Source organism: Eretmochelys imbricata, chromosome 11 (genome assembly GCF_965152235.1).
Source record: "Eretmochelys imbricata isolate rEreImb1 chromosome 11, rEreImb1.hap1, whole genome shotgun sequence".
Lineage (NCBI taxonomy): Eukaryota > Metazoa > Chordata > Testudines > Cheloniidae > Eretmochelys > Eretmochelys imbricata.
Window position 1 is genome coordinate 1464944 of NC_135582.1, and position 278031 is coordinate 1742974.

Sequence of the window (278031 nt, forward strand, 5' to 3'; positions counted from 1 at the left end):
CAGGCCCTGGGTGGTGCAGCCTCAGATGCTGAGGAGCTGTGTGAGCTGAGTGAGGGTCCCAGGGATGAAGCCCCTCGCCCTGCCTATGGCCCAGATCCCTGTGCAGACCCAGGAGGGGTGGGGCTGGGGTTGGCTGGTCGTTGGGGTTCTCCAGGACACCAGCTGCAAGACCCTGTTGGGGGGTGACTGTGTCTCTTTGGGACAGGATCCAGGCCCTGCTCCTGTAACTGCCAAGGGTTTGAATTTGAATCCAGGGAACCAATCGGTGGAGAGGGAAACGGTCAGTGAAAATGCAGATGACCTGGCTGGCAGCAGGGAGGAGCTGCTGGGCTCAGGCTACCTGCAAAGCTTTTGCTTGTATTTTGCCAGTATTCTTGTCAGCAAGTTAAGGAAGTATGGGCTGGATGAATGCACTATAAGGTGGGTAGAAAGCTGGCTAGATTGTCGGGCTCAATGGGTAGTGATCAATGGCTCCATGTCTAGTTGGCAGCCGGTGTCAAGTGGAGTGCCCCAAGGGTCGGTCCTGGGGCCGGTTTTGTTCAATATCTTCATAAATGATCTGGAGGATGGTGTGGATTGCACTCTCAGCAAATTTGCGGATGATACTAAACTGGGAGGAGTGGTAGATACGCTGGAGGGGAGGGATAGGATACAGAAGGACCTAGACAAATTGGAGGATTGGGCCAAAAGAAATCTGATGAGGTTCAATAAGGATAAGTGCAGGGTCCTGCACTTAGGACGGAAGAATCCAATGCACCGCTACAGACTAGGGACCGAATGGCTAGGCAGCAGTTCTGCGGAAAAGGACCTAGGGGTGACAGTGGACGAGAAGCTGGATATGAGTCAGCAGTGTGCCCTTGTTGCCAAGAAGGCCAATGGCATTTTGGGATGTATAAGTAGGGGCATAGCGAGCAGATCGAGGGACGCGATCGTTCCCCTCTATTCGACATTGGTGAGGCCTCATCTGGAGTACTGTGTCCAGTTTTGGGCCCCACACTACAAGAAGGATGTGGATAAATTGGAAAGAGTCCAGCGAAGGGCAACAAAAATGATTAGGGGTCTAGAACACATGACTTATGAGGAGAGGCTGAGGGAGCTGGGATTGTTTAGCCTGCAGAAGAGAAGAATGAGGGGGGATTTGATAGCTGCTTTCAACTACCTGAAAGGGGGTTCCAAAGAGGATGGCTCTAGACTGTTCTCAATGGTAGCAGATGACAGAACGAGGAGTAATGGTCTCAAGTTGCAGTGGGGGAGGTTTAGATTGGATATTAGGAAAAACTTTTTCACTAAGAGGGTGGTGAAACACTGGAATGCGTTACCTAGGGAGGTGGTAAAATCTCCTTCCTTAGAAGTTTTTAAGGTCAGGCTTGACAAAGCCCTGGCTGGGATGATTTAACTGGGAATTGGTCCTGCTTCGAGCAGGGGGTTGGACTAGATGACCTTCAGGGGTCCCTTCCAACCCTGATATTCTATGATTCTATGATTCTATGCCTGCCTTTAACCAGCCCTCTGGGGCTGGGTGGGACAGAGAGATGCTCCCTGCCCCCTTGCACACTGGAGAAGGGGCTCACGCTGGCTCTGATGCTGTGAGGAAAGCAGCGAGCTCACTGCCTACCCGCAGTGGGACAGCAAGGGCAGTGCTGAGCAAGGGGGCAGATAAGACCCCAGCTGAGTGGGGGGAGACACAGGGAGGTCAGGGGATCTGTGGGGTGTGGCAAGGTGCTTGGTAAGGAAAGTTTGGATGAGCCTAGGCAGCCTTGTGAGCTGATGGCTGTGTCTAGTCAGCAGGGTGGGAAGGCGAGGAGAGTGGAAGATGAGTGTCCCTGGACCTTACCTGTTAGCTGGGTGGAGAATTGTGACAGTGAAGGAAACGTGTCTGTGTCTGTCAGGGGTATTGACTTGCCTATGGAGGGAGCTACCCTGATCTCCAAGCAGTTGTCTGTGACCAGCCTTGTGTGTTGGGACCAGGGGAAAGAGATCCCAAGCTGGGTGTCTGGGAAAGGAGAAAGTGTGTCCGGCTCTTCTTGGTCTGTGGAGCAGACAGAAGGGGCCTTTCAGCCTGTGATGGTTGAGGGTCGTGCAGTTGTCTCAGAGTTTGTTCTGGATTCAGCTAAAGCCCAGGAAGGGAATGGCCCGAAGTTTGTGTCTGCTCGGGAGAATGGTCCTGTAACTAGGTCGCATCCAGTTAGTGTCTATGTAAAATCCCAGAGACCAGACAATTCTGGTGCTTGTATTTTGCCTGTTGCTAGTGTGTGGCTGGGAAAGGGTGCAGCAACTCTGTCTAATCAGGGTGAGATCCTAGCCAGGGCACAAGGAGAGCATGAAGGTGTGTGATTGTGTTACCTACTGAGGGTGTGGAAACCTGTAGCAAGAAGGAAAAGATTCCTGAACTTGTGTGTGGCAAAGGGAAGGAGAATGCTTCTGACCTTTTATCTAGGAAGTCTGTCAGTTTGCCTGAAAGGGGATTGTGTAGGAATCCGCCGGATGGGCCAGAGGTGATTCTGGATGTAAGGGAGACCCAGAAAGAGTCTGTTGTTGCTCAGGAAAGTGTTCCTCTAGAGCAAGCCCTAGGTGAAGAGAGTAAAAGCAGAATTTCTGTGAGGGGTGAATTGTTGCATAGAAAAGCCCTAGGGAAAGGAATCCTCATGGAGTCTTTGCCAGCAGTTTACTGCAACTGAAAAGTGATTTAATCAAGAAAGTTTCAGTTTCTAAGGGCCAGAAATTTTCTGCTGTGAATGGATCCACTGACTTTCCTGTTGAAAGATCCAGTGTGGATAGCTTTGAGAAGGTCTCAGATGAAGTGAAAGCTGTTAAGAAAGTTAAACAGTCCTATAACCAAGTGGTTGTGTTTGGCCAGCTTGTTGGGGAGAAGACCCAATCCCAGTTTGACCCCCTGGGGTTTTGGGGTGGCCAAAGGGCACAGGCCGCAGAAACCTTCCCACATGCGGCCTGCGAGTGCTATCGACCACCCCCGACCTAAGGGAGGGCGTGAAACTGGAAGGGCCTGGTGTAACTCCCACCAAGGAATGGGAGAGATGCTGGGGCATCCATGGGAACGTTGGTGGCTTCGAACTTCCCTAGGTCACCGGGTAAAGTGACCCCGCTCAGTTCGATCTCGAAGGGGGGAGAGATGTGACGAAGTGGGACTGTTCTTAATGTTTCCTCCGAATATTGTGGGGGTGCCTTAGTTTCCCCTATGCAGTTCTTAAGTATCTAGGGGGTGGGGTAAGGGTGTAGGATCATTGCAGAGCCCTAGAGGGCAGGTGTATGCAGGGGTCTGGACACAGAGAATGGCCAACACCCTGTTTCCTGGCAACGGATGGCCTGGGCCCTTCCCCACTGCAAGATGAGAGCTGAAGGGTTGGAGAACAAAGGAATCTGGTGACCTCCTCGCCCAGGGAAAGGAACAAAGCCCAGAGGAAGAGGGGCTGGAGGGAGTTTCAGTTTGGGGCTGGCTGGGACATGGAGTGAAGGGCAGACCTGGTTGTCTGACTCACTGCCCCCCAAAATGGACCCAGCTGAGGGGTCCTGTTCTCTGCACCTACAAGCTGTGTGTTAGACCATGTTCCTGTCGGCTAATAAACCTTCTGTTTTATTGGCTGGCTGAGAGTCCCATCTGACTGCAGAGTTGGGGGCAGGACCCTTTGGCTTCCCCAGGACCCCGCCTGAGTGGACTCGCTGGGGGAAGCACACGGAGGGGCAGAGGAGGCTGAATGCTCCGAGGTCAGACCCAGGAAGGTGGAGCCGAGTGAGCTGTGTGTCCTGAAGACAGGCTGCTCCCAGAGAGGAGACTCCCCCAGAGTCCTGACCGGCTTCGTGGGGAGCAGTTCCAGAGCATTGCCCAGGGACTCCGTGACACAGGGGCATCAGGCTACAGCCTAGGTCAGGAGCAGCACCCCCTACTGAGCAGGGAAGGTACAAAGCCACGTGGGCCAGAGAGGGCTGATCTGGGCCCAGCCCCCTCCCTTGCTCGAATGGGCCAGGACGCAGCCTCTGCTCCTTGGCATCGCCCACAGACATCTGGAGTCGTACCCCAGCTCCCAGCCAACACCACAGCCCAGCCCACAGCTGGGGTGGCAGGAGGGGGACAGTGCCCCAGTGCTGGGCCCACAGCTGCTCTGGCGGCCGGCTTGCAGGGAGCTGGGGCCTCAGGCCAGCTCCTACCACCCCCATGGCTCCTACCGCGTGCTGTCGGCCCAGGCAGGAGGCCAGGCGCTGCTTGTATGGTACCTGGGCCGGGCCCAGAGGATTCAGGCTCTTGGACTGTGAGCGCAGCCCAGGGCAGGGTCCCTTCCCCCCCAGAAAGAGACCATGGACACCCTGCTTTTGGGTAGGACTTTATTTCCCTCCAGGCAGCACTTGGCTGCCAGACAGCTCCAGCCCTGCGGAGAGCAACCTTTCGCCACCCCTGCTCCTGCCTGCCGCAGCCGGCCCGGCCACAAGCTCAGGGCGCAGGACGAGGCGCCCGGCTGCAGCTGTCACCCCAGTACGGCACACGCGGCCATCGCTGCAGCAAGGCCCGGCGGCGCCGAGCCCTGGACACGCAGAGCTGGAGGGGAGCAGCTTCCGGCGTGTCCAAGCGTCTGCACTGAGCACCTCAGGCAGCATCGCCTGGCAAGAGGCCCGAGCTGAGGAGAGCCCCCCGCACTCAGCAGCCTGCTGGCAGGGCCCTGGCCTCATGCCAGGCCGGCCCCGAGCCCTGCAGTCAGCAGGACTAGAAGGGGCTGCTCTGGGGAAGACTCCAGAGTCCTGGTCCCTATCACCAGGGGAGATGCTCCGCTTCGAGGACAGGTGTCGTCCCAGGGCAAGGGCTAGGTTGGGGGAGGGGGTGGCTCTTAGCAGTGGCATTGTGGCAGTCCGTGGTCACGGCCCGGAGAGGCTGTGTTCCCATGGGAAACAGGGCAGCTGCTTTTCCCAGCTTCCTCCCCCACATCCAGCACCCGAGGAGTTAAGGAGAGGGGCTGAGAAAGGCTGGCCTGGCCCCACAGCTGGGCCCTGCCTGCAGGACAGCAGGGAGTCACGCACAGGGGATGTCAATGCAGGGAAGGTGCCAGGTCTTGCAGGGCAGGGGACTCTGCTACATAGAGTGGTCAGCACAGTGAGTGCAGCTGCAGGGCCCCTGTGGGGCCGACAGGGCCAGGGCTGAGTTCCCACTGAGGGGGAAATTAGTGTTACCCAGCTATGACCATCCCTCCTCCTGGGCACCTGGGGAGGGGGAAGAGGTGGGGGTCAGTTCCGGCCCAGGCAGCCTCGGGCGGGAAGTGAGAAGAGACCCCTCACACCCGTGGCCGGCTCTGGTGCGTGGGAACCGGGTGTGGCCTGAGGCAGCCCCGTGCAGCTCGAAGTGACGGCGTAGCTCGCTGTTCAGCTACGGTCTATTCTACAGGGAGCAGGCACGGCCAGCGTTTGGTTGATTGTTTCTAGCTGTGGAAGAGGCAGGAGAAGCCCCTGGCGGCCCTCCGCAGGTGATGCTCGGGCAGGGCCTGGCAGAGCTGGGCGATGGTACCCAGTGCTGCGGGCAGGCCCTAGGCATAGTGGTGCTCCCAGCCTAGAACATGCTGCAGTCTGATGGCCTCGAACTCCGGCTCTGGGCCTGCAACGTGAACACACTGGATGTGACATAGCACGAGTGAGCAAGTGCCCCATGCCCGGCACACGCAGGCCCCAGCAGCACTCCGGGGGCCTCCAGGGCAGGGATGGGGCTGCTGCAATAAACACAGGCCTCGCCCCAGCAGGGCTGAGCCCTCCCCTTTGCTGCCCCTTGGAGCCTGCAGGGGCTTGGCTCCCCTAGCCAGGTCAGGCTGCCCCCCGGGGACAGTCCGGCCTTGGCTCACTTCAGCCAGGAAGCGGGGGTGCAGAGCTCCAGCCCCCAGTGCCGAGGAGCGGGGAAGAACCTGCTGAGAGCTGAGCTGCCCGGCCTGGCGTTGCTGGGCCTCAGCACGGAGCCTCCAGCTCAGCTCAGCTCACCTGCTCCTGCTGCCGCCGCTGGTACTCCTCCTCGCTCGCGGCTAGCGCCCGCGCCAGGGCCAGGTCCTCCTCCTCCTGCGCGCTGCTGGAGACAGCCATTTGTTCAGGGGCAGGAGACCACACCCCACGCCGCCCCGCAGCCCCACGGACAGCTCAAGCAGCTGGCTAACGAGCCCAGAGAGGCCGGAGGAGCCTTTGGGACAATCCCCATGAAAACACAGCATGGGACTTCGGGAGCCAGGCTGCAGGTGTCCCAGCTGGGACGGAGCCGGGCCGAGGCCTGTCCCAGAGGCAGCCCCCGCATACAGAACCCCTGGAACCAGACCCGAGAACGGGGCTCAGAAGGGCGCCACCTGCTGGACTGCACCGCTCCTCGCAGCAGCCTGGGTTTTCTCGGGTCCTGGCCCATTCTATTCCTGCCTATTAGTTGTCAAGATGTGAAGGGATCGCAGCCCAGGCCAGTTAACGCACCCGGCCCCTCCCCAGCCTCTGTCCCCTTCCGGGGAGTTCGCCCCCACAATGGTGCCCTATGCAGGCTCTGTGTGGTGCGGCTCTCAGGTGACCATCAGCATGTCACCGGCCCCACCCAGCAAGCACCCTCTTGCAGGGCCAGCACGCCCAGCTGCGACACAGCCCGGCCCAGGTGCTGCGCCAGCCCCAGACCGTACCTGAGCGCCCGTGCTGAGCTGGGCGCCGATTCTGCCAGGGACATCTCCAGGGCTCGCTGCAGTGCCTCGTCTTCACTCTGAAAGGAGAGTGGGGTGTGCCCACGGCACTGCCCGGCTTAGCCACACCCTGGAGACAGGGCGGGCCCAAGCCCCCGAGGTTGTGCCGCGAGGGACAGTCCTACCCTCACCCTCAGTCATGGGGGTGTGTGTATCTGGCCCACCTCCTACCCTAGGCCCAGCTGTAGGCCTGGGAGTTGGACACGGTCAGAGGGAAGGCATCTGGCTTCAGAGCCCCCGCCCCATTCTCCCCCTGCGGGGAACAGGCTCACCAAGCAGCTCCTCGCACCCCTCCAGCCTGACCTCAGTGGCAAGGGGCTGGTGCTTTCTCACACTCCCCGTTCAGAAAACAGAGCGAGGGAGACAATGGCAGGCGCGGACAGTTGCCTTGGCCGGGCCGGGCCCCCTAAGAGCCTCCAGCAGAGCCCAGGCCTGCCCTGGCTCTCACGTGCAGGCAGCAGAGCGAGCTCCATCATGGCGCCACTGAGCACACGGGGCCCCATAGCCGAGCGCCGCACAGGCGTCCTGGGGAGCGCTGGGCCCGGTCCTGCCATCTCGGAGGTGGGCGACAGAGCTGGCCCAGAACAGGGCTCCTGTGCCTGGCACACGACTGGGAACTGGCAGCCTGGTGCTTGGCCGGGGACCTCACACACGGGGTGATGAGGCTGCACAGCCTGGGAGCTCGGGCACCCAGTTCTCCATGCCATGGCACCCACTGGGGGAGGTTCGTGCCGGGCCACTCACCAATCCATTCTGCAGCGCAACGGCAGGGGGCGAGGTGCTGCTGGGCGGCAGGGTCACCATCACACCGCCTCTGGGCGCAAGAGGAGGAGCAGGGTTAGTGCTAACACGCGGAGCAGCACGGGGGCCAATGCCCAGGTGGGGACCCCCCCCCACTAATGGGTAGCTCTGTGCCGCTCCCAGCAGGCCAAGGAGATGTGCCAGTCCCGGAGGTGGGGGATTTCCACACACCAGCTCTCTGGATGGGCTGCCGGGTCTAACCACCGCAGCCAGGCCTTGGGGGCGAGAGGAGGCGTGGGCATCACCATACCTGCTTGGGGCTGGAGCAGGGGGGCCGGCTGCCGGCCGGGTCGCCGGTCTGGAAGCTCCTCTGCTCGATGTCCCGGCTGCCACAGAGGAGGATGCTTGGGCTCTCGCAACCGCAGCATGTCTGCGACAGACAACGTCCATCAGTAACAGCTTCCCCCTGCTGGGGGGGGGGCTCAGCATGGGAGGGGGTTTGGAGCCCTCTGTCTCCCCACCCCTCCCTCAGGTACTCAGCCCCAGCCGTAGGCCCTACATCCTTCCTGCTTTCCTGTGTGCTCATCTCCCACATGGGGCCTCACCCCCCATGCTCTCTGGGTAGTCACTCAATGGTGCCCAGGCCAGTCAGGCCCCCCAAGCAGACCTGCTAGGAACAGAAGCTGGAGAGAACAGCATGTGCATCGAACGTGCTTGCGGCTTGCACCGCAGCCCAGCATCAAGGGCAGGGACACTTACACCTGCCCACCTTGCGGCTGCAGCTCTGCAGGGAGATCTCCTGGCACCAGAACGCAGAGCACAGGGCAGGGCTGGGGCACCCAGTGCAGACCCAGCCGGCGCGGGGGGAGGTGGGGGTGGGCTGGGGCAGATCCAACCAGTGCAGGGCAGAGCTGGGGTGCCTGGGGCAGACCCAGCCGGCGTGGGGCAGGGGGGAGCTGAGACACGAGGCAGGGAGAGCGCAGCTTATGCAGTTCTCCCGTCGTCATCACTGTGGTGAGCGTGGCTCTGCCCTGGAGAAGCACTTCTCCTGCCCCCGTTACCCGGCTCTGGAGAGGGGGCGCCCCACCCCATTGCAGTCGTGATCCAGGGGGTGCCGGTGCTTGAGGCAGAAGTTCCCGTGGCACTGGTCACAGATCACCTTCATCATCTCCCTCTGCTTGCAGCCAGGCTTCAGACACTTATTGGTGAAAATCTAACCAGAGACAAGGCACCCGGTGACCAGCTGTGAGCTCGCGGCACACAGGGCCCTGCAGCCGTCCCTGACCGGTACGGAGCAGCCCGGCAGCAGCATCCGGGCCGCCTCTCACCTCCGACCCCGCTGTGGGTTTGCTAAGTGGACGGAGCCCTGGTAATGTACGTTCCAGGAGCTTCAACACCAGCAGCAAGGCTGGGTCAGACCCCAGGTCTCCGCATCCCAGCTCCAGCCCCCCAGTCTCCGCGTCCCAGCTCCAGCCCCCCAGCCACGCTGCTCTCTGGGGAATTCAATTCTAGCGCCAGCGAGTGGCGGGCACAGACCAAGTGCTGCAGCGTGAAGGGGCTTTGCCAGCTTGGAGGTTCACGGAGGTAAGGCCGGAAGGGCTCACTCTGCCCCCCTCATCGGGCTGGCGTGGCACAGGCCAGAGCACCGCACACAGGCACTCCTGCGGTGAGGACCTGTCCTCTCCTATTCCGTAAGGGGCACTACGGAGCCCAGCAGCTTGTGGCTGAACTGGGGTGGGTCCAGGGTCCTGTCACGGCCTCCAAGGGATGGTGGGTCGGGAAGCGGCTCCCGTGACAAATCGCCCTCAGTTCCTGCCAGGGCAGCAGCCCCTCGCCCCCGCTGTTCCAGGCCTGGGCTTCCTGCACCCAGCTCTCCTGCTGCCCCCCAATCCCTACCCACAGCGCCCCCAACTATTCCAGGCCTGGACACTGCCTGCCCCAGCAGCCCTGCACCCCTCCATACTGATTTACAGCCCCCAGCATTTCCATCCAGACCATGCCGAACCATGGCACTCATGTGGATTTAGCTCAAGGCCCACTGGGGAGTCAGCTGAGAGCAGCAGACTTGGCTCAACAGGCCCAGCCAGCATTAGGCGAGTGCTGACCAGAGACCCCCCTCCATGCCCTGGAGGTACAGGCCCACAGGGCCAGGCAGCAGCGAGGTCACAGCCTCCTACCTTGCGCTTACGCTGGGCAGGGTCGGATTTGCAGTCTCGGTCGATGTGCTCCCCCACCACCGCATCAGGCATCTCTCCCTTTTTGACAGGGATGGGGATGTTGCAGAGAGGGCACACGGGGACCTGCACGTCCTGCAACACACCAGAGGCCAGGCTGAACATGCCCCCCAGCCCACCCCAGGCCAATCTGTGCTGTTCTGTTCCCCCCAGGGGCAGGAGCTGCCTTGCAGATGATGGTTCTCTCCTGTGGTATTTTCTAACCCTCCAGATTATTTCTGCCTTTGCTAAGCAAGCAGGCCCGGGGCACAGCCACACCCCTGGGAACGCTGGCAGCTTGTTAATCCGTGAAGGGAACAGGGAACAAACAGGTGTTAAAAGTGCCAAGGACGGTTCTGACCATCCATCCCGAGCCCCTGCATAACACAGGCCACAGAGTCTCACCCAGCCACGCGAGAGGAGATAGGACAGAGCCTGCAAAGCAGCTGCCAGGCTTGGGTTAAAGACCCCAAGTGATGGAGCTGCTACCCCATCCCTTGTGAAATGCAGCTCGGGCCTGGGCTGCACAGAGAAGTGACACTAAACGCTCAGGGGTGTAAAAACACACAGCCAAGTCGCCTGAGGGAGCTCCAGCTAGATCAAGGAAAGATCGCTGCTTGAGGGGGGGATGGAAAAACCCCTTCTGCTGCTGGACGCTGCATCTACTCTATAGGGGCACACAGTTTTACACCCCCCCACCCCCGGCCTAACACCCGTGCCTCCCCGGAGCCGAGCAACAGCTCATTGCCAGTCCCTTTGCTCAGAGTCTGACCCCGCGAGCAGCGCTCTGAGCTAAGCCCATGGGAATTAGTTCAGCAGACGTTAGATACTTTCCTAAGTCCACGTGCATTAGCCCTGCTGTGATCCCTCCATCCCCTAGCGTTGGGGTCCTAGAAACCATTCAGCTGGCCTGGCAGATGTCGCCACCTCGTGTTCTCTGCTCTCTGCCCCTCTGCTGGGCTTGGCTGCTGGAGGATCGCAACACGGATTCCAGGGAACGCCCAGTGCCCTTCTGTCACTGGCTGAGCTTGCCTCGCTCTCAGACTAGCCAGGCACTGCTATACACCAGGCAGTTCCCCTGGCTCCACCTGCCCCTCGTCCCAGGCTTCACTTGCGCATGTGGGGCCTGATCCTGAGGTTTTGCCAGGAGCTGCTCAGCAGGTCTCAGAATGAGGCTGCCAGGTAGTCCCAACTCCGCATGGAGCCAGGCCCCAGCCACCCCTCCCCACTTACCTTCTTGTAGGCAGAGGTGCACTGGTGCTGGGTGTAAGTGATGTGGTCGGTGCAGAATATCTGTTCGCACGCGTCGCACTTCAGAGGGAGAAAGTCTGGCAAGACAGGAGAGACAGCAGGCAGGTCAGGGGCTACAGAGTCAGCGCTTCCCACTGCACAGCCCAGGGGCCAGCCAGCTCCAAGGGCACAACCCAGCCACGCACAGCCTGGGACAGCCTGCAGGGTCACAGGCCTGCAGCCACTGAAAGACTGAGCCATTCCATATGTAGCTAGAGCTCCCGGAGACTACAGCTCCCAGCATGCACTGCTCCAGTTTAAAAACAAACCGCACATTTATGGCCTGCAGGAAATGTTTGTAGCTTTTCAAAGTTGTTTAAATGATCCAGAATATTTCCTAGCAAGCCGAAGGCACAGCTTCTTCACGCTCCTTCAGGGATGCCAAGGACTCAACCCCGAAACAGTCACCGCGGTAGGAGAGACATCAAGAGACAGTTTTAATGTCAAAGTTACACGCTCTTGACAACGAGGGTTTGTACCGTCAGCGCCTGCCCGCCCGCCCTTCCCCCTCCCAGTGAGGAGACTGATGATGCCAGTCACTGGAATACGAAGGGGGCACAGACCGACCAGAAGCAGCAATGGGATCTGCAGGTCTCTGCGGCACGAGGCAAGCCACTAAGAAATCAAGACACAGCACTCAGCAGCAGCCTCAATGGCGTGTGAGCAGTACGAGCGAGAGGAGAGAGCAAAGCCAAGCCAGCTCCCACAGCACGAGCGACCCCACAAAGGAGCCACCCCACCCCAAAGCGAGCTCTGTGACACAGCCAGGTGCCATGGGAGCAAGCCCTGGACTGGCCAGTTAGCACCTGTTGACAGCCATTTCACGTTCTCCTTGGCAGGGACACCCCAGACACTAAGGGGGCATTTCTGCTCCTCACATGCGCTTCACATGCTGTGTGGCTGAAGTGCCCTGGCACGTGACGATGCTCAACACTTACAGTGTTTTCTGACCATCAGCTAACAAGCCCCAGAGGGACCGGGGCACCGTGCCCAGGAGTCAGACTGATCATTTGTCTGGTCCCCACCATCCCCCAACGGTCTGAACACTTGGGACACAGCCCACAAGAGACACACACGGGTAACAAACAAGGGCTGAGAAAGGCACTTGTTTACCTGCTTTGGGGTGGGCATGCCAACATCGCCAGCTCCCTAGGCCCTTGGCATGAAGGGCTCCAATCACCCCCTGCTCCCCGAGGGGGTTGCAGACAGACTGAACCGCATGGGTCGCTGCCCCTTGCTCCCATCCCAGAATGCACCGCGCCCCCTCATTGTAACAAAGCACGGGGCCCACAGCCTCTGTCAGGAGGTTTTCAGCATGAAGGCAACCAAGTAAGCAAAGAAACGGGATTTAGAAAGTCACGGCTACTGCGCCACCAACCACACACGTGACCCCAACACCCCTGCACAGAGTGCACCTCTGCGGCAGCTCCCAGCCCCCCTGCTGTATCCCACTAGACCCCGCCTCCCTCCCAGAGCCGGGGAGAGAACCCAGGAGTCCTGGCTCCCAGCCCCCCTGCTGTATCCCACTAGACCCCGCCTCCCTCCCAGAGCCGGGGAGAGAACCCAGGAGTCCTGGCTCCCAGCCCTCCTGCTGTATCCCACTAGACCCTGCCTCCCTCCCAGAGCCGGGGAGAGAACCCAGGAGTCCTGGCCCCCGGCTGCGATGCTGCAGGTCACTGGGCTGTGGCAGGGCAATAAGCAGCCACAACCCCACTTGACCAAGCCAGCGCGGCCCCACCGGGGGCAGAGGCGGCCAAGGGGGGGCAGGTGGCCCCAGGCTCTGCCCCCGCAGCCAGATCGGGGCCTCACCCAGGCGCTTGCAGGTCGGCTCGGAGCAGTGCGCGCCCAGGTCCGGGAACTCCATGGCGGCGGGGCCGGCTCCGGGTCCCCTGCTGCAGCGAGAGAGAGTAAGAGGGGCAGGAGAGCACCCACTGGGGGGGAGGCAGGCTCGGGGGGGGGAGGCGGAACACCCAGGTGGGGGCGGGGGACCCAGTTATGGGGGGGATGGGGGCACCCACTGGGGGGGCAGGCTCGGGGGGAGGGGGGCCCAGTTATGGGGTGGATGGGGGCATCCACCAGGGGGGCAGGCTCGGGGGGAGGGGGGCCCAGTTATGGGGGGAGATGGGGGCACCCACCGGGGGGGGCAGGCGGGCCCAGTTATGGGGGGCACTCACCGGGGGGGGCAGGCTCGGGGGGGGCCCAGTTATGGAGGGGGCATCCACCGGGGGGACCCATTTATGGGGGGAGGGGGCACCCACCGGGGGGGGGCCCAGTTATTGGGCTGCACCCACCGGGGGGAGGCAGGCTCGGGGGGAGGGGGCCCCAGTTATGGGGGGAGATAGGGGCACCCACCGGGGGGGCAGGCGGGCCCAGTTATGGGGGGGCACTCACCGGGGGGTCAGGCTCGGGGGGGGCCCAGTTATGGGGGGGCAGGCTCGGGGGGCCATTTATGGGGGGAGGGGCACCCACCGGGGGGGCCCAGTTATTGGGCGGCACCTACCGGGGGGAGGCAGGCTCGGGGGGGGGCAGTTATTGGGGGGCACCCACCGGGGGGCAGGCTCGGGGGGGACCCTCCCCGCCTGAGCCCGGCCTCGCTCCTACTTCCGCTGGGGAGACGCGATGACGTCAGCGTTACGCCGCAGCGCGTCCGCTCCCGGCTCCGCCCCGCGCTGGGGCTGCTCCGGCGCTGAGCGAGTGGGCGGGGCGAGGGGCAGAGGGGGCTCCCTCGCGCCGCCCCAGGTCCTAGCGCCCGCCGTATCTCCCCAGCCGGCTGCCCGGCCCGGCCGCTGGGAGAGCGGGAGGGGTCGTGACCCATTGGCGCAGAGACCAAAGCCGGCGGGGGGGGGCAGCCTGCGCCCCCGCCCGGGAACGTCCCCCCAATAACGCCCAGCCCGGGGCAAATAAGGCCCGGGGCAGGGCTCCCCCAGCCTGGGGCTGGGCTCCCCCAGCCTGGGGCTAATAACCTGCGGAACTCCATGCCAGGGGATGCTGCAAAGGCCAGAACTATAACTGGTTTCACTAAATTCATGGAGAATAGGTCCAGCAATGGCTATTAGCCAGGAGCGGCAGGGACCCAACCCCCTGCTCTGGGTGTCCCTAAGCCTCTGCTTGCCAGAAGCTGGGACTGGCTGACAAGGGATGGGTCACTTGATACATGCCCTCTCTGTTCCCTCCAAAACATCTGACACCGGCCACTGTCAGAGACAGGACACGGGGCTAGATGGACCATTGGTCTGACCCAGTGTTGCTGTTCTTATGCACACCTGACAGTAAATTAATCTAAACCACATTTCCCTTGTTTGCTTCTACGAACATGGGACTGTGTCAAGACTTACTGACATCAAGACATGATGTCCACTGCTTCCCCCCCTCCCCTAAGCCAGTACCCCCTCCAAAGAAGGAAATCAAGGTAGCATGGCATGATTTGTTCTAGACAAAGCCATGCTGGCTATTCCTTCTAAAGCGATTAGCCTCAAGGTGCATACAAGTTGACTGTTTCATGATTTGTTCCAGTCTCTCTCCAGGTATCACCATTAGGGTGACTGGTCTATAACTCCCAGGTCCTCTTTGTTCCCCTTTTTGAAGATAGGGGCTATATCTGCCCTTCTCCAGTCCTGAAGTTAGTTGTTCTTGCCCCAGCAGGCCACTGTCAGAGCCAGTAGAAGCCAGGGCACCTGGGTCCCAGCCCCCCCGAGCTATAAGTTAACTAGCAGGAGGCTTGTACCCGCCAGGCTCCCTTAGCTGCAAGGGGAGAGGGCTGCAGTACTTGAACCAGATCGCAGCAGCTCTAGCCTTGCTCCTGCCCAGGCCCAGCAGGCACAGGGCCCAGATTCCAGACAGCAGCTTCTCAAGGCTGGTAGTGGCTGTCCTGGGGATTTCCTGGCCAGCAGAATGTCGAAGACTTGGGAGGTGTCCGTAAAGGAGGGACTTGACACTAGAGCATCTTAGGCCACTGCAGAGTAGAGGCTGCCAAGGTTTCCAAGAAGAGTGATGCTGAGCAGACACAACCAAACAGCTGAGAGTCCTCCATATTCTCCCATCCCCTCATTGTCATTGTCACAACTCTCCAAGGCTGCTGGCTGAGCAAGTGCAACAGAAAGGGGTTTTTCTGAGCAATGAGTGACGGGGGCGGGGGGGAAGAGAGGGGAGAAGAGAATCCAAGCTGGTAGCCAGCCACTTGCCAGCTGGCTCTGCCCCACCCCAACCTGTCACCTCCCTCAGGGGGCTGCCCACACCACCCCAACAGCAGATACACCACTCGAGTCTTAACAGACGCTCGCTGCTAGCTCTGGTTTGCATGTACAGTACCACCACAGACAGGCATATGAAAAGAAGTGATTTCTCCCCCCATGCCTGGTGCTGAATGTCAGACTGACACCCCACGCGAGAGGGATGTCTGCAAGACGAGCTCAAAAGACCCCACCACATTCAGCCAACAAATTTTATTGCCCAGAACTTTCTCCTCCACCTTTTTTTGTTTTTATTTTTTATTACAAACTCTACATTTTGCTTTTAAATATAGCCATAGAATGAACACGGATTACAAGGACCCCTTCCCCCCCGCCCCTTTTCCTGGATGTTATTAGGAAGAGTAACATTTATCACCAGGTCTCCTGCAGACCTACCAGCAATGAAAAGCCACCCATTGCTACCAGCACTGGTGCCTCAAATTCTCTTGCGGACACAGTTCTCAGGGAGCGGGTGGGCATATCAGCACAAGCATACAAGACCCCTTCCCCTCCCTACATCCTGAAAGAAAATTTGAGGTCCAAATTGTTGTGACCCATTTGTGCTCCTACCATGCAACAATGCCTGGGTTAGCAACACGCAGCCGCCTGTTCACTGGATACCTTGGCAGGGGCTTTTTGGAACCACGTTAGCACCATTTGAACATGGGCGGCTGCCACGTGTGCCATGCACATGGCCTGGTAGAACGCAGGACGCTGTGCTGCGCCCGGGATTCCCAGTGCAATGCAGGACAAGAAGGCCCACATGTTGCTTTGGAAGCCTACCAGGAGCTCATCTAATTTACACCAAAGCAGGCTGCAGCCACCCTCATGAGACATGGTGTCCTCCAAGGAAGAGCACCGCCTGCGAGGGGCTACACTGCTCTGGTAAAGGGGGTGAGAACAGGCTCCATTTGGGCCAGTTTGGCATCTGTTGGGCTAGGAGGAGGTTTTTGGGAAGTGCCTCTATATTATCTACTCAATAAATAATCTAACGCTTCCCAAACCTGGGATCTGAAAGCAGATCGTCCTAGCTCGAAAGAGGCCAGGAGGGGCTACCATTAAAGAATTCATAGGCCCATAAGCCACCACTCCCATGGAATGTTCCATTGAGCAGGAAGTCACACAGAGTGCAGAAGTGTCCATCTAGGCAAACAGTGACAGAGCTACCAACTCCTCTGGAGTCTGCCCTGTCCCGCACTAACAGGGAAACGGGGGAGTAGCCCACACACAATACAGAGGGACAGCCAAAGCCCAGCTTCAGCTGCCGTCGTGGGGCCAGAGAACACTCCAAAATGCTCTGCCCAAGGGGTGTAGCAAGGACATCATTGGGCCTCTGCTCCCATCCCCTGGTTCTCTCAGCCCTCTGATCTCAGGAGACGTTTCTGGAGCACAAGTCGCTGCTCATTTAAAAGCTCTGCTGTCAGTTATGAGATAAATCCCGTCAAGGGGCTGTGCCTGGGTGTGCAACGAGCTGACATGGTCTCAGCTCTGGGACAAAGCGTGCCGGCTGGGGAGCAGGGGAGCACGGCAAGGCATCCTGCCTCTGCACTCAAGCTAGACAGACTCCCACCTTGGGCCCATACTCCAGGGACTGGTGGCCACAGCCGTGCAGCCTCTCACTTTCCATACGTTCCTTGACTGCAGCACCCTAAGTAAGAATTGATAGAGGCTGCAACAGCCCTGTACATACATAAGAGTCCCACACCTCCACTTCTGCTAGCCAAGGACCCCTCGCGCTGCAGAGTCTACGTGCAAGGAGGACACAGAGACCCCCCCAGCAGTAACTCAGTTCCCTGCTCGGGCAGTCTCAGCCAGACCCCGGGGTACATGAAGACAGTACGAGGGTTACGGAAGTCAGAGGGATTGTACGTAATAGGTGCGACAACAGGCAGGAGGGCTCCAGGCAGCCTTGCTCTTGGGCGTGTTGGCCTATATGCCCAAGGCAGAGCCCGAAATCCCACGGCCCACCATTACAGAGAGGCATTTTCCACATTTCCCTGCGGTGCTCCGCTGCCTGTGTGGAGACAGAGCTAGCCCAAACAGACCTAGACACTGCCAAGGGTACGTGCTGAGCCTTCACACGCTGGCTGAGACATTTCTGCTGCCTCCAGCCCAGGGCCTGTACAAAGAAGCTGCCACGTCAGTTTACAGCTCTTTCCTTGGAGTCAGTGGAGCCTCCCTTGTTCCCAGGCCAGAGCTATGAACAGGGACGCTCATTCCCTGCTCCAGGAACACAACAGGAGCCATTTAAGGCAGGGCCTAGAGCTAGGATGGCCTGTGGCTGCGATACAGGGAGCAGAGACTCCTGATGGACACGAGACCAGAACCTAGTCCACAGTACACTCTGGGTACCCACCTGGGCTGGAACGGGAGGTGCTTCTAACAGGACTGCTTGAGGGGACAGGATCAGAGGTGGCTCTTCAGTCCCTCGCACTGCCCTGAAAGCTCCCAGGCCCAGCTAGGGCAGCCCTGCCTGAGCAGGAGCAGGTTCACTGGGCAGCAGTGACTGGAACAGAGATGCCAGGTGCTCACAGCAGGGACGAGCCAAGGACAGGTGGTAGAGTGGCGTTGTACTGGTCCGGCCTGGGGCGAGGGGGGGGCACTTGGGACGTAAAGTGCAGTAAGAGATTACAGAACACTGCCTAGAAATCGCCTTTAGTTATTTAAAAATTTAAAGATTTTGGGGGGTCCCCCTCACACAATTACTGTCTGCGCAGCCCCTCGGACTAGGGCCACAAAACAGCCTCACACATAAAACAATCAGACTCTTCTCTGCTGCACAAGCCAAGTTTATAAACTCCTTCCAAGCCACTGGAAAGCCAGCCAGCTGCCACAGTGAGACACTAGACAAGAGAAAGCAGCACTCAGGGGTCTGGCTTGGTCATGCTTATTTAGAGCACGATGGTTTGAGGAGCCATCTGTGTGCCGCAGAGTTAAAGATAGGAGAGAACTGGGGCGCACCAGAATAGGGGCAAGGAGCAACTGATCCAGACCTAGAAGCTGCTCCATTCACAGCAGTGGTCTCCAACGTGGGCAGGTAGCATAATTCAGGCCAGACACACAGGGAAATGCCCGACGTGCCGTTTGATGGAGAGGATACTAAAACCTGGTATCAGCCTCGCAGGTCCCTTCCTGCATCCACCCACCTTTTCCTTTCTGGTAGGAAGCAGCCTGCCTCTGCTCTTCCCCCTCTCACTTCCCCTGCACCCGGAGATCTGAGTTGTATTTCCTTCCCCTCCCCACATCCAGCTGAATCAAAGACACTTAAAATTATTTACACTTTTAGCCATTTAAAAACCCAATAAAATAAGATTGCATCTGTCCTACCAGGGATGTGGGTATAGCAGCAGCTACATCTAGCTCAGTACTCTGCGTGCAAAACAAAAGACAAACAGAAGACAGATCAAAATACTGCACCATCACTACGAAGCTTTTGCTGGGGTTGGTGTTACAATTGCAGCCTGGCTCCTCCCCTCACTCAGGCTGAGGAAGGCTGGGCTGGGAAGGATGGAAAGGACGGGTTATTCCAGACACAGCACATTAACACAGACTTTTTGCCATCCTGGTCAACATGAATATCTAAAACAGACTGGACATCACTGCAAGAGTCCATCTGTCCATCCATCCTTCCTTCCTTCTAGGGACGACGAGGAAAGAGTGGGCGACAGAGACGACCTAAGACAAAGACGCGGCCTCCTCTGGATCCTCTCGCTTTGGCAGCTCGGAAACTGCAGGCGAGGAGGAAACTGGAAACGGAGCGATGGGCAATTCCTGCACTTCCTTCTCTCCTCCAAGTCCCATCTCTACATCCATTTGCTCCAGCTCCCTCTGATCCAGTAGCTCAAAGTCATCCACTTCCCCCTCCTCCTCTGGGGGAGCTGCAGGCTCCATCCCCACCGCCTCGGTCTCTGACAGCTGCGCCTGGAAGTTCAGTTTCTCTTCGGGCTCAGTGGGCAGGAACTCGGAGAGGGAAGGCCCCTCACTAGCTTCAGAGGAGCGCAGCAGTGCTGAGAGGGTGTTCTGCACCACCGTAGTGATTGCAGTGGCAACAATCTCCTCACTTAGCACATCGATGCAGAGGCCCAGGCCGGGGGCAGCAGCAGTCTGCGGCTCTGTGCTGCTTGGCACCACTTGCCCGTTCCCATTGAAGTGCGTATTTACAAAATGGAGAGGAGAAGCTAGATGGAGAACGGAGAGGTCAGAGTCCACAGCTTCCTTGTCCGCAGAGTCCAGCTCGTGGGCAGCATGGGCAAGCTCGGGGGCCAGCGGCACCCCGAAGGCGTCATCGTCGCTTTGTGGCCCCAGGTCTCTGGAATGATACTCTTCCACGGAGGGGAACTCTGCCAGGTCCTTGGCGAAGGACTCCTCCGGCTCACTGTGCAGGCTCTGCTGATCCAGGTCTGAAAGGCACAGCCAGGCAATGGCATTACCAGCAACTTCTCCCACTCTCCACAGTCCCATTCCCTTAGAATCATAGAATATCAGGGTTGGAAGGGACCTCAGGAGGTCATCTAGTCCAACCCCCTGCTCAAAGCAGGACCAATCCCCAATTAAATCATCCCAGCCAGGGCTTTGTCAAGCCTGACCTTAAAAACTTCTAAGGAAGGAGATTCCACCACCTCCCTAGGGAACCCATTCCAGTGCGTCACCACCCGCCTAGTGAAAAAGTTTTTTCTAATATCCAACCTAAACCTCCCGCACTGCAACTTGAGACCATTAGTCCTTGTCCTGTCCTCTTCTACCACTGAGAATAGTCTAGAACCATCCTCTCTGAAACCACCTCTCAGGTAGTTGAAAGCAGCTATCAAATCCCCCCTCATTCTTCTCTTCTGCAGACTAAACAATCCCAGTTCCCTCAGCCTCTCCTCAGAAGTCATGTGTTCCAGACCCCTAATAATTTTTGTTGCCCTTTGCTGGACTCTCTCCAATTTATCCACATCCTTCTTGTAGTGTGGGGCCCAAAACTGGACACAGGACTCCAGATGAGGCCTCACCAATGTCGAATAGAGGGGGACAATCACGTCCCTCGATCTGCTCGCTATGCCCCTACTTATACATCCCAAAATGCCATTGGCCTTCTTGGCAACAAGGGCACACTGCTGACTCATATCCAGCTTCTCGTCCACTGTCACCCCTAGGTCCTTTTCCGCAGAACTGCTGCCTAGCCATTCGGTCCCTAGTCTGTAGCTGTGCATTGGGTTCTTCCGTCCTAAGTGCAGGACCCTGCACTTATCCTTAGACCCAGGCTGCACTCTGCCTGCTCCAGCTGAGAGATCAGCTGATCTTTGCCCCCTTCCCCTCCCCCCCCGCAGCTCCATCCTGGGTAGTGTGGAAGCAGGGAGTTGCCCTGTACTCCCACGAGAGGAGTGCTTGAAGGAACATGACTTTGGATTCAAGCTCCTCCACAATTTAGCTTCTTCCTGCCTAGGAGCCACTTCCCTTCACTCTGCCCCACATGTGGGATGTGTGGAGCAGGTGGCTCACCTGACCATCCCCTTCTTGCCACCCCCCACCTGCCACTGGGCCTGTTCATGCCTAGAACTCCTGTCACACTTCCACCTTCTCTCCTTTCAATCCCCCCTCAAACCCACCCCGACGTGTCTGACGAGCTACACTCCCGTAGATTACCCAGTCCCCACGACTCCTCCTGCACACACCCAACCAGCCCTGTGATCCTGTCGTCTCCACCACACAGCCCTAGTCAGAGCCAGTGAGTGCTGCGGGGCAAGGCCTCTGGCTTTGTTTCGTATAGCACCATGCACACGTCATCACTTGGCCGGGTTTGCCTGCCGCTCTGCTCATTGGCAGAGCCTTTGAGGACTGCGCTGCCTCCCTTTCCAGAGTTAGGCAGGGAGCAGGGCAGAGCATGGAGCAGGATCATGCAGGCAGCAGAGATAAGACAGCCGGAGCAGTCATGGCTATCGGGGAAGCCATGACAAGATGTGCGGCTGCTAACGCCTCGCTGCCCAAGGCAGCAATTGCACAGAGCCCATCACCCTGGGGGCTGGGCTATCAGCCCAGCTGGGAGAGTTTCAAACACCCAGAAATGACAACACAGAAGCCCAGTCCAGTGACGGGGAGATGAGGCATGCCACTTTAACTGCCAAGCGAGGGTCTCCTGGCTTCCTTCCGGCCCTTTTCCCCCTGCAAAGAACCTGGTTCTCCCCCTGCCCTCCAGGGGCCTGTCCCAGCTCCAGGGGTAGGGAGTGATGGCCTGTTCCTACCAGACAGCTGTTTCAGGACAGTGTGGGTGGGGTGAGGGTGGGAATTACGATCACCACATACCTTCAGACACATCAGTCAGCTGTGGGGTGGTGGCCCTGGAAACAGAGAAGCCCCCGCTCTCCAGGATGGAAGCCTCCTCGTCAGAGAGCTCCGAGTCTGTAATCGCCAGCGCTAGTGCTGTCTTCTTCACATCCACCTGTGGCGGAGGGGAGTTAGGTTTGGGTGCCCAGCTGGCAGCGCTTCCTGCTGGCTCCTCTGCACAGACCAGAGCCGCAGGGGCAGAAGTTATCTGCCAGATGAACTGTCACACAAGGTTCTTATACTGTATGAGCCAGGGACTGGGCAGAATCATCATGACACTGTCCAGCCACAGACTCATCCTTGCTGCTTCTGGAGTGAGCAAGCTTGGATGGGTTTGCGTCCTGCTAGCACCCAACATGGAGGGCCCAGTGAAAAGCACATGTGTAACTCCTACGAGCCCTAGAAATCCCCACAGCAGGGGATTCTCCCCTCCTGCGGCAGCTACAGAACACCACTGTGGCAAAGGGCAGGGCCCCCTTTCACAGTCCTGCCAACAGGCCACGCCAAAAAAGACACCGTACACACACACAACAGCAGACGGCACTGCAGATACTTTCATGTGACCCAAAGCTTCCCACTTCCCAGCCCAGCTTCTCCTTCCACTGGCAGCTGCAGCAAAACCAGATGCCTGCCCTGATCACCCCATCAGCATGGAAATAAAAGGGACTACACATTTCCCATCTGCCGAGCAAGCGCGGGTGGTGGGGAACAGCTCCATGACCCTTTCCCCTGGGCGTGATAAGGGTTCCAGGAAATAGCTAGCTGTCTGTACCACCAGCACCGGTGCCTGCAGGCCAGCAGAGGCAGGTGCAGCGTGACTCCCTCCAGAGCCCATGGGGACTACTCTAGTCACCTGCTCAAGGGGTCAGGGAGGGCAGGGCAGGGCATTCCCTTACTCCAGGGCTCAAGGGTGCCAGTTCCTCAAGGGTCCCTGGGCTTTGCACTCCACCACACTGCTCCCGGGGCCACCTGACAAGCAGGCTCTTGGTCACAGCCCCTCCACAGAGGCAGCTTGCATCCCTCCCTGAGCACCCACTGGTGACCTACCAGGGCCCAGAGGCCAGGGACAGCTTGGACAGCTCTGCTGCTGGTTACCAGTGTGGCTGCATTCTGACCAACCCGCTGTTCCTGGCTCTCTGGGGAGGTGCTGGCAGGGAAGAGGGCTATCTACCGCACGGCTCCTCTGCGGCCCTTACCACTGGGGAGTAGCCAGACAGCTCTGCCTCACTCTCACTCTCTGTCTCTGCCATTGGCTCATCGCCTGCCATGGGTTCGCTCTTTCCTTGGCGCTCTGTGTGCAGAAACGGAAGAAACTTCACTGAGTGGCACCAGGCTCAGAATCCTGGAAAGGGAGGGAAGGAGCTGCGGGGTCCCATCTAGTCCATCCCCACCCCTGCCCAAAGAGCCAGGCCAGGTTTGCTCCCTTCAGCCCCTTCGCCTGAGTTCTGCCCGGCCCAGTTAAGCGTCCCAAGTAATGGGGCTCTCACCCCTTCCCTTAGGTACCTCTTTCACTGTTTGACAGGTCACTGCCAAACAGTCTCTCCCCATACTCCCAATATTCAGCCTAAATTTTCCTTTGCTCAGTTTTACCCCATCACCCTTAGTCGTAACCTCTAAGATGATCCTCCCTCCCCCCGGCTATGGTGGACATTTCTCAGGCACTCCACACCTATTCCTACTTGCCAGTGCTGGTTTTAGCCAAACTGGGTTTCCAGCCGGCCAAGGCAGAGAGAACAGAGAAAAGGCAGTGCCTTACTTCTCTTCTCGTGCTTCAGGTGCAGCGTCTCTGCTTTCATACTGTAGTCCAGTTTCATCAGGATAGGTTCCAGCCGGGTGTACATCCTCTGGATCAGCTCATGGTAAACCACCAATGGCCAGAGCAGAATGCTGAGCACTGGAAATGCAGAGAGAACCCAGAGCAGGTTAGCCATTCGGAAAGGGGTCAATAAGACAGAAAATATCATGGCCCTGTATAAATCCATGGTATGCCCACACCTTGAATACTGCAGGCACTTCTAGTCACCTGATCTAAAAGGTGTACTAGGATTGGAAAAGGTGCAGAGAAGGGCAACAAAAAAAGAGGACGGGTATAGAACAGCTTCCATATGAGGAGAGAACAAACAGACTGGGTCTGTTCATTTTGAAAAAGAGATCACTAAGAGGGGATATGATAGAGGTATATGAAATCAGGAAGGGTGTGGAGAGTGAACTGGGAAGGGTTGTTTACCCCTTCCCATAACACAAGAACTAGGGGTCACCCAGTGACATGAATAGGCAGCAGGTTTAAAAACAAAAAAAAAGAAGTATTTCTTCACACAATGCACAGTTAACCTGTGGAACTCATTGCCAGGGGATGTTGTGAAGGCCAAAACTATAACTGGGTTAAAAAAAGAACTAGATAAGTTCCTGGAGGACAGGTCCATCAACAGTTCTTAGCTAAAATGACCAGATCAAAACCCCATGCTCCCAGTGTCCCTAAAACCTCCCGACTGCTAGAAGCTGGGACTGAACAACAGAGAATGGATCAGTCGATAATTGTCCTGTTCTGTTCATTCTCTGTGAAGCACCTGGCATTAGCCACTGTCAGAGACAGGATACTGGGCTGGGTGGACCATTGGTCTGACTCACTGTGGCTGTTCTTAAACTAGGAAAGGAACAATAGGCCAATTCTCCCAGTAGCCAGGCACAGGAGCACCAGGAATGGAACTTGATGTCTGCTGAAGAGCAGTCTGATGACACTGGCTTCACCCTTACAGGTCTGCCAATCCACCTCACTCCTGATCTGCAGTTCCACCCTATTATTCCAGTGCTGCTTTCATCCACAAACAGCTTTGCCAATGCACAGCAGTCCTTACCTGTCACACCCCTGCTATTACAAAGCCTGAGCTCAACCAACACACCTCATTTCTGACCTCTGAGCTGGAGCTATAGATGGGGGTTAATTAAAGTGGCTGATTTCTGAAAGGGCAGCAGCTACCTAGGACTTACAAGCAAGGCTGTGCCCCAACTGGAAGCCAGTGTGCCGAACACCTGAGTGACCCGATAAGCTAACACGTCCACTGAAGCAGAGGAAGAGAAAGCAGATCAGCATTCCAAATTTCCAAATTGTTGCTCTGACTACATTATGAAGTTCTTTAGGGTGATCTTAAGATAGCCAAGTACTTACATTTCCTTCCAATTTTACCTCCTGCTGCCTGTAACGCTTTGGGAAGGTTGAAAACACATTTTCTTTCCCCAGCAACTTTTCCCTTTCAAGCCTAGCAGACATGGATTTGTTCTCTGTTGAAGTTTCAGAGTGACACTGCATTTCTCTGCTTCCCTACAGGAACATCTGCTTCACTGAGCATGTCAGAGAGACAGGGTGGGTAAGGTAATATCTTATTGGACTAACTGGACCCCTCACCCACCTTGTCTGTCTGTCTAATATCACGGGCAACGCACCTATAACTACACTGCATGCAATCCCTGAGCATGTAGAACAGTGCAGATCTGGGAAGAGGGCTCACTGGTTGACCTTGGCTCCCTCTGCTGGCTTTGTGCTGTACTGCATCACAGCGTAGGGCCGACACAAACAGTACCCTAGCAAATGACCTGAGGTGGCAGGGAGGTGAGGAGTTACGCACGTCACTTTATCTGGTATGGGCTGTAGGATATGAAAGACTTGTGAGCACACTTCTACCAGTTTATCAAATGATTCAGGAAAGTCACCAAGGAGCCACTTATACTCACAGATGATAGAAGAGATCATTATGCCTGGAACGTAGTGTCCGACCATAGCCAGGATCAGGCACCCCGAACAGACCCTCACACAGAACTGGGGAAACAGAGGTGAGGGATGAACAAAACAACAGACAAGAGGCAAAGACGCCATCCCTGCAGCTGGTGCAAGAGACTCGCTCAGCGCCATTTCTCACCTTAAAATATTGTAACAATATTTGCAAATTTAAACCACAAAAGCCTGACCCAACCCAATGGCTTATTCTGGCCTAGATTTGTCCTAAGCACCCGGCATTGATGGTCAGAACTCAAACTTCCCAGCCCTGGGGAAAAGCAGAGTGAAGTGCAAAAAAGCAAGTCAGTGTAGAGGAGACCTAGCGAAACCTAAGAACCTGTGACCACCCTACTAAAGAAGCTTTTTGGGAATGTCCTAAACCGTCACACTTCTGAAGTTCAACAAGGTCTCCTGGAAGTAAGATAGGACATATTATATTAGATAGTGCTGTTCATTTGTAGATTAACATTTTCTAGAGGAGTCTATACTATCCCTTCCGTTACCCAGATGGGGAAACCGAGGCACAGAGGTGAGAGGATTTGTTCACAATCCATGGTGCCCTGTCCACCCCCAGCATGGCTCATCTAGAATTGGGGGGTGTGTGACCATCCAGCCAAGACTCTTCTGCTCTTTGCGAGGGGCACAGGCCCTTCTCGCAGATTAGATGATGGCTCTAGGGTACTGGAGGTCTGTCAAAGGGGTCAGGGCGGGAGAGACTAATACTCAGCAGAGCTGAAAGACTGGTTCACCAAGTAAAGGAAGCCATCTAGGAGAGTTTGGTGCACTCTGAGTCTCATCTTCTAACTAATTCAAGCTCAACACTAGAGGAGACCAGACTTTAAATTTATGGCATCTGTCTTGAGTCCCTTTCTCCCCCATTCTGGCTGAATGGTGTAACTGTGGAGTCATCTGTCTGAGAAGTGGGTATAGCCAGTAATGGAAATAAATATAGTAAAACCCACTTACTTCTCTAACTTGAGCATACTGGATTCTGCCAAGTCTGCTACAAAGATAGCCTGTGTGGATGTCATTGATCTTTGGTGACGGTCGAGGTCCTAAGGCAGGCCAGAACCAAGACCTGGCTACAAAGAGGTAATTCCTCTCCGAACAACATCTGGCAAATCCATCAACCCCCAGGTTTATGCCAGATTCTTTCACGCATTCAGGAGCCCTGAACACCCTGCACTGTGGATTTGGAAAATAGCAGCTTGCAGGTGCTGCTTGCAAGAGAGATACAAACAGCTTCCAGCGCTGAACAAAGCCTATGAAAGGGCAAAAGCCATAATCGGGCAAACTTCCTACTCAGACTATAAATCAAGGAACAAAGGGCTGGCCATTCCCATAAGGGGTTAAGCTCGGCCCCAGCTCACAGGTGCTGGGAACACAATTCATTAGCAAAGCTTCCCTTTCCTGATGTCTGGGCAGAGTGGGATGAGAGAAGGGCACCTGCAATCATTAGTGAAGAGCTGTATCAGTGTAAATCTTGCCCTAAGATTCCTCCCATCCCCCAGGTCATCTGAGGAGCCCCTGACTACAAGAGGAACACCTGCAGCAGGGGGGAGTGGCATGGCCCACGTTTACCTTGGCAGGGTTTTGCCTCTTGTACTGTAGCAGCTCCTGCAGGTACAACCTGAAGGTGACCCAGCTCTCAGCCAGGCAAGAGCACAGCTCGGGGACACTGAGAAGGTGAGGCTGTGCTCCGGCGGGCACACTCTCACTAGAGAAACAGATACAAGTGTAAGAGGACAAACCTTCAATAAACCCCATTTCATGTGGGAGGGAGGGGGGGTACAGCAACCACAGGAAAGCAGGGCTCCCTTTCAAGGGCTTCATAATAATGGGGTGCATCTCAAATTTAACTTCACTAATGATGCCTCTCTGAGTTGCCAACCAGACAGGGTCTGACGAGGGACAGCTGAACCATGCTGAAAGAGCAGGGGCCCAGGCACCTTGCTGCAAAACACAGCACCTCGTTGCAAACAGCAACATCCCCACGCCACAGGTCAAGAGGTGACGCAGCAGAGCTGCAATTAACCCTCAGGGAGCTCCTAGCATCCAGTCCCGGGTAACAAATGCCCTGGAACGCAGAGTGACCATGCCGCCCATAACCAATGGCTAAGCACTGGGGGCCGGAAGCATGCAATTACAGGTGGCTCATATACTCTACAAAAGCCAATCCCAAGGATTCCCTTCTCTCTGCGGAGTCTTAAAATAGGGTGGACAGATCCTCTTGGCGTGAGCTTTAGGGAAAAATCCTGGACATTCTGAGTGCCAGAAGCACACAGACATTTGAAGGGTATCAAGGTTTCCTGGAATCTCAAAATGCTGTTCCTGGGCAAATGAAGCAAACGGCTCCCACTGCGGAAGGAGGAACCATTGCAAACCCAGCTGTGTGTCAGCCAAAGAACAGGCACTTCAGGAACCATGCACACAAACACACTGCAGTGGTAGTGGAGAGCAAAGGAGGGGGAGCCAGGCAGAGAGAAGGACAGATGAGAGTACCACACTGACCTCACCACCCCCATTGCCCCCTTTCCCAAGAAGGCATAAGTGAGCCTACCTGTCCCCTCCTGGCTCTTCCGAGGGTTGTGCTGTAGGGACAGAGCAGGAAAGATTCGTTAGCCGAGTGAAAAATAAAACACGACAGCTTAATTGCTAGGAGCTGCGCAGAGAATTAGCCAGGGGATCTCCCTGCATGTAGAAATCAGGCTAGAGATGGCTTTTGGGTTTGCATGTGTTTACGTGCAGAGATAAGCGGGAACGCGTCCTGGTAAAGGTTAGCTTTCAACACCAGAGTGGCCAAAGCATTGCACACAGCCCAGACTGAGCCCACGAAGCTCTGTAATGGGGCCAGTGGTTGCACTTGTCCTAAGCTGGGCTGCAACTCTCAGACCCCAGCAGGCAATGCAGTCAGGCCACAGATTCCATCTCCACTAGGGACATCAGTACAGATTGACATGGAGTCCTGCAAGCTGGGGCCAGTCACTTCCACAGGCTGCAACACCATATTAAAGACAAGAGCAGCTGCAATCTCAGGTGCATCCCTTCAACTCCTGACAAGGCACCAATGATGCTCCTGAGCTCTGCAAAGAGGAGCTCAGAGACTGTTTGAAAACTGAATAGCGAAGTCCCTGAATATGGTTCAGACTATGCCTTGGGCTGTCAGCTACGTGCTACATTTCCTTTAGCACCTGCCACCCTAGATTCATCTGCTGAGAGTGTTCCGAGGAGCCTCCTCTCTGCATGTCATGGCAGGATGTTTGCATGCTAAAAACATCCCCCTCCCCGCACCTGGGTACCAAATAGCACAGACCTGCTGTATAATTCACTAGTTGCGGGGTTCCTGGGTGTAACTATGTCCTGCTGGTGGCACTGACCCCACTGGGAAATCGACGTTATTTACTCTTTGTTCTACCAAGGTGCCCAGGGCCTGACTGTACAGATGTAGGTCAGGCAGTTCAAGGGCTTGGGAATCTGACAAATGCTGACTGGCCAAGGCATCTCTCCAGCCCAGTTTGGGACGCAGACCCAGGGACAATGAAGCAGGGCTTCTATGCAGCGCTGAAGGCATTTCCTGATGCTTCCACAACTCCAAGATCCGATGGGATTTTTTTCTCAAGCATCCAAAAAGTGCAATACAAATAAAGGGCTGTTGTCAGCTGAATTTAGGCCGGGAATTCAAGCTGTATGCAAAAAACAGGTTCCCAAACCCTTGTATGAACAGAAGGGCTTTTGAATCTTTCCCCAGCATCTTGTTAGCCAGGAAGTGGAAGTGGTTGGTCTACTCCAGTCTCACTCCCCTGCTGAGTGAGATGCAAAAAGGAAATAAGCATTCTTCCCAGTCCTGATTGCTGAGTGAGACTTGGACTTCAGACTTAACTCTCGCCAGTGTTCCCAATGCAGAGATGGAAGCTGTTCTGTTTAGCAGATTTGCTTGCTGTACACTGTCCCTGGAAATGACCGCTGTGGGCAAGTCAGTCAAACGCTTCCCTTTGCTGTAAGTGCCGAACCGACCAGCTCTTGAGCAGTGCAGTGGAGCGGGAGACAGCATGCAGAGGCGAGGAGGCAATCCTTCGAGTCTGTGACCCAGATTCCCGTAATCAGCTGTCAGCTGCCCAGTCACTCTCCTTGCCAGGCTGCATTCTGGTGGCTATTTGATCAGCTCACCGTCACACACCAAGAGCCATGGGTTTCTGCCACAGCACGAAATGTGAGCATTAGTAATTCAGCCGATTTGCTGTGCTGGGAGTCTACCTCTCTCTTGGGGTGGATGCAAAAACCCCTTGCTATCCCAGCTCCATGCTGAAAAGTCTCAAAGGTGCTGCCAGAGAAATCCGGCTCGTGGAGGTGCAGCTGCCACCTGCACTACGCCACCATCACTCCGGAAGTTGTGTTCGGCACCGGCACTTTCTGCTGCTGGCAGCATTAGGTGGTAGCTCATGCAGCCAAGTAACGCCTGCACTGTTATCGTACAAGCGATACTGCGCTGGCCGACCGCTGCCACCGCTCCTATTTCCCGAGGCACAGCACCAGGGCTGTGAAATTCCACAGGAGCCCAGGGCCGTCAGTGCAGCAGACCGTGCAGCAAGCAATGTAGAGTTACTCAATCTATGGCAATGGAGGGTGTGATGTGTCCCCCCTGGGGTGCCCCATGACTCTGGTGAATATTGGGGCGCCAGGCTGTCACAGAGGGAATGAGATGACTCCTTCCAGGACTGCTGACTCTGAATGATTTTGAAACCAGCTCCAAATATATGGTGTCTCTGGGAGATGCAGAATGACAGTACATTTTGGGTGTCTACTGCAACCGACCAAAGTGCAACAGAAATCCACTGGTGAAGAAAAAACAGCAGGTTGTACAGAGTTAGGGTCTTCTGCAGATATTGCCATATTTGGCAAAATTCAAGCTCTCGTTTAAAATTAGTAGTTTCCATCCCTTCTTACAGCAGCACACTCTGCGTGCTGCCCACCCCAATGCACTGCAGAGCCAAGAGAGGGATTACATTCACAACAAAGCTGGAGAGAGCTTCACACAGGAGCTGGGACCACTCAAATGAGCAAGTTTTTAAATCTCCACTCTCCTTGCTGAGATATCATCCGCAATCATCCCAATTAAATCAGTGGGAGGTTAGAGAGTGTATTCAGGACAGCCAGCAGGCCTTAAACATCTGTCCAGAACAGTAACGTCCTGCTGACATTTCACTGTAAATATTTATATTAACTTACAACCCAGTGTAAGCACAGCTTGACACACCAAATTGCATTGAAGAGACACGACTGCCAGTATTCAGGTCAGGTGACAGCACCTGCGGTTCCTCAGCTCTTAGAAATTCCCAGTGCAAACTCAGCTAGAAAGCAGGCCTCCTTTTTAAAAGAGCACCAGGCATTCATTTGTGTCCTAGTTATTGTCCATACAGAATGCAGCTACTGAGCCAAGCCTCCACCCTGGTGCTGGAGTGTGACTTGAGGTGTTTTCCATTCACAAGAGGATCTGGACCCCTGGAGAAGTGAACTTGATGGGTGGAGGCAGAGGTATTAACCCCAGATGCAGCTCCCCCTACTCCCAGTCAGTCACGTACTCTATTCAAATCCCTCCTTGTACATTTATGCATAGACTTTAAATATCAAGACAAAAAAAAAGAATGCAGGAATGATCTGCACCTCCTTCAGCTCTGCCTGTCGTCTGGTCAGCCAGCAGATTGTGGTTCCTGTGTGTTTGGTCTAACAGACCACAAGATCCTGGAGGCAAGTCTCTCTCTCTCTCATACTCGGTTCTGTATCGTGACCCAGTAATGATTCCTCTTTGATCCTCATTGCAGGAAGCACCTTCATGTTACTGTGACATTCCAAGAGTTAGTTTTGAATGGAAAGAAGGGGAAGTGGCCATGTTTGGTGTAGGTACATGGCTACAGAGCGCAGAATGCACCCATTCCATTCCAATACGACTCCTAACATGCTGTGCTTCTCTGTGCTCACGTTGCGATCCATAAATGTGGCGGGTGAGTCTCTGAAGAATAAAAGCTAATGTTTCGTACCAGCTTTCATCCACAAGTGGAATTACTGAGGACGCTCAGTCTCCCATGATGCTCCAGACTGTCACATACTGGTTTTGTGGAGTGTGTGCATATATGTATAAACTCTTACAGGTGCTGCACTGACCTGTTTCTTGCTCTGCAAGAAATACAAAGCATGAAGCTACCAGGCTGCCATTCTGTGTTTAAGCTGGAGGCCAGACTCAGACAAGAGCCATTACATGTTCAGCTGTGGCACATCGCACTAGGAGTCCCCTTGGTGCCGGAACACGGCTCTTCCCTTGCAGGAGCTAAGGAAATTTGATACAACAGACTACACTGAAATCCAGGTTGTGACCTAACTGGGTAAATCTGGAAGGTGATTTGCCCTCTGCTGGCAGCAGCAGGAGGGCAGCAGAGTGAACAGGGAGGGGACAGAACAGCCCATGGACTGGTTTTAGATGAAGCCTGTGGGGAAGAAAGCAACTCAGAGAGAAGCAGTTCTGTCCAGCAAAAGTCAGGACAACAGGAGGGAGGATGTGCATCAGGCTATCGCACTGAAAGTCAAGGATATGGGATCAGTCTTAACGCTGATTTTCTTGGCTCCCTTTCTGCTTCGTGTTCTATAACTATTCCAGCACTGGTTTCTGTTTGCCGTGTGAGAAGGTGATGGCTTTAGATCTGCTCTTTTTTGAAGGAAAAGTCTTCCCCTCTCCCACCTCTGTAAGACTGTTATAAAGGGCAGCCAGAATTCTGTTAACTAAAGGATTTAACAAGCCTAATGCAAATAGGCATTTTGGAGAATTGGGGGGTATTTTTAAACATTTAAACTCTTCCCTGCAGTGTTGGAAAAACAGCATCAGGCTAGTGCTCAAGAAACTGGCCAGCCTACTTTCACCGCCCAAGCTGAATGAAGTGCACAGAGTAAACAAACAGCAACGAGAATGAAGAGATTAATACAACTGAAAAAACGTTTACAGCCTAGATAATCTTATCAGGGCTGCATGTGAGAGCTCCCTTTAAGTCACCAACCTGGTAGGTCACATATAGCCCATCCTACACACGCGCACATGCACACACAGACGGGCCCCCTCTCATACAGAACCGTTTCCTAAAGTCTATTCATTTAATAAATTTAGCTGAAGGAGGGGCTCAAACTATATGGCAACCAATCACACCTTGTTTGAATATTCTTCCCTGCTGCTACTCTGAGGCCTGGTGTACACCTAAAACTTAGATCAGCCTTGCTCAGGGGTGTGAATTTTTCACACTTGTGAGAGACATAGCTAAGCCAACCTTGGCCCTGGTACAGACACCTCTATCCCAGAGGAATTCTTCCAGAGACCGAGCCATCGCTTCTCAAGGCTGTGGATTTACTGCAGCAATGGAGACATCGCTTCTGTCACTGCAGCAAGTGTCTATGCTACAGCGGTGTAGCTGTAGTGATTATTGTGTAGACATAGCCTGAGTCTGATGTTGACAGAGTCCCCATAATACATTGGCCACAATGTGCAAGATGATCCCGGTTACCTACTAGCTGGAAGCCAGATGTTGGTTTGTACAACAAATACAGTAACCTAGCCACAGTTCATACGAGGTGATTGTGGCTCAGCCTGAGATAAACACATCGGTTTTGACTGTTATGTTATTGGCAATGTACACTCGTGTCTGGAATCTGCCTCTCGCCCTCTGCATTGTGTTTAGAAAGAACCATTAGGAAAAGGCAATATAAGACAGAAAATATCATAATGCCACTATATAAATCCATGGTACGCCTACACCTTGAACACTGCATGAAGGTCTGGTCACCCCCCACCCCCCTCTCAAAAAAAAAGAGGTATTATAATGGAAAGGAGGATAGAGGAGAGAAACAAAAAACAATTAGGGACATGGACCAGCTTCTGTATGAGTAGAGATTAAAATGACTGGGGCTGTTCAGCTTGGAAAAGAGATGACTAAGGGGGGATAAAATCGAGATCTATAAAAGCATGACTGATGTGGAGAAAGCAAAGAGGAAAGTGTTATTTACTTCTTCACATAACACAAGAACCAAGGGTCACCCAATGAAATTAACCAGCAGTAGGTTTAACACAAACATAAGGACGTATTTCTGCACACAGCGCACAGTCAACCTGTGGAACTCATTGCCAGAGGATGTTGTGAAGGTCAGAACTATAACTGGGTTCAAAAAAGAACTGGATAACTTCCTGGAGGCTAGGTCCAGCAATGGCTATTAGCCAAGATGGTCAGGGTGACAACCCCATACTCTAGGTGTCCCTAAACCTTTGACTGCCAGAAGCTGGGACTGGACGAGACTGGATGGATCACTCGATAATTGCCCTGTTCTGTTCATTCTCCCTAAGCATCTGGCACTGGGCACTGTTGGAAGGCAGGCTACTGGGCTAGCTGGACCATTGGTCTCACCCAGGATGGCTGTTCCTATGGAAAGGACAGCACTGCAGACTGTTTGACACAGATCCCTGGAAGCTGAAGAACTCTGTTCAGAAAAAGGGAGGATTAACATAGTGACATTGATTCAGAGAACCTGGGCTCCGAGGAGTTTCCCACCTGAACTGGCAGAGGAGACCCAGAGTCAGAATAATCCTCGTGTTCAGCAGAAACACACTGTGCCACCCTAGTCACTGTCCTTTTGACATGCGTATCCGAGTGGGCTGGGCCTCGCCAGGCCCCATCAAACTGAACTGCTGTCAGCAACTTCTAACGGACTGAGGCAGCTGTACTAATCCCCAGACAGACACTCTGACTGCACCAGCCACTGTTGCCTCCTTTTTGCACATGCTCCAACTCGCCACGGAGTCTGCCAAAGCCGGTTTGTAGATTTGAGCGCGCTCCAGGCAAGGGAGGCAGTAGCAGCAGAACAAGGCCCTGAAGGAAGGGAAGGGGCCTGCAGCTCCCATCACCCAGTCAGGGAACACCAGCATTCGCCACAACCCAGCAGTGGTAACCTCATCCCATGATTCCCCAGCTACAGCAATATGCATCACCTACCAGAGAAGTCAAAGAGGAACCTGGGCTTCCACCTCTCCAGTAAGAGAATTCCAAGCAGAGAGATGCTGAGGAGAAAGAGAGGTCGCAGAGAAGTGGAGGAAAACAACCTGGGAAATCAGACAGAGCGGTCATTAGCTAGTGTACTGGGAAGAATGTTGTGAGTGCCTGTGACTAAGATGAATCCATAACTGCTGCTTTGTGGGCAGACAGACTCCCCCCTCTATGCCAGACTTGCTTCCCGTGCTGTAAAGTAAGGACAGCTGCACAAGTACAAATCCTCACAGCACTACACACTGTAAATGCAAATTGTTCTAACTGACTCTTTAGGAGATGCATTGGGAAGACTAGCTCAGTTTTGAAAAGAGCTGTGGTGACAGATGATACATCGGTTTCTAAACCATCCTCAGATTGCATCAGATGGCAACAGAAAACTGATCCCAAACACTAGTTCTTTTGCTGGTCCTCTCCCGCACTGATCCAAGCACGGACCACGTGCAGCCCTACCACTCAGCTGATGTAAATGGATTGGATCCCAGGCTCTCCCGTCTCCCTCACTGACATTCTGGCCTGTACCCAACAGCCCCACAGATCCATGCTCACCCCCAGCTAGAGGGGCTGTCTTCTCCAAGGCAGAAATCAACACTTCATAAATTCAACAGCAAAAGGTGCTCATGAAACAGGTGCCACCCCTCAACTCCAGCCCCATTCTTCTTGGTTTCTCACCCCCCAGCAGCAAGCAAAGAAAGGTTAACGTCTCCTTCCAGACTCCCTCCAGAGCTCGTCAACCCCATCCTTGGGCCAGCCACAGGCTGAAGAGGGAGAAATACACTCCTCGCCATCTATGCTTTCAGGCTGAAAGTGCTCTCAGCCCAGGGAACACGGAATCCCTTATCAAGACACTAACCTCAAACAGTGAAGTGCACTAGAAACACTGACAACCAGGAGGTGCACGCATCTCACTGTGCAGAGGTGGCTAACTTGGGGCTCCGGAGCCTCATGCGGCTCTTCAGAAGTTAATATGCAGCTCCTTGTCTAGGCACCGACTCCGGGGCTGGAGCTACAGGTGCCAACTTTCCAATGTGCCAGGGGGTGCTCACTGCTCAACCCCCAGCTCTGCCACAGGCCCTACCCCCACTCCACCCCTTCCTGCCCCCTCCCCAGCGCCTGCCATGCCCTCGCTCTGCCCCCTCCAAGGCTCCAGGAGGGAGGGGGAGGCGCTGCCAGTGGGTGGGAGGCGCTGGAAGCGGGGGAGGGGGGAAGCTGTGGTTCTTTGGCAATGTACATTGGTAAATTCTGGCTCCTTCTCAGGCTCAGGTTGGCCACCCCTAGTGCAGAGCAACAGAGAGCTGAACTCCAGGGTAAACCAAAGAATCAGAAGTTAGAGAGTCAGGAGAGAGATTAGGTCTTATCAAGGGCCAGGCAAAACAACCTTCCTTTCCCTTCAGTGGGGCCAAGACAGAACTGTTCCCATCTCTTCCCTCCGGGTGATGATTCTACAGCTAGAAACATACCAGCTGAGAAAGTTTTTCCTACTGTTCACCTTAAATGTCTCTTTTCTGAATTTCAGCTCATAATCTCCAATTATAGCCCCTGTGGGACTGTACTCAGGCCTTCCCCCACCTGTGGCACTGAAAGCATTCTGTGTCCCATGTACTTGTGTCCCACACCCCATTTAATCCATTGTAATTGTCGCTTAGCCAAACTAGACACATTTAGCTCCTTTAATCTTTCCTCATACATCCGTCTCCCAAACACACCAGCCTCGCAGCACAGCTCCAGCTTCAAAGCTCTGCTTTGGGTTTACCCTCTATATTCAGCACATTAGTTCATAGTCATTTAAGGCGATGAATATTATGCAAGTTTTTAGCAAGTTCTAGCACTTTCAGCCTGGGTAATTTTAAGAAAGAGGGAACAGTAATAGAAGATGATTTAAATGAGTGATTGGTCAAGTATCTTTTTTCTTCCCATAATTTTAGATTCAATTGTTCATTGTTTCAGCATCTAAAACAAGTAAGATTTTCTGACCAATTTTGCCCTTTTCTGTTTGGAAGACCACAGACTGAACATTTTGCCAAAAAACCTGACTCATTGTTTACATGAGTAAACAGGATGTTTTTCATTCCAGTCCACAACTTGGTTCTGCCACTCATCCTCCAAAATTGTTAATGCTGCTGCTCTGTGCGTGTGTGGGGGAGAACACCACGCAGGCACCACAGGGCAGGGTGAAAGGAATGTGCCAGAACAGAAATACAGAGCAGCTACAGGCTTAGCAAGAGATCAAGGTCCGCAAACACTGAGATCAATTAGTGGAGGGACCAAGGTGGTATGTAGAGCCTTCCAGCCCAGAACATTACTAGGGTTACTAACCTACTGTGACCCTGGGATGAAGTGCTCTAATATAGCAAGGACAAAGAATTTAACTAGAAACATGCCTGGGTGAGGCTCCAATTAGCTGCAGCTGCCAGCAGGAGCACGCACTTTATCATCATAGGCAAACCCTGTAGAGCCTCTTGGCACTTCCCTGGCAGCAGGGAGAGGCCTGTCTGCGCTTGTCAAAGGAAAGCAGCAAGGTTACTCCAGGCTAAACACAAGCCACGCAGTTCTGTGTTAGGTACTGTGGCTAACCTCATCTTGAACACAGAAGTGCAGCCCATAGACCAAGGGAGCATTAGACAGAAAGAACATCTGCGCAGAGGCCTCCTCTTTGGACAAGATGGCGTACTATATGCTGAGACCCCTTCTACTCATGGTTCGCACCCCCATACTCAGGGCAGATGCAAAGGACTGTTTTAAGCAAGTGAGATGCCAGCTGGCAAGATGTTAGTGTAACTCCTGGATGGGCACATTTTGGATGTTCCCACAGTGAAGTGTATTTGCTGATTCATCCTCTCTCCCTCCCTGCCTCACTATACTGTTGATTTTTTACAGACTCCCACATCAGGTACATTCCCCCTGGGAGTATACAGTGCCATTTTTTAGTTAATCCCAAGAGAAGTGCAATCACATCAGCTATTAAACACATGCAATAGGGACAGAAAAGTCTTGTACTTTGGTCTTTTAAAAATATTTTGGAGAATTTTAATTACTTGAAAGGTACTAGAAAGGTAGTGCAAGCTCTCAACACCCCACTGTGCCAGCACCTCTCCAGTGTGACCCACAGACACCATTAATTCTGGAGTCCTCATGACAGCTCTACTAATGCACCTGCAGCATCCTCCATTAATGCTGCACTGGATCATTCTAGATGCTGCTAACGTTGCTAGACATGGCAATGGTTTTGCGGTATGGCAGCAACTCAATTTCATTTCTCTTTACACTGCTTGCATTATCTTGTTAACATCGGCATGCAACTGCCCACAATGGTTTTCTAGCATTGCACTTTACCCACTGTTCTCACACACTTTCTGCTCTGAGACAGTCATGAGATTTGCCCTGATTTAGCCTGCAGGATGCTTTGGGGATAGCGGGTCATTCTATGCTTTGTTTTAGTCTCCCCTCAAGCCTCTCTCACATTAGACCATCCAGGTTCTCGGAAAATGTCCCAAAGTGTGTTTAGAAATGATTTCTGAAATGAGGTTCTATGGAACATCATTTGAAGTTCCATTTGCACTTAAATACAGGCTTCAAAACAGGAATTTTAGATTTCTATAAAGACGATGAAGCGAATACACCCTGGCAATTGATGCATGAGAGAATTATAGAACTGGGCACTGAACAACTCACACCCAGTTTTATACTGGCCATTAAGCCAAAGGAAACTGGTTCACTGGCCTCAAGCTGGGCACATGCGAACTCTGCCCAGCTCACATAGACAATTTGCCAGGAGTTCCAGGGATCCCCTAAATTTAAATAAAATTGATCAGCCCTCTGAGACTACCAGTGACATCACAAGCTGCCTTATCTTGAGCTATGCAGCCTGGCCGCAGTTTTGGATCTGCACCTTAGAGAAGAGGGCAACAGCAGGGCACAGTGCAGAACTCCACAGACCACATTTCTTCCTGTCCTACAACAGGGCTGCACTTGTCCCTGCCCAGAAGTGATAGTGCATTCAGTCCCCTAGGGAGAGGGTGAAAAACACTTGTCTCACCCAGACCTAAAGCAACGCCAGGTTTTTCTGAACAAGTAGCACTGACCAAGCTCTGGAGAGAATGCCAACTCTCCCACCACAGCAGCATCACCATGAGATGGCATATGTGTGGAAGGGACAAGGCACCTACATTGGGGCAGAGAGCCCCACACTTCACGAATGGACAAGATTTGTAATGCATCTCCCCAGAGACACAGTCCGAACGCAGCATCGGGTTTTCTGGGTGGTTCCCACTGCTTTCCCCCAGGCCTCACGCCCCCCCGGCCTCACGCCCCCCCCCGCCGCTCACCACAGGGCCCCCCCCTGGCCTCACGCCCCCCCCGCCGCTCACCACAGGCCCCCCCCCCGGGCCTCACGCCCCCCCCGCCCCGCCGCTCACCACAGGCCCCCCCCCCGGGCCTCACGCCCCCCCGCCCCGCCGCTCACCACAGGGCACCCCCCCCGGGGCCTCACGCCCCCCCCCCGCCCCGCCGCTCACCACAGGGCACCCCCCCCGGGGCCTCACGCCCCCCCCCGCCCCGCCGCTCACCACAGGGCCCCCCCCCCGGGCCTCACGCCCCCCCCCGCCCCGCCGCTCACCACAGGGCCCCCCCCCGGGCCTCACGCCCCCCCCCGCCCCGCCGCTCACCACAGGGCCCCCCCCCGGGCCTCACGCCCCCCCCCCGCCGCTCACCACAGGGCCCCCCCCCGGGCCTCACGCCCCCCCCCCCGCCGCTCACCACAGGGCCCCCCCCGGGTCTCACGCCCCCCCCCCGCCGCTCACCACAGGGCCCCCCCCGGGCCTCACGCCCCCCCCCCCCGCCGCTCACCACAGGGCCCCCCCCGGGCCTCACGCCCCCCCCCCCGCCGCTCACCACAGGGCCCCCCCCGGGCCTCACGCCCCCCCCCGCCGCTCACCACAGGGCCCCCCCCGGGCCTCACGCCCCCCCCCCGCCGCTCACCACAGGGCCCCCCCCGGGCCTCACGCCCCCCCCCCCCGCCGCTCACCACAGGGCCCCCCCCGGGCCTCACGCCTCCCCCCCCGCCGCTCACCACAGGGCCCCCCCCGGGCCTCACGCCCCCCCCCCGCCGCTCACCACAGGGCCCCCCCCGGGCCTCACGCCCCCCCCCCGCCGCTCACCACAGGGCCCCCCCCGGGCCTCACGCCCCCCCCCCGCCGCTCACCACAGGGCCCCCCCCGGGCCTCACGCCCCCCCCCCGCCGCTCACCACAGGGGCCCCCCCCGGGCCTCACGCCCCCCCCGCCGCTCACCACAGGGCCCCCCCGAGCCCGCCGGCCGTCACCAGGCTGTGCAGCGGCCTTTCCCAGACCAGGAGCCGCTGCGCCGCCGCCAGCGCCGCCTCCCAGCCCCGCAGCCGCTGCCTCAGCGCCGCCGCCAGCCGCTCCATGGCCTCCGCGTCCGCCTCGGGCCCGGCCGCCTCCTCCGCCCGGCCGCCGCCCGCCATGGCTCCTCGGCTCGCGCGCCCAGCAGCGGGGGAGGGGCGCGGGTCAGCCGCCGCCGGAAGGAGCCGCGCGCGCTGAGGCCGGCTGGGGCGCGCAGGCGCCACGTGACAGGGGCCGGAGGCGGGCGGGCGCTCCCTCCGCACGTGACCCCGGCCGCAGGCCTTGCGCACGCGCCGGCGGACAGCTCGACGTCACCTGTCCCGGCCCGGCAGGTTCCCGTCACGTCACGTGTTACTGCAGGGGGCGGTAGCCCTCTTCACGTGACACTGCTGACCCCACTGCGCGTGCTCCGGTGCAGCTCTTCCCCCCCTCCCTCATCGGAGGAGTCGCGCGATGGCGGGCGCACCCTTTTCCAACGGCGCATGCGTGCTCCTTGCGGCTGGGCGGGGCGCGGAGCGGCCGCCCTTGTCTCGGGGGGCGGGGCGCTGGTGTCTTTCCCAAGCCCCGCCCCCTTGCATGAGCTTAGCATGAGCGGATCGGTGGGGAGCCGGCCGCCCAGCTGGGCACCGCGTTCTGCTGTGGGGCCCAGGCTGGGCCTGGGGGGCTGTCAGGTCCCCGGGGGGGCGGGTCTGCCAGGGGCCCCGGGGGGGGGGGTCTGCCAGGGGCCCCGGGGGGGGGGCTGCAGCCTGGAGATCCCACCAGCAGGGATGTCAGGAGCCAGCTGGCTGGGCCCAGTCTCTCTGGCAGGGCCATCCCTCCTCCTCCCTCCAAGGTCACCTCCAAACGAGGGCCTGGCTGGCCAGTGCCTCCGGCATGTCTGCTCCCAGGGGGTGCCCCAGGCGGAGCGGGTCCCTCACTCACTCCTTCCCCGGGCAGGGGGGTGAACCGCCGGGCCACCACCACCACTCTGACGGCTGTTTCTGGCGTGCCCCAATCCCCCCCACTGCAATCTCACCAGACCGGGGGGGGGGGGGTTGACAGAATGTCATCTCGCTGCGGCAGGCCGGGATGTCCTTGTGACAAAGCTCACAGTGGGTGAGTTTGTGCCCAAAAGAGGCAGCTTGCGGGGCAGGGAAATGCGAGTCCCCGCTGGTTACTGGGCAGGTCTCTCAGCCACTGGGCTGACGCCTGCCCCGGGCCCAGAATGTGGCATTTAATCCCTTTGTCACTTCCTGCACGTGCCAAGGTGACCGTTTCTCGTCATGTTTCTACCTACAAGCAAGAATGACCAACTGGTTAGTCTCTAAGGTGCCACAAGTCCTCCTTTTCTTTTTGCGGATACAGACCAGCCCAGCTGCTCCTCTGAAACCTGTCATTAATCAAGAAAGTTTCAGTTCCTAACAGCCAGAAATTTTCTGCTGTGAATGGATCCACTGACTTTCCCTCTGAAAGATTCAGTGTGGCTAGCTCTGAGAAGGTCTCAGATGGAGTGAACTGTAGCTCACGAAAGCTTATGCTCAAATAAATTTGTTAGTCTCTAAGATGCCACAAGTCCTCCTGTTCTTTCTGCGGATACAGACTAACACGGCTGCTCCTCTGAACCTGGGGTCAGATTTGTCCTGGCAGTTAAGGGGGGGATCCTAATCTCAAATCCTCCAGCTGCTTGTTAGCTGCCAGGAGGTAATAATGTTCCATCCTTCACCCATGTGTCCTGCCCTCCAGAGGAGCAGGAAGCATTTCACACCCATGGATCAGTCTGCACAAGTCCCCTGAGTGGTGCGCTGCTGTCCCCAGCTTGCCGAAAGGGGAAACTGAGGCCCGGAGGGGGAAGTGACTCACCCAGGGTCACAGCCCTCCTCCCCCCGCAGCTGGAGGTGCGAACAAGAAGCCAGGAGTCCTGGCTCCGAGCCCAGTGCTTGACCCGGACCATCCTGCTTTTCACTCAGCTGCCCGGTGGGGTGGGGGCTCGGCGCTGTACCTGGCGGGTCTCCCGGCTGGCTCCGCCCCATCAGACTCACGGTCACGAGCACTCAGTGACCCATCCCCGCGGTATCTGGGCGCTGAGCAAAGGGGCCGCAGAAGAGCCCGGCTGGCGAATCGCCGCCGGCAGCTTCCGGGCGGGCTGCGCTCCGCGCTGGGCTGGGCTGGGGGCAGACCCGCCCCCTGCCCCGGGAAGAGGAGGGGAGAGAGGCCGGTCCTAGCCCCGCTGCCGTACGGAGCGGGCCCCCGAGATGGATCTGGACGGGCTCCTGCTGGACGAGGAGGGGGCCTTCTCCCTGAGCGGCTTCCAGGAGTTCACGGTGAGCCCCGGCCCGCGCCCCTCCCCGCCCCCCCGGCCCCTCCCTGCCCAGGCCCGCGCCCCCCCCCCGGCTCCCCGCTCGCCCCCTCCCTGCCCCGGCCCGCGCCCCTCCCCGGCTCCCCGCCCGCGCCCCCCCTCCCTGCCTAGGCCCGCTCCCTCCCTCCCTGCCCCGGCCCGCCCCGGCTCCCCGCTCACCCCCTCCCTGCCTAGGCCCGCGCCCCCCCCGGCTCCCCGCCCGCGCCCCCCTCCCGCCCCTCCCCGCCCCGGCTCCCCGCTCGCCCCCTCCCTGCCCCGGCCCGCGCCCCTCCCCGCCCGCCCCCCCCCCGGCTCCCCGCCCGCGCCCCAGCCCGCGCCCCCCCCCCGGCTCCCCGCCAGCGCCCTCCTCCCCGCCCCGGCTCGCCCCCTCCCCGCCCCGGCTCCCCGCTCGCCCCCTCCCTGCCCAGGCCCGCGCCCCCCCCCCGGCTCCCCGCCCGCGCCCCAGCTCCGCGCCCCCCCCGGCTCCCCGCCCGCGCCCCCCTCCCTGCCCCGGCCCGCGCCCGCGCCCCCCCGGCCCCCAGCCTGCTCTGGCCCCCCCCCCCGCCGTCTGCAGCCCCCGGCAGCCCGTCATGTCCGAGTCTGGCCTCCAGCTCGAACACAGAGTGGCCGCCTGGTGGCGTCACGCTCTGTATTTCCTGCCCCAGGAAGCCCTCTGGTTCGGCGGGGAGCCCGGGGTAGTCTGGGCCCTCACCCGCCCCCTGGCAAGGAGTCCCAGGGGAGACTGGGCCTTGTGTGAACGCGCTCCCTTGGCTTTGTTTTCAAGCCGCTTGGGGGGCCCCTGGTTCTTGTGTTGTGTGAGGGGGTAAATAACCTCTCCCGGTTCACTCTCTCCACACCAGTCATCCTCGTGTAGACCTCTCTCAGATCCCCTCGGCGTGGCCCGGGACCCAACCCCATGCTGCAGGGGTCCCTGAACCTCCAATTGCCTGGGCGGCAGGGGATGGATCACTCGATAACTGCCCTGTGTGGGCGCTGGCCACTGTCGGAGACAGGGCCCGGGGCTGGAGGGACCCTTGGTCAGACCCGGCGTGGATGTTCCCATGTTCTTAGTCCTAAAATGAACGGTCCCAGTCTCTTACGTCTCTCACGTCTCTCCTCCTATGGAAGCTGTTCCATCCCCGAATCGCTTTTGTTGCCCTTGGCCTCTTCGCACCTTCTGCAGTTTGAATGCATCTTTCTGAGATGGGGCAGTATTCAAGCTGTGGGCGTGTCATGGATTTCTACAGTGACATGAGATTTTCTGGTTTCTGCCCTATCCCTTTCTGCCCATGTCACCCCCCACCCCCATCAGTCCAGGCGCCCGTATGGCACCGGTCACCGTGGTATCTGAGTGCTCGGCAGGAGCACACAGGTCCCTCTAACCCTGAGCCTGCAGTTGGATCCACCTGCCTGCATCCAGTTGCAGGAGTGAGGACCCAGCTCATCTTTCTGGGACCAGGGCTGGGTGGTTTGTTCTCATCCTTCCCATCCCGTCTTCAGTTTCTGCCAGGGCACCAGCAGCTGAGCGAGAGGGTGCGGAAGCGCTTGTATTATGGCTGGGACAAAGACTGTAGCCTGGATAATCTCTCCAGCCCGGTGGCAGGTGAGTCCTGCCTGCGTCTGCAAGGACGTGTGCTGAGCCAGGGACTGGAACTAGCTCACGGGCTGAATGAACTCGGCCACCTGCTAAGGCTACGTCTACCCTTGAGCTGGTGCAGCACTTCAGCGCGGATGGGAGGGGGTCTCCCAGCGCTGTGCTTAACCCACCTCCCCGCGAGGCGGCGGCGAGGTCGGCGGGCGAATTCTTCGGTCACCGTAGCGCTGGCTGCGCCCGGGGGTAGGTCGGCGTAGGAACGTCCTCCAGAGGGGTGGATTGGTCACAGCCCTGAGCGACGGAGCTGGGTTGACCTCCCTTTTTGCTGCCGGGGAAAGGCTCTGGCCCCCTTTCCCTGGTGCTGCTGTGCGTTGCCCCCCATGCATGCGTACAGGGGTGTTTCTGCAGGAGCGGTGCCCAGCATGTCTCCCTTCTCATTATGATTTATTAGCTGTGTTATGGTAGAGCCTGGAGGCTAAGGCCCACTGTGCTGGGTCTCTGCCCTATCACTTACTTCTGTGCTCATGCCCCCTGGAATTGCCTCAGTGACCCAGCGGGGGTGGCATGGCACAAGGGACCCACCAAATTGTGTTTGATAACCAGGGTGTAAATTTCAGAGCTGTTTGGGCCATTCCCCACTGGGTTCTACCACTGCGACTGGGGAGCCCGTGTCTGTTTGTCCTTCTGCCAGCATCTCTGTAAGCACCTGACTACTGAGCGGGGTAACAGATGCTGAACTTGGTGATTGATTTCTGGCTGCCCAGCGTGAGACGCCCTCCCGGGGGCTGGTGTCCGAGGGTGGGTGCTCAGCACTGCCTGGCAGGTGTCTCAAGCCAGGCACCAAAAATCACTCTTGAAATCAAGGAAGGGAGTGCAGCCATTCCCCGCCGAGCTCCCCGCCGCTGGGCAGACGGGTGTTGCTCCTGGCTGGGCGCTGGCATTGGTTGTGCACTGGGAGGGAATAGATGGGGGTTGGGCGAGGGGGAAGGGTAGTAGGGCTGGGGGGCGGGGGGATTATTGCTGGTGTTACTCCCTGTGCCGCTCTGCCTCTGTCCTAGACATCGCCGTTGAGTTGCTCCAGAAAGCCGCTCCCAGCCCCATCCGCAGGCTGCAGAAGAAATACGTTTGCCATGTGTCTCGGTAAGACGCGACCCCTCCTAGCCCGTTGTCTGCAGCCGGAGGCTACAGTGGAGCAGGCGGGGGCCTCTAGTCTGGCTCGATGCTTCGGTGTGGCTACCAGCTGCCTGGATGGGGAGCCTCTTGCCACAGAGCATCCCCACAAACCTGTGGAGTCGTGCTGGATTTCAGTGGCCCAGCACTGACCTTCTCTGGGCCTTTTCCCTTGTCTGCCCCTGTGATGCCCTCCTGGGCCGAGGGCTGGGGTCTGACCCAGGTCACTTTCTGACGGAGGTGCGCAGCCGGTCCCTGAGCTATCTGGCAGTGTACGCTGTGCCTGTCTGTCTGGTCTGTATTTCAGCCTGGGGTAGCTCAGCCAGGGCCGCTCCCCGGGGCCCGGTGCTCTCAGGTTCCTGTAGTGCCAACAGTGAGCAATGAGGCTTCGGGGTTTTACACCTTGGCGGGGCAGGGAGCCAGTTCTGTGCAGTTCTGTCCAGGCCCGTTCCTGTCTGTGCGAGGGATCGAAGGATTTCCTGTCGCAGGCGGAGCTACCCTGCCTGGGCCTGGCTGGGGGCGAGTGGGCCCAGAGCCTTGCGGTCGGGCCGCTCTCCCCACTAGAGAAAGCCATGACCCTCGTGAACGCCGTAACGCTCGGGGCAGCTCCGCAGGCACAAGCTGGGCCTGTTAGCTCCCAACCAGCGCTCTGCCTGAGGAGCCGGACGCAGCTTCGCCAGCAGGAGGATCCGAGCCCCGTGGCATGGTCTGCTGGGGGCAGTTAGGGGTGTGCCCACATGCACACAGACCCGCTGGCCTTGTTCTACCCAGCAGCAGGCAGTGGTGTGCCCTGCCCGTTACGTGGTGGGGATGGGAGCAGCCGGGCTGCCTCAGCGGTGGTGGGACGCTGTGCGTGCCGGGCCGCAGAGGGACCCTAAGTCCTGCTCTTGCCCCGTGGTCACAGGGAAGCCTGCATCTCGCCCTGCTCCATGATGCTGGCTCTGGTTTACATCGAGAGACTCCGGCACCGGAACCCCGAGTACCTACAGCAGATCTCCTCCTCGGACCTCTTCCTGATCTCCATGGTGAGTGGGGCCCGGGGTGGGCTGGGGCTGAGGCTGAGGTGGGCTCTTCCCCGGGGGCTGGGCTGACGGGCGCTGTGCTCCTGGCTTTCAGATGGTTGCCAGCAAGTACCTGTATGACGAAGGAGAGGAGGAGGAGGTGTTCAATGACGAATGGGGCGCAGCCGGCAAGGTGGGGGTGCAGACTGTTAACACGCTGGAGATGAACTTCCTGAGGGCCATTGTAAGTGGTGCTGATGTAATCACTGCAGCGCCTATATCCCGACCCCACTGGGGGGGCCCTCTATGCTGGGGCTGCACAGACATTTCCCCCCTCACACCCCCGAGAGCGATCGGGGCCCCGTTGTGCAGGGCGCTGCACAGACCCAGAGTGAGAGACCGTCCCTGCCCGTGGCGCTGTTGACTAGACCAGGCCGGACACGCTTGCTCGGCGTCTGTCTGTCTGGGTGAGAGGCGCTGGGCAGAGGAGAAATGGTGCCTCGGGGCGCTGGGGTAGCTCGTAGTGGCTGAGAGCGACCCGGCTAACTAGCAGAGGGCTCTCCTGGGTCTGCTTGGGGCTCTGCCGGGGTGGGAGCTGCACAAGCTCCAGGCTGGGCCTAGCGCTCAGAGGGTCTGTTAGGCTTCCAGGAGGCGTCTGGCCTGGGCAGCCGTGCCAGGCCTGCTGAGGTGCTGCACTCGGTGGGGCGCTGGGGTGAAATCAGAGGCTGCGTGGAGAGGGATGAGCTGACGGAGGGGGAGAGGGCTTCCTGCCTGGGAGCTGCCAGCCCCGTTCCTAGGGTGCAGCGGGACTGCTTCCCTGGTGCTCCCTGTGCCAAGAGCCATGGGCTTGTCCTGCCTCTGGCCCGCAAAGATAAGAGGTGGAGGAATGTGTCTGCTGTGGGCCCCACCCTGCTGTGGGTCGCTCCGTCCCCAGTCAGCCTGGGCTGGGAACAGCCTGCTCCCTGCGCACACACTGTGCCCCCTAGTTCTGCTGCCCCTGATTGTTGCCTGACCACCCCCCACCCCCGGCCAGGAACCCCTGAGGCTGTTGTCCGTGCAGTGTGCACAGCTGGCTGGCAGGGGGCGCTCCCCGCCTGCCCGAGAGTGCTGGTTCAAGCATCTCAAAGAGCGTCCTGGGCAGCAGGGGGTGCTAACCTGAGGCTGGTTGGGGGGTCGGGGGCTGGCGTGGAGAAGGGGAGATTTGCCTGGGGTGCAGGCTGGCAGCGATCCCACACCACGAGGGGGCCACGGGAGCGGGCAGGCTGAGAAGCACCCCCGCCAGGCCAGGAAATGGGCCAAATGGACCTGGAATTCATCCTCAGATGGCCGCGCAGCCCCTCTTAACCCTGCTCAGTCCATGCTGGGGGCTGGGGAGGCGCCTGGCCTGCTTAGGCTGCTACTGCCACCTTCCCGCCTGACCATTCATTCCCTTCCTGCAGGACTGGAGCCTCTACACTGACCCCAAGGAGCTGTTTGAAGTGCTGAGCTGGCTGGAAGGATGGTAGGTTTTTGGGGCATGGGGTTGGGGGGCGGGGGCGTGTTCATGGCAGGGGTCTGGCTCTGAGGCAGATAAGGCATTTCTGCCCTGCCATACCCGGATCCGCTGGGGTACATGTCGGCCAGCCCATGCCCTGGGCTCCTCCATCCCCCCCTTGCTGCATTCTGCGAACCCCTCCCACCGGCAGAAGCCGCCCCAGGAGCAGGCTGTCGGCTTGCCCAGGGAGCTCTAGGCTGGGCTGGGGTGAGGCCTGCGCTAGTCACAGCTTGTCTGAGGTGGCCTGGATCACCCGGCAGCAGAATCCCTTTGGTGTGGGGGGGTCTGTGTCCTCTTCCCCTGGTGGGGCTTTGAGGGGAGTCAACATGCCAGGCCCCAGGGCAGAGAGGGGGAAGGCAGCTCCTCCTTGGCCTGAGCTCGCCCTGAGCAGAGCTGCACATGGTACCAGTACAGTTCGGCCGCCAGGGACCTGGGGCTCGTGAGCGGCACCCACGGGCAGAGGCTCTGCCAGGAGGTTGCCACCCATTCCCTGATGGCAGCTGCAGGCCCAGCCCAGGGCAGGGGAGGGTCTGTGCCCAGAGCACACATCTAACTGTGTTCCTTCCCCTCAGCGTGGCAAAGAGACAGGGCACCCAGCGTGGCTGGTTCACCTACACGGACCTGTGTGCCCTGCTGGAGCAGTCCCTCTGGCAGCATGCCCTGGGCCAGTTCTACCAGCAGGTGGTGAAGGTAAGAGCTGGCCAGGCCCCGGGGGCAGAAGTAGCCTTCCCGTAAGGGGGCACCATGGGAGGGGGAGAACCAGGAGGCCATGGGCCGGAGCCAGGAGCTGGCTATGGGGGATGTCCGTGAGTGCGCTGCCTCCTGCTCGAGGGGATGGGAGCTGCTTTCCAGCAGACAGGTTTTGAGCGGAACATTTTCCATGGAAAATTCCAATTTTTGTTTTTGAGAAACCAAACTCCTGAAAACAGAAGTGTTTTACTTGGAACTGCTGCTGCAAAGCCTCCTGGGAGATGTAGCTCAGTGGCCTCTTCTGCTTCCAGGACTTCATTTCCCATGATTCATCACAGCCAGCGACTCCCATGATGCCCCACAGGCTCCACTCGTGGTGGTGCCTCATGGGAAATGTAGTCCGGGAGGGGCAACCGATGGAGGGTATTTCGCACAAGGCAGTGCAGCAGCATTTCTGGGAGGAGATACGAGGCTTTTTGCCATAGTATTTTGGTTTATGAATTTTTGACAAAAAGGAGAAGCGGTTCCTGGGCAAACTTCGGTGAAAGTGACGATTGTTCCCTCTTCGTCGGCCCTCTCCCCGGCTCTGGACCAGGGCTGAGCCGGTTGTGCGTTGCTGCCTCTGGCAGGAGAGAGTCAGAGGTCAGCATGGGTCACTCCTGCTGGCTGGCGAGCTGTCCTTCCCCGCCCCCCACCAGCTGCTGGTCAGAGCCTGGCGCAGCGGGCTGCAGCGGAGAGCCCTGGTTCCAGCCCTGACGTCATCTGCATGGCGTTAGCCAGCATCTGGTGTGGCCATGGCGGTTTTGCTCTGCCGAGGGGTACTGAACTCACGATGGGGGGCACTGGGGAAACTGTCTGTGTGGCTCCCCCCGGGCACGGGCGGGCATAAGGGGCACTGGGTGACCAGTCTCTCTCCCCACAGCTGGCCTGCTTGCTGGGCGTGATGTACTTGACCGGCATTGCTGCAGTCTTCGCCTCCGTCACCGTGGTGCACCAGGTCGTGTATATGAGGAGCGCCGGCCCCGCTGCCCTCCGGCCTCTGCTGTTCCCCGTGGATGGTGGGCGCCCGCTGGGCTCTGGGGCACCCCTCGCCCCCTGTGTCACTCAGCTGCGGGATCCTGCCCTGGCGCTCCCTGGCCCCCCTTCCCCCTCCTGCTCCGATAGCAGCTCCCTTTGCCCGGCGGAGAACGAGACGGTGGAGGAGCAGCGCCGCCCTGGTGGCGGGGTGACGGCGACGGCACTGTACCTGTGGGGCACTGTGCTGACGGCGCTGTCCTACACAGAGGCCCCAGGCTCTGCTCTGCAGACTGGTCCCCGGCAAGAGCCCCCTCTCGGCCCAAACTGCCTGAAACTCCACAGAGGGTGCAGCACCTGTGAGAGATCCAACCGCACGAGTCCCAGCAGCCCCTTCGCCCCGCTCGCCCCCTTTGGACTCGGCCTGGGCCCCGCTCGCCCGGTGCTCCGCTGCAGTGGCTGCTCGGCCAGCCCCAGCTGGGGCTGGCACCCGTCCGCAGCCCCCAGCCCCCAGGACTGGCCCGACCCCCTGGGGCTGAAGCAGTGCTCCTTGGAGGCAGCCATGAATTTGGGCAGAATCAAGACATTCATCTTCCCCAGCTAGGGCTGCGCAGTGACCCCCCATGTCCCAGCTCAGCCCCTAGAGAGCCCCTGGCCTGTGGGGCTGGGAGAGCCAGGCCCGCGCATTAGTTCCAAGCCAGCATTTGTACCCCGTGGGTTGGGCTTCTCTTCACCAGACCCTTCAGGCTTTACTGGGGGAGGGCAGCTGTGGGGAGGGTCTGGCTGATGCAGGGTGGGGTGTGTGTGCGTGCACCTGGGTCTGGCATGGGGGCATGGCGGATGTGGGGGGCAGCAAGTCTGCTGGGAGATTAGGGTGCCCCAAAGCAGGGGTGCCAGTCACCTGCACCCCACTGGTGCCTCCCTGTGAAGCTGGGATCTCGGCCCCCAGCTGCATTGGGCAGCGTGGAGGGTGGGGGGAGCAGGGGTGACACATGAGGCTCTGGGCCCTTGGGCTGCACAATGGAGGGTCCGGGGGAGCAACCCTGAGCAGACTGAGGGGGCAGGGGACTCTCTGAAGGGGCTGTAAGCTCCCAAGGGGAGTCAGGGGTGTGAGTGACGGGGCCTGACTGCTCGGAGTGGATCTGCTGGGCGTGGTGAGAAGGGGCTGGTTCTGCTGCCCATCCTCACCTGCCATGCCAGCTCTCGTCCTGCCCAGCACCAGCTCTTTTTATGTGGGATTTTAAACCTGCTTTTCACTCTTTTGTAGATGAAAATCTCTTCCAATAAAGGTAGCTCTGGCCGTGCGCCCGTCTCGGCCTTTCTCCCACCACCTCTCGTCCCAGTGGGTCCCAGGCCAGGGACGCTTCCCCCACCACTGAAATGCAGCCCCCTCTGAGCAGGGCAAGGCAGCTGGTTCATAGCCCCCCAGCAGTGCAGTATGGTGTGGGAAGAGGAGCCTGGTAAAGTGGGAAGGGAGGAATTGCCCCAGCTGGCCTGGGCCTGGGCCTAACATCTCTGCCATGCAGCAAGGCAGAAACAGTCCTCCGCTCCATGCCCCACACCCCTGGAGGCTGCCCGAGACCTGGAACATGATTGCTCCTTATCTCCATGGCCCGGATGAAGGATCACCCCCTGTAACGATGCTGGTTCTGCTTAAAGCAGGGCAGTTACAGCCCAGGGCTGGGGTTTCTATGCACAGCAAGGCAAACCAAACCAGCCAGAGAGGACTTTGGTTTTACCCTAGTGGCTAACCACAAGTCACACAAGCAACTCCAGTTTCCCAGTATCCCCACCAGTGCCACTCGGTATGGGGACAGATGGTTATGAAAACCAACACCCCAGTAAAAGAACAAAGGTTCTCTCGATCCCAAAGGACCAAGCCCCAGACCCAGGTCAATGTACAAGTCAGCTCTTACCCACAAATCATGCTGTTACCAATCCTTTAGCATCTAAAATCTAAAGGTTTATTCATAAAAGGAAAAAGATACAGATGGGAGCTAGAATTGGTGAAATGGAATCAATGACAGACAGTGATGGCCAAGTTCTTGGTTCAGGCTTGTAGCAGGGATGGAATAAACGGCAGGTTCAAATCCAGTCTCTGGAGAACATCCCCAGCTGGGATGGGTCCTTCAGTCCTTGGTTCAAAGCTTCAGTTTGTAGCCAAGTCCCTCCAGAGGTCGGAAGCAGGACTGAAGACAAGATGGAGGAGCTGCAGCAGCTTTGTATAGTCTCTTGCCGTGTGGTCTCTGCTTTCTGTGTCCCAAAGACAAGCTGCCCATCCCATGGCCTGGAAACACCTCTGAGTCCTGTCCCTAGGCAGGTCCCTGCACACCTGGCTGAGTCCCCAGGCATGTCTGTCTTCTCTCAGTGGGTCAGTTGTGTCGCTGATGGTCCCTAATGGGCCATCCAGCCGGCTAGGCAGAGCTGACACCAACTTGTCTGGGGTGTCCCCCAGAAGCAGAGCACAAGTTTGAAATACAGACAGTACAGAGCCAATATTCGTAACTTCAACTACAAAAATGATACCCGCATACAGACAGCATCATCACAATCAGCCAACCATAACCTCGTCTGAGACACCTCATTTGACCCCCTTTATATAAGATTTGGTGCCACTACAGGACCTTGGTTGCAACCATGTTCTATATGGTCCCAGTTCAAGTCAATAACATGACACCCCCAGCCCTCGTTCCAGGTGTGTTCTCTCCCCAGCTGCCTGCAACAGAACCACGTTCCCTCCTTCCCCCGCCCCCCCGGCTTCACCCCTGCCCTGGCTTCCCCAGGGGAGAGCAGGAGAAAACACGTGACAGATGAGTCACATCACCTAGCGCCCCATGGAGGGGCTGCCCCCACCCTGGCACAGCCTGCCAGCCCCCTGCTGTCCCCCTCCTTCCTCCAGGTCTGGGGCAGCAGGGCAGGGCGAGCTGAGCGCCCCCCCAGGGCATCTGGGTGCGTTGCTTCTGGCCCCTGGAGAGGGACTGGTCCTGTTACGTGTCTCTCGTGGAGGGCGGAGAGTATTGGTGCTTAACTGCTAGGAATAGTGACCCCCAAGGGAGAGCCCCCCTGCCTGCAGCGTAGTGCCCCCCAGTGCCCCTTCCTGCCATGCTGGAGCCAGCACTGACTGGGAGAGCGCCCCCTAGTGAGCCCCCTAGCTGCTCCCTGCAGCATGGGGCTCCTGGCACCACCACACTGTGATCACTGACTCGGAGGGTGCCCCCTCCTGAATCCCCAGGTGTCCCATCCAATCACAGTCCCCACTGCCCCCTGCTTAGCATGGGGGGGTCCCAGCATACAGGACTCCCATGGCTTGGCCCCCTCTCAGCAGCCCAGGAGACCGCCCCCTGGTGGGGGTACCCAGCGGCCTGGCCCGGTTTGGGCTGGATTTGCTTGCAGTGGTGGCAGGGGGTGGGGAGAGGAGCTGCCGGTTGCCCCCTGAGGAATGTGGGGAATGCCTGGCCCCCCTTTGCCCTTTGCTCCCTTCACAGGGTCCAGTTAATAAGTGAACTCCGGGACTGAGCAGGGGCTGGGTCTGCAGGGCCCCACACAAGGAAATCGCCAGCCCCCGGCACTGCGCCCGGGGCTGGGCACAAGACAGGAGGCTGTTGCGAAGGAGGAGGGGGGACCGGTGAACCACCAGGGGCTGTATTAATCTCAGTGGAATAAATGGGCCCAAAGAGACACTAGTGTTACCGTGACCCAGTCACTGTCCAACGTTAACCAGCATTAGCCACATTGGGGTTTGGTAGCCAGGTCCTGAGCCGGATTAGCACCCAGCAGACATAGCTGCCAATCTTGTGAGCCCTGCACTGAGGATATGGAAAAGGAGGAAAAGCCGTCAGAGCCTTTGGCATAGACGGGAGTGAAGGAGGCTCTCCTGATAACAGCAACCCTGTCCCCTTTCCCTGGAGCTGGAGAGAGAAAACCCTTGTCTGACAGTCTGTTAGATGGGTGGAAAGATGGTGAGATCTGTCCAGGGGTGGCGGGGGAGAAGTTAGCTGAGATGGGGAGGGGGGCTGTTGGGGCTGTTAAAATCTCATCCCCTTTCCTCAAGGACAAGCCAAGATGAACAGGCGCACGAGGGGAGACACAGCATCCATCTCAGGTGTGGACGTTCATTTGCAAAACCCCAGGCCTGGCGCTCGGCTCCTCGGCTGCCCTGTGACCTGGAAGATTCGTGGCAGCATCGGGCTGCTTAGGGCCTGGCTTTCTGTTGCCCCCTTGGTCCCGGGCTCTGGCAGCTGCGAGAGATGCCGTGTCGGCCGGCTGAACCGGGCTCCTGTTCGATGGAAGGCGGAAGGAGAGAGAGAGACGAAGGAGAACCGTAAGGGAGGGGAGAGAAAGGGCCCCTGGGAGTTTGGGGGAGTGTTTGGGATTCAGCCAAGGCCAGTGGAAGTGGTGGTGTCCTCGTGGCCCTGTCTGCTCCGACACCTCTCGGGATCCAGGCAGCAGGACCCAGTGATGTCTCGGTGGCTCCCGGGGGGCAGCCAGGCTGGGACCCTCCTTCGCCTTCTTCCAGTCGGGGCGTTCGCGTCTGGCCAGCTTTTCTCCCAACGTCTCTTCTTGTGAGGACCCCAGAAGGCTGCACTGGGCGGCCTCACCCGGCCCCCCTGTTAGCTGGGCGGCTGCTGGGGGGCGCTGTGGGCAGGGAGGTGAAGGGCAGCACCAAGGCCTGGCGGCTGGGCTCTGCTCCTGCCTGGGGGCGCTTGGCTCCAGGCGGCTGGGAGGGTCCTCGGCCAAGGGAGGCAGAGAGCCGTGAGGAGCAGCCATCTGCAGCGGTGTCCGTCCCCCAGCCTGGCACAGGGATGGGTGATTCCTTCCGCTGGCTGCGCCCTGCAACTCCCCTGCGGACAGGCGCTGGGGGAGCGGGTGCGGATCAGACCAAGGGCTGGTGCTCATGTGCCCCAGGCGTGGCCCGAGCGCTGGTCCCATGGCACTGCCTAGAGGGCCTGGCCCAGGTCACAGCACTGAGTCTGGCCGTGGGGAGGGGGCAGTGAGCGGTTACTCGCAAAGCCGGGTTAATGGCTAACTGGCCGGGGGCTCGGGCAAAGGTCACCTCCACTCAGCCTGAACTCCCAGCCCTGCTCTGGCCCCTGCGGGGGCAAGTGGCCCTGCCCTGTGCCCTCCCCCCGGCTGCCATGCCCTGTGCCAGACGGACGCAGGGAGCGTAGGGAAGGGGCAGCATGAATGGGGGCTGCTGCGGGAGCCCTGCCTCCCGGAGCCCCGTGCGCACCTCCTACTCCCTGCTGAAGACGCCCCCCTGGGGCCTGAGCTGCTGCTTCGCCCTGCAGGTGAGAGATGCCGCAGGCACTGCCAGGGGATGGGCTCGCTGTCTGCAGTGGGGCGAGGGACAAGCCCTGACACCCCAGGGCCCTGGATGTGGCCATGCCTGGAGGGACAGTCCCTGCACCTCCGAGAGCAGGGGAGCACAGGCACCATGGCATGACACCCAGACCCTGGAGTACTGAAGGGAACTCCCCAGGAGGGGCAAGGAGCTGGGCTTAGCTGGGGGCAACACTGGGGCCAGTTCTCTGCCCACGGAGGGGGGTGGGGCAGGCCTTAGAGAATGGGTCTGGCCCGGTGCTTCCTGCGGCTCAGCAGGGCAGGTGTCAGCGTGGTGCTGGGGTCCCCGTCGGGGCTTGGGGAAGGATGTGGTCAAGATACAGCAGCCCACATCTGCGGTGCCAAGAGTCCCAGGGACCGTCCAGCCCCATGGGGCACAGCCCCTCCCTGGCCACCAGCTGCACCCTCAAGGAATGAGACGGGGCAGGCTGCTCCCCCCAGCTCAGCCCTGGTACCAGCCTGGCGTGATCAGGCCCCTGGCTCTGTGGTACATGATCCCCCAGCGTTTCACTGAAGCCTCCTGCAGTCCGACCCCCTGCAGCCGGGCAGCTCGCCCTGTTCCATGAACCCCCGCCCCCCTGAGCCCTGGGGCTGGGCCCCTCAGCCCCCTTTTGTGCGGAAACCAAGGCACAGGGAGGGGCTGGCCAGATTTTCAGTCCCGTGGGGTCTGGCCCTGTGTGAGGGGCTGTGGGTCGCCCAGGAAGTCGCCAACCGAGCAGACCTGGGATCTGGCGCCCTGCCTTGCCGGCTGCTCTAGCTCCGAGCCTGGCTCTTGGGCAGATTCTGTTCCAGCCTCCGGTTCTACGAAATCTGAATGTTGAGTCTCTAACAGCTGATGGGAGTGTTAAAGGGGCCAGGGGTGCTGGGCAGCACAGGCCTGATGGAGCCAGTTGGGACTGAGGGGCACCAGCAAAGCTATGCGGGGAGGGAGCCCAGGGCTGGGCTACTGGGGGCTGCAGGTTGGGATTGAGGGGGGCAGAGCTGTGGGGCAGAGCTGTGGGGGCGGGGGGCGGAGCTGTGGAGGACAGAGCCGTGGGGTGGGGGGCAGAGCCACGGGGTGGGGGCAGAGCTGTGGGGGGCAGAGCTGTGGGGCAGAGCTGCGGGTTGGGGGCAGAGCTGTGGGGCAGAGGCCAGCCAGCGCCTGCTGTGACTCTCCCGGCCTCGCTCTCTCCAGCACCTGGCCGTCCAGGCCTCTCTCCTCTGCATCTTCCACCTGCTCCTGCTCCCAGCGCCCCCGATCCGGGACCAGAACCGGAGCTGGAGCGAGCTGCTGGCCCGGAGCCTCTTTGCCTGTGGGGTCTCCACGGCGCTGCAGACCAGCCTGGGCAGCAGGTGAGGGAAGGGCCCTGGGGACTCCCGTGGGTTTGGGGTGGGCAGGAGGGGCCCCAGGCACCCGGGGAGACGGGAGCCAGCATCTGGGCCAAGTGGCTTTCTCTCCCTGCTCCCCCTCCCCCGCCTCTGGATCCTGCCCCGGGGCGGGGTGGGGGGAGCCCCAGCCCTGTCAGCAGCCCCCTCCCCACTCCCCAGCCGATCTGTCTTTGCTGTTGCCTGGCAGGTTGCCCTTGGTCCAAGCGCCATCGTTCGAGTTCCTGATCCCCGCCATGGTGCTGAGCCGCCACGCGCCCCACACGGCCAGGAATGGTGAGAAGAGCCCCGGCATATCGTCCCGGCCCAACGGGGACCTGGGCACGCAGGAGCCGGGCCTGGCCCGCGGGGACGTGGGAGCCGGGCCTGGCCCAGGTGGGGACGTGGGAGCCGGGCCTTGCCCAGGGGGGACATGGGAGCCGGGCCTAGCCCAGGCAGGGACGTGGGAGCTGGGTCTGCCCCAGGCAGAGACGTGGGAGCCGGGCCTTGCCCAGGGGGAACGCGGGAGCCAGGCCTGGCCCAGGGGGGACATGGGAGCATGGGAGCCAGGCCTTGCCCAAGTAGGATGTGGGAGCCGGGCCTGGCCCAGGGGGGACGTGGGAGCGCGGGAGCCAGGCCTTGCCCAGTGGCCAGCCCAGCGCTCTGCGCCTCCCCGCCGGAGGGGATCGAATGAACTTGGCTCTTGTAGAGGCCGGGCTGTAAGGCGTACACATTTTGTCCTGTGTAACTTGCCAGAGCCCCTCACCCGCAAGTCCTGCCTCCAGCCCAGGGAGGCTGCCCTGATGGTCCGTCGCCCTCCCCGATAGGCTGCCTCTTACTCCCAGGCTGGTTTGTCTTGTTCCAGCTGCCGGCCTCAGGCTGCTGGGTCAAAGACCCTCTGGTCCTGAGAGACCAGGGCCTGCTGTGTTCAGGGAAGGAGAAGCAGGGACCAAGGGATAGGGAGGAGCTTGGGGGGCTGTTTTCCTAGTCTTGGCTCTTTCTTGTTCATTCCTCTGCTGGGGACCCATCCACTCGGTGTTACGACCCCCTGGGTGGCATCTCCTTGCACCCACTCCTCGGGATGGCAACTGAGAAGGGCATGTACCAGCTGCAGGGCAGGGCACCTGGCTCGTGGCCCCACGTGGCCCTAGCTGGGATGCTGGAGCGCTTACTGATGTGCTACCATTACCCCAGCCTGGCAGCGCAAGGAGTCTGGCATCTCTCTGCTTCTGCCCCAGCATGGGGCTTTCATGGGTGACATTTCAGGACCCAAAGCAGCTTCAAACCCAGCCTTAAGAAGGTAAGAACGGCCACACTGGGTCAGGCCATTGGTCCGTCCAGTCCAGGGTCCTGTCTTCCCGCAGTAGCCAGTGCCAGGTGCTTCGGAGAGAGTGAACAGAACGGGGCAATTATCGAGTGATCCATCCCCTGTCGTCCAGTCCCAGCTCCTGGCAGTCAGAGGTTTAGGGACACCCAGAGCAGGGAGTTGCATCCCTGGCCAACCTGGCTAATAGCCATTGCTGGACCTATTCTCCAGGAACTTCTCTAGTTCTGCTTGGAACCCAGTTATAGTCTTGGCCTTCACAACATCCTCTGGCAAGGAGTTCCACAGGTTACTTGTGCATTGTGTGAAGAAGCACTTCCTCTTGTTTGCATTAAACCTGACGCTTGTTAATTTCATTGGGTGACCCCTGGTTCTTGTATTATGTGAAGGGGTAAATAACACTTCCCAGTTCACTCTCTCCACACCATTCCTGATTGTATAGATCTCTGTCATATCCCCCCTTAGTGATCTCTTTTGCAAGATGAACAGTCCTAATCTTTGTAATCTCTCCTTGTGTGGAAGCTGTTCCTTACCCGTGACCATGTCTTGGATGGTTTAGACCCAACAAATCCTGCATCTTGCAGGGGTTAGACAAGATGACCTGTGCGGTCCCCTCTAACCCTGTGGATCTATGATTCTATCATCTTTGTTGTCCTGCTCTTAACCGTTTCCAGTTCCACTATATCCTTTATTGAGATGGGGTGACCAGAGCTGCTCACAGTATTCAAGGTGTGGGTGTGCCATGGGTTTGTTTATATAGCAGGATTAGGATATTTTCGGTCTTATTTTCTATCCCTTTCCTAATGCTTCCTAACATACTGTTCGCTTTTTTGACCACTGCTGTGCATTGAGCTGAAGTTCTCAGAGAACTATCCATAGCTAAGGCTACGTTTTAGTCACAGGTATTTTTAGTAAAAGTCACGTACAGGTCACGGGCAGTAAACAAAAATTCATGGCCTGTGACCTGTCCATGACTTTTACTATATACCCCTGACTAAATCTTGGGGGGGGCTTCCCGGGGGCACCACAGGTTCTGGAGACGGTGGTGGGCAGCGGCACATGGCCTGGGACTCCTGCTGGTGCCGGAGAGGGGTGTGTGTGGGGGTGTTTGGCTGGGCCGGCAGGCTCCCTACTGCGGCCAATGGGAGCTGTGGGTGCGGTGCCTGCAGGTGGACTGCCTGGCCATGCCTCCGCCTAGGAGCCAAGGGAGAGGGATGTCCCTACTTCCAGGAAGCACCCTGAGGTAAGCGCCGCCCAGAGCTCGCCTTACCCCATCCCATGCCCCACCTCCCTACCCCCTCCCACATCCAAACTCTGCTGCTGCTGGGGCGTGGGGTGCAGTGGCCTGAGACTGCCCCAACAGTTGCCAGTGCGACTGGTGCAGGGACTGCCTGACCTGCCCCCGGGCCAGGCACATTGGCCCCTGCAGAAGTCACAGAGGTCACGGAATCTGTGACTTCCATGACCTCTGTGACAAACTTGCAGCCTTATCCATGGTGAAGCCAAGATCTGTCCTGAGTGGTAAGAACTAATTTAGAACCCATCATTATATACACTTCTACCCCGATATAACTCTGTCCTCAGGAGCCAAAAAATCTTACCGCATTATAGGTGAAACTGTGTTATATTGAACTTGCTTTGATCTGCTGGAGTGTGCAGCCCTGCCCCCCCGGAGCGCTGCTTTACTGCGTTATATCCGAATTCGTGTTATATCGGGTCGCGTTATATCGGGGTAGATGTGTATTGTACTTGGGATTATGCTTTCCAATGTGTGTTACTTTGTACTTATTAATTGTGAATTTCATCAGCCATTTTGTTTCCCAGTCACTCAGTTGTGTGAGATCCCTTTGTAGATCTTCTCAGGCTGCTTTGAGCTTAACTATCTTGAGGAATTTTGTATCATCTGCAAACTTTGCCAGCAGTGATCACCATTTACCCTGTTTTCTGGACCTTTTATGAATATGTTGAATAGGACTAGTCCCAGTACAGATCCCTGGGGGACACCACTATTTACCTCTCCACTGTGAAAACTGACCATTTATTCCTACCCTTTGTTTCTTGTCTTTCAAATAGTTACTGATCTGTGAGAGGACCTTCCCTCTTACTTCGTTTTAGAGCCTTTGGTGCGGAACCTTGTCAAAGGCTTTCTGAAAATCCAAGTACCCTACAGCCCCTGGATCCCCCTTGTCCACCTGCTTGTTGACCCCCTCAAACAATTCTAACAGAGTGGCGAGGCATGTCACATTAGCTATGCTCCAGTCATCTGGTCCAGAGGCTTGTTTCAGTGATCGGTTACACACCGCGGTTAGTAGTTCTGCAGTTTGATATTTGAGGTTCTTCAGAACTCTTGTGTGAATCCCATCTGGGCCTGCTGACTTATTGCTGTTTATCAATTCATTCTAAAACCTCCTCTATTAACACATCACTGTGGGACAGTGCTTCAGATTTGTTTCCCAGAAAGGACAGCTCTGATCTGGGGATCTCCCCCATGTCCTCTGCAGTGAAGTCTTCATTTAGCTTATCTGGTCTGTCTTGAGTGCTCGGTTAGCATCCTGATGGGCGAGTGGCCCCACGACCTGTTTGGCCGGCTTCCTGCTCCTGTTATACTTAACCGGCCAGAGTTTGTGCCCCATCCTGTCGTCCTCACTAGGATCTGACATCCGCATTTTAAAGGGTGCCCTTTTGCCTCTCCCAGCATCCATTACTCTCTGTTTAGCCCTGGCGGGGGGAGGGGGAGTAGGAGGAGTGGTTCTTTTGGTCCGCGTATGAGCTTTTTTGATTTGGGGTCTACATTTTGTCTGAGCCTCTATTGTGGTGTTTTTAAATAGTCTCCTTGCTGCTTGCAGGCATTTCACCCGTGTGACAGCTCCTCTGAATTTCCATCCAAGAAGTGTCCTCATTTTTGGGTTGTTCCCCTTTTGAAAGTGAAATGTCCCCGTCCCCCTAAGTATGTTAAATTTAATTACATGATGGTCACTATTACTGAGCGAGCCAGCTATAGTCACCTCTTGGACCAGATCCCATGTGCCACCTAGGACTAAATCAGGAAGTGCCTCTCCCCTTGTGGGTTCCAGGACCAGCTGCTCCAAGAAGCAGTCAGTAATGGTGTCTAGAAATGTTCTTTCTTCATCCTGCCTGGAGGTGACATGTGCCCAGGCAATGCGGGGATAGTTGAAATCTCCCATTATTAGTGTGTTTTCTATTTCTGTAACCTCTTTAACCTCCCTTAGCATTTCTCAGTCGCTGTCACCATCCTGGTCAGGTGGTCGGTAGCATATCCCCACTGCCAGACTCCTATTATTCAAGCATGGGATTTCTACCCACCGAGATTCTATGGGACTGTTTGATTCATTTAAGATTTTCACCATATTCGACCTTGTGGTGCTTTATTTCACACACGGCGCTGCTCCCCACCAGCCTGCTCCCTCCTTCCTGTATAGTTTGTACCCTTTGATTATCATCCTTCCAGCACATTTCTCTGATGCCTCTTACATCACTATCCTCACGCAATGCCAGCCCCTCTGGTTCACCCACCTTGGTATTTAGACTTCTGGAGAGACAAGGAGGGGGAGGTCAGATCTCTGATTGGCCCAACTTCTGTTGGTGGGAGAGAGACGCGTTTGAGCTACACAGAGTTCTCCTTCCTTGCCTTTGTGTGTTATACTGAGCTAGGATTCTGCTACCTTTGACTGGTCCTCACCAGCTCCCACCTGGACTTCCCCAGCCTCTAGCCTGTTCTCTTTGTTAGGTTACAGAGTTCCGGCATTAATCAATTCATCCCTGAGAGATGCCTCTGCCTGAACCTTGCAGTCTCCCACCTGTCGGCTTCCCCCAGCCCTAAGTGGAAAACCTCCTCTGTGACCTTTTTAACTGGTCCCGTTTGGTTTTGGTGGAGCTCGTCCTTCCTGTATAGACTCCTTCTTCCCCAAAAGGTGCCCCAGTTCCCAATGCACCTCACCCCTCCTCCCTACACCATCGCCTCAGCCACCCACTGAGACCTGGCAGCTCTGCCTGGCCCTGCGTGTGGAACTGGGAGCATTTCAGAGAATGCTGCCGTGGAGACCTGGACTTCAATCTCTTTCCTGCCGGCCTAAATTTGGCCTCCAGGACCTCTCTCCTACCCTCCCCTGTGTCACTGGTACCTCCATGTGCCGCGCCCACTGGCTCCTCCCCAGCACTGCACATAAACCTGTTGGAGTCCCGTGCGATCTGTTGCCTTGGCACCCAGCAGGCAATTCGCTGGTCGGGTCTCCCGCTCATCGCAACTCCACTACTGACATGTCTAATAATTGAATCCCCCATTCCTGTTACCTGGCTCCTGCTCCAGGTACCGCTCAGCCCCACTGGCTGCCCGGTCATGTCTGTCTGTCCTTCCCTTCCAGGTACAGAAGAGCATCCTGAGTGTGCTGGGCAGGACTGTGCAGGCCCCGGGAGCTGGAATCAGCCACTCAGAGAGGTTGGTGCCTCTGCTATCCCAGCCCTGGGGGCGTGCAGGAGTGGGGATGGGATGGGTGTGGGGCGTGGAGGGGTGGGATGCAGGGTGCATGAGGGTGGGGCGGTTGGGATGCATGGGGGGTGGGGTGGTGGTGTGTGTGTGTAGGGGTGGGATGTGGGGAGTGCATGGGGGGTCGGGAGTTTGCAGACGTCAGGCCGCAGGAGCAATAGGGAGCGGATGAACCCAATGACTGGCTGAGTCGCTCTGGGAGGGGCTGGGGGTCTAGCCTGGGGCAGGCCATGGGGCCGCCATCACCGTCTTCTCATCTTTTGTTCTCCGCAGGTCTCTGGAGCCGTGGTGGTCTCGGGGCTGGTGCAGCTGGCGCTGGGGGTGTCTGGCATGGGGGGATGGATAGCCCAGCGCTGTGGGCCCATGGTCCTGGCCCCCAGCCTCTCCATCATTGGGCTGTCCGCCTACAAAGAGGCAGCCCACTTCTGCTCGGACAGCTGGGGGGTGGCCCTGCTGTACGTGAGTTTGGGGGGGCCTGCGGAGCCACCTGGTCACACCCACACAGGGGTTCTGGTCCAGTCTCTCCCAGTGGGGGGTGCTATGGGGAGTTGTGTCAGGGGAACTCCCCGCTACTGCATTCCCAGCAGAAGGCACTAATGTGAGCACGCTGATACCCAGGCTCTCCCAGCAGGGGGCGCTATGGGAGCTGCCCGGGGTTCAGCCTGCCGGCAGGGGTGATACATTTGAGCTGGGGCCCGGATGCCCTGGGGGCTCTCTGCCCTGCACTAGCCGTGCTGTGACCCGTGCTCCGTGTCTCCTAGGCTCGTGCTCCTTGCCGTCCTGTTCTCCCAGCACTTGGGGTCCTGTCGCCTGCCCCTTTGCACGTGGACCCGGGCCAAGGGCATCTCCGTGGAGACAAGCATCCCAGCCTTGCGCATGTTTTCGGTACGAGGTGCCGTGCTGTGCACAGCACTTTTGTTCCCCGCTGGCCCTGGGCAGCCTGCCTGGGCCCCAGCCCTCTCAGCAGCTTGAGCATTTCACCCTCTTCTTTATGACTGACCTAGACCTAGGGGATTTGGGTTAGTCAGCACCAAAGGGGACTGAGAGGGGCAGACGCAGGGGAGCAATGGGCAGCGCTAGGGGAATTCATGTTGAGAAAGGCCAAGTAATGCACATGGAGGGGGGATGTAAACGTCTCGTGCGCCATCTGGGCTCTCCCAGGGCTGTATCTGCTCAGAGAGGGAGCTGGGCCCAGTTTGGACAGCACGAGCAGACCTATGGTCAGTGCAAAGAAAGGACAGAGCAAAACTGGAAGGGCTCAGGGGACAGGAACGAGAGCCATCAAGGACCTGGGAGAAGATCTTCTGTGCAGAGAGTGCAAAGACTGGGGCGGTTAATGGAGAGTGGGGAACATGATCAGTGTCTATAAAATACTGCCTGGTTGAGCGAAGGGAGGTGAGGAGTGTCTCTTCTCCTGTTTCACAGAGCAAGAACAAGGGGCCGCTGAACGAGAATGACAGGTGGGAGATCCAAAAGGAAAAGCTTTTTCACACAATGTGTAATTAGCCTGTGGAACTCACTGCCACATGAAGTGTGGAGGGTGTGGAGGGGATAGAGGGGGAAGAGCAACAAAAATGATGAAAGGTCTAGAAAACATGACCTATGAGGGAAGATTGAAAGAGCTGGGTTTGTTTAGCGTGGAGAAGAGAAGACTGAGAGGGGATGTGATACCAGTTTTCAAGTACATAAAAGGTTGTTAGAAGGAGGAGGGAGAAAACTTGTTCTCGTTAACCTCTGAGGACAGGACAAGCAGCAACGGGCTTAAATTGCAACCAGGGAGGTTTCGGTTGGACATTAGGAAAAACATCCTGTCAGGGTGGTTAAGCACTGGAATAAATTGCCCAGGGAGGTGGTGGGATCTCCGTCACTGGAGACTGTTAAGAGCAGGTTAGACACACCCCTGTGAGTGACGGACTAGGTAACGCCTAGTCCTGCCAGGAGTGCAGGGGACTGGACTAGACGACCTTGCGAGGTCCCTTCCAGTCCTGTGGTTCTGTTATTCTATGATTATCCCCAACTGCTGCTGCGGGCTTCTTCCACCTTCCTCTGCAGCATCTGATGCTGGGCGCTGCCCCAGGCAGGAGGCTGAGGGAGATGGGGGCTGACCCAGTCTGCTGGTGCTGGTGTCCCATTCCTCTCCACTGACTTGGTGCTGATGGGTCTGGCCCCTTGCCCCACCGGCAGATCAAAGCACCTGGTGGCAACGGTACGTTGGGGGCGGGCTCCCTGCTCCGGGGAGTGGCACTGGCCTGGCTGGGGGTTTCTAGCCTGTGGCTGTCGTCGGCTGCCACTCCGGAGGGGCCGGGGCGTGGGCCCTCAGGGTGGGGCTGAGCGAGGGCTTTCCTGGCCCTGTCTCAGGCTCCCGTTGCTGCCCCTGCAGGTGCTGCTTCCGCTTTGCTGTGCCTGGATTGTCTGGGGAATCCTGAGCCACCTCCGCCTCCGCTGGGACCTGCTGGGCCCCACCACGTGGCAGCTGCCCGCAGCCAACGGCTCCCTCCGCTCCCCTTGGCTCCAAGTCCCCTACCCAGGTAGGACAAGGGACAGGGCCGGCCCTGCCCATCCACCCTCTGGCTGCAGCCCCCGTTTGCCAGTGACCGTCTCTACCTCCCTCCCCTCTAGGTGAGCAGGAATGGCCGTCCCTCAGCGCCCGGGCTCTGGGCGTGGGCGTCGCCATGGGCATCACCTCCAGCATGAACTCCGTGGGCTGCTACCTGCTGTGCCCACGAGCGCTGCGGGCCCCCGCCCTTCCTCGGCACGCCTGCAACCGCGGGCTCTGCACTGAAGGGCTGGGCAGCCTCCTTTCGGGGGCGCTGGGGGGCGTGAGTGGCACGGCTTCCAGCGTCCCCAACGCCTGCACCAACAGCCTCACCCAGGTACGGCGGGGTCTCGGCGGCGTGCCAGGCAGACCCAGAGCTGCCACTGGGCTATGGAGCACCGGTCTGGCCAGCTCGCGGGGCAGCGGGTAAAGGGGTTGGAGAGGGCACAACGGAGGCTGCCCAGATATGGGCTGTGTCACCTCCTCCATGCAGGCGGGTCCTGTCCATGCCCAGGCTGGCCTCCACAGGGGCTTCCCGTGGCTCATCTCTCGCCAGCGAAGGCCTGGCCGATCAGACGGCTCAGCGGGCGCGGATGCCCCCTCGGCGCTACCGGTAGCTCGTTAGAAATGGTTCTTGTAAAGGGGCAGAGGGCAAGGCTCTCTCTGCGCGGGGGTACAGCGGGTCGGGTGGAAGGGCTCTGCCTGCCAGCGGTACCCCTGGCGCCCACGGGATGGCACTGGGGTACAAAGGAAGACCCTCCAAAGGGCAGCTGTTGGCACTGCAAGGCGACTCTCCTGCAGCCTGTGCCATGTGAGCAGGGTTGGTCTGGGAAGGCAGGGCGGGGTGCTGGGAAGTCAGGAGGCCTCAGAGCATTGGCGGAGGGATCACATCACGACCCAGATGCCCAGGCTCTGCCCACCTGTGCTGGCAGCATGTTGGGAACCGGGGCACAGCACGGAGCAGATCCCGACTGCCCTGCTTTTCACAGAGGTGCAGCCCAGGGAGAAGATGGCCCTTGCATGCACTGCACGCTGGCCATGCGTAGAACACAGGGTGCTGGAGGCCGCGTTGTGGGACTGTCTGGGCTGACTGGGCCCCTGGTCTGCCCTGAAATGGGGGGTTGTCCAATGCATGGAGCGCTGAGGCAGACAGATGCCCCCTACCCCAAATGCCAGGCCCCGCCAGCTGTGAGAGAGCCGGGGTGCATGGCAGGCCAGCATGGGCAGAGGCAGTGGGGGGGCTGCGGGCTTGGACAGTGTGCTACTGAGGCTCCCCCAGCCTGCCAAACCCCCTCATTCTCGTCTCTTTGTGCCCAGGCCAGCTCGCGCCACTCCGTGCAAGTGAGTGCGTTGGCATGTGTGTTCCTGGGCCTGTCCCCCCGGCTGGCAGAGCTCCTCACCACCATCCCACTGGCGATTCATGGTAAATAACCCTCCTGAGCTGGGGCTCCAGGGAGACACCCTCCCTCGTGGAGGGCAGAGGGCTGGGGTCTGCACTCAGGGGGCCCACCGCACCGTGTTCTGCGTTGCCTGAAGTTTGGGCGGGGCGGGGGGGGGCAAGGCCAGCTGCTCCAGCAGAGCCAGCAGGGGGCGCTCACACACTTTCTGTGTAGGCCCTACATAAACTGTAGCGTTACCCACGATTCCTCAGGGGTAGCACAGCAGGCTCCTTCCTATAAGTCAAACTGCCAGCTGGCCCTGCTGACATCTACGGCAAAACTCCCACTGGAGTCGGGATCGCAGCCGAGAGTCAAACCCATCCCCCTGGGACCTGGGTCCTGCATCCCGCTGGGCCTGGGTCGTCCTGCTGGCGGCGCCGACCCTGAGTGTCCGGGACGGTTGGGGCCAAGTGGCTCATGAGGCCACGTTCAAACGCAGCTGCCAAAGCCTGGTGGGGAGCACGGTGCCCCTCTCCTGCAAACCAGGGGGTGACTGGCAGGCGACAGCCACCAGAGCCCCGTGACGTAGCTGAGCTGGCGGACGAGTGGCAGCACAGGGCCCTGCCCAGGGGCAGGTGGCTGTTTGGAGTGCAGCCCCTGAACCCGGGCCTGAGAGGCTGGGGCAAGGGGACCCAGCAGCAGAGCGGGTGTGCTCTGGAGGGAGCCATGTGCAGGCCTGACAGCTGGGAGGACAGATCAGCTTGTGAGTCGGGGTGGGAGAAGGGGAGAAATGAGGCCAGGCACCCAGAAGCAAAGCAATAGCAGGCCTGTGTTGCTCACCTGGGATTCGCACACCTGTCCCACCCCACCCCCCATCAGGATTTGCACACCCACCTTGCCCTGTCTGCAATAGGCACACATGCCTGCCCGCCTGGTCTGACCCCTCTGCTTGCTGCTGCAGGCGGGGTGCTCTGCGTGACATACACCGTTGCCGTTGGCACTGGGGTTTCGTATTTCCAGTACGCGAACATCGACTCGGGGAGGAACATCTTTATCGTCGGCTTCACCATGTTCATGGCGCTGCTGGTGCCGCGGTGGCTCAGTGCGACCCCCAGATACGTGGCCACAGGTGCCGTATGAGCTGCCTGCTCGCGGGGCTGGGGGCTGATGACCCTGGGAATCACATTCCTTCTCGTGTTCCCCCCGGGACGCAGGACTCTGGGTCACCACGCGCTGTGAGTCCAGTCCCGGCGGCTGGCTGCTCCCCCTCCGTGCCATTCGGCTCCAGCCGCTGATCCCTGGCAGGGCTCTGTACCCTGCAGCGGGGCTCTGGACCCTCCTTGCTCTTCGGCACCTGCTTATGGCTGAGCCTCCCCTCGTAGCCCTTGGCTGGAACGTTTCCGTCTGACGGACGCCTGGGTGCAGGCCTGTGCTGCTCGTAGTCGGGGTAACTCTGCTGTTGTTCCCCCTAGGCTGGGTCTGCCTGGACCTTTTCCTCCTCTCTGTGCTGACAGTTCCAGTCTTTTTAACTGGCCTCTTGTCCTTCTTCTTGGAGAACACGGTCTCAGGTGAGAGGACGCCCCCCCACCCATTGCCAGGTGCCCTCATTTAAATCTCTCTCTGCTGCAGGGGCAGCAAGTCTGGCTCCTGGCGAGTTGCTGCGGCTGGTTTCTGGTGCTAGTTACTGAGGGACGTGGAATCCAGCCCTGTGCATCCGGCCAGCGGGCGCATACGGGAGGGAGGCCCCTGTGGGACTGCTGTGAGGGAGAGTCATGGGGACTGTCACCGGGACAACAGCCCCGTGAGACTGACGGCTCCAGACCCCACAGTCCCCGCCTGGGATGGTGATTTCTGCAATCCCGACTGTGCTGGTGGCCAGTGACCGGGACGCCTGGGATCCTGGTGATATTTATTGTCACCGCGGTGGTAGCGGTAAAGGCAGTGCCTGGCACCTTCTGCAGCACCTTCCACTGCCCTGGGGACCAGAGCGTAGCTTAGTGGCTAGGGAGGGCATAGCCGCGATGAGTACTTTTACCAGTGCCAACCTCCAGCTGCCAGCTGGATCTCAGAGAGTTCTCCTCCAGCTGCCTGTGGGCAGGTTCTCTGACCAGGTTCATCCTCCTTGGTTCCAGGCACTCTGGAAGAGCGAGGGCTGCTCACTGAGCTGGCAGTGTGGAACCCAGGCCTGGGTGAGAATGCTCCTCAGAGGTGCGGGAGCGAAGCCAGTCAGGTGTACGGGCTCCCCCCGGCCCTGAGAAGGCTGCTCCCTCCCTCCAGGTGTAAAGCCTTTCCATTCTGCTTCCTCTGCCCGGGGAGGGAGGAGAGCCACGCTTTGGAAGAGGGGTCAGCTCCCCCGGGGGAAGCCACAGGCCTGCTGCTGAAACCCAGCACTGTGGAGGTGGAGCTGGACAAGAAATGGAGAGAGACCGAGAGCCGCAAATGGGACAATGCTGTTTGATGCTGGGAGCCCTGCTCAGAGGGAGCAGGGCTGGGAAGCCTTCCCAAGGAACCTGCTCTGCATCCCTCCGAGGCAGGCACCGGAAGTGACGTGGGTTTCACCCGGTTATTTTGCTCCCTGCATTTCAAGCTTGTACCGACTGGAAGGTGCACTTTCGTCCCATGCGCCCAGCTCGGACCTTGTCCCTCCCCAGCTGAGCTGTATAAAACAATGCGACCACCTCTGGACTTTTGGTTTCCTTTCCAGCCATCTCCACTGCAGCACGTTTGTGTTAGTAGAAGAGAGGGGAGAGCACGGCTCCTACTGGTTGCCTCTAGCAGAGCAAGTGCCGTGTGGTGCTGGAGACCCGCGGGGCAGAGGTCTGCTCTGGACCGAGGCCAGATTCACTAGGGGCTGAGAACAGAGCCAACAGCCAGCTGGGCTGCGTCACCCTCTCTGCACTTCCCACTTTGGGTCGCGCTGTCTGAGGCTGTCCAGAGAAAGACGTGCTCATGCAGAGCAGGCCTGGCAGGTCTCCGCTGGCCTCCTAAGGTTCCTGGTGGGCCAGCAGCCTTGGAACTGCAGCCAGTTTGTGCACTGATGCTAAAGGTACATCACAGTCATGCCGGGAAGTGTCTGGGACCCCGGCCTGCACCATACCAGGTGGGGCATAATTCCCATTTGTACTTGCTCCTGGCCATTGCTGCAGGCGGCTGTGACTCATTAGGGGGTGGGGGCAGGGCAGTTGCAAGCCCTACCTGGGATGTCTGCTAACCTCTTGGCTTAATAAAAACTGCCTCTCCGTCCTAGCATGCCTGGAGGTAGCTGCACCCAGGAGTCGTGTGGCCCTCTCCTATGGAGACATACAAAGAGCTCGCCTCAGGCTCCTCCGCCAGCTGGCAGAAGTCTCTGCAGGTGTCCTGAGCAGGGCCCCTCCGCTCTATATACACGAGCCCCTTGGAGGTTATTTCTCCCCAGGATTTCGAGTCCCTCTACTTTTCCCCACTCCCTCCCTTGCCAGGAGAGGGGACTGCAACATGACACTGCAGGGGGCATTGAAAACCAGCCTCTCTGCGCTCCCCTTGGATGGAGCCGAGGGCAAGCCGTAGTGTTCCTGCAGGATGACCGCAACTCCAGCTGGGCCAGGAGCTGACGCAGCTTCCTGCTGTGTGCAGCGCTGGAGTTGTTCTGGTGCCGTCTCAGGGGGCAGGGACCCAAGGGGAGACCAGCCCCTGCCTGTCACAGAGGCTGGCAATTTTTAAATCATTATGTTTTTCTAAAAGCTCTGCTCTATGTTTGTTGTTGGGGTGGGCCTCTGGGCTGTACAGGAGCCAGATTAGGTGATCACAGTGGTTTCTTCTGGCCTTGGGGCCCCTGGGTCTAAGCGGGGCATTCTGGCCATGGCAGCCGTTTGCAGAGCTACCCAATGGAAAGGGGTTAGCATGGCAGCTATGGAAGGCTGGTCCCCAACCCCCTTTTCACTATTCCTGCTAGTTTGCTGGCATCAGCCAAGCCAGGGAGAGGTCAGCCCTTTGCTTTCCGACTTGTACAATAACGAGTCGCAGCTCATCACATTCGCTCAGCAGAGAGCACCAGCGCGACACGGCCTTCGGGCGGGGAGAGCTGGCTGGGGCATAACTGGTCTGGGTCCAGATTTCAGAGGCAACACCCAGCACTGTTGTGATAACTGGGCCTACACATGTACCCGAAGTGTGAGCGCCGCTGCCAAGAGAGGGTGAAAGTCCATGGTGTGTCACACCAACCGTCCTATTGCAACACATGTGGACTGGGAAAGGTGCAAAAGACTGAATTAGCTCAAACAATGAGGCTGTCTGATATAATTCAAGGCCTGTGTTAGGATCAGGCCTGGTAAACAAGACCAGTGTGAGACCGAAAAGCAATGAACCAAAAGGGGTGTGTCAGATACTAGGCCTAATTGGTGGACAAAATAATGCAGGGAGGGGCTATTACGCCATCGCTCCCCTTTGGGGTCCTTATACGTGGGGAGAAAAACTGGCTGCTGGAGTGAGTTTCACCATGATGGCTGCCTCCACCACCATCTCCTGCGGCCCTGTCATCCTGATCCCGAGACATGGCCTGAGCAGACCCGGCCAGAGAGCGGGACCCAAATGACACCCCCTCCTCTCCCAGCTCCAGGTGAATCCCAAACACCATGTGGGCTGCAAGACGTCCCTCCCATGTGTCCTTTTCCTTCCCCACCTTATTTCTTCTCTTTTTCATCCCTCTCCTTTTGCCGCCTGTCCAATAAGTGTCTGGTGTAGCTGGCCAAGGCTGCATATTTTGCAACAGTGCCAGGAGCCTGTGACCCGAAAGAGGCCACTAAAAGCAATGCCTTAAACAGCCCGATGCTGGCCCAAGTTTGCCAGGTCTCGGGGTGGCTGGTCAGACTGTGGGCTGCCCCTGTGTTTTTCCAGCAGGGAGGGTGGAAGTGAACATCAACGCCAGAGACAGAACGAAGCTGCATTTTCTCCCTTTGCTGTTCTCGTCTCTTCCCTCTTGTATGTGATTGTCTTGTGTCGTCTTCTAGGAAAGGGGGTCAGACGTCACCAGCAACAATCACAGCTCAGCTAACTTCTCTCCTCCACCCCACCCAAATGACAGTTGCCACCATCCTCTCTCGCAAACCTGTGACCTGCACAGCCACGAGGTGGCGCTGTGTGTAAACATCTTATTGAAGCTGGCCTGAGCCACACCTGGCAGAGCAGTCAAGGAGCTGACCATGAACACAGCTGGGGTGTGTAGAACCACAGACCCACAGGGTTAGAGGGGACCGCACGGGTCATCCCATCTAACCCCTGCCAAGATGCAGGACTTGTTGGGTCTCACCCATCCCAGACAGACGGGTCCAGCCTCCTCTCGAAAACCTCCAGAGAAGGAGCTTCCACAACCTCCGGAGGCGTCTGTGCCATTGTCTGACTGCTGTTACGGGGAGGACGTTTCTCCTGAGATTTAATCGAAACCTGCTCTTTCTGTCGTTTGAACCCATCGCCTCTTGTCCTGCCCCCGTGGCAAGAGAGAAAAACTTTTTGCCATCTTATCTGTAGCAGCCTTTCAAGTATTTGAAGACCCCTATCATGCCCCCCTGCAATCTCCTCTTTTCCAAACTGAACATACCCAGTTCCTTCAGCCTCTGCTCATCCGACTTGCATTCCATCCCTGTGATCATCCCTGTCGCTCGCCTCAGGATCCTTTCCAGTTTCTCTCCATCCTTTCTATACAGCGGGGACCAAAGCTGGGCCCAGGTCTCCAGCTGAGACCTGACCAGTGCAGAGTCGTGCGGTCTATCACCTCCCGTGACTTGCATGCCCTGCCTCTCTTAAAGCAACCAAAAATTGCATTTGCTTTTTTTGCCAAAAGACCTCATAGCTCATACATATGGATCACCCAGCCAGCACTGAAATGCACACAGGAATGTTACACAGCAATCTAGGGTAGGAAATTATGAACACTCCTAGTGTGCAAAGGGAAGTGCCAAAGGGATTTAACGAGGCAGAGTGGAAATGCATGAGTTGGAATTGGGCCAGGATCTGGGGGTAACATCCCCTGGGGCAGGTGCAGTCCCCTTTAGACTCTCACATTCCACGGGAGTGGGGTGCACATTTCCCCAGTGGGCTGCCACTCTTTTCAGTCCCAAAGCTACCTCCATTCCACACAGCCTTGGGGCTCCCCACTCACTTTTGTTGTTGGAAAACATTCAGGTCAGAAACAAAGCATCATGAAACTGGCGTTACAGCCAGCCCCGGTGACACTGAACTGGTAGTTCTCCAACCGTGTCACGTACGGTCAGCTGGGGGCTCGCAGGGCACAGGCAGGTGGCATGTGGGCTGGCCGGATTGGAACGCCAGTGATCCCCGTGATGGTGGTGGGCTGCCAAGCGCTGCCGAGTCTTTGGTGCGATAGATCGGGCCTTGAAGGCTGGGAACTGCAGCACCAAGCAGCCGCACCTTGCACTGCACTTTCCCCGCAGGAATAGTCTTCGTTCCTCCGTCCGGCGTGTGCACCCCAGCGGGGAAACGGTCACCAGTGGGGCAGGGCCCGGTGGTTTGGGCTGGAGACCTAGGGTCAGTTGCTGCCCTGCCAGGCTCCCTGCAGGACCATAAGAATGGCCCCACTGGGGCAGGCTGGGGCCTCCAGCCCAGCGGCCTGCCTGTGGCCATGGTTGGTGCCCAGCACTGCAGGGGAATGATGGGGCCAGGGCCACTGGCGAGTGCCCCGACCCCCAGCGCTCAGGGACCCCAGAACCGAGGGCTGTCCTGGCTCAGCCATCGCTGGACCCTGCTGCAGGAACCCGCCACGCGGCAGGGAGTTCTGCAGGTCCCGCGAGCAGGGCTGACCCCGCCCATTGCCGGCTCCGCCCCGCCCCTCCAGCAGCGCGCGCCACGGCCTGCCTGGCCCCGCCCACTGCCGGCTCCGCCCCGCCCCTATCAGCAGCGCGCGCCGCGGCCTGCCTGGCCCCGCCCACTGCCGGCTCCGCCCCACCCCTATCAGCAGCGCGCGCCGCGGCCTGCCTGGCCCCGCCCACTGCCGGCTCTGGCTCCGCCTCGCCGCTCCAGCAGCGCGCGCCGCGGCCTGCCTGGCCCCGCCCACTACCGGCTCCGCCCCGCCCCTCCAGCAGCGCGCGCCGCGGCCTGCCTGGCCCCGCCCACTGCCGGCTCCGGCTCCGCCCCGCCCCTCCAGCAGCGCGCGCGCCGGGGGGAATCTCCTCCTCCGGGCGGGTGGCGCCTCACGCGGGAGCCGGGCGGCGCGCACGGTACGGGGGGGGGCGGAGCGGGGCAGAGGAGGGTGAGACGGGCTGGGGCGAGGGGAAGAGGTTTTGGGGGGCTGAGGCGGGGGTGGGGGAAGAGGTTTGGGGGCTGAGGTGAGGGCGGGGTGAGGGGAAGAGGTTTTGAGGGGCTGAGGCGGGTGTGGGGGTGGGGGAAGAGGTTTTGGGGGGCTGAGGTCGGGGTGGGGTGAGGGGAAGAGGTTTTGGGGGGCTGAGGTGAGGGCGGGGGTGAGGGGAAGAGGTTTTGGGGGGCTGAGGTGGGTGTGGGGGTGGGGGAAGAGGTTTTGGGGGGCTGAGGTCGGGGTGGGGCGAGGGGAAGAGGTTTTGGGGGGCTGAGGTGAGGGCGGGGGTGAGGGGAAGAGGTTTTGGGGGGCTGAGGTGAGGGTGGGGCGAGGGGAAGAGGTTTTGGGGGGCTGAGGTGAGGGTGGGGCGAGGGGAAGAGGTTTTGGGGGGCTGAGGTGAGGGCGGGGGTGAGGGGAAGAGGTTTTGGGGGGCTGAGGTGGGTGTGGGGGTGGGGGAAGAGGTTTTGGGGGGCTGAGGTCGGGGTGGGGCGAGGGGAAGAGGTTTTGGGGGGCTGAGGTGAGGGCGGGGGTGAGGGGAAGAGGTTTTGGGGGGCTGAGGTGAGGGTGGGGCGAGGGGAAGAGGTTTTGGGGGGCTGAGGTGAGGGTGGGGCGAGGGGAAGAGGTTTTGGGGGGCTGAGGCGAGGGTGGGGCGAGGGGAAGAGGTTTTGGGGGGCTGAGGCGGGGGTTGGGGAAGAGGTTTTGGGGGGCTGAGGTGAGGGCGGGGGTGAGGGGAAGAGGTTTTGGGGGGCTGAGGTGGGGGTGAGGGGAAGAGGTTTTTGGAGGGTTGGGGGCGGGGGAAGAGGTTTTGGGGGGATGGGGGTGAGGGGAAGAGATTTTGGGGGGCTGAGGTGAGGGGTTTGGGGGCACTGAACTCCCTTGTGCCTGTGGAGGCCCCCCTGCTGTCCCTCTTCCCACCCCCACGTGCGTCCATGGACGGGGTCTTTCCCCCGAAGTGTTTCTCGGGCACGTCGCAGCAGGAGTAAGGGGAAAGCGAGGGTAGAAGCAGTGCGAAGGGCATTCCCTCGTGTGACGCCCGTGCGCTGCGTGTCGTTCTGGTCCCCTCAGCAGAGATGAGAAAGACTGCTCCTCTTCGCCTTAGAAAAGAGATGGCTACGAACATGAGAGAGGCCAGACTGGGTCAGACCAATCACGGTCCACCTAGGCCAGCGTCCTGACTTCCTGCCATGGCCAGTGCCAGGTGCCTCCCAGGGAATGAACAGAACAGGGCAATTACCCAGTGATGCATCCCCTGCTGTCCAGTCCCCACTTCAGGCAATTGGAGGTTCAGGGATCCCTGCAGCATGGGGTTGGGTCCCGGGCCATACTGAGGGGATCTGAGAGAGGTCTACAAGACGATGACTGGTTTGGAGAGAGTGAACCGGGAGGTGTTATTTACCCCTTCACATAACACAAGAACCAGGGGTCACCCAGTGAAATTAATAGGCATCAGGTTTGAAACAAATATGAAATTAATAGGCATCAGGTTTGAAAAAAACAAATAAAGACTTCTTCACACAACACACAGTCAACCTATTTAACTCACTGCCAGGGAATGTTGTGAAGGCCAAAAGTATAACTGATTTCAGTGCTCTGGAAGTCCCTAAACCTCCAACTGCCAGAACTTGGGGCTGGACAATAGGGAATGGATCATCCGATAATGGCCCAGTTCTTTTCATTCCCTCTAAAGTGCCTGGTCCTGGCCACTGTCAGAGACAGAATATTGGCACCTCTAGCCATTCCCAGAGCATCTCCTAGGAAAAAACCAGATGGGACTTGAATTTCTAGTGAAAAGCGATCCTCAGAACTATTTTTTTTAAGGGGGGGGGGGTGGGACCCATCTCTTCTTGAGCCATCCCTGTCCTTCGTAAAGACACAGAAAAGGGCACAAGCCCATGCTTTTTCCTTTGCCAATCATCTTTAATATTCAAAAGCAGGCTGTGGAGATTGTAGGTCCCAGCATGCAATGCTCCATGGTTGGCCTGAAGAGAATTGTATGCTGGGAGTTGTAGCTGTTGTAGGACTCTCCTGGGACTTCTTACTATGAAACACAAACCCCTTCACCCATGTGATATTTTGATCCAGATTTGTTTGTCCAGCTGGGATGGAAGCTTGATTCCAGGGGTGCAAGGCCAGTGCACTAGCAGCGTCTCACTCTGGCAGCCTGTCCTCCTTCCCCCATCTTTCTGGTGATTGTGATGCCATAGAATTGGGTATGGCCATCAAGGGAGAGACCATTTCTTTCTCCAGTTTGTCCTTGCAGTGAGATTATAACTCACTGTTTGTGCTGCCAGGGCAGCCCTGTGATTGGGAATTCACAAACACTGGATTGTGATGTGCCTATGGGATCTGGCAGGAGGAGAAGCTGGGCCGAGTACAGAGGTTTCTAAGGTCGTCATTAGTGCTGCCCATCTTGTTTCTCTGATAACCAGCATTATTTATTTAAAAATGGAACAGCAACTGCAATGCAAAATGGCCAAAGAATAGTCTCCCCTGGGCAGGCCATTCATTCACTCCTGTAATGGTACATTTCTCCAGGCCACGGGGCCTGTTACCTGTCTTATGAGCTGCACATGGAAGGAGCTGAGGCCAGGCGTCACTATGAACATAAGAATGGCCACACCGGGTCAGACCAAAGGTCCATCCAGCCCAGCATCCTGTCTATCGACAGTGGCCAACGCCAGGTGCCCCAGAGGGAGTGAACCCAAGAGGCAATGATCAAGTGATCTCTCTCTTGCCGTCCATCTCCACCCTCTGACAAACAGAGGCTAGGGACACCATTCTTTACCTATCCTGGCTAATAGCCATTAATGGGCTTAACCTCCATGAATTTATCCAGTTCTCTTTTAAACCCTGTTATAGTCCTAGCCTTCACAACCTCCTCAGGCAAGGAGTTCCACAGGTTGACTGTGCACTGAGTGAAGAAGAACTTCCTTTTGTTTGTTTTAAGCCTGCTGCCCATTCATTTCATTTGGTGACCCCCAGTTCTTATATTATGGGAACAAGTAAATAACTTTTCCTTATTCCCTTTCTCCACACCACTCATGGGTTTATAGACCTCTATCATCTCCCCCCTTAGTCTCCTCTTTTCCAAGCTGAAAAGTCCTAGCCTCTTTAATCTCTCCTCCTATGGGACCCGTTCCAAACCCCTAATCATTTTAGTTGCCCTTCTCTGAACCTTTTCTAATGCCAGCATATCTTTTCTGAGATGAGGGGACCACATCTGTACGCACTATTCGAGATGTGGGCATACCATGGATTTATATAAGGGCAATAAGATATTCTCCGTCTTATTCTCTGTCCCTTTTTTAATGACTCCTAACATCCCGTTTGCTGTTTTGACTGCCGCTGCACACTGCGTGGATGTCTTCAGAGAACTATCCACGATGACGCCAAGATCTTTCTCCTGATTAGTTGTAGCTAAATTAGCCCCCGTCATATTGTATGTATCGTTGGGGTTATTTTTTCCAATGTGCATTACTTGACATTTCTCCACATTAAATTTCATTTGCCATTTTGTTGCCCAATCACTTAGTTTTGTGAGATCTTTTTGAAGTTCTTCACAGTCTGCTTTGGTCTTAACTATCTTGAGCAGTTTAGTATCATCTGTAAACTTTGCCACCTGACAGTTTACCTCTTTCTCCAGATCATTTATGAATAGGTTAAATCGGATTGGTCATAGGACTGACCCTTGGGGAACACCACTAGTTACCCCTCTCCATTCTGAAAATTTACTATTTATTCCTACCCTTTGTTTCCTGTCTTTTAACCAGTTCTCAATCCATGAAAGGATCTTCCCTCTTATCCCATGACCACTTAATTTATGTAAGAGCCTTTGGTGAGGGACCTTGTCAAAGGCTTTCTGGAATGATGTTTGTGTTCAGTGCTAGTTTGGTATCATCAGCTGCAGGCCTCAAGGCTAGTGTGAGCCAGTGGGGATGCAAAGGTGTCTCAGAGGCGCACATAAGCTTTCCTGGAGCTTGTTCTCTCCAGGGAGTGGGGTCTGGTGGAAGTTGTGCTCTTCCTTTGCTGGGAGTGCTGCTGTCTGAGCCTGTTTGTTCTCTTGCAGGATGGAGGGCTCTGAAGATCTAGACAGCAGCCTCCTGACACAGCCTTGGGCTTCAGTTTGCTTTGGTGAATTCACTTTTATTGCCAAGGCTTGTTTCAAAGAAACCGGCTACGTCTTGCTGATCTCTGACCTCAGCAGTGTTTGGTACGAGCGTGCAGACACGGATATCATTGGGAAAAGGTCCAAGGTGAGTCTGGAATGAGGTTTGCAAAATCCACAAACCCCCTTTTATGCGTAAGCCAGCTAACATTCCAGTATGATCTTACAGGACACGCAGAGGGGGGATGACAGCTTCAGTAGGACTAGGGTAGAAGGCCTTGATGTGGGAAGCCCTATGCAGGTCTGCTAATTCCTCTCCATTCTGACCTATAGCATTCCCTGCTATGCTAGTCCTGGGCTCCTGCACTCAATCTCTGCTGATGCGTCTCAATCCTGATCTGCAGCCTCCCTTCTGTTCCAGTCCTGGTTTCCCTCCCCACAGCTCTATCAGTGCCCCTCAGTTCTGAGTCAGTACCCCCGGCTGTTCCAGTCCTGGATTCCTCCTCCTCAGACATTGTACCAAACTGGTGGTTCTGTGATTCTGAGAGAGATCGCTTGGGGTGAGGCCATCAGACGCACTTCCCTTGTAGGCTGGGATGGAAGCTTGTTTCCGGGGTGCAAGGCCAGTGCATTAGCAGTGTCTCACTCTGGCAGCCTGTCCTCCTTCCCCCATCTTTCTGGTGATTGTGATGCCATAGAACTGGGTATGGCCATCAAGGGAGAGACTTTTGTTAGCTTTAGTGGCCAGGTCAGAGGCTACCAGCAGCTTCTTTTTCAGGACTGCTCCTCCAGGGATGCTACCCTGGCAGTTTCTGCAGCCTCAGTTACATGCTCATTTTAATGATGTCTGTAGTTTCAGAAACAGGCCAGGCAGCACAAGCGACCATCTACTTCTCTTTTAGGTCCCCTCTGTCTCCGGGCCAAGACAGGGCCTGTTTGGAGCCCCTTGTTGGGACTCTTACCCTGATCACTGGGTTTAACGTTTGAGTATTTTATAGAGTTTGGCGTCTGCTGGGGAGTGGATGGTGATGGGCCGAGGAGTCTTGCCTCCGTCCCTTGGCTACGCCCATATACTACAATGGCTGCTTCCCACTTGTCTGTGTTGGCAGGTGGGCTAGGCTGCAACAGTTTCTCAGCCAGCCTGGAGCAGCTGAGAGGTGTCCTAGCACAGGAGAGCCCTGGGTGGTAATAAGAGGGCAGTGGGATATTGGAGAGGGCATCCCAGGAACCACATGGGGATAAAATTTCATTACGCTTCTACATCCTGCCCTTTCGAATGCCACCTGCCCAGAGCTGGTGATCTGGTGGGTCAGGAGGGAATGCCCAGATCCCAGGCAATGACGGGCATGGGGAGAACTGGTGAGGAAAGGTTCTTTGTCGAGCATAGACCAGATGGGTGTCTGTTGCTCTCAGTCCTGCTTGTTCCATTGGAGGCTTTGTTCTGTATTGGCTAAGGGAATGTGAAGGAGGATGTGTGGCTAAGCTGCCTGCAGTGACAGTCCCAAGGATGTTAGTGGGGAGCCCTGGGACAGAATGAACTGGGATGGACCCTATTTGCTGGGGTTTCTACCTGATCTGAGTAAGCCTAGCATTGGGGTCTCCAGGGTGCTTTGCTGCTTCCACTAACTGCACCTTTCCATTTGGGCTTTCCCAGGAGCTGAACAAGCGGCTGACAGCCCATGTGTCGTCTTTCCTGAATCGCTTGAGCAACCTGATGTGCCCTTTGCTGGAAGGAAGAGAGAGTGATGCCAACTCCTTCTCCTGCCAACAGACCCCCAGCAAACTCACCATCCATGTGAAAAGTGAGCTCTCCGGACTACCCTTCTACTGGGTTTTCCATTGCCCCGCAGCTGCCGTGGAGATGGTGAGGAAAGGGTTCTGCGATGCGCCACACGCCTGCCCCTCCTTCTGAGATGCTCGGCAAAACTTCAGCCAGTCAGGGAGAGCGAGGAGCTGCGGTGGGTGGCGGGAGCTGAGTTAATTGATTTTCAAAAATCTTGTGGCGGTTTTGGAGTTACCAAGGTGTGCACTAACTGCCTGCATCCCCCGATCTGACCCTTGCTTCCCTCCCCTGCTGTCACCCCTGCTGTGTGACACAGCCCCTTCCTGCTTCTGCTCAGGTTAGACTGTCAACTCCACCGGCCAAGGACTATCTCTTAGGGTTGCCAGCCCTCCATGGGGAACAAATATTTAATAATGGGCTCTTCAGTCTAGCAGACAAAGGTCAAATGCAATCCAACGGAATACAAACCATGAATTAAAGATGAGTCTTTCATTAAAGAGAATGTCATGTGATGAAACCTCCAGGAATTTGTCCAACCGAAGTTGGCAACCCTCCTATCTCTGTCTGTGTGCATGCAGCACCCAGCACAGCAGGCCCTGCCCCTGCCCCTGCCCCTGCCCCTGCCCCTGCCCCTGCCCCTGCCCCACAGCAATCACAATAAGCCTGATGATAAAACAGTGCAGCCTTGGGGAACGAGCACCAAGCTGGGCCCTAGAAGGGCCTGAGTTCTGACACTGGCTCTGCCGCCGGCTCATTATGTATCCTTGGCCGAGTCACTGCTTTTCTCAGTGCCACAGTTTCACCTCCTGTGGGATGTGGGAAAGAGTATTCTCCCCTCCCCCACCTCCCAGGGGTGTTGGGGTGATTCCTGAGTTGGTGTCCGTAAAAGCCAAGTACCCTGCTTAGCCCTTCCAGGGATGGGGATGGAGCTGAAGAGCTGCTGGGGCTGCGTAGCACTGTTTCCTAGAGCCATTCATAGATACTAAGGCCAGAAGGGACCATTGTTGAGTATCTGGCATAGGCCGTAGTGCTGCCTTGTATTCATTCCTTGCATTAATTATTTTTGTGACAGCAGTATCTGGAGGCCTCCTCCAGGAGCAGGGCCGTGCTGTGTTGGACAGAGATGGTTGCTGGCTCAAAGAGCTTGCCATCTAAGTGAGATACAATAAATGGATGTAGCAAACAAGGGGAGCTGGGACAAGGATAGTCATTAACATGAGCCAAGTGGGTATTGGGGGGGCCCTCCAAGCCACTTGCCTGGAAGAGGGGAGGGATCTGAAGATGTCCAGGGTGGCGGCTTTATGGACTAGCTCAGTTCCTTACATATGGGTCACCATAGAAGAAAGTGCAATGGGGCTTGTGGGCGAAGCTGGTGATGAAGCCTGTCATCGCTGCCGGGGTGTAGTGGTGGGGTTGCATGATGAGATAGAAGCACGGAGGAATAGGGAGAGGCATATGCTTGGTTCCTTAGGTGTCGATCTTGTCCTGCCGTCAAACTTCCACTGGAACTCTCAAGCTAAGCAGAGTTTCATAGTTTCCAAGGCCAGAAGTGACCATTGTGATCGTCTAGTCTGACCTCCTGTATAGCACAGGTTGGAGAATGCCCTCCACAATCGTTCCTAGAGCAGATCTTCTAGAGAAGCAGCCAGTCTTAAAAATTGTCAGGGATGGAGAATCTACCACGTCCCAGGTAAATTGTTCCAATGGTTGATTGCTCTCCGCCATTAAAAATGTACACCTTATTTCCAATCTGAATTTGTCTAGCTTCAACTTCAAGCTATTGGATTGTATTTGACCTTTGTCTGCTAGACTGAAGAGCCCATTATTAAATATTCTTTTCCCATGGAGGTACTTACAGACTGTGATCAAGTCACCTCTTAACCTTCACTTTGTTAAGCTAAATAGATTGAGCTCCTTGAGTCTGTCGCTATGAGGCAGGTTTTCAAATCCTGTAATCATTCTTGTCGCTCTTCTTTGAATTCTCTCCAATGTAAGTTATTGGGGGCCAGGAATGGGAGGCAAGTTCTAGTCTAAGGAATGTGTAGATGAAACAAGGAGCAAGGTGGCTGGCTCAGTAAGGAGTAGGGCCCCAGTGTGGTACTAGGTGGCGCGCTATGCTGCAAGGAGTGGGAGTGCTCTGTTCTTGGATCCAGTGCTGACCCCAATGCCTTTGTGCGGTGCTAAGCAATGCTGTGCTGCTAGAGGTCTGTGTTTTGGTTGAAACATGAAACTGAGGCTCTGTCCACCTGGTAATGAAAGGTGCTTTGGCTTTTTCAGCTAACAGTCCAGCTCTTATAGAGCTTCCGAGTGGCTTTGTTCTCTCCCAAAACTCTTCCTGCAGTTCCAGCTGGGAAACAAGGCTTGCTCACTTCCTGCCAAACTGTTTCGCAGTACTACTTGATGTTGTCTCATTGGAGGCAACTGATTCTTTGGTAGGGGATGTGATTCTGGTCTGTGCTTTTATGTCCCTTGACCTTTGTACAGTGCTCTGTGTACCTGCAGGATGGAAGAGGCTGTCTGTCTGGGGTAATTACTTTTAGTAGGTGGCACCATGCAAACAGCTAGGAGGCTTCAGCCTGAGATTCAAAACTGGGACCAGAAAGAAAATCAGGAACCAAGCACACCAGGTGCCTGGTTAGTTAAGAACACAAATGGCCAGGCTGGCCCAGAGTAGGGCTCCTCCAGCCAGTTTCTTACCTCTGACAGAAGCCAGTCCCAGCTATTCAGAAGGAGGTGCAGGGAACTCTGCAGTGGGCAGTGATGGGATGGCTGTCCCTAGGTCAGAGATTGGCACATGCCCGGAAGAACGAAGGTTTATAGCCCTGCCAGAAACATTTGGTTTAAAAAACTTTCTTATTGTTGTAACTCTGGATGTTCCCATTATCCATATAAATAGCTGATGCCGCTTTGATGATTTCTTGTGCCACAGGCTAATTGAGAGTCTTATGAAAAAGTGTTTCTTTTGACCAGTTTTGAATTCACTGCTTTTCAGTTTAATTGGATGTAGGGATGTGTACAGGAATAAAAATTTGGTCACTTTTGGAGGGGGCACTTTCTGTGCCCCCATGGCCAGAGGGGCTGGCTCTCTCCTCCGCACTTCCAGCAGATGGAGAAGCTCGCTCTCTCCTGGCAGCCAGAGGAGCTGGATCTCCCCTGCGGCCCCAGGGCTGGAGGAGCTGCCATGGCCCCGGTACTGCCCTGGCCCCGGAAGAGTTTTGTGCCCTCCACTGATGGGGGGGCTTACCCCTGCTTGTCCCCTTGCACACCCCTCTGATTGGACGTTCCCTTGCTCTTTTATAGAACAAATTGCCCTGTGAGGGCTTCACTTCCAGCTTTCTCAGTGCCTCTGCGGGTGAGGAGTGTATTCCTCCACAGTGGTATGCATAGGGGAAATTTGGGGCATTCTTTGTTCTTACATGCAATTGTCTTTAAGGCTGTGTGCTCTCTGTAGCTTGATTAAATTGTAGTGGTGTCCAATGTGCACCAGAGGGTGCTGTGCACCTAACTAATAAACGGTTTCAGAGTAGCAGACGTGTTAGTCTGTATCCGCAAAAAGAACAGAAGGACTTGTGGAACCTTAGAGACTAACCAATTTATTTGAGCATAAGCTTAAGTGAGCTACAGCTTACTTCGTCGGCTCACAAAAGTTTATGCTCAAATAAATTGGTTAGTCTCTAAGGTGCCACAAGTCCTCCTTTTCTTCTAACTAGTAAATGTTGCTAGTCGACACAGGCAGCTCAGTGGCAAGTGATTTGTGACTTCCCCCAGACAAGCTGAGGCAGCCGTAGCTGGGAAGGGGCCTCCTAGGCAGGCTGTGAGTGCTGCTTGCTGGGACCGTGCATGTGCGTGTTCTGCTCTGCTGCAAAATTTGCTGTAATACCATTTATAAAACCCGCTCCCTGCCAGTTCACCATGACTGTGGAAGGGTGGGACAGGACAGCTAGCAAGAGGACAGGATGAGGCTCCCTGGCGGGGCCCCTTTAAAGGGCATTGGCCCTTTGGTCAGGACCAATATTGGACCTTCCTGAAAGTTCTGAAGTTGTGGGTTTGAAATATCTGCACTTAAGATTCTCCCCTTGCTCTTTAGAAAGAGCAGAGCTGGGGTCTCAGACCTGTTGCTATTGGGACAGATGTCCTCACAATCCATCTGTGTGGTGGGCACTTATTGACCCACTGGCAATGCCAGAGACTGAAAGGGTGATGGGGCTGGATGGAGCTTACCCCACAGGGTCATCCTCCCTAGCAGAGTTTTGTCTGTGTGCAGGGGTGGCACTTGCCCAGGCTCTGCCGTTCCTGCGGTACATGGAGGAGTCAGTCTCCAGCCTGCCAGTGCAGCTCCTTTCACCAGCCATGAAATCCTTTTACAAAGAACAAATGGGGCATACCAAAACCTGACCCGTGTGTCAGTGCCCCCTGCTGGCTCTCCAGCAGCAAGAACTTCCCAGAGCCGTGCCCGTCTCTGCTGTTGCACAGGTGGAGAAGTAACGAAAGGTGAGCCACGTTAGCTCTGGTTCCATTAAGAGCACAGGATGTGGGGCAGACCCATGCAGCTCACTTGGGCCAAGACACATGGCTCTGGAAAGACATTCTCCTGCCCTTCAAAGAGGGTATGAATCCCTCAGCGTTATCGGAGTGATAGAGCGAGCTGTGAACCAGCAGCTGTCACTGTCCTGTTAGTTCGTATCTTGATTAATGTTTGTAAAGCACTTAGGCAATGGGACGCACTGCATAATGCTAAATGTTACTGTTAGTAATGCAGGAATGGGGCCCAGACTTTGCTTAGCCGCTCATCAAGAATCTGAGGCCTGTGCCGAACTGGCCTAGAATGGAGCAGATTGCTCCCTCCCTCAGGTCTGCAAGTGGAGGGATGGCCCATGGGGACCACAGGTCCCACCATCTTGACCTGAGTGGAGGCCGCATTGCATTTTGGGACCTGTAGAGACCATGGCTTGCACCTTTGGCTGAAAGAGGAGGGAGGCTGCAGAATTCAACCCCCCAGCTCTCTGCAGCGAGTGTGCCATGGACCCAGGGCTTCTGGGGGTTGTGGTGTCCTGTGAGTGATGCTGTATTCACTATACCCCCATGTCAGGGGCTTGGATTTGCTGATGATAATGCAGCACAGAATAAGTAGGGTTTTGTCAGACAGGCTCTGAGGGCGTATTGGGCCCTGCTGCATGGGTCTTGCCAAGGCTGTCCCACAGATGACAGTGAGGGGGCTGTTTCCTGTGTCCATTTCACTGGAGTTGCTGGGTGAGATGGTCCACTGGGAGCAGAGGTCAGCCTGGCCTGACTTGAACCCCTCTGACATGAGGGCCAGGAAGCTGCAGAGAGTGTGTGTCCCATGGAGAAAGTGCCCTTAGTGCGAGGTGGAGCAGGGTTCATCCAATGCACACTGAGGACCAGCGCAGGACCCTCTGCACTGAGAAGCCTTGGGCAAGGATGAGATGGCCTGGGCTGGGTGTAGATGGGTGCATGGGTGGCAGCAGCAAGGGTCTGGATAGGATTTGGGGTAGAGATTCCTCATGTCTTTGATCTCATCTTCCTGTGAAAGTCTCTCAATTTCCTAAAGCTGCAATTTGACAGCATGGTTCGTTTTGCTTTTCAGTCTCAGCCATGTCTGTTTCCAGTGTCAGAATTCACGTTGGGGCCCACTGGGGGTGGGCATGAGGCTCAGAGGGACCTGTTTGTGTTGCTTACAGAAGTTCTCATTGGGCTGATTAGACTGAAAGAGTTTGCTGTTGTCTCTTGCCACTCCCATAGCTGTCTGTGGAGTTAGAGTGTCTCCTGTACTGAACCTTCTCCATCACATGTCCATCTTGTTCCTCACTGCTTGTGAAGTTATTGCACAGTCAGAGCTCCTGCCCCATTCTCTACAGCTCCTCTCACAGCCAACGTTTCTATGCCATTCCCTACAGTGCCTCCTACTGGGAGGGGCAGGGGTGGCAGAGACCTCCCTGTCCAGCCAGTGCACCTGATTTGTTCCGTAGAGTGCCTCTTGCTGGTAGATGCTGGAATGGCAGACAGGCATTCCTGTGACTGGTGAGCACTGAGAAATCTTGAGTAATCTCTGGCTGTAGCTGTTGCCAATACATTGCTGCTGTAGACTGACCTGCTTCAACCGCTTTTGTTCTAGAGACCCCGTTTAAGTGCCCTTCTTGGCCTTCCCTGTTTTGTCTTTCCCACCCAGATTTCCCGTCATCTTGTGCGGCCCCTCATCAGGATGAGCCTGGCATTGCAGTACCAGCTGCAAGAGCTGGCGTCTCTCCTGGTGCAGAAGGATGCTGAGATTGAAGACTACAGGGAGAGCGGGGCTGCGCTCAGCAGAGGTATGGAGGGCTGTTCCACTCATGGGGAAACCAGGGCTGGAGAGAGCAGGGAGTGAGTTTCCTTCCCTGCACAGGGTTGGCACAAAGTGCTCAGTCTGGCTATTACCCAATGAGGCTTGTGTTTCATGTTCAGCAGCTACAGCAGTCAGACAGTAGCCAGAAGCCTTGGGAGTAGTCCCCAGGGGAGAGGTGGAGGAGGAATGGACATTGACCAGTAGCCGAAGGACTTGGGGAGTTGCCAAGGGGCTCTTTGCTTTACTTAGAGTACCTGGCTGTTTACCAGGAGCCTGGATCCAAAGCCAGCTAGTGAAGGAGCGCTGGAGCAGAGTCAGGCTTTTTTCCCACATGCAGTAGCTTGCAGAGCATTTGGAGAGGGACCAGGGGCTCCCGGCTCTTCCCCTCGACTTCCTTAGAAGAACATTGAAAGCATGGCTGTGTGCATGGGTTTGTTTCCAGTGCGGAGCCTCTGAGATGTTAACGAGAGGCCTGGGTTTAATCCCCAGCTGGCAGAGCACAGTGTCCAGAGCGGAGTGATATAAGGACTGGCAGAGCTGTCGCTGGTGGGTGGAGTCCCTTGGTGATTAGAAGGGGTGCTGGGTCCCACCCTCAGCTGGTGATGCTTCCGGCGTGTAGATTCGACTCGCAGCTGAGGCTCTGCACGTGTCGGGCTGGAGGGAAGTGTTAACAGGGAGGCATGCTCTGCTTTTCATCAGCATGGCCTGATTTCCTCAAAGAGTTTCCCTTGCACATCAGAGGGCTTCTATGCTCCTGACCAGCTCCCCAGGATCCACTAGGTAGCTGGGAACTGGCCTAGTGCTGCTTGTCTGACACACTGCTCTCTGCAAGCTGTTTGGGCCTGAGAACGGGGAGCAGGCTGTTTCATTGGTTATTTATACAGCCCCCTTGGTAATTGCAGTGCTGGAAAGTGATGTCAGGTGCTCCAGGCCCTGTAATCTCAGTGATTCCAGCTCAGACTTGCTCTCCTTACCTGTGGGGAGAGTTTTCCTACTAACTGGTGCCACAAATGCCTGCTGGAAGGCGAGGGGTGAGCTGGGGTCTTTAAGGCTTGTGCATCACCCCCAGGAATAGGGATTGTGCAAGGCGAGTCCCTTGCACAGTGACACCTGCTATCCCCCTTGGAGGGATGGGTGTGAGTAAGGGCAGTGCACGGCCTGTGCTTGGAACTAGGTTAGGACGTGAGCCAGACCAGACTCTGGCTCTCTCTGGTGTTGTGCTGGATCTTCAGGGCTTGTGGGAGTCCAAAGAATCTTATTTATGGGTGTAGAATTAGCAGGTATGCCTGATGCAAGAGCCAGCAAGGCGGCTGGGAGGTGTCATTCTCCAGTCACTTTGTGCCCACCCAACACCTCAGAGGGGTTCCTTAGTATGACATGAGGGGCAGGGCTTCCCATCTGCAGAGTTTGTCCCATTGTTGGCGGATGGAGCAATCACCTGATCTGCTCTTGAGGAACAGTTCATGGTGGTGATGGAGAAATGATGGCTTGGAGCTAGCAACAGGGCCAGGCAAGCCAGATATTGGGACCAACCCCCAGTGGTCTCGCTGGGATGTCCTCAAGGGCCCATGTCCAGGGGTGTCCACAGAACGGCTGATTTTCCTGTTTGTAGGAGTAGGAAAGAGGAGCTCCTGCCCTTGGGTGATGGCTTGACTGCAGTAGGACCCAAGAGGTCCCTTCCAGGCCTAAGATCTATGAATGCCACCATATGTGCTGGCAGGGCTCACACCTTACCTCTGGCTTCAGAGCTGCATGGTAGGATGCCACTGCAGGGTGCTGGGGAAGATAGTGGGCCTCGCTCTGAGGCAGTAGTCTCTGGGTGAGTTTTGTGTGAAGGGGTGGGTGCAGCAGGAGACCCTCCCCCACCCTCAGCTTGGCTGCAGAGGAAGCTTGGAATGGCAGTCACCATTTTTCCAGGACACACCAAAATGCATGTGTTTACCTCTTGCTGCTGCTGCTGGTTCTCGGGCAGCACAATGGCTTCCAGCGGGCTGGGGAGCAGCAAGCTTAGCCTAAGGTGCAGGGAATGATGGGGATTTGGGGAGAGTGTTGCCTACAGGCTGCTGCGGGCTCCTAGTGCAGGTAGCCTCACCCTCATGGTCAGCGCTAGCCAAAGTCTTCAGCATTTCTGTGAGGTGCATAGGCCTTGCTCCTTGGCTTGTGTGCTGAGATGGGGCCCAATGTGGAAGTGCTGCTCTAGGCAGCCAGAACATCTCCCCATCCATTTGGGGACAGTTGTGTGCGGGGTGGGGGTGCCTCTCCCCAGGAATGTCATGGCAACAGTCATTCCTGAGCCCCCTTGCTGCAACACAGAGACACTGGGACCAGGGAGGCTCCACACTGCAGGGTACTGCTCACCAAGACATCCTGGGAGCTGGCCTTAGGTCCTTGGACCCATCGGCCCTGGGCTGGGAGCCATGTTTACTGAACTGCAGGAAACCCCAAAGGCTGGAGCATGTTTCCAGACTTGCTGACAGTGCTGAAGCCAAGTTTTCCCAAGGGGCCTTTGAAACCCTGTGCTGTCACAGGGCAGACAGCTGTAGCCCCAGTGAGGATGGGGCCTTCGGCCGCTGCGCTGGGGCGCTGGGGCCGCTTTGCTGAAATGGCTACTGTCATTAGGAAGGGGCTTTCTTGTGGTGTTTTCCAGCTGACTGCTGCTGAGGTGCAAATCTACCCTCATTCAGGCCTCAGGGGCTGCATTCTTCATGTTGCCATGGTTACTAGTGGGTTTCCTGAGAAGATTTCCCCACTAGCCTGAGTGACCTGGAGGGGCTTCTGCTGTGCTGTCATGGCTTGGCCCTGTAACGATGCTGCCTCTGGCGGGACACAACTGAGAGTATCAATTCAGGACAAATTGCTTCAAGCAGGGCAGTTACAGCCCAGGGCTGGGGTTTCTGTGCCCACCAAGGCAAACCAAACCAAACCAGCCAGACAGAGAAGACTTCGGTTTTACCCCACTGGCTAACCGCAGGTCACACAAGCAATTCCCTTAGATACTCCAGTTTCCCAGTATCCCCACCAGTGCCACTCGGTATGGGGACGAATGGTTATGAAAACCAATACCCCAGTAAAAGAAAAAGGTTCTCCTGATCCCAAAGGACCAAGTCCCAGACCCAGGTCAATATACAAGTCAGCTCTTACCCACAAATCACACTGTTGCCAATCCTTTAGAATCTAAAATATAAAGATTTATTCATAAAAAGCAAGAAATATAGATGAGAGCTAGAATTAGTTAAATGGAATCAATGACATACAGTAATGGCAAGTTCTTGGTTCAGGCTTGTAACAGTGGTGGAATGAACGGCAGGTTTAAATCAAGTCTCTGGAGAACATCCCCAGCTGGGATGGGTCCTTCAGTCCTTGGTTCAAAGCTTCAGTTTGTAGCCAAGTTCCTCCAGAGGTAAGAAGTAGGATTGAAGACAAGATGGAGGAGATGCAGCTGCCTTTTATAGTCTCTTGCCATGCGGCCTGTGCTTCCTTTGTTCCAAAGACAAGCTGTCCATCCCATGGCATGGAAACACCTTAGAGTTCTGTCCCTGCATGCCTTGCTGAGTCCCCAGGCGTGTCTGCCTTCTCCCAGTGGGTCAGTTGTGTCGCTGATGGTCCTTAATGGGCCATCCAGCAGGCTAGGCTGATGCCAAATTGTCTGGGGTGTCACCCAGAAGCAGAGCACAAGTTTGAAATACAGACAGTACAGAGCCAATACTTATAACTTTAAATACAAAAATGATACATGAATACAGACAGCATCATCCTAACCAGCAAACCATCGCCTTGTCATAGACACCTCACTCGACAACCTTTGTACAATATTTGCTGTAAATATATAATAGCGCTGCCGGTGTCCTGTGTAGGTGTTACATGGCCCAATCACTGTAATATTTGAGCTCCCTCAGGTAATTCAAAAACAATAAAAAACCAGGCACCCTCTCCTTTCATCTCCCTGTCACAGAGAGTGCGGGCAGCGAGCTTGGTGTTTGGCCAGGTTGGTGGTGCCCGCCCGGCTCATACTCCCATCTCTCTTGCAGGACGCCTGAGGACCGAGCCTTTCCAGGAGAAGCCATTCCTGCAGAAGTTTGTGGATGAGGTAGGGAAAGATGCTGCTGGGTGTTAGTGCAAAGGGGACCTGGGTGTGTTTGTCAACACATCTTGGCCCGCTCGGCTTAGTGCAACCCAGCGCCCCGGGCCGTCGCCCGCTCAACTTACTGTGCTATGGTATGGTATGCAAGGGCGAGCATGGCCTGGTGTGGTTGGTGACTCTTGAGCGTGTGTTGAGGCAGACAAAGCCATGGCTGGCTTGAGCCAATGTAGCACAGTGGGCCTGGGTCTCACCCTGTCTGGTCCTGAGGTGACAAATGAGCAGCTGCAATTCCAAACGCTTGCATCTGTCTCTGGGGTTATGTGGAGAGTTGGCCTTTGGGGAGACTAGCTGGGACCATCCTGGCTCCTCCCTTGTGACTGAGCCCTAAAATAGCATAACATTCAGCTCAGCCCTTCTCCCCAAGCTGAGTTGCTCCTAGGGCTCCTCTTTAGCCCTCTCAGCCTATATCCTCTCCCGCGCCTGGAGCTGCTCCCACCTCCCTTCTGTCCAGATGGGTAATGAGCAACCCATCTCAGTGAGTCAGCATAGCCCACTTAACATTCTCCCAGTAGGATCAACAGCTGGTGATGGGGACTCAGGAAAACCCTGCCATGCTGCTGCAGACAGATGTCTAGCCATGCTCCCCTCTCCCACGTGGAAGGCCTGTGCAGAAAGGGCTACAATTGCAGAAAGGTGCACACATGCTCACTAAGAGAGAAGCAAACCTGTGTGTTTGCACACAAATTGGTGATGATATCCCCAGGAAGATGTTCCCCTTTGTCAGGGTTCCTTCCCCACTCTGAACTCTAGGGTACAGATGTGGGGACCCACATGAAAGGCTCCCTAAGTTTATTCTTACCAGTTTAGGTTAAGAACTTCCCCAAGGTACAAACTTTGCCTTGGCCTTGAACAGTATGCTGCCACCACCAAGCTTTTTAAACAAAGAACAGAGAGACCACTTGGGGACAACCCCCAAGCCCTACACCCCCTCTACTGGGGAAGGCTTGATAATAATCCTCACCAATTGGTACAGGTGAACACAGACCCAAACCCTTGGATCTTAAGAACAATGAAAAATCAATCAGGTTCTTAAAAGAAGAATTTTAATTAAAGAAAAGGTAAAAGAATCACCTCTGTAAAATTAGGATGGAAAATACTTTACAGGGTATTCAGATTCAAAACACAGAGGATCCCCCTCTGGGCAAAACCTTAAAGTTACAGAAAACAGGAATAAACCTCCCTGTTAACACAGGGAAAATTCACATCAAACAAAAGATAAACTAATCTGCCTTGCCTGACTTACCTATACTGGTTGCAATATTTGCAATATCGGAGACTTGGATTAGGATGGGTTGGAGAAGATGGATTTCTGTCTGGCCTCTCTCAGTCCCAAGAGAGAACAACCACGTAAACAAAGAGCACAAACAAAAGCCACCGGGCTCCCCCCCACCCCCCACCCCAAGATTTGAAAGTATCTTGTCCCCTTATTGGTCCTTTGGGTCAGGTGCCAGCCAGGTTAGCTGAGCTTCTTAACTCTTTACAGGTAACAGGATGTTGCCTCTGGCCAGGAGGGATTTTATAGCACTGTATACAGAAAGGTAGTTACCCTTCCCTTTATATTTATGACACCCTTAATGCTTGAGTTGGAAAGACGCCTGGCCTGCTGTTATCTGGGTGAAATGTGCAGAGTCGCTGGCTGAGCCACCTGGGAGTGCTGCCTTCTGAGCTGGCTGCATTCTTGCTGCTCCTTGTGTGGCATTTTGGGGCGGGCAGCTAGTTGCCTGGGCTGTGGTAGAGGCAGAGCAGGAAGGGATGGTGGCTGCCTGGGTCTGTGGGGCTCTCTGGAAGGAGCAGGTTGGGGGGCAGCTCTCTCCCTACTGAGGGTTAATACTTGCCGAGTGCTCCTGTTGCCTGTGTTCTGAGGAGTGACATATACAGGGAAGTGGAGTGATTGCTCAATGCCACTGGCTGGGACAGCATGTCCCTGTCTTGGTCTTGCCTCTGGGATCCACTCGGGGTCCTTGGACTTGGTCTCTGTTTCACTGGCAGAGAGGTCTGAGCAGCCAGCGCGTGAGTCAGAGGCGAAGCTGGGTGTGCGTGTGCTGTCAATCCTGTTCCTCTGTCGCGCTGCGTGTGCTGTTAGCCCAGAGGCCAGGAGCCTGGCGGAGTTCTGTAGGAGCCTGTCGTACCTGGCCTGGGGAGAGCTCTCTGGCTGCACATGCTCACTGGTGGGGCTGGGCCAATGCGTGCAGGAGAAGGGAGCAAGTTGGGTGGGGTCGGAAGGGGCATGTCAGGAACAGGGCGGGGGGCCCAGCGGAATGGGGTGAAGGCAACAGTGCAGGGAGGCTGCTCTTAGCCACTTCCCTACTGGGGAAATTTACCAAGAGATCACCTGTTCTGACAACAGCTCAGCTGAACCTGCGAACCCTAATGTAGATAAAGGCCCTCCAGTCAAAACTGCCTTTACTCCTCTTCTAGTTAAACCAGCTGCTTCCTGAGGTGAGATGTAGAGCAAGGGGCAAGGAGGCTGCGGTCCAAAGTCCAGTTTCGTTTGCTGCTAGGTGACTCATGGCTCTGTCTGGCATCCCTGCAATTATTTGGCTTTTTCTCAAAAGTTTTTTTTACTGGCTAGTTGTTTGGGCAAGTTGCTGCTGAGGCTTCCTGGCTGAAGAGGAAGAAGGGAAATGGGAGGAGTGCTAAAATACATAGAATCTGCTGTCCCATATTCATTACAACCTGCCACTTGGTTTAGCACATGTGCCTCCCCCCCCATCTCCAAAATCAGACACACGCACTGTGAAGAACTTGGGATTTTAAAGGAAAGCTCCAGAGATTCTGATCATTGCACTGATTTATAAATCAGAGCAATCACTAGAACACTAAAATTGTTAATTGTTCAAGAACAAATGGAGATAAACTGGGCAGGCATGAATGTAGGCTGGGAATTAGAAGACAGTTTCTGACTCCCAGTAGGAGGAGTGGGGGCAAGACACCTTTCTGGTTTTAAAATGGAGCTTGATAAATTTATGAATGAGATGATATGATGGGGTTGTTCTGTGATAGTAGCAGACTGGACCTGTTGACCCAGGAGGTTCCTTCCAGTCCAGTGTCCTATGTTCCTATGTTAATAATGATTCAGAGAAGGCAGAAATTCTCAATAAATATTTCTATTCTGTATTTGGAAAGAAGCGGGATGATGGACTCATGCCGTATAAGGATGATGAAATATATTCCAGTCCTTTTGTGCTAACTAGCAGAGCCCAGGAGGGGGTACCAGTGCAGGGTCTGGTACATACCACCAAACCAAACCAGAGAACAGGATGAGTTACTTCCTAAGCACCTGTCTGTAATGTGTGTATGGGGGCAATTGTGTTATCATGGGGAACTTCAATCTGGGAGACATCTGGTGGAAGTCTTCTGTAGCCAATAGAAAACATTACTGGAGTTTCTAAAAAATATAGTTGATAATTTCCTAACATAAAAGGAGTTGGAGAGGAGTACTTGTGGCACCTTAGAGACTAACAAATTTATTAGAGCATAAGCTTTCGTGAGCTACAGCTCACTTGATCAGATGCATACAGTGGAAAATATAGTGGGGAGATTTTATATACACAGAGAACATGAAACAATGGGTGTTACCATACAGACTGTAACAAGAGTGATCAGGAAAGGTGAGCTATTACCAGCAGGAGAGCTGGGGAGGGGAGAGGGGGAGACCAGAGCTTATGCTCTAATAAATTTGTTAGTCTCTAAGGTGCCACAAGTACTCCTTTTCTTTTTATGGATACAGACTTACACGGCTGCTACTCTGAAACCTGTCATAAAAGAAGTTGTATCTGGTATGGGGAAACTCCATATTGGACCTCGTTATAACAGATAAAGATGAATTAATCACTGGACTGGAAGTTGGTGATTGCCTAGGGACCAGTGATTATAATCTGTTTACGTTCCATGTGGGCAAACAAAGGACAGTACCAACCATAAATATATATTCTTGGCGCTTAAAAAGGGCTAATTCCTAAGGCGGAGGAAAACTGTGAGAAAAATTGATTGAGAGGAAAAATTTAGACAGAAGAATGGGAATGAAAATTGGGTGTTTTTAAAAAAAAGTGTTTGTTAGATGGCCAAAAAGCCATGATTGAACAATCGAGAAAGATTGACAACTTTGGCTCAGTGGTGAAGAGAAGGCAGCAATTAGAAATAAAAGGCAATATATAACAAATGGAAAGAAAAGGAAGTAGCTGTCAATCAGTATAAACTGGAAGTTATGAAGTGCAAAAAATTGATAAGGTAAGCTAAAGACATCAGGGAAGAATCCCTCGCTGGCAGGGCTAAGGACAATAAGAAAGAGTTTAAGAATATTAGAAACAAAATAAATCTTAGCAATGGTATAGGCCTATTGCTAGGTGGAGATGGTAAACTTATTAATAATGATGCAGCGAAAGCAAAAGTGATCTTTAAATATTTCAGTTCTTTATTTGGAAAGAAGCAGGATGATGTGCTCATATCACGTGAGGTGATTAGCTGAGGATGATAAAGTAATGTCCTCCTCACTTACGAATGAACTGAAAAGTAAACAAGTACTTTTCAGTTCATTCGTAAGTGAGGAGGATGTTAAACAGCTACTAGGGGTAAACATTTTAAAATCAGCAGGCTCAGATAACTTGTATCCAAGAGTCATAAAAGAGCTAGCTGAGGATCTCTCTGGCCTGCTGATGTGAATTTTTAATAAATCTTGGAATATCAGGGAACTTCCAGAAGACTAGTAGAGTGCTATTGTTGCACCAATATTCAGGAAGGGCAAGTGAGATGACTCTGATAGTCAGCCTGACATCATGCCTGGGCAAATTAATGGAAAAGTTGGGATCAAACTCCCAAGGAAGTGTTGGATTCTCCATCTCTTGATGGCCTCTCATCCAGGCTGGATGCCTTTTTGGAAGATATACTTTAGTCATAAGTTATTGGGCTCAATACAGGAGCTACTGGGTGAAAAACAAGGGCCTGTGTTATGAGGAGATCAGAGCAGATAATCTATTGGTTTCTTCTGGCCTGAAGCGCTGCGAATGCTTGAAACACAACTTTAAATTGTCATCAGTTTAATCACAACTATGAATATTTGCCAGTTGGAGAGGAGCTATCATCTTGACTGTGGTGATGCAGGGTAGGGTTGACTTGGCATCCCCAGTGGAAAGCACTGGAAATCGGAGACTTCTCTTCCCACAGCTTTGTAAGACTGGTTGCCGTGGCTTTTTAACTGCGAAGCCAGCTCTCTCAGCTGTACTTTCTGGATTGGTTCCTTGCTGGGAAGAATGGCAATCTCCAGTGAGAGAGAGACCTATCCCATTCATTGAATGGAGGTTGTGAAGTAGGGACAGGTACACCTGAGACTGGCTTTGATGGTTGCTGTTGAAATATGTCTTCTCCCTGAGTATGTGCTCACTTAGCTGCCCAGGGTGTTCTGAGTAATCGTGGGGAGTTTTCCATCAAAGTCCTGGGCTTATTTATAAATGTAGGAAATGTCTCTTATGGTGTTTGGCAAGAATTCATTCATGAGCAGCTGCTGGGAGCAGGCGGAGCAGTAAGCATCTAGGGGAAAAAAGGCAGAGCCCAAACCAAGACAGACCCAACAGCTTTTGTTAGCACAGCAAGCCAGTGGTGATGGGAAAGAGTAAATAATGAGCCTCTTTCAGCACTGTCCAGCTTCACTGGAGTCAAAGGGTCCAGATCATCAAAGATATTTGGGCACCTTAAGATGCAGCTAGGAGCCTAGTGGTGCCTAAATACCTTTACAAATCTAGCCTAGGGCCCTTGAGCTCTGTGTGAAGCTGGACCTAAATTCTGTGGCAAGGTCCCTGTCTTCCCACCCTGCTCACTGAAATGTTGGGGCAGCTTCATTTATACTAAGAACGGGCTTTGGTAATGAACGAACTAGGAGCACGAACGACAGTGCAGCTCCCACTCTCCTCCCCGGCTTATTTATTACATTCACCTTATTTTACACTGTCTCCCCTTTCGCTGTTTCAAAGCACCACGGATTTTTATGTTGGCAATGCACAGTGGTGTTGTGGATGTGGGTAGGGTTGAAGCCAGGGGGGCTGGCAGCTGGGAAGGGGGCAGTTGAGGCTTTGGCACTGAGGAGAGGCAGTGGGGGATTGTTCTCCAGGCCATCTGCAGATGCATGCACACGTCCCTGCATGGATTGTGAGCTCCTTGGGGTGGGGACTGTCTCTCTGGGATGCATCTGCAAGTGCCCAGCACACTGGGTCTGGAGCCAGCAGGTGCTACTGCAGTACAGACCAACAACAGTACACTCGCTCTGCCTATGGAAGCTCACCTTTGTGGCCATGAGAGTGCATTGCCCCTGTTGGGGAGGTGCATGGTGCTGAGGCCCTGCAAGCGGTTGTCTAGATTTAGGGGGTGTTCTGTTCCCTGCAGCGCTGTGTGGTGAAGGACAGCATGCTGCTCTGGGTTACTGTGTGACTGACCCCCTGGTGGGTCAGCATGGTGCTCCTGATGCTGGTGATGGCAGCAGAGCCCTGGTGTGCTTCCCAGCTCTTGCCAAGGAGTGCACTCCTGAATCAGGAGGTGCCCGTTGAACCTCCCCACACTCCTGTTCTCACCCGCAGCACAGACTGGCCCTTGTTCACTCGCTGCAGGTTGTTGGCACGAGGCCTCCTGTTCCCGGTACATGAGTGTGGGATTAGCGAAGCATCACATGGGGGCTGTGTAATGGGCCAATGTGTGACGGGTCGAGCTCCCGTGACCGTGGAGGTGGCAGGCTCAGGCCAGCACAAACTGATGCCAGGATGGGTGAATCTGTGTCCTTTGGACATGGTCCCAGTGGTGGTTGTATTTTTAGGCTTTTATGTGTTCTCATCACTATGGAATCTGAACATGTCACAAACATCACCCCATTTTACAGGTGGGAAACCGAGGCATGGGGGCAAGGCGACTTTCCCAAGGTCTCGCAGGGAGTCTGGCAGAGCCAGGAATAGAGCTCAGATCTCCTGGGTTCCAGCCCAGTGCCTTAACCACAGAACCATCCTCTGTCTCTGTGGTTGGTGACCTATTCTGTGAGCTAGTTTAGGGGTCTTTTTGGCACTTAAAGCACTTTGGCGCCTGAAGCTTTTTAATTTGGTTTGGGTTTTTCCCTTCCAGATCTCTGCCTGCTTAATACCAGCTGGTCAGCAGAGAACATGCCAGGTCTGGGTAGCGGCAGGGCCTGCTTCCTGCTCCCCACCCCGCTGCCCTGGAGGAGCCCTGGGCAGTAGGGGAACATTGCTCCTGGATGTGGAATTTAGTGCTACACTGTACAGAGCCCAGCTGTCACACAGGGGCAGCAGGTTCCTCTCTCCAGTAACCCCCCGAAGCCTTGAGGGAAGCCTGGGCCTGTGGAGCCAAGGTTGTTTTGGCTGCTCTGCACCAATAGAGCAGCAATCAAGCCTGCTCGGATAAACACGCCGATACAATCAGGTCAACTATAGACCCCCGTGCTCCAGGATGTTTCGCCGTGAATATTTTTATCTGCGGTGGCCGGTGCACCCGGTGGCTGCTGTGTTGGGCCTCTGGCAGTCCTGCGCACTTGGCTTGCAGAGCAGGGCTTCAGCAAACAGGATGTGGAAGGTTCACAGGTCGACCTGGGCTGAGCTCGGAGGATGTGCCATCAAAATAAGCAATGCTGAATAGGAAGATAAACAAACAGCCAGCTTCCAGCGCACTGCTGGCGGAGGCAGACAGGGCGAGCGGGGAGCGCAGTCAGGGAGTTCGTGGGGTGGCTGAGAGCACTACCTGCTGACGTCAGGGAGACCGGGGGTCGCAGTGCAGTGCCGTCCTTTCCCACCCCGGAGGCATTAGGCTGGGAGAGGGGCCAAGGAGGCGGAGTTTCCCTCACTGTGGCAAGGCAATCGCCCTCCAGGCAGCATGGGGAGACCAGGTCTCATGGGCAGGGAACCTGAGAGACAGGTGGAGCCTGTGTCCTTGAAGGAGAAGAGATGAGGGTCTTAGCGCTTGAGAGGGGAGAGGCCTGTGCATTAGGTCAGTGTTGCATGGATCTCCCAACAAGCTACTGAGTCTGATGTGTGGGCTGGGGTCTAGGGCTGGAGGAATGTCTGTCTGGGGGAGCCCCTCTGGCCCCCAGCTGCAATGTGTGGCAGGGGCTGGAAGTGCCGGAGGGGGCAGTAGAAGGGAAGAGCCTTGCGTCATTCACAGGTCAGGAGTGAGGCGTACTGGCTGGCCCAGCCCAACCCCTGCCTGCACTCTGCCTGACTCCCCCCGCCCTCTGCCTCTCCCTTTGTATAAGCACTAAAAATAAGCCCATGGAGAGAAGTGGCCTGTGTTTGTTTAAGAGCTGAAGCCGGTGGTGGGCCGCGTGTTACGCAGGGTGGGGACAGCAGCCCTTAAACACGAGCCAGCTCCGGGCAGCAGGGGAGGAAGCAACCGTCTGCCTACTTCCTAAGGGGAATGGTTTTAATTAGCACAAGGTGGTTGTGGCTTTGGAGCTGTGGCTGGCCAAGAGCAGGACCTCCTGCAGGGCATGGCACTGGGCACTGCAGGGCTGCTTGATGGGCGCCATGCACAGGTGCAGTGTGGCACTGCGACGTACCTTCTCCTCTCTCATGTGCTAGGAGTCTTTGGGTGAGAGGTGCTCTTAATGGTTTTAAATCCCCATTTCCCCCCTCCCCTCTGCATGGCCTCCACCCCAGCGTGGGGGCCTCGGATGTGGGTCAGGGAGGGAACTGCTGCCACTCCTGTGATCCCTGGGCTCTTCCCTCTCGCATCTGTTTCATTTCCTTGTGTCTTCCCAGGAGCGACATTGTGGGCTCCACACTGAGCTTCCTGGGGAGGATGCTGAATTCTGATCTGGGTGGTTCCATCCCATAAACCCTTGGGGCTGGAACCCCAGTCAGCCAGTGGTGTCGCTCCCTCGTCTTGGCTTGTTGTATGCAACCTCAGAAATCAGTTGTGAACCTGGAAGGACATGAGCAGTAGTGACCTGGCAGACGGGGACCAGGTGGCCTGGCCTTGGTATAGCTGAGCCAGGGCCGTTTGGACCTTGCCAGGCCAGGGTGGGGCTCTTTCTCTAGCAGATTAGCTGTTGGCTACTTGGGAAATGTAGCAATCCTGCCTGTTCACCTTAGTGCGAGTGTCTCGTCCTGTCCCGGCCCTCACTGGTTACCCAAGCTAGACCCAGTCTGTCTGTGTGCCGCTCTGATGTGGTGATCTCTCACTTTCGTGACTTCCTGTGGCCATCAGAGCGGTTGAGTCATGAAGCCGGAGTTACGGAAGGTATTCTCCATGCTGCAGAAATGAGCCAGCCTTGTTTAAAGCTTCTTGCCCCTGCTTCTCAGCCTCTTGCCACATGTGTGGGCCTCGGCGGGGGCACAGCTTGGGTAAGAGAGCACGTGCCTGCCTGTTTGTACTGTGCAAGTGTGTGTGGGTGGGGGTGTGCCAAGGAGAGCATGTGTGTGTGCAGGTGGGCCAGTACAAGAGCATGTGTGCAAAGGGACGTGATTTATTGAAGGTGGGGAGGTATGAGTGTGCGCCTTGCCAGTGCAAGGATGAGTGCAAAGGCATGTGTGTGAGATCACACGTGGGGCTGTGCAAGGGGAGAGTCTGCTTGAGAGGGCATGGTGGACTGCACAAGGGTGCATGTCAGTGCGTGACTGTGTGTCTGAGTCCGTGCGTGGGTACACGGTCTGTGCAAAAGCACACAGGGGTCCATGCAGGCTTTTATGGGGGTCTCTGGGAGGGCACATGTCGTGGGGGGGAGGGCACATGTCGTGGGGTGCAGGGCGAGGCGCAATCTCAGCCCCCTTTAACTGTGCTGCATAGCTAGCACCAGAGTGGGTTTGGGGAGTGATCCTGGCCCCTGCAGTGCGGAGCCTGAGCTCTAGCCTCTCCCCATCTGTTTGCCATTAAGGCATGTGGCAGATGGCGGAGCGGCTTTATTTATTTATTTATTTAGGCATAATCAGGTGAGGCGGGAACTTGGCCGGCACTTGCATTCCCAGCCGATGCAGGGGAACCACAGGCCGTTTACACAAGTGGTGAGTCAGTGGAGCTGCATGCTGCTAAAACCAGACTCGGCACAGCAGCCCCAGGGCAGCAGGCTGCCCGAAATAGAGCCCAGACCATGGGCAGGGAACAAGCCCCCAGGAGCAGGGCTGGGATCAGGCTGGCTGTGGGCCTAATGGTTGTGATTCCAGCAAGCTCTGTGTCTCCTCCCCCTCCCTGCTCTAAGGGCTGTTCTTGGGACACTTGAGTCACCGCGGTGAGTGGGCTGGCTGGAGGGATGTTCCACTAGTATGTTCCTTCCTGGGCGGGGTGGGGGGGGGCCCGAGGCTTAAGCCCCGGTGACTGCGGCAGCGGCTGTTCCACAGTATTGGAATCCCTCTTCGCGTTGGTTGCACAGCATGTGTCCTGGGGCATGTGGTAAGGTGAGCCATCCAGACCCCGCAGCACACATGTCATGAGCCCAGTGGCCCAGCCCTGGTCCCACCATTGCTGCTGCTTTGCCCTGTCCCAGACCAACCTCTGCTTCAGCACCTTCCCTCCCAGACCAGCTTATGCACTGTGGGCTTGACTTTGCCACCCTGACTCAGGTTCTGTTGACTTCAGCAGGAGCTTTGAGTAAAGATTGAAGGGTTGGACCATACACAATGTAGACATTCGCAAAAAAAGAAAAGGAGTACTTGTGGCACCTTAGAAACTAACCAATTTATTTGAGCATAAGTTTTCGTGAGCTACAGCTCACTTCATCGGATGCATTCAGTGGGAAATACAGAAGATGTTGTTATACACACAAACCATGAAAAAATGGGTGTTTATCACTACAAAAGGTTTTCTCTCCCCCAGCCCTACTTTCCTGCTGGTAATAGCTTATCTAAAGTGATCACTCTCCTTACAATGTGTATGATAATCAAGGTGGGCCATTTCCATCACAAATCCAGGTTGCTTCTCCTAGTACTGAGAAAAGCCCCCTCTGGGGCACGACGGACGTGGCAGCTGATGAACAGCCACTTGGCCCTGCTCTGCAGCCTGTTAGGCCAGGAGGTGAAGGAGAATTCTGTATCTAGTTGAAACTGAAGGGGTGGTGGTACAGGGGAGCAGAATGGAGTATGACCAGAACACCAGGGCTGGCGTCCTGACTCCTGGGGAAAATGTGCACAGCTAGCTGTGGACTTAGGTTTCTATATGGTCTGAAATCCAGAGCCAGTTTGAGCATGTGCAGGGCCCCTTCCTCTGTAACTATTCCCCACACCACCCTCGGGGCTGGTCATCAGGATGCTTTGTTGTATGAATCGTAATAAATGAAGAACAAGAAGAGTGAGGGCAAGTGCAGGCTGGGAGAAGGGGGCCAGACTGGTGAGGGGAAGGCCAGGCATGTGCGTGGGCACGGGGCATGCATAGCTGCAAAGGATCAGCTCATGGAGTGATTGATCTTGTGTCAGCGAGTTGTGGTTTGAGCCAGTGCCAGGCCTGAACTCAAATGGGAGCACTGAAGGGGGAAAGCCCTGCTCAGAGTCCCCATCCCCCTCCAGAATGCTGTGGGCCTGGAAGACTTTGGGAGGAGAGATTCCTCCCAGATCTCCTTCATTCCTCCCTTTTGTCCCCAAACTCTGGCTGTGCCTCCCTCAGTCTACTGCAGCTTGTCTGGAGCCCAGGAGGGCACTGCTGGGTCCTTGGAGTGGTGCTGTGATGAGGTGCTAGTTAGGCCCAGTGTTGCTGGGTATGTGGCTGACAAACCTGTGGCTCAAACAGCTGGGAGCAGTAATGGTGAAAGCACAGTACAGGGCAAAGCAGCCAGGCCTCACTGCCCCTCTGAGACCTCTCACTGCCCCAGGGGTGGACCAGGGCACTAGTCCAGAGCTCTAGAGCTGGGAAATTCATCCCGGCCCATCCAGCTCACCCCCAAGGCCAATGCAAAGTTAAGTCTATTGTATACCCCTAGCCCTTTGCCTAGTCTGGTTTAAGGCTAGGGCTCGCTCTCTTCCCTGTGGGGACTGGTTGGATAATGATGTGTGAAGAGTGAACTGAGCCCAATGGCAGCGCCCTTGCAGGGTTTACTAGAGGGACCGTGTGATCCATCAGCTGCACTTTCTTTCATGACTTCGCTAAAGTCGACTGTAGTGGAGCAGACCCGGCCTGGCCCAGCCCACTATCCTGGATGGGTGGGAAGGGCAAGGTGAAAACAGCCCCTCTCACACTTTGTGTGTGTGTGTGTGTGTGTGTAGAAGAGCTGTGGTTGTGGTATTGTATTGGTAGGAGAGAGATCCTGGACGCCAGGAGAGGCAGTGTGTCCTATTGGAAAGAGCTGTGATCTATTCCTGTTCCGCAGCTGGGTGCCTTGGGCAAGTCCCTTCCCCTCTCTGTGCTCTGTAGAATGGGGCAGTGATACTGACCACTTTGTAAATTGCCACATAAGAATATTATGAGGAGGAAGGTGTGGGTCCAGGGCCCTGTGGGAGTTTCTTTGAATTGCTTCTGGTTCTGTGCAGGGTGCAGCTAGGCAGGGGAAGCCCAGGGTCTCTGCATGCTGGAGTAGATGGTGTAAAGAGGAGACGGGTGGAATTCCCAAGTCCTGGGGAACGCCTTGCAGAAGGGTCATTCTGTACGGATAGGAAAGACTGTGCTTTAATCATAGAATCACAGACGATAAGGGTTGGAAGAGACCTCAGGAGGTCATCTAGTCCAACCCCCTGCTCAAAGCGGAGAGGACTCGGCTGCTGACACAGAAACTAAGCAGCTTTGGAGAAGGTTATTTAAACTGCAGTGTGGAGGGAGCGGCAGTAGGTGCTGGGCAGCGCTTGGGGGAGCAGGGAGATTTGAATGTTAAGGAATGAGATGGTGGGTGAAGTATATTGCTTTTTGGGTTTGCTTTTAATGTTTGGGACTGGTGCACTGCACTGTCACGGTGATAGGTGCTCCAGGAATGGGTGAAAACACTGGGGTTAGTCCTTGTTCTCTCCCAAGCATCTCTTCGGCCCCAAGGACTCCTCTCTTTATTGCTCTGCTTGCTAGAATTGAACCTTTCACTTAGGCTATGTCTATACTAGCACTTTTGTCGGTAAAACTTTTGTTGGTCAGGGGTGTGAAAAAAACACATGCCTGACAGACATAAGTTTCACCGACAAAAGCGCCGTGTGGACAACGCTTTGTCAGCAGGAGATGCTCTCCTGCCGACATATCTACAGCTGCTCATTGTGAGTGGTTTAATTCTGCTTGTGGGAGAGCTCTCTCCCATCTGCATAGAGTGGCTACATGGGAGACCTTACAGCCGCACAGCTACAGCGTAACAGCTGGGCTGCTGTAATGTCTGTAGTGTAGACATAGTAACATTTGCAGTTTCAGTTACTTGTTGTGGAGCCGTCACAGCATTGCTGTTTCCTGAGGGCCCGTCTGCCTGAGTCTGCAGCCACACAAGATGCCCGCTGTCAGGGACAGTTTAGGCTTAATGCTAAGCTTTGGAATCACTTCCCCTGTCACTGACATGCAGCCAGTGCTGGGGCGGAGTGCAGCAGCTGTTAAACAGCCACAAAACAGTGCTTCCAGGCTCTTTATGGGGAGAGGGGACTCTCCTATCCAGCTGAAATTGCAGGGGCAATGCAAGGTGAGCAGAATGCAATTTTCCACTTTGGGCTTTGCCAGGATTATGATGTAAACATTGCTAACAAAACCAATCCCTCCATGTTGGCTGGGGGAAGCGTGGCAGACCAGGTGCCCCCACTAAAGACATGAAACCCAAAGGGTCCCAGAAACAGTAGGGACCTACTTTCCAGTCACCAAGGCCTGAGCCGTGGTGCCGCATAACCACCTGGTTCTGGCACTGTGTCTTTTACCAAGTGCTTGCAGCAGCCCTACATAGTGTAAATGACCATGTCATGTTGTCCCACTCTGAATCTCTCCATTGGCTCACCCTTTCCCATCACATCAGCTCTGAAATTCTTGGTCTTGTTGTCCAACCCCACCTGCTGGAACTGCCTGGCCTGGCTTGCTGAGTCAGTGAGTAGTACTAGCGTGGCTGTGCTAAGGACTGCCTTACAAAGCAGACAGCGTGGAGAGAACTGCAGTGCTGTGCACATGGCTGAGCTGTCCGCCTCGCTGTCAGCCTCCTTGTCACACCCATCCCGTCCCGACTGTTTCACTTGCTGTGTCGTGTCTCAAATTGGGATTGCAAGCTCTTTGGGGCAAGGACCATCTCTTCTGTGCAGTGCCCAGCACCCTTTTTGGTTCTATAAAATAATAATCAGGGTGTTCCCTGAAGTGTCCCTGCTCGGGAGCAAGGCCCTTTCCTTTGCTAGCTCCTCTCCTCCCTTCCTGCCCATCCCCCACCAGTTGTATTCCACTCCTCTTTATGTACACAGCTTCTTTTCTCTGTGCTAGTGGGGCCGCTTCCCAAATCCCACACTGCTCTGAGTGACTGGTGTGCCAGTCAGTGCCGAGAGGTGGAGAGCATTGTCCACATCAGCTGGGCACATCTGTGCAGGAAGTGACACAACCATCGACGTTTTGTGCCCTAGTGGGGTGCAGTATTAGATATAATCTGAGCCTCTGAATTGAATCCGGTCTAGTGGCCCCAAGCAGTTCTCTTAGCCTTCCTGTGGTTGCCTGCTCCACGCTGTGTATGTATTTATCTGTGTAAGGAAACAGGGCCATTCATGTATTTCTCTGTCTATTTATACCTCTCCTTTTCTGTATTTAGTGTATGCTAGGCAGAGAGGGCAGATTATGCCTGGCTGAGTGATGTTCTTGGCTCCAATGCTGGCTGGAATTTCGTCTTGGAATGTATCCTGAACCACTCTAAAAACACAAATAAATCTGTATATGTGTACACATACACACACACACACACACACACAAATATGTAGACAACTTATAGAGAGACATGTGTGTATAAGATATTTATACATTTTACTGCTTACATGCTTTCATACAAATACATATGGGGGCGTCAGAGAGTCCAGCACCTCATGATCAAAGGGCCACGTGGCTTTCCATTGGAAACCAGGGAATTATTAAAATACATAAATACATGTGGTCGATAGTCTCCCATTTCTTTCTCTTGGGGGGCTGAGAACACCCCTTTGTCTCCCAATGCTGCTCCCCAGCAGACTGACTCTGCTGTGGCTGTGTATTGCACAATATTCTGCTGCCATTGATCCACCCTCCACCCTTCCCCGTAATACAGCACTAGCAGCTCTGGTGGTACCCGCCAATTCTCCACCCAGTGCTAACCGGCCCTTAGTCAGTTTCCTGCTCTGCATGTCTCTGAGTAAGGTGTCTGTTACCCGTGATTCACAGGCTTGTTCAGGACTTCCTGGAAGGTGGGGAGTTTCTGTTGAATTGATCCGTGGGTACCCAGATTATAGCAGGTTTCAGAGTAACAGCCGTGTTAGTCTGTATTCACAAAAAGAAAAGGAGGACTTGTGGCACCTTAGAGACTAACCAATTTATTTAAGCATAAGCTTTCGTGAGCTACAGCTCACTTCATCGGATTATAGCAGTTGGTTGTTCAAGGAGTGTAACAAGGAGAGGTCAGATGAAAACAAGACAGGGAAAAATGAGATTGAATGACAGGTAAAGATTCTTAATGGCTGTGTGATGAGTGTTCTGAGCTGCTGAATCATCCCTGAGCCCCAGTGGTCTGAGTGCTCTGACTCTGCGCCTGATGAGTCATTTGAGGTAATTACCTGCGAGTCCTAAGGGTCCAGCCAACCCATAAGCAAGGGTCTAATTGGTGACCCAAAGGCAGGTATATTGGCTCCTAATGAAAGCAGCCACTTCAGTCTGCTCAGTGTCTCTACCTTATTGGGCATACTCGTGGTTACTTAGTAATTCTAACAGACTGCTCCTGCCCCGGTCCAGCCTGTGCTGGCTTCTGCACAAGCCAGGGCCAGTCGCCCAGCTGTTCTGACAGGCTGTGAGGGAGGTGGTGGAAGCTACCTCACCTGGGGCAGTTACCCTGGGTTGGATGAGGTGCTGGAGAATAAGCCTGCCTTGGCTGAGGGGCATGGACTGGATGGTACCCAGTGGCGATTTTCCATCTTGTGACTGAGAAGCCTGAAAATCTCATAAATATAACACTACAAGTTAGTTCAGAATTTCAGATTGATGTATGTAGAACAGCTGAACTTGGAAACTTGGCCTCTTAGCAGCCCTCACTGAGGAGTGTGTCCCTGGCTGAGTTTGGGAGAAAACCACAGTGGATTGGTAATGGAGTTAGTAACGTTGGTAGCTGTACATGTGCAGGGGAAAGCTTGTTTGAAGCGGGGGGTGGACATGGAGATTTCCCGACACATGTGCTCAGGCTTGGGCTCAGTTATCCAGTGGTGTCAGTTCTTGTGGTATTTGATGTTTTCTCTAAAGCCCCAGCTTCTGGAGTCATGTGATTATGGGAGGAAACTCAGCTTTCATTTTTTTTAAAATGAAAATTGGTAGCCCTGCTGGTTGTGGAGGGAAGCTTGAAAACAGGACTTGAATGGAATCTAAAACTCAAAAACCAGAAGGCAAAGAAAAAGACCTCACATTTATAACAAATGGCATGATTTTTTCGGCCTGACTCATGATTTGGCATGGGGTTGGCAGTAATGCTTATCACTGGAATTGCTCAGCAGTTTAAGCCATTAGGCCACATTAAATCTTTATAGCAGTTTAGTGGAAGTTTAAAAAAACAAGAGGGAAGTTAAATCCCCAAAACTCTGTTAATGTGCCAAGAAGGTCAGACTGTTGAGGAAAGGCAGAAGTGCAGGGTCCCACAGCACCACTGACCTGTCTGCACTACACTCTAGCCAGCTGTATTCGCTAAAATTAGGCTCAGCAGAATTCAATTCTTTTTTTACAATTTGACAGATAATGTTGATGTTTATTTTTATCAATTTAAATGTTCACGGTTGCGGGAAATTGTGGGCAGGGCTTAAATTCAGCTGGAGCTGTCTGGAGCAAAGCTCTGCGAAATATTTTCAACCCCCCTGCAGTTTTTATAGTATGTTGGGGAGGGCTGTGGAGGGCTCTGGGAAATACTCTATGAGAATTTAAGCCTTGATTCTCGGTGTGTAGGTCAGACAGTAATTATTTAATGACAGTAGACACGGAGATTCCAAAACGTTAAAGCTTTCTAACCGTTAAAACTCAAATTGTCCATGTCACACATCAAAATATACGAAGTAACTATCCTTAAATCAAACTCCAATAACTTCTCAAGCAGCATTTTCTGACTTTGCCTATCTGTAAATTTCTATTATTGTCGATGGAAATATTTTTTTTGTGTCCGGTGAAATTGACGTTTACTGATAAAAATTGAATCCTTCCAAGCCTATCTAAAATACAGAGTCATGATCAAATGAACATAGTGGGGAAGCAATCTTCCCCTTGTATTTCTGGACTTTATTTTAACTCTGCAAATTTAGGGCTATGTTTGCATCGTGTTTTGCATTCAGCTTGCTCAATAAGGATTTCAAAGAGGGAGTAAAGAGTTTGTTAATGAAATTCTCTAATGAAACTCTGATGGCAGGAGTGTTGTGTTTCCAGTGAGGTCCGAGGAATAACAGAGTAACCTAGGGGGACTGGAAACCTGGGTGCAAAATACCACGCAGTTCTCATTGAAACAGTGCAGCTAATCTGTCTGGGGAAAATAATCTGAAAGCCAGTGCCCGCATGGGTCAGATTGCTGACACAGGTTTAGAAGGGAGAGGGGACCAGGAGCGGACCAGGAGTGAATACTCTATGGCAGTAGAATGTGCCAGTGCAGTTTTGAGGCTGCATAATGCACAGGAGTCACATCCTAGAACTGGGAGGTGAAAGTCCTTCTCTATAGGCTCTGAGGAGACTCCCTTCTCCCTCTGAGTATTGTGTTGGGTTTTAGAAAACATGGGTGAAATTTTGGCCCCATTGAAACCAGTATCCATTCACGCCAGTGAGCCAGAATTGCACCGCACATTACCAGGTTGACATTGAGAGACTGAGAGGGGATCCTGAGAAGAGCCACAGAAATGGTCAGAAACTGAACTAGGAGAAAAGAATAAAAGAGCTAACTCTGTCTTGGCTCAGGGAGACTAACAGGAACAGAAGTTCATAGCTGTTTGAATTATTTGAACCCCAAGGAGAGGGAGAAGTTATTTACAGGGGTGTCTGTGAGGCTGGGGAAAGGGGTGATGTTCAAGAAGGGAAAGTTGAAACTGAATCTCAGAAAAAACTCCCTGGCAGTGCTGTGGCTTAGGTGTGAATTTGCCTCCCCAAGGAGAAGGTGGGGAGCCCCATATCTGCAGACACTGAAAACTAGGCTGCATAGAACACTAGTGGCTGTGGACGAGCAGAGACCCATTATGTCTCCTCCATCCTTAACTTCTCTCTGATCGAGGCCTGTGTCAAGTTATTTTACCTGGTGTCACTGGAGATCCTGTTCCGTACCCACCTTTGTGCAGAGGGCCGGCACAGTCTGTCTGATCTCTCTCTACAGCCCCTGTCACCCTGGGCTCAGAGGGCAGGGCTGTCTGAACATAAGCCAACCCCTCTGCACTGTGGTGAATTTCACTCTGATGTCTAACCTGTTTGTAAAAAGAACGAGGAGAACTTGTGGCACCTTAGAGACTAACAAATTTATTTGAGCATAAGCGTTCGTGGGCTAAAGCTCACTTCATCAGATGCATGCAGTGGAAATTACAGTAGGAAGATATGTGTATGTATATAGATACACAAAGAACATGAAAAAATGGGGGTTGCCATACCAGCTCTAATGAGAGTAATCGATTAAGGTGGGCTATTATCAGCAGGAGAAAAACTTTTGTAGTGATAATCAGGAAGGCCCATTTCAAACAGTTGACAAGAAGGTGTGAGTAACAGTAGGGGGGAAATTAGCATGGGGAAATTGTTTTTAGAATGACTCATCCACTCCCAGTCTTTATTCAAGCCTAATTTAATGGTGTCCAGTTCGTAAATTAATTCCAGTTCTGCAGTTTCTCATTGGAGTCTGTTTTTGAAGTTTTTTTGTTGAATAATTGTGACTTTTAGGTCTGTAATTGAGTGTCCAGGAAGGTTGAAGTGTTCTCTGACTGATTTTTGAATGTTATAATTCTTGACATCTGATTTGTGTTCATTTATTCTTTTGCGTAGAGGCTGTCCGGTTTGGCCAATGTACATGGCAGAGGGGCATTGCTGGCACATGATGGTATATATCACATTGGTAGATGTGCAAGTGAACGAGCCTCTGATAGTGTGGCTGATGTGATTAGGTCCTATGATGGTGTCCCCTGTATAGATATGTGGACAGAGTTGTCAACGGGCTTTGTTGCAAGGATAGGTTCCTGGGTTAGTGTTTTTGGTGTGTGGTTGCTGGTGAGTATTTGCTTCAGGTTGGGGGGCTGTCTGTAAGGGAGGACTAGCCTTCTCCCAGATCTGTGAGAGTGAAGGATCGTCCTTCAGGATAGGTTGTAGATCCTTGATGATGCGTTGGAGAGGTTTTAGTTGGGGGCTGAAGGGGACAGCTAGTGGAGTTCTGTTACTTTCTTTGTTGGGCCTGTCCTCTAGTAGGTGACTTCTTGGTACTCTTCTGGCTTTACCAATCTGTTTCTTCACTTCAGCAGGTGGGTATTGTAGTTGTAAGAATGCTTGATAGAGATCTTGTAGGTGTTTGTCTCTGTCTGAGGGATTGGAGCAAATGCGGGTTGTATCTTAGAGCTTGGCTGTAGACAATGGATCGTGTGGTGTGGTCTGGATGAAAGCTGGAGGCATGTAGGTAAGTATAGCGGTCAGTAGGTTTCTGGTATAGGGTGGTGTTTATGTGACCATCGCTTATTAGCACTGTAGTGTCTAGGAAGTGGATCTCTTGTGTGGACTGGTCCAGGCTGAGGTTGATGGTGGGATGGAAATTGTTGAAATCATGGTGGAATTCCTCAAGGGCTTCTTTTCCATGGGTCCAGATGATGAAGATGTCATCAATGTAGCGCAAGTAGAGTAGGGGCGTTAGGGGACGAGAGCTGAGGAAGCGTTGTTCTAAGTCAGCCATAAAAATGTTGGCATACTGTGGGGCCATGTGGGTACCGATAGCAGTGCCGCCGATTTGAAGGTATACATTGTCCCCAAACGTGAAATAGTTATGGGTGAGGACAAAGTCACAAAATTCAGCCACCAGATTTGCCGTGACGTTATCGGGGATACTGTTCCTGACGGCTTGTAGTCCATCTTTGTGTGGAATGTTGGTGTAGAGGGCTTCTACATCCATAGTGGCCAGGATGGTGTTTTCAGGAAGATCACCAATGGATTGTAGTTTCCTCAGGAAGCCAGTGGTGTCTTGAAGATAACTAGGAGTGCTGGTAGCATAGGGCCTGAGGAGAGAGTTGACATAGCCAGGCAATCCTGTTGTCAGGGTGCCAATGCCTGAGATGACAGGGAGTCCAGGATTTCCAGGTTTATGGATCTTGGGTAGCAGATAGAATACCACTGGTCGGGGTTTTAGGGGTGTGTCTGTGTAGATTTGTTCTTGTGCGGGAGCCCTGGGTTCCTCCTGCATCCTCTGCGCTGCCCTGTTTCAGGGGTTGAGAGGTGATTGCCCCTCCACACACAGGGGGCCAAGCTCCCTCCCAAAGGCACCATTTGCAGTGGGGGCAGAGACCTGGGAGAAGTCTCCGGGCATGCCCAGAGCGCTGGAAGTGTTTGCTGGTTTGAGGTCGTGTCCCCCCCAATCCTGCCCCCATTTGCTGAGCTGGTCAAACCCTCTGTGCGTCAGAGCCATGGGGAGGGGCTGTGTGCCACACTCCCTGCCCTCTCCATTGTGGCTGTCTGGATGTTTCAGCATCTCCTCATGCCAGGAGACTCAGGCCAGTGTGGGCTAAAGCCAGTTTGGATTTCGTTGGCCCTGCTGAGCTCAGAAGGGTTGGAGCTGAGCAGGTGGCTCTCAGCCAGTAGGGGAGCCAGGACACAGGGGGAGCAGGAGTCTGACATACCAGAGATATTGGCCCTCCAGGTGATACAGACCTCCCACCCAGAGGAGGCCGGCACTTTGAACGTTCAGCGTGGACCTGCCCCTCCACTTTCGATGAGAAGAACGCTCCCATTGGCCTCTAGAGAGGGGACCTTGGACCCAGCACTTGGTGTTCTAGCTGGTGGTGGGAGCCCTACTCCCCTCTGTCAGCTTAAACTGTAGCCATGCTACCTTCTTGGTAGGCTTGACAAAGCCCTGTCTGGGATGATTTAACTGGGAATTGGTCCTGCTTCGAGCAGGGGGTTGGACTAGATGACCTTCAGGGGTCCCTTCCAACCCTGATATTCTATGATTCTATGATTCTTCTCGGATCCTGGCACAGCTCTTCAGGTAAGCAGTGCTGGGCCTAGGGCAGTACTCGAATGGAAGGCCTTCAAAGGACTGCAGGGAGCAGTGTGGGTGACTCTGTAGGGGGGCACTTTCCCCTGGGGGTCAGTGCTGACTCCTGTGCCCCAGCATGGTGTTAGGGGGTGCTGTGCTGCTGTAGGGGCTGACTCTTGGATGAAATTTACAGCTGAGGTCTGGCCCTTTTCTGGTCATCAGATGCTCACTGACAATCTTTGTAGTAACCAGGGCATTAACCTTGGTGTTGTGACCAAATAGCAGTTTAGGTTCAGATAGACTAAATCCCCCCTGCCATTTCCATTGGATATGCTAGTCTCCTTCACTTCCTGTCCTCAATTGCTATTCATTGTTAAACAGCTATCATATTCTGCCCCAGAGGCGGCTGCACTGCAGTGTTGGTGAAGCAATTCCTTTGCAATTAGTTAAGCACTTTGGGGTGAAAGTGCTAGAGAAATACACAGAACGTATTATAGTTTCAGGGGAGTCTGATTAATTTAATGGCTGGAAAACCCCAAATATTTAGGGGCTTTTGGCAAGTAGGTGACTGGGCAAGTGGTTAGAAGTCCCTGAATAAAGGATCATGCTCTGGTTTAATGCTGATCATCCTGCTCTCCCATGGCCCAGGATAAATGGCCTTTCAGGTGTTCCCTTAATCCTAGCTACTGTGCTGCATCCCTGCTGCTAGCCTTTGGGGGGCAGTGTAAGGGGGGCTGCTCTGACCCTCCTAGCTGGAAGGAAATCTCTAATGATCCAACTGCTGAATCTGAGGATCCTCTGTGCCTGGTCTCACTGGGACCAACTCAAGCCTCCACTGGGGCCGGAGTCCTTCCAAACCCCATCCCAGACAGACGGATATCCCAGAACCCACTCACCGCAGAATCTGTCCCAGGGGCCCCTGCTCTCAACCCCTTTGGCTGAATGAAATGACCGTTATTCTGTCGGCATGCGTGTGCCCAGCCTGTCCCTCTCTGTGACTGTACAGTACACACGGCTAAATATATGTCTGTATAGATGTAAGAGTTCAGAACGGCTGAGCGATGCTTCCTTTCTATACCTCTTTTCATGGGGAGAGCTAATGAGATTCATGTCATTAAAGGGCTGATGTTTTGTGGGATGAGAGACTTTTAAACTGGATGTGTTCTGGCTTAGTCATGGCAAATATTTACCAAAAAAAAAAAAAAGGGACATACCATATAAAATTAGAGTTCTGAAAATAGTATTTAGAGCGAGCGAATGAGTGAGGAACCCAAAGCAGAAAATACAGCCCAGTCTGTTCAGGAGTGAGGGGAAAAAAGCCAGAGATAAAATGAGAGAAACCTCGGCAGTAAAAACAGCATCTTGGTAAATAGATGATTAAAAAAACTTCTGACCTGCTTTATGACTTTCTTGGCTGCCGTTCAGCTATTCTGCCGTGGCCGGCACGGAGGGAAGGTAGCAGGAGCCGGCGTCTGTGTGGATGCTCAGTGCCCTGGGATGCAGTGCTCCCCCCGCAGAGCAGCCGCGCAGGCGTTAAATTTAGCCACATAATGATGGCCCTGAGGAAGCAGCCTCTTGTAGCCATGCTGTAATTACTGCCTTGCTTATAAATTTTATTTTTTCTTATTATGTTTCCTCTGCCGCCGCCTCCTCCAGCACATGAGCTGCCTGGGGAAGGCCCTTTCCTCCCTCCCCCCCGCCCCCCCCATCAAAGTCGCTGCCTTAGCAGGGTCTCTGAGGAGCCTTGGGTACCAGTGTGGGGATGGGGCAGGAACCACATTCTGTGAGTGAGAGTGGCTGGGGCAGACTGAGCCCAGCCAGCCAGCGACTCACTTCACTCCCTTGATCAAGGGGATTGGGGGGATCCTAAATATTATTCTGGCCCTGCTGCAACCCCCCCAGGCCTTGTCCAGCTAATCAACCCCCAGACCAAAGCTGGTGTGATCAGGGAAACCCTGTGCATGGCAATGAGACTGCCTGGGGCTTGCCCTTTCTCAGGCCTTCTGATTCCCTAGAACTCCTTTGCTGTGGGATGTTTCCTGGGTAACACCCAGGCTACTGGGATTCCCTTTCCTTCCCAAGGTGTAGCTGGAGAGCTTTGGGCTTTGGGCCGGGGCTCAGCTCACTGTGCACTGTTTCTACAGGGTGCTGAGGGCAGAATGAAGCCAGGCCTAGATGGGGATGGTCCCTGGAGAGTCTCGGAGAGGAATGATGGCCCAAGTCCCAGAGGGATTTCCCACAACTGCTTCCCTGACCCCCTTCACTCTTACATTGACATTTAACCCTATCAGGGGGCTGGACATGGGGAGCCCTGAGTCCCCCCCTTTCTTCTATGTGCAGGATGCCTCTTTCTCCCCATCTTGCCCCTGTAGATGCTTTGGGATGGGAGGAGAGTTTTATACTTTAACCCTGTGTATAAACCAGGCCAGGCTTCTTCTCATCTGGGCTGATGGGTGGAGGGGGAGGCAGTGTCAGGCCGTGGGGTATGTCTGGCTGGAGGAGCTGGGCCCTCTTAAATAATGTGCAACTGGTGGCTAGTTCATCTTGTTCTGCAGGGTGCCCGGCTGGAGCCCCAGAACGTGCGCATCTGGAGAGCCTCTTGCAGGTGAGGAAGTGGTGGAAATGGGAAAAGCAAACAAGGGTGAAGGCTGGTCCTGGTGCCCGTCCCCTGCTCCCTGGCGCTGCCCCGTCTTATGGGGAAGGTCAGAGGGGATGACTTCTGCTGGAGTTGGTGCAATTGGGGGACAGTTTCAGGCTCGGTAGGAATGTGCCAGAAAAGGTCTTGTTCGGCTCTTGTTTTCCCAAAACAAAGGAAGCAGCCTTGCATTGCTGGAAGTCGCGTGCTCGGGCTGTGCTGCCTTGTTATCATCCGATAACCCAGCGACCCAGGCGCTGCCCTTCTCCTCACCCGCCAGGCCCTGCACTAGGGGATGTGAACAGCTTCCGCATTGTTACCCTCTACAGAGATTCACTTTCCGCTTGGTGTGCGGAGGGGCAGTGTGTGTTGTGGGGAAGGGATGGGAGGATCTGTGGTCCCTTTTGAGGTGAGATTGCAGTGGGCTCCAGTGAGGTGCAGCAGGGAGCCCAACCTTCCTGACCCCAAGCTAGGGTTGCCAACCCTCCAGTATTGTCCTGGAGTCTTATGTCATGTAATGGAACCTTCAGGAATATGTCCAACCAAAATTGGCAAACCTACCCAAAGCGCTAGGTCTAAGGTACAAAACAGAGCACGTAGCCGCTGCCCTCATCTGTAACACAGATGCGTGGCCTATGGGAGCTACACGTCCCATCATACAGTGTTCCACCCTGGTCCAAGCAGCTGATGGAAAGCCTAGGTTAGAATTTGGGGGTAAATGTAATATATTCATTGATTCCAAGGCCAGAAGGGATCATTGTGAGCATCTAGTCTGACTTCCTGTATAGCACAGACCAGGGAACTGCCCCACCATCATTCCTAGAGCAGAGCTTTTAGAAAAACATCCAATCTTGATTTAAAAATGGTCAGTGATGGAGAATCCACCGTGGCCCTTTATAAGTTGTTCCAATGGTTAATGACTCTCACTGTTAAAAATTTACACCTTATTTCTAAATTTGTCTTGATACATCTTCCAGCCAATGGATCATGCTAGACCTTCCTCTGCTAGACTGAAGAATCCATTATCAAATATTTGTTTCCCAGGAAGGTACTTACAGACTGTGATCAAGTCACCCCATAATGTTCTCTTTGTTAAGATAAACAGATTGAGCCACTTTTGTCTATTGCTATAAGGCAGGTTTTCAAATCCTCTAATCATTCTCGTGGCTCGTCTCTGAACCCTTTCCAATTTATCAACATCCTTCTTGAACTGTGGGCACCAGAACTGGACAAAGGATTCCAGCAGCAGTCACACCAGTGCCAAATACAGACTTAAAGTAACCTCTCTGCTCCTCCTCGAGATTCCCCTGTTCATGCATCACATTAGCCCTTTTGGCCACAGAGTCACACTAGGAGCTCATGTTCAGCTGATTATCCACCAAGACATCCAAATCATTTTCAGACACTGCTTCCCAGGATAGAGACCCCCATCCTGCACGCATGGCCTGCATTCTGTGTTCCTAGATGTCTGCAGAAGAGAAGAGTGATGGGGGATTTGATAGCAGCCTTCAATTACCTGAAGGGGGGTTCCAAAGAGGATGGAGCTCGGCTGTTCTCAGTGGTGGCAGATGACAGAACAAGGAGTAATGGTCTCAAGTTGCAGTGGGGGAGGTCTAGGTTGGATATTAGGAAACACTATTTCACTAGGAGGGTGGTCAAGCACTGGAATGGGTTGCCTAGGAAAGTGGTGGAACCTCCATCCTTAGAGGTTTTTAAGGCCCTGGTTGACAAAGCCTTGGCTGGGATGATTTAGTTGGTGTTGGTCCTGCTTTGAGAAGGGGATTGAACTAGATGACCTCCTGAGGTCTCTTCCAACCCTGATATTCTATGATTCTACACCTTTACATTTAGCCATATTGAAACACACATTGTTTGCTTGCACTCAGTTTACCAACCAATCCAGATTGCTCTGAATCAGTGACCTGTCATTTCATTATTTACCACTCCCTCAATTTTCGTGTCATTTGCAAACTTTTTCAGTGAAGATTTTGTGTTTTCTTCCAGGTCATGGATAAAAGGTGTTAAATGGTGTAGGTCCAAGAGCTGATCCATGTGGGACCCCTCTGGAAAAATACCCGCTCAATGACTATTCCACATATACAATTACATTTTGAGACCTATCAGTTAGCCAGTTTTTAGTCCATTTAATGTGTGCTATGTTAATTTTGTATCCGTCTAGTTTTTTAAATCAGAATGTTGTGCAGTACCAAATCAAATGTGTGTTGAAAAACAAAATTACAAGGCCTTTGAAACCACCTGTGTTCCAAACGGAGCAGCCATCTCGGCGTCTCGCTCTCTGCCATCAGATAGGGGATGCTGGAATGAGGACAGGTAGTGCTCTCTGCAGTGGATTCATTTACTGACTGTTCTGTATCAAATTCTGTTCACTAGCCTCATCCATTTCCTTTGTGTTGAGACCCAGCTGGCGCACTGTCTGTGTGTAGCTGCATTGCTGTATATTCCATGAGTGACTCCCTGCTCCTCCTAGAAAGGCAGTGGCAGCTTTGAAACGCGCTGTCTGGAGGGGCTTTTTGCTGGTCCAAAATAGCATTTGTGGCTTGTCTACACAGGAAGTGATACCGTAGGAGATGTGGAATTTAAACTGCTATCGTTATCCTGGAGTATCTTAGGGGAGGTGACACTCATTCTGGAAGCTGTTTAAGCTAAGCCAAGCAAAGAAAAGGCACTCTTATTGAAGGATAAGAGTGTCACCCTAGGGAGCTGTGCTGGGGAAAGGATAGAGGTTTAACTAGAGTGGTGCAAGTGAGAAAATCTCCTGTGTAGACAAACTCTTGAGACCTGTTGTGCTCACTGGATAGCTGGCCATTGGCACGACAGGTTGGCTAGCCAATCAGATGGACTCTGACCTCACCAACAGCTATTCAGGGAGCTTGCCGTGTGTCCAGCTATTGGAGCTGCTGTAGAATAGTCACCTCTAAACAGATACAATCCCCTGAACTGGGCAGACTCCATGGGAGTGACCAGTGCTCCCGGCCCTAGCCCAGCGCAGAGGGAAAGGGTGTTTCTTGGCCTGGGTGGCCCATGCAGTTGTGGTTAGAAAGGTGGCCTAAGAAAATCAGCTGGTGCATCAAAGCCCAGGAACCCTCCAGTGGAGGAACCTGACTGTACCTGGCATGTGGCGTGGTTGGGCCAGCGCCCGTTGCCCCTTTCCTCCTGCGGGGCCAGTAGGGCTGGGGGGCTGCCAGGAGGCTTTATCTCACCAAGTGGGCTCAGTCACTCGTGTGGGCACTAGCAGTCTCTACACCTGTGCTGGGCACCTCCCAGTGCAGATAAGACATGAGCCCTGCCCCAAGGAACCTAAAAAGAGCAGGAGGCAATGGAGTCTGTGTATGTGGTAGGGGACATAAAAACGGACACACTAGGTCAGACTAATGGTTCATCTAGCCCACTACCCTGTCTTCTGACAGTGGCTGGTGCCAGGTGCTTCAGGGGGAACAAATAGAACAGGGCAATTATTGAGTAATCCACCCCCTGTCCTCCAGTCCCAGCTTCTGGCAGTCGGAAGTTTAGGGTCACTCAAAGCATGGGATTACATCTAATGACTATCTTGGCTAATAGCCATTGATGGACCTTTCCCCCAGGAACGTATCTAGTTCTTTTTTGAACCCAGTTATAGTTTTGGCCTTCACAACATCCCCTGGCAAGGCGTTCCACAGGCTGACTGAGCGTTGTGTGAAAGTACTTCCTTATGTTTGTTTAAACCTGCTGCCTTGTTAATTTCATTGGGTGACCCTTGATTCTTGTGTTATGTGAAGGGGTAAATAACACTTCCCAATTCACTCTCTCCACACCAGTCATCATCTGATAGACCTCTATCATCTCCCCCCTTAGTCGTCTCTTTTCTAGGATGAACAGTCCCAAACCTTTTAATCTCTCCTCACATGGAAGCTTTTCCATACCCTTAATCATGTGTGTTGCCCTTCTCTGTACCTTTTCCAATTCTCATATAACTTTTTTGAGATGGGGTGACCAGAACTGTGCGCAGTAGTCAAGATGTGGTTGTACTGTGGATTTATATAGTGGCATTGTGATATTTTTTGTCTTATTATATAACTCTTTCCTAATGGTTCCGAACATGCTGTTAACTTTTTTGACTCCTGCTGTATGTTGAGCAGATGTTTTCACAGAACTATCCATGATGACTCCACAGTCTCTTTCCTGAGTGGTAACAGCTAATTGAGACCCCAGGATCCCAGGCAGGGTGAGGGTCGCTGTGTAAGGAGGGGCAGTAGCGCCATGCGGCAGGCTGGGGCACACTTTCTGTGGTACTTCTGTAGCTGCCTCACAGCTGAGTTTGTGTGTGTGTTTTTTGGAGGGGGGTGAGGGGGTGAGAGAACCTGGATTTGTGCAGGAAATGGCCCACCTTGATTATCATGCACATTATGTAGAGAGTTGTCACTTTGGATGGGCTATTACCAGCAGGAGAGTGAGTTTGTGTGTGGGGGGGCAGAGGGTGAGAAAACCTGGATTTGTGCTGGAAATGGCCCAACTTGATGATCACTTTAGATAAGCTATTACCAGCAGGACAGTGGGGTGGGAGGAGGTATTGTTTCATGTTCTCTGTGTGTATATAATGTCTTCTGCAGTTTCCACGGTATGCATCCGATGAAATGAGCTGTAGCTCACGAAAGCTCATGCTCAAATAAATTGGTTAGTCTCTAAGGTGCCACAAGTACTCCTTTTCTTACAGCTGTTACTGTATCTCTCCTCACATACCCCTGGGTGTGACTTACCCAGGCTCAAACAGGAGGCCGTGTTGGAGCCAGGAACTGAACCCAGGTCTCCCGCATCACTGGATGCAGGGAGGAGAAGATGGGGGTCAGTGCGGTAGCCTTTCTTTTCTGACGATAGAAGTTCATTTATTTGCTCAGTTTGCAGGAGAGGTGAGCTGGGGAGGGTCTCAGGTCCTACTATGTGTCTGTGTGTATTGCAAAATAAGCACACAGGTTAGCAGATGTTGCAGTCTCTGCTCTGAAAACATGCGGGGCAGGAATAGTAGGGGCCTGTAGGTCAGGATTGAGGGGCACCGGCAGCGCTGTGCAGGGGATGGGGAGCCAGGGGCAGGAATAGCGGGGGTGGGGGGGTGGGGAGGCTGTGGGTCAGATTGAGGGGCACCAGCAGTGCTGTGCAGGGGATGGGGAGCCAGGGGCAGGGATAGCGGGGGGGGGGAGTGGGGGAGGCTGTGGGTCAGGATTGAGGAGCACTGCAGAGCTGTGCAGGGGATGGTGGGCCTCCATTGTTGGATGGTGCAGGTGAAGTGCAGAGCTGTAGCAGAGACACTTGCTCAGTCCTCCCTGCAGCCTATGCCATCAGTTCCTTCTGTCAGACACAAACATTATTAGTGGAAAAGGGCACAGCTTTGGGGAGTGTGTGGGCTGCAGCCAGCCCCTCGCAAGGGCCACGGTGAGGGCAGCTATTGCTCAGAGGCATGTGCCTGCTACCTCTTTGGGAGGGGGCAGGTAGCTTCGAGCCCTGGCACACAAGCCCCTGGTGAAGTGAGGTGAGGCATCTATACGTCGCTGGTTGGCACCTTTTATTTCAAAAGGGTCATTTAAAGTTTGCCCCCAGCTTGCCCCATCTTGTGTTGGGCACAGCCCTGCTTTGGGACCCCTGTGAGTGGGGTGGGAGTGCCGTTCCCCCCTTGTTCAGGCAGGCTGTATGCAAACATGGGGAGGAGTTCCTTGGGTGCATATCCCGGCAGGATCCCTGCACTGGTACAGGGAGGGGGCTCAGGCATTGCCCCTCCTCTCCCAGGCTGCATGGTCTCCGCATGCCGGTCAGGCTGGTGGCACTGACTTAGAGCTTCTGTGTTCCTGTGATGCTTGAGAGAGGCTTGGAAGAGACACGGCCCTGCAGCCAAGCAGTCCCACCTTGACCCGCTGCGTCTCCATGGGTGCTCCCTGCGGCTTTTGGGGTAGGGGGTGAAGCCAACTCAGCTGAAAGAACCCTTTGAGGGGTTAGCAGTGCAGGGAGGCTGAGGGCAGCTCACACAGGCAGCTGCATGAGCTCGAGTGACCCTAGACCTAGACAACCTAGCTGCCCATTTACCCAAGTGCCCACAGTCCCCACTGCAAGGCAGGGGACGCAATAATAAACCAGCGTCTTTAGCAATAAGTGGCAGTAAGAGACATGAGTGTTTCAGTATCCGTTTCTCCTTGATCAATTGCGGGCACACCCAGCGCGCATGCTCCCAGGCCAGAGCACCAGTCACTGCTTCAGCTACAGGCCTAGATGCTCCTTGCATGGCTGTCTCCCACCCAGATCTCCTTAACCCACTGTGTGGCGGGAGTGGCTAGTGCCTTGCTGCCAGTGATTTGGTACAGAGATGGTTGCGGGAGCCTTTCAGACAGCAGCCCGCACCTCTGAGGCCTCAGTGGTGGCTTTGGAGCCCAGGTGGAAAGGCTACGGGACAAGGTGCCCTTTCAGCCCAAGTGTTGGAAAGAGGAGTGTGTGTGGAGGTTAATTACAAAATTCCCCCCGGTCCAGGGGAAGAGAAGAGAAAAGGATTGCTGTGTCCTTCATTTCTTTCCATGGAGCGGATCCTTCCCTCCACCAAGTGAGCACTGAAGGTTATACCACGGTGAGTCACCGAGCCAGGGCCTGCACGTGTGTGTGTGCGCACGCGGGTGTGTATGTGTGCGCCGGGGGGTTGCGTATTTCTGTGTCTCTGTATTTCTGTACGTCATGTGTGTATCTTACTCATTGAGGTGTTTTTCTTTCCTTGTTCTTGGGTTCCCCTATCCCCTCCCCCCATAGATCTATAATTTTTTTTATGGCTTTTTTTTTTTTTTTTTGGTAATCTCCGGTTTTGGGAGCTGCTGGTTCCTTAGGAAAATATACTGTATTTTTAGTGCTTGTCTGCGAGGCCGAAGATCCTGCCTGCCCCTGCTCATCGCTTAGTCACTATTTGTTTAAGCTTTTATTGTCTCCTGCTGCCCTCTCCCTTCCCCCTGCAAGTTGGTGCTGGCGAGTGGTGCACTGAAGCTGCACGCCAGAGCAAAGGCGCACGCAGAAGTTGTAAATAAGCAAAAGGCAGCTCCAATCTGGCCTTTATTGAGGTCTGGACTTGTGCAGCACTGGAGAGGCCTGCCCTGTAATCAGCCAACCACCAGAGCAGGCCAGCCTTGTAATAAAGCAGCTCTATATTTATTTGTTCTGTTTATACTCTGGTCTGTAATAACTCGGGAGCACTCTGGTCCTATCTCCCCCCGCCCCTTGGGGAGCTTTGCTGGGTAGCTGAAGAAATCTGCAGTTTGAAGGTAGGTGTGGGTTCTCCAAGCCTTGAGGTCTTGTGCTATGTGAGATTGCTGTGTGGCTCGGAGACGAAGCACATTGTAGTCGCTGTGGAGTGTTTGGTGTGTAGTTGTAATGGCCCGTTTGCAGGGGTTCTCATTCACAGTGGACACGTAGACCGTGTCTTTTCCCCATATATGCCTTTCCTCTTTGGATTCTAAGCACTGCAGAACAAACATGCCCAGCTCTCTCTCAGCTCTCCTGTTCCTGTCAATTATGTCTCATCTTATTGAGCTAATTAAGCCCAACCATTGCCCCCCAAATGTCAACGATCGCCACCATACCAGGTGAATTGAGTCCAGTTAGGCTTGTAATCTTTTCTGTTCCACGGTCACCTAAGTGATCAGGGTGCTAGCACTCCGCCACAGCATGAGGGCACCAGTCGCTGCGTTCCCACGCACCGAAGGAGAACCTGTTTTTGGCAACAAACAAACCTATATGAACACTGGGCACAACATTCTGTTCTGCCCTGAGCCTCACACAGTGTCATCATCATTCCTTAACTACCCGCACTCCCCTGCTAGCCCAGGCCATGGCTTCTCTCTCACACAGCTCTGCCAGTGCCCCTCAATCCCGACCTGCAGCCCCCTGCTAGCCCAACCCTCCCCTCTACACAGAACTCTGCCGGTGCCGCTCAATCCTGATCTGCAGCCCCTTGCTATCCCAGCCCTGATCTCCTCCCCACCAGCTCTGCCAATGCCCCTCAATCCTGCCCCAGAGCCCCCTGCTATCCCAACTCTGGGCTCCACCCCCACCAGCTCTGCTGGTGCCCCTCAATCCCAACCCGCAGCCCCTGCTAGCCCAGCCTGTGACGCCTCTCACAAACAGCTCTGCCGGTGCCCCTCAATCATGACCCACAGCCCCTGCTAACCTAGCCCTGGGCTCCCCCCCTTCCCCCCCCAGCTCTGGTGGTGCCCCTCGATCCTGACCCACAACTCCCTGCTATTCTATTCTTGGTTCTTTTTAAAATAAAATAAGTTTGTTAAAGAAAGCTCAGTTGCCCTTTTCCTGTGAGGCTTCTGAGGCTGGAACACTGACAGCCTGTTTGCCTGGGTGTCTGCAATTAAACTCAATCTCTGGGTGAATACAACAATATGACTGCACAGAATAATTCCTGGCGATCCTGACGCCGAGGAGGAGCGTGGCTTGTGAGCAGACCATTCACGCCTGGAATTCTATAAATACTTTACTATGTGGCACTAGGAAACCTTCAAGACTTTTTTTTTATTAGTGCTACATAATATAGTAATTGTGTGACTAGAAGGTTACTCCTGTGCAGGCCTGGGTTCACGTGCCTGGGTGTGACCCCGCGCCCTGCTGGCTGAGGATGCTGTGAGGCTGGGAGCATGGAGAGAGCATGGCACACAGCTCCACAGCCACCCGCGCCCTGCTGGCCTCATTGGGCCCTATGGGGAGTGCTGTCAGGCCTAGCTGGGCCCCAGAAGGGGCCACAGATGCATGGTGGTGGTGGTTGTTACTCAGAAATCTGTGGAGTGCGTCCACTTGTGCAGAATCGCGCGGCGAGATCTGAAAACATTCAGGCTGTGATTTTCGTGGCAGTGTTTGGTGTCTGGGCCCCTCTGTAAATCCCAGCCATGATCAAGCAGGTGCCCAGCCCCTCCCCAGTGGATCCTTGGCTGGCTGCCTTGCCCCTCATAGGTGCATCTGGAGGGAGAGGAACAGATCTTGCAGCCCGCGGTGTGAAGGAGTCCCTCAGGATGCAGCCCTGCCTTTCATTCCCTGCTCTGCTGGCTGGCCAGCGTCCCTTTCTCTTCTTGGTCACTTTCACTTAGTGGCTCTCGCGGTCTAGAAGGAGGTTGCTGCTTTGGGGTTCCCTTGGTATCAGGTCTGTGCCCCAGCTGAGTCACTGCATTCTGCCTACCTAGCTCTCCCCTCCCCTGAAGGCTCAGATCCGGGCCATCTGGTCCCAGGGGCCTCCGAGGGAGGTGCAGTGCCCCAGAATGAACATGGACCATCACAACTGATGGGGGAGTTTCTCCTTGAAGCCTGGAGGTGGGTTTTCTTCACTTCAGGTCCTGTGCAGCGTTACTGGGCACCAGGAAGCAGCTGCTTTCTCGGCCTGGGGGCGGCTGCTTGCTCGGGCAGTGAGGTGTTAGTTTGCATGTCTCTCAAGTGCTGGAGGCTCTATAGACAGCACGTTCCCTGGTCCACACCCCAGGCAGGGGATGGGTTTGCATAGGGCATACATCCAGGCAGACTTGAGCCTAGTTGCTACCTAAGGATGACTTCTGCCCTCTCCTGGGCATCCCTGCTGTGTATCAAGGGGAGCACCCTAGAGTTAGCAGCCCCAGCCCACAGGCCTGAGGGAGAATGGAGTTCAGCCCCTGCCCCACAGAGTGAAGCCGTTCCTCTGCCCGAGGGGTGGGCCTGGATCCCATCTTGTTGCCAACTGCTTCTTCAGCCTTTCCAGCTGGTTTTGCCTTTGGCTCTGGCCCCCGTCCCCCAAGAGCCACCCTCTGAGAAGCAAGTCACAGTGGTTTGTCTCTCATTGATTTAACTTCTGAGGGAGCTGCCCTGCCTGAGGGGAGGGGCAGCAGGATGCTGGAGGAGCATGGGGGAGAGAGGAACTTAACCCCAAATGCCCCCATGGCCAAATAGAACTCCTGAGCTGCGGACCCGTCACCCAGACCGCTCCGCTTGGACCTTTTGTCCCGTTCTCCAGCCATTGCTTTTGCCGTTGGCTGCTGGGCTGGGAGTTCTCTGGGAAGCTTCAACCATAACCCAAATCCCCAGGGAGTGATGACCGTTTCTACTGTGAGGACTTGGTAGACTTGGATCATGACTAAACCTCCTTGTTCCTCTAGACCATTAATCAAGCCAGGCTCCTGGTCCTACCCTTGGGCAGCTCTCTTGGCCTCTCCCCCCATGTTAACGCTCGCTCCCAGCTGACCCCTTCTCACCTGCGCTTGCTCTGTCTCCCCACCTTGCCACCTCTGTGTTTCTAGCATCACCTGGCTTTCCTGGGAGCCCAGTGCAACTGCTCATCCCAATTTAGGGGCTAAGGGCTGTGGGCGATGTGGGCACCTCTGGTGTTTGCTCCCCTGCCCCGTGAATGGCTTTAGTGTTCGCCGGGTCCTTCTCTAATTGGGCAGCCTTGCGAGCCCCTGGGATGGGACGGGACGGCGGCTGCAGACAGGTTGGGAGGAGCCCAAAGAACTCCAAGAATAACCTAGTAAAACCTTGTCATCTAATGCAGCTCTCATTCGGTCTGCAGCCAGAGACAGGGAGGGGAGGGGGCTGCTGGACCCCACTCCTGCTCTCTTGGCAGGGCTTGCCTGCTCTCCTAGCCTCTCCCCCTCCTGCAGGGGGGCAGCACTCGCTGCCTACCCCTGGGGCCTGGCGGTGGTATAGCCAGCTGGGCTCTCCAGCTGCCCACAGCTCTCTGGAGAATCTGCACTCCCGCTCGTGTAAACTCCATCAAAGGCACTTATTAAAGCGTTATTAGTCGTTATGGGCCGTGCGGGTCCTGCCAACTGGCGGCGGCTGCTCACTCAGAGCGGACGGAACCAATTAGCGCAGCTTCCCCTCCGGCGGCCGGCTTGCTGCAGGCATACCCTGCGCGCACCCGCAGCCTGGCACCCACTGCGCTCCTTCCGCACCTGGGCTGGCGACTGCTCCCTGTGTCTGATGGCTGGGCCTGCAGCAATGGGCTTGGCAGCTTCTCTGGTTCAGGGGCAGAGGGAAATATGCAGTCCTGAGTAGCCGTGGCAGTCTTGTGAATGTGGCCAGTTGGCTGCCTGGGCCCTTATTCCAGCATGGCCTAGAGAGCAGGGATGACAGGTTGCCTGGCTGTGCCTGGGTTTGTCTCAGCTCTCTCAGGCTGCAGAGGGCAGAGCCCCAGGTTTGTGCTGCAGCTGGGTTGCTCTCCCATCCATGGGCACTTCCCTCTAGGGTCAGCGGTAACAGGCATGTTCATCCCGCGCCCCAGCTGACAGCCCTGGGCATGTGAGAGCAAAGGGAGATGAAGCTGGGTGGATGGAGCAGGACCCCAGCCCTGCTGCCTGTGAGCAGGTCTGTTCGTCTGTCCCTGACTGGGGCGTGCTTGGCATCCTGGTAGTGGCGGGTGGAGCTGAAGGGAGGCTGTCACTGTGCTGGCACAACCAAGGTTAATATTAGAGCTTGGTGCCGTGTTGATGTTCCTGAAAGCCACAGTGCTTGTTAATATTCATGAGCCCACAGAGACTCGTCCATATTCATGATCCTTCTGAAGACTTCACAGCCCATGTTTATCTTTCACCTGCTTGGCAAAGAGCTCAGGTAAGGCAGCTCTATCTAGGGCTGAGCCCGGGCGCCCAGTGGGTGCAATGGTCCTATTCCAGCATGGTGGGGAGCAGAGCCAGGCAGGAAGGGGTGTCCCTGCATCATAGTTGGGACACAATGCGATTGGACTGAACAGCGGTGGGGGGTGGGGAGGGCTAACCTCTTTCCCTGCCATGGTCGGGGGGGTGTCCCTGCATCCCAGTTGAGACATGGTGCAATTGGATTGAATGGTGGTGAGGGGTGGCTTTCCTTCTTGCCCTGCCATGATGGTACTGGTTTGGGTGGGGTGTCCCTGCGTCACAGCTGAGACGTGGTGTGATTGGATTGAACAGTGGGGGCAGGCTTTCCCTGTCACCCTACCATGATGGTGCTGGTCTGGGGGGTGTCCCTGCCTCCCAGTTGAGACACGGTGTGATTGGATTGAACGATGGTGATGGGAGCTTTGCCTGTCGCCCTGCCACGGTGGTGCTGGTTTGGGGGGGTTATTCGGGGGAACCCCCTCTCCACGAGGATGTTCCCAATTCTTGTCCTTCCTTGGTGACAGTCAGGAAATGGGCAGAGCCACTGGGAGAGGTCTTAGGCTCCTAGAATAGCTGGCCATGGGACATCCCAAGATCTCAGGTCCCTCCCAATAGAACAGCATTTAGCCCCCCCACCCAGCACACCACTGCCCCCATGAAACATCCAACTGCTCTCATTCCCCTGCCCACCCTATCTCATCCTCCACAAGCCTCTGTCATACGGGTGCAACACGAGGCGGTGCTAGTGAGCAACTCGTCTTTGTGCCCTGGCTCCAGCCTCCTGGCATGGGTCAACGTTACAACAGGTCAGGACCCTGCTATATGGCAGGGTCAACATGCACTGTCTGCAGCGGCTACTGTTACCCACCTCATCCCCCACAAATGCTCCTGTCCCCTACCCATCTGCCCATGGCCCCTCACTTTGCAGCTGCTGCGCTCTCTGGGATTTCCCCATATTGCCTGCGGTGGGGATGCAGATGTATGCAGTTGTGCTCCTTCGCGTTCCGTATCCCCGACTCAGGGTTTGCAGGATTCCGCAGGAAATGGAGACCACATAGAACTAGCTCAGGGCAGTGTTAAGCTGAGCAATCAGGGAATGCAAAGGTTCAGAAGGCCTCTGAGACAATGTCAGCTTCCCTAGGGGTGCTGCACTTCACAAACCTTTGACCAGAGACTTTTGGTAGCAGTGTCTGTTCAGTCCCCACTCACCCCATACTGAGGGTAGATAGGGCAGTGATGAACAAACTGCCCTCAGTTCCTTCTCCACGGCCTTGGCCTGTGGTGTAGGGAGTCTTGCAGTACCCACTTCCTTACTTAATTGCAGCTTACTGTATTGTCAGTGTTTAGCTGAAGTATAGTTTAATAGTTACATTCCCTTCTAGGTGTAAGATCTGCCTTGACTTCGGGAGTAGGTAAAGGATGAGTAGGGAAATCAGACTCAGACTACTTCTCATGGAGTACTCCCTGCGGGCTTTGTTGGACCCAGCCCTCTTGTACACTGGGGCTCTGATAACCAGAGCACATCGCCGACCTTGACTATTGCAATCCGCTCACTCACTAGGCCTTCTTGCAGAAATCTGCTGAAGTAATGGGCTTAATCTGTAGCAAGGGAGATTTAGGTGAAACTTTCTAACATTTGGGGCAGTTCAGCTCTGGAACAGGCTTCCAAGGAAAGTTGTGGAATCCCCATCACTGCAGGTTAAGAACAGATTGGAGAAGCATCTGTCAGGGATGGTCCAGGTTTACTTGGCCCTGTCACGGTGCAGGGGGCTGGACTTGATGACTTCTTAAGGTCCCTTCCAGCCCTCAAAGATCTGCCTCTTCATGGGCCTTGTGTCCTAAAAAGACTACTGCTGAGGCTCCAAGTTCCTTTGACACCAAGGATACCAGACTGTCTACGAAGACTTCAGGTACCTTTAAGTCCTATGGTATCCATCTTCTTCTGGTACTGATGGATGCTTCCATGCCAGGCACTGTCCAAGCATGACCACAGTCTGAGGCACTCAAAGGATTCTTCCTCAGAGAGATTGGTACCGACAGCTGGGCCTTCGGCTCCAACCCTTTCCTCTGTGGTGAGCAAGACAACATTGCAAATGGATTGACTAGTACTAACAAAGACCAGAGCTCTTCTGGTACTACCACCCAGTGGTGCTGAGTTTCGCCAGGTTCCTACCTAGCATACCCCGGTACTGGAAGAGTTTGTGCTCTAGCAGCCTTTTGGGTTCAGAGAAAACTGAATCCCTGCTGCTCATGGGTCTGGAAAGCCTTCGGTACAGGAACCCTGATAGCCTCCCACTCCTCGGTGTTGACACTCTGAGACACAGATGTGCACGGGACACCCCACACTCTTTCTGGTACCCCACACTCTCTGATTTGAACCCCCTTCCTTGCCACATGGGCTGCCTCTTGTCATTCTGAGGTCTCTGGGCAGCCCATATGGAGCAGTTCTCTAGAGCACCTAGTGACACTCGAAGGGAATATCAGAAAATAACCTTCTACTTCTCCAGATCTTCCCCCCGACTCTCCCTCTCTCTCCCCTCCCAGTATTCCTTGGGAGAAGAGGGCAACTGCAACATCTCTTCCTGGTCACCGAAAGAGGCAGTTGTGCCGCCGCCTCTGTAAACGATTTCAAGCAGTTCCAGGAGCTCGGCTGATTCGCTCCAGTCCCTTTGGAAGCAGATTCATGAGACACAGCACAACCTAACAGACCCCTCCATGCTGCCTCCTCTGGTCTTAACCATACACAAGACTTTGCTCGAGACAGCTACCCTGCTACTCTACTCCCAACCTGTAAAAGGGCAGGTAAGAAATATGTTCCTGCTAAGGGTTCTGAACTCCTGTTCACACACCCAGCCACGAACTCACTGGTGTTTGATGCTGTGAACCATGAAACAGGCAACATCAGTGGGGCCACTTCACAAGACAAGGGTCAGAAAAGATTGGACTTGTTATTCTTCTGCCTCGTTATCATTGAGAATTGCCAACTATCAGTCTCTAATCAAAGTGTAATTACACCAGTTATGAAAGTTCAGTTCCTTTATTGGCCACCTTCCTCAAGAACAGTGAGAGCAATTCCACCTGATCTTCATAGCTGAGGGGCCATCGTTAGTAAGGATGTCATTGCAAGCTTCCCTGGGAGCAGTTGACACAGCAGCCTGCTCTGTGTCTGCAGCTATTGTTCTGCATCACACAGCCTGGCTGCAAACAGCAGGGATCCCCAGGGAGGTGCAGAACACCCTTGAGGATATTCCCTTCCATGGCTTGAACCTGTTCAGTGTGTCCACTAATGAGGTTTTACATTCTCTGAAGGACTTAAGAGCTACCCTCCGCTCTCTTGAGTATATACACCTTTGTAATACATGAACATTCAGCAGGTCACAGACAATGCAGATGTTTCACCCAGCTCAATTCCCTGTCTACCAATTCCCAATCTGCATGAGAACTGCCTAAGTAAAACCTAGGTTCCAGAGGAGACCCTCTGCCACAGCCGCACAGGCCTCCTCGTCGGGCAAGCATCCATGTTTAATGCCTTGATCAAGGGTTGTGAACTGTCCCACCTCCTAGATCTGCAGCTGCTTGTCCTACCCTCATCTTCCACAGCCCTTTGGGGATTGTCTCTCCCACTTTCAAAGGTCTTGGGAGCAAATCAGTTTGGACAGATAGGTTCTGGAAGTCATAATACCAGGCTACCCCATCCATTTGATCTCTGTACCCAATCCTCTTTCCATCTGCCTTTCCCTACCCCTTTTCAGGGATCCATCTCACAAACTTCATCTGAGGCAAGTAATTCGATCCCTGCTTCACCTAGCAGCCATTGAGCTAGACGTCCCATCCTCCCACTCACAGAGGAAAGGGGTTCTACTCCAAGAACATTCTGATGCCCCAAAAAGAAGGGATGGTGGAGACCAATCTTAGATCTCAAAATCTTGAACAAATTAATCCAGACATAGATTTTCAGGATGGTGACAGTGGCAGCAATAAAACCATCTTTAGGTGTGGGGGACGAGTATGCAGCTCTCGACCCACAGCATCATAGAATATCAGGGTTGGAAGGGACCTCAGGAGGTATCTAGTCCAACCCTCTGCTCAAAGCAGGACCAACCCCAACTAAATCATCACCGCCAGGGCTTTGTCAAGCGTAACCTTAAAAACCTCTAAGGAAGGAGATTCCACCACCTCCCTAGGTAACCCTTTCCAGTGCGTCACCACCCTCCTGGTGAAATAGTGTTTCCTAATATCCAACGTAGACCTCCCCCATTGCAACTTGAGACCATTGCTCCTTGTTCTGTCATCTGCCACCACTGAGAACAGCCGAGCTCCATCCTCTTTGGAACCCCCCTTCAGGTAGTTGAAAGCAGCTATCAAATCCCCCATCACTCTTCTCTTCTGCAGACTAAACAATCCCAGTCCCCTCAGCCTTTCCTCATAAGTAATGTGTTCCAGCCCCCTAATCATTTTTGTTGCACTCCGCTGGACGCTTTCCAATTTTTCCACATCCTTCTTGTAGTGTGGGGCCCAAAACTGGACACAGGACTCCAGATGAGGCCTCACCAATGTCGAATAGAGGGGGAAGATCACGTCCCTCGATCTGCTGGCAATGCCCCTACTTATACATCCCAAAATGCCATTAGCCTTTTTGGCAACAAGGGCACACTGTTGACTCATCCAGCTTCTCGTCCACTGTAACCCCTAGGTCCTTTTCCGCAGAACTGCTGCCGAGCCATTCGGTCCCTAGTCTCTGGCAGTGCATGGGATTCTTCCGACCTAAGTGCAGGACTCTGCACTTGTCTTTGTTGAACCTCATCCGATTTCTTTTGGCCCAGTCCTCTAATAATTTGTCTAGGTCCCTCTGTATCCTATCCTCCAGCATATCTACCACTCCTCCCAGTTTAGTGTCATCTGCAAACTTGCTGAGGGTGCAATCCATGGCATCCTCCAGATCATTAATGAAAATAGTGGACAAAACCGGCCCCAGGACCAACCGTTGGGGCACTCACTGGATACCAGCTGCCAACTAGATGTGGAGCTATTGATCACTACCCCTTGAGCCCGACAATCTAGCCAGCTTTCTATCCACCTTATAGTCCATTCATCCAGCCCATACTTCTTTAACTTGCTGGCAAGAATACTGTGGGAGACCGTGTCAAAAACTTTGCTAAAGTCAAGGAATAACACATCCACTGGTTTCGCTTAATCCACAGAGCCAGTTATGTCGTCATAGAAGGCAATTAGATTAGTCAGGCATGATGCCTGTTTTCACATTACGGTGCCCCCAGCTCGCAAATGATTCCTGTGGTTCGTGGTCAGTCGGAATCCCTTTCAGTACTGAGTGCTCCTTTCGGATTCTCTGCTGCCCCCAGGGTCTATATGAAGGCTCTGGCAACGGTAGCAGCAAAACTTTGACAGTTGGGGGTAGTTGTCTGCCCTGTCTTGGCGATTGGCTCGTCAGGGGTTGCTCGTACAGCACAGTTCACTCAGCAATTAAAAGGGCCTGTCATGGGGCGGGACTCACCCCTTTGGCACCTCCTGCTGGTCATCCAGGGAATTAGCTTTATCCAGCTCTGGAGCGCCCTCTGCAGGCCGGTGTCCCGCTTGCGGCTGGCCCCGTGTCCCTCCCGGACCCCGGTGCCCCTTTCAGGCCAGGGTGCTGCCCCCTGGCAGTACCCCCACAGATCTGGATCTCCCCTCCCTGCAGGACCCCCAATCCTCTCTATGCCCACCTCGCCTCAGTCTATGGCCACTGCCGGTCACCAACTAGCCCCCGTTCACTGGGGCTGATTGCGGTGTAAATGCCACTCATCACAGGCAAGGGGGGTTTGGAACCTGCTGCCTCCACCTACCCCAGGCTAACCCTCTGTAGCTCCAGTACCTACCCTGGCCTTTATCAAGGCCTACAGCCTGGGGGGTTTCCAGGCCGAAGCTCCCTAGTGCCTCTGGCCTTCCCATAGCCCTGCTCCACTTTAGGTACCCTCTCAGCTTGTAGGCAGCCAGACCCTTCCCTCTCTACTGCTACAGAGAGACTGACCTAGCTCCTTCCTACATGCTCCTTTATAGGACTGCTGTGGCCTGATTGGGGCGTGGCCCACAGCTGAGGCTGCTTCCCCAATCAGGCCAGCTTTTCTCTCCTGATACAGCCCCCTCTGAGAGCTGTTTTAAGCCCTTTAAGGCAGGAGCGGGTGACCACCCTGCTACAGGGCCATAACCCTATTTGACATGCTAGGACTTCAGCCCAACAGAGAAAAGTCCACACTGACACCAGGTCAACGAACAGAGTGGGTAGGAGCCACCTGGGATGCTACAATGTCCAGAGCTTACCTACCTAAAGACAGGTTTATTTCACTGACAGACCTCAGTTTGGGGGTTCAAATCAGCCCTCAGACAGTGGCCAGGACTTGTTTACAGCTCATGGGTCATATGGCGATCCGCACTTTGGTGACGCTGCATGCTAGGTTACATCTTCGCTTCTCCCAAGCTTGGTTGAGAGCCGTTTACACTCCCAACAACAACAGTCTGGGCAAACTAGTGTCAATCCCTCACAGGTTCTAAGCTCGCTCAGTAGCCGGACAAGGTGTGTACAGGAGTTCCATTCACCCTGCTGCCCCACTGCCACCATAGCAACAGCCACTTCTCCAATAGGATGGGGGGCTCATCTGCAAAATCATACCATTCAAGGTAGATGGACATCACACAGATCTATTCTCCACATCAACCTACTGGAGCTCTGAGTGGTCGGAATGCTTGCAGAGACTTCCTACCTATAATCAAGAGGCAATCCCTCAGAGTCGTGAGCACAACAGGGTTAGCATGCACTACACAAATCGCCAGAGAGGAGCGAGATCTCCTTCCCTTTGTATGGAAATTCTGCTCAAGAGGAGGTCTGGTCTGATCATCGTTCCCTGGTAGACACTTTCCTCATTTTTGGGCCGAGAAATCGACTCTAATCCTATCCTCTGACTCCTGTGCTTTGCAGGGTCCTGAACAAAAGGAAGCAAGACAAACCTAGAGTCATTCTAACTATGCCGGTTTGGCCCAGACAGTATGGTTCCCCGACTTGATTAACTTCTTATCTCAGCTGTCACTTTGCTTACTGCTAATATGTGACCTACTGACCCAGGACTGGGGGAAGGTTCTTTACCCCATCCTCTCTGCACTGCATCTCAAGGCTTGGCTCCAAGATGGCTTTCAGGGGTAGAGATGGACTCTTTGAGGTGTTACAGCACAGCAGAAAGGCGTTCCCTAGGAAAACATATCTGCAGAAATGGAAAAGATTCCCCCACTGGTGTACCCAACAAGGTCTGTCCCCTGTTGACACTCCCCGATCTCACATTCTGAATTACCTTATGGGTTTGAAGAATTCAGGCCTCTTGTGTTCTGCTGAAGTGCAGTTAGCAGCGATCGCAGCATTTCATTCCCTAGCAGAGAGGTTCTTGCTGTTTGCTCTTCCTACCACATCTTGATTCGTTAGGGGCTTAATGAATCTCTTCCCACATGTCAGGCAACCTACCCCAGAATGGGACCTGAATTTGGTCTTCAATTCTCTGATGAGGCCACCCCTTGAGCTACTGGGTAAATGTTCCGTGCTTCATTTGTCCATGAAGACCGCCTTTTGGTGGCTCTCACCTCTGCTAGAATGGGCTCTAATGGCCAACCTCCCCCACCCCTGTTTTTGTAGGGAGAAGGTAACCTCAGACTTGCATATCAACAAAGACCTTCAACTGCTGTTTTTTTACCCCAAACCTCACTACCTAGGGAAGAAGCTGCTCCTTACCCCTTAGACGTCAGGAGAGCATTGACTTTCTATTTAGAAAGCACTAAGCACATTAGGGCCTCCTCTAGCTTGTGTCTGTCACAGATGGAATGAAAGGGGCTTGTCTTTCAACCCAAAGACATTCCAGATGGGTTTCTGGCTGCGTTTTCTCTCTCTATGAGGCTGCTAATACTCAGCCCTCTCCTCGGGCTGTGGCCCATGCCGCAGGATCATAGTCTACATCGGTAGCTCTGTTGAAAAATGCTCCCATTGCAGAAAGCCACGAAGCTGCCATGTGGGCTTTGGTTCACACCTTCCCTAGGGCGGATGCTGCTTTTGGAACTGCTGTTCTTCCAACAATCTTAGGCAAGGCTCAGAGCACCCAGTTCCAATACAGAGTACAGCTTGGGAGTCATCGGAGGAGGGGCTCCCAAAGGGACACTTTGAGGAAGAGGGAGAGATTACTTAGTGTGTACAGTAACTGGAGTTCTTTGAGATGTTTGTCCCTATGGGAGCTTAGCTACCCGTCCTCCATCCCCTCTGCTTTGGAGTCTTGGTCTTGTCAACATTAGGTCATAGAGAAGGAACTGAGGACGGCTCATCCATCACTTCCCTATATACTCTTGGTACGTGGCACAAAGTTAGCTAGAGTGTGTGTGTGTGAACGGGTATTGTTGTCTCTGATCAAAAGTGCATGTCCCCCTAAACTGGAGCATCCATAGGGACAAACGTCGCCAAGAATTCCAGTTACTGTACAAGGTAAGTAACTTCTCCTTGTCTGCACAGCCCCTCCCCTTTGGGGTTGTGGATCGCTGGCCTGTCTGCACAGCCCCCCATCTTTGGGCTTGTGGATCGCTGGCCTGTCTGCACAGCCCCCCATCTTTGGGTTTGTGGATCGCTGGCCTGTCTGCACAGCCCTCGTCCCCCCCTTGGGTTTGTGGATTGCTGGCCTGTCTGCACAGCTCACCCCCCATCCCCTTTGGGCTTGTGGATCGCTGGCCTGTCTGCATAGCCCCCGCCCCCATCTTTGGGCTTGTGGATCGCTGGCCTGTCTGCATAGCCCCCGCCCCCATCTTTGGGCTTGTGGATCGCTGGCCTGTCTGCATAGCCCCCGCCCCCATCTTTGGGCTTGTGGATCGCTGGCCTGTCTGCATAGCCCCCGCCCCCATCTTTGGGCTTCTGGATCGCTGGCCTGTCTGCACAGCCCCCGCCCTCCTTTGGGTTTGTGGATTGCTGGCCTGTCTGCACAGCCCCCGCCCTCCTTTGGGTTTGTGGATCACTGGCCTGACTGCCCAGCCCCCCCCGCCCACCCCCCAGCCCCCCTTTGGGTTTGTGGATCGCTGGTCTGTCTGTGGAGCACATGTACACACAGGTGCACACACAGGTACACACACATACACACACTGTCACGGAGTCCCTGGGCGATGCTCTGGACCTGTTCCCTACGAAGCCAGTCAGGACTCTGGGGAAGTCTCCTCTCTCTGAGCAGCCTGTCTTCAGGACACACAGCTCACCCGGCTTCCACCTTCCTGGGTCTGACCTCGGAGCATTCAGCCTCCTCTGCCCCTCCGTGTGCTTCCCACAGCGAGTCCGCCCAGGCGGGGTTCCTGGGGAAGCCAGAGGGTCCTGCACCCCAACTTCGCAGTCAGACGTGACTCTCAGCCAGCCAGTAAAACAGAAGGTTTATTAGCCGACAGGAACATGGTCTAACACACAGCTTGTAGGTGCAGAGAACAGGACCCCTCAGCTGGGTCCATTTTGGGGGGCAGTGAGCCAGACAACCATGTCTGCACTTCACTCCATATCCCCAGCCAGCCTCAAACTGAAACTCTCTCCAGCCCCTCCTCCTCTGGGCTTTGTCCCTTTCCAGGGCCAGGAGGCCACCGGATTCCTTTGTTCTCCAACCCTTTAGCTCTCACCTTGCAGGGGGGAAGGGCCAGGCCATCAGTGGCCAGGAAACAGGGTGTCGGCCATTCTCTGTGTCCAGACCCCTGCACACACCTGCCCTCTAGGGCGCTGCAACGATCATACACCCTTATCCCACCACCTAGATACTTAAGAACTGCCTAGGGGAAACTGAGGCACCCCCACACTATCCAGAGGAAACATTAAGAACAGTCCCACTCCGTCACACACACACACACGGGTTGTGAAGCACTGGTGTGGCGTTAAATGGAGCCTGCCCACACAGGCTGTGCAATGTGGATAAGATAAGGCTGCTCCACAGGAGCCTTGACTTTTGCATTGTCCCCTCCCAGGGAAATACCCATGGCAGGGGCCTACTGGAGCCATGAAATACAGCAAGGCTCCCCAGGCACAATGTCCAGATAAACATCCCTTTAGGTAGAATAGTTTCACAGGGCAGGGGCAAAGGGTGTGACCTCTGAGGATGTGGGTGAGGGGTGGGCCCTGTTCCACAGGGAATCATGTTACTGTCCTGTCCGTAGCACTGATGGTCTGAATATGTACCACGTATAGACGCTATGCTAGCCACAGCCTTTTGTATTTGTTAGAACAGGGATTCTCAAATTGGGTCGGAACCCCAAAGTTCATTTTAATGGGATTGCCAGGGCTAGACTTGCTGGGGCCCGGGACTGAAGCTCGAGCCCCACTGACTGGGGCCGAAGCTGAAGCCCGAGGGCTAAAGCCCTGGGTGGCGGAGCTCAGGTTTCGGCTTTGTCCCTTCTGACCGGGGTGGTGGGGCTCAAGCTTTGCCTCGTGCCCCCCCTCCCCCTCCTCCGGGGTGGCAGGACTCAGGTGGGCTCAGGCTTCGGTCCCCCCATCCTGGGGTCATGTAATATTAGTTGTCAGAAGGGGGTTGCGGTGCAATGAAGTTTGAGAACCGTTGTGTTAGAAAATGAAATTGCATGGCATTGTGTAGGTGATACAGTAGATGATGCTCTTCCCTCTGAATCGGAGCAACATTAATGCCCCATGGTGTAGGGCAGTGGTTCTCAAACCTTTCACATAGCAAGCCTCTGAGTGCAACCCCCCTTATAAATTAAGAACACTTTTTATTTATTTAACACCATTATAAGTGCTGGATGCAAAGCGGGGTTTGGGGTGGAGGCTGAAAGCTTGCGACCCTTCCCATGTAATAACCTTGCGACTTGGTCCCTCTAATTTTTGACAGGCCACGTGCGCAAAAAATTTTTTCTGTGCAAATTGTTGTGCTTCTGTGCAAATTTTTGTTGTGCGCATGGTGTTTTGCCATGTGTGTGGGGTTTATTTCCATCTCGGGCTTATTCCTCAAGGCTTTGGTGGCTGAGACCAAGGGTTTCGTGCCACCCTGCCAAGCACCTTCTGGAGGCATTCATCAGGCGTTCTGGAGCTGCTGCCGTGGCCTAGGTGCTCACAGCCTCTGCCTGGAGCTTCCCAACTGTATCTCAGCTCTCAGAGCTTTCACCCAGTGGCATGGCACCTTTCCTCATTCAGTGCAAGGCTCCCACATGGGGCGAGGTCCCGAGGGCCTGCTGATCACAGCCTTCCACTTCCAGTTGCGGGCATGGAAGTGGCATGTTCCTGGCTGTTGGTTTGAATTCTGGCCTTGGATTTCCTCATCTGAACGAGACCATGGTCGGTTGCATGAGGAGCCCAGTGGTTACATGTTCTTCCCCTGTGCTCTCTGTCTTTCTCTTTGCTGTGTTAAAGGGGGTGTGTGGATGGATGCTGTCATGGAGGTTAGGCCCCAGCTTCGGGGAGTGGGGGCTTGTCCCTTGCTTTATAAAACCCAGAGCGGATGGAAATATGTCAGCTATGGATTTATTTTCTTCTTTCAGTGGCAGGAGCTGGTGGTTTGGACCTAAACCGCCCCATGGTGTTGAGAGCCCAGTACAAGGGCCTTGCGCTACTGCACGCGAAAGAGAAAGCAAAATTGAGTCGGTCTGTTTTCACTGTCCGCTGAAATCAAACCGCATCAGTGGGAACGGAAAAATGAGATTGTAGAGCACTTCCCCGGCTCGCTCTCTGAGGGTCTGTCCAGCATACAGGGCAAGGGAGCTTTTCACAAGAATGAGCAACTTTTCATTTTATCTCAAGTCTTGTGGTATTTGGTGTTTTTGGTAAAGCCCCAGTGGCTAGAGTCCTGACTTTGTGGGAAACTCTCCACTTCCACTCGAAAGGACAGTAAGTTTCTAGTTCTAATAGTTGAGGAGAAACGCTTGAAAGCCAGGAGGCAAATGAAAAGAACGTGATGGCCATTATTTTGTAAAATGAAATTATTTTTGGGCCAGGCACATTGTTGTTGAATATTTGGGGTTGGCAACACTGCAAATGTGATTTTAATTCTGACTCCGCCCCTTGCAGTAAAATATCAGCACTGTTTGTTATAATTAATACACTGTCATCTTCAGGAAGTAGGTGCCAGACGCTGCTAAAACTCTGTGAACACATTGGTGGCTGCTGCCTGGCAGTCAAGCTGTGTGGGAGGGGAGTGCCCCTTCATACCAAATGGGTGAGCTTCAGAATGCAGCAATGCGCAATGATATGATGGGGCAGGAAGCTGTCATCAGCTGTTGTGTTTATAGTTTGCTTTCTGGGGGTGGGGCTGTGCGTTTGAGTGGCAGCGGGGGGGGGGTGGTTGGTGCGGTGTGGGAGCACCACATAGAACCATAAGGTTAGAGGGGACCGCACGGGTCATCCCGTCTAACCCCTGCCAAGCTGCAGGACTTGTTGGGTCTCACCCATCCCAGGCAGATGGCTCCAGCCTCCTCTCGAAAACCTCCAGGGAAGGAGCTTCCACAACCTCCGGAGGTGTCTGTGCCATTGTCTGACTGCTCTTATGGTGAGGACGTTTTTCCTGAGATTGACTCTAACTCTGCTGTGCTCTAGCACATGGCCACCAGCCCCCATAGTTCTGAAGAATGTAACTTTTCAATAAAAAAAAACCCTCTAACCTTTCTGGTTCTGAAGAAACCCTTCCTAACGTGGCCCAGCTGGCAGCCTGCCTGGGTCTGCAGGCAGCATGAAGTGCAAGTTTTGAGTGCTGAGAACTGCTCCCACTCATCTCAGCCAGCTGTTAACACTGAACCATAGTGATGATGAGGGAAATACCAGCATTGGTCATTATTTCACTCTTGACTATTTTAGCCAGAGCCTCTAACTCCTCTGGGATTGTGGCCCATGATATTTTTGTCGCTAGTATTAAAAAACAAAATAAAAAAAACACCTTGGGAAAAATCTTCCCTTGGGGCAGCAGAATACCCCTTCCCCGTGAGCCCCATGCCATCCCCTGGCAGGGCTGTTGGGTGCAGGTTTGGACTCAGATCCACTTCCATGTGGGAGAGGGTGTGGGGGTTGTAACGAGGCTGATTCTGGCGGGACCCAACTGAGAGTGCCAATTCAGAACAAATTGCTTCAAGCAGGGCAGTTACAGCCCAGGGCTGGGGTTTCTGTGCCCACCAAGGCAAACCAAACCAGCTAGACAGAGAAGACTTTGGTTTTACCCCACTGGCTAACCACAAGTCACGCAAGCAATTCCCTTAGACACTCCAGGTTCCCAGTATCCCCACCAGTGCTACTCGTTATGTGGACAGATGGTTATGAAAACCAATACCCCAGTAAAAGAAAAAAGCTTCTCTCGATCCCAAGCCCCAGACCCAGGTCACTATACAAGTCAGCTCTTACCCACAAATCATGCTGTTGCCAATCCTTTAGAATCTAAAATCTAAAGGTTTATTCAGAAAAGAAAAAAGATACAGATGGGAGCTAGAATTGGTGAAATGGAATCAATGACATAAAGTGATGGCCAAGTTCTTGGTTCAGGCTTGCAGCAGGGATGGAATAAACGGCAGGTTCAAATCAAGTCTCTAGAGAACATCCCCAGCTGGGATGGGTCCTTCAGTCCTTGGTGCAAAGCTTCAGTTTGTAGCCAAGTCCCTCCAGAGGTAAGAAGCAGGACTGAAGACAAGATGGAGGAGCTGCAGCAGCTTTGTATAGTCTCTTGCCATGTGGTCTCTTTCTTTGTTCCAAAGACAAGCTGCCCATCCCATGGCCTGGAAACACCTCAGAGTCCTGTCCCTAGGCAGGTCCCTGCACGCCTGGCTGAGTCCCCAGGCGTGTCTGCCTTCTCTCAATGGGTCAGTTGTGTCGCTGATGGTCCTTAATGGGCCACCCAGCAGGCTAGGCAGAGCTGACCCCAACTTGTCTGGGGTATCCCCCAGAAGCAGAGCACAAGTTTGAACTACAGACAGTACAGAGCCAATATTCATAACTTCAACTACAAAAATGATACACATATACAGATAGCATAATCCTAACCAGCAAACCATAACTTTGTCTTAGACACCTCATTTGACCCCCTTTATATAAGATTTGGTGCCACTACAGGACCTTAGGCTCAAATAAATTTGTTAGTCTCTAAGGTGCCACAAGTCCTCCTTTTCTTTTTGCGAATACAGACTAACACGGCTGCTACTCTGAAACTTACAGAACCTTGTTTCCAACAATGATCTGTATGGTCCCAGTTCAGTCAATAAAGTCACAGGGGGACAGCCAATGGGTCTCAGAAAGCCATCTAGCCCACCACTCTCAGGCCCTCACCCTGAATTGTCCTGACTGGATCTAACTGTCTGCTGGTTTGGTGAGGAGAGGGCTGCAGGCAGGGCCCTGGACTCTGGGACTTGCTTCCCTTTGGCTGGCCAGAGCCTGGGTGTGGGGTGGGTTACCGGGCGATTCCCCAGGCATTTCCTGGGGTGAGTGGGGCCTGGCAGAGCCTCCTGCTGGTGTTGTCTGGCTGATGCGATGGAGTGCCATTGTTAACATTGGTTCATGTGCTTGGGGGCTTATGCTTCGAGCCAAACGACCCCTACAGGAATCCTGAATGTCTTGCATTGACACCTCCATCCCAGTCCCCAGGACCTGGCTGTGCCCCTAAGCTCTGCAGCCACCTCTGGGGGAGCCCTGCATCCCGGCACACAGCACTTTGCCCAGTGGGGCGGCTGGGCAGGGGTCACTGCTCTCAGGTGATGGCCATGCCGGGCAGACACCAACACTTAGATCCACATTCTTGTCACAACTCAGTGTCAGGATGTTCCCCCAATATTTAGCCTAAATTCCATCCGCAAGCTGCTGATCACGTCCCCATGTTGGGCCCTGCCAGGGTCACTCCCTCCTTGCTGAGTATGCCTCCCAGGTGCGTGCAGCCAGTCCCCAGCCCCTCCGCAGCCACCCATTTGTCCAGCTGCACAGATCCAGCCCTCTTCTCCCATCTTTTTGGTGGCACTTCTCTGGGCTCCCTCCAGCTTGTGGATATCCTAGCTGCACCCCCACCCTGAGCCGGGTAGCAAGTGTGCTCCATCCTGCTTTGCGCCTGGAGGCTCCTGGGATTGAGGGGCCTGGAGCTGAGTACAGGGTTCTGGCAAGGGGCTCCCCCTTCCTGTAGAGGGGACACTCCCTTCTCTGTATCGCCCAGTCCCTATCATGGTGCTCGCTCCCATCCTCTTACTGTCTGTGCATTGTCCGCGAGCCCCATCCATTTCCCGCCATTGACTCGCCGCACGCTGGAGGAGCTGTGTCTACCCCCCACCCCTCCTGCTTCCTCCCAGCGCCTGGCTGTCTCCACAGCTCCCTGCTGCTGCTGCTTCAGTGGCTTCACTTGGGTCTCTTGTTGTGTGTGTTTACAGCTCGCGGGGAAGCAGTCCTGCCCCAATTCCCTGTGTACTCTTAACTTCATAGTTCTCTCCACAGATCCACATATATGTATATATCCATACAGCATTTGATACAGGTTTTATTGGCATTTCCATATACTCACAGACACAGTCATTACAGAGCCATGTTTCCCCTGAGAAACCTCAGGGGAGACCAGCACTGAATCGGCTTAGTCTTGGCCCCAGAACAAGGCTCTCTTCTCTCCGTGGCAGGCGCTGCCGCTATCAATGCTGCAGAGCACCTGGGGACGGCACACTGGCTGAGCTGCCCTGTCCTTAGGGGAGTGGGTTTGTTGCTGCCCGTGGGGCACTGCTGGAGTCTGGCCATGCCAGTCCCCCTGCAGTTCTTGCTGTGCTGTGCCCCTGGATGGTGGTTTGATTGTGGAAGGACTCTGAGGCCCTGGCCAGGGTCACAGCCCCATTGCGGGGCATTGCTCACCTGCATTGAGAGCCAGTCCTGCCCCAGGGAGCTCGCCATGGGGCAGAGAGTGGGGTGATGAGGTGACAGTGACAGGATTGGTTTCAGAGTAACAGCCGTGTTAGTCTGTATTCGCAAAAAGACAAGGAGTACTTGTGGCACCTCAGAGACTAACCAATTTATTTGAGCATAAGCTTTTGTGAGCTGAGCTGTAGCTCACGTAAGCTTATGCTCAAATAAATTGGTTAGTTTCTAAGGTGCCACAAGTCCTCCTTTTCTTTTAGTGACAGTACTGTGATCCTATGGGCCATGGACATGGTTAGACAGCTTCTCCCAGTTGCCCCTTCTGGCACCTCTTCCTGCTCCGCTATCTCTGGGCTTAAGTGGCCTCTGGACTGATATTCATCACCCCAACAGCCCTGCCATTTCCCTGTGCTAATGGTCCAGGGGTGTCAGCTTGGGTAAGGCCTTGCTGAGATGGCCCAGCAGTGCATGTGCCTGTCTGTAGTGTGACCCATCTGTATGGCCCTATGGTGTGGTAATGTACAAACTCAGCCCGCCCGTGCTGCGATGTCCTTTGCAAAGGCGCCATGTCGCGAGGGCGATGCCCTCACGTGCCAGGACATCTGACCAGGGTGCTGCTTGGTTCTACTGGTCTGTCAGCCAAGTCTGAAGGAATCTAATTTGCATCCCATCACCCGGGCATCTGCGTGCCAGGAGTGTCAGCTCCTGTCTGATGCAGCTCAGGCTCTGACGAATGGAGGTCGTGCTTAGTGGCTGCTGGCAGGCGTTCTGCGGTGGTGCTGTTGAGGGAAGGCCTGAGCAGAGACTCCTTCTCGTGCCCTGAAGGACGCGAGACATGGGCTCTGGCGGAGCTCGCGCAGGAATTGGAGCGCCTTGCCCCAGGCCTCCTGCAGCATCACCCTGGCTCAGGCTGGAGGGTGGCTGGGTCAGGATGATCAGCCCACTTGCTGGTGGTCAGGGCCACGGAGCAGGGGCTGTTCTGCCTCTCCCAGCCTGAGCGCCTTGAGAGCTAATCTCATTTCTGCCCCATGCTGCTGCTTCTGCTTCAGTCCTCGGTGAGCCCAGGGGATCTGTGGTGATGGCACAAGGGATGGAGATTAGGGCGAGCGTCTCTCACCTGTGCGGGCCATCTGAATGCTGGTCTCACACGGGGAGGGGCTCTCAGACTCCACCAGCACAGCCTGGTCCTGCCCTCGTGGCGGGCACTGGGGTGGGTGAGGGCACGGGCCAGTAGCTGTGCCACTTCAACTGATGTTCTGCACCTGGGTTCCCTACTTGATCGTCTCCGGCCCCCCAGGAACCCCGTGGGCAAGGTGTGGCCCAGCTGACCCCTAACCTGGCTGTTCCCGGGCGGCCAGGAGGGCCAGCATTTAGCCCCTTGTCATATTCAGCCAAGCGGCTCCTCTGGACTGGCTATTAATGGCGCCTTCCTGACCCCTGTCAAAGCTTGCGGTGGCCCAAGTTACATCCCACTCTGTTTTCTTGAACAGGTCCTGAAAGCAGGAGCCATTTGTGGCTTCCCGGGCTGGTGTGCCCCACATTGGACTCCAGTGTGTGTTGTTTGCTGTGCTGTTTAATGTTCTTTCGTGGGCTGTCAGGTTTCCGTGATGGTGGAAGGCTTGTAAATGAGGTGGAGGAGGAGCATATCCACACGGAGGAGCTGGGGTGGCTGAACGCACAGGCATGGCCTTTATAATAGCCATGGGATGTGTGGCTCATAAATCTGACCCAGGTGGGTAGGAGATAAATCATCCCAGCCCCAGCACTGGTGGTTACCCACGGTTAGAAATTAACTTTGTGTTGGATGGGGGCCCCAGGCTGTGGGATGGGAAGGAGAGGCTGCCTCGGGCAGGCTGTGTCCATCCACCCTTCATTCAGGCCTGCAGGCAAACCAGCGGATCCTTGGGCCATCCTGCTCCCTCGACCCACTCGTCCTGCCCCAGGAGCTTGGCCTGGTCCCTCTTGGTACCTGGAAGTGGAGGCAGGTGGGTGGGAGGGGGAGGGATGGGGCTGGGGAAATTTAAAATCCCGTTTATAAACAAACCCAGCCCCACGTGCTGCTAGGCAGATGCTGCGGCAGAGCCTGCTGTGAGCTGGGTTGCCCCCTGGTGGTCATTCTGAGCATAACCAGCTCAGCTGCTCGCTCCGGTCCTGGTGGTGGCCCGGCGTGTAGGGGACAAGCTAGAGGAGCTGTGCTGGCTCTGGTGTGTGAGGCCAGGTAGGTGGGGGCTCTTGGAGCAACCTTGCTCTGTGTCCAGGGCAGGTATGTCCCCTGTTCGACATCCCCTAGGCTAGTGCCAGTGTCCTCAACCACAGGAGCCTTGCCACCTCTCTGAGGAGACCACCCAGTGCTGCCTGTGGTACCCATCCTACAGTACCATGTGGGCATCCCCAGGGGACATGCTATCTGTGAGCTGCACTGGACGTTGTGATTCCAAGGCCGGACACCTTCTCTGCAGCATCTGGCACTGGCTACAGCCAGAGGCAAGATGCAGCCCTTGGATACTGTGATGACGGGCCCTGTGGGATGCCCTAAGATGGATGGATGGTGCCAACCAGTGCACAAAGGCGAGGCTGAAGGAGGGAATCTACCCTGGTTCTCCAGGGAGGTGACAGCAAAGTCAGGGGCACAGTTACCTTCCTGCCCCCTTGGTGATGCCTGAGTGAAAGTGCAGTGTGTTCCCTGGTGAGGGTGCTGCGAGGACAGAGAAAATGACTGTGTCTGGGGAAAGGGCTCGGGGGAGCAGCCCAGGGCTTGGCCTGGTGCTAAGGGGTCTGGTTTGCCATGTGAGTGCCTGGTATCAAGGAGGCTCCAGCCTTGGGAGAGTGCAGGGGCAGACTAACCAGGGGCTGACCCAGGGGAGCCTGGCCGATGCAGCTCAGCGGTTGGTCACAAAGACACAGGGCCACACTGTGGAGAAGCAGAGGGGACTATTTGTTTGTAGTTGGCTCGGCTTTGGGTTCCCCTTCCAGCTGGGAGCTGAGGAGGCAAGTGCCTGGTGTGACGATGTGACGCAGCAGGGAGGGGGAGTGTTGTCCTGGGAATGTGCCCTGGGGATGGGAGACCTGAGAGCCTGTCACCTGAGCCAGGACGGGGGACAGGCTCTCAGGTCTCCCATCCCCAGGGCACATTCCCAGGTCAACACTCCCCCCTCCCTGCTGTGTCACATCGTCACACCTGCTACGACTGAGCCCATCACCCAGTCTCTCTGGCATTGCCTAGTGCCAGGCTGCATTGGCATGGGGTCACCTTGGGCCCTGACTGTGCTGCCGCTGAGCCCTGAAGCTCACTCAATGCTTCAGCGACAGGAGAATGCAAAAGAAAGGAGCCCTCCGCATAAGTCTTTTGTGACGACTCTTGGTAACTCATACTGCCTTCAGCCTTTCTCTGCTGCTGTGGGGCTGTGACTGGACTGTCTGGACTGACTGGCCCTCTCAGCCTCCAGCAGCTATGGGGGGAAACTGAGGCACAGAGTGGGAAAAGGACTTGCCCAGGGTCAGCCAGTGAGTCACTGGCAGAGCTGGGAGTAGAATCTAGATCTTCCACCTAGTGCTGAGCTGTAACCACTTGCTCAGCCTCTCTCCCTATCACAGACCGTAGAGGGAGTGTGGTCAGTGTACTGAGCCCAGTGTTCTGATTGCAGTGGGGGTCAGGCTGTGGCTCTGAATTGTACATGTACACGCCCCCAGCCTTCCCCACACCATATTGCACGTGTACAGGGGCAGGGAGCCATGCATGCACTCAACACACATGGGGGCCAGGCATATGTGTGGGGACCTGGGCTGCTCTGTGGTCTTGGGGTCCAGGTTCGTGTGTGGGGAGTGGATGTATGGGGGCTGCATGTGTGTGTGTACATGGAGTGGGGGGTGGGGTTGTGTGGCCTGTCTGGGGGTGGGGGTGTATATGCAGTTTGCTTGGTTCCTCTCCAGCTGTAGGCGCTCAGCTGGACACCGACCCACACATATGGGGCTGGGTGGTGGGGCTGTGTTTCTCGGTGCTCCAGTAGCGCTCATCTCGGTGCCAGGTGCTGCACAGACACACGGGGTGGGTCCGTCGAAGGCACGCAGCTAGAACAGCTTGGCCTGCTCCCTACTGTGCCTGCGGGAGCTGGCCAGTGGCTCATGAACCCAGCAGCACAGATGGATCAGGAACAAGACAGAGGTGGCCTGCAGAGGGGCCAGACGATGACAATGCCAGTTGAATCTTGCCATTATGTAGGAGAAGGGGGAGCATGACCTGATGCTTCAGCACCATTTGGAAATGTCCCTTTCAAGCCATAACCCCTTGGCCCCTTAGCATCACCCCAACCCGCCTCCCTCCTAGCCACATGGGACTGGCTGCTACCTCTCCCCACACACTTTCTCTCCACCCCACAGAATGGCTTGTAGAGCTGGAACTGCAACCTTGGGGGAGCTATTGGTGTGGCAGGGCTGTGTGCCTGGGGGAGCGCTGGCTTATGCCCCCTGTGCTGTTGTCTGTCCTTCCTGGCTGTTGGAAGCGGATAGCTCAGCTTAGCTCACTCCTGGCCTGTTTCTCAGTGCCCTGTTCTGGAATAGCTCCCCGGCTTTTCTTTCTAACGAGGCTCTAATTGGAAGCCGGTTCTGCTTCCCTTCCCATCTTCCCAGAGCTCACTAGTCCCAGCGGTGCAGGCCGATTAAGCTGAGGTTTGGGGTTTTTTTAATATGGCAGAATTATTTTGGAAGGACTGGGATCGTTACATGAGGGACTGCTTGAAACACCCCCAGGCTTGGTCTTTCATCCGGGGCCCGTTTCAAGTGGTTTTGCTCCGTACACGTCTCTGGGCAGCGACCATCTCAAACAGTTACTGGTAATTATAGATCCTCTTTCCCGCTCGCCCATTAGTCAAAGGATTTTTGTGTGTTTTAGCAGTGTTCTACATCGGCCTGAATGAGACTCTGTTCAGCATTTCCTAGGACCGGGATCGCCCTGTGCATGCATGGAGCTTTCCACGCTGCTGTCTACTGCTTTCCCAGGGCTTGGAGTGACACGTGACAGCAGGCATACACACACTGATTCCTTTGCTCATGATTTCAGTTCTGTGCAAACGCACTCCTCTTTGCACTCGCTTGCTGTCAGGCACAGGCACATATGTGTGTCTTTGTACATGCTTTCTGTTGCATGCAGGCCCTCATGCCTGGGCTTGGCTTTTCCCTTCAGGCGCTGTCAGGGACAGACAGGTTGTGTGCTCGCTCCTCCAGGCCAGGCTTTCAGGCTCTTGCACTCTCTCTGCACAAGCTAGTAGCTGCACCCAGATATGCTTGCATGCACACACATGTTTGGACGTGTTGTCAGGTCCTTCCAGGGGCATGTGCACATGTGGTCTCAGGGCTGCACAGCTCTTTGGAGGCATTCTCAGGGCTGGGCAGAAGACTCTGCCTCTGCCCCCAGGTGCTCCCACTTTTCTCACTGTAGCATGTGATTAGAGGTACCTTTTGAATCACTTCTCAAGTCACTGTGTGCTGCCCCCTCCCTGCCTCATTGGGGTGGCTCTGGAGGGCTCTTCTGCTGGGTAGTGCTCGTACCTTAGATGGCATAGCCTTAAGGACTTCTCAGGCACCTGGCTGGGCCCCAGGTGCGCCACAGCTCTTGAGGTTTGGCTGTTCTTCAGTCAGGAGAAACAGCACTGGGCCATCACAGCAACACAGAGCGAGAGACGAGGCTCTAGTACTGGGTGCCCCCTGTGTGTACCTGAGGCGCTGAGCTATTGGAGAATGGGTGTGTGCTCCTGTAACTGAAAGAGGTATCGTGTCATGGAGCGCAGGGACAAGGGAGCAGTGTCCAGGCTGTCCAGAGCCTGAGCACTAGCCCTCAGGAGAACCCTTTATGTTCGCACAGAGATTCTTCCATTTAAAGTGAATTGGTAAAGGAAGTGCTATGGAATCAAAGAAACAGGGATGGAAAAGACCCTCTAGTCTCCTCTAGTGCCTCCCTCCCCTTCTGAGGGTCAGCACTGGATTGATCCCAAGAGTGTGACCTCCAAGACCTGAGCGAGATTGCGTTTAAATGTCAGATACCATGGGGCTCCTGGTCCTTCCACTGGGAGACAGTGCCCAGCCCAGCATCTCACCGGCCGGAAGTGCTGTCTGTGTGCGATTGCACCCCATAGCAGGTCGGTTCCTGCTCTTGGCCAGGTCATCACCTGGTGTCTGTCATCTGCCGGGCACAGGGTTTCCCAGCAAGGATGGGGTTTGTGCCCCCTTGTCGCCTGTGCAGGCCCTGACATGGTACTTCTCACTCACTGTAGGGTTTGAGCGCAGGAGAGTGATTTTCAGCAGCCATTTGTTCTGGAAATACGTGCCACTTTTCTTCCTCATCTCGGAGTGGGAAATCCTCTTCTGCTGCTGGCAGCAAGGGAGTCTCTCGCTCACTTTGCTTCACCGTGGGATGGTGGACTAGAAACTTTCTTGGGTTTGCCCTCTCCTCTGCTGGGCTGAGCTGGGCTATTCTCAGTCCTCTGTGCCCGGTGTCTCCCGGGTGCTGTTCCTGTTCTGCGATGGCTGGGTTGATACTGGTTACAGCTACCTGTCTTTTGGTTTTTATTCTACTAAGGTAATCGATTTTTTGAAGATTTTCTGTAGGGAGCTGTAGCATTTTAATTGGTGGTTTTAATCTGGTCTTCGCTGTGGCTAGTATATTGTCTGCTTAGGCCTTTGTCTAGTGTCCTGTGCAGTATGTGGCTATGGATGGCATTGTCCACTCTCTTGCTGTGGGGTTGGTTCTGCTCAGGTGTGGGGTTGGCGTTCTAGAGAAGTTGAATGAATTTGTGATTTTGGAGGTGAGCTGTTTGGGTTACATGCAGAGCCCCATGTGGAATCTGGTGCAGAATTCACTCCATGCTGCACAACAGTGATCCACAATCTTGGCTGATGTTTTAAAAAACAAAGTTTCTAGCCCTCATGGTTATGAAGAGACCCCTGAAGATGTGACCCAAATGTAACCAATGGCTGCCTGGGTCTGCAGAGAGCCTGAAACAATGGCTCAGAGAGGTATGTACTGCCCAGTCCCCTCACTCAGGGCTCTCTTAACTCCCTGATTCCGGGGCTGTAGAATGTGCCTTTCTCCAAGATACCATTCAACCGAACTCTTTATTTTGTTGTAGGAGGCGCCCAGCATTTTGTTTTCTGTCTCCTTGCCCTCCCAGGTCCTGCCTGCAGCTGCCTCTTACTCTCTACCTTTCCCTACAAGGTGGAATTAATTGGATGAAGTATGTGCTGTTCCACAGAACCAGGCAGGTGGTTGTCAGAGCCAGAGCTAGAGTCCAGCTTGCACCCAGGGAGCAGGGGAGCCAGGCTGCCTAGAGAATAGAGCAGCAGCTGAGGACCAGGGAGCTGAGGAGAACCACTGAAGCTGACTACAGTGGCATCTATGGGGTGGGAGGAGGAGATTCCGAGCTGGGCCACCCCAGCGACACTGAAACTGCTGAGGCCCATAGAGCTGAGCCCCATGGAGAGCACAGCAAAAAACTCCATCATAACAAACAACCGTTGGTGGAAGGAATCTTTGTTGGATCGTACACCGGTGAGCATCCCAGCTCCATGCGAGAGTCTGCATATGCTGAAAAGCTTTAGGGGCTGAATTTACTGTTCAAATCCCTAACCCAGGCATCTGGCCTGGTTGTGCTGGCCCCCTTCCTCCAGCATTCAGGAAAACACCCTTCTTCCCACATCACTTGAACCTGCCACAGAATTCCCCAACTGCTGCTCCCGAGGTGTCAAAACCATGGGTCCATGCTGCAGAACTGGGTCCAACCAGCCGGGGAACCCACAGGCCTTCACTCTAGGCAAATGTCATGGCAGCCCCACCTGTGGGAGCTCTCTTCCGCTCCTCCCCATGGCCCCTTTCTGCTGTGGGTCTGTTTTCCCATGGTATGTCCTCTGTGTGAGTGAGCCAGAGGAAGCGCTTCCCACCACATGCCCAGCGGCAGGGTGTTCTGATGTCTCTGAGCAGAGCCTGGAACTGATTAATTCCTGATGGCTGCTCTGCTCTCTGGTTGCAGTGTTGTGACTCTGTCCACAGTGGGAGCAGTTGCCAGGTTGAATCCCTGTAGGAGGCTGTAGTGTGGACAGGGAACAGGAAAGTAATCTGAGAACATAATATAAGAATGGCCACACTGGGTCAGACCAATGGTCTAGCTAGCCCAGTATCCTGTCTTCCTACAGTGGCCAGTGCCAGGTGTTTCAGAGGGAATGAACAGAACAGGGCAGTTATTGAGTGATCCATTTCCTGTTGTCCAGTCCCAGTTTATGGCAGTCGGAGGTTTAGGGACGCCCAGAGCATGGGGTTGTGTCCCTGGCCATCTTGGCTAACCGCCATTGATGGCCCTATCCTCCATGAACTTATCCAGTTTTTTTTTTTAACAGAGTTATATTTTTGGCCTCCACAACATCCCCTGGCAAGGAGTTCCATAGATTAACTGTGTGTTGTGTGAAGAAGTACATCCTTACGTTTGTTTTAAACCTGCTGCCTATTAATTTCATTGGGTGACTCCTGGTTCTTGTGTTATATCACTTCCCTAGACTCTTTCTCCAAACTATTCCTGATTTTATAGACCTCTATCATATTCCTCCTTAGATGTCTCTTTTCTAAGATGAACAGTCCCAGTCTTTTTAACCTCTCATATGGGAGCGGTTCCATACCTCTAATTATTATTGTTGCCCTTCTCTGTACCATTTCCAATTCTAATATATCTTTTTTGAGATGGGGCAACCAGAAATGCATGCAGTATTTAAGGTGTGGGCGTACCATGGATTTATATAGTGGCATTATGATATTTTCTGTCTTCTTATCTATCCCTTTCCTAATGGTTCCTGACATTGTTAGCTTTTTTGACTTTAGTTGCACATTGAGCAGATGTTTTCAGAGAATTATCCACCATGACTCCAAGATCTCTTCCTTGAGTGGTAACAGCTAATTTAGATACCATCATTTTGTATGTATCGTTGGGATTATGTTTTCCAATGTGCATTATTTTACACTTATCAAAATTTGATTTCATCTGCCATATTGTTGCCTCGTCACCCAGTAGTGTGAGATCCCTTTCTAACTCTTTGCAGTCAGCGTTGGACTTAACTATCTTGAGTAATTTTGTACTGTCTGCAAACTTTGCGAGCTCCCTGTTTACCCGTTTTTCCAGATCATTTATGATTATGTTGAACAGCACTGGCCCTAGTACAGATCCTTGGGGGATCCTGCTATTTTCCTGTCTCCACTGTGGAAACTGACCATTTACTCCTACCCTTTGTTTCCTGTCTTTTAACCCATTATTGATCCATGAAAGGACCTACCCTCTTATCCCATGACTGCTTACTTTGCTTTAGAGCCTTTGGTGAGGTACTTATCAAAGGCACTCTGAAAGTCCAGGTACACTATAGCCATGTGTATATCCTCATATCTTATGAGGTTCAACAAGGACAAGTGCAGAGTCATGCACTTAGGATGGAAGAATCCCATGCACTACTACAGACTAGGGACCGAATGGCTCGGCAGCAGTTCTGCAGAAAAGGACCTAGGGGTTACAGTGGACGAGAAGCTGGATATGAGTCAACAGTGTGCCCTTGTTGCCAAGAAGGCTAACGGCATTTTGGGCTGTATAAGTAGGAGCATTGCCAGCAGATCGAGGGACGTGATCATTCCCCTCTATTCGGCACTGGTGAGGCCTCATCTGGAGTAGTGTGTCCAGTGTTGGGCCCCACAGTACAAGAAAGATGTGGAAAAATTGGAAAGACTCCAGAGGAGGGCAACAAAAATGATTAGGGGGCTGGAGCACATGACTTATGAGGAGTGGCTGAGGGAACTGGAATTATTTAGTCTGCGGAAGAGAAGAATGAGGGGGGATTTGATAGCTGCTGTCAGCTACCTGAAAGGGGGTTCCAAAGAGGATGGATCTAGACTGTTCTCAGTGGTAGCAGATGACAGTAACAAGGATCAGTGGTCTCAAGTTGCAGTGGGTGAGGTTTAGGTTGGATATTAGGAAACACTATTTCACCAGGAGGGTGGTGACACACTGGAATGGGTTCCCTAGGGAGGTGGTGGAATCTTCTTCCTTAGAGGTTTTTAAGGTCAGGCTTGACAAAGCCCTGGCTGGGATGTTTTAGTTGGGATTGGTCCTGCTTTGAGCAGGGGGTTGGACTAGATACCTCCTGAGGTCCCTTCCAACCCTGATATTCTATGATTCTATGTTTGTTGACCTCCCTGAAGAATTCTAATAGATTGGTGAGCCATGATTTCCCTTTACTAAAGCCATGTTGACTCGTCCTCAAAATATCATGTTAATCTCTGTGTCTGGTGATTCTGTTCTTTACTATTGTTTCAACCAATTTGCCTGGAACTGAAGTTAGGGTCACTGGCCTGTAATTGCCAGGATCGCTTCTGAATCTTTTTTAAAAAATCAGCGTTACATTAGCAATGCTCCAGTCATCTGGTCCAGAGCCTGATTTAAGTGAACGGTTATACACCACAGTTAATAGTTCTGCAGTTTCATATTTGAGTTCCTTCAGAACTCTTGGGTGATACCATCTGGTCCTGGTGACTTATTGCTGTTTAATTTATCAGTTTGTTCCAAAACCTCCTTTTACTGATGCCTCAGTCTGGGACAGTTCTTCAGATTTGTCCCCTAAAAAGAATGGCTCACGTGTGGGAACCTCCCTCTATTCTCTGCACTGAGAAATGCCAAATGATTGGCCCGGTGAAAGGAATTGTCATCCTCTGCTGGTGTTAGGGCCTCTTGCTGAAAGAGCAGCCCATCCTGAGGCAGGCGCTGGCCCTGTGATTGTCCAGCCTTGGGAGAGCCCGATGGGGTCGCATAAGCATTGCATAAGCTTTTGCTAATGGCTCCATATTTCTTGGGCCTAGGGCTCTTGGGAGAAGGGCTTCTTGGGTGAATGGTGCTACACCCTGGTTCCGATAGGGCTCCCATGGGCACAGGATTCCCCCTTGAGTCTGACACCAGCAGACCCTGCTGTGCAGTGCCCTGAGAATAGAGAAACCCAGTGTCACTGAGTGTGTCAGGCTCCATTTGAGATGTGGTGCTTGGCTTCCTCTCCTCCCCCTGCCTCAGGCCTTTGCCTTAAACTCACTAGGACCAGAAGGGACCATCATGATCATCCAGTCTGACCTCCTGCACATCACAGGCCTCTTCCTTCCCTCCACACCTGCCATCGGATCCTCTGGTTGAGCTGCTGCAGTCCTCAGATCTTGATTTAAAGACTTCAAGTTACAGAGACTCCAGCATTCACTCTAGTTCAAGCCCGCAAGTGACCCGTGCCCCACACTGCAGAGGAAGGCGGAACCTAGCCAGGGTCTCTGCCATCTCTTCTTCTTTCTCTTGCTTTTTAAATGTGTCCAGCTCAGTGGGAGTGGGCGGTGCGGAAGCAGAGCTACCTTGTAGGGAGGGGTTAGGAATGTCCCCCCACCCCCAGTCCAGGTGCCACTGCGGCCTCTTCTCATAAGGCTACGCGTATAGGACACCTGTGGTCAGTCCCATTTTTAAAGCTGGTAAATATATCAGGACTAGTTTCTGTCCCCTCCAAAGGTCAATATTTGTGCAAAGTTTAATTTTAACTTAACAAGCAGTTGTTAGCTGAGGCTACCCTGTTGTGTTTGGGTGTTTTTGTTTCTCTTTTCCCGTGGATCTGAGTGGTGGGGCTGTGTGTGAGCGTGTGCTTGTGGGTGCTGACTCACAGGGGCTGGGGTGTGGAGGGCTGGCACATCTATCTGCTCCTGGGCACACATAGGAGGCTGCCCAGCTCAGCCCAGCCTGGAAATGGTGCTGAGGTTCAGAGGGTGTGCGGGAAGGACTGTGGCCAGTGACGTAAGCTGTCAACATAACCCACAAACTTCTGGTGGGCAAACCCAGAGGCTGCTGGGGGTGTGAGCAGGTGAGACACCCTCAGCCCCCTGGCTCGGAACAACAGCGGGCAGTGAGAGCAGCTTTCTGGGCCCTCACCAGGCCATTACACCCCTCGGGTGTTGCAGACAGTTGTGCTGTCACTTGGCCAGGCCAGGTAGATCTAGGTCTTCTCGTCTTCCCTCTTCACTCTGTCTCTTGGCTCCTGAAGGGTTGTGTGGCTTTCACCTGAATTTCCCTGGTAGGAAGGATCTGGTGCTGTGTTACTCAGAATAGAACGCACCATTCCAGCCTGTCCATCCATCACATTGCTGCCATATTGCATGGGGGGCGCCCATCTAGTTTGCTCTGTGCGCTCACCCTGAGCTGCTGTGATAACATAGACTTACGCAGTGTCTCTCCCTAGACAGACAGGTCTCCTTCAGCTTTGCTGCCTCCCAGATTTCTCCCTTCCATTGAGTGCGGTTCAACCTCAGTGATACACCCCCTGTTACCATAGGACCTGGCAAGGCCATTGGGAATTCCCTGGACTGTCCCCCCAGGCAGCGAGCTGGCAGGGGCCGGGCTGTGTGTGTGTTGTGGATCATTTCCCTCAGCTCACACATTCATAGTGCTATGGAAGGCAGTGATGGAAAATTCCCATTCACCGCACCCTGGGCAGCTCCTATGTGCCTAGTGCTTTGGCCAGTCCAGTTTGGATTGAAAGCATGAGGCATGTTGTTTTTTCCCACCCATGCTGTGTTTCTAATCTCTTCAGAGCCCCCTCCCTTGGTTCTCTCTTCTGACTGGGGATCGCAGCAGCTCTCTCTCTGCCCATTCTAGTCACATGCTGGTTTCTCTCCTTCCAGAATATTCAGAGTCTCGGACCAGACTGGAGCTAGTACCGGCCCCTGCAGCAGGCCTGGAGCATCTCCTCACTCCTGCACTCACATAACAGTATTGGGAATGTCGGAGCAGGTTGGCCCCTAGCCCCACAGCCATCTCCTGTCTCTGGCAGGGGCCAGCACCAGCTGTTTTGGAGGAAGGGGGAGGTAGGAGGTAGAAATGGGATAATTTGCTTCTAGGGTATGTCTCCTGACCCCCAGCAGTTAGAGGTTGGCCCATGCTCTGAAGTACGAGGGCTTAAAGCCCTGCCAGAACTAATATTTACTATAACAGCTCTGGATGTTCTCATTGTCCAGCAAAAGGTTTGTTCCCCTTTTGAATCCTGTGGCTGCACTGATATCTTGTGACAGTGAGTTCCACTGGCTAATTGTGCATTGTGTGAAGAAGTGTTGCTGTTGGTCAGTTTGGACGTTGCAGCCTGTTAGTGTCCCCTGGTGAGATGGGTAAATAGCAGTGCCCACTCCTTACTCCCTTTCCTCATATTCTTGGCTCATTGCTAATTTGCGTGGCTGTGCCATGTCCAAGCCTGTCGGGGAAATGGTTCATTCCAGAATTTTACCTACATCTCTGACATCTGCCGCTTTCCCTTTGTATGTTTCACTCTATGCTCCACTAACAACAGTGTTCCAGAGGTGGGAGCCAGTCCAGACCCTGAGTTAGGCCCTAACTCCTCAAGACTGTAGGCTCTTGGGGTCGGGACATTGTCATCCCAGTGTTTGTGCAGTGCCCAGCGTGGAGGGTCCTGACTGGGGCCTGGGGGAGAATGGGAAGCCAGGGATGTACATTCCCTGCTGGGGTGACGTCTTCCCTTTGCCCAGGGGATGGGCTGCCGAGTTTTGAACCCGTTGGAGTGTCCATGCAGCTCTCGCAGTCAGGCGGAGGGAGAGCAGGCTGCAGGAAGAAGCTCTGGGCCAAGAAGCACAGTGATCCCTATGGCCAAGTCCCACTCAGAGAGTCATTGGCCCCTGCCCCTGGCTGGCATTCCCCCCTGCAGCCTGGCTATCTGTGGGTCAGGGGGACTGTTTTTTATCTCCTGCCTCTGAAGCATCAGGGTTGGCCATGGCTGGAGATGGGCCATTGGGCAGGGAGAGGCAGGGCTCTGAGGTGGCACAGAGCATTCTCTCTCTCAGGTGTGTGGTTGGCTGGCTGGCTGTGGCTCACACACCCAGGGTCTAGCTGATCGCCATATGTGGGGTGAGGAGGGAATTTTCCCGCAGCTCAGACTGGCAGGGACCTTGGGGGTTTGTCTCCTTCCTCTGTAACGTGTGGGTGTGGGTCACATGCCAGGTTCATGTGGGTGTATCTCACATCAGCATTGCCCTGTCATGACGGGGGCCTTACACACTGATGCCCCTTGCTCCCTCCTCTCCTCTGCCTGTGGCACGTCATGGGCTAGTTTCCGTGGGTCTCATTTCTGTGGTTGGGTTCATATGCGGGGGCTGGTTGGGATTGGTGGCCTGTGATACACTCACAGCAGGTCAGATTGGATACCTGGTGATCCCTTCTGGCCTTAAACTCCATGGCTTATTGGGTGGTAACTGCCAGGGTGGCTTCTCCTGGCTCGCCATTAGAGGGGCCTGTGGGTTAGGTGGGGTCAGTGCTTGGACCAGCTAGCCCTGCTGCTGGGCTGTAGTTGAACAGGCCGTCTGGTGAGGCTCTCTGCTAGCGATGCTGAGTCTGAAGAGCATGTTCACCTGGATCAGAGTGGCCCTGCTCACCCCTTGTCCAGCTGCAGTGTGCAGGTCTTGGCCCCCACCAGCCCCCATTGGTGGGTTGTGGTCATGTTGTATCTTTCTGTTTCCCTGTCCCTGGGGCCACATATTCAGCAGGGAAGGGGAGACAGGCAGCTGGCTGAGAGCAGAGGGTGGAGGAGCTGGTCACTGATCCCTGGCGACAGACTGGATTGGTGGCTAGGATGGAACAAGGCTGCATCCCACAGCAAGAAGGCTGATATGCTGGTGTACCCCATGGTGAGGTCAACACCCCCGTGCACCCTGTGATGAGAAGGCCAGAGTAGCCTGCTGTCCTGGTGCCAGTGGGACCGACCTCGTCTCCATGTTTTGTAGGCTGCCCCGTGGGCGCTGAGGTTTGTTGTTTCTGTTATTTCTTTTCCTTTTCCTCGCCAGGTCCTGGGCTGCCAACCTCAAAGAGCAAACAGACTGGCTGCATTGTGAGTGACAGTGCTGGGGGGTCGTGCACGTAAACACAGGGCTCTTGATGGCCAGGCAGTGGGTGATGGAAGTGAACTCATCTCGTGACATCAGCCCTGTGGCTTCAGGGGAAAGCAGTGGTCAGGCTGCCCCAGAAGGAGCGGCTCTGTTTTCCTTCGCGCTTGGTGCCCGTCTAACTTATAAACTTTAATGGCCAGTTTAAGAGGTTCCTGCATGGGCACCTTGTTGCCAGTTTTAGGTTTTTAATGTGGAAACTTTTCCCTTTGCGGTCGTGGGAGGAAAGAGTTTGGGCCACGGGGCCGTAATCAGGACTTGTGGGTGCCGATGAGACAGCCCAGAAGGGCTCTGGTTCCAGTCGCTGACAACAAAGGAGGGTTGGCTGCACCGGCGTGTGAGTGGTACTGACCGAGCTGACCCAACTAGGGCGGGGGGAGACGCTCGCCCCATCCAGCCAGCCTGCCCCAGGAGCCCTGCCTGTACAGAGAGGATGCGCAGAGGGGACTTCCTTCCTGCAGGAAAGGAACGTGTGCAGCGAGGGCGCACAGCCTGTCAGTGCGTCCAGAGCCATGTCAGCAACTGCCCCAGGCCTAGCCACGCCCTCACACAAACACACCCAGTAAACCCATGACTCCAGATTTAGCTCCTTCTCAGACGCTGGCTAGAAATCTCTGGAGTTTGCCAGCGAGAAACCCCCGCTATTGATCTTGCCCCCAGGTGTAGTCTCTTTGGGGCTGGACTCTGTGCACTCTGTATGGCAGTGAGAAGTCCTTGGAGAGGAATTGGTGGAGTGCTTCCCTCCATTGATCAGGGAGGGTACTGCCCCAGTGCAGGTGGGCTGGAGCTTCAGGCGCAGAATTTGGAGCCTGGGTCTACTCCTGACTTTGCCACTGACTTACTGTGTGACCTTGGGCAGGTCCCTTCCCCAGTCCGTGCATCAGCTTCCCCCTCTGTTACACTGAGGCTATCAATGTGTCTGTCTCCTCCATGGGCGGGGTGGGTGTTAATCTCCTGTGTCTGTGGAGTAGGTTGGGTGGGGAAGGACAGTGGCCATCCCTTCGTGCTCGTGGATTGTGCTGCTGGGGCCTGGGCATGAATCCAGGCTGTGGGGTTAGTGGGGCGCCTTGTGCAGAGTGAGATAAAGCCAGTGCCCGCGCCGCCCAGCCAGAGTGGAGTGCCATCTGAGTCAAAGGGCTGGAAATGGGTGGCCAGGGCTGAGAGTGGTGCCGGAGCTAGCAATGTCTCACCTTACTCAGAACCACACGGGGCTGGTCAGATCTTCGCGCAGGACAGAGAGGTGCAGCCTAGAGTAGGGGCCACACAGAGGTCCTTGGCTCTGGGCTGCCTGGAGGGAGAGAGGCAGCTCTGGGGATAACTCAGCTGGAGTCCTGGTTGCCCCATGTTCATGCTCAGCAGGAAGGTCATGGCCTTTCCTTTTGACCCTGCCCTTGTCAGGCTGATCGCGCTGTCTGTCACTTGGGTGCTGGATCAGCTCTTTGCTCTGCTACTCGCAGGGAGCGCGCTGTGGGGCCAGACTGGAGGATGGTGTTGATTGCACTCTCAGCAAATTTGCGGATGATACTAAACTGGGAGGAGTGGTAGATACGCTGGAGGGCAGGGATAGGATACAGAGGGACCTAGACAAATTGGAGGATTGGGCCAAAAGAAATCTGATGAGGTTCAATAAGGATAAGTGCAGGGTCCTGCACTTAGGACAGAAGAACCCAATGCACAGCTACAGACTAGGGACCGAATGGCTAGGCAGCAGTTCTGCGGAAAAGGACCTAGGGGTGACAGTGGACGAGAAGCTGGATATGAGTCAGCAGTGTGCCCTTGTTGCCAAGAAGGCCAATGGCATTTTGGGATGTATAAGTAGGGGCATAGCGAGCAGATCGAGGGACGTGATCAACCCCCTCTATTCGACATTGGTGAGGCCTCATCTGGAGTCCTGTGTCCAGTTTTGGGCCCCACACTATAAGAAGGATGTGGATAAATTGGAAAGAGTCCAGCGAAGGGCAACAAAAATGATTAGGGGTCTGGAACACATGACTTCTGAGGAGAGGCTGAGGGAACTGGGATTGTTTAGTCTGCAGAAGAGAAGAATGAGGGGGGATTTGATAGCTGCTTTCAACTACCTGAGAGGTGGTTCCAGAGAGGATGGTTCTAGACTATTCTCAGTGGTAGAAGAGGACAGGACAAGGAGTAATGGTCTCAAGTTGCAGTGGGGGAGGTTTAGGTTGGATATTAGGAAAAACTTTTTCACTAGGAGGGTGGTGAAGCACTGGAATGCGTTGCCTAGGGAGGTGTTGGAATCTCCTTCCTTAGAAGTTTTTAAGGTCAGGCTTGACAAAGCCCTGGCTGGCATGATTTAATTGGGGATGGGTCCTTTTGAGCAGGGGGTTGGACTAGATGACCTCCTGAGGTCCCTTCCAACCCTGATATTCTATGATTCTATGCCCTGACTGGGGGAGTTGAAGGTGGCATCTTTTGGTTCAGGAAGCCCCATGGATTGTGTCCTGGCTGCTGCAGAGGCCAGCTCTCCCCTGTGGTAGCTCATCACTGTGATCAGCTGAGGCATCCGAACTAACAGCCGTGTGGGCTAAACTAGAGGGCAAGGGGCAGGAGAACCTCTGGCAAAGACCCCGCTAGCCCCCTCCCGGTCTGATGGAGCTCGGATTGCTTTGCAGAGCCCATCTTGCCAGGCTGTCCCTGGTGAGGGGTTTCTTGGTGTTGGGGCTGGAGATCCTTTTGTGGAGACTGATCCATGTGGAGTTTTGGTAAGTGCTGAGGGCGTGAGACTCTGCTGTCACTTCCACTAAATCCAAATACATACAGAGATGGAGAACAGCATTGATTCCAGTTAGAGCTGCATGGTTAGTGCACTGGCACGACTTAGCAGAGCACAGCTAAAGGGCACTGCCAGCCTGAAACCGAGTCTATTGAGAAACAAAGCTAAGAAGTTCTTAGGTGCTGCTCCTGTTCTGGTCGCTTTGCCCCTTACTCCCTCCACCCCCTGCAAATGGGTGTGTTTGTAGAATCACATTTTCCTGTTTTAGTGAGTGTTTTTCCTCTGCCCTCTTGCTGTGTGACAGACCCACACAGCGACGGGACAGACTCACTGTACAGGGGAATGGGGACACGCACTGATGCTATTGGCGGCACCAAGGAAACCCGTAGAGAATCTCCAGGAGACTCCCTCTTCTCTAGTCTCTCTCAGTTCTGACCAGCTCAGGTGTCTCTGTGTGTGCAGCAATAGCAGGGGCCTCTGCTCCCTCCGGCAGCCCAGCCCGCATTCCCACGGCTCAGGGCATGATTTCTTCTGCCCGGTGCTGACATCCCTTTCTTTGGGAGTGATGGATTCTCCTCATGACCTTGTATGTAGCTCAGTGGGCCCTTCAAGGGGCTCTGTCCTTGGACAGCATGGCTTCTGTGCTGCCCTTGCTGCTCACTGGCTTTGCCCTGCCCACTGCTCCCTCCGTCAGCCCCTGAGGTCCCAAGGGGCTAGGTTGATGCTTCATCTTTGGTGATCAAGGAGCTCCTCCTGGCCCACAGGGCTCTGTTCCCCCCCTTGCTCAGCAGCTGACAGACTGGGGAGCTGTAGAGGAGTCTCAGGAGTTGGGGTCTGTGGTGCCGTCCCGGGGGTTGCCTGGAGCATGACATCCCCAGGTGTGCAGGCAGGGCTCTGCCGTGATCCTCTAGCTAGTCTGTCCATCGAGACCTGGTTGGGGAAGCCCTACCGGGGGTGTCTGGCCAGCTCCATCTTGGAGTGTGACCGTGCTTTCGCTGGCATTGAGGCCGTTCCCAGGCTGCCCTGCGGGTTGTGGGGAGGGTGTGCAGGGGGAGCTAGCTTGGCAGAAAGTTCTGCCACAGCTATTGAGCTAACCCCGGGGTGGCACCAAGAGCTCCATAAATAGCACTCCCACCGAGCGGCAGAGGCGTGGCCATGGGCTACCAGCTATTTCATACCATGAGCTTTCAAGTGGTCGACATGCGCCTTCCACATGAGCCATTTGTACATCTGCTTTGTGTGGGGGAGGGTTTCAAAGAGAAAACCCAGCATGCAGAGTCTGTGTATTTCCAGCCTGTCCCAGGAGACTCCTCCATGGGCTCAGCCCAGGGCTGGCGATGGGTGCCTGAGAATGGCCCGGAGCAAACTGACTTACAGATGCTCCCTGCGCTACATGCCCAGGAGACCTGCCCAGTGCAGCCACTCCAGCCCTGGGAGAACTCTGCCTCTCCTAGGCCTGGAAGTGATTCCTCAGAGCCGAATGGTGTAATATATGAATCTGTGATGATGTCAGTCCAAGGAGAGTCCAGTGCAGATGGAAGGGACTGGGTTGTGGGTGCTGATTCCCTGGAACAAGCATGGGCAGCGCAAGGGGAGCCTACCCTGGAGGGACCCCAGGCGGGGAAGATCCTGTCTCCAAGGCCCACTCAGTCCTGTCCTCTGCTGAGACTGACCAGTCATCTGTGTTGCCAGCTCTGGCAACTTTACTGCCAGTCTTGTAGTGCTTGGGTGTTTGTGAAAGTGCCGGCTCCCAGTCCCAGGATTAGGGGAGAATCTCCACTTTCATTGGGAAAGATGAGGACGTTCCTAGCCTCCTGGCTGCAGAGGAGGTGTGTAGTGCAGCCCCAGTGACCCTGAACTGCTTGCTTTCAGACCCAAAGCCAAAGAGCCAGAAGCCCAACCTGTAGCATGGATTAAATACGCCTGAACTTTAGGGCCCTGACTCAGGATCTTTCAGCGTTTGCAGCTGGCAATGCTGAGTTAGTGCCAGCAGGGCTGGTGTGTATGTGGGTTGAGCCCCCAGCATGTCTCAGGTGGGGTGGGTCTCAGAAGGCCAAGATGTTCTCATAGAACATCATAGAAATGTGATGCTGGAAGGGCCCTCAACAGGCCATCAAGTCCAGCCCCCCGGCGCTGAGGCAGGACCAAGAAAACCTCAACCAGCCCTGACCGGTGTTTGTCCAACATGTTCAGTGATGGGACTGCACAACCTCCCTAGGTCACCTAGTCCAGTATTTAGCTAGTCGGGAGTTAGAAAGCTTTCCCCAATATCTAACCTAAGTCTCCTTTGCTGCAAACTGAGCCAATTCCTTCTTATCTTGCCTTGGTGGGCAGGAGAACAATTGATCACTGTTCCCTATGTAACAACCTTTGACTTCTGTGAAGACTGTTGTCAAGTCCCCCTCAGCCTTCTCTTTCAACTTTTCTTCAGAAGTCGGGTTTTCTAAAGCGCTGATCGTTTTTGTTGTTCTCCTGTGGACTTTCTCCAATTTGTCCACATCTATCTTAAAGTGCAGCACCCAGAACTGGACACAGTACTCCGTCTGAGACCTCACCAGTGCTGAGCAAAGCGGGACAGTGACCTGTGTCTTACATTCAACACTCCGGTTAATACGCCCAGCATGAGATTAGCCTTTGTCACAACAGCATCACACTGTCAACTCATATTTATGTAGCCAGTTTTCCCCAATTTGTAGCTGTCCATCTGAAAGTGTAGTACTCTGTACTTGTCATTACTGAATTTTGTCTTACTGATTTCAGACCAATTCATCAAGCTAATTTGGTTGGCACGTTCCGTTCTTTCCACTGGGTCAATGGTCTGCAAAGCCTAATGTGTCTGCACCCCCACTCCTCCCGGGGCGGGCAGCTGAATGCCAAGCACCCAACTTGGAGTGAAACTGCCCGTTCTTCTTCGAGTGCTCGCTCATGTCTATTCCAGTTAGGTGTGTGCGCGCTGCATTCACAGTCGTTGGAAAGTTTTTTCCCTAGCAGCACCCATTGGGTCGGCTGTGGAGCCCCCTGGAGTGGTGCCTTCATGGCACTCAATATATGACCCTGCCAACCTGGCGCTTCCTCAGTATGTTCTTATTGCCAGTGACGGTCGTTGGAACTGTGGTGTCTTGCTTTGCAAGCTCTCCATGTTTCCCTAGCATTTTGACTGTTTGTAGTTCGTAGTTCTTAGTTAGTATAGTTAGTAGTTAGTTAGCTGTTGGGCTTGGGGGTTTACCCTTTACTCCGACCATGTTCTCCTTGGGGGGCTTACATGCCCAAGGGTCCAAGCCCTGCAATTTCTGCAACAAGCCCATGCCAACGGGCGATCCACATAACGCTTGTTTAAAGTGTCTGGGGGAAGCACGCCAAGCAGACAAGTGCAGGATTTGTAAAGGGTTTCGCCCCAGAACAAAAAAGGAGTGAGACTTTTGCCTCAAGCAGCTCCTGATGGAGGCGGCACTCAGACCGCAACCTACATTGGTGCGGCAAGGCCCAGTACCGAGCTCATCTGTGCGCAGCGCCCTGGTGGCAGTGGTAGGAGTGGCACCGCGGAAAGACTCTGGGAGAGACCCACGGCACTGCAGCTCCCCAGTGCCAAAACCGGCGGGATCACCACGGAAAGACTCTGGTCCTACTCCCCGGCACAGAAGTGGCACCAGAAGCAGGGGAGGAGTGGATCTCCGACTCAGAGACCCACCCGTTCGGAGCCGGCCAATGGGACGCATCCCAGAGAGGAGCACCCAGGGCCGAAGATCTTGGAGACGGCACAATCGACTTGGTCCCTGTAAGGGGGACCATGAGTCTGGTGCTGTTGGACTCCCCAGGCCTGCTCATGGAAGAGGTGGAATTGCCATCCACCCTGGACACCTTTGAGGCCGCAAGGGAGCTCATCGCCATGACAGTGCCGAGGTCTCCCACCCTTCGTGCCAAGCCTTCGGTACCACAATGCATGGCACCAACTCGAGGCAAACCGACGATGCTCTGTCCCTCGGCACTGCTGATGGAGTCCCGGCGCCGCTCGGAGTCGCTGTGCTTGTTGCACCCACGGCACCGCTCCAGGTCATGCCAGTGCTCCTGCTTGCAATGCCGATCCTTGCATCGATCCCCGTCGCATAGCAGGTCCCGATCGCGGCACTGCTCCTGATCATGGCACCACTCCCCAGCCTTGCGGCACTGCTCCCCAGTGCGGCGGCGCTCACTGGTCCAGCTCCACTCGGCACTGTCCTGGCCATCGGGGTCCTGGTCCCTGTCTTTGGACTTGGAGACAAAATCTAGATACTCTTGAGTGGGGCCGGCACTGGTCAGGCCATGGAAGGCCTGAGGTGGGGCTAGGGCCATGGCCTATGTATACCACCAGGCCCAGGGCACCCAATCTAAAGTGACCTCTGAACCGTGGGTGCTGGAGGCTTCCGCCAGTCGTCCAACCCTAGGGTTGTCGAGGAGGTACGGGTTTCCTCACCCTCCCCTGGAACCAACCCCAGTTCCTGAGCCTGATCCAGGTGTGGCTGGCCCTGTCAGAGAAGCAGGACGGGAGGCCCCTGGAGACCAAGAGGGTCAGGAGGACCCTGTTCCCCCATTAGCCTCCTTGTCTTCCTCCCCCGGATGAGGTGGTTTCAGGCACCTCCATCTCGTGACCTCTCTCCATAGACAGCCACACCCACCAGCACCTCCTTCACAAGGTGGCGTGAAATATGGGCTTGCAGGCTGAGGAGGTGGTGGAGTCAGAGGACCCGATTGTTGACATCCTGGCCCCGTAAGGTTCATCGAGGGTGGCTCTACAACTCATCAAGACCATAAAAGCCAATGCTAAGACCATTTGGCAGACCCTGGCCTCCATCCCTCCCATGCGAAGGGTGTGGAAAGGAAGTATTTTGTCCCATCTAAGGGGTACAAATACCTCTTCACACACCCGCAGCCTTGCTTGGTGGTGGTGGCGGTGGCGGCAGTAAAAGAGAAGGAGAGGCAGGGACAACAAGCCCCAGCCCCTAACTCCAAGGATGCCAAGTGCCTGGATTTATTTGGATGCAAAGTATATTCTACGGGGCGGGATTGCAACCAGTAGGCAGTTCTGTGTAGGTGCAGCTTCGGCTCCTGGAACTCGATGCTCAGGATTAAGGAACTGGTGCCACAGAGTTCAGGAAGGAGTTTGTAGCGATATTGGAGGAGGGCAAGGCAGACCTTTTGAAGGTGCGCCCGAGGACAGCGCACCAGCCTTACTTCCGGATCCTTCCCCATCTTTTTCTAATCATCTGTCCCACTTCTACTGTGCTTGGTCCCAAATAACTTCAGGCCGCTGGACCCTCCGTACAGTAGAAGTAGGATATTCTCTCCAGTTCTGCTCCTACCCCCGTCCCCCGTCCCCCGTCAGGAACCCTTCTCACGCGCAACTCCTCATCCAGGAGGAGCAGGCGCTCCTCGCCATGGGAGCGGTGGAGGAGGTTCCTCAGGAGCTCAGGGGCGAGGGATTCTACTCCTGACACTCCCTAATCCCCACGGCCAAAGGGGGGTCTCAGACCCATTTTAGATCTGCACGCACTCAACAAGGTCACGGTAAAGTTGAAGTTCCGCATGGTCCCCCTGGGCACCATTGTCCCCTCCCTGGATCCGGGAGAATGGTGCACCGCCCTCGACATGAAAGACGCGTACTTCCATATAGCGATTCATCCCGCACACTGGCGCTTCCTAAGCTTCGTGGTCAACCACAAGCATTATCAATTCACAGTCCTACCATTCGGCCTCTCAACAGCCCCCCGAGTGCTCACCAAGTGCATGTTGGTTGTGGCCACGTTCCTCCGTCGGAGGCATGTGCAGGTATACCCCTACCTTGATGACTGGCTGCTCAGGGGTCACATCGGGGGCAGGTGGAGTCTCAAATCCGATTAGTCAGACACATTAGAGCGACTGGGTCTCCTCCTCAACTTGAGGAAGTCAACCTTGGAACCAACCCAAAGGATAGAATTTATCGGGGTGGTGTTAGACTCGGATCAGGGAAGAGCGCTATTGCCAGAGTCCTGATTCCAAGCCATGACTGACATCATTCGTGGCCTCCAGCAATACCCGACCGCTACAGCAAGGGGGTGCCTGAGTCTCCTCAGCCACATGGCTGCTTGCATTTATGTGACCCGGCACACTAGACTGAGGCTCAGGCCTCTATAGGCATGGCTCACTTCGGCCTACCGCCTGGAATGCAACAGCCTGAATTCAGTGGTCACAGTGCCGGGGCACGTGCTCGAGGCCCTTCAATGGTGGCTTGACTCTCGGGCAGTGTGCAAAGGAGTCCCTTTCAGCAGCCCTCCTTGTCCCTAGTAATGGATGGGTCAGCTCTGGGATGGGGTGTGCATTTGGGACACCTCCAAATGCAGGACCTATGGTCGCAGGACAAGCTCTCCCTCCATGTCAACGTCAAGGAGCTGAGGGTGGTGTGACTAGCATGCCACACTTTTCAGGCCCGACTACGGGGTCAGTACTTAGCAGTTCTAACAGACAACACCACTGCCATGTTTTACATCAACAAGCAGGGTGGAGCCCGGTCGTCCCCTTATGTCAGGAAGCCCTCCAGCTCTGGGAGTTCTGCATAGCCCACTCCATTCACCTGGAAGCATCCTGTCTACCAGGAGTTCAGGATGCACTGGTGGACCACCTCAGCAGGTCCTTCCACACACACAAGTGGTGCATCTGGCTGCATGTCATACACCTTGCCTTCGCAGGGGCAGCCTTCATCAAAGTGGCCCAGGGCCCAAGGTCCAGGTTGGCGTCAGTGTCCTCGGCGTCCTTCGCCCCCCAGCGGGCACCGCCAGCAGCGGAACCGCCGAGAGAAGCGCTGGCACCGCGATTACACCCTACAGCTCTGGCAATGGCCCTCCCATCAGCAGCACCGCTGACAGCTTTGGCTTTGACTTCACCGGCGTCGACGAGATCGGCTCCACCGGAACTAGCAGCTTCAGTACCTACCTCGGCACCAATATTTCCACCTCCCGCAGCCCCGGCACCGCAAACCATGGAATACTGTGTGCCACGAGACCCACGGGGTGCTGAAGGCAGTGAGCAAGGTCCGCTGCCAGGTCTCTCCTCCTCATCCTCCCCAGATGAAGCGGATGCTGGGACGTCGATGGCCCCAGTTCTGAAGGATAACAGGACACTCCAGCAGCTCTTACACTGTGCTGCCCAGAACCTGTGCATACAGGCAGAGGAGGTGGTGGAGGAATGAGACCCAGTTGTTAACATCCTCACACCCTTTGATCCATTGTGGGTCATCTTACCTTTGATAAAGACGATCATTGAGATGACCAAAATCCTGTGGCAGACCCCTGCTTCTCTGGCCCCTACGACCAAGAGGAATGAAAGGTGGTACTTTGTCCCTTCTAAGGGAGATGAACATTTACATGCCCCCGACTCACTGGTGGTTGAAGTGGCCAATCAGCAGGAGCGCCAAGGCTTCCAGGGCCCTTCCCCTAAGAATAGGGAGGCAAAAAGACTTGACCTGTTAGGCAGGAAGATCTATTCCACGGGGGGGACTACAGTTCCACATCGTGAACCAGCAGGCCATCATGAGCAGATAACTCACACAACACCTGCGCTGTGATGGCCAAGTTTGCAGAGCTCCTGCCGCAGGACTCTCGTACTGAGTTCTCTGCATTAGTGGAGGAGGGAAAGCTGGTCTCCCGAGCTTCCCTACAGGTGGCATTGGACGTAGCAGATGCAGCCTCAGGTACAATGGCCACGGGGGTTGTAATGAGAAGGGGGTCCTGGTTGTAGGTCTCTGGTCTGCCCCATGAGGTGCAGCAAATGATCCAGGACCTCCCCTTTGAGGGTTTGGCCCTCTTTTCCGACAAAATGGATAAGAGATTCCATAGTCTGAAGGGCTCAAGGGCCACCCTAAGATCTTAGGGGCTCCACACACCAGCCACCCAGCATAGGCATTTCAGGACACAGCCTCCCTCCAGGTTCTACCAACCCCAGAACTGCCAGGACACTCCTCGTAGGAGGAATAGGAGTTGTAGAAGGAGGCAGCACCCCTCCTCAGGGCAGAGCTTCAGCCAGCCCAAGCATCCTCCCGGCCCCAGACCTTTCTTTTGAAGGTGCAGTCGAGGACAGCACACCAGTACCATGACTGCATCCATCCCCTCTTACCTTTTCATCCCGTCTATCCCCTTTCTACCATGCTTGATCCCATATCACCTTGGACCGCTGGGCACTCTGCACGGTAGAGAGGGGATATTCCATCCACTTCTGTGCCCTCCCGCCCTTCCACGTCCCTCTTTAGGACCCCTCTCATGAGCAACTTCTAATTCAGGAAGTGCACTCCCTCCTCTCGGTAGGGGTAGTGGAAGAGGTTCCTCAGGAGCAAAGGCGCAAGGGCTTCTACTCCTGGTATTTCCTAATACTGAAAGCTAAGGAGACCTATCCTGGACCTGTGGAAGCTCAACAAGTTTGTCAGGAAACTCCGGTTCCGCATGGTCTCCTTGACCTCCATTATCCCCACTTTGGATCCAGGAGACTGGTACGCTGCCCTCGACTTGAAGGATGCGTACTTTCGCATAGCAATAGTTCCACCTCACAGACGATACCTCAGGTTTGTGATGAACAACAGCCACTATCAGTTTACTGTCCTCCCTTTTGGCCTGTCAGCAGCACCTTGAGTTTTCACCAAAAGCATGGCAGTCGTTGCGGCGTTCCTGCGCAAGCAGCAGATACAGGTTTTCCTGTACGTCCACAACTGGCTGATCCAACGCCACTCGAGATCTCAAGAGGAGGAGCAGGTCGGTTTCATAAGAAGGACCTTCCTCGAACTGGGTCTCCTTCTCAACGAGGCCAAATCATCACTGTCCCTGGTGCAGAGGATAACATTTGTAGGCGCAGTGCTAGACTCGACTCAGGCCAGGGCATACCTCCCAGAAGCCAGATTTCGGTCTCTAGGTGACATCATACAGGGCCTCAGGCAGTTCCCCACGACTACAACAAGGAGCTGCCTGAAACTGCTGGGGCATATGGCCGCATGTACCTATGTAGTACAGCATGCCAGACTCAGGCTTCGCCCGCTCCAGGCATGGCTAGCGTCCGTTTATTGACTGGCTCAAGACGCTTTGGACAGCATTTTAACCCTGCCTTGCCCAGACTCCCTCCTGTGATGGCTCGACCCACAGGTAGTTTGTGCAGGAGTTCTCTGCCTCGGATCTGGGATGGGGAACAGATTTGGGAGACCTCAGGACACAGGCTCTCTGGTCTCAGGCAGACCTAGCTCAGCATATCAATGTCAGGGAACTGAGAGCAGTGTGCCTGGCATGCCAGGTTTTCAGAGCCCATATATCAGGCAGATATGTATCAGTCCTTACGGACAACACCACGGTGATGTTTTATATCAACAAACGAGGGTGCACGCTCCTCTCCCCTGTGCCAGGAAGCCCTCATGCTGTGGGACTTCTGTGTAGAGCACTCAATACACCTGCAAGCGTCGTACCTCCCGGGCATACCGAATGAGCTGGTAGACAGTCTCAGCCGATTTTTTCACGGCCACGAGTGGTCCCTCCAGCCGGACATCGTGAGCTCAATTTTCCATTTCTGGGGCTTTCCCCAAATAGACCTATTCACCATGCACTGCAACAGGAAGTGTCAGCTATTTTGCTCCTTCATGAATCACAACCCGGGTTCCATCGTGGATGCCTTCCTTTTTCTGTGGGGGGGGTCGTCTGCTTTACGCTTTCCCACCGGTTCCGTTGGTCCACAAGGTGCTCCTCAAGATCCACAGGGACCTAGCCCTAGTGATATTGATAGCTCCGGCCTGGCCATGCCAGCACTGGTTCACATCTCTCCTGGAAATGTCCATGGCGTCTCCGGTCACCCTACCACTTGTCCCAACCTGATCACGGCCGCCTCTGGCACCCGAACCTTGAGTCGCTCCACCTCACAGCATGGATGCTCCATGGCTAAATGCCGTGGAGCTATCCTGTTCTGATGAAGTCAGACAAGTTCTCCTTGGCAGTAGAAAGCCCTCCACAAGGGCAACGTACCTTGCCAAGTGGAAGAGGTTCTCTCTCTGGTCCGAGCAGCACCATCAGCCACCGACGCTTGCCTCGGTGCCATTTATACTGGACTACCTCCTCCATTTTAAGCTACAGGCTCTGTCTATGTCATCAGTAAGGGTCTACTCGGCTGCCATCTCCGCCTTCCATCCAGGCGCAGACAGCCACTCAGTCTTCGCGAACCCTATGGTCAGCTCTTTCCTTAAGGGTCTCAACAGACTCTACCTGCAAACGTGACAGCCTGTCCTGGCTTGGGACCTTAATCTGGTCCTTTCCAGATTTACAGGATGACCATTTGAGCCACTGGCGATGTGCTTCCTGCTTTATCTCTCATACAAGGTGGCATTTCTGGTGGCGATAACCTCAGCTCGGAGAGTGTCAGAGCTCAGGGCCCTAACATCAGAGCCCCCTTACATGGTATTCCATAAAGACAAGGTTCAGCTCAGGCCTCACCTGGCTTTTCTCCCTAAGGTTGTCTCCCAGTTTCACATCAACCAGGACATCTTCCTCCCAGTGTTCTATCCTAAGCTGCATTCCTGGGACAGGGAGCAAAGGCTTCACTCATTGGATGTCCGCAGAGTGCTGGCCTTCTATATAGAGAGAAGTAAGCCATTCCAAAAGTCCGTCCAGTTATTCGTAGCGGTGGCAGACAAGATGAAAGGCCTCCCTGTCTCATCCCAACGCATCTCATCGTGGATCATGTCCTGCATTCGGGAGTGTTACGACCTGGCGAAGGTGCCCGCTCTGTTGATTATCGCGCACTCCACCAGAGCTCAGGCCGCCTCAGCAGCATTCCTGACGCAGGTACCCACACAGGAAATCTGCAGAGCGGCAACATGGTCCTCGATACACACTTTCACAATACACTATGCAATCACACGACAGGCCAGAGACGATGCGACCTTCGGACGAGCCGTGCTCCAGTCAGTAGATGACTCCGACCCCACCTCCTGAACTTTGGCTTGTGAGTCACCTGGTTGGAATGGGCATGAACAAGCACTTGAAGAAGAAAAAACGGTTACTCACCTTCTGGTAACTGTTGTTCTTCGAGATGTGTTGTCCATTCCAATACCCACCCTCCTACCCCTCTGTCGGAGCAGCCGGTAAGAAGGAACTGAGGGGGTGGGGGGTCGGCAGGGTGCTATATTGGGTGCCATGAAAGCGCGACTCCAGGGGGCCCCCAGGCTGACCCTATGGACGCTGCTAAGGGAAAAATCTTCCGGCTGGCATGCACGCGGCGCACACGCACCTGATTGGAATGGACATGAACAAGCACTCGAAGAACAACAGTTACGAGAAAGTGAGTAACCGTTTTTTATTTAGTCTGCAGAAGAGAAGAGTGAGGGGGGATTTGATAGCTGCTTTCAACTACCTGAAGGGGGGTTCCAAAGAGGATGGAGCTCGGCTGTTCTCAGTGGTGGCAGATGACAGAACAAGGAGTAATGGTCTCAAGTTGCAGTGGGGGAGGTCTAGGTTGGATATTGGGAAAAACTATTTCACTAGGAGGGTGGTGAAGCACTGGAATGGGTTACCTAGGGAGGTGGTGAAATCTCCATTCTTAGAGGTTTTTAAGGTCTGGCTTGACAAAGCCCTGGCTGGGATGATTTAGTTGGGGTTGGCCCTGCTTTGAGCAGGGGGTTGGACTACATACCTCCTGAGGTCTCTTCCAACCCTGATCGTCTATGATTTTATGCCAAGGCATTGTGTGAGTTGGGAGGTTCGTCCCCTCAGTCCTGTGCAAGCCTTACTGCCACTGCATAGCCTGGCTGTTCCCACTGTGAGGGCTCTGGAGTCGGGCTCTGTACTCGTATCTGGTGCAGCACTGAGCAGCGTGTCTGCACTTGACAAATCGTAAATAATGCTGATAACTCAACAGGCTGTTGAGGGAGCTCAGAGGAGCTGCAGGAATGATTGGGAAGCCGAAGGGTCAAGGAGGGGAAGGAATTTCTGAGGGTGGGATATGGGGAGGGAGCTGGATGAGGGAATGGAATGAAACAAACCAGAAACTGCTGGCCCTTCCTACCATGTGATCTGTGAGGCTGGGGAGCAGCAGCCCCAGTCTGAGGGCCAGAGCCCCATTGCTCGAGACTCAGTGAGACTAAGCACTCAGAGATCTGCTGTTGGGAGCGAGCCTTCCCTGGGTCTAGGGAGAGCGCCAGGAGGGGCCAGATTTGTGGTCTATGGGTGCCTGGTGTCTGCTGTGTACACTGTTGTACGGATGGAGCATCCAGATATGTGCCCTCTGTGAGTCTAGTATTTGTAGAGTGGCACCCTTCACTACAGTAACCACCTGCTCCTGGGAGACAGTGAGCTCTGTTCAGTCACAGCAGGACCTGTGTCTGAATTTCTGCCCCGCTCCCTGGGGCAGTCAGCGCATCTTAAAAAGAATAGATTTCCTCCTCTCCGCTCTCTGTCCACACACCTCAGACTCCCTTGTCCCCTAGAGAATGTAAGGTGGCCAGTTCTTGGGAAGCTGTCTGTGGAGCCACCGGACCGGGGTCTGTCACAGACCACCACATCAAGCCAAAGAACAGGGTGACGTACTCATTACACACCTGTCTGTAATGTGGGGGAAGCAAAATTGTGTTGTTATGGAGGACTTCAGTTTGGGAGATGTATGCTGGAGGTCTCGTGCAGCCAGGGATAAAATGTCATTGCAGTTTCTAAAAATGACAGATGATCATTTTCTAACACAAAAGGTATTTCACCCGTGATAGGGTAAACTCTTACGGCCCTCATTATCATGGATAAAGATGAATTAATCACCGGATTGGAAGTTGATGGTTGCCTAGGGACCAGCTTTTGTAGCCTGATTACATTCATTATAAACAAACAGAGGACTGTCCCAATTAATTAATTACTTTATATATATATATAATATTGATGCTATAATTGAAGCTTCAAAAGGGTTCATTTCCCAAAGTGAGGGAAAATTGTGAGCAAAATTGACTGGAAGGAAAAATTTAGGCAGAGGAATGTGAATGAAAATTGGGAGCTCTTAAACTCTTCTTAATTAGATGGGCAAAAAGCACATTAATTCTTCAATCGAGAAACAGGACAACTTTGGCTACAAGTGCATCCTGATTAAGAGGGGAAGTGAAGGTAGCAGTTAGACATAAAAAAGCAATATGTAACAAGTGAAAAAAGGGGAAAATAGCAATGCATATAAATTAGAAATTATGATGTGTAGAAAATTGATAAGGGAAGCTAAAGGCATCAGGGAAAAATCCATGGGTGGCAGAGCTAAGGACAATATGAAGGAATTTTTTTAAGTATATCAGGAAAAATAAATCCTAGCAATGGCATAGGCCCATTAAAATTGTTAAGGTGGAAATGTTCAATAAGTATTTCTGTTCTGTGTTTGGAAAGAAACATGATGATGGACTCATATCATATGAGTATGATGAAGTACTTTCCAGTCCATTAGCAATTAAGGAAGATATTAAATAGCATCTTCTAGGGATAAACATTTTTAAATCAGCAGGCCTGGATAACTTGCTCCCAAGAGTCCTATACAATTAGCTGAGGAGAATTCTGCCCCTCTGATGTTAATTGTTAATAAATCTTGGAAAACGGGAGAAATTCCAGAAGACTGGAAAAATGCTAACGTTTTGTAATATTCAAAAAAAGCAATCACATGCCCCAGATAATTATAGGCCAATTAGCCGATAGCTGACCTCAGTCCTGGGCCAAATAATGGAAAAGCTGATATGGGAATCAGTTGATAAAGAATTAAAGGATAGGAATATAATTAATGTCAGTCAGGATGGTTGTATGGAAAATAGCTCTTGTCAAACAAATGTGACTTCATTGTTGGTGAAATTACAAAAATTGACAAAATGGTAAATAATAATGAGGACAGGGCAGTCACCCACAGCAATCTGGAGCACTTGGCTGGGTCCAGTCACACAAAATGCATTCTAATACAGCCAAATGCAAGGTCACACATCTAGGAACAAGGACTGCAGGCCATACCTACAGAATGGAGGACTGGAAAGCAGTGACTCTGAAAAGCGTTTAGGGCTCATAGTGAACAAGCAACTGTGTGTGAGCTCCCAGTGCGACTTGGTGACTAAAAGGGCTAATGCGATCCTTGGATGTATACAGGGACACAGTGAGTAGAAGCAGGCAGGTGATTTTACCTCTGTATTGGTAAGATCGATACTGGAGTCCTGCATCTGGGTCTGGTGTCCACTTTTTAAAAAGAAATGAGAAATGTGGAGAGGGTGCAGAGTGTCACAGTTTCAGGGAAACTGCTCCATGGTCCACTCCAGGAGTACCCAGTCAGGTCTCAAGCCATCACCTGTCTCTGGGCTGGGACTCTGGTCCCATTCCCTTCTGACCAGGGGTTTAAAGGCTGCCCAGCTCCCTGCCTAGCACTGTGATATCCCCAGCAAGCCTGTCTGTGTAACATCCAGTGATTGCTCTTTGCTTTCTCTCCGAGGGCTATGAACAGTGTTTTGCCAGCAGGTGCAAGTTACAGTGTGGCTCTTCTTAAGCAAGCACCTTTATTCTTAAGATAAAAGCATTACAGAAAAAATATAATAAAAATAATAAACACTTTTAAATACACAGTAAATATATCGGGAGTCACCCATCAGTCTTACAGGGCTCCAGCAGGCCAAAGTCTCTCTAGTCCTATCACAAGAGGTGGGGCCCCCTTGGACAGAAGATCCTATCTGTTTGCTGGGTCAGAAGGAAGGCCCTGTGTAAGTTCAAACGCAGCCTTTTCATGCCAAAAGCCTTTCTTTGCCTGTTGGTCTCTGAAAACCCAGTTTGAACCAGTCTGTGTAAACGCCTACAGGGGCTGGTACCTCTCTACTATTATTTCATCTCAGTGGCTAGCTTTAATCACGCCCCCTGCTTCCCCTCCCCAGCCCCCCCCCCCCACACACACACAGAGTTTTTAGTTCCAGGAGGAGCTGTGGTAACTCTGTCCCGTGGAGTAGAACACAATCAAACAAAAACCATTCACAGATTTAATACAATGGCCCCAAATATACTGCTGATACAGTGGTTGCAATATCTGTCACATACAGAATAGCCACAAAAATGATGTGATTGCTGGAGCTAATGCCTTGCAGTGAGACTTACGGATTGCCACATGTTTAGCTTATCAAAAAAGAAAATCAAGAGGCAACTTGATTGCCGCATATCATTCCCCTCATGGGGAGGAAATTCTGGTTACTAAAGGGCTCTGTAATCTAGCAGGGAAAGGCAGAACAAGAACCAATGGTTGGAAGCTGAAGCCAGACAAATTCTAATCAGAAAAAAAACACAATTTGTTACCAGTGAGGATGGTGAACCTTAGGAACAACCTCCCAAGGGAAGTAGAATAATAGAAATCTTGGGCTAGATGGGACCGTGAGAGGTCATCAAGTCCAGCCCCCTTCGCTTGACCTTCCCTGGCAGGTGTTTGTCCAACCTGTTCTTAGAAACCTCCAATGACAAGGATTCCACAACCTCCCTTGGAAGCCTATTTCAAAGCTTAACTACCTTTAGAGTTAGAAAGTTTTTCCTAATCTCTCACCTAAATCTCCCTTGCTGTGGAATAGGCCCATTACTTCTTGTCCGACCTTCACTGGACATAGAGAATAATTGATCACTGTCTGCTTTTCAGAGGACTCTAGCTGAGGCCTCACCAGTGCTGAATAGAGCAGGACAATGACCTCCTATATTTTACATACACCTCTCCTGTTAATACACTCATAGAATCAGAATCATAGAATATCAGGGTTGGAAGGGACCTCAGGAGGTCATCTAGTCCAAACCCCTGCTCAAAGCAGGACCAATCCCCAATTAAATCATCCCAGCCAGGGCTTTGTCAAGCCTGACCTTAAAAACTTCTAAGGAAGGAGATTCTACCACCTCCCTAGGTAACACATTCCAGTGTTTCACCACCCTCCTAGTGAAAAAGTTTTTCCTAATATCCAACCTAAACCTCCCCCACTGCAACTTGAGACCATTACTCCTTGTCCTGTCCTCTTCTACCACTGAGAATAGTCTAGAACCATCCTCTCTGGAACCACCTCTCAGGTAGTTGAAAGCAGCTATCAAATCCCCCCTCATTCTTCTCTTCTGCAGACTAAACAATCCCAGTTCCCTCAGCCTCTCCTCAGAAGTCATGTGTTCCAGACCCCTAATCATTTTTGTTGCCCTTCGCTGGACTCTTTCCAATTTATCCACATCCTTCTTGTAGTGTGGGACCCAAAACTGGACACAGTACTCCAGATGAGGCCTCACTAATGTCGAATAGAGGGGGACGATCACATCCCTCGATCTGCTGGCTATGCCCCTACTTATACATCCCAAAATGCCATTGGCCTTCTTGGCAACAAGGGCACACTGCTGACTCATATCCAGCTTCTCGTCCACTGTCACCCCTAGGTCCTTTTCCACAGAACTGCTGCCTAGCCATTCGGTCCCTAGTCTGTAGCTGTGCATTGGGTTCTTCTGTCCTAAGTGCAGGACCCTGCATTTATCCTTATTGAACCTCATCAGATTTCTTTTGGCCCAATCCTCCAATTTGTCTAGGTCCCTCTGTATCCTATCCCTGCCCTCCAGCGTATCTACCACTCCTCCCAGTCTAGTATCATCCGCAAATTTGCTGAGAGTGCAATCCACACCATCCTCCAGATCATTTATGAAGATATTGAACTAAACCGGCCCCACGACCGACCCCTGGGGCACTCCACTTGACACCGGCTGCCAACTAGACATGGAGCCTTTGATCACTACCCGTTGAGCCCGACAATCTAGCCAACTTTCTACCCACCTTATAGTGCATTCATCCAGCCCGTACTTCTTTAACTTGCTGACAAGAATACTGTGGGAGACCATGTCAAAAGCTTTGCTAAAGTCAAGAAACAATACATCCACTGCTTTCCCTTCATCCACAGAACCAGTAATCTCATCATAAAAGGCGATTAGATTAGTCAGGCATGACCTTCCCTTGGTGAATCCATGCTGACTGTTCCTGATCACTTTCCTCTCATGTAAGTGTTTCAGGATTGATTCTTTGAGGACCTGCTCCATGATTTTTCCGGAGACTGAGGTGAGGCTGACTGACCTGTAGTTCCCAGGATCCTCCTTCTTCCCTTTTTTAAAGATTGGCACTACATTAGCCTTTTTCTAGTCATCCAGGACTTCCCCTGTTCGCCACGAGTTTTCAAAGATAATGGCCAATGGCTCTGCAATCACAGCCGCCAATTCCTTCAGCACTCTCGGATGCAACTCGTCCGGCCCCATGGACTCGTGCACGTCCAGCTTTTCTAAATAGTCCCTAACCACCTCTTTCTCCACAGAGGGCTGGCCATCTATTCCCCATGTTGTGATGCCCAGCGCAGCAGTCTGGGAGCTGACCTTGTTCATGAAGACAGAGGCAAAAAAAGCATTGAGTACATTAGCTTTTTCCACATCCTCTGTCACTAGGTTGCCTCCCTCATTCATTAAGGGGCCCACACTTTCCTTGGCTTTCTTCTTGTTGCCAACATACCTGAAGAAACCCTTCTTGTTACTCTTGACATCTCTCGCTAGCTGCAGCTCCAGGTGTGATTTGGCCCTCCTGATTTCATTCCTACATGCCTGAGCAATATTTTTATACTCTTCCCTGGTCATATGTCCAACCTTCCACTTCTTGTAAGCTTCTTTTTTACGTTTAAGATTCGCTAGGATTTCACCGTTAAGCCAAGCTGGTCGCCTGCCATATTTACTATTCTTTTGACACATCGGGATGGTTTGTCCCTGTAACCTCAACAGGGATTCCTTGAAATACAGCCAGCTCTCCTGGACTCCTTTCCCCTTCATGTTCGTCCCCCAGGGGATCCTACCCATCTGTTCCCTGAGGGAGTCGAAGTCTGCTTTCCTGAAGTCCAGGGTCCGTATCCTGCTGCTTACCTTTCTTCCCTGTGTCAGGATCCTGAACTCAACCAATTCATGGTCACTGCCTCCCAGATTCCCATCCACTTTTGCTTCCCCCACTAATTCTTCCCAGTTTGTGAGCAGCAGGTCAAGAAAAGCTCCCCCCCTTGTTGGCTCTTCTAGCACTTGCACCAGGAAATTGTCCCCTATGCTTTTCAAAAACTTCCTGGATTGTCTATGCACCGCTGTATTGCTCTCCCAGCAGATATCAGGAAAATTAAAGTCACCCATGAGAACCAGGGCGTGCGATCTAGTAGCTTCTGCGAGCTGCCGGAAGAAAGCCTCATCCACCTCATCCCCCTGGTCCGGTGGTCTATAGCAGACTCCCACCACTACATCAGAATGAGATTAGCATTTTTCACAGCTGCATCACACTGTTGACTTGTATTCATGATCCAGTGTAACCACCAGGTCCTTTTCAGCAGTGCGACCACTGAACCAGTTAGTCCCCAGTTTGTACTTGTGCATCTGAGTTTTCCTCCCTACGTGTGGTACTTTGCACTTGTCTCTATTGAATTCATCTTGTTGATTTCAGACCAGTTCTGCAGTTCTCAAGGTCGCTTTGGATTCTAATCCTGCCTCCAAAGTGCTTGTGACCTCTCCCAGCTTAGTGTCATCTGCACATTTCATAAGCATCCTCTCCACTCCATTATCCACGTCATGACTGAAAATATTGAATAGTGCCAGACCCAGGACTGACCCCTGCAGAACCCCACCAGATACACACTCCCAGTTTGACAATGAACCCTGGATAACTACTCTTAGGGTATGGCCTTTCAGCCAGTTGTGCACCCCCCGGATAGTAATTTCATCTAGACCACATTGCCCTAGTTTGTTTAGGAGAATGTCACGTGGGACTGTGCCAAAAGCCTTACTGACATCCAGATATATCCCGTCCACTGCTTCCCCCAGCCACTGGGCCGGTGACCCTGTCAAAGGAGGAAGTTCGGTTGGTTTGGTGTGATTTTCTTGACAAATCCATGTTGGTTTTTACTTAGAACGCTATTATTCTCCAGATTCTTTCAAACTGATTGTTCAATAATTTGTTTCATTATTTTTCCAGGTATCAAAGTTAGGCTGACTGGTCTATAATTCTCTGGGTCCTTGTTCCCCTTTTTAAAGATAGGCGCTATGTATGCCCTTCTCCAGTCCTCTGGGACTTCCTTCATCTGTACTCCAGGAGTTCTCAAAGATAAGTGCTGATGGATTCTTCATCTCTTGATGGCTTCAAATCCAGACTGATTTGGAAAATGGTTTAGACAAGCACAAGTTATTGGGTTCAGTGCAGAGGGAACTGGGTGAAATCCTCTGGCCTGGGCTATAGAAGAGGTCAAATTGGATGATCTCATGGTCCTGCTGGCCTTACACTCTATGAACTTGTCAACCAGCAGACCTGGCAGACAACCTTCTAATGTGGAGGTCTTTGAGAAACTAGCAAAGAATTGCCTCCCAGCATTCCTTGCCAGTTTCCTGAAACCCTCCACACTGAGGTTCAGGCTCTCCTGCTCTGTATCCTTTCTCGTTTTCTCCTTTTCCTCCTCTCTCTGCTCTGCTCTGTCTGTGAGGCCCTGAAGTCCAAGCAGTGAGGCTCATGCCTGCTGTTGCAGGGCTGCGTGGCTAGTGCTGGTTCTGTTCCCCATTGCTGAGGAGCTCCAGACCTGAGAAAGCTGGGAAAGCCCGTCTCCCACTCTCGCGAGCTTCACCCTTGAGTCTAACAGCGTCCTATTCCCTGAGGAATCTACCTGCTGTAGGCAATAGCTGTTGTGGAGCGCGGTGCTCTGTGGGGTGCGCAGGGCCAGTTCCTTGGAGGGCTGTGAGGTTTAACACAGAGACCTGGACCTGGCGTAGTGTGGGGAGCTGATGCAGAATGAAGTTTGGGACCATAAGCGTCGAGTTTCTAATCTATCGGGGGGGGTGCTCTGCCCCGGCTCCCACCAGACCTTGCCTCCAATCCATCCCTTCTCCCAAGACCCCACCCTGCCCCGCTTCTTCCCACCCCTGCTCTGCCCCCCCTCTTCCTTGCCCAGTTCTGCCCCTCCAAGCATGCTGTGCCCTCGCTTCTCCCTCCCAGCCCCTCCTGACACTGCAAAACAGCTGATCTGCAGCAGGCGGTAGGTGCTGGGATCGAGGGAGAGGCTCTGATCGGTGAGGCCCACAGGCGGGCAGGAGGCACTGTGGGAGGGGGAGGTTCTGGCAGGGAGGCTGCCGGTGCGTGCTGAGCGCCCACCATTTTTCCCCATGGGTGCTCCAGCCCCGGAGCACCCACGGAGTCGGCGCCTATGCGTGGGGCCGTGTGATCTCTCCACTTCAGTCTATGCCAGAGTGATGATGTTCCAGAGACAGGTGACCCTCTCTGTTACTGGCTCCTTGTGTGGTGTGGGGGGACTATAATGTGCGTCAGTCCAATCTGCGAAAGCTATTGATGGTTTGGAGAAGTCCAGCAGGCTGGGGCTTTGCCTCTGCTATGGGGAAAAAGCAGAGGATCTTTTAGCCTTCCCCCTTCTGCGGTGCAGGTGCTGGGAGACCAGTGCATCTGCATCTGAATGTGCACTGTTGCTCATCCAGTTTCCTTCCCACCTGCTTCACCCAAGTCAGAGCGTCAGAGAACGGCAGCGAGCAGGGAGGCCAGTGTGTGCTCGTAGTATCCACCAGGTCTCACTTTCCTTGGCCTATGAGTGGGGCGAGGTTTATGGTGAGGATCCCCTGGAACGTGGTTGGGTCCATGAGCTGACGAGAGCTGGAGGATTGTGCTTGTGAATGAGGGTTCTTGTGGCTGCTGAGGCAGGGAGTGGCCGGGGCAGGAGAGAACATAAGAATGGCCATACTGGGTCAGGCCAAAGGTCCATCCAGCCCAGCATCCTGTCTATCGACAGTGGCCAACGCCAGGTGCCCCAGAGGGAGCAAACCTAACAGGCAATGATCAAGTGATCTCTCTCCTGCCGTCCATCTCCACCCTCTGACAAACAGAGGCTAGGGACACCATTCCTTGGTGCTGATGGGCAGCCAATGGTTCCTGCATCCACTTCTAGGAGGAGCATATGTATAGGGGTGCACTAGTGTGGGGGGAGTGTACTTACGGTGCACACTAGTGTATGGTGGGGAGGGTGCACCTGTGTTGGGGGGGGGCATGCTAGGGGGAGCACTATCCTTTGGGTAGTTACTGCTCTGGTCCCAGGTGGTGGTGCATGTGCTGAGGCTGAAGTGAGCCGAGCCCAGCCCAGCTTGGAGCTGGGTGAGAACCAGAACCAGGAACTGACACATAGAGGGATGTATTTCCACCTCTGCCCTGCCCCCCCCCCCCCCAAGACAATGTGAGTGGTGCATGGGGGAAGCAAGTGGCCAAATACTTGGTGGTCCATGTTCCTATTGTGCTCTTGGTTATTTGTGAGGGCTCTGGGCAGCTCATCTGCTTGGGGGCAGAGCTCTGTGGGAAGAGCAAGGAGAGCAATGGGGTCAGCTCTATGCCTGCTGTTAGCTCTTCCTTATCCTGGGGCTCAGGGAGTCACCTTCGGCTGTTCGCAGGCCGAGGCTGCGCCCCTCCTACCCCCTATTGTAGACCCTCGTGTGCTGCAGGCTAGAGCCAGATACTCCTGCTCACTGCCAGGTGGAGGAGTCCTTGCCTGGGAGGGGCAATCGGCGCCAGGGCTCTCGCCTACGTGTGGGGATGCAGTGGGAATCCATGTTGCTCAGAGTCACAGCTCCAAGCTGGCGCTGGGTGAAGTGGGTGCTCCCCTCCCATCCGGACCTAGGGGGCCGCCACAGCTGTGGGGCTGGTTGTCTCACCACCTCACGGCGCCTGACTGCCTCTGTCTGTTGTGACTCGGGGATGACAATGGACGAGGCAAGCCAGGCCACCTCCCCTCCACACCTCGCCCCTCGCACTGGCCTGCCCCTCAGAGTTCTCCTTCCTTGCCCACCCTTGGATTAGCACTAGGTCAGCAGAAACAACGAAGAGTCCTTGTGGCACCTTAGAGACTAATAAATGTATTTGTGCATAAGCTGTTGTGGGCTAAAACCCACTTCCTCAGATGCATGGAGTGGAAAATACAGAGGCAGGTATGAATATGCAGAACATGAAAAGATGGGAGTTGCCTTACCAAGTGGGGAGTCAGCGCTAACGAGGCCAATTCAATCAGGGTGGATGTGGCCCATTTCCAACAGTTGACAAGAAGGGGTGGGTATCAACAGAGGGAAAATTACTTTTTGTAGTGACCCAGCCACTCCCAATCTTTATTCAGGCCTAATTTGATGGTGTCAGGTTTGCAAATTAATTCCAGTTCTGCAGTGTCTCATTGAAGTCTGTTTTTTGAAGTTTTTTTGTTGATGAATGGCCACTTTTAAGTCTGTTATTGAGTGTCCAGGGAGATTGAAGTGTCTCCGGGTGCTGGTTTTTGAATGTTACAATTCTTGATGTCTGATTTGTGTCCATTTATTCTTTTGCGTAGATACTGTCCGGTTTGGCCAATGTGCATGGCAGAGGGGCGTTGCTGGTACATGATGGCATATATCACATTGATAGATGTGCTGGTGAACAAGCCCCTGATGGTGTGGCTGATGTGGTTAGGTCCTATGTTGGTGTCCCTTGAATAGATATGTGGACACAGTTGACAATGGGTTTTGTTGCAAGGATTGGTTCCTGGGTTAGTGGTTCTGTTGTGTGGTGTGTGGTTGCTGGTGAGTATTTGCTTCAGGTTGGGGGACTGTCTGTAAGCGAGGACTGGCCTGTCAGCAGCGATACTAGTGGCTAACCACAAGGAGCAGCTCCTGCCAGCATACAGCAGCTACACAGCTTGGGGGCGAGGGTGCCTGTCACCGTCCCCTGTGGGGAGAGAGCACCTAGGGCATCCCTGTGCGTCACCATCCCCTGTGGTGGTCAGAGCACTCCAGCATTCTCAGTGGACTGTGCTATGGTTTTGCCCCTGAGCTACCGTCTTTTTTCCTCCCGTCCTCCTTAGTCCCTTACCTGCTGAGAGGGAGACACCATCTAACACCCCTGCAAGGGCTCCCACCTCCCCGGCAGCTCCTGGGACAGCTCTCCTGTCCCCCTTGTGTTCCTGCCCCTCCCACCTCCCCCTGCTGAAGGGGTAGAGAGTCCTGTGCCAGAGTGTTTTATTGTCGGCAGGTGCCCTGGAATTCGACCTGTCTCCTGTGCGTCCTGGGGCTCCCTACCCTCACCTGGAGGTGAACCCAGGGGCCAGGGCATCCCTGCCCAGGGTCAGCCCGAGTCGGTGCCAGGCTGGCGCTCCCTTCCAATGGGGGGATTACCCGGGCCGTAACCGGAGGCGCGAAGTATTCAGTTCCCTACAGCTTGACAAGCTGGTGCTGCCGTGGGTGACAGGCGCGTAACGTGCGATTTCACAGCCGCAGGATGCTGTGTTTGCTTGGGGCAGTGATCTCTCCGGCGCATGCTGGCTCCCAGCTCTCTCATCCCCTGCCTCTTCATCTCCATGCTCTGGGGTTTGTCAGATGGGATTAGGTCCAAGATTTAGGCCCAGTTGCTAATACCCCTTGTGGCCCAGGGAATTGATGGCCTGATCCTCGAATAGGAGAACAAAAGGAAAACCCAATCCTAGAGGAATTGTCCCCTGAGACAGGAGCCAGCTGTTTCTCCTGCACTGTATGCTGGTGTCAGCCCCACCTGGGCTCTGGGAGAGCTGCAGGGGCAGGGTTCCCCATGGACACATCCGCTACCATCCCCAGAGACTGGGGAGAGAACGTCCCAGCTGAGCTGCAGCCTCCCAGGTCCCAGACCAGTCAGGGCGTCAGAGCTCAGCCCTGCTCCTGGGGGCAGCACAGCAGTGGTGACCAAAGCGCATCCCCCATCAGAGGAATGGGCATGACCCCTTTGCTGTGTGCCAGAGGGGAAAGGCCACGATGGGGCCAAAAGGGCCTGAGGCTGTGAGCTGTGTGGGGGTGGAAGGCAAACCTCCTTTGATAGTGCAGGCCTACCTCCACGTGCTCCTGTGAGCGCCTCCTGCTGCGTGGGGGCAGCGGAGCCCCCTCCTCTTGGCCAGCCTAGAGCCCGGTTGTTTTGCTGGATTCCAGGCCGCATTGGCGCTGGGAGGGGGAGAGATTGTAGCACTGGGGAGGCAGAGCTACGAGTCGCCGGCACTTTCGGGCTCTGCAGCCCACCTCATCTCTACACTAGCAGCTTTGCGTGTGCCCTGAGATGAGGGCAGGGCAGAGCCCAGCCCAGCCTTTCCATGCTGAGCCCTTGGGTGGGGGGAGCAGTGGCAGCTTGCTGGGAAGGGCTCTGGTCTGGTCTAACGTGGCACTAGCTGCGCTCCAGGGTGTGTGCCTGGGTGACCCTTCGTACTCCCTCCTGCCGTGCTCTGCCACGCTGAGCCTCCTCTGCATGGCACGCTGACTGGCCCAGGCATGTTGTAACTCCCCTGTCACAGCCCCCTGCTGCACGAGGGCTGTGTGCAGGGCTGTTATAACTGCGCCCCCCCTTCCCTGGCACCCTTGGCCTGCCCTCATTCCCTCCCCCCCGCTGCCCAGCTCCTGGCGGTTTCTCCTGAAGTGTCACTTCCTGGTTGGTTCCCCGGACCCTGGCCCTGTTGGCTTTGTTGGCTGGGACCATTTAGTTTTGACTAACTTTATAGTGCACTGGAATGCAGAATTGCTGCTGGCCCCCATCCAGCCTAAACATCCCCGCCCCGTGTGCGACATTAGGTGATAAGAATGAGTGCTCTGAGTGGGCTCCGCTCCCTGCGCAGGGGCAGGCATCTCGTGCCCAGCCCGCGACCTTCCAGGCACATGACCTTGAAGGCTGCCAATATTGCATGTGTGTGTGTGAGTGAATGAAATGTTCTCAGCGTCTCTGGTTTGTGCTATGGGGCCAAACCCACATGGCCGTTGTTCCAGACCGACTCTGAACACACTCCTTTGATGACCAGGGCTTAAATATATATTTGGCATTCCAGCTGCAGCGTGCAGAGTTGCTGAGGGTGTGAAAGTGTTTGCTTGACAAACTCTGGGGGCTCTAGCCTCCCCCCCGGCCTTGGGCACTGTGGAGGAGAGAAATGTCCAGGAATTTTTCACCCTTCTGGTTTGTTTTGTTTTGTTTTTTTATTTTGTTTTGTTTTAAAAGTGAATTTTGAGCTCTGGGGAAAGGTATGTGATTGGCAACCCTGGAGCCTGAGTCCTCTCTTTATCCCCCAGACAGGGGCCGCCTGGCCCAGCAGCAGGGTGAGCCCTAGAGGAAGAGGGGAGCTCCAGCCCTTGGCCTTTGTGCTGCTTCTCCATACCCTGTACAGATAATAACTGATTCCTCCCAGCTCCTCGGCCCCCTGATCCCCTCTGTGCAGATGAGAAACTGGGCCCCAGGGAGTGGAATGAATGGTCCAAGGTCCCAGGGGGAGTCCATGGCGGAGACGGCAGGCGCCCTGATTGCCAGGCCCTGCTGTGCCCACACTCTGCTGAGACTGCCCAGTTAGTGTTGTTAAGGAGGGGCTGCCTGTCCCCTGGGAATGGCTCTGATTCCCCCCGCTCATCTCACCTTGCTCAGGGTTTGGGTTTAACCCCTCCTGTTTAAAAGGGCACTTTGGGGCCTCTGGTCCCCTTCCCCCTGGTTGTGCTGCTGCGGGTGTTTGTGGAATCAAAAGGGCAGCGATAGCCCAGCCTCCCACACTGGAGAGAGCAAAATGATGGGGTGCCGCTGGGTGGGGGAGCTGCTGAATCCTTTGCTGTGCTGGGCCCCCCATGGGGCAGCGGCTATCTGCTCTATGGCCCTGTGGGAGCTCAGGCTGGCCTTGGATCCCTGCAACAGGAACACAGGCAGCTGCTACTAGGAAGCACCTGCCACCGTCCCTACATGTGCACATCTTGGAGCATCACTGAAATACCAGCCTGCTTGGTTTTGTGTAGCAAAGGTGTCACGTGCCTGCCCCTGGGGCCCATCCCCAGTGTGTGCCGCACTGGGACGCACCAGGCCCCCAGCACAAGCTGCCTGGCGGCCCCAGGCAGCATTACTGCACGGCGCGATGGCCTCTGGATGGCAGGAGCCCAGCTATAGGAGAGTGGAATGAAACCAGCCCAGGGACAGCCTAGCTCATGCTGCAGAGCCCTGCACAGGGAGCAGCTGGTCACCTGCTACTGCCCAGGGGGTGTTTCTAGCCCTAAGGGTGGGCACAGCATGTTGGTCTTGGCTGGCAGGGGTCGCAGCCTGAATGCCCCTGACCCCCTGTCTTGGGTATTTAGTTCCAGGAGCAGCCCCTACTCCTTGTGTGTGGCTGTGGGCCCCAGTGCTGGCATTGGCAGGGGAGGAGGCTCTCCCGGCCCCTCTTGATGTGTATCTGAGATTGGCCTTTGGGACAATGTGTCTGCGTCTCTCCTTGCACAGTCACGCTGTGCCACTCAGTAACTCCGGGGCCAGCGATCCAGGACACGGGCTGTCTTTCCTCTCTGTCTCAGAGCTTCCTGGCACTGTGTGGGCAGTGTGAAGGGTGGATAAAAATCAGTGTTTTTTTTTTTTTATTTAAATCAGATTTTTTTTATAAAATGCTTTTTGAGGAAAAAACCTATCTAAAGATCTTTTTAATTAAGATACATTATAGCTCAAAGATATCTCATCATGGAATAGGGATTATAAATTCTAATTTTATAGTATGAGACAATGTATTCATGTAATGTTTAAGAAAAGTTTTGTAAATGAGTTCCAGTAGTTCATGGATTAGGGACCCAATCTTATGGGGTTCCAAGGGCTTCTGTAGAGATTATTTAGGTTAATCTTTCTATCTACCCAATGGGACTCAGTGCTCAGTCTAGTCGATACCATCAGAGATATTTAGTTTTGCAGTTCTCAAACTGTGGATTTGTGTCTCCAGAGAGAACATGCTTGTTAACAGTAAAAATGTTTTAAAATAAATAAATAATATGGAGAGGTGAGAAATAACAGACCTCAACCCTATTGTCCCTCTGCAAATTTGTGTACACAGAGTTAATCCCTTACCTCTCTCTAAAAGTGCAAAGTTTCAGAAAGTTCAATGACTAGAAGATGGTTGGGGGTGGAATAGATCTGGACAAGGAGAAGAAGTCTGGAGATAAATGTGAGAAGGGAGGGACAGATAGTAGAAACAAAAGTGAAACTGTTCGAGCAGCATATTCCAGAAGTCTTGAGGTCTTTCTTAGTGTAGACTTCATTGGTTTGAGATCTACCAGACCATTCTCTCACTAGAAGGGAAAACCTATAATAGCAGCAGGCCGTAAAAGAGACCCAGTTTGGGTCTCATCTATCTCTGAGTTGTGAAGAATATGTATTAAGGTTATAACAACCAAAAAGAATGCACTCTTATGTAGAAATCCATTATTAAATCAAGTCTTCCTGACTCGATTTAAATCAAATCCACCTTGACTGTGTAATGCTGGGCACCCCATGTGCCGCTGGTAGGCTCAAGCCAGGACCCCCAAGGTCCCTAAAGGGCTTGCCGAGCTGAGCAGGGCCAAGGCACTGACAGTGGGAGCCCCATGCTGCCAATCTGCACGTGCCTGAGGATCCTGGACAGGGAAGAGGCAGTGGAGATGTGAGAGGGGGTTGGCCGGAAGGAAGTTGGAGCAGCCCTGTGGGGAAGGGGCTCTTGCAGATGCAGAGGCATGGGTGGGAGATTGTAGTGAAGGGCTGGCCCGGACCAAGGGCAGAGGAGGGGGAGGGCAGCAGGGTGAGGGCTCAGAGCAGCCCCTTTCTCCCCACCCTGCTACCTGGGATCTGTAAGCGTGGGAAATAGAGCGTGCAACTCTCACTGGCAGTTTCAGTTTCAGAGCCCCTGTCGGCTGTGCACACAGCCGCACAAGCCACATGGGGTTCCCAGTCAGGGATGGGGCAGGGGTAAAGGGGAGGGGAGGGGAGGGGAGGAGCAGGCTGTGTCTGTGTGTTCCCAGCTGTCCTATGTGTAATCCCCTGCGAAAGAGAATCCCTTGCCCTGCACAGCTCGGCCTTCCCTCGTCAGCCACCAGCCAGCCCTAAATCATGCGCATTCCCCAGCCTGAGGATAACCCAGCTCTGTCTGGCTGGGCCCTGCTGCCCCTGGCAAGGCCCTCCCTGCCCCACCCCTGCCCCTGTCCCTGTCCCAGCTGGGCCCTCGCTGTCCTGGCAGGGCTCTCGCTGTCCCGGCTGGGCCCTCGCTGCCCCCCAGGGCTGTCCCGGCTGGGCCCTCGCTGCCCCCCAGGGCTGTCCCGGCTGGGCCCTCGCTGCCCCCCAGGGCTGTCCTGGCAGAGCCCTCACTGCTCCTGGCACTGTCCTGGCTGGGCCCTCGTGACCCCGGCGCTGTCCCGGCTGGGCCCTCGCTGCCCCCTCAGCGCTCAGGCTCAGTTGCTGATCCTTGGCAGGGAGCCCAGAGATCCTGCAAGTGCTGCTGGGCCTGGCACTGCTAGCAGGCAGGGATCCCACGGGCAGACTCCTCTGGGATGGCAGGTGGGCTGGGCTGAGGTAGAGAGCCCCTCCTGGAGGTGCTCTGGCTCTGGCTCCCTAGCGTTTTCCCCTGCCCCTGGAAGCAGGGCTGGTTTGTGTTGGTGAGCGCAGGGTGCCTGGGCTGCCAGGGCCTTTCCTGTGGCCACTCACTGAGAACTGCCACTCCTGGTGGGTTCTGGCGGGGGACCCATTGTAAGGTCATTCTGCTGCTTAAACTTCCCTGTGTGGGAGGAGTGCTGAATAACCATGGCCAGGGCTGGGCGGGGCTGTTCCAGCATGGGGACCGCACCCCAGGGTTTTATTTTGGCCGTGAGTGGAGGGGCTGTGCAGTTGCTTCTCATGGAGCAGCCTGGCCTCCTGCCTGTGTGTGCGCTGCACCAAAACTCAACCCTGGCTTCTAGGCTGGGCTCCAGCACCTGGAGGGGACACCTGGCGAGTGGGGGCACCTGGGAACCTGGCTGGCACCAGGGGCCTGTGCGCAGAGGGTGACACCTGGGAACCCGGCTGGCACCAGGGGGCTGTGCGCAGAGGGTGACACCTGGATACCCGGCTGGCACTGGGGGTGCCCTGAGGGAGGCACTGGGGATACCCGCCTAGCACCAGGGAGGCACGGTGCACTAGTCCCCCAGTGGCTTGAGGATATAGGTGGGCTCTGGGAGCAGGGAGTGTGTCCTGTAGAAGGAAAGGGGGAGGAGTAGCAGGAGTGTCTCCATTGATTTGCCTGTTGGAGGCTGCAGGACTGTCAAGATGTGAAGCCCAGCCCTCCCTGCCCATCTTCACTGGCATGTGGCAGACACACCTGTGCCAGCTGTGGGATAATCGCTGCTTCTTGTGTCTCTACCTTGCGTGCAAGCCACTTCCTGCTGCAGTTTTGGGTCAGGGTGGGGCGCTGGCTGGAGGTGCCCTCATGCAGCTCTCCCTCCTGACTGCGCCAGGCTCCCAAGAGTGGGCATGTCAAATTTCGTAGAGTACCACAAATCCAGGAAGGGAGCCAGTGCTGCTCCCAGCTCCCCTTGCTGCTCGATCCATTTCTGAATACACCTGGATTCCCAGTAAAGCCCCTAATCTTGCCTGGCTCAGTCACAAGCTCCTCTCATTCTGTGCCTTTCTTTGCTCAGCGAATCCCTTGTGCAAAGTGTTCTGGGCCGTGCTGGGGTTCTGGCTGCTACTGTTCGTTGGCCCATCCCCGTGGCCTCTGGCTGCTCTCCGCTCACTGTCAGGGCAGACACTAGGCCCTTGGGAACTGGTTTCACGAGGAGCCCTTTCATGAGCATCATCTGCGAACCTGGAGCTACTGCCAGCGCCTGGGCACCATGGGCTGGAGCAACACAAACCCCCTGTGCTCCCTGTTGGCATGAGCCCGTCCCCGCTCACCCATCCACCCGCGCTGGCTGCTGCAGTCATGGGCTGTGCTCTCTACGATTCCCACCCAGGCCCTGAGCAGAGCCAGCTCAGACAGGGATCTGCCCTGGGCGAGCGAATGGGGGACTGAAGTTCTGGCTTCGGAAGGGTCACCCCAGGGTTTGGAGAAACAGAGGGGCCTGGCAGGGTGGCCCTTGGGTGCCCCTTGGGGAGCAAGTGCATGTGGCTCCTGTCTTCGCCAAGGTAAAGCCAGGCTGGGGTGATGGGCATGGGGGGGAGGAGAAGAGAAATGAAGGGGGGTTGTCACCTGTTAGGGTGAGTCTGCCCTGAATGGGACAGGGGACCCAGGGCAGCCTGGGGGCACCCCTCACTGCAGTCAGGGGGCAGGGGGAACAGAGGGATCACTGTGGAGCTGGCGACAGCTTTGGAAATGAATCAATCAATCCATGCAGCTTGGCGTACACTGAGGAGTGGCTGGAGTGGCACATAGTTCCCCATGCGTCCTGTGCCTGTCTCCTATCTGTCCTGGGGCGGCTCCCAACCAGCCAGGCTGCAGGAAGCTCCTCTCCCAGGTCCGTGGTTGCAGTGTCTGGCCTTTGTTGGCCGCCACCGCACCCTGAGCACTTGGCAGCCCTGTGCCCCTCAGCACCAGTCCACAGCGTTTGCTCCCCCGCCATGGGCTCTTTCCATTGCCACGTGCCCGCAGCTTCCCAGACACATGTACCTCTCACTATATCTCCTTGTGCCCCCGCCCCGCTCTCCCAGCCTGTGCCCTGCTATGTCGGGGGTTCCCAGGGCTCTGGGCATTCAGACCCCTTAATGGGTCTTCCATGGTAAAGGGCAGAGCCAGGGCCAAAATGTCACCCACTCTGTTGCTGCTACCTTGGATCCATGTGCAGTGTGCACCATTTGTTGGGTCCACACCCCGCTTCGAGAGAGCCTTTTACAGACTCCTGCCAGTGGCCCAGGAGTCACCAGCAACCCTACGATAACAAACCAGTCTGAGCCGTCCAGCCGTGCTGTGTAACCCTACGATAACAAACCAAGCAAATTAACAACTGGGAAAGGAACAGAGCCCAGCAGCAATCCCTGTCATGAGATGTGCTGCAGTGGCCGGAAGCATCAGGGTTTGGCCATGAGTCCCCCTCCCCCACCACACCCCCACTCAGTGTCTGTAAGAAAAGCCTGTAAGCCAAGCCGAGAAAACAGCCGCGGTGGGAAGAAAAGGTTATTGAATTGCAGGCTGCTGTGGTCTTGCTGCCAGCATAGACCCTGGGTTGTTGAGCGGGTGCCTTGCGTGGAAAGACTGCCTTGATTATGTGTGAGGCCGCACTTGCACAGCGACACGGGCCGTGCCTTCCGCTCACAGTGCCGGCCTTTATGTGCCTAACATTTACTCTCTGGAAAGGGGGAAAGGAAAACATCACGCTCACCAGTGCCTGAGCAGTGCTGGGAGAAGGGCCGGGCCGGGCCTCCCCACTGCGCTTGCCATGGCGTTTGTCTGTCCTGCCCGCTGAGCCATGCACATAGGTGCCGTGACCCTTTCACCTTTCGGCCCCTAAAGCTGCTCTTCCTCCTTCGCTCCCCATCCTGCCTCTCACAGCTGAGCCAGTAGCTTCCTCCTGGCAGAAGGGGCAGCATTGTTCAGCTGGGGCAGCGGGCTCCCTGCTGGAGGTGATGGTGCAGTGGCTGAGCATCAGGTCTGAGCTCCCTAGCACCCCAGGGCGACAGCCAGTTACCTCCTCAGGCGGATCCGTTGCGTTCTGCAGTTTGCTCCGTGTGGGCCCTTAGCCACCCCTCTGTGTTTGTTCTCCAGGGCCATTAGCGATCGCAGTCCTTGGCCAATGTTTCTTCTCCCTTCCACCCCTGCTGGCTGCCACCCTCCACCCTAGAGATGACTGCATGTCCACAGTGATCTGTGTAATGTGTTTTGGGACTCACTGGTGACTTGGCCCAGTGTTAGTCTTGTTCCCATTGTTCTCTCTGCTTTCCCTTCCCATGGGGCACTGATAGCCAGCTGGGCCCAACCGTGCCAAGCCGCCAGAGACACTGATAGCCGGCTGGGCCAAGCCGTGCCAAGCCGCCAGAGACACTGATAGCCGGCTGGGCCCAGCCGTGCCAAGCCGCCAGAGACACTGATAGCCGGCTGGGCCCAGCCGTGCCAAGCCGCCAGAGACACTGATAGCCGGCTGGGCCCAGCCGTGCCAAGCCGCCAGAGACACTGATAGCCGGCTGGGCCCAGCCGTGCCAAGCCGCCAGAGACACTGATAGCCGGCTGCGCCCAGCCGTGCCAAGCCGCCAGGGACACTGATAGCTGGCTGGGCCCAGCCGTGCCAAGCCACCAGAGACACTGATAGCCATACATGGGCACCTGTGAGGCCTAGCTGTGCAGGGCTGGGGATGTGCGTTTCCTGTTGTTCCCTAGACAGGCCCCGATAGGGGGCAGACCAGGCAATAGGCCGGATGCTGCTGGCACCAGGCTATCCCCGCTGGATTCATTCAGATTTAGTATTTCTAGGCTGTAGGGCAGCGGTTCTCAAACTTTTGTCCTGGTGACCCCTTTCATATAGGAAGCCTCTGAGTGCAACCCCCTTATAAATTGAAAACATGTTTTTATATATTTAATATATATTTTATATACCATTATAAATGCTGGAGGCAAAGCGGGGTTTGGGATGGAGGCTGACAGCTTGCAACCCCCCATGTAATGACCTTGTGACCCCCTGAGGGGTCCCGACCCCCAGTTTGAGAACCCCTGCTGTAGGGGATTGAGATGCTTATCTGCCCTCCGCCACCCAGGGTTGTGATATACATATGTGAGGGCATGAGTGGGCATAGTGAGAGTAAGGGTGCGTGGGTGAGGGGGCAGTGGGCGCTGGGAGTTTGGTGTGTGAGTGGGGAGAGGCAGGCGCCAGGGGGTTGGTGTGTGAGTGGGGGGAGGTGGATGCCGGTGGGTTTGGTGTGTGACTGGGGGAGGCGGGCGCCGGTGGGTTTGGTGTGTGAGTGGGGGAGGGGGCTGGTGGGCTTGGTGTGTCAGTAGATGGAGGCGGGTGTGTGAGTGGGGGAGGTGCTGGTGGGTTTGGTGAGTGTATGGGGGCAGGTGCTAATGGGTGGGAAGAATTTGCAGAGGGGGAAGCTAAGCTGAAGTGAGGTTTGCATTCCACCCCGTGTGATGCAGCCCAAGGTCTCTTCTCTCTAGTGGTGCTCGAATAACATAACATCAGAGCGGCCAGACTGGGTCAGACCAAAGGTCCATCCAGCCCCGTGTCCTGTCTGCCGACAGTGGCCATGGCCAGGTGCCCCAGAGGGAGTGAACAGAACAGGGAATCATCAAGTGATCCATCCCCTGTCGCCCATTCCCAGCTTCTGGCAAACAGAGGCTAGGGACACCATCCCTGCCCATCCAGGCTAGTAGCCATTGCTGGACCTATCCTCCAGGAACTTCTCTAGCTCTTTTTTGAGCCCTGTTTTAGTCTTGACCTTCACAACATCCCTTGGGGAAGTTCCGCAGTGTAGCTCAGCTCCCATGACAGTTCTGTCTCCTGCACTCCCCAGCTCCCCCGAGTCGGTGATGGTGGGCCTGTCCCAGGGGCCTGGCTGAGGAGCTAGGGCTGACCCCATGATGGTGGTGTGGCGTCAGATGTCTGCACAGAGCCTGTACTGGGCTCTTGGTCAAGTCCCAGCCCCAGTCTGGCAGCACCAGGGGACAGAAACGGGCCTCATCTTCCCTGCTGGAGCCAGCCCAGCCACCTCCCTGGGGGTCCAGCACAGAGCGCGCTAGAGCCTGCCCAGCTATCAGATGGCTATTTGGGAGCCTTTCCAAGCGTAGCACCCAGCCTCCCCCAACCTCTGCTGAGCCCAGCGGAGACTGTGGATAGCACAGGCTCTGGCTCTGTATCACTGGCCAGCCAGTGCAGGGACGAGACACCAGGGGGATGGGCTCACAGGCGCTAGGTGGGTGGGCTGCTGTGTCTGGACCCACTGCAGCTTTCTCAGGGTGGGTGGCTCTGTCCCTGCAGGGAGTGAGTGCAGTAACTGTGCCGAGTGCGCAGGGCACTGGTGCCTCGTCTGGGTCTGATGGGCTGAAGCTATGGGTGCCCCCTTCTGGCTGGGCAGCACCTTCTCTTGGTCAGATTTGGAAATGGGCAGAGTCCAGGAGTTTTTCAGGTTGGCTCATGTAGTTGCTACTGTGTGACAAAGTGGGACTGTTCTTAATGTTTCCTCTGAATAGTGTGGGGGTGCCTCAGTTTCCCCTAGGCAGTTCTTAAGTATCTAGGGGGTGGGGTAAGGGTGTATGACCGTTGCAGAGCCCTGGAAAGCAGGTGTGTGCAGGGGTCTGGACACAGAGAATGGCCAACACCCTGTTTCCTGGCAACTGATGGCCTGGGCCCTTCCCCCCTGCAAGGTGAGAGCTAAAGGGTTGGAGAACAAAGGAATCCGGTGACCTCCTGGCCCGGGAAAGGGACAAAGCCCAGAGGAGGAGGGGCTGGAGAGTTTTTCAGTTTGAGGCTGGCTGGGGACATGGAGTGAAGTATAGACGTGGTTGTCTGGCTCACTGCCCCCCAAAATGGACCCAGCTGAGGGGTCCTGTTCTCTGCAGCTACAAGCTCTGTGTTAGACCATGTTCCTGTCATCTAATAAACCTCTGTTTTACTGGCTGGCTGAGAGTCACGTCTGACTTCGGAGTTGGAGTGCAGGACCCTCTGGCTTCCCCAGGAGACTGCCTGGGTGGACTCGCCGTTGGAAGCACATGGAAGGGCAGAGGATGCTGAATGCTACGAGGTCAGACCCAGGAAGGTGGAACCCGGGTGAGCTGTGTGTCCTGCAGACAGTCTGCTCACAGAGAGGAGACTTCCCCAGAGTCCTGCCTGGCTTCGTAGGGAGCAGTTCCAGAGCATCGCCCAGGGACTCCGTGACAACTGCTGGCAGCGGTGGGATGTACTGCACCCCATGGATGGCACTTCCTGGAGTAAGTGACTGGGGAGCAGTAAAACGAAGGGGGATTGCCGAGGACCAGGCGTGCTGAAGGCTCAGAGAGGAGCGATTTCGGGGGGCGGTTAACCCCTGGGAGTGTGTGACCAGCGAGAAGGACTGTGCAGTAATGGGGTCCCCCTGGGGACTGCGATGAGCAGTCTCAGGGGCGGAGGAGCATGCGGCTTGGCCCTGGGAGAAAGAAGGAATTTTGCAGTAACAGGGTTCCCCTGGGGATTGCAGTGAGCAGTCCAAGGAGCTGAGGAGTCTGCGGCTCGACCCTGGCAAAGAGGCAGTGACCTCGAGAAGGGCTGGCACACTAGGGGTTCTCCCTGGAAACTGTGGGGAGCTGAGAGCACACAGGCCTGTGAGTCCACAACAACTTGGGAAGAGCGGAGTGACGGCCTGTTACCATCTCCTTAAGAAGGACAATGTAACCCGGTTAAAAAGAGAGGGTTGCGCTTTGGAAAGTTCACCAAAGCACAGTTCATCGTGCAGCTGGAGGAGGATGACCGCTCTAAGGAGCAGATTCCTGACCCCAAATGGGGCTATAGCAGGATCTGGGAGCAGCTGGAGTGATAGCCAGGCATCCCCAAAACTCCTGTCCCCGACCAGACGGGGGTCTTCACGATTGGGCTCCCCATCGGGGGATCGGAGACGGACGGGATTGGAGCTGAGTCCGAGAGAGCAAGAGGACTGTGAGAGACAGGGAGAGTCCAAGAAAGAGCTGCAGAAGCAGCAGCAGCATGAACTGGCGGTGGGGGAGTGGAGAGGCCTAGGGGACCATCCAGGGGTGAGTGGGGATAGACCCCGGGGGAGCCAGTTCCACAGGGAACCTCGAGACTAAATTGCTGCCCCTGGTTAAGGAGGGGGGGATGTGGATGCCACCTCACTGCCTTTGAGCAGGCTGGAGATTTGAACCAGGGGGACCCTGCGGAAAAGCCCCGGTGTCTAGCTCCCTTGCTGGGTCCCAAGGCCATAGACTCCGTCAGCCAGATGGGTGGGGAGGTGGACAGGCTCCCACTCCTGGTCCCAACCTATATGTCTGTGTGGAGTTCCCTGGGGTCGGGCCCCTCGGACCCCCAGTGGGAGTGGAAGGTGATGGTCAATGGGGAGACATTCCTGTGGTGGCGAGATCCTGGGACAGAGAGAACTGTTGTCAGGCCCTGGGTGGTGCAGCCTCAGATGCTGAGGGGCTGTGTGAGCTGAGTGAGGGTCCCAGGGACAAAGCCCCTCGCCCTGCCTATGGCCCAGATCCCTGTGCAGACCCAGGAGGGGTGGGGCTTGCTGGTCGTTGTGGTTCTCCAGGACACCAGCTGCAAGACTCTGTTGGGGTGTGACTGTGTCTTTTTGGGACAGGATCCAGGCCGTGCTCCTGTAACTGCCAAGGGTTTGAATTTGAATCCAGGGAACCAATCGGCGGTGAGGGAAATGGTCAGTGAAGGTGCAGGTGACCTGGCTGGCAGCACGGAGGAGCTCCTAGGCTCAGGATACTTGCCTGCCTGTAACCAACCCCCTGGGGTGGGTGGAACAGAGAGATGCTTCCTGCCCCCCTGTACACCGGAGAGGGGGGCTCAGGGGGCTCACGCTGGCTCTAATGCAGTGAGGAAAGCAGCGAGCTCGCTGCCTACCCCCACTGGGACAGCAAGGGCAGCGCTGAGTACAGTGGGAGCTGAGACCCCAGCTGAGGGGGGGAGACACAGGCAGGGCAGGGTACCTGAGTGGAAGGTGCTTGGTAAGGAAAGTCTGGATGAGCCTAGGCAGCCTTGTGAGCTGATGGCTGTGTCTAGTCAGCAGCGTGGGAAGGCGAGGGGGAGTGGAAGATGAGAGTCCCTGGACCTTACCTATTACCTGGGTGGAGAATTGTGACAGTGAAGGAAACGTGTCTGTGTCTGTCAGGGGTATTGACTTGCCTATGGAGGGAGCCACCCTGATCTCCAAGCAGTTGTCTGTGACCAGCCTTGTGTGCTGGGACCAGGGGAAAGAGATCCCAAGCTGCGTGTCTGGGAAAGGAGAAAGTGTGTCCGGCTCTTCTTTGTCTGTGGAGCAGACAGAAGGGGCCTTTCAGCCTGTGGTGGTTGAGGGTCGTGCAGTTGTCTCAGAGCTGGTTCTGGATTCAGCTAAAGCCCAGGAAGGAAAGGGTCCTAAGTTTGTGTCTGCTCGGGAGAACAGCCCTGTAACTAGGTCGCATCCAGTTAGTGTCTATGTAAAATCCCAGAGACCCGACAATTCTGGTGCTTGTATTTTGCCTGTTGCTAGTGTGTTGTTGGGAAAGGGTATAGCAACTCTGTCTAATCAGGGTGAGATCCTAGCCAGGGCACAAGGAGAGCATAAAGGTGATTTGATTGTGTTACCTACTGAGGGTGTGGAAACCTGTAGCAAGAAGGAAAAGATTCCTGAACTTGTGTGTGGCAAAAGGAAGGAGAATGCCTCTGACCTTTTATCAAGAAAGTCTGTGAGTTTGCCTGAAAGGGGATTGTGTAGGAATCCGCCGGATGGGCCAGAGGTAATTCTGGATGTAAGGGAGAAAGAGTCTGTTTGTTGTTCAGGAAAGTGTTCCTCTAGAGCAAGCTCTAGGTAAAGAGGGTAAGAGCAGAATTTCTGTGAAGGGTGAATTGTTGCATAGAAAAGCCCTAGGGGGAAAGGAATCCTCATGGAGTCTTTGCAAGCAGTTTACTGCAACTGAAGGGTGTGAAAGTGATTTAATCAAGAAAGTTTCAGTTCCTAAGGGCCAGAAATTTTCTGTTGTGAATGGATCCACTGACTTTCCTGTTGAAAGATCCAGTGTGGATAGCTTTGAGAAGGTCTCAGATGGAGTGAAAGCTGTTAAGAAAGTTAAACAGTCCTATAACCAAATGGCAATGTTTGGCCAGCTTGTTGGGGAGAAAACCCAATCCCAGTTTGACCCCCTGGGGTTTTGGGGTGGCCAAAGGACATGGGCCGCATAAACCTTCCCACATGCGGCCTGCGAGTGCCATCGAGCACACCCGACCTAAGGGAGGGCATGAAACAGGAAGGGCTTAAAACTGGAAGGGCCTGGTGTAACTCCCACCAAGGAATGGGAGAGATGCTGGGGGATCCATGGGAATGTTGGTGGCTTCGAACTTCCCTAGGTCACTAGCTGAAGTGACCCCTCTCAGTTCGATCTCGCAGTGGGGAGAGATGTGACGGAGTGGGACTGTTCTTAATGTTTCCTCTGAATAGTGTGGGAGTGCTTCAGTTTCCCCTAGACGGTTCTTAAATATCTAGGTGGTGGGGTAAGGGTGTATGATCATTGCAGAGCCCTAGAGGGCAGGTGTGTGCAGGGGTCTGGACACAGAGAATGGGCAACACCCTGTTTCCTGGCCACTGATGGCCTGGGCCCTTCCCCCCTGCAAGGTGAGAGCTAAAGGGGTTGGAGAACAAAGGAATCCGGTGACCTCCTGGCCCGGGAAAGGGACAAAGCCCAGAGGAGGAGGGGCTGGAGAGTTTTTCAGTTTGAGGCTGGGGACATGGAGTGAAGTATAGACGTGGTTGTCTGGCTCACTGCCCCCCAAAATGGACCCAGCTGAGGGGTCCTGTTCTCTGCAGCTACAAGCTCTGTGTTAGACCATGTTCCTGTCGTCTAATAAACCTTCTGTTTTACTGGCTGGCTGAGAGTCCCGTCTGACTGCGGAGTTGTGGGGCAGGTCCCTCTGGCTTCCCCAGGACCCCGCCTGAGCGGACTGGCTGTGGGAAGCGCAGGGAGGGGCAGAGGAGGCTGAATGCTCCGAGGTCAGACCCAGGAAGGGGGAAGCCGGGTGAGCTGTGTGTCCTGCAGACAGGCTGCTCCCCGAGAGGAGACTTCCCCAGAGTCCTGCCTGGCTTCGTGGGGAGCAGATCCAGAGCATCGCCCGGGGACTCCATGACATACTGGTCAATTGTTTTGATGGTGTTTCCAGTGTGCTGGACACTCTCCTGGCATTTCCCCTTCCCACGGAGCTCACGGACACACGGACGGGTGAGCAGAGGCTAGGGCAGGGGTGGCCGACTTGGGGCTCCAGAGCTGCATGTGGCTTTTCAGAAGTTAACGTGCAGCTCCTTGCACAGGCGCCGACTCCGGGCTGGAGCTACAGGCACCAACTTTCCAATGTGCCGGGGGTGCTCACTGCTCTGCCCTAGGTCCTGCCCCCACTCCGCCCCTTCCCCAGAGCCTGCTGTGCCCTTGCCCAGTGAAACCAGGCGTGGGGAGGGAGAGGGAGGTGCTGATTGGTGGGGCTGCCAGTGGGCAGGAAGCACTGGGGGCGGGAGGAGGGGAGCTGATGTGGGTCTGCTGACGTATTACTGTGGCTCTTTGGCAATGTTCATTGGTAAATTCTGGCTCCTCAGGCTCAGGTTGGCCCCCCTGGACTAGGGGAAGCAAGCAGCAAATGGGTGTTTTGTAGACAAGTCATCTAGGCTGGCTGTTGGCTGTCCAAGGGCTGATCTGGTCTGGAGGGGCAGTGACCTGCCCAGGATGGGTGGAGGGGGTCTTGTGCTTCTTGTGTCCCAGCCGATGTGAGGGTGCAGGGGAGGGAAGGGTTCAGGTTGCAGATGTTGCTGGCAGGGAGGGATGTGGGAAGCTCCCCAGACAAGAGTCTTGTGAACCTGGGAGCCGTGTCTGTCAGCTTCCCTGGGAGCCCAGCGGTATCTGGAGGGCTAGAGACGAGCAGGGGCGCTGGTCTCTGCTGTCACCAGGCGTGCGCGCTTCTTTCTCTCCACTTGATCCAGGACGGGAACTGAATGGCCCTTTGTAGGCACCAGCTGGCATTCCCTGTGCTGATTCCAGCCTGTACTGGGAGGGGTGCTGGGCACTGGTGGTGGCGCTGATCTGGTGGGAGCTGCAGCCAGGACACCCAGGGCTCCAGGGTGGTGAGTGAGGGAGACTGGGACAGCCACGGGTGCGGCATGTGTTCTCCATGCCTCTGGGTGTGTTGCTGTTGCTGTGAAAGGGGATGATGTGGGGGAGGCCTAGTGACAAGGTGGGGCCTTGAGGGCTGATTCCGAAATGTCCCAGGCCCCCGACTCATCCTGCACCCAGTGTGGAGTGGTACAGAGCCGCCAGCCTTTGCTGCTGTGCCCGCCTCAGTCATCCCAGTGCCATTCCCTGGGTGCCGTTCCACCACACCACTTCCATGGAGCCCGCCGATGGGAGTGAGCCTGGGAAAGCTGGAGCTCCCCTTCCCTGGCCCACGCCCCGTGGTGCCTGGCTGCAGCGTGAATTATGAAGCGTGCCCTTGGTGGAACATGTGCTGAGGCTCGCCACGGGAATGTGGGCAGATCTGACATACAAGCCACAGCAGCCAGCCTGTAATTTCCAGCAGGCCCCAGTCGCTCTGTTTTTCAGTTAAAAATATATTAAAAAGTAGGAATGTGGGGTGTGCAGAGAGGAATGTTTGCAGCCGCGGAGAAAGCTCTGGTGTGATAATGAAAGGGTCAGTCCCCATCCGCGAGAGCGACAGATTTAGACTCTGGCGTTTGGCACTAACACAGGAGCTGAGGATTTGCTCTAGCGGATCAGACCATTGGTCCAGCCAGCCTGCGACCCTGGCTCCAGCAGAGCCAACAGCTGATGTCTCAAGCAAGGCAGTGTCCTGCATGTCCTTGGTGTGGATGGGGACACCCTTCTCTGACGCCTGCGGGCCTGGGCTAGTGCCAGGAGGGGGTGATTTGCTCATACCTAGGATTATCTCACTGGATTGTGCACAGGCTCCCCTCTGCATGCAGGGTGCTGGAGATGGAAGTGGAACTGATCGTGTGTGGTAGCAGAGGGCTCCCACCCTACCAGACAAGGGCAGAACGAGGTCTAGGGACTGGGGCTGGAGCCAGGCACATGCAGACAGGAAATAAGATGTAGATTTGTACCTGGGAGGGGAATGACCCGTTGGAATGGCTCCCCCAGGCCGTGGGGCTCCCCATGGTGTGGAGTCTCTCTGGCCAGATGGGGTGGCTGTCTGACAGCGGCTCTGGTCCAGCCATAGGAGTGACTGGGAGAAGCTATGTTGGGGCAGACGTCACTAGATGACCATAGTGAGCCCTTCTGGCTTTAATGTCTGTGAGGTACCAGGTGTATGAATGGTGTGAAGGTTCACCCGGCACAGCCTGTGCCACGGCGAGTGAATTCCACAGGCTGGCCATAAATGAAGCGTGCAGGGTAGCACTCCCTCGCAGCGGCTGTGAAGGTGTTGCCTTTCCATACCTTTGTGCACCCTCCTTGTTTTCACGTTGTGGGACAGTGTGGAAGGATGGATGGATGGACGATTTTCGCTCCAGCCCAGGATGATCCCCTTGTCGCCTGCAGGCCATTGCGGGCAGCTCAGAGAGAATCTTGGCTGAGTGCAGTTTCGTCCCAAAAGCAAAGGGGGAATCAGGCTGGTGAAGGAATGGGATGGGGAACCAATGGAGTGCCCTTCTGTCAATCAGTTGGACGCCCTCCTCTGGCAACCTGGCATCCTGTCTCAGACAGCAGAGAGGGGGGTGTGACGAAGCGGGACTGTTCTTCACGTTTCCTCTGAATAGTGTGGGGGTGCCTCAGTTACCCCTAGGCAGTTCTTAAGTATCTAGGGGGTGGGATAAGGCTGTATGATCATTGCAGAGCCCTAGAGGGCAGGTGTGTGCAGGGGTCTGGACACAGAGAGTGGGCAACACCCTGTTTCCTGGCAACTGGTGGCCTGGCCTTTCCCCCCTGCAAGGTGAGAGCTGAAGGGTTGGAGAACAAAGGAATCCGGTGGCCCGGGAAAGGGACAAAGCCCAGAGGAGGAGGGGCTGGAGAGAGTTTCAGTTTGAGACTGGCTGGGACATGGAGTGAAGTACAGACGTGGTTGTCTGGCTCACTGCCCCCCAAAATGGACCCAGCTGTGGGGTCCTGTTCTCTGCAGCTACAAGCTGTGTGTTAGACCATGTTCCTGTCATCTAATAAACCTTCTGTTTTACTGGCTGACTGAGAGTCACATCTGACTGCGGAGTTGGGGTGCAGGACCCTCTGGCTTCCCCAGGACCCCGCCTGGGTGGACTGGCTGTGGGAAGCACACGGAGGAGCTGAGGATGCTGAATGCTCCGAGGTCAGACCCAGGAAGGTGGAAGCTGTGTGAACTTTTTGCCCTGCAGACAGTCTGCTCACAGAAAGGAGACTTCCCCAGAGTCCTGACTGGCTTCATAGGGAGCAGTTTCAGAGCATCGCCCAGGGACTCCGTGACAACTGGTGGCAGTGGTGGGATGTACGCTTCCTGCAGTAAGTGTCTGGGGAGCAGTAAAACGAAGGGGGATTGACGAGGACCAGGCGTGATGAAGGCTCAAAGAGAAGCGGTTTCGGGGGGGTGGTTAACCCCTGGGAGTGTGTGACCAGCGAGAAGGAGTGTGTAGTAATGGGGTCCCCCTGGGGACTGCGGTGAGCAGTCTCAGGGGTGGAGGAGCCTGCAGCTTGGCCCTGGGAAAGAGAAGGACTTTTGCAGTAACAGGGTTCCCCTGGGGATTGCAGTGAGCGGTCCAAGGGGCAGAGGAGTCTGCGGCTCAACCCTGGCAAAGAGGTGGTGACCTCGAGAAGGGCTGGCACACTAGGGGTTCTCCCTGGAAACCGTGGGGAGCTGAGAGCACACAGGCCTGTGAGTCCACAACAACTTGGGAAGAGCGGAGTGATGGCCTGTCACCGTCTCCTGAAGAAGGACACTGTAACCTGAAGAAGGACATTGTAACCCGGTGCAAAAAGAGAGGGTTGCGCATTGGAAAGTTCACCAAAGCACAGTTCATCGTGCAGCTGGAGGAGGATGACCGCTCTAAGGAACAGATTCCTGACCCAAATGGGGCTATAACAGGATCTAGGAGCAGCTGGAGTGATAGCCAGGCATCCCCAAGACTCCTGTCCCCGACCAGACGGGGGGTCTTCACGATCGGGTTCCCCATCAGGGGATCGGAGATGGATGGGATTGGAGCTGAGTCCGAGAGAGCACGAGGACTGTGAGAGACAGCGAGAGTCCAAGAAAGAGCTGCAGAAGCAGCAGCAGCATGAACTGGCGGTGGGGGAGCGGAGAGGCCTAGGGGACCCCCCAGGGGTGAGTGGGGATAGACCCCGGGGTGCCAGTTCCGTAGGGAACCTCGAGACTAAATTGCTGCCCCTGGTTAAGGAGGGGGGGATGTGGATGCCCACCTCACTGCCTTTGAGCAGGCTGGCGATTTGAACCAGGGGGACCCTGCGGAAAAGCCCCAGTGTCTAGCTCCCTTGCTGGGTTCAAAGGCCATAGACTCCGTCAGCCAGATGGGTGGGGATGTGGACAGGCTCCCACTCCTGGTCCCAATCTATATGTCTGTGTGGAGTCTGCTGGGGTCAGGCCCCTCGGACTCCCAGTGGGAGTGGAAGGTGATGGTCAATGGGGAGACATTCCTGTGGTGGCAAGATCCTGGGACAGAGAGAACTGTTGTCAGGCCCTGGGTGGTGCAGCCTCAGATGCTGAGGGGCTGTGTGAGCTGAGTGAGGGTCCCAGGGACGAAGCCCCTTGCCCTGCCTATGGCCCAGATCCCTGTGCAGACCCAGGAGGGGTGGGGCTTGCTGGTCGTTGTGGTTCTCCAGGACACCAGCTGCAAGACCCTGTTGGGGTGTGACTGTGTCTCTTTGGGACAGGATCCAGGCCGTGCTCCTGTAACTGCCAAGGGTTTGAATTTGAATCCAGGGAACCAATCGGCGGTGAGGGAAATGGTCAGTGAAGGTGCAGATGACCTGGCTGGCAGCAGGGAGGAGCGGCTAGGCTCAGGATACCTGTGTAAGCAGTGTCAGGATGAGCTCCGCCCTGACATCTGGTGGTGAGATGTGGCAAGTTGTGGAAAAGAACTTCAGGGGCCGATCTCATTTGCATAGGCACACCCACCCCGCCTAGAATGAGGCCATAGCTGCCCAAATGTCACTTTGGCTACTGTGGGATCCCCAGTGTCTCTGTTATTGGGGCAGGAAGAATAAATTGTTATTACCCTGATTATGGGAACTGTGCTTGGAATTGTACTTGGCCTTTTGTTATGATGGAGGGACTCACCGTCAACTAAATAGCACTCGCTAGGCAAGGGTCATGGGTTCCAAAACTGAATTGAGAGAGGCTGGGGATAAGTATTAATACTTAAAAAGAAAAGGAGTACTTGTGGTACCTTAGAGACTAACCAATTTATTTGAGTATGAGCTTTCGTGAGCTACAGCTCACTTTGAACCCACAGAACTTGCGTGGTGGGTGGCTGTGCTGGCTACAGCTACCCACTACGCAAGTTCTGTGGGTTCAAAGTGAGCTGTAGCTTACGAAAGCTCATACTCAAATAAATTGGTTAGTCTCTAAGGTACCACAAGTACTCCTTTTCTTTTTGCGAATACAGACTAACACGGCTGTTACTCTGAAACCTGTTATTAATACTTAGTGGCATGGGCTAATTGGTGAGGGTCTTACATGCTAATTGCACTTTCTCCTGTTTCCACTGTGGAATGTCAGAGCTAACTTTGATTTCATTAGAAGTCTAGTTACAGGCTGTTGAGCTCACTTTGGGCTAATAGTGTACCAGCACTGAGGCTCCCCTACTACAAACTGAATTCACCTAAGAGCTGAAATCACTGAGCATTGTGTTAAGTAGTGGGGGAGCCTGAAGATATATTGTGGAGCAGTTTGTGGGACAGCTGGTGGAGCAGTTCATAGGAAGGCAGGAGCTGCTAGTGGGACACGGAGCAGTTTGTGGACCGGCTGGTGGAGCAGTTCGTGGGATGGCGGGAGCTGCTTGTGGGCCGCGGAGCTGAGCGAAGCAGTTTGTGGGGCGGCTGGCGGAACGGAGCAGAGCCCTGTGGGGCGGTCAGGTTCAGATCATGTAAGGTGCCTCTTACCCCCGCCCCCCATCTCCACCCAGGTTGGGAGGTAAAGCTCTGCAGATAAACTTTCGAACTCTGGGGCTGCCCTGACCAGGGACAGAGACTTTTGCGTCATTGGACTTTTGGGACTTTGGGTGATTTGGGGTTGCTGGACTCAAGAACCAAAGGGAAAGGGCATGCCCCAATTTGCTTGGGATGGGTTTTTTTGCTCATGGGTTGTGTTATGAATCCAGTTGGTGGTGTTTCCCCAACATAATGCCACATTTTTTCTCTCTGTTATTAAAAGGCTTTTTGCTACACTCAGACTCTGTGCTTGTGAGAGGGGAAGTATTGCCTCTTGGAGGTGCCCAGCACGGGTAGTATATATTTGTCCGAGGTCACTGGGTGGGGGCTCGAGCCAGTTTGCATTGTGTTATTGGAATGGATTCCCTAGATATTGAACCCGGCCCTTGTTGCTGCTAACTCTGATGGGAAGAAGGGTTACACCTGCTTGCCTGTAACCAGCCCCCCGGGGCTGGGTGGGACAGAGAGATGCTCCCCGTCCCCTTGCACACCAGAGCGGGGGCTCATGCTGGCTCTGATGCAGTGAGGAAAGCAGCGAGCTCGCTGCCTACCCCACTGGGACAGCAAGGGCAGCGCTGAGCACAGTGGGAGCTGAGACCCCAGCTGAGGGGGGGAGACACAGGCAGGGCAGGGGTATCTGTTGGGAGAGGCAAAGTGCTTGGTAAGGAAAGTTTGGATGAGCCTAGGCAGCCTTGTGAGCTGATGGCTTTGTCTAGGAGGCAGTGTGGGAAGGCGAGAAGAGTGGAAGATGAGTGTCCCTGTACCTTTCCTTAGAGACTAACCAATTTATTTGAGCATAAGCTTTCGTGAGCTACAGCTCACTTCATCAGATGCAGATGGTATGCATCTGATGAAGTGAGCTGTAGCTCACGAAAGCTCATGCTCAAATAAATTGGTTAGTCTCTAAGGTGCCACAAGTCCTCCTTTTCTTTTTGCGAATACAAACTAACACGGCTGTTACTCTGAAACCTGTACCTTTCCTGTTACCTGGGTGGAGAATTGTGACCATGATGGAAATGTGCCTGTGTCTGTCAGGGCTATTGACTTGCCTATGGAGGGAGCCACCCTGATCTCCAGGCAGTTGTCTGTGACCAGCCTTGTGTGCTGGGACCAGGGGAAAGAGATCCCAAGCTGCGTGTCTGGGAAAGGAGAAAGTGTGTCTGGCTCTTCTTTGTCTGTGGAGCAGACAGAAGGGGCCTTGCAGCCTGTGATGGTTGAGGGTCGTGCAATTGTCTCAGAGCTGGTTCTGGATTCAGCTAAAGCCCAGGAAGGGAAGGGTCCTAAGTTTGCGTCTGCTCGGGAGAATGGCCCTGTAACTAGGTCGCATCCAGTTAGTGTCTATGTAAAATCCCAGAGACCCGACAATTCTGGTGCTTGTATTTTGCCTGTTGCTAGTGTGTTGTTGGGAAAGGGTGTAGCAACTCTGTCTAATCAGGGTGAGATCCTAGCCAGGGCACAAGGAGAGCATAAAGGTGATTTGATTGTGTTACCTACTGAGGGTGTGGAAACCTGTAGCAAGAAGGAAAAGATTCTTGAACTTGTGTGTGGCAAAGGGAAGGAAAATGCTTCTAACCTTTTATCTAGGAAGTCTGTGAGTTTGCCTGAAAGGGGATTGTGTAGGAATCCGCCGGATGGGCCAGAGGTAATTCTGGATGTAAGGGAGACCCAGAAAGATTCTGTTGTTGCTCAGGAAAGTGTTCCTTTAGAGCAAGCCCTAGGTGAAGACGGTAAGGGCAGAATTTCTGTGAAGGGTGAATTGTTGCATAGAAAAGCCCTAGGGAAAGGAATCCTCATGGAGTCTTTGCCAGCAGTTTACTGCAACTGAAGGGTGTGAAAGTGATTTAATCAAGAAAGTTTCAGTTCCTAAGGGCCAGAAATTTTCTGTTGTGAATGGATCCACTGACTTTCCTGTTGAAAGATCCAGTGTGGATAGCTTTGAGAAGGTCTCAGATGAAGTGAAAGCTGTTAAGAAAATTAAGCAGTCCTATAACCAAGTGGCTGTGTTTGGCCAGCTTGTTGGGGAGACAAGGTTGTTGAGAAAGGAATGTCTCCATGCTAGTTCTGTAAGTGAACAGTATGTGGCCCAGGTCAAGATGGGGGCTCTTAACCAAGAGAGCCCGAATTGCAGCCCTCCAGACTGGAGCGCTGGGAGAAGACCCGATCCCAGTGTGACTCCCGGGGGTTTTCGGGTGGCAAAAGTGCACGGGCCGCATAAACCTTCCTGCATGCGAGTGCTATCGACCACTCCCGACCTAAGGGAGGGTGTGAAACTGGAAGGGCCTGATGTAACTCCCACCAAGGAACGGGAGAGATGCTGGGGCTTCCATGGGAACGTTCATGGGTTCGAACTTCCCCAGGTCACCGGCTAAAGTGACCCCGCTCAGTTCAGTCTCGAAGGGAGGAGAGATGTGACGAAGCGGGACTGTTCTTAATGTTTCCTCTGAACAGTGTGGGGGTGCCTCAGTTTCCCCTAGACAGTTCTTAAGTATCTAGGTGGTGGGGTAAAGGTGTATGATCGTTGAAGAGCCCTAGAGGGCAGGTGTGTGCAGGGGTCTGGACACAGAGAATGGCCAACACCCTGTTTCCTGGCAACTGATGGCCTGGGCCCTTCCCCCCTGCAAGGTGAGAGCTAAAGGGTTGGAGAACAAAGGAATGGTGCCCTCCTGGCCCGGGAAAGGGACAAAGCCCAGAGGAGGAGGGGTTGGAGAGAGTTTCAGTTTGGGGCTGGCTGGGGACATGGAGTGAAGTGCAGACGGGGTTGTCTGGCTCACTGCCCCCCAAAATGGACCCAGCTGAGGGGTCCTGTTCTCTGCAGCTACAAGCTGTGTGTTAGACCATGTTCCTGTCGTCTAATAAACCTTCTGTTCTACTGGCTGGCTGAGAGTCACGTCTGACTGCAGAGTTGGGGTGCAGGACCCTCTGGCTTCCCTAGGACCCCGCCTGGGCGGACTCGCTGTGGGAAGCGCACGGTGGGGCAGAGGTTGCTGAATGCTCCGAGGTCAGACCCAGAAAGATGGAAGCAGGGTGAGCTTTTTGCCCTGCAGAGAGTCTGCTCACAGAAAGGTTTCAGAGTAGCAGCCGTGTTAGTCTGTATTCGCAAAAAGAACAGGAGTACTCATGGCACCTTAGAGACTAACCAATTTATTTGAGCATAAGCTTTCGTGAGCTACAGTTCACTTCATCAGATGCATCTGATGAAGTGAGCTGTAGCCCACAAAAGCTTATACTCAAATAAATGTGTTAGTCTCTAAGGTGCCACAAGTACTCATTTTCTTTTTGCTTACAGAAAGGAGCCTTCTCCAGAGTCCTGACTGGCTTCATAGGGAGCAGTTCCAGAGCATCGCCCGGGGACTCTGTGACAGGGCGTCAGAGAGTGATTAGGGGCCTGGAGAGACATCCCTTGTGGGGAGAGGTTGAAAAGAATGGGATTGTTTGGTTTAGAGAGGAAGCGAAGGAAAGGGGCCATGACAGCAGCATAGGGAATGATGCCTGAGAAAGAGAAGGCAGACTGGGCACTGCTCTTCGCCCTCCAGGAGACACTTATTGTCACTGCAAGATGCCATCAGGTAAGATGGAGCCAAAGAGAGATGTGTGTTGTGCATGACACACCGGTAACCTGTGGAACTCATTGCCCATCCTCTGCTGGGCAGGGGGCTGGCCTAGAGGTCTCTGTTTGATATCCATGGGTTTGCATGAAGCGGGTGTATAATAATGGTCTGTGCTTTGGGTTTAGCAATATGCTTTGTCAGATTAGGTTGTGCCGTGAACCTAGTTTGTTCTTGCCGCCATGGTCAGTAAGAGGTGTTCGGCCCCAGACACAGCTTTGCACTGTCCTGCTGTTTGCTGCAGCATCGGGCCAGATTCTGTCACCCTCCCTTGCCTGGAGCAGGGCCCGGTGACTCCACGGGGGCTCTTTGGAACAGGAGGCGCTAATCGGGGTCGGGGCTATATTGGAGTCTTGCCCATCGGCATTAGCAACTGGCAACCCAGTATAGAAAAGCCAGCTCCGGAGCTCCCTGGTGCCTGGTTTCTGTGGCACTATCATGTCTGGCCGGCAGGAGTCTCCTCGCGGAGCCGACATGTGGAACCAGCAGCATTTCAGAGGGCCCCAGATTGAAACCTTCCTCCTGACAATCTAAGTGTAGCCCCCAAGGCCTCTCTCAGATGGCTCCGTAAGTCCCTGTGCTGATGTGCCCCATGCCCATCACGCTTTGTGGCACCACCCCCCTTGTCATGCCACACAGGCCCTCTGGGCAGGAAGGCAAGGCAGTGCTCAGCTTCTGCAGCCCATGCCCTCCCTGCAAGCATGTCCCCTGCAGACACGGGTGCAGCCTGCCTTGCCACCCCCTTCCAGCTGAGGTTTCCTGGGGCATGAGGAGCTGCAGGGACAGGATGGGGAAGCAGCTCCTCTCTTCCCCTCAGGCACTGCCTGCCTTGTAGCAGGGATCAGGGTCTCTGTCTGCCCAGGAGCCCCCTGGAATTCTTCGCTGGTCACTAATCGCACAGCTCCTCAGGGCATGCTGCAAAGCCTCCTGCGCTCCTGCCGTAGCCTTGAATCGCTCCATCTGATACCCACGCAGCCCACTTGGCCTTGTGGCCAGGTAGTCATAACACGCTGGGCATGCCCCCTCGCATGGAGCTACTGCTGGCTTTCCACCTCCCCAACCTGGGGTGAGATCAGGGCTTTGTGGATCAGCTGCTTACCTGCTACCCGGCCAGAGGGCGAAGTAGCCCCCCAGCAGTGCTTCCTGGACAAGGAGCTTTTGTGTGCTCCACCCAGCTCCTCTCCTGGGGCATTCCCCAAATGAACCCATTTGCTCTGCACCCCCGTCTACTGCCCCACGCTGGCCCAGGGGTTGAGTTGGCTCTGGTGCAACTCAGCTTCTGTGGGCAAGCCCAGAAAGCAGCTCTGGGATGGCCCCTAGGCGCCGAGAAGCCCACTCTCTTGCCGCTGGCCTTAGCTCACAGCATGTTCCCTCAGGAGAGTGGTAAGGAAATAGAGCCCCTGAGGTAGTCTGGGGGTGGGCAGGGAGGCTGCCTGGTGAGAGCCAGATGTGCCAGGCTGGGACCAGGCCTGTCTTGTGTGTCAGTGACTCGCAGGGGAGGTGGTCAGTGGCCTGAGTCATTTGCAGGTGTTACCTACTGGTTCTGTTCATGGAAGTCACTAAGGATTGTAGTCAGCTCCCGGGGGGGAATATGAAGACTCAGGGGGCTTGGGCAGCTGATGAGCTGCAGCTTGGGAAAGCGAGCCTCAGCTCCCAGAGCCACTGGGGTGTGAATGCAGGGTCCTCAGACCTCGGAGCCAGCATCTGTCCAACGGGCACCTAAGCGAGACTCCAATGCAGTGTCTGGTATGTTCAACTGGGGAGCTGCACAGGTGTCGCTGGGATGGAGAAGGGCAGGCGGCTGAGCTGACTTAGCCGTCGGCTGGGGTGCACGCTTGCGGAGAGATCGCAGTCCCAGAGCTTGTTTATCCCAAGGCACAGCTGGGTGGGGAGCGCTGGGGGAAGCCTACAGCAGTGGGATGGGCAGCAGGTCTCCTGTTGCAGAAAAAACAGCTGGGAGCAGCCCCACTTCCCATTTGCCTACAGCCAAGTCTGCTCCTTGCCCAGCGGCACAGAGGGTGGGGTACTGTGCCTTTTGGCACTTCTCCTGTCCCAGCCAAGCCCCCATTTGCAACAGACTCCCACGGGCAGTGCCAGCCTCAAGTGCAGAAGGCCAGTCGGGTACAGGTCAGCGACAGCTACTTCCCAAGAGTGGGGACAAATGCCATGGCCCCAGGTTCTTTACACGGGTGGATTGGGCGCCTTGTGTCCGTGGCCTCATTCCAGCATAACTGGCTGACCCTGAAGGCCAATGCCAGCCCCATGCTGCTCAACCCAGCAAACATCTCCAGCCTACAGCAGACAAGGATTAAACTTAATTGCAAGAGATCGAGGTCCTGGAGCACGTGGTGACTGAATCCAGAGCCAGGCTCCACCCCACGTGCCTCCTGCTTCTCCTGAGACATCCAGATGGCCAGGGCTCAGCGGGGCAGCTGGCGGAAATGCTGTGTGCCTGGGGGCAATGCCACCCTCTGCAGAACTCCCCGCTGAGAACATGCGGCATCTCCCCTCTGGTCTCTAAGGAAACCCACAGCCATGCTGCCACATGGGCCCCTCACTGCTGCTGGTGCTATGAGAGAGAGCCTCAGCCAGGTATGCTGGCAAGGAGCCTGTGCCCCTCCTGGCAGTCCGTCGGGCCCAGCCACCTCCAGGCTCAGTAGCTCCTGGGTGTGCACAGGTGGGGACACCGTCTCTGGGCACGTGACACAGGCCACCCTGTGCCCCAGGGGCTTGATGCCTCCTGGTCTCTCGCGTCCTCCTGGAGCTTGTAGGTGGCATGCTGGCATCCTGGAGTGGCCTGATCCCCCGATGAGTCAGTGCTCTGCAGGGAAGTGTTCCCAGCTTTGCTTAAAAACTCGTCTCCCTTTGACCCTTTGCTGTGTGCCCCTCCCACCCCTCTGGCGCTGTTTGGACGTGGCCCAGAGCTGGTGGCTTTGAAATTCCAACATCTGCTCTTGGTGAGCTGGGGCAACCCTGGGGGCATGGCAGCGAGAGGGAGCTCACTGCACCTGCTGCTAGGCACTAGGAAAACAAGCTATTCCTCGAATGGGGTCAGCTGGCATAAGCCAGCCTAGCTCTCTTGCTGTGTGTGGAGCTGTGCTGAGTTACACACACTCAGGGTCTGACCCAGGAACTGGGGCTACAACAAGCTTTTGCTTAAAATCTCTCCCTGCTGCCTTCTCAGGGGTGCAGCTGCACCAGGCAGCAGTACCAGGGGTGTCAGTGTGATCCCGCCACCTGTGTTGTCTGAGGAGATCTCTGTCACACGGTGAAATCCCAGGAGGCCCCGTGCTCTGCCCACAATAGTGCTCAGCAGGGCTGCGCGGAGGAAGGGCACTGCTGCTTGGGGCTAGGGATTGGCAGCTCCGTCCCAGCTTGGACAGAAGTCTCCACTGGTAGTTGCAGGCAGCAGGCAGCAGGGGTCACTGTTCCCTGTGCTTTGCAACTTGCCTGTGCCCGCCTCCTCGGGGCACTGACCCGTGCGCTGTGCTATCTGGTACACTTTGCTCACTCCGCTGCCGTGCCCAACTTTCCTGGGAGCTGCTGTTTGCTTTTCTCTGAATTATGACTCCAGCTTGTGCCTTTGATCTGGGCTGCGTCTGGCCTCCATTGGCTGCTATTGGCCTTCCTTTGAAGTGCAGTTACCTTCGCGGCTTTGTGTGTTGTTGCAGCCTCTGGAGCAAACTGGGAGGAGCGGATCTGAGATGCCTCTGTGGTGGGCACAGCACAGTGCCCACTTTGCCCAGCTGCCCCTGGGCACTGGTGACTGTGCAGGAGCAACCCCTAGGAAGCCCTGCAAGGCGTGTGCATAGTCCAGGGGCAGAGCATGGGGCAGTTCTGGGCAGAGGGCCCGTATCCTAATCTTAGGCCTGAGCTGCAGACGTGACCAATGGCCATCAAATCACCCCTGCCCTGCATGGGATGTGTGTGACTCCCGCACTTGCCTCCTGCTGCAGGGAGTTCCACAGGGGAACACTGCACTGCTCCCTTGTAGTGGTTCTGCACGTGCTGTTCCATCCCGTGATCTGTGTGTTTATGCTATGGGGAAGGGTCACCTGAAGGGCTGGACCCATCTCTCCTCCGTTCCTTGTGTCCCCCTTCCTCACAGGGCAGCTGTGTGCACGCCGGTGAGGTGCTGACGAGTTGCCAAGGATGGCCCAAAGAGGGACATTCAGGGCCCAGGCATTGCTCTCACCCCTCGGGCAGTCCCTCCCGCCTCTGGCAGCGGGCAGGGAGACGCCTGGCTGGGTCACAGCACAAGGAAAGCAGCCGCTCCAGGTCATGGATCTTCACATTGCCAAGGCAGCAGGGGGGAGCTGCCTCCTGTGCCTTGCTGTGGAGGAGGGGCAGATAGACAGCCTGTACCTTCGTGCCCCCTGGCTCCCCCTTGCTCTCCCAGCATACTGCACTCAGGGCTGCTGGAGGGGCCTGGATTGCCTCCCCCAAAGAAGTCCTGCAGGCTGCCTGGGCAATGAGGAGGGGGCAGCTGCTAGCAGCAGCTGCCCAGTGCTCTCCTGTCTCTGCCCTCTCCTCCTCACCTTCCTTCCCTGGCACTTCTTTCCAAATCCGACCAAGGCTCGGATCTGGGTCGCAGAGCCCCCAATGTGGGGCAAGGGGCTGGGGGTCTTGTGCTAGAAGAGCTGAACTGGCAGCGAGCCCAGAAGTGCTGGGGATGTAGGAGCAGCAGTGCAGTGAAGCTCAGGGTGCCAGAGAGCGGGGGCTGGTGGAGCAGGAGGTGCTGGGGCCATGTCTCAAAGGGCTGATTTCTTGGTGCTTTCATTTGCCCAGGAATTGCCCCCATGTCTCTGACTCCCAGCCCAATGGCTTGTCCCTAGAGCTGGGGGTGAAGAGCTGGTGAAGCACTCCTGAGGCCTGCAGCCCTCCAGGCAGCAGCCCTGGCTCCAGTTCCATGAGGGTAGTGGTGGGCTGAGGCTGGCCCGGCCTGGCAGTGGGGGCGAGTGCTTGGCTGCCTGTCCTAGGGGCTCTGTGCTGCCCAGTGGCTGTGCCAGGTGCCATTTCCTACACCCCTCGCCCATGTGACTGGGCTTGAAGCTGAGCCCCCTGTGGCCACGGGCCCTGGAGCTGGGCGCTGGTGGCAGTGGCTCCCCTCAGCTCCACGCCGAGAGCCGCCTCTGCTCGTGCAAGTGGGCTGCCGTGCTCCAGCCGCCCCGGCCCCAGCAAGCGGGACCAGCATCAGGTGAACTGATCCAGCACCAGCAAGGGGCCTGTCAGCAATGGCTGCTCCTCCCTCCCTCGAGCACCCCAGGGAGACGCCCCAGGTCAGGAAGGAGGGGACGGCAGTCGCAGGCCCTTGCTGTGACTTGCCAGGCGCAGGCTGTGGACTCTGGCCTTGAGCAGATCCACGCCCCCCTCCAGCACAGAGGAACTGGCCTTTATCTGTTACACTTTGTTCTCCCGGCTGTCTGGGTGTGGAGTGGGCAGAGCCGGCAGAGATTAGCCCTCACCCTCAGACCTTTGGCACACACGCTGCGGGCAGGGTGATGGGTTTGCTTTGTGCTGGGGCTGGGGGGTAAAGTGCTCGCGATGTGCCCCCTCCCCCAGGCGGAGAGCCTGCTGCATCTCCCTCAGTGCAGCGCGGGCCGAGCGTGTCTGCGCACGGCACCGGGGAGACGCTTCTCCATAGCAGAGAGCGCACCCTGACACAGCGCCCCCTGCTGGGCAGCTGGGATGATCTAGGCGGGAGCTCCTGCCCCAGCCAGTGCCCCTGCCCTGCTCCTCACAGCACCCCCTGCTGGGCATGAGGAAGATGAGCTGAGGGGGCAGTGAGAGCCTTGCCTGGGAATTTCCTTCCTTTGGAGTAACTTTTCCCAACCTGCCCTTTAGGCACGCAGAGCTGTGCTTGCTGCTGCTGGTCCCTACGCCTGCTGAGTGGAGCCGTGATGCCTTCTGCGCGTTTGCCCTGCTCTGCTAGGAGCTGCATGGGCAGCCGCCATTCCTGGCCTGCGGGTGTGGGGATGGGAACCTCGGCCAAGTCCCTGTTGCTACTTGGGTGTGTTCAAATAAAGGCGGGGGGGCCTCTCCTCACTCGGGCTAGCTGCTCTGGAGCCGCTGGGCCTATGGACTAGAGGGAGCACACAGAGGCCAGCAGCCCCATCCAAACTCAGATGGGCCTCTGAGAGCAGCGTGGCTCTGATGATTGTACAGCGGAGTCCCTCCTGCCTCGGGGGAGGGTCTGAAATGCTCCCCCACGAGCCCTGTGTTACTTGGCCAGGGCCACTCCCATCCCCAGAGCCCTGGGATGGCGACTCACTTCAGATGGAGGTAGAGATGTGGCAAGTGCTTTTTGGTTTCCTGTGGACATGCTGCAGCACTCGCCTCCCGGCCGAGCATGACGCTTGCTCCGCCTGGCACCGCGCCGAGCTGGGGCCGGGCACGCACTCGAGCGAAAGAAAAAACCATTAAGAAAAAACAAACTGGGAAAGTCATTTGCTTTGCAGTGGGATGGCAAATGTGGTCGTTTGGAGGTATCGGCTGAAGTGGGGACACAGAGCTGTTCATGGTGCCAGACAGCTGGCGGAAATGCCCAGCCTGTGCAAGGCACACAGCCCCTCCTCGCAAGGGCCCTGCTGAGTCCCCAGGGGCACCTGGGCATATTTACCCAGGAAAGGGACCCTGTCTGGCAAACAAATGAGGGGCGCTGTTGGTGCCAGAGAAGGGATGGGAGAGAACGTGGGCCCAGCAGAGATGGGTGCTTTCAGTGACTGCTGGCTCTGGGGTGCAGCATGGCACTTGCACTGGGGAACATTGCAGCAGCCCATGCGACCAAGTGGAAAAGGCGGGGGGCTCGTCTAGGTGTGCAGGTACCAGCTGCTAGCTACTCCGGTGCCCTTGGAGGTGTGGGGGATGGGGTACCGGCCTTCCCAAGGCAGGTGATGGTTATGTGTCCTGGGATGGGATGTCACCCCCAGCACTGGCCATGGACTCCATTTCCACTGGGCACTCAGATATCGGAGTGCTGACCCATTCCCTGTTCTGTGGGCAGTGCCTGTGGGGGGTGCCGAAGACTGGGGGTGGCCTGGGCCACGTGGCAGGATTAGCGCTGAGAGGCTCTGAGTTGGAGTGGGCTCTGGAGTTATGCAGAAGGGCTCTCTGCTGCCTCACCCTGTCTCTGCCCCCTCCATGCCAATGCTGCCCTGGGGCTGCTGGTGGGCACAGCTTTGCGTTGTGGTGCGGGGTGCTCAGGAATCCCAGCCTCCTCCCTCTGCCTCAGTCAGAGCAGGGAGGGGACGAGGGTGTCTTGCTAGAGGTTGGGGTCCCGTCTCTGCTCGCCCCTGCCTGGCTGAAACTCAGACCTGGCCCAGGCCTCACACGCCCCTTATCGCACAGGCTGCTGCCTGATTCAGGGCCTCAGTCGCTCCTGCAGGGGAAGCCACAGCCCTTCCCATTAGATCTTATCAGCAGCATTTCATGAATGACTCTCAGCTCGCAGAGCCCCAGGCACGGCCTCTGGAATCCTCTGCTGAATGGGACTCCAGCCCACAGGCTGGAGCAGGTGTGTGTGTGCACAGCTGGGGAGGAGCAGGGCTCTGCCAAGTGCTGGAGCAGGCTTGTCCTGCCAGCTGCTCAGCCCGTGCAGGAGGAGCTCTGCAAGGCCAGGTCCAGAGCAACCCTGCTGAGCGCTGAGTGCAGGCCTGTAGGCCCATGCACCCATTGCTCTGGTAGGGCCCAGATTGGCAACGAGCATCAGGGTGTAAGTAGAAGCTGCCAGGCCAGCAGTGTCCCAGTGAGTCTGGAGATGGGTGCCCAGCTACCTCTTCCACTCAGCAGTGCCCACTGGCCCTGGGTCAAGGTGCAGTGCCCCTGAACTAAGGAAGCTCCACGTTTTTCACCTGCACCCGGCAAGTAGGGCACCACCACGTCTCCCACAGGGCCAGGCTGGCCTTATGGTCAAGGTGCTGGCTGGGGATGCAGGAAACCCAGGTTCAGTGTCTGGCTCTGCCAGAGACTCCCAGTGTGGCCTTGGCTAGTAATCCTGCCTCCTCGCCCATCTCAGTTTAGACTACAAGGTCCTTGGGGCAGGGACAATCTCTCAGGCCTGGCAGCGTGGCTCCTGATACCAGAGGGTGGTGTTGTAACATCAAGAATAGTGACACGGATCCAGGCCCCCAGCAGGCCAGAGCCACCCACTGTGCAGCCTGAGGCACTGGGAGACTGAAGCTAGCAGATTATGCTGTGAGCCTGGTGTGCTGGCTTTGGCACTGGCTGCCTGCTAGTCTCTGGACGGAGGGTCAGGCGTCTCAGAAGCCCTCGCTGGCCTGGGACCCGCTCATATGATCTGTCCTAGTCCCCATCGGCTGTGGGAGCAGCCCCTGGTTTGTGGGGCTGAGTCAGTGGTCCTGGGCTCTGGAGAGGGAATGCCACAGGGAAGGGGTGGGGGCCACACAGGACAGGAGCCGGACTTGCCCTCTCTGATCTCTGTGTTCCCACAGCCCTACAGTAATTGGGCAGTAATGTGGGGCCTATTTCTGGGCCACTAGATTGAGGGGGACAGTATGAGGCACTGGCTGGGCAGAGGCTGCCCCCAGCTGTAGTTGGCAAGGGGCCTCTGAAATGCAGTGAACCCTGCTCCACTGAGGGGCAGAATGCAAAGCCAGGAGCCCACCTAGCTGCTGGCAGGCTGGCCCAGATGACTTTGCACTTGTGGGGGTGGGGCCAGTGCTCGGATGGGGCCGAGCTTAGGAATGTGCTGGGCAGATGGGGTGATGTGCTGGGGGTGCAGGCAGCGAGCTCCCCAGTGCTGAGAACATGTTCCAGTTAAACCTCCTGCACTCCCAGAAGAAGGATGAGACCCCCTCTTGGGGGGCACCAGAGTTGTGTTATATATTGAACCTCCATCACATTGCCCAAGGCACTGGGATGGCAGACTGCCAAGCAGTAAGTAGTGCTATGGGGCGGGGCTTTCTCTCCCCCCTTGCAGTCAGTGCTGGCCCCACTGCCCTAGCATGGCACTAGGGCAGGGAGTGGGGTGGGGTGACTAGGGGGTGCTCTCCCCTAGCAGACAGTGCTGGCCCCAGCATGGCACCAGGGGGCGCTGTGCTGCAGGATGTCGGGTGGGGTCAGGAGGGGGCGCTCTCCGGGCAGGTAGTGGCTATGTAACATGCTTGGGGTATTTCAGAGGAGATGGAGCCGAGGGCCTGGGATCAGTGAAGTCCCCAGGTGGCTATTGCTCCCCCCACTAATTACCCCGAGCACAGTCTTCAGCCGCAGCGTCGTTGGGCTGGGCACCAGGTGCTGGCACGGCACAGAGGGGGATTGACGGTGCCTCTTGTCCCTTTCAGAGTCTGCCCCAGCTGTGCGGTGCAGGGGACGGCCAGGCATTCACAAGCACCCTGCAGCATCTCTACACGGCCGTGGCCAGGCAGGAGGCAAGGGCAGCACAGAAGCGGCGCCACTCAGGTGAGTTGGGGGGAGGGGAGATGGAAATGTGTCCAGTGCAGCTTGTACCAGGGGTCCCCTCCTACAAGGGGTGTGGGGGGCACTGGGCATTGCCCCATCCCAATGGTCCTGGAGTTTCTCGCCTAGCAGGCAGGGAGGGTCTGGTCCCTATAGCTAGGGGTGTCCATATTGCTTTGCTCCCCAGAGTCAGTGGGTGACCGACATCCTTCTCCCCTAGCTGTTGGCCTCTCTGCTCCCTCACGCATATCTGACTCCTGCCTTCTCTCTTTGGGACAGGGGATGCTGAGACCCTGGAGCTCGCCTCGTCTCCCCAGCTGCCCGGGGAGGCCATGGACTCACTGGTCACGGTGGGCTCTCAGCAGGAAAGTGTTGAGCCACCCTCTGACCTGCCCCAGAGCCTGGGAGCCACAGCGGTAAGTGCAGCTCCCAAACCAGCAGCCTCCTGGAAGGCTGGTGTGAGAGACCTGACTGGGGAAAGGCTGGCCCTGGAGGGAGAGACAAGCTGTGCTGAGCAGCCTCCACCCCACAGAGGTTCCACCAAGTGCCTGCAGTGACTGGGTTCTGCTCCGGAGCCCTCTGTTCCCTCCTCAGTCTCTGACACAAGCCAACCTTCTGCAGACTAGCTGGCTCATAGGATTGGTTGTGGGATCCTTCCCCCTCTGGCTGGCTTGCGGGGTGGAGAATGGGAAACTGGGCCTTTCCCCTCTAGGGCTCTGATCCAGCCCCAGGGTGGGGACGGGCTGGCTCAGAGGACTGTGTACATGGAGCCTTTCTGGCCCTATTTGATCAAAGCTGGTTCCCATCCAGTGGCTGTGTGGTGACCAGGTGGGTCTCAGCCAAGTTCCTAATGGGACATGTCCAGTCCAAACACCCCCCCCAACTTTGGATTGTGAACTCTCCTGGTGTGTGGGGCAGTTACAGAGCTACCAGCTCCCCAGTGGACAGAGTGAGGTGACCCTGGCCCGGCTGCGGGGTGGTGCAGGGCCTCCAGCTCCTTAGTGCTGTGTCACCCAGCCCACTCCTGCAGCTCCAGGGGGGCGTCTTCCCCTTGCTCCAGCCGGGATGCTCTGCAGTGGGGGTCCCCTCTGGAACTGCCCACAGGTGTTAGAGACGCGGGGAAGCGGGGAGCAGAGTGACCCATAGCTCATGGGAGGGGAGGGGGGAGCAGACTGACCCATGGCTCAGGAGGGGAGTGAGTGAAGAGCAGACTGACCCATTGACAGGGGAGAGGGAGGGGGGAGCAGGCTGACCCATGGCTCACAGGAGGGGAGGGGGAGCAGACTGACCCATTGACAGGGGAGGAGAGAGCAGACTGACCCATGGTTCATGGGAGGGGAGGGAGCAGAGAGGAGACTGACCCTTTGACAGGGGAGGGGAGGGGGAGCAGACTGACCCACAGGAGGGGGCCTGCTGGGCTCTGTGTTCTCCCTACTAGAGCTCTGCCTGGGACTATTTTTTAGTCCTGCTCCTGCCCTGCAATACCCACTCGCCCCCGCATTGTTTCTTGCATTTTTATCCCGCTCCCACCTATACAAACCTTAGATCCCGCAAGAGAGACAGATTCCCCCCGCTACTAAAAAACCCACTACGGTTGGTTAATATATTATAAACGGAATTCAGACACAATTTTTACCACTAAAAGGATTAAACAAATCTTGCTTAAACCATGTAAATAATACTTTAACTCCTGTTATAATAGACATCAAGTGTCTGTCTATCCCTCGCTTAAATGTAAGTATTAAAACCTTCATTTTAAGAAAGGAAAAACTTGCTTTACATTGATGAAATTCTATTTATGACCAACTATTGTTGTGTGTCTATCACACAGAATGTCAAAACAAATTGCCCCAAAATTTTGCCTTAAAAGGTGCAGGTTTTTTTAATGATTATAAAAAGTAAGTTGTTTAAAAAAAAAAACTGGAAATTTTTAACCCACTTAAGCGCTGTTTTTAGAACTTTGAAACATCCCAGTCAAGTTATTTCTGTGTCAGGATTATTACTGCTTTTTGAAAAACATTGAACAGAAAAACTGCTCGCAGCACTGACAGCCAGCTGATAGAACAGCGACCATCTGCGCATATGTGGCGTCCCAGAACAACACACAAGAAACCCTGTGACTGTGATTCTCGGCCCTGACTTGAGCCGGTGTACAGCACTGGATCTGGAGCCAGGGAGATACACAGGTGTAGGAAAGAGAAGTTCAAACAAAATAATTAGCCATGTCCTGAATAGGCTACTCTCGGTAAACTGATGAGAGATTTAGTGATTTCCTGCAAATTCCCGCAGTCTGGTTTTTTGCCCGCCCATCCCACCTGCAACAAAGCCCATTTCACCCACTCCCAATATGATGGGAGCAGGTCCTGTGGGATCCCAGTCCTGGTGCAGGGCTCTGCTCCCTGCTCCCCTTCTGTGAGAACGGTGTTGGCTGCTCCCTCTCCCTCCTCCCCTACCCAAAAACTCCTCTGGCCCCTGCAGGGTGGGGCGAGAACTCTGCTTGCCTCCTACAGCACCTCTGACTGGCTGCTGTTCCCCAGGAGGCGGGGCAGCAGGGCAGGCAGCCACTCAGAAAGGTTTTCCCTTGGGCAAGGCTGGAAACTGGGGCTGGAGCTTCTTGTGTGAGGGGCTGGGCTCCAGGTGGGGGAGAGCTGGCGGCAGGGTGCATCCCAACAGGGCAGGGCTGGGCCCGAGGGAGGAGGCATCTGTCACGGACAGCTTTCCTGTGTGTCGTTTGCACACGGCTGGGAGCCAGTGGGAGGTGCGGGAGCTCTGGAAGCCAGGGCGGGGGAGAGCTGGGGCTGGGAGCCCACGGGGGGTGGGAGCACTGGGGCTGGGAGCTAGGATGGGGGAGCTCTGGGACTGGGGGCCCCTCACTGTCTCTGGGGTGGTGACTGGGATGGGCAGCGTTTTTCCATCAAATCCGCACTTTTAATTGGAAACAAGGGGCCTTGTCCACCTGCGCTGACCTGCAGGGTGGTGCTGCTGTGCCCATCCCAGCTGGGTACGTGCTGGGAGTCACGGGCTGGGAAGTGCTTTGGGACGCGGGGGCTAGAGAAACTCTGGCTGGTTTATAGTGCTCCTGTTCTGTGCATGCATGCACGCACATGGACATAACGCGCACACACACATGCCCAGAGACATGGCTCCGCACACAGACACACCCAGATGCACACCCAGACGGACAAGCACTGGGCTGCTGGAACACTTTGTACAGTGGGGATCTATTGAACCAAGCTGCCAACGCTGTATATGATGGAAACCGCTTCAAGCCAGGGGTGCGGCAGCCCCCCGTGGCCCTAGTTCCAGCACCTATGGACGTGCACACACGCACACAGCCTCATGCACAGACCCGGCCCGCAGGAGCATCCCCGTTGGTTTGACAGAGGTTCCTTTGGTTCCAGACTCCCTCCTCTCCGGCCCAGAGAGTCCGGCTGCCCGTGTCCAAGGCCAAGAGGAAGAAGGCAAAGGGGCTGTTCGGCTGACACCCACTGCCCCTCCCGCTTACCGTGGGGAGGGGTCTGGCCCCAGGCACTCGTTGCTCACCACAGCAGCTCCAGGACACCAGCGCAGAGCCTTGAATCCCTGACGCAGCATCTAGAAGGGCCAATCAGGGCTCCCGCTCCAGGCAGTGCGTGGGGCCCTCTCCCCCCATGGCAGATCCTGCTGAAGGAAGTTCGTTCGGCCCCTTCTCACTTCACCTGTGGGCATTAGATGCTGGGAAGTCTCTGGTGCTGCCCGTGGCCAGGCCTCTCCACTGGCAGAGCCGGTGTGGCAGGTGTCTCCTCTGCTTCTCACCCCTGTGCATCTCCTCTCCCCACACTGGCCTGGCTTTTCTGCTCAGCCCTTTCCCTCCCCGGTCCCCCCAGCTGTGGGACTGCCCCTCCCTGTGCTCCGCAGGGCTGAGAACATGGATGAGCTGCATGGGGGGAGGGGGCAGGATCCTGTTCTTTGGACGGGTGGCTCCACCCTTTATTTTTTGCAATAAAGGCCCTTCTCTGCCCGAGGATGCTGTGTCTGGCTGGGGATGGGGCCTGCTCTGGCTTCTCCCATTCGGTCTTGCCAGGTACCCCAGAGGAGCGGGGGCACACGGAAGCCCTGGCCCTTCTCTCCAGCCTGTCACTTTTGCAGGCTCTTCCTTGGCAGCTGGTTCCCTTGCCTCCTGTGTCAGCTGGCCGCGACTAGTTCTCCCAGAGGGTTCAGAATGGTTCTGCCCAGCCAGGAGCCACATTAGCAGCCAACCGGGAGGCCAAGGGCAACACCTGAAACCAAGCCAGTTGCAGCCTCCCTCATCTTCCAGCTGGAGGCACTGGACAACAGCTCCCAGCGTGCCCTGCTCCAGCATCATCTCCACAGGGGGCCGATGGCACCTGGCAGGTGCTCCAGGGGTTGCAATTCTTCTCTGAAGAACTGGGCTGGGGCTGGCGGGTGCCAGCCCCTGAGATAAGAGGCCTTGGGCTTCATGCCCAGTGGTGCCATCCAGGCTGGTTGCAGAACTGGGCAGAGGGTCTGGGTGCCAACCAGCCCCATCCTGAGACAGGGAAGTCTTTGATTTCTTCTTTGCTGGGAGTGGCCAGAACCCCATAAAAACCTCAACCCAGTCAGCAGCGGTGAGCCAGCCCTGCCCGATGGGCGCACAACCTAGATGGGGTGCTTAGAAACCGCTTCGGAAGGGTTAACTGATGTTTAAGGAAGGGTTAATCCATTGCTTGGTCTGGCAGGTTGCTTAGCCCATACAGGGCCTCGAGGGCGGCTTGTCTCCATGCCATGCTGCCCTGTCTGCAGGGTGCGTAGAGCCTCCATCGGGCATAGAGCGGCCTACAGAACTAGCTCGTGTGTGCAGCCTGTCCCTCCCCCCGGCTCCGTCTCCCCCCACTCTGCAGCAGTGCCATGCTGGCTATCCGTCCACCCACCCATCGCTTTCCTCTGTCTGGCAGCGTTTCGCTGGCTCCCTTCTCCATCCTCAGCTCATTCCCTGGCTTTACAGGCCGGGGCTGGCACTAGGATCCTGAACCCCTTACCTATGCCCACAAGCCATGCTGTGGGCCCCGGGATGCCCCATAGAGATCAGGCTGGGGCCAGCAGTGCCTCTTTCTTGGCAGGGCAGCTGGGCAGGGCACTGCCAGTCCCCTGGGCCCAGAGGGTGGGCGGCGGGGGATGGTCTCTGCGGCAGAGCTGAGTCCCAGGTGGGGCTGCTCTGGGCTGGGCTGGCTGCAGCCAGTGTTTCTCGCATGCGTTATCGTTGTTGAGGGGGAAACGAAAACATCCCGCGGAGGGAGAGCGCTAGTGTTTGTGGAAGGGAATGAATGGCCCTTCGCTGAGCCCGGAGCAAGCTGCCTTTTATATTTCCTCTCCAAGCGTGGAGATTGCATGGCGGGAAGGGGAAGCTGTGGGCAGCCCCCACCCCAGCTGCAGCCCCCACCACAGCACACTAGCACCCACCTTCTGCTTGACCTGCCAATGCTGATTGCAGTCGAAAGGTGGCCCCCAGAGCAGCAGTTGGCCCCTGGAGCAGCAGTCCACCCCCAGGGGCATGTTAGGGTCAGGGGGCATGGGAGCATACGGCAGGGTCAGGGGGCTGCATGGTGGAATGGGAGATGTGATGAGGGGTTGCACAGTATGTGGGGGGTGCATGGCAAAGGGGGCACACAGCAAGGGGGCAGGGCTGGCAGGAGGAGCCTGGAGTGCGTCCCCCAAGTCGTCCTGGGCTGATAGTGATTCCCCAATAACTGCCCCGGGACAGTAATGGAGGAGATTGTGTCCCCAGTATTAGGGGGCGCTGCTGCACAGCACCTTTGGATCTGCAGGCAGGGGACGCTGCCCCATGCTTTCCTCCCCACGCTAGACCTTCTCCTTCCCCTGGGCCAACCCCTAGTGTCTGGGCACTGAGCCTCTGGGGGCACCTTCCCTTAGGAGCCCCCTGCTCCTGAACCAGCAGGGTTCTCTGCACACCCTCCCTACCTGGGGGGCAAGCACCCAGGCCCAGCAGGGCACCAAAGCCAGGAATCCTGCCCCTCCTTGCCATGGGGCTGGGCTGGAGAGCAGGATCATGGCCCCAGCTGTTCAGCCAGAACCTGTTGGACCCAGGGGCTCTGCGTTCCCCACAGACTGGCTGCTGCAGCCTGTCCTGCTCCTCGCCTATCCAGCAGGTCATCTCCTCCCCACCCCGTGCCTAGGCCAGCTAGAGGTGTGAGGGTAGGGGGGGTCTATTTCTCTTCCCCAGGGCATGGGAAGCTTTCAGGGTGGTTAGGCCGATGTGGGAGATCTGAGCAAAGATGCACTCGTTACCTGTGGGGATGGAGGTCATGTTCCCCTCTAGGGGTCCGTGAAAGTGCAGTTCCTGGAGCTGGGCGGGTGGCTGGCTGCTCCTCCTTCCCTACATAGTTCCTTAGGAAGCTGAGCACTTATGGGTCAGCGTACAGCACCCACTGCCTTTGTGTTCTGGAAAGCTTGTGTTCTGTGGGCTTGCTGGGACCATAGGATGTCCTGAGTCCAGATTCTTTATAGCTCTGCCAGTGCCCCTCACTCCCGAGCTGCAGCCCCCTGCTAGCCCAGCCCTGGGCTCCCCCCACCCGCCAGCTCTGCCTATGCCCCTCACTCTCGACCTGCAGCCCCCTGCTAGCCCAGTCCTGGACTCCTCCCCCCAGCTCTGCTGGCGCCCCTCAATCCTGACCTGCAGCCCCCTGCTAGCCCAGGCCTGGGCTTCCCCTCTCCCATAAGCTCTAACTCTTGCTTCCTTGTCACAGAAGTGCCTGTCTCAGCTGCCGTGGGATTGGGGCAGCAGGTGGGTGGTGGTTTTGGCCTCTTTAGAAGCCTGAGCCTAGCACACCCATATCCCTATTCTGTGCCCAACTTGCTGTGTGATGGCTTTTCCTGAATGAGGAAGAGGCTTTTGGCCTGGTGGAGAGAGGGAGAGTACAGCCCTTTCCCCTCCCAATTTGGGGCAGAGGGTACTTAAAAACTGGGAGAAGTTGAATTCTTCAGTCCCAACTCTCATCATTCAGCCAGGATCAGCCAGTTTCTTAGCTTAGTGCTTCTGCAGGAAAGGTCAGCTATGAAATCATTAATGCTGCTGATCATAGACTCATAGACTTTAAGGACAGAAGGGACCATCATGATCATCTAGTCTGGCCTTCTGCACAATGCAGCCCATGGAATCTCACGCACCCACTCCTGTAACAAACCCCTAACTTCTGTCTGAGCTATTGAAGTCCTCAAATCGTGGTTTAAAGACTTCAAGGTGCAGAGAATTCTCCAGCAAGTGACTCGTGCCCAACGCTGCAGAGGAAGGTGAAAATGGCGCAGGGCCTCTGCCAATCTGCCCTGGAGGAAAATTCCTTCCCGACCCCAAATATGGCGATCAGCTAAACGCTGATGTGGGCAAGACTCACCAGCCAGGAAAGAATTCTCTGTAGTAACTCAGATCCCACCCCATCGAACATCCCATCACAGGCCATTGGGCATATCTACCACTAGTAGTCAAAGATCAATTAATTGCCAGAATTAGGCTATCCCATCATATCATCTCCTGCATAAACTTATCAAGCTTTGTCTTGAAGCTAGATATGTCTTTTGCCCCCACTGCTTCCCCTTGGAAGGCTGTTCCAGAACTTCACTCCTCTGATGGTTAGAACCCTTCGTCTAATTCCAAGTCTAAACTTCCTGATGGCCAGTTTATATCCATTTGTTCTTGTGTCCACATTGGTACTGAGCTTAAATAATTTCTCTCCCTCCCTGGTATTTATCCCTGTGATATATTTATAGATAGCAATCATATCTCCTCTCATCCTTCTTTTAGGTAGGCTAAACAAGCCAAGCTCCTTGAGTCTCCTTTCATAAGACAGGTTTTCCATTCCTTGGATCATCCTAGTAGCCCTTCTCTGTACCTGTTCCAGTTTGAATTCATCCTTCTTAAACATGGGAGACCAGAACTGCACACAGTATTCCAGGTGAGGTCTCATCAGTGCCTTGTGTAATGGTACTAACACCTCCTTATCTCAACTGGAAATACCTCGCCTGATGCATCCCAAGACCGCATTAGGTTTTTTCACGACCATATCACGTTGGCGGCTCATAGTCATCCTGTGATCAACCAAAACACCGAGGTCCTTCTCCTCCTCTGTTACTTCCAAGTGATGTGTCCCCAGTTTATAACAAAAATTCTTGTTATTAATCCCTAAATACATGACCTTGCACTTTTCACTATTAAATTTCATCCTATTACTAATACTCCAGTTTACAAGGTCATCCAGATCTTCCTGTATGATATCCCAGTCCTTCTCTGTATTGGCAGTATCTCCCAGCTTTGTGTCATCTGCAAACTTTATTAGCACATTTCCGCTTTTTGTGCCAAGGTCAGTAATAAAAAGATTAAATAAGATTGGTCCCAAAACTGATCCCTGAGGAACTCCACTGGTAACCTCCCTCCAACCTGACAGTTCACCTTTCAGTGTAACCTGCTGTAGTCTCCCCTTTAACCAGTTCCTTATCCACCTTTCAGTTTTCATATTGACCCCCATCTTTTACAATTTAGCTAATAATTCTCCATGTGGAACCGTATCAAATGCCTTACTGAAATCGAGGTAAATTAGATCCACTGCGTTCCCTTTGTCTAAAAAATCTGTTACCTTCTCAAAGAAGGAGATCAGGTTGGTTTGACATGATCTACCTTTTGGAAAGCCATGTTGTATTTTGTCCCAATTACCATTGACCTCAATGTCCTTAACTACTTTCTCCTTCAAAATTTTTTCCAAGACCTTGCATACTACAGATGTCAAACTAACAGGCCTGTAGTTACCCGGATCGCTTTTTTTACCTTTCTTAAAAATAGATGTTTAAAGTGTCATCATTAGGCTCCAGTGTAAACCTGATGGATGGGGACAGGGAGAGTTCATGTGTCGCTCTGGGCCTGTCTCCTGTTTGGAAGGTATTCCTGTGACCACAGGGGTGGGATGTTCAGTGCAAATCAGTGCCGGGGGCCCTGCAGGCCTCCCTGGAGCACAGCAGAGCGACCCCATGGATAGCTGGGTGGGGGCCATGCAGGGTGTCTCCCTGGGCCCTTGCCACGTGGTGCCTGGATTTCCAGTGAACATGCTGCGTATTCCCATGTGGGACGGTGAGAAGTGGATCCAGGCCTGGGGGCGGGGGGGAGCTGACCACCGGCCACTCCCTGGGATGCATTCACAGGGCAGCCAGTGCGAGACAGGAGTTTGGCCAGGGCTGGGATCTCATGGATATCAGCCCTGCCTGGGGGGGAGACCCCTCTGATTGGCCACTCTCCCCACTTCCCCTTCCTCTGGGGAAGGGCAGCCAATTGGAGTTGCTGCTCTTTGCCCCACCCCTTCTCCAGGAGCCAGGGGAAATTTTAGGGAGGGGAGGGGGCTCTAAAGAGCAGCTCAGGGCGGCGCCTCGTCCCTCTCCTGTGAGCAATGTGTGGTTCTGCTTCCCCCCATCCCTTGTCCTGGCGAGGGGGGAGGAGGGTGCAGAGCCCCTGCAGCTGCAGGAGTAGAGGTGGGGCTGCAGGGGGGCAGAATTAATTGCTGGGCTGAAGGAGGGGCCAGTGTTGGGTCTGTGCCATCTGGCAGCCACGAGAGCCATCGCAGCGGGCCAGGGGCACCTTGCTCTGTGCCTTTGGGGGCGTTGGCAGCGCTGGACTGCCCAGCCCGTGCTGGGGGGTGGGCTTCAAACAGCGAAAGGCCCCCAAAACACACCAGAGACTTGAGCTTCCCCCTCAGCTCTGCCAGTGCCCCTCACTCCCGACCCGCAGCCCCCTGCTCTCCCAGGACCCGGCTCGGTTCAGGCTCCCAGTGCACGTTAAAGGCTCAGCCTCCATCATTTGAGTCCATAAATATTAGTTTCTGCAAGGTTTAATGAAGCCGTTATGCAGGGCACGGCCCGTGGCCTTAACAACGGCTCTGTGGCCTCGATTAAAGGGACCTTTCAGTTGCTTTCAAGTATTTTTAGAAAGGGGGGGGAACACCAGCTGAGCTGGGAGAGGAAAATCCTGAGCTGGCCTGGTACAAAACTAAGGAAATAGCACCACCTAGACTGCAGCTCCCTCCCTGGCTCAGCTGGCAAGCTGCTGGGTCCTCTCTGCTCTGTGCCCGAGGGGCTAGTCCTGCTCCCGCTCTGCAAGATCTGGGGCCATGCGGCTCTGTCAGCCCCCCAGCAGGCCTGGTCCAACCCTGGGGGGTTTCCTGCTCTGCCCAGTGCCAGGTGCCCAAGTACTAACTGGGGAGGGTCATGCTATAAATAATGTGATGATCTCAAGAAGCACCTTCCCTGGGCTCAGCACCACCTTGTACAGAGGGGAAACTGAGGCACAGAAAGAGGCAGCACTTGCCCAAGCAAGTCAGCGCAGGGAATAGACCCAGGAGTTCTGGCCCCCACCTCACTGGCCCACCAGTGGTTAGGGAACAGCCCTGGCTCTTTGGGGGACATCCCCCGCCCCCCGGCAGAGAACCTTGCTCCCTCCTGCCCTATGGGTGACAGCAGGGTCTGCCTGTCCCCAAAGTGCCATCTATGCCCCCACACTTTGAGGGGGTGGGCTCATTTTGTGCAGCGCTTTGCATGCTTCTGCCCTTCCCACAGAGCACAGGGATGGATCCAGAGCAGGAGGGGGTATCCCTAGCCTCCAGCCCCATGGGTGGGGTATTCCCCCTAGTCTCCAGCCCCATGGGCAAGGGATTCCCTCTAGCCCCCAGGGGGCAGGGGCTCACTTCCTCCAAGGGTAGGGGGACTGCTGCTCTTCATTAGGCCTTGGTTATTAACAAGTGTGATGAATTCTCTTTCCCTATCTTGTGCATGCTCCGGGCCCGGATGCCCTAGTGCTGGGGCTGAGGGCCTGGCGGGAGGTGACACACGTGGGGGCCTGTCCCGTATGCTCTGGGGTTCCCTGCCCTCTGAGCTGTCCACTGGCATTCCTGCTGTCTTAATTTGTGATTGTGAGGTGAGGTTTGTTCCTCTGGACCTGCCCCTGCCCAGCCCTGGAGCAGCCTTGCTGTTATGGATATTAACAGTAGGGGTTATGGAGGCCCCATTGTGCCAGGAACTGCCCAGATCCCGACCAAGATCAGGGACCCGTTGCACCGGGTGCTGCCCAGCCCCTGACTGAGATCAGGGCCCCATTGTGCCAAGCGCTGCCCAGTCCCCAACCGAGATCAGAGCCCTGTCATGCCAGGCATGGCCCAGCCCCCGACCGAGGTCAGGGCCCTGTTATGCTGGGCACTGCACAGACCCTCTGACTAAGATCAGGACCCCTTGGACCCCCCACATGGTCTCAGTCCCAACCCAGGCCCCTTGGACCCCCACAATATTCAGAAGAAACGTTAAGAACAGTCCTGCTTCGTCACACCTAGCTGCAAGCCCCCTCCCCCACAGCTCTGATGGTGTGGGGCGCTTCAGGAGATACTGATGGGCTGTGGGGAGGTTGAGGGGCCCAGTGAGGCAGGGGTCTGTACTCACTTGCTGGTTGCTTGTTAGTGTTAGTGATCCAGACGGTTTGGAGAGCCCGTGGTAGGGGGTGAGCGGCACCACTCACCCGGACTCAAGGCTGTTGCTTTGTGGCATCGGATGCCCATGGGTCCGGCAGAGGCCTCCCGGGCTCCCCTTCTCTGCAGCAACCCCAGTGGTAGTTGTGGGAAGGAAACAGCTGCGCAACCAAGTGACACAGAATCATGAGTGTGTGGGGGAGGGACTTATGTGGGTGTTGTGGTGCTGCCGGGTGTTGGGGGACGTACGTGGGTGTCATGGCACTGTGAGGGGGGCATTGGTGGGCTTTGTGCTGCCTGGGGGTGGTGGGGCATACCTGGGTTGTGGTGCCATTAGCTGGGCTGGGGGGCGTACGTGGGTGTCGTGGCACCGTGAGTGGGGTCGGGGGACGTACGTGGGCGTCGTGGTGCCGTGAGTGGGGTCGGGGGACATACGTGGGCCTCGTGGCACTGTGAGCGGGGTTGGTGGGGTGTACGTGGGTGTGGTGGCACCATGAGCGGGGTTGGGGGGCATACGTGGGCGTCGTGGTGCCGTGAGTGGGGTCGGGGGACGTATGTGGGCCTCGTGGCACTGTGAGCGGGGTTGGTGGGGTGTACGTGGGTGTGGTGGCACCATGAGCGGGGTTGGGGGGCATACGTGGGCGTCGTGGTGCCGTGAGTGGGGTCGGGGGACGTACGTGGGCCTCGTGGCACTGTGAGCGGGGTTGGGGGTGTACGTGGGCCACGTGGCACTGTGAGCGGGAGTGGGGGGCGTACGTGGGCGTCGTGGCACCGTGAGTGGGGTTGGGGGCATACGTGGGCATGGTGGCACTGTGAGCGGGGTTGGGGGGGTGTACGTGGGTGTTGAGGCACCGTGAGCGGGGTCGGGGGCGTACGTGGGCATCGTGGCTCCGTGTGCTGGCGGGTGCGTTTCTCATACGCAGGTCCTGGGAGTGGGTTACCCACCAGCTGGAGAAGGTGTCTCTGGGCTAGAGGGGAGAGTTCACGGCGGATGCTGCAAAAGGCCTGTCCCTAGGAGTGCCAGGCCAGGCCAGCAGAGCGACCGATCTAGACCAGTCTCCTGTTCCTGGTGAGTGCCCAGTCCCCAGCCCAGCCCTGCACTCCCCACATAGCCCTGCCATGGGATGGCAAAGCCCCAGAGAGGCAGGTGGAGTGGGATGAGGCCCCTGCCTTGCCCCTTAATGGCCTGGAAAATGCCTCCCAAGCAGCATGCCCCAAGCCCTCCCCTCTGTGCCAAGCCCCCAGGAGCCCATCCCTGAGGGGTCCTGCCAGGGAGATGCAGGGGGCTAACTGGGGAGTTGGGGGCTGCTTACCTGGCACTTTCCCGTGTGGCACTGGAGGGGGAGGGCAGCATTAGCCCCTTGGCTGGCAGGGCTCACGGAGGCCATGGCGTGTTGGTTAATAAGTGGCTGTTGATTCTCGGTGTGCAGCTGGCGGCCCCAGTCCTGCTTCCCCGAGGGGACAGGTGCTGGGGCAGGGGATGGAGCAGCCTCGGGAGCCGGCGGTGCCAGCACCTCTGGAAATCCAGTCGCAGGGCTCTCAAGCTGGGCATCCCACCTCAGTGGGTGCTTCTGGCTGCGCCCGCATGCTTGAGGTGCCCAGAATGAACCCCATTGCTTGCTCCCCTGCAGCATGGTGCCCCCCGGGCCAGCCTGGCACCCATCTCGGCATGGCAGGCCACTCCTGGGAACTAGCCTGACCTGAGCTCTGCCTCTCTGGGACCCGCCCCGGCTTCTGCCTCTCGCCTGGCCTAGCCAGAGCACCCCGGGAAGGGCTGTGGCACTGGGCGGAGGCTGCCCAAAGGAGTTGGCCCACCTGGGGAGATGAGGCTGGCTGTGGGGAGAGGGGCACAGCGCCCTCCCTGGTGCAGAGCCGAGGGGGCTGGAGGGGGCTTGGCCGGCCCCTGGCCTGGGTAGTGAAATCAGGGTGTTGTGTTTACTTTCCCCTATTGGCAGCTGGAAGGGGAAGCCCATCCCAGCCCCGCATTGTTGTCTCAGCGAGTTAATCAGATCCCATAATCCTGTTGTGGAAATATCGGGCCTCCCTCCAAACAATAGAGACCGAGAATATTGTGGTTAAATTTCAACCAGCTGCCTCCCTGCTCTGTTTGATCCCCCCTCCCAGGGCGCGCTGGGGCATCTGGTATCAGCCCTGATGCAGGGGGAACAGGAATCTTCGCCTGCTCTGCTCCAGGAACCCCGCACACCTGCAGCCCCGAGCAAATAGAGCCCAGGAGTGGGGGGCCCTGCTTGGGCTGCAGGGCTCCCGGGTGGGGGGTGCCCGCTATGACGGGCTCAGGGCCCCTCCACGTGTGTTTTTTGACACCTGTCGAAGTCGCCCGGGTGGCCTGGGAGCCGGGGCCCCCAGAGCAGGGCTGGTTCCCGAAGTGGAGGGAGCCCTCCGGCCTCGCTCTCGTTGGCGGGGTGGGGGCAGCTGCCTACCGGGGCTCGCCCTCAGGGACAGGTGGAGCGGGACCCTCCCCTGCCGGTGGGGTGGGCTCCGACCAGCGGCGCTCTTGGCAGGGGGAGGAGGCTGCCGGCGGCCCATGGCAGGTTCCGCGGGGAGGCGGAGGGAGGGAGCTGGGAGGCTGGGACATGGGCAGGGTGCGGTCCTGGCGGTTCCCGATCCCGGATCTCTTCAATTTCCCCTCTCACTCGTGCCCTGGGAGTGGAGACAGCAGCGGCTCCGGCTCCAGCTCCAGCCCCTGCAGCCACCGCCGCCCTGACCACCAGGGCGCCAACCGCGGGGACTCCGGGCAGCCGGGCCCCGGCCCCGCAGCAGCCGCCCCGCTGCCAAAACAAACGGCCCTTCGCTATTTATTGGAGGCGGCCGGGCAGGAAAGCTCAGAGCAGGCGGCCAGCCCCAGGCGCCGGGCAGCAGCAGCGGGGCGCACGGCAGCACCTGCCCGGCACACGGCCACCTTTACGCACTGGATGGAGACCCCCCTGGGGCACGGCGAGCACCCCGGCCGAGCCTGAGGGGCTCCCGGGCTGAGGACCCCCCTGTCGCCCGCCTCCCCTCCCCGGCGGAGCTGCCCAGCGTCCCCACTGTCCCCGGACTTCCCTGCCATGAAGCTGGCCCGGCTCCTGCTGCTCCTGAGCGGATGCGCGCTGCTGCTGGCCCCGGCGGTGCGGGGGTGCGGGCCGGGCCGGGTGGTGGGCAGCCGCCGGCGGCCCCCCAGGAAGCTCATCCCGCTGGCTTACAAGCAGTTCAGCCCCAACGTGCCCGAGAAAACCCTGGGCGCCAGCGGCAGGTACGAGGGCAAGATCGCCCGGAACTCGGAGCGCTTTAAGGAGCTGACCCCTAACTACAACCCCGACATCATCTTCAAGGACGAAGAGAACACGGGAGCCGACCGCCTCATGACCCAGGTACGGGCCCAGCCCCTCCCCGGGCCATGCCAGGCTCCTGAACCCTCTGCGCCCTGCAGTCCTTCCTCTCCGGGGGAGCCCTGCTCTCTTCCTCCCCGCCCCCCCGGCTCCTGCCCTGATCCCTGCTTCAGCCATGCCGGGCTCCGGGGGACATTCCACATCCTGTCCGGGGGCCCCGGCTCAGGTGCTGGGAGGGAGGCCTGGAAGTGCCCCGCCGTGCGGGGTAGACCAATGGCCCGAGCAGATGCTTCCTCCCCGGATAGCTGCCCGCTGCGGTGACCCTCTGCTGCAGGCACCTGCCCTCCCGAAGGCCCCTCTCCAGTCAGATCCCCGATGCGCGGCGGGGGTCTCCTCTGTTCTCCCAGGCCCGGCTTCGTTTGTTTGCCCTCCGCTGCCCTCCTTCCCCCGAGCCCGGGGACCTTCCCCATGCAGTGACCGGCGGCGCGGGGCGGCAGCGTTGCAGGGGGCCCCAGGATCTGGAGGCGGAGAGGAGCTGCGGGGATCAGGGCGCGCGGCGCGGCTCTCCCATTCACCTGCCGGGCAGCGTGCGCTCTGGGTGTCCGGCTGCGGGCCCCGCGCCCGTCAGCCCCAGTCCGAGGCGCAGGAGGTGGCGAGTTCACAGCCGGCCCCCGGCAGCCACAAGATGCTCGGAGTCACGAGGGGCTTCCCGGGCGCAAGCTGCTGCCCCAGCCCGCTAGGAAGTTCCCGTCCCTGGAGGGAGTCGGGGGCGGATGCTGTGGAGGACCAGAGCGCTGGAGGGAGCGGGAGGGGGTGGGCAGTAGCATCCCCCTGCCTGCCCCGGGAGGCCCCCAGCTGGGCAATCCCTTGGCACTGGCTGGGGGTAGGGTTCAGTGTCTGAAATCTCCAGAGCCCTGGGACCCAGTGCTGTGGGGCGGGCAGTGGAGGGTGTCTTGGACCCAGTGCTGCAGTGGGGGGAGGGGGGGCAGTGGAGGGTGTCTTGGACCCAGTGCTGCAGGGGGAGGAGGGGGGCAGTGGAGGGTGTCTTGGACCCAGTGCTGCAGGGGGGGAGGGGGGCAGTGGAGGGTGTCTTGGACCCAGTGCTGCAGGGGGGGGAGGGGGGCAGTGGAGGGTGTCTTGGACCCAGTGCTGCAGTGGGGGGAGGGGGGCAGTGGAGGGTGTCTTGGACCCAGTGCTGCAGTGGTGGGAGGGGGGGCAGTGGAGGGTGTCTTGGACCCAGTGCTGCAGTGGGGGGAGGGGGGCAGTGGAGGGTGCCTGAGCCCCAGGGCTGGGGAGGCAGAGCTGCCAAAGCAGCGTAGAGAGCCTTCTCGGGCTGCAGAGGGACCAGGAAAGGGGGACGGCTGGGGCCACCCTTGTCAGCACCCACAGCACAGACTGACCCTTGGCTGCTCAGTGGTCGGGTCCTCTGTCCCCTCGGCTAGGGTCTGAGACCACAGCCGGGTCCCTGCTGGCGCTGCCCGCTGGGGACTGAGTGGAGCAGGTGGCTGCGTGGGCTCCGCAGGGCAGTAGGAGCCCCTTGTTGGCACGAGTGACTTGGGCCCACGGGGAGCAGAGCAGGAGCTGGTCGCTGGCTGCTTCCCACAAAGGCTCTGGGCACACCTGGGTGCCCAGCTCCACGGCGGGGCAGGCCTCTTTGACCAGGGCCTGAGAATGGGGCGAGGAGGGGAGGGCTCGGGTGTGACTGCCGCTGGCATGACACCGAGCACCGCGCCCCCCACCCGGCCTCTGTCCAGGGGCTGAGCACCCGGGAGGGCGGTGGAGGTGGGGGCAGTGCTTGCAGGGCTCCGTCCGCGTGACCGGCCCGCATTGCCCAGGGCGGCAAAGCAGAACCTCGCTCTCTCCACTGGGGAGCTGAATGTCCCCAGAGCCCTGGGCAGAGCTGCCTAGCAGGCACAGCTTTCACTCGGAGCAGGCAGCTCGCTGCGCAGCATTGGCCAAGCCCTCACCCTCTCCGTGCCTCAGTTTCCCCTGCCTCTGGGAGCTGGGGGGTTGCTGGTGGGGGGTGGGTTGATGTCTGGGGCGGAGTGTTTGGAAGTTACTGACCCTCGCCGGGCGTGGCCCAGTCTAACGTAGGGGACAATGGCCTGTCGTAAATTCCACCTGGAAGCCAGCAGAGGCGGCCTGGGACAGGGGAGGGTGGCTCCGGGACGAAGGTTACCCGGCGGCGTTTCGGTGTGGGCAAGGAGAATGCCTGCGGCTTTCAGGAATGCAGATAAGGAGCTTGGTCCCAGCCCTCTCTGCTGATTTACAGCCCAGGTGAATTTCCCAGCAGAGACTGGGTCCCAGGGCTGGAGGCCGGCGCTGGCTGCGCTGGGCCCGTGGGTTCCTGGCTGGCGGGGGAATGGCTTGCATGCCCTGGGCTGAACACAGGAGGCTGTGAAAGTGGAGGTTCGGTGGACTCCGGCCTTGGTGTGTGTGAGGACAGGAGAACTCCAGGAAGTGAGTGTCGGGCAGTCTGACATCACTGGGGACTGGATCCCTGGATAGGTCCCGCCCGGGACAGCCCCCTGCACTCCAAGCTGCTCCTGCCTGACCTGCTTGGACCTCTGCTGAGTCTGCCAGCCAGGGGCAGTTAGTGCCAGCTGGGGTGTGGGCTGGGAGCCCAAAGCACTTCACAGCTAGTAATGACTGTCACATGGGTCACTAATGCCAGTTGCTGGATCAAAGCCGGCACCCCCTAGAGGGGACAGGCCCCATATCCCATTCCCTGTCCCCCTGAGCCAGCCAGTCCCTGCCCTGGGGCCAGATCGGAGCCAGTGCACCCTAGAGGGGAAAGACCCAGTGCCCCATTCCACCCCTTTCCCCCTGCCCTCCCCCGAGCCAGCCAGTCTTCTGCTCTGGAGCCTGATCACAGCCAGCGTCCCCTAGAGGGGACAGGCCCCATGTCCCAACTGTGAGCCCTATTCCTGTCTCTCGCTGCACCACGCAGGGCAGAACCGGTCCCAAGTAATCCCAGGGTGTCACTCTTCTCGCCGTGTGTGTGGAGTGGCCAGCCCAATGGGGCTCTGACCAGAGCCTCTCGGTACCCCACAGCCCAGACATTACATCTGAAAGTGCCCTGCTGCCCTGAGGGCTGGATGCCCGCTGGCCTGGCCCTGGTGGGAGCCCAGTGGCCAAGATGTAGGGACACCTGGCTGGGGGAGCAGGGGGCTGCCAGCCAATCGCACCAGGACTCCCAGCACCCTTGGGGCAGCAGCCTTCCCAGTGCCCCCTGCGGGGGAGGGTGAAGGGAGAGATGCCCCTAGGGCCCCAGGCGGCTTGAGGTGCAGGCTCCACGCTGCCAGGATGGCTGGGAGGGGACGGGACCCACTCCCATGCAACCCCTCGCCTCACTGGCTTTTACTGCTGTTGACTCACCTCAGAACCTGTTTTCCCCAAGTCCAAGGGTCTGGGCGTCTGGGTGGTGCTGGGAGATGCTGGGGGGCGGGGAGGGCTGCTCCCCGCCTCCCCTTATCGGTTCATCTGCCTCAAGAATCTGCGTCTGTTTGCTCTGCGCTGGGCCTGCTGGCAGGCGCTGAGAGAAGGCCCCACCTTTCCCCTCCCACGGAGCCGGCCCCTCACCACCCTCGCTGGGCAGAGGAATTTCTCAGGTGCCCCCCCACGGTGCCATTTGGGCCAGCCTCATTGCCCAGCCCCACTGGCCTGCAGACCCAGTGTGCTGTCCCCTCCCGGCGGGCTCCTCACCCCCCACCCTGCATAGTGGGGCTGGCAGTGCCTGGACAGGCTGCCCTGCTGAGGAAATGCCACTGACTCCCCGCCCCCCACAACACAGGGACGGCAGGGCCTTGGTCCCCATCCAGGGTGGGGCTGCTGGCTGCCCTCCATGTGTGTGTGGTGTGGGGGGCTCAGCCTGGCCCTGCCATATTGGGGCTCCCGGTGGGAGTGGGTCCCGCCTGGCCTTGCTTGTGAGTGACTCCTCTGGGAGCTGAAGGTGCCAGGCGGGCACAGCATATGAGCCTGGTGCCAAACGCCCTGCGAGCAGGATCACCCTAGGGGAGGGGCACTCCCTCTCCAAGGCCCCGTTCAGCCCTCGGCCTCTGCTGGGACCATCAAGCTTGGCACAGAACTCAGCTGGGAGCCCTGAGCAGCTGGGCACGACGTCTGGTCAGTGCTGACAGGGCTGGTGCTGGCTCCTCGCCCTGGGGGAGCTGGTCCTTCATAGTGAGTGAACCTGCTTACCTGCCACGTGGGTCGGGGTCTCTCCGGGCATCTCCAAGCCGTGCTCTCCCTCTGGCCTCCCCCTACAGCTCTCCGAGCTCTGGAACCGCAGGGGCTGCATACCTGAGACAGGGCGTTGGATGCCACTCCTGCCTGAAACCAGCTGCTGTGTGAGGGCACCAGCCCCTCTGAGGGCCCAGGGCACCTGCTTAGGCTAGCAGCCTGTCTCCACAGCTGATGGCTCAGGGGGCAGCATTACCCTCCCCCCCACCTGTAATGTTCCTGGCTGGCTGTGCAGAATGGGAGGGCAGAACGTCCTGCAGCGTGAGACTGGATCCATCCTGTCGCTCGTGTCCTTAGCGTGCAGAGCTACTCACGCACTGCACAGCCATGACATTGCCCTCGCCGGCTCCCTCTTGTGGCAGAGAGTTCCACAGGCCAACTGGGCGCTGTGACTCCCCTGCCAGTGATTTCCTCGGGTGGCTGCTCATGGCACTGGGCAAACTGAACCCAGGGTGGGTTCTTGCTGTGCCCTTCCCAGCCATCACCACCCCAGGCAGTGATGCAAGCACCTGGCAGCCCTGCTCCAGTCCTGAGCCTGTCTCTGTGGCCAGCTCTGTGTGCAAGTCTCTGGGATCTCTCCCTCTCTCTCCCCGTCGTGATCTGAGTAGGTGGCTGCCACCTGTCGCCATGGCGGTGGCCTGGGTCGGCGGGCAGCCAGCTCTGCTCTCACTGAAGACCTGGCAACAGGCCAAGGCAGATCCCAGACTACATGTAGCCGTGTGGATGCTGGCCAGGCTGCAGCGTGCCCACTGGTACAGGGCATCCGGGCATGGAGGGATTTCTGTCTCCCCCACCCTGTGGGCACCTTTGCCCCCGCCCCACGATGGGGTGTACCTGAGCTGCACTGCCCTGGCCATGCCCTGCTTTCTGAGCTGGAGGCAGCCCGGTGCCGGGGAGCATCCCGTGCCCCGAAGGGGAGCGCCTGGCTGCGATCCCTGCCCCGTCCCCAGGCACTCGGCTGTGGGGCCTCTCTGGCACGGCAGTGACACCTGCTGGCTACAGCTGGGAATGGCAGAGCAGCACTTCGCTCCAGCCACCGGGACCTTCGCCCTCCCAGCTGCCCCCTGCACACCCCCTCCCTGGCGTGTGTCCACACAGCAGGGCCTGGGTGGCTGGGAGCTGCCCTAGGCTGGGGTGGGACAGGTTTGCTCCCTGGCCAGCGGCCGAAGCGAAAGCAGCTGGGGTCTGAGCCCCCTTCCCCTGACGCCTGCCCTGTGCAGCCATGTCCCCATCGCCTGGGACAGTGTGCCCCATGGATGGGGAAGTGCAATGCAGGGGGTGTGCCTGGGGCTGGGGAGGATTTCAGGTGACGCTAAACTGTGAGGAGCTGAGAATCCCATGGGGGACCCAGCAATCAGCAAGCATCTTTCTACCCATGCAGCACCTAGCACGGGGGGTCCTGACCCGTGACTCGGCTCCTCGGAGTGAGGGTCCTATGCAGCCAGGAGAAGGGGGAAATAACCTGACAGCCAGATGTGCACTGGGAGGAAGGGCTGAGAGAGGGGTGGGGAACAGGCCAGGAGCTTGCAGGGGATCTGTAAGCATAGGGGGCCTGGGCATGGTAGGGGCGGCTCTAATCTGCTGGGGGGATCCACCGCCGGGAAGAGGTGAACATGCCGTGTGTGCAGGCTTGGCAGGCCCATATGGGGCTCCAGTTACCCCAGCTTTGCTGGGCCCCACCCACTCCCATTGCACAGATGTTTAGGGGACCCCCTGAGCTCAGCGTCCTGCTGCAATTGTTCCCCCCTTTTCCTCTCATCTATCCTGTGGGTGTGTTTCTGTCTGTCCATCCCAGAGGAGCTGCTCCAAGGATGGGGTGGGAGGGAGGAAAGGAACAGCTGAGCTGGGGGCCATGTGCAGACTGAGCTGGGGCTTTGGGGCTGCATGCTGGGGGGTCGAGGGGCGTGACCGGGGCGATGGGATGAGGCTGGGGAGGGGCGTCCTGGCCGGATGCCGTTGTCTGCTGAGGGAAGGGGTCGGGGTCGGAGAGAGCGCAGTCATGGCGCGTGAAGCCCGGGGACCAGGGGGGCAGCCCTGCCTGATGCTGGGGTTTATGGGAGCCACCGCATGTGCACCCCCTGGCTTGGAGGATGTCAGGTGTAGCTAGGGCGGTGGGGGGGATCAGGGCTACTGTGGGCCCTCGAGGCAGAACAGCCTCCCCCTCCTGCCAGCTGCTGTGAGCTGGAGTCAAACCAGTGCCCGGGGGACTGGGCCCGTCCCTGCCTGGCTGCAGAGCTGAGCGGGCCCCGTGCCAGCCTCCCCGCCCGGCCAGGAGGGGTGTCTCTGGGGCTGGCTGGGCTGCATGGCCAGGGGGCTGAGGGGGACGCAGTGGCCCCACTCCCAGTCAGGCTGGTGGCACCCATGCCGTGGTGCCATGTCCCTGCGCAGCAAAGGGGAGGTGGTTCATGGGGACAACCCACCCCCCATGAATTGTGTTTGTTAAATTCCTTCCCTGTCTTATCTCTGGCTGGCCCCGACACTGAGACTGCACCCGGCAGTTGGGGAGCACGTGGGAGGGGGGCGGGGGGAAGGCAGAGAGGAACCTCTCTGGGGCAAAGGCCCCCTTCCCCCACCCCTTCCCTCTGCATCACAGCCCCCCCCCCAGCCCCACTGCATCAGGAAGGGCCCCCCAGCACTGTGGCCCCCCCTCACATTGCAGACTTTGCCTGTCACCCACCCTAGACCTGTGGATGGGGAGCCCCCAGCCCATACCTCCCATCCCTGCACTGACCCCATCAGCCCCTCCAGCAAACTCCCTTCTGCCTCTCCTGGGCCCTCCCCAGCCCAAGGGAGATGTCATGGCCAGAGCAGCTGCAGGGTGGGGCCTCCTGGTTTGGGAGGGGCAGGGGGGGCCTGGGAGAGCCCCAGGGAGAGAACTCAGTGCCAGGCTCTGAATGCCCGGCGGTGATGCCCTGTCCAGCCTTTCCCCACTGGGGACCCCGAGCTGGGTTTGGAGCTTCCTGAGCTCACAACTGAGGTGAGAGTAGAAGCCTCAGCTGCAGCCTTGGAATGTCTCACAATTATCATCACATGGCTATTCTTCACCCTCCATCCTCCTGCGGGGCAGCCCAGGGCCGAGCTAGCAGGGGCTGTGGGTCGGGAGTGAGGGGCACCGGCAGAGCTATGAGGGGGAGCCCAGGGCTGGGCTAGAAGGGGCTGCGGGTCGGGAGTAAGGGGCACTGGCAGAGCTGGGGGGAGCCCAGAGCCGGGCTAGCAGGGGCTGCGGGTCAGGAGTAAGGGGCACTGGGCTAGCAGGGGGCTGCGGGTCGGCAGTGAGGGGCACCGGCAGAGCTGGGAGGAGCCCAGGGCCGGGCTAGCAGGGGCTGCGGGTCGGCAGTGAGGGGCACCTGCAGAGCTGGGGGGAGCCCAGGGCTGGGCTAGCAGGGGCTGCGGGTCGGGAGTGAGGGGCACCTGCAGAGCTGGGGGGAGCCCAGGGCTGGGCTGGCAGGGGCTGCGGGTCGGGAGTGAGGGGCACCTGCAGAGCTGGGGGGAGCCCAGGGCTGGGCTAGCAGGGGCTGCGGGTCGGCAGTGAGGGGCACCTGCAGAGCTGGGGGGAGCCCAGGGCTGGGCTAGCAGGGGGCTGCGGGTCGGGAGTGAGGGGCACCGGCAGAGCTGGGGGGAGTCCAGGGCTGGCATAGCAGGCCGCTGTGGGTCGGGAGTGAGGGGTTGCCTCAGGTCCGGCAAGTTGGGGGTTTCTCATGCTGCTGATATTGGCTCTAGCGGTTCAGGGATGACAGACCAAGCTCCCCCCCAGGTCACCCAGTTGGACTGAACCCCGGCCCGGCCCTCCCAGTTCGCGGCCTGGGTTCTGGGGGTGCATCTGTCTCCAAACCCTTCCTTGCACTGATCCCTGTTCCTGGTGGGAGCAGGGGCTCCGGGTGCCTGGGGGAGGGGCGGCAGTGGGGGAGGGGGATACAGAGGGCTCGGACATGGGGCTATGGGCTGGCACTAAAGTCACACCCCCAGGCTGTAGAACCAGCAGGAGCACGTTCCTCCCTGGCTGGGTTGGGGGCTGCCCTGGGGCCGCGTTTCCCTGGGGGTCGGGGGCTGGAGGAGGGGCTGTCCTGGGGCTGGGGGCGGAGTGTGGGGAAGGGCCATCCCTGGGGTCTGCGGTGCCCATGTTTGGGATGGTTTTTCGCTGGGGGCTCTGATCTGACCAGGAGACTCCCTCAGACCTTAGCCATCAGTGCAGCTCCATCCCTGTCCTCCTGGGGGCGCCCTCCCCCGGCTCTGCAGGGCACCCACCCTGGCTACGGAGGGAGCCGCTGGAGAGCGTCTCCAGCCTCCCCCTCCCCCAGCACTGGGGCAGTGAGAGTGAGAACCGCCCCCCTTGGGGGCTGGGAGGGGGCTGTGGGGCTTGGTTCTAACCCCCCAGGCTAGCAGTGACCCAACAGCCTTGCCAGCTGCCGGGAGGCCGGGGTGAGGGTCTGCCGGGTCTCAGCCCAGCGCCCCATGAGTCAGTGCCCACCTCACCAAACCCATGGGCACCAGCTGGGCCCCTCACTGCCAGGCCCAGCAGAGGGTTGCCCAGACTGCGCCCGGGCCCCTGCGGGGCGGGTGTGAGGGGGAAGTGACTGCAGGGCTCAGCTCCTGCCGACTCCGTGGCTCCCCGTGCGGCCCTGGCCCTGCCGGTCAGGGAAGGGGTCTGCCAGCCTCGCCCCCCGTGGACGGGGGAGCGATTGCCAGGGGTGTGGCGTGGACGTGGCACCCCGGGGCAGTGCGGGTCGTGCCCAGAGGCTGTGGGGCTGCTGAAGGGAGCCTGGCCTGTATGGGCACGCGGGAGCAGCTCCGGGCGGCGTGTGGCACCGGCCCAGGCCATGGGTGGGGGCGCCGGGGAGGGGCGGGGAAGGCGTCGCACCAGGGTTGGAGGTGACGAAAGACGCGAAGGCGTCATGGCGGGAGAGGCAAAGTACCGGCATGGCTCTGAATCTGGCCAGGAGCCAGAGAGCAAAGCGGGGGCTGAAAGGGTCAGTTTGCATCGGGGCCAAAGGCTACTCGCGGCCACGGGTGGGTTGCTCGAGGCAGCAGCGAGCTGGGAAGGGGGACAGGTGTGTGCGGCTATGCCAGACGAGTTCGATTAACGTGAGGCACTTCAGGGAGCCCCGAAGAAGCTGGGGGGATGGGGCCCACGGCGGCCGGTGAAACAGTCCCGTGTATTCTGGGGGTGGGTGTAAACGATTCACACACTCGCGGGGTCTGATTCCCTGGATCCCCCAGGAAAGACCTGCGTCCAGTCGCTGTGTGCGGCACTGCTTGCCCGTCCCCCTGGGGGCATGGCCCCGCCACAGGGGTCTCGGGAGGGTGACGAGAACGGCCCAGGCCGCCTAGGGAGGCTGCCGGCTGCAGAGCGGGGGCTGTGATGGGGCGGGGAGGGGCTGGATTTACAGGGCGCGGGGGGAGGGGTAGCTAGGTGCACTCTGTATGGGGCATGGGGGATCCCCACACGCAGCAGGGGGCAGCAGAGGGCTGGCTTTTCAGTATGGGGCAGAGGGAGGGGGAACCCCCCAGCAGGGGTCGGGTCCGGCTGCCCCATGTACAGCCTGTTTGGCTCCCAGCAATGTCCTGGGGGTGCAGGGTAACAGGCTGATAAACCCTAACCCCCCCACTCTGTCCTGCCCCCCGGTCTGTCCTGCCTCTCCCCCTGTCTTGCCGCCCCCGCTCTGTCCTGCCCCCCGCTTTGTCCTGCCCCTGCTTTGTGCTGCCCCACTCCCCACTCTGTGCTGCCCCCTCCCGGCTCTGCACTAATTCTGCCCCCTGCCCGCAGCGCTGCAAGGACCGCCTGAACTCCCTGGCCATCTCGGTGATGAACCAGTGGCCGGGGGTGAAGCTGCGGGTGACCGAGGGCTGGGACGAGGACGGGCACCACTCGGAGGAGTCGCTGCACTACGAGGGCCGAGCCGTGGACATCACCACCTCCGACCGGGACCGCAACAAGTACGGGCTGCTGGCGCGCCTGGCCGTGGAGGCTGGCTTCGACTGGGTCTACTACGAGTCCAAGGCCCACATCCACTGCTCCGTCAAGTCAGGTGGGGCGGGCGGGGCAGGGCGCTGCTCGCACGTGTGGCCATGGGACCCGGGAGCTGGGGGCAACTGCTTGGCTGGACCAGCCTGGCCCCACTACCCCGCAGCCCCTGGTCCCCTCCCTTGCCCACCTCCACTCCAGTGCCCCCACCCACCTTGCCCTTGCCTACTCCATCTCAGCCTCCTGCCCGCCCTGCCCCACACCCCCAGCTGTCCTGCCCACCCTGCCCCCACCAAACTCCCCCCAGCTGTTCCATCACTCTGCTTGCACCGCACCCGCTCCCCCACCATGCTGTCCTACCCAGCGTACCCTCGCCCTAGGCTGCAACCCCACCTTAGTCCCCCTCGCCACCATCCCATCCCCTCCTGAACCCCCAACCCATCCAGCGCCATCTCCCCCCCCACATGCCACCTCAGGCTCTGCTCACGCCCCTGCCCCCGCTTCCTCTGCCCAAACATCAGAGCCACATGGCACCTCACCTGCCCCCCCATCTTTGAGTCTCCCCCATCCCGTCTCCCCTGCTCCCCCTCCCCATCCTGTGCTGGGAAGACAGCGGCTCCATGGCTGTGGGGAGATGGGAGGCAGGGGCTGGTTGCTCTGGGGTGAGAACGAACAGCTCGGGGTAGAGCTCAGACACGGCATCTTGAAACATCCCAGCTTGGCAATGTCTGCTCAGGGGGAGCCTAGGGCTGGGCTGGCAGGGGTTGCGGGTCGGGAGTGAGGGGCACTGGCAGGACTGGGGGGAGCCCAGGGCTGGGCTGGCAGGGGCTGCGAGTCGGGAGTGAGGGGCACCGGCAGAGCTGGGGGGAGCCTAGGGCTGGGCTGGCAGGGGCTGCGGGTCGGGAGTGAGGGGCACCGGCAGAGCTGGGGGGAGCCTAGAGCTGGGCTAGCAGGGGGCTGCGGGTCGGGAGTGAGGGGCACCGGCAGGACTGGGGGGAGCCCAGGGCTGGGCTGGCAGGGGCTGCGGGTCGGGAGTGAGGGGCACCGGCAGAGCTGGGGGGAGCCTAGGGCTGGGCTGGCAGGGGTTGCGGGTCGGGAGTGAGGGGTCAGGCTGTGTTTGGGATTGAGGCGTCATCACCTGCTTTGTCTGTTGCCGTTGGCTTGGGGTGCGAGCGCCCGTCCCACCCAGACAGGAGCGCACAGGACTGGGAGGCCCTGCTGGGGGGCCCTGCTCTCGCGGGATCCCTGCCCCTGCTCTGTGAGGGCTGCTGGGGCTCCCCACCACTGGAGCTGGGCTGGGGGGACCCTCACTCCGGCACGACTCGGGGTGAATTCTGGGCAGGAGCCGATTGTCCCGTCAAATCCTCGCCGGGAGCCTGTCCCTGAGCCCTGAGGGCCTGGGCACGGCGCGGCCGCCTGGCCACGGGACCCGCCCGGGCGGCAGGGCCAGGGCCTGGCTCCAGCTCCCCGGGCCCTGGCAGCCCGGCGGGCAGCGAGGGGTCTGTGGTGCACGGAGCGCAGTTCCGATGCCTCCCAGCAGAGACCCCCGGATAATTCCCGTCCCGCAGCACCCCCAGGACGTGCCCCTCGAGAGGAGGCGGGTTCGGGCCGAGCGGGCGGGCGTTGACCGTGGCCTCTTCTCGCTGTGCTTTGCCCAGTAGCGTGATGGGAGGCGCCCTGGGCACGCCCAGCCTCGGGGCTCTGGCCGCTGGGCAGGAAGCGTTTGCTAGGCCCCGGCTCCCCCCGCGCGGGGCCCGTCCTGATGCCTTGGCCTGGATCCATCAGCCTCGCCTGCTCGGACACAGCCTGGGCCCCCGCGCTGACCGGCTGCCCCGGCCCAGGCCAGGATGGGCGCGACCGGGACCAGGAGCGAGCCGTGCTGGAGAGAGGACAGAGCAGGGCAGGGCCCCCGGACAATGGAGGAAGCTGGCAGCTGGGCACCGAGTGGCCCTGGCTAGGGAGCTCCAGTGTGCGGCTGCTGCGCCCCTGGGCTCCAGGCCTCCTGCCACGATCTTTGGGGACCCCCCCCCGTGTCTGCCACGCCACTGGGAGCACGTGGTGCGTGGCTGGGACCGGGCGCGGGCTGCGGGGGGGGCTGCTCCCCATCCTCAGCTCTGCACGTCGGGGGCAGCTGGCCTGCCCCATGCCGGGGAATAAACCCATTTTATTTTTGTACCATGGCCACGGGGACCCTTCTGTGTATCATGCCCACCCCCACCATCACCACATCTGTTCCTCCCCCCGGCCTGCCCCGAACACCCCCCATCACCTCCCCTTTGCCCCCGCAAACACCCCCCCCCGAGTGTCCCCTCACCTGCCCCCACCTGCTCTGTCCCCCCCACCTGCCCGAACACCCCCCATCACCTCCCCTCTGCCCCGCCCCAAATGCCTGCCCTCCATGTCTGCCCCAGTGACCCCTGCTCCTCTGTGGCCCCCCGCACCCCCCGGCCTGGCTCTTTTGTGCCCATCCCGATGGGCTGGGGGAGTCTCTCTATCAGGAAGGATCAGGGCCGGCAGGTTGTGCCAGAGCTTGGCCTGGGCCAGTGTTAATGTGCCCAGGTTCGGGGCTCTGCCCCAGGGACTGTCCCTGGCCGGATCCATCCCCCTGCCGGGGCTTTCTCCCCCTATTTGGTTTAAATTCTCCCCACTGGTTCCCCCCCCCATTGGCACTGAGCCAGGCCAGGCAGCGTCACTCTCTGCCTGTGGCCAGGCTCTGAACCCCCTGTGGGGCTGGTGCTGGTGCTGAGGGGCCTGGGCAGGATTGGGGGGCGGCTCCCAGGGGCACCTTCGGGGGCTGAATCTGCAACTGTGGGAAATAAAAGGATTTGCTCCGGAGTTTGATGCTTTTCTCAATCAGCCTCCAGCCCAGGGTGGGGCCCCAGCAAGTGGGGCCAGGCCCCCCCATGGCTCCCATTCTCCCTCTGCTGGCCTGGGGGGAGTGCCAGGGGGAGCCTGCCCAGGAAGGGAGCCGGGGGGGGGGTCTGCAAGTGGCAGGGAAGTGGGGGGCAGGAGGCCATATCTGGATGAGGGTGTCACATGGGGGCGGGAGTTTGAGTGGGGCTGTGTGGGGCGGAGGGGCAGGAGGAGCTGGGGAGGGGCTGTGCAGGGGGACAGGAGGAGTGGGGGAGGTGTGGGTGAAAGGGAAGAGAGAAGGTTGGGGGGTGCTGAGGGGTGGGAGCAGGTGAGGGGCAGGCGGTGGGAAGGGAACAGGGGTGAGAGAAAGCCCTGTACACCCAGCCTTTGGACCCCCCAGTGCTCACCCCCCTGGGCACCCAACCCTTGGACCCCCCTCCCAGTGCCCACCTGCCCACCACCCTGGGCGCCCAGCCCCCTGGAGCTCAGCATGGGGGGTGGGGTGGCCAGCTTGTCAGTGCTCCAGCCCCCCACTTTGGCAGGTGCTGCACTGGAGATAGGCCAGCTCCCGGGGATGTTCCCCCCCAAACCCCTTCCCTGCCCCCTCTGGGATGTTACCCCCCAAACCCTCCTGCTCCACGCTCCCTGCCCCCTCCAGGGTTTGGTGACTAACCACCCCCCCCAGCACCCGTGGGCCAGCCAGTCTTGTGGGCACAGGCTGGGGCGAACTCACCCGGGGATTGGCATTGGGGGCACCAGCCCGGTAACACCCCCCTTGCCTGCCCGGGGTCCAGCTGGCAGGAGCTGCAGACAGTCCCACCCCCAGCCGGCTGCCCAGTGCAGCGGGTCTGGCTCCGGCCCCCAAGCCGGCTGGCCAGGCCTGGAGCAGGTTTCTGGCTGTGAGGGCAGATGGGCGACAGGCCCCACAGGGCCAGTGGGAGACCTGCTGACCCCCCACACACACACACCCGCTAGCAACAGAGCCCTACAGATTGGGGGCTCGGTTACAGCCCCACCCCCACCCCATGCTCAGTGCTCCTCGGGGCGTGCCTGGAACCCCCCAGCTGGGGGGGATGCGGCTGCAGGTGGGGGTGGGGGATGGGATACAAATGGAGGCAGGATGGGATTGTGAGCTGGGGGCAGTGGGTAGGTTACTGAGTGTTTTCAAGCTGGGGTGTGGAGGGGGTGAAGGGTCCTGGGGCGCGTGGGGGGCAGTGCAGAATATTGCCCTTACAGGAAGTGTGGGGTAAATTGGGGGGGTTGCACTCTGGCTCTGGCTGTTGGGTTGAGGCAGGTCCCACCCCAGAGGCAGCCACATGTCAGCACTGGGGTGGGTGGTCTCCCTGTATAAACAGACCCTACGCCCCACCCCAGAGGTGGCTGCATTGCCCGCCAGGTCAGGGATCCGCAGGGTAACCGCCCTGTCCTCTCTCGTTCCCCCTAGAGCATTCGGCGGCAGCGAAGACGGGTGGCTGCTTCCCTGCCCGGGCCCTGGCGACGCTGGAGAGTGGGGCGAGGACCCCGCTGTGGGCGCTGCGCCCGGGGCAGCGGGTGCTGGCTATGGACGAGCAGGGCCGGGCCACCTACAGCGACTTCCTGGCCTTCCTGGACAAGGAGGCGTCGGCGCCCACCACCTTCCACGTGATCGAGACCCAGGAGCCGCCCCGTCGACTGGCCCTGACCCCTGCCCACTTGCTGTTCGTGGCCGAGAACTCCACGGCGCCCGCTGCCCGCTTCCAGGCCGCCTTCGCCAGCCACGTGCGGCCCGGGCACTACGTGCTGGTGGCAGAGGTGGGGATGAGCCTGCGGCCGGCCAGGGTGGTGGATGTCTCCACCCAGACAGACTTCGGGGCCTACGCCCCCCTCACCCGTCACGGGACCCTGGTGGTGGACGATGTGGTGGCCTCCTGCTTCGCCCTGGTGCAGGAGCAGTGGCTGGCGCAGCTGGCGTTCTGGCCGCTCCGGCTGTACCATAGCCTGGCGGGCGGGCACAGGACGCAGCCGGAGGGCGTGCACTGGTACTCGGGGCTGCTGTACCACCTGGGCCGGCTGCTGCTGGCCCCGGAGAGCTTCCACCCGCTGGGGACGGCCCAGTTCGAGAGCTGAGGGCTGCCGGGGAGAGGAGAGGGACGGGCGGAGGGGTGGCCATTGGGCCGCTCTGCTGGGAGCAGCGCCCGGGGCAGCTGCCTGGGAAGAGGAGCCATCCATGCTCTGAATGCCGCCTGCCCTAGGAAGCGGGGCCGGCTGAGCCCGCGCAGGGCCCGGCCAGAGTGGGCAGGGAGGCTGGGGCACGTCCTCCCCTGGGCCCGGGTCCCGTGTGCCAGCGAGGCTGGGCACCACCACGGACAGACCCCTGCGGAGCCACCAGCCTGGGGCTGGGGGACCCGTCTCATGTCCCCAGCTACCCCAGCTGCTCCGGGAGGCCTGGACCTGTGGGGCCCGGACGCCAGTCTCCCCCGTCTGCTGCTGGCGCCAGGGCTGCCCCGGCTCCCTGCCAGCCTGGGCTCTGCCAACCAGCCCAGGGCCCCGGGACGGGGGCTGTTGGGGGGGTGCCCCCAGATGAATCTACATGCTGCTATTTTTGTGCGTGAGGCGAGTTCCAGGGACGGTGGTGAAGGGGGAGGGGCCAGGCGGGAGCCCCCCATGCTGGGGGCAATGGCGGGGGGTGTGTGGAGGTGCCCAGCACAGGGGCCGGTGGGGGGCAGGGCACGGCAGAGGAGAGATCTGAGTGCCAGAGCGGCTCCGTGCCCAGCCAGGCCGCCCGGCTGCCTGCGCCCCAAGGGCTGGGCTGGGCTGGGCAGACACCCCCTCCCGGCAGGGCAGCCCCCTGCGCCAGCAAAGTCGCTGCTGAGAACGAGCTGGTGCCCCCAGGGACAGGCCAGCCACGCGGCTTCTGAGGACACGAGGCTGCCCAGCCAGGCCGGGGGGCCCTGGGGTGAGTGTGAGCGGGGGAGGGCACCGGGGGGCTTGGGGCCCGGGGGTGGGGACGGGGTTCCTGGGCACGGTGCGCCGGTGGAGGGCGAGATCTGGGCCGGGCTGGGCTGCAGAGCCAGGGGAGGTGCCTCTTAGCCAGATGTGAGCCTGTGTGTGTGGGGAGTGGGGGGGGGGTTATGGGGTGGAGAGCCCCCCCCCCAAATATTACTAAAAATAGCACCAGTGCAGGCGCGGGCTCTGAAATCACCCACCTCCCCCTGCCCCCACCCTATCTGTGCCATTCACGCCCACAAAACCAGGTGCCCCCCCTGGGCTTTGAACTGGCTACCAGACTTCCCCCCCCAGGGTAAGTCATGGCTGCTCCCCTCGTGACAGGGAACTCCCCCCCCGCTGGCAGCACCAGCCACAGGGACCCCCCCAGCTCTAGTCAGTGGCTCAGTGTCTGTGGCTCGGCCGTGGGCCGTGTCCCCCTCCTGCCGCATCAGCCCCCCGTTATTTATTTCTCTGCTCGCTGTAACGGAGCCGGTGTCCCTGTGGCGGAGGCTCCGGGGGTGGGGTGGGGGGGTCAAAGCAGAAATTATTTAAAGATTATTGTAAAGCCGGCGTGGCTGGCGCCCGTTGGCCGGAGCGGGCCGCAACCCGCTTGTCTCTTCACTGGAGGGCGATTTCCCGGTCGGGGACAAGGCCAATAAACCGATGGACTCACGGGTGCTCCACGCGTCTCTGTGGTTTCGAGCCAAGCCCAGGGCAAACGCCCTCAAGCCGCCGTCCCCTGCCCCGACCCCGGCCAGGAGCCTCCCTGGCCACGCAGGACATAGCGGGAAATGCGGCCAGCTCTGGAGCGGAGCACAGCACCCCCCACCAGCACACGACACCCTCGGAAACACTCCATGAAAATCCGGGGGGGGGAGCTGGGGGTCACGTCCGTGGGAATGGGCCACGCAGGAGAAGTGCTAGGGGGCCTGTCATGCCCACGGGAGGCAGGAGGTGGAGGGCCCAGGGCTCTGGCAGCTGGCACCCCCGCTGGCATAGGGGCCGGGGCACCGGGGGCAGCCCTGACTCCGAGGGGAGAGACCTGCACTTGCCCGGGAGTCTCCCACCCCGCTCCTGGCCTGGCCCCGCTGTGCCATGGGAGCCCATATAAAGCCGCCCCGGGAGTGCTCCCGAAGGGACAGCAGGGGGCGCTGCCCTACAGCAAATCCGCCAGGGGCCGGGAAGCTGGGCGCCAGGCCTGAGCCCTCTTCTGCCAGGGGCGGGGGGCTTTGGCTGCGGCTCCCCCCCAGGGAAGGGCCCTGCCCCCCCAAGGGCTGCCCCAGGGCTGTGGGGAGCCCCCGCCTGGGGAACCCGGGGTCCAGCGCAGGCCCAGGGGGACCAGGCAGGTGCTGCCAAGCCAGGCGCCCACAGCAGGGCCAGGAGCGAGTTCGGGCTCCGCCAGGTGTGGTGGGCACAGGGCAAGGACTTTGGATGGGGTCCAGCCTGGGGGCCCTCCAGTCACCCCAACACGGCCCGTCCAGGCAGCAGGGCTGGGCCTCCCTGACGCCATCCCCAGCCCGGGAGTCACCCTGGGGGCGGAAGAGGAGTGGGGTCCCTGTGGGCTGTCGGGACTGGCCCGAAGCCCTTCCTGGAGGTCACAGCCCTTGGCCAAACTGATCCGGCCCCATCCCCTGGCCGCCTCTCAGGGCCTGGGGCCCCCTCCGGCTTCCCCTGAGCCCCCAGCCGCCTCTCAGGCCCTGGGGCCCCTTCTGGGTCCCCCTGAGCCCCCAGCCGCCTCTCAGGCCCCCTCCAACTGCCCCTGAGACCCCAGCCGCCTCTCAGGGCCTTGGGCCCCCTCTGGCTCCCCCTGAGCTCCCGGCCGCCTCTCAGGCCCCGGGGCCCCTTCCAGCTCCCCTGAGTCCTCAACTTGCTTCTCAGGCTCCCTCTGGCTCCCCCTGAGCCCCCAACTCGTGTCTCAGGGCCCAGGGCCCCCTCCACCTCCCTCCAAGCTCCCAGCCGCCTCCCCCAGCCAGTCTGGCCATTTCTTCTCCACCCCTTTTGGATCCATCCTGACAGGCAAGTCCGTGTCCCCCCAACCCTAAATCCAGGCCCTGCTTTGACTCCCACCATGTCACCGATCCCCGCGCTGCCTTCAGCCCAGCCAAACCCCTCCGTCTCCTTGCTCAGTGCCCCCCTTCCCCCTTCTGCCCGGCACCAGCAACCCCCCCAGTGCCAGCGTGCAGACTCCAGCCCTGGGGCCAGGCTCCGGGCGCCCAGGGACCCCGCTCAGCCCCAGCCCAGCGCGGAGCGAGCCGGCGCTCAGGCCGACGTGGGACCGGGGAGGGGGGGCTAATGCCGAGGCCGCTGGCAGCTAATTTAATTAGGTTCTTATTACAGAGCAGGACAAATTGGTCCCCAGGGTCCCCGGGGTCAGGCCGTGAGAGGAGCTTTATGGAGTGAGGTTTCAATTGTCCCAGGCTGGACAGGGAGCGGGGACTGGCTCTAATTAAGAGGGGAGGGTTGGCTCTGCCCTTTGGGAGTTCAGGGCCCACCTCCTCCCACTGCCTCCCCACCTCCCGGCTCAGCTGCGGCCAGCTGGCAGGGGGGCTCCATCGCGCCAGGGCCCGCTTCCTAAATCACAGCCAGCCCCGGTGCCCAGCCAGCGCAGAGCAGGAGATGGGGCCTGTCCACTCTAGGGGGCGCTGGCTCCCATCTGGCCCCAGGGCAGGGACTGGCTGGCCTAGGGGGGCAGGGAATGGGGCACAGGGCAGGGGCTGGCTGGCTCAGGGGGGCGGGGAATGGGGCATGGGGCAGGGACTGGCTGGCTCGGGGGGGGAGCGAGGGCTCCCATCTGGCCCCAGGGCAGGGACTGGCTGGCTCAGCAAATGGAATCTGGGGTCTTTCCCCTCTGCTCCCCATTTGGACCCCGTGGGGGTGGCACCGACAGCCATTCCTGTGCCAGGCAAGGCCAGGCCTGTTCTTGGCTCCATGGCAGCCGGCCCCTGCTGGTTCCTCGGGGTCCCTGCTGTGAGCCCAAGGAGCGAACGGGGCGCAGAGACCGCCCCCCAAGGGGCCGTGCCAGGGCAGCGGTGAGGCGGGGCAGCGGGTGGGGGAACCGGGGCATGGCCGGGGGCGGTGCCCGGGCACTCAGGCTGGTCCCTGTCACACTAAGAACGCAGCGTTGCCTGTGGGCAGGGGAGCTGGGCACCCTGGAAAGTGCCCTGGGGGGAGGTATGGGGGGGGACCCTTCTGCTCCGTCCTGGCCCTGGCCCTGGCCCAGCTCACGCAGGGTTGGGCGGTGATGGATGGGGCTGGCTGTGGGTGGCGGGTGGCTGGGCCAGGGCCTGCCAGAGACAGGCCACAATGGAGACGTCTCCATCAATTTGTCCTCGTTACCATGTGAATGGCGCGGGGGGAAGGGGCAGCTGGAGGGCGGGGCCCTGCGCCTCCCCTGCTCCCATCTGGGGCAGCTGCCAGCCCTCCCCATGGGCTTCTGTGCAGGGGGGTGTCTCCCCCCGCCGGGGCTCAGCGGAAGGGACCCGCTGGCCTCTGTTCCCCGTGTGAAAAGGTGACATGGCCCGGAGATGTTAACAAGGGGACCCCCTGCCCCCTCTGTCCTCCCACCTCAATGGCTCTGTCTGAGCCTCCCCTCCCTCCCCTCCAGCCCCAGGCCACCATCCCCGCCCCGGACGCCCGGGGGGACAGGGCTGGAGGCGCACGCAGCGTCCTTGTCACTCACACGCCTGGGGTTTGACGGGCTCGTAGGATTTTCCCCTCTACCGGCCTTGTGCTTCTCTGCGCTGGGGCCAGGGACTCTGCCGTCCTGATCCAGTGACCTGGAGACCCAGGGAACCCGCCCTGATCCGGAGACCCAGGGAACCTGCCCTGATCCGGTGATGTAGGGAACCCGCCTGTAACGAGGCTGGTTCTGGTGGGACCCAACGGTGAGTGCCAATTCAGGACAAATTGCTTCAAGCAGGGCAGTTACAGCCCAGGGCTGGGGTTTCTGTGCCCACCAAGGCAAACCAAACCAGCCAGACACAGAAGACTTTGCTTTTACCCCCCTGGCTAACCACAAGTCACACAAGCAATTCCCTTAGACACTCCAGGTTCCCAGTATCCCCACCAGGGCCACTCGGTATGGGGACAGATGGTTATGAAAACCAACACCCCAGTAAAAGAACAAAGCTTCTCTCGATCCCAAAGGACCAAGCCCCAGACCCAGGTCAATGTACAAGTCAGATCTGACCCACAAATCATGCTGTTGCCAATCCTTTAGCATCTAAAATCTAAAGGTTTATTAAGAAAAGAAAAAAGATACAGATGGGAGCTAGAATTGGTGAAATGGAATCAATGACATCCAGGGATGGCCAAGTGTCATGGAGTGTGGGGGAGTCCGGGCCCTGCACCCCTCTTCCAGGGATTCACTGAGACTCTCAGCCAGACAGTAAAACAAAAGGTTTATTGGACAACAGGAACACAGTCCAAAACGGAGCTTGTGGGTACACCCAGGACCCCTCAGTCAAGTCCTTCTGGGGGAGCAGGGAGCTTAGACCCCAGCCCTGGGGTTCCCTGCGTTCCTCCACCCAGCCCCAAACTGAAACTAAACCCCCCCAGCAGGCCCCCTCCTGCAGCCTGTCTTCACATCCCTGGGCAGAGGTGTTACCTCCCCCTCCCCCTCCTGGCTCAGGTGACAGGCTCTCAGGTCTCCCATCCCCAGGGCACATTCCCAGGTCAACACTCCCCCCTCCCTGCTGCGTCACATCCTCACATCTCTCCCCCCTTCGAGACTGAACTGAGCGGGGTCACTGTGACCGGTGACCTGGGGAAGTTCGGGGCCCCCTCTCCGGGACAGCGCATCCGCTATCAGGTTGGCACTTCCCTTCACGTGGACCACGTCCATGTCGTAATCCTGCAGGAGCAGGCTCCACCTCAGGAGTTTGGCGTTGGCTCCTTTCATCTGGTGCAGCCAGGTCAGGGGAGAGTGGTCGGTGTAGACGGTGAAGTGTCGCCCGAAGAGATAGGGCTCTAGTTTCTTGAGGGCCCACACCATGGCCAGGCACTCCTTCTCGATGGCCGCGTAGTGTTGCTCCCGGGGTAGCAACTTCTTGCTCAGGTACGCGATGGGGTGTCTCTCCCCCTTTTCATCCTCCTGCATTAACACCGCCCCCAGTCCCGTGTCTGAGGCATCGGTGAACACCATAAAGGGCTTGTCAAAGTCTGGGTTTGCCCGAACTGGGCCACTGACCAGAGCCTCCTTCAGCGCCCGGAAAGCCTCCTGGCACTGCTCGGTCCAGACCACCTTGTCTGGCTTCCCCTTCTTGCATAGCTCAGTGATGGGGGTGGCTATGGTGCTAAAGTGGGGCACAAATCTTCGGTAGTATCCTGCCAGCCCAATAAAGGCTTGGACCTGCTTTTTGGTGTGGGGAGCGGGCCAGTCTCTGATCACCTCCACCTTGGCTGGTTCCGGCTTTAGGCGGCTGCTCCCCACCCGATGGCCCAGGTAAGATACTTCCGCCATCCCCACCTTGCACTTCTTCGCTTTTACAGTCAGCCCAGCCCCCTGGAGTCGGTCCAGCACTTGTCTAACCTGGGACACGTGGTCCTCCCAGGTCTGGCTAAAGACACAGATGTCATCAATATACGCCACGGCAAAACTCTCCATCCCCCTCAGGAGCTGGTCCACTAGGCGCTGGAAGGTGGCCGGCGCTCCCTTGAGGCCGAAAGGCAGGGTCAGGAACTCATAGAGCCCCAGAGGGGTGATAAAGGCCGATTTCAGCCGGGCATCTGCATCCAGCGGCACTTGCCAGTAGCCCTTTGTAAGGTCCATGGTGGTAAGGTACCGAGCTCCTCCCAGCTTGTTTAGGAGCTCGTCAGGCCTGGGCATGGGGTAGGCATCAGATACAGTGATGGCATTGAGCTTCCAATAGTCCACACAGAACCGGACCGACCCATCCCTTTTGGGGACCAGCACCACCGGCGAGGCCCAAGGGCTGGATCACCCCCAAAGCCAGCATGTCCCAGACCTCTCTTTCCAGGTCCTGAGCAGTTTGCCCTGTGACTCTGAAGAGGGAGCATCTTATCGGCAGGTGCGACCCTGTCTGCACCCAGTGGACAGTCAGATTAGTGCGTCCAGGCTGGTTGGAAAACAGCTGTCGGTACAGATGCAGCACCCCCCTGACCTCAGCTTGCTGGGCAGGGGTTAGTTGATCCGAGAGGGGAATTGTTTCCAGGGGGGAACCAGCTCTGGTCCCAGGGAATAGATCTACTAAAGGGACATCTCCCTGCTCCTCCCACTGTCCACACACGGCCAACACCACATTCCCCCTGGCATAATATGGCTTCATCATATTGACATGGTACACCCGGCAATGGTGCGCCCGGTTCGACAGCTCCACCACATAGTTTACCTCATTGAGCTGCTTGACGACCTTGAAAGGGCCCTCCCAGGCGGCCTGTAGTTTGTTCTTTCTCACGGGGATGGGAACCATCACCGGATCCCCGGTGGCGTAGGCCTGGGCCCGCGCCGTGCGGTCATACCAGACCTTCTGCTTCCTCTGGGCTCTGGCCAGATTCTCCCTGGCCAGGCCCATGAGTTCAGCCAGTCTCTCTCGGAAGATCAGGACATACTCCCCCACTGACTCTCCATCGGGAGTGGCCTTCCCCTCCCATTCATCTCTCATCAGGGCCAGGGGGTGTGACGATGTGACTCAGCAGGGAGGGGGAGTGTTGACCTGGGAATGTGCCCTGGGGATGGGAGACCTGAGAGCCTGTCACCTGAGCCAGGAGGGGGAGGGGGAGGTGACACCTCTGCCCAGGAATGTGGACGGAGAGTGCAGCAGGGAACCTGCTGGGTGGGTTTTTTAGTTTTCAGTTTGGGGCTGGGGGGAGGAACACAGGGAACCCCAGGGCTGGGGTCTAAGCTCCCTGCTCCCCCAGAAGGAAGTGATTGAGGGGTCCTGGTTGTACCCACAAGCTCTGTTGTGGACTGTGTTCCTGTTGTCCAATAAACCTTCTGTTTTACTGGCTGGCTGAGAGTCTCAGTGGATCCCAGGAAGAGGGGTGCAGGGCCTGGACTCCCCCACACTCCGTGACAGGGGGCCCCTCACCCTCCTGCAATATAACAGTTCGAAAGGCAAAAATCCGGTCGACTCCTGGGGCACCTCCCTGTACGCGAACAGCAGGTGAGGTAAGTACTTGTCCCAATCCTGCGGGTGCTGGTTCATAAAGGTTTTCAGCATCATCTTTAGCGTCCCATTGAACCTCTCCACCAGCCCATTGGACTGGGGGTGATAAGCTGAGGCCCAGTCGTGCCGGACCCCACATTTCTCCCACAAGCACCGGAGCAGGGCCGACATGAAGTTGGATCCTTGGTCTGTCAAGACTTCCTTGGGGAACCCCACTCGGCTGAAAATGGTCAGGAGCGCATCTGCCACGGTGTCTGCTTCAATGGAAGCTAAGGGCACTGCCTCGGGGTAGCGGGTGGCAAAATCTACCACCACCAGAATGTATTTCTTCCCCGACCGGGTCGTCTTGCTGAGAGGCCCCACGATGTCCATGGCCACCTTCTGGAAAGGCTCCTCTATGATGGGCAAAGGTCTCAAAGCCGCTTTCCCCTTGTCCCGGGCCTTCCCCACCCTCTGACAGGGGTCACAGGATCGGCAATACTGCCGGACCGTGGTAAAGACCCCGGGCCAGTAAAAGTTCTGTAGCAACCTCTGCCGGATGCGCCGGATTCCCTGGTGCCCTGAGAGGGGGATGTCATGGGCCAGGTACAGGAGCTTGCGGCGATACTTCTGGGGGACCACCAGCTGCCTCCTGATCCCACAGGACTCTACTTCCCTTGTGGGAGCCCATTCTCGGTACAGGAACCCCTTCTCCCACAGGAACCTCTCCTGGCAGCCTCTCCTCATGGCCCCTACCACACTGAGGTCGGCCAGGTCCCTGAGCTTCTGCGAGGAGGGATCTTTCCTCAGCTCGGCCTGGAACTCAGCGGCTGGGGAAGGGATGGGGCCCGGTTCCCCCACAGTGGCCAGGTCTGAGGCCTCAGCCTCTCTGAGCTGTGCCCCTCGGCGCTCCCTCCCCACCAGGGTAGGGTCCTGCGCCTCCGGTGTGGTACCCTCCCCAAGGTCAGGGTGCAGTGCCCCTCGCCGGCTCTGGTTACAGGTCACAACCAGGGCGGTCTGGGGCTTGCTTGGCCAGTCCTCTAGGTCTCCCCCCATCAAAACTTCAGTGGGAAAATGGTGGTGTACCCCCACATCCTTGGGGCCCTCCTTGGCTCCCCATTTCAGGTGTACCCTTGCCACAGGAACCTTAAATGGGGTCCCGCCCACCCCTGTCAGGGTCAGGTAGGTGTTGGGCACCACCCGATCTGGGGCCACCACCTCGGGCCTGGCCAGCGTCACCTCCGCGCCCGTATCCGAGTATCCATTGACCTTCCTCCCATCCACCTCCAGGGGAACAAGGCACTCTCTCCGGAGGGACAGCCCCGCGCCCACCCTGTAAACTGAGCACCCTGAGTCCAGAGCATCCAGCCCTCTGGCGGGGCTGGCCTGGGGTACTCTTCCCTCCTGCGCAGGTGGTAAACTGGTAGCCCCCCTTGCCTGGGCGGTCTGCCCCTCGTCCAGCTGAGTCCCTACCCAGTTAACCCTGGGTAGGTTGGGTCTGCTCAGTCTGTCCCTGAGCCTGGGGCACTGGGTCCGTACGTGGCCTCTCTGGCCACAGTGATAGCAGCTCCGGTCACGTTGGTCCCCTCGAGCGGGTCGGAGGGGCCCGACGCCAGGCGTCCCCCTTGGGAGGGGGTTCTCCCTATTTCCCCGCTGGGAGGCCCCCTGATGACTCTCTCTCTGCATCGGGGGGGGCCTGTTCTTTTGGGACTCCTCCCGGCTACCCCCTGACCGACTGTTCACAAACTCGTCGGCCAGCTGCCCTGCGTGCTGGGGGTTCTCGAGCTTTTTGTCCACCAGCCACAGCCTCAGGTCGGAAGGGCACTGTTCACACAGTTGCTCCAGTATGATTAGGTCAAGCAGGTCCTCTTTAGCTCGGGCCCCAGCTGTCCACTTGCGGGCATATCCCTGCATCCGGTTGACCAGTTGTAGGTAGGTGACCTCAGGCGTTTTACGCTGACTCCGGAACCTTCTCCGGTACATCTCGGGGGTCAGCCCAAACTCACGGAGCAGGGCCTGTTTGAACAGTTCATAGTCCCCTGCCTCCGCCCCTGTCATTCGGCTGTACACCTCCACGGCTTTGGGGTCCAGTAAGGGGGTGAGGAACTGGAGCCTGTCTGCAGGGTCAACCCTGTGCATCTCGCAGGCATTCTCAAAGGCCGTCAGGAAGCATCTATGTCCTCCCCCTCCTTCCACTGGGCCAGGAAGCACTTATCAAAGCTCCTTGCAGTCTTGAGTCCCCCCTCACTCACCGCACTCACCCACCCCACTGCTCCTCAGCCTGGCCAGCTCCAGTTCATGCTGTCTTTGTTTCTCCTTCTCCTGACGTTCCCTCTCCTTCTCCTGACGCTCCCTCTCCTTCTTCTCCTGCTCATGTTGATGTTGGTTCTCCTTCTCCTCCTGCTCATGTTGACGTTGTTTTTCATGATCCTCCAGCTCCCTCATTTTCATCTCCCTCTCCCATTCCAGCCGCCTCCGCTCCAGGGATGGGGAGCTCCGCTGGGAGGATCCCCTGCTGGCTGCCGGGGTCAGGGTGCCCTCGGTATTCACTGGGCTTCCCCCAACCCCTCCCCCAGGCCTAGGTAGGAAGGGTCTCGGGATGTCCTGGGCAGCAGTCTGACCCCTCCCAGCCCGGTCAGGCCCCCGGGCCCACGCTGCGTCCACCGGGCGGCTTCCCTCAGGGACAGGGATCGGGTCATCCAAGCGATCCCTCTCCTCCAACTGGGCAATCAGCTGTTCCTTGGTGGACCTCCCGATGCGCAGCCCCCTCTGCCTGCACAGCTCCACCAGGTCGCTCTTCAGGCGTTTAGCGTACATCTCCCTGCTGGCCACTCGCAGGCCGGGCAGCTTCCCACGGTTTCCAGGAAAAGCCCCTCGTGTGCCAGTCCTTCTTGAGGTCACCACCTTTTTGCCAGGGTCGAGCTGCAGACTCCTCCGCCTCTGGGACCGCTCGCTGCAATCCCCCGGGGGACCCTGTTACTGCAAAAGTCCTTCTCTCTGGTCACACACTCCCAGGGGTTAACCGCCCCCCGAAACCGTCTCTCTCTGAATCTTCAGCACGCCTGGTCCCCGTCAATCCCCCTTAGTTTTACTGCTCCCCAGTCACTTACTGCAGGAAGCGCCATTCACGGGGTGCAGTACATCCCACCTCTGCCACCAGTTGTCACGGAGTGTGGGGGAGTCCAGGCCCTGCACCCCTCTTCCTGGGATCCACTGAGACTCTCAGCCCGCCAGTAAAACAGAAGGTTTATTGGACAACAGGAACACAGTCCAAAACAGAGCTTGTGGGTACCTCCAGGACCCCTCAGTCAAGTCCTTCTGGGGGAGCAGGGAGCTTAGACCCCAGCCCTGGGGTTCCCTGCGTTCCTCCACCCAGCCCCAAACTGAAACTAAACCCCCCCAGCAGGCCCCCTCCTGCAGCCTCATTCACATTCCTGGGCAGAGGTGTCACCTCCCCCTCCCCCTCCCGGCTCAGGTGACAGGCTCTCAGGTCTCCCCTCCCCAGGGCACATTCCCAGGTCAACACTCCCCCCTCCCTGCTGCGTCACATCCTCACACCAAGTTCTTGGTTCAGGCTTACAGCAGGGATGGAATAAACGGCAGGTTCAAATCAAGTCTCTGGAGAACATCCCCAGCTGGGATGGGTCCTTCAGTCCTTGGTTCAAAGCTTCAGTGTGTAGCCAAGTCCCTCCAGAGGTCAGAAGCAGGACTGAAGACAAGATGGAGGAGCTGCAGCAGCTTTCATGGAATCATAGGTTTCAGAGTAGCAGCCGTGTTAGTCTGTATTCGCAAAAAGAAAAGGAGGACTTGTGGCACCTTAGAGACTAACCAATTTATTTGAGCATGAGCTTTCGTGAGCTACAGCTCACTTCATCAGATACATACCGTGGAAACTGCAGCAGACTTTATATATACACAGAGAATATGAAACAATACCTCCTCCCACCCCACTGTCCTGCTGGTAATAGCTTATCTAAAGTAATCGTCAGGTTAGGCCATTTCCAGCACAAATCCAGGTTTTCTCACCCTCCACCCCCCCACACAAATTCACTCTCCTGCTGGTGATAGCCCATCCAAAGTGACAACTCTTTACACAATGTGCATGATAATGAAGTTAGGCCATTTCCTGCACAAATCCAGGTTCTCTCACTCCCTCACCCCCCTCCAAAAACCACCCCCATACACACACAGACTCACTCTCCTGCTGGTAATAGCTCGTCCAAACTGACCACTCTCCAAGTTTAAATCCAAGTTAAACCAGAACATCTGGGGGGGAGGGGGGGGTTGAAAAAACAAGAGGAAATAGGCTACCTTGCATAATGACTTAGCCACTCCCAGTCTCTATTTAAGCCTAAATTAATAGTATCCAATTTGCAAATGAATTCCAATTCAGCAGTTTCTCGCTGGAGTCTGGATTTGAAGTTTTTTTGTTTTAAGATAGCGACCTTCATGTCTGTGATTGCGTGACCAGAGAGATTGAAGTGTTCTCCGACTGGTTTATGAATGTTATAATTCTTGACATCTGATTTGTGTCCATTTATTCTTTTACGTAGCGACTGTCCAGTTTGACCAATGTACATGGCAGAGGGGCATTGCTGGCACATGATGGCATAAATCACATTGGTGGATGTGCAGGTGAACGAGCCTCTGATAGTGTGGCTGATGTTATTAGGCCCTGTGATGGTGTCCCCTGAATAGATATGTGGGCACAATTGGCAACGGGCTTTGTTGCAAGGATAAGTTCCTGGGTTAGTGGTTCTGTTGTGTGGTATGTGGTTGTTGGTGAGTATTTGCTTCAGGTTGCGGGGCTGTCTGTAGGCAAGGACTGGCCTGTCTCCCAAGATTTGTGAGAGTGTTGGGTCATCCTTCAGGATAGGTTGTAGATCCTTAATAATGCGTTGGAGGGGTTTTAGTTGGGGGCTGAAGGTGACGGCTAGTGGCGTTCTGTTATTTTCTTTGTTAGGCCTGTCCTGTAGTAGGTAACTTCTGGGAACTCTTCTGGCCCTATCAATCTGTTTCTTTACTTCCGCAGGTGGGTATTGTAGTTGTAAGAAAGCTTGACAGAGATCTTGTAGGTGTTTGTCTCTGTCTGAGGGGTTGGAGCAAATGCGGTTGTATCGCAGAGCTTGGCTGTAGACGATGGATCGTGTGGTGTGGTCAGGGTGAAAGCTGGAGGCATGCAGGTAGGAATAGCGGTCAGTAGGTTTCCGGTATAGGGTGGTATTTATGTGACCATCCTTTATTAGCACTGTAGTGTCCAGGAAGTGGATCTCTTGTGTGGACTGGACCAGGCTGAGGTTGATGGTGGGATGGAAATTGTTGAAATCATGGTGGAATTCCTCAAGGGCTTCTTTTCCATGGGTCCAGATGATGACGATGTCATCAATATAGCGCAAGTAGAGTAGGGGCTTTAGGGGACGAGAGCTGAGGAAGCGTTGTTCTAAATCAGCCATAAAAATGTTGGCATATTGTGGGGCCATGCGGGTACCCATAGCAGTGCCGCTGATCTGAAGGTATACATTGTCCCCAAATGTGAAATAGTTATGGGTAAGGACAAAGTCACAAAGTTCAGCCACCAGGTTAGCCGTGACATTATCGGGGATAGTGTTCCTGACGGCTTGTAGTCCATCTTTGTGTGGAATGTTGGTGTAGAGAGCTTCTACATCCATAGTGGCCAGGATGGTGTTATCAGGAAGATCACCGATGGATTGAAGTTTCCTCAGGAAGTCAGTGGTGTCTCGAAGGTAGCTGGGAGTGCTGGTAGCGTAGGGCCTGAGGAGGGAGTCTACATAGCCAGACAATCCTGCTGTCAGGGTGCCAATGCCTGAGATGATGGGGCGCCCAGGAGTTCCAGGTTTATGGATCTTGGGTAGTAGATAGAATATCCCAGGTCGGGGTTCCAGGGGTGTGTCTGTGCGGATTTGATCTTGTGCTTTTTCAGGAAGTTTCTTGAGCAAATGCTGTAGTTGCTTTTGGTAACTCTCAGTGGGATCATAGGGTAATGGCTTGTAGAAACTTGTGTTGGAGAGCTGCCGAGCAGCCTCTTGTTCATATTCCGACCTATTCATGATGACAACAGCACCTCCTTTGTCAGCCTTTTTGATTATGACGTCAGAGTTGTTTCTGAGGCTGTGGATGGCATTGCGTTCTGCACGGCTGAGGTTATGGGGCAAGTGATGCTGCTTTTCCACAATTTCAGCCCGTGCACGTCGGCGGAAGCACTCTATGTAGAAGTCCAGTCTGCTGTTTCGACCTTCAGGAGGAGTCCACCTAGAATCCTTCTTTCTGTATCAGGGTTGGAAGGGACCTCAGGAGGTATCTGGTCCAACCCCCTGCTCAAAGCAGGACCAATCCCCAACTAAATCATCCCAGCCAGGGCTTTGTCAAGCAAGGTCTTAAAAACCTCTCAGGATGGAGATTCCACCACCTCCCTAGGGAACCCATTCCAGTGCTTCACCACCCTCCTGGTGAAACAGTGTTTCCTAATATCCAACCCAGACCTCCCCCACTGCAACGTGAGACCATTACTCCTCGTTCTGACATCAGCTACCACTGAGAACAGTCTAGATCCATCCTCTTTGGAACCCCCTTTCAGGTAGTTGAAAGCAGCTATCAAATCCCCCCTCATTCTTCTCTTCCGCAGACTAAACATCCCCAGTTCCCTCAGCCTCTCCTCATAAGTCATGTGCTCCAGCCCCCTAATCATTTTGTTGCCCTCCGCTGGATGTTTTCCAATTTTTCCACATCCTTCTTGTAGTGTGGGGCCCAAAACTGGACACAGTACTCCAGATGAGGCCTCACCAGTGTCGAATAGAGGGGGACGATCACGTCCCTCGATCTGCTCACTATGCCCCTACTTATACATCCCAAAATGCCATTGGCCTTCTTGGCAACAAGGGCACACTGCTGACTCATATCCAGCTTCTCGTCCACTGTAACCCCTAGGTCCTTTTCCGCAGAACTGCTGCCGAGCCATTCGGTCCCTAGTCTGTAGCGGTGCATGGGATTCTTCCATCCTCAGTGCAGGACTCTGCACTTGTCCTTGTTGAACCTCATCAGATTTCTTTTGGCCCAATCCTCTAATTTGTCTAGGTCCCTCTGTATCCTATCCCTGCCCTCCAGCGTATCTACCACTCCTCCCAGTTTAGTGTCATCTGCAAACTTGCTGAGGGTGCAATCCACACCATCCTCCAGATCATTAATGAAGATATTGAACAAAACCGGCCCCAGGACCGACCCTTGGGGCACTCCACTTGATACCAGCTGCCAACTAGACATGGAGCCATTGATCACTACCCGTTGAGCCCGACAATCTAGCCAAATTTCTATCCACCTTATAGTGCATTCATCCAGCCCATACTTCTTTAACTTGCTGGCAAGAATACTGTGGGAGACAGTGTCAAAAGCTTTGCTAAAGTCAAGCTTTGTATAGTCTCTTGCCGTGTGGTCTCTTTCTGTGTCCCAAAGACAAGCTGCCCATCCCATGGCCTGGAAACACCTCAGAGTTCTGTCCATGGGCAGGTCCCTGCACACCTGGCTGAGTCCCCAGGCGTGTCTGCCTTCTCTCAATGGGTCAGGTGTGTAGCTGATGGTCCTTAATGGGCCACCCAGCAGGCTAGGCAGAGCTGACCCCAACGTGTCTGGGGTGTCCCCCAGAAGCAGAGCACAGGTTTGAACTGCAGACAGTACAGAGCCAATACTTGTAACTTTAGCTACGAAATGATACCCGCATACAGACAGCATCATCACAGTCAGCCAACCATCACCTCGTCTGAGACACCTCATTTGACCCCCTTTATACAAGATTTGGTGCCACAACAGGACCTTGGTTGCAACAATGATCTATACGGTCCCAGATTATGTCAATAACGTCACACCACCTGATCTGGTAACCCAGGGAACCCGCCCAATTCAGTGACCCAGGGAACCCACCTGATCCAGTGACCCGGTGACCCAGGGAACCCCCCCAATCTGGTAACCCAGGGGGATCTGCCCTGATCCGGTAACCCAGGGAACCAGCCCTGATCCAGTAACCCAGGGAACCAGCCCTGATCTGGTAACCCAGGGACCCTGTCCCAATCCAGCAGTGACCCACGGACTCTCCAGCATGATCTGGTAACCCAAGAGGCTCTGCCCTGATCCGGTAACCCAGGGAGCCAAGCCAGACCCAGGGAGCCCGGCTGGACACAGGATTCCAAGGAACACACATGGATCCCTGAGCCCCCAGCCTCAGGCTGGAGGACCCTGACCCCTCCCGCTCATCTGCCCGCAGCCAGGAAGGGCTAAACCCAGTGGGGAAGGGAAATGGTTTGGTACAAACTGCCAGAAACTCTGGGGCAAAGTGACCCCCCCCCCCCGACACGGAGCCCCTGATGCTGCCAATATAGCCACTGCGGGGCCCAGCCAGCAGGCAGGGCGAAGGGGGATGGCGAACTGGGCGCAGGCCACGGGGGCGAGCCCAGTCCTTCCAGCAACAGCGATGGGAGCCAGGCCCAGCCAGGATGGCGCCTTCTGGAGCCAGGCGCTGGGCTCCTGCCCCAAACCGAGCCGAGAACCAGCCCCAGCAGCCGGCGACCCCGTTACCTCCAGCCTGGGGCTGAGGAGGGAGACGGGTCATGCGGGGAGCCGCTCGCCGCCGGGCAGACCCGGCCCAGGGATCGAACCCCCACGTCCAGCAGGAAGCACCGTCCTCAGCAGACCCAAGCCCCTCGTACAGCCTGGCGGCTCTGCCTGCAGCTGGCCCGGGCAGCGCTGAACGGCAGCAGGCCGTGACGGGCTCGCGGGCAATGAGAGAAGAAGCCACGCGGGATGGACCCTCAGCCACATGGTGGGCACAGGAGGAGAACCTGGGTCGGGTGGCCCGGGGCCACCCCCGTGTATTAGGGCCGAGAGGGGCTGCGGAGGAGGGGGGCTGTGTGTGTCAGGGCAAGGGGGCACCCCATGGGCACGGGGGGCAGAGAGGCCCTGTGGGGGGGCAGTGCTCTGTGGGGGGTCTGGGAGTGGGTGGGAGGCCGGGGGCGGGGGAGGGAGGTGCAGTTAAGGCAGCACAAAGGGCAGCTCTGCTTATTGTGGTTAACAAGCTAACAGATGCCTGAAGAGTCTGTCAGCCTCCGACAGCCGCCCCCCCCGCCCCCCTGCCCCTCTGCCCCCGACGCCCTATTGTGCTCTTTAGGCGGGTGCTGCTGGGGCGGGCGCCGGGGGGAGGGCACTGGGGGATCCCAGATGCCAGCTACACACTGACACTTTCATTAGCCTAATTACTTCTTCAAGTGCGCTGGGCCCTGGGGGCGGCCCGGGCAGGACCTGCGGTGTGCTGCGCTGGGGGGGACATTCTTGGGCTTACCAGAGCTACTGAGTGCAGGGGAATGGGGGCCGGGGGGCACCGGGGGGCTCTGCTGTGCAGCAGGCAGCTGAGCTGGGGCATAAATCTCACCCAGGGCTCAGTCTGGGAGAGCTGTTGATTTGGTCCTGGGCGCCCCTGGCTCTGCTGGTGCCCCCCCACTCCTGACCCACAGCCCCCTGCTAGCCCAGCCCTGGGCTCCCCCTCATAGCTCTGCCGGTGCCCCTCACTCCCGACCCGCAGCCCCTGCTAGCCCGGCCCTGGGCTCCCCCTCATAGCTCTGCCGGTGCCCCTCACTCCCGACCCGCAGCCCCTGCTAGCTCGGCCCTGGGCTCCCCCTCATAGCTCTGCCGGTGCCCCTCACTCCCGACCCGCAGCCCCTGCTTGCCCAGCCCAGAGCCAGAGATTTGCTATGGGTATCAATGTGAAAGCCCCAAACTCACTTTGCTTCTGCCCGGCCCCCAGGTCTGCCCCCCGATTTGCAGGGCTGGGCTGGTGCCCTCCCCAGCTGGGCCCCTCAGGCTGGCCCTCTGGCGGCAGGAAAGGGGGCAGCCCCCCAGTGCACAGGGCTCCCTCCCACACTTTGGATCCAGTGCTCCATTGCCCCACACGGCTGAGCAGTTGGAACTGGAGTCTCACGGCCCCTCCCCCCGCAGCTCAGGCCCGGCCCAGGCCCCTGGCCCGCAAGCCGCGCTTTCCAATTGAGCTAATGGGGTCCCGTGGGAGCCCCCGGGACAGGAGCGATCAATGGGCCGAGGGAAGCGGCATGGGGCCATTAGAGTAACGCACTGTTGCCAGCACTTGCAGACGCCCCCCCCCCCGACCCTCTGGCTGGGCCAGGCTCTGGGGGGGCCAGGTTGTATCTGTCCCCTCCAGCCCTGGGACATGGGGACCCAGATTCGTCCCTGTGTGGGGCCAGAGGGGAGGTGACTCGAGCCTTGCTGGGCAGAGGCTGGAGGCAGCTCATGCCCACCCCCAGTCATGCCCCCTCCTGCCCCCAGCCCAGCCTGCGCCAGCCTCCTGCAGCTGGAGCAGAGCCAGGGGGTGTTGGTGGTTAGACCTGCCCTGAAGCCTTTTGCAGGAGGCTTGTGTTGCCCAGGGGGCTCAACCCCCACCCCCACATGCTCATTCCTCTCTCCTCCCAGCTCCGGTTCAGGCTGGAGCGAAAGGAGAATCACCATTCGCTGTCAGCCATATAGGGGCTCTGATGTACGGCTGAGTACCCCTGGAGAGGGCAGTGCTGCATGCGTGCACACACACTCACTCACACACGTGTGTGCACACAAACGCACACGCGTGGCTGACAGGCCAAGCTCACTGCTCAGCGTTAACCTTCCAAGCCTGGATGCTGTAAAGTAGCTGGACCCAACTCCAGCCCCGCCAGGAATTTTACCCCCTGCTCCCTCCCCATGCAACTGGCTTACAGCCTCCCTTGGGTCCACCCCCACACACCCCCCCCCCCCGACAGGCTGGCGTTGCTCCATTTCTGTGCTTGTCGCTGGGCCGTGACTAATGCCCCCCTGTTTGCTTTGGGCTTTGCCCTCCTGGGGCCCGGGCAGGGCAGGGCCTGTCCAGGCTCCCAGAGATGCCTCACAAAGCGGATGCCCTGGGGGCGGCTCATCCCCCTGGCCAGTGCCCAGTTCCCCTCCCAGGAAGGAGCTTCGTGCTGGTCCAGAGGCTGCAGCTGGTACAGGCCTGGCAGGATCCGCTGTGCAGGGCGCTCCCTGCAGCATGGGCAGGCGTGTGTGGGCAAATCGTGTCCCCTCTGACCTCAGCGCTGAACCCCAGCAAGGCCCCCGGCTAGAGGCCCTCTGTCCCAAAGTGCTAGACACAGGAATCTCTCCCTCCCGCTCCTGGGATGCAGCCACTTCTGGGGCAGAGCACACCCGCTCTTGTCAGCCCTGCGCAGCCGTTTAGAACAGGAACGGAAGGTAAGTCCAACATGCAGGCCAAAGATTTTGGGGGCAGAATGTGAATTGCACTGCTTGCAAGACCAGCCCTCACAGCACCCTGGTTTCTTTCCCATTCACCGCGGCTCCCTCCGCAGCCTCCCCCCCACCGGAGCCAGTTCCCTCGTGTGTCGACGCGCCGGGGCAGGGCAGGGTGCGAAGGGGACAGAGTGCGAGCTTTGCACTCCCGCTTCTGCATCACGTGTCGCGAGCCTGGGCAGAGACGGAGCCAGCCTTTCCCGGAGTCTGGCCCATCCCTGCTCCACCGAGCTGTGCCCGACGCCTGGGGCATCACAGGGGAGCCAAAGGGAGAGACAGCCCCCCTGCAGAGCCGCCCCTCCCTGCTATGAAGGAGGGCCAGGCATGGTGCCTCGCTCCCCAGCAGCCCCCACTCACCTATCAGCCACGCGGGCCCACCAGGCTGTTCACAAAGGGAGCTGCTCCCCCCCAGCCCCTGCTCCTGGCACATGAGCTCCCACCCTGTTCTTGGGGCGTCCCCTGCAGCTGGAGAGAGCTGAGGCCAGGGCTGCTTCATCTGTACCCTACTCACAGCCTCTCCCCAGGTGGTGGCTGCCAGTCCCACCGGCCCAGCACCGGCTCAGCGCAGCCCCTCCAGGATCCCACCCACGGCGTGGCCCCAAGGTGCAGGGCAAGCAGGGCTTCCACCTGCCGGCCCTTCCCTTCGTGTTCTCGCCTCCTCTCCCATGGCTCACTCACGGGAGCCTGCATGTGGCCTGGTGTGGCCGTGGGACCACGTCTCACCCAGGTCTGACCATGCAGCCTGCAAGCCACTCAGAGCTAGGCCCGCCGGGACCTCCTCATGGGCGAGGCCCGAGGGGTCCCTGCAGTGCCCTGGGGCTCCTGGAGAGTCACTGGGGCAGCCCCTGGCCTGCTCCTCCGCAGCTCAGCATCAGGCTGAACCAGGCTGTTGGACTATTGTAACGGGCCCCCGGAGGGGGGGCCTCACTGGGGACTAAACCCCAGAGCTTCAGTGCTGGACGCCCACGACCCTACGCCCGCAGCTAATGGAGTGGCTCCACTAGCTGGTAGCAGTAATAGGCTGTTCCCTTCTTATATGGACCAGTCGCTAGTGAGCTGCAGAACACACAAGGACCAGTGGGCCACATGATAACTAATCCAATTACCGTAGGACCCCTCTCACTTGCAAATGGGCTGTGACCCGAGCACCAGGGGACCCTGCCCTGAGACGGGGCCCACGGGATCAGGGCGAGCCCCCGAGCCCTTTGCGAAAGGAACGCTCAGCAATTCCATGGTGACCTTCCCACAGACAACTTGGGGAGGGGTGGTCGATGGACTGCACAGTGTGGGGGGGATAAAATCTAATCAGAGCCCTTTTCCTTACTAAATCATTCATCTTAATCAAACGCCCTCCCTCCTGCTCTAATAATTCAAGGCGTCAGGGACCCAGAAGCCACAACAATGCAGCTAATGGAACGATTTATTTTCATAATGGTGCCGGTGGGGGGAGGGGGGAAATCGGACGCACGGGGGGCAAGAGTTTCTAATTAGTGAATGAAATTTGATGTAAGGCTGGAGGAAGATGGATTCGCGGCTTGACAAGGGCCTTTCAGCTCATCAACGCTCCTGACAAGAGAGGTAAATTAAATTATTTCTAATTCGTCACTAACCCCCCGGGAGTCACCCTGCCACCGGGGAAAGGTGGGGCCAGGCCTTAGATAAACAGGCAGTTGAAGGACTGCGGGAAGCGAGTGGGGAGAGAGGGGCTGGGTTCTCCTAACGCTGTGGGGGACGGGGGGGCGGAGTTTGTTTGCTGGAGGGGGGTGAATTTATACATTGTCAAAAAATAAAATAAGCATGCTGATCAATGACTGCGTTTTCTGTTTGGCTGGAGTCCACCTGTCGTCCGGAAGCCTCCCCAGTGCACGTTCAGTGCTGCCGACCTGCAGCCAGCTCTGGGGTGGAACGCAGCAGGCCGCGAACAGCACCTGGGCTGGACGCTCTGAGAATCCCGCAGCCGCAGAAGGTTTAGATTGTGGGAAAGATTCGCGTTTCCGGCACAACAGAGGTCGCGGGGCCTGAAGCAACTGGCAGGCGTGTCCCGGTGCCAGTCTCAGGCCCTGCTGGGCCGTGTGTCCGAGACCAGCCGACAGCATCTGCTTTCAGGACTCAGGACAGGTGCAGCTTGACCCAGCCCAAATCCCAGCCCGGCTCCCAGCGCTGCTGAGGGACCTTTTGGGACGTCCCCGGCTATTGCAGGGCTGGGGCAGGAGGCTGTCCTGGCGAATCCGACTGGGCTCTCGGGGCCGCTAACGCTCAGGATTTGATCGCCAGGCTGGTGAGACTTTGGTGCCAATCGTGGTGATAGGACGTCTCCAGAGGCCCGCGAGATTTCCACGGGCAGTGGGAGTGGTGCAGTGCAACCCACATGGCTGGGCCCACGGCAGCCAGGGACAAGCACATGCGCAGAGAGCCCTCCCGTCGTGCCTGCTGCCCCCCCATGCTGCCGTCCTTCAGGGATCACGCCCAAGGCTCCTTCACAAGCCGGAAATGTCGTGAGTTCCACCCGCTGATTCCCCATGGCCTGGTGATGCCACAGGGCTTCTCTCCCGCAGCAGGTCTCCTGAATGATCAGCCACCCTCATCCTCCCTGGCTGGCACCCTCCCCGGGGTGGCGCGTGGCCTGCCCTGGGCACCTCGGGGGAGAAGCCTCCATTGGGCTTTGGCCAGGAACCCGGGCGGCCACGTCGAAGGGAAGCTCTGGCCCCGCGGTGGCTGATTTCCCAGGTGAGCCGTGCAGGGGATAGAGGTGCAGCTCCCCAACCATTCCCTTGGCCAGGGGTTGCCCCTTGACAGTGGTTCTCTCTGGCCAGGGACGCGGCCGAGCAGGAATCGGCCAGCCTGGAGGTGGCTCCCCGTCTTGCTGTCAGTCAGGACTCTTCTGTGTGGGACGATACGAACAGAGCCTGAGATGGTGTGAATCTCCAATCCAGCATGCCAGTCATCCTCATGCTGACTGGGCCAGGCCCTGGAGCAAGGACAGGAGGGGCTAGCCCTGCCCTGGCTCCTGTGAAGAAGTGGGACTGTTCTTAATGTTTCCTCTGAATAGTGTAGGGGTGCCTCAGTTTCCCCTATGCAGTTCTTAAGTATCTAGGGGGTGGGGTAAGGGTGTATGATCGTTGCAGAGCCCTAGAGGGCAGTTGTGTGCAGGAGTCTGGACACAGAGAATGGCCAACACCCTGTTTCCTGGCCACTGATGGCCTGGGCCCTTCCCCCCTGCAAGGTGAGAGCTAAAGGGTTGGAGAACAAAGGAATCCGGTGACCTCCTGGCCCGGGAAAGGGACAAAGCCCAGAGGAGGGGGGGTTGGAGGGGGAGTCAGTTTGGGGCTGGCTGGGACATGGAGTGAAGGGCAGACGTGGTTGTCTGGCTCACTGCCCCCCAAAATGGACCCAGCTGAGGAGTCCTGTTCTCTGCACCTACAAGCTCTGTGTTAGACCATGTCCCTGTCATCTAATAAACCTTCTGTTTTACTGGCTGGCTGAGAGTCCCGTCTGACTGCGGAGTTGAGGGGCAGGACCCTCTGGCCCCCCCAGGACCCCGCCTGGGCGGACTGGCTGTGGGAAGCGCACGGAGGGGCAGAGGATGCTGAATGCTCCGAGACCCAGGAAGGTGGAAGCCGGGTGAGCTGTGTGTCCTGCAGACAGGCTGCTCACAGAGAGGAGACTTCCCCAGAGTCCTGCCTGGCTTTGTAGGGAGCAGTTCCAGAGCATCGCCCAGGGATGCCGGGACAGCTCCTAGGCCTTGGCCTGAACTGGCCTCCTCGTTATCATTCTAATAGGGCTGATGCGGCTCTCTCCGTCTAGCCTCCGTATCCAGAGGGGATCTGTCCAGCGGAGCAGACTCCTGAGTGCAGACAGGGGCTCGGGCTGAGTTTAGCTGGAGGACATCAGTGACCCTGACCTCTTCTGCAATCTCCAGGACACAAAGCTGTCGGGGGGAGAGGGGTTGCCAACACTCTGGGGAACAGAGATAAAATTCAGAGGGATCTCGATAAATTGGAGACCTGGGCTCTAGACGACAACATGAAGTTCCCCAGAGCCAAACGTCCAGTGCTGCACTTAGGGAAGAAAAGCCAAAGGCAGAAATACCGCCTGGGGGGGGACCTGGCTGGGCAGCAGCACCCCGAGATGGAGCTGGGAGTTGGGGTGGGTCACAGCCTCAGCAGGGGTCAGCAATGCGATGCTGTGGCAAAAAAAGCAAATGCAATTTTTGGTTGCTTTAAGAGAGGCAGGGCATGCAAGTCCCGGGAGGTGATAGACCGCACGACTCTCACTGGTCAGGCCTCAGCTGGAGACCTGGGCCCAGCTTTGGTCCCCGCTGTGTAGAAAGGATAGAGAGAAACTGGAAAGGATCCCGAGGCGAGCGACAGGGATGATCACAGGGATGGAATGCAAGTCGGACGAGCAAAGGCTGAAGGAACTGGGTATGTTCAGTTTGGGAAAGAGGAGATTGCGGGAGGGCATGATAGGGGTCTTCAAATACTTGAACAGCTGCCATAAATAAGATGGAGCAAGTTTTTCTCTCTGCCACGGGGGGCAGGACAAGAGGCGATGGGTTCAAACGACAGAAAGAGCAGGTTTCGATTAAATCTCAGGAGAAACGTCCTCCCCGTAAGAGCAGTCAGACAATGGCACAGACGCCTCCGGAGGTTGTGGAAGCTCCTTCCCTGGAGGTTTTCGAGAGGAGGCTGGACCCGTCTGTCTGGGATGGGTGAGACCCAACAAGTCCTGCATCTTGGCAGGGGTTAGATGGGATGGCCCGTGCGGTCCCCTGTGGGTCTATGGTTCTAGGCTTGCTTTGGGGACTTGCGCTCTGCCCTGTGCCCTCAACATGGTGCAGTCCATGGGGTTACCTACCACCAGCTTGGGGGGACCAGTTCTAGCCAGTGATTCCCCCGGACTGTCGCCTGCGTCCCCTCAGTGCTCTCCAGCCAGCTACCACCTGGGCACAATGCCACTCGGCTTGGCAACCCTGCCCCACTCACAAGTCGCTGGCTGGCCGGCGTGGGGCCCACAGGGCATCAGAGCCTGGGTGCAGGAGTCTGGAGCGGGATGGAGGACATGGCCACAGGGCCAACTCTGGTCCCTGAGCTTCCTGCGCCCTGGCTGCTCCCTCCCTCGGGGGCTGTGCCCACGATCCCTGGGGGCCTGGCAGCTGGCATGGTGGTACCGTACAGCCCCCTCCCGGTGCAGAGTGGGGGTCTGCCAGGCGCCGTGCCAGCCCACCCTCCCACCCCAGCCCAGCCCCCCAACGATAGCCCAGCCGCCCGCCCCGTCCCAACCGCCCAACCCGTCCCAACTGCCCACGATGGCCCAGCCACCCACCCCGGCCCAGCCTCCCCCCCGCCACCCTGCCACCCCTGATAGCCCAGCTGCCACCCCAGCCCAGCCCCCCAACGATAGCCCAGCCGCCCGCCCTGTCCCAACCGCCCACGATGGCCCAGCTGCCCACCCCAGCCCAGCCGCCTGCCCCAGCCCAGCCGCCCACGATAGCCCAGCCGCCCACCCCGTCCCAGCCCGCCAACGATAGCCCAGCCGCCCGCCCCGTCCCAACCGCCCAACCCGTCCCAACCGCCCACGATGGCCCAGCTGCCCACCCCGGCCCAGCCGCCCACGATGGCCCAACCGCCCACCCCGGCCCAGCCGCCCACCCCGCCACCCTGCCACCCCTGATAGCCCAGCCGCCCACCCCAGCCCAGCCCAGCCCCCCAACGATAGCCCAGCCACCCGCCCCGTCCCAACTGCCCACGATGGCCCAGCCGCCTGCCCCGTCCCAACCGCCCACGATGGCCCAGCCGCCCACCCCAGCCCAGCCCCCCAACGATAGCCCAGCCGCCCGCCCCGTCCCAACCGCCCAACCCATCCCAACCGCCCACGATGGCCCAGCTGCCCACCCCGGCCCAGCCGCCCACGATAGCCCCACCGCCCACCCCGGCCCAGCCGCCCCCCCGCCACCCTGCCACCCCTGATAGCCCAGCCGCCCACCCCAGCCCAGCCCCCCAACGATAGCCCAGCCGCCCGCCCCGTCCCAACTGCCCACGATGGCCCAGCCGCCCACCCCAGCCCAGCCGCCTGCCCCGTCCCAACCGCCCACGATAGCCCAGCCGCCCACCCCAGCCCAGCCCCCCAACGATAGCCCAGCCGCCCGCCCCATCCCAACCGCCCACCCCGGCCCAGCCCTCCAACGATAGCCCAGCTGCCCACCCCGTCCCAACCGCCCACCCCGGCCCAGCCTCCCCCCCGCTACCCTGCCACCCGTGATAGCCCAGCCGCCCGCCCCAGCACAGCCACCGCCCACCCTGGCCCAGCCGCCTGTGCCGGCCCAGGGATTTCATTTGGTTAATATATTCCCCGGAAAGAAGTCCATAAATAAGCAGCACCTGGGTGGCCCCCTGTCTCGCTCTCGGAACGAAGGTGTCAGCTTAACGAGCCAAAGCCCTCAGCCTGATTAACCCACCACAGATCCAGCTAAGAGGGGACGGAGCGGCGTGATTGATATAACAAGCTCATTAGACTAAGCGGCTTTCCTTGGTGCTGCTGGCCCAGGGCACCCGTCTGCGTTATTTATTGCCTTAGCCCCCGGCCGATGGGCCCCAGGCACCGGGGAAGGTTGGTTCAGGGGCTCGCGCCTTCCACAGGGGGCTTCATCCCACCTCCACCTCCCCCCGTCCCCCACCAGCCCCGCGCTGGGCCTGCAGCACTGGCCTGGCTGTCCCCGGGCTGGGGGGACAGTGCCGGTGCCAGGGCCGCTGCTGCAAGGTGCCAACCTCCTAGGGGCTGATGCCAGCGCCAGGGCAGCCCGGTGCCCCATAGACGCTCTTCCAAGGACCACCCGAGTGGAGCAACCTCAGTCACATTGGCACCGAGCTGGAGGCTCAGAGCCCCAACCCCGCACCGGCATCACAAAGGGAGCTCAGCACCTCGCAGCATCGGGCCCTGCCGGTCTCCAGCACAGAACAAGGGCAGCCCTGCCTGTCCCCCACCCCCCAGCGACGAGAGCAGGGCTGATCTCCAGTCCGCAAGGGTGATATCCCCACTGGGTGGGGGTGAGGGGAGCAGCCCTACCAGTGACTTTGATGGGGGGTGAGGCGGGGCTTTGAGAAAAGCTGGCGTTGGAGGGTGTTGTGTCCTCCCAGCGCCCAGTGGCCGGTGCTGATCCTTGCCACCTCCCCCCAATCTGCATGTCCCCTTGCCCCTCCCCCACCTCTTGCCCGGCCCAGTAGGCTTGAGGGGTCTCATGCCAGCAGCGGGTTGGGCAGGCCCCTCCCTGGGGCCGGGGGGTCTCAGTGTGGGACCCTCGCGCTCCCTGTATGGGGGGAAGCAGGGCAGAGGGCACAAGTCCATGGGGCCGGACGAGTTGCATCCGAGAGTGCTGAAGGAATTGGCGGCTGTGATTGCAGAGCCATTGGCCATTATCTTTGAAAACTCGTGGCGAACCGGGGAAGTCCCGGATGACTGGAAAAAGGCTAATGTAGTGCCAATCTTTAAAAAAGGGAAGAAGGAGGATCCTGGGAACTACAGGCCAGTCAGCCTCACCTCAGTCCCTGGAAAAATCATGGAGCAGGTCCTCAAAGAATCAATCTTGAAGTACTTGCATGAGAGGAAAGTGATCAGGAACAGCCAGCATGGATTCACCAAGGGAAGGTCATGCCTGACTAATCTAATCGCCTTTTATCATGAGATTACTGGTTCTGTGGATGAAGGGAAAGCAGTGGATGTATTGTTTCTTGACTTTAGCAAAGCTTTTGACACGGTCTCCCACAGTATTCTTGTCAGCAAGTTAAGGAAGTATGGGCTGGATGAATGCACTATAGGGTGGGTAGAAAGCTAGCTAGATTGTCGGGCTCAACAGGTAGTGATCAATGGCTCCATGTCTAGTTGGCAGCCGGTGTCAAGTGGAGTGCCCCAGGGGTTGGTCCTGGGGCCGGTTTTGTTCAATATCTTCATAAATGATCTGGAGGATGGTGTGGATTGCACTCTCAGCAAATTTGCGGACGATACTAAACTGGGAGGAGTGGTAGATACGCTGGAGGGGAGGGATAGGATACAGAAGGACCTAGACAAATTGGAGGATTGGGCCAAAAGAAATCTGATGAGGTTCAATAAGGATAAGTGCAGGGTCCTGCACTTAGGACGGAAGAATCCAATGCACCGCTACAGACTAGGGACCGAATGGCTCGGCAGCAGTTCTGCGGAAAAGGACCTAGGGGTGACAGTGGACGAGAAGCTGGATATGAGTCAGCAGTGTGCCCTTGTTGCCAAGAAGGCCAATGGCATTTTGGGATGTATAAGTAGGGGCATAGCGAGCAGATCGAGGGACGTGATCGTCCCCCTCTATTCGACATTGGTGAGGCCTCATCTGGAGTACTGTGTCCAGTTTTGGGCCCCACACTACAAGAAGGATGTGGATAAATTGGAGAGAGTCAAGCGAAGGGCAACAAAAATGATTAGGGGTCTAGAACACATGACTTATGAGGAGAGGCTGAGGGTACTGGGATTGTTTAGCCTGCAGAAGAGAAGAATGAGGGGGGATTTGATAGCTGCTTTCAACTACCTGAAAGGGGGTTCCAAAGAGGATGGCTCTAGACTGTTCTCAATGGTAGCAGATGACAGAACGAGGAGTAATGGCCTCAAGTTGCAGTGGGGGAGGTTTAGATTGGATATTAGGAAAAACTTTTTCACTAAGAGGGTGGTGAAACACTGGAATGCGTTGCCTAGGGAGGTGGTGGAATCTCCTTCCTTGGAAGTTTTTAAGGTCAGGCTTGACAAAGCCCTGGCTGGGATGATTTAACTGGGAATTGGTCCTGCTTCGAGCAGGGGTTGGACTAGATGACCTTCAGGGGTCCCTTCCAACCCTGATATTCTATGATTCTGTGATTCTATGAGGTGCAGCTGGCTCTGACCCGAGGCTCCGGCCCGGCCCTTGCAAACCCTCATGCCAGGACCAGGCCTTGCACTCTGCACTGAGCCATGTGGCTCTGCAGAACCCAGGGGCACCTCCTGATGGGCAGGGGCCGCGTCTGAGGAGACCAGCTTACCCCCTCCCCCACCCGGCCACGTGGCTCCCTCTCCCAGCAGGATGGGGCCCCCTGCGTTCCCACCCACCCCACACCTCTGCTCGAGATGGGCACGTGCCGCGCTCAGGAGCTGTGTGGGGCAGGCCGGGGCTCTGGGGCAGGGAGGGCAGTGGGCCTATGCAGGTGCGTCTGGGAACAGGCTTTGGACCCAGACAGGTACCCCCTGGAAATGCAGCCCTCTCTGGGGTGGGCCGTGGCAGCCTCTTGCATCGATAACTGGGAGCTAAGAATCCTGCCGGGAGAGGCCACAAGTCCCATGAGCACCAGGCGGTGTCACACTGGGCCGAAGCCCGGACATAATGGAAGAAGAGGAAGCCAGCCAGAGTCCCGTCTCCGGTCTCACCACACTCCTCTGTCTGGGCCCTCGTCCTCTGTCTGGCCCCATCAGCCCCCTGCGAGGGCCGCAAAGCATCCTGCAAGCTTCCCTGGAGTGGGTCTCCTCTCCTGGAGGAGCTGGGCCAGAGCATTCTCCTCACGGCACAGGTGGGGAAACTGAGGCAAGGGGGCTAATAATAGTGCCTGTTTCTTCTAGAGCGCTTTTCACCAGTAGATCTCAAAGCCCTTCCCAGGCTGTAATGGATCGATCCTCATGCACCCTAGGGGGGCCGGGCAGGGTTGTCATCCCCTTTGCACGGAGGGGAAACCAAGGCACAGAGAGGCCTAGTGCCTTGCCCCATTCACACAGGGAGTCCATGGCACTCAGGGAATTGACCTGGAGCTCCTGGGTCCTAGGCCAGGGCCCTTGGCACTGGGCCATCCTTCCTGCCCAAGGGCACTGCTGGGAATAGAACCCAGGAGTCCTGACACCCCAGCTGTGCATCACCCCCGCCTGCTGCTCCTCCAGCCTTTGCTCACTCTCTCGTGTAGCCCCAAGCCAGAGCCTGCCCCACAGAAGTGCCCCGCACCCTCCTGCCAGCCCTGCCCTGGTGGCGCCTCCAGGGCCTGGCACTGGATCCCCTGCTGTGGCCACCCCCCACGCTGGGGAAGGGGTTAATCAGCAGCCAGAGAGGCTGGGTAATAAATGGATGTTATCTCGCTAATGAGCTGACATTAATTAGAGCCCAAGGTCCTGGGAGAAGCAGCTGATTGAAGGGATGCCCTGTGACCGGGCACCTGTTAAATCCGGCCCAGGGCGGGGGGTGGGGGGGCAGCATGGCCCGTGGGGCAGGGCTCAGAGGGCTGCATTCCTCCCTGTGCACCCATGGCCTTCCCCTGCCCTGCAATGGCCCAGCGCCAGGCTCCCTCTGCCCCCTCCATGGTTAGCGCTCAGAGCTGCCATCGCGGCCCAAGGCAGCCTGCAGGGCCCTGAGGCTGGGGAGGAACCCACAGGGCTCTTGGTGGGGGGTGGGCAGCCCTCTCTGGACAACTCTGTGGTAGGGACGTTTCGTGCTCGCTCAGGACGAATGGCATTGCCACACTGGGGGAGGGGGTGCCCCCCACACCCTCACTGCCGGGCCGTGGGCAGCCCCCTGGCACAAGTGTGGGGGGATCTCCTGGAAAGGGTACGAGTGAGCTCTTCGTGCTGGGGTGGGGGTCTCCCTGGGAGCGGCTGGGTGGGAGGTGAATGGTCACCGGGAAATGATCACGGGGGGGGGGGTGTGGGGGGGGAGACAGAAAATTCTTTGCCAGCTTTCCTGGAAAGTGACGCGCAGGTGATCAGAGGCAGATGGCGACAGGCAGGCAGACAGACTGGGGCGGGGCAGGGTGCTTGCTGCAGGCGGCAGCCAAATTCTGGGCTTCTTATCCCAGGCTGCAAAACTGGAGAAACTTCACAACCGGGGTGCTGAGCAGACACCTGGAGCTTTGCTCCCTCCCCCTGCGGCCCCTGAACCGCTCCTGTCAGACACGGTCCCACTGGAGCAAGTGCTTTGCGCTCACCACTGCGAGGCAGCCACCTCTGTCCGTGCTGGGGCCCTGGCCCGGGGCGGGGGCTCCTGGGTGCATCGGGGCTGGCCATGGCTGGAGACGGGCCATCGGGCGGGGAGGGGCAGGGCTCTGAGGTGGCACCGACCATTTGCTCTCTCTTGGGGGCTGGCTCTGGCTCACACGCCCAGGGTCTGGCTGATCCGCTGCATGTCACAGAGTCATAGACTTTAACCTCAGAGCAAGAGACCATCATGACCGTCTAGTCCGAACTCCTGCACCACGCAGGCCACTGAATCTCACCCACCCGCTCCCGTAACAAACCCCTGACCTATGTCTGAGCTACTGAAGTCCTCAAATCGTGGTTTAAAGACTTCAAGGAGCAGAGAATCCTCCAGCAAGTGACCCCGTGCCCCATGCTACAGAGGAAGGTGAAAACAGCCCAGGGCCTCTGCCAGTCTGCCCTGGAGGAAAATTCCTTCCAAATATGGCGATCAGCTAAACCCTGATGTGGGCAAGACTCACCAGCCAGACACCCGGGAAAGAATTCTCTGTAGTAACTCAGGTCCCACCCCATCGAACATCCCATCAGGCATATTTGCTGCTAACAGTCAAAGATCAATTAATTGCCAAAACTAGGCTATCCCATCATATCATCTCCTCCATAAACTTATCAAGCTTTGTCTTGAAGCTAGCTATGTCTTTTGCCCCGACTGCTTCCCCTTGGAAGGCTGTTCCAGAACTTCACTCCTCTGATGGTGAGAACCCTTCGTCTAATTTCAAGTCTAAACTTCCTGATGGCCAGTTTATATCCGTTTGTTCTTGTGTCCACATTGGTACTGAGCTGTGGGGTGGGGAGGGAATTTCCCTGCAGCTCAGACTGGCAGGGACCTCGGGGGTTTGTCTCCTCCCTCTGCAGCGTGTGGGTACCGGTCAATTGCCAGGTGGTGGTGGTGGTGGGGCAGACTGGGTGATCCCGACTGGTCTCAAACGTCTGTGTACGTCAGTGATGCAACAGAAGACCCCGTGGTGTGGCTGGCCTGGGGCTGCTGACTGGGGCCTGCAGGGCTCAGGCTGTGGGGCTAAAGACTGCAGCGTAGATGTTTGGGCTGGGCCTGGAGCCCTGGGAAACCCTACTGGGGGGCGGGTCTCTGAGCCCGGGCTCCAGCCCGACCCCAAATGGCCTCAGTGCAATCTTTAGCCCCACAGCCCAGCTCAGCTGGCCCGGGCTCTGAGACCTGGCGCTGTGGGGTTTTTATTGTGGTGTGGACGTACCCTATGAATTCTAGCCTGGTGCCCCCACTCACTGGGCCAGCCCCCCTTGCTCTGTCCAGCAGGGACCCACTGGCCCCAGGGCCTCCAGGGGATCTGGCCTCCAGGGCCCCTCCAGCCCTGGCCCCTTAGTTCCTAGGATTTTAGTTCTAATGTGTGCGGTGCTGTACAGGTGCCTGCTGTCTGCTATGATTTGTACCGCAGGAGCAGCTATCGACCCGGGGGGGACCCTCTGGGCAGGGGACTGCACGGACCGCGGCCTGAGCCCCATGGCGGGTGCGACTGAGGGGCCCAAGAGGCAGGTGAAACACGGGGGGTGGGGACAAGGCAGCAGGGAACGCCGGAGTCCCGGCTCACTGCTCGCCTGGCACGTTCAGCCAGCACACTGGACTGGTGAAGGAGTTTTCCCTGGGGCAAGGGGGCGCATGGCAGGAAGTGCCAGGCACTTGTGGGCCTGGTGTCACAGAGATGGGCTCGGGGAGGGGGCTGCAGACGGGGGGGGGGGGCCTGCATGGTGCCCACAGGGGAGGGGGACTGGATTGAGAACAGCAGGGACCCAGGGGCACGGATCTGCCCACTCACCAGGCAGAGGGGAGTCCAGCCGAGAGGTGGGGAGTCCTGGGAGGTGGACTTGGCCCTGTCCTGGCAGGGGCCAGGCAGAGCCTGGCTCATAGAGACACAGGGCTGGTTAAGAGCTGATTTCTCACGTACTCTGTGGCCAGTTACTGGGCTCCCAGCCGACCACAGGTTACTTTTCAGCTCTTCATTTTGCCACAAATCATTGCAGGGCTGGCGGTTTATTTACTTTCCCCACCAGCCGTCTGGGGCTTCCCAGACTCCAGAGATAGCAGGGACCTCGGGGGAGGTG

The 278031-nt window shown here is 56.7% G+C and overlaps 6 protein-coding genes across 15 annotated transcripts; 4 read left to right on the forward strand and 2 right to left on the reverse strand.

Moving 5' to 3' along the window:
* Positions 1–4324: 4324 nt before the first annotated feature.
* ZFAND2B (zinc finger AN1-type containing 2B) lies at positions 4325–13592 on the reverse strand. 7 transcript variants are annotated; one of them, XM_077829408.1, is made up of 11 exons: positions 13484–13592; positions 12746–12828; positions 12050–12232; positions 10880–10974; positions 9611–9742; positions 8495–8646; positions 7744–7863; positions 7437–7506; positions 6636–6712; positions 5968–6052; positions 4325–5593 (listed from the first exon to the last, which is right to left on the reverse strand). In XM_077829408.1, the coding sequence occupies exons 2-11, from the start codon at positions 12798–12800 to the stop codon at positions 5549–5551; spliced, it is 1014 nt and encodes a 337-aa protein (XP_077685534.1). In that variant the 5' UTR covers positions 12801–12828; positions 13484–13592; the 3' UTR covers positions 4325–5548. The 7 variants fall into 7 exon arrangements, with proteins under 7 accessions (XP_077685534.1, XP_077685535.1, XP_077685536.1 ...); XM_077829409.1 differs by having other exon boundaries at positions 13437–13519; XM_077829410.1 differs by lacking the exon at positions 13484–13592 and adding an exon at positions 13228–13242.
* A 1771-nt stretch (positions 13593–15363) lies between these two features.
* Positions 15364–39808, reverse strand: RETREG2 (reticulophagy regulator family member 2). The gene is made up of 9 exons (XM_077829402.1): positions 39602–39808; positions 34264–34370; positions 27804–27834; positions 26825–26960; positions 25201–25285; positions 23228–23365; positions 22668–22762; positions 21451–21586; positions 15364–19565 (listed from the first exon to the last, which is right to left on the reverse strand). Exons 1-9 carry the CDS (start codon positions 39793–39795, stop codon positions 18841–18843), a joined length of 1647 nt encoding a protein of 548 aa, XP_077685528.1. The 5' UTR covers positions 39796–39808; the 3' UTR covers positions 15364–18840.
* Positions 39809–41743: 1935 nt separating this feature from the next.
* On the forward strand, positions 41744–50294 carry CNPPD1 (cyclin Pas1/PHO80 domain containing 1). 2 transcript variants are annotated; one of them, XM_077829407.1, is made up of 8 exons: positions 41744–41973; positions 43488–43590; positions 44640–44721; positions 45656–45776; positions 45868–45945; positions 47192–47253; positions 47859–47976; positions 48899–50294. In XM_077829407.1, the coding sequence occupies exons 1-8, from the start codon at positions 41905–41907 to the stop codon at positions 49592–49594; spliced, it is 1329 nt and encodes a 442-aa protein (XP_077685533.1). In that variant the 5' UTR covers positions 41744–41904; the 3' UTR covers positions 49595–50294. The 2 variants fall into 2 exon arrangements, with proteins under 2 accessions (XP_077685533.1, XP_077685532.1); XM_077829406.1 differs by having other exon boundaries at positions 41746–41973; positions 45868–45996.
* A 2702-nt stretch (positions 50295–52996) lies between these two features.
* SLC23A3 (solute carrier family 23 member 3) lies at positions 52997–68096 on the forward strand. 2 transcript variants are annotated; one of them, XM_077829405.1, is made up of 12 exons: positions 52997–54278; positions 55505–55662; positions 55886–55971; positions 61381–61454; positions 61776–61957; positions 62264–62387; positions 63883–64030; positions 64122–64375; positions 65356–65461; positions 66379–66546; positions 66890–66985; positions 67550–68096. In XM_077829405.1, the coding sequence occupies exons 1-12, from the start codon at positions 54171–54173 to the stop codon at positions 67873–67875; spliced, it is 1830 nt and encodes a 609-aa protein (XP_077685531.1). In that variant the 5' UTR covers positions 52997–54170; the 3' UTR covers positions 67876–68096. The 2 variants fall into 2 exon arrangements, with proteins under 2 accessions (XP_077685531.1, XP_077685530.1); XM_077829404.1 differs by having other exon boundaries at positions 52999–53311.
* Positions 68097–68246: 150 nt separating this feature from the next.
* On the forward strand, positions 68247–219674 carry NHEJ1 (non-homologous end joining factor 1). 2 transcript variants are annotated; one of them, XM_077829415.1, is made up of 8 exons: positions 68247–68517; positions 76766–76952; positions 78459–78668; positions 84775–84913; positions 88956–89014; positions 215564–215681; positions 215958–216094; positions 219080–219674. In XM_077829415.1, the coding sequence occupies exons 1-8, from the start codon at positions 68477–68479 to the stop codon at positions 219158–219160; spliced, it is 972 nt and encodes a 323-aa protein (XP_077685541.1). In that variant the 5' UTR covers positions 68247–68476; the 3' UTR covers positions 219161–219674. The 2 variants fall into 2 exon arrangements, with proteins under 2 accessions (XP_077685541.1, XP_077685542.1); XM_077829416.1 differs by lacking the exon at positions 68247–68517 and adding an exon at positions 72548–72625.
* Positions 219675–230232: 10558 nt separating this feature from the next.
* IHH (Indian hedgehog signaling molecule) lies at positions 230233–245656 on the forward strand. Its single transcript, XM_077830103.1, has 3 exons — positions 230233–230535; positions 240500–240761; positions 244995–245656. The coding sequence occupies exons 1-3, from the start codon at positions 230233–230235 to the stop codon at positions 245654–245656; spliced, it is 1227 nt and encodes a 408-aa protein (XP_077686229.1).
* The last annotated feature ends 32375 nt before the right edge of the window (positions 245657–278031 follow it).

Bases quoted from the DNA above. Each gene is read 5' to 3' on its own strand.
- RETREG2 (XM_077829402.1), bottom strand. From the start codon at position 39,795: ATGGCGGGCGGCGGCCGGGCGGAGGAGGCGGCCGGGCCCGAGGCGGAC. The intron at 27,835-34,263 runs GTAGGTGATGCA...CTGTCCCTACAG, and splicing joins GTTCCTCTTTGACTTCTCTG to CACAACCCTCGGAAGAGCCA. The intron at 22,763-23,227 runs GTAAGGCACTGC...TTCTGCACACAG, and splicing joins CCTGAAGCACGAGAAGAGAA to AGCGCCAAGGAAAGAGCGAA.
- ZFAND2B (XM_077829408.1), bottom strand. From the start codon at position 12,800: ATGGAGTTCCCGGACCTGGGCGCGCACTGCTCCGAGCCGACCTGCAAG. The intron at 8,647-9,610 runs GTAGGAGGCTGT...GTCTCTGGTTAG, and splicing joins CTGCCCAGCGTAAGCGCAAG to ATTTTCACCAATAAGTGTCT. The intron at 6,713-7,436 runs GTGAGTGGCCCG...CTCTCCTTTCAG, and splicing joins TTGCGCTGCAGAATGGATTG to AGTGAAGACGAGGCACTGCA.
- NHEJ1 (XM_077829415.1), top strand. From the start codon at position 68,477: ATGCCGGGAAGTGTCTGGGACCCCGGCCTGCACCATACCAG. The intron at 78,669-84,774 runs GTGAGGAAAGGG...TTTCCCACCCAG, and splicing joins CCGCAGCTGCCGTGGAGATG to ATTTCCCGTCATCTTGTGCG. The intron at 84,914-88,955 runs GTATGGAGGGCT...TCTCTCTTGCAG, and splicing joins CGGGGCTGCGCTCAGCAGAG to GACGCCTGAGGACCGAGCCT.
- SLC23A3 (XM_077829405.1), top strand. From the start codon at position 54,171: ATGAATGGGGGCTGCTGCGGGAGCCCTGCCTCCCGGAGCCCCGTGCGC. The intron at 61,958-62,263 runs GTACGTGAGTTT...CGTGTCTCCTAG, and splicing joins AGCTGGGGGGTGGCCCTGCT to GCTCGTGCTCCTTGCCGTCC. The intron at 62,388-63,882 runs GTACGAGGTGCC...CTGCCCCTGCAG, and splicing joins CAGCCTTGCGCATGTTTTCG to GTGCTGCTTCCGCTTTGCTG.
- IHH (XM_077830103.1), top strand. From the start codon at position 230,233: ATGAAGCTGGCCCGGCTCCTGCTGCTCCTGAGCGGATGCGCGCTGCTG. The intron at 230,536-240,499 runs GTACGGGCCCAG...CCCTGCCCGCAG, and splicing joins CCGACCGCCTCATGACCCAG to CGCTGCAAGGACCGCCTGAA. The intron at 240,762-244,994 runs GTGGGGCGGGCG...CGTTCCCCCTAG, and splicing joins CCACTGCTCCGTCAAGTCAG to AGCATTCGGCGGCAGCGAAG.
- CNPPD1 (XM_077829406.1), top strand. From the start codon at position 41,905: ATGGATCTGGACGGGCTCCTGCTGGACGAGGAGGGGGCCTTCTCCCTG. The intron at 43,591-44,639 runs GTGAGTCCTGCC...CCTCTGTCCTAG, and splicing joins TCTCTCCAGCCCGGTGGCAG to ACATCGCCGTTGAGTTGCTC. The intron at 44,722-45,655 runs GTAAGACGCGAC...CCGTGGTCACAG, and splicing joins TACGTTTGCCATGTGTCTCG to GGAAGCCTGCATCTCGCCCT.